We start from the raw sequence: 288,358 nt of genomic DNA, 5'->3' as shown, positions 1-288,358 counted from the left end.
CAGCTCGGGGTGGCCATAAACCGTGATCCGCGGCACAGTCGGGCCACTGCTCCTCCAGCAGGGACCCAACAAGCGGCAGATCCGGGGAGACTCCCCTTCCTCCCCCGGGAGGAGCGGCGCGGGAGCGCACCGCAGGGATCTGCTGGGTTTGGAGACTCCACACGGGGTCGGGTGCCAGAGATAGAAACGCTCGGTCACAGGGCGGGTGAGCACGGAGTGCGGCCGGAGACCGGGGAGACGGGAGTGACTGACTGCTTTTCTCTGGGGGCGCACTGAGGAGCGGGACCCCGAGTTCTCAGCTCCGCCGGGGCGGAGACTGGGAGGCCGCCATTTTCACTCTCGGCCTCCAAAGCTGTACGGAAAGCTTGCAGGGAACAAAAGCTCCCGAGAGCAAACCCGAGCAGATTACTTAGCCCGGACCGGCAAGGGAGGGGCAATTCCGCCTCCGGCAAAAAAAAAAAAAAAAAACCATTTGGGAACCATGGCAAAAGGCCCCTCCCCCAGAAGATCAGCAAGAACAGCCAGCCAAGGGGCGCCTGGGTGGCTCAGTTGGTTAAGCGACTGCCTTCGGCTCAGGTCATGATCCTGGAGTCCCGGGATCGAGTCCCGCATCGGGCTCCCTGCTCAGCAGGGAGTCTGCTTCTTCCTCTGACCCTCCCCCCTCTCATGCTCTCTCTATCTCATTCTCTCTCTCAAATAAATAAATAAAAATCTTTAAAAAAAAAAAAAAAAGAACAGCCAGCCAAGACCAAGTTTACCGATCAATGAGACCGGCAGAACTCCAGCCCTAGGGGAATACAGCACACAGAATTCATGGCTTTTTTACCATGATTCTTTAGTCTTTCAAAGTTAATTTTTTTTAACTGTTTTTTTTTGAATTTTTCTTTTTCCCTTTTTCAACCAACATCTTATCAATCCCTTTTTTAAAAAACATTTTTATGTTTCATTTTTAGAGTCATATTCTATCCCTTCATAGTAGTTACCCTTATTTTTGACATATATATATAAGTTGTTCTCTCTTTAAAATTTTGAGATACAGTTTCTTCTAACAGATCAAAATATACCCTAAATCTCTAGTGTATGGCTTTTTTCTACTCTCCTGCCTGATCACATTCTCTCCCTTTTTTTTCTTTTTTTTTAAATCCTCTTCTTTCTTTTTTCAAACAACTTCTTATCAATTCCCTTTTATAAAATTTTTTATAATTTTCATCTTTACAGTCATATTCCATCCCTTCATCATATCAACCCGTATTTTTGTACATATATAAGTTTTTCTTTCTTTAAAATTTTGGGAGGCACTTTCTTCTAACAGACCAAAATACACCCAAAAATCTAGTGTGTGGCACTGATCTATGCACCAGCCTGATCATATTTGATCATATTCTGTTTTTTTGTGTTTTGTTCTGTTTTTGTTTGTTTTTATCTTTTCTTTTTCTTTCTTTTTTCTTTTTCTTTTTTTCTTTCTTTCCCTTTATTTTCCCCCGGCTTCAGGTCTTTTCTGATTTGTTTAGACTATATTTTCTGAGGAGGTTGTTACCCTGTTAGCATTTTGTTCTCTCATTCATCTCTTCTCCTCTGGACAAAATGACAAGGTGGAAAAAAATCACCTCAACAAAAAGAACAAGAGGTAGTACTGACTGCCAGGGACTGACTCAATACGGACATTAGTACGATGTCGGATCTAGAGTTCAGAATCATGACTTTAAAGATACTAGCTGGGCTTGAAAAAAGCATGGAAGTTATTAGAGAAACCCTTTCTGGGGTTTCTCTAATCTAACCAACTCAAAATCAAAAAGGCTATTAATGAGGTGCAATCAAAAATGGGGGCGCTAACTGCTAGGATAAATGAGGCAGAAGAGAGAATTAGTGATATAGAACACCAAATGATGGAAAATTAAGAAGCTGAGAAAAAGAGAGATAAACAACTACTGGATCACGAGGGCAGAATTCGAGAGATAAGCGATACCATAAGACGAAACAACATTAGAATAATTGGGATGCCAGAAGAAGAAGAGAGAGAGGGGCAGAAGGTATATTGGAGCAAATTATAGCAATGAACTTCCCTAATTTGGGGAAGGAAACAGGCATCAAAATCCAGGAGGCACAGAGAACCCCTCTCAAACTCAATAAAAATAGGTCAACACCCCGACATCTAATAGTAAAACTTATGAGTCTCAGAGACAAAGATAAAATCCTGAAAGCAGCTCGGGAGAAGGGATATGTAACCTACAATGGTAGAAACATTAGATTGGCAACAGACCTATCCACAAAGACCTGGCAGGCCAGAAAGGACTGGCATGATCTATTCAGAGCACTAAACGAGAAAAATATGCAGCCAAGAATACTATATCCAGCTAGGCTGTCATTGAAAATAGAAGGAGAGATAAAACCTTCCAGGACAAACAAAAACAAAAGGAATTTGCAAACACGAAACGAGCCCTACAAGAAATATTGAAAGGGGTCCTCTAAGCAAAGAGAGAGCCTAAAAGCAACATAGACCAGAAAGGAACACAGACAATATACAGTAACAGTCACCTTATAGGCAATACAATGGCACTAAATTCATATCTTTCAATAGTTACCCTGAATGTAAATGGGCTAAATGCCCCAATCAAAAGACACAGGCTATCAGATTGGATTAAAAAACAAGACCCATTGATATGCTGTCTGCAAGAGACTCATTTTAGACCCAAAGACACCCCCAGATTGAAAGTGAGGGGGTGGAAAACCATTTACCATGCTAATGGACACCAAAAGAAAGCTGGGGTGGCAATCCTTATATCAGACAAATTAGATTTTAAACCAAAGAGTATAATAAGAGATGAGGAAGGACACTATATCGTACTTAAAGGGTCTATCCAACAAGAAGATCTAACAATTGTAAATATCTATGCCCCTAACATGGGAGCAGCCAGTTATATAAGGCAATTAATAACAAAAGCAAAGAAACACATTGACAACAATACAATAATAGTGGGGGACTTTAACACCCCCCTCACTGAAATGGACAGATCATCTAAGCAAAAGATCAGCAAGGAAATAAAGACTTTAAATGACACACTGGACCAAATGGACTTCACAGACACATTCAGAACATTCCATCCCAAAGCAACAGAATACACATTCTTCTCTAGTGCCCATGGAACATTCTCCAGAATAGATCACATCCTAGGTCACAAATCAGGTCTCAACCAGTACCAAAAGATTGGGATCATTCCCTGCATATTTTCAGACCACAATGCTTTGAAACTAGAAGTCAATCGCAAGAGGAAAGTCAGAAGGAACTCAAATACATGGAGGCTAAAGAGCATCCTACTAAAGAATGAATGGGTCAACCAGGAAATTAAAGAAGAATTAAAAAAATTCATGGAAACCAATGAAAATGAAAACCCCACTGTTCAAAATCTTTGGGATGCAGCAAGGCAGTCCTAAGAGGAAAGTATATAGCAATACAAGCCTTTCTCAAGAAACAAGAAAGGTCTCAAGTACACAACCTAACCCTACACCTAAAGGAGCTGGAGAAAGAATAGCAAATAAAGCCTAAACCCAGCAGGAGAAGAGAAATAATAAAGATCAGAGCAGAAATCAATGAACTAGAAACCAAAAGAACAGTAGAACAGATCAACAAAACTAGGAGCTGGTTCTTTGAAAGAATTAACAAGATTGATAAACCCGTGGCCAGACTTATCAAAAAGAAAAGAGAAATGACCCACATCAACAAAATCATGAATGAAAGAGGAGAGATCACAACCAACACCAAAGAAATACAAACAATTATAAGAACATATTATGAGCAACTATATGCCAGCAAATTAGATAACCTGGAAGAAATGGATGCATTCCTAGAGATGTATCAACTACCAAAACTGAACCAGGAAGAAATAGGAAGCCTGAACAGACCTATAACCACTAAGGAAATTGAAGCAGTTATCAAAAATCTCCCAAAAAACAAAAGCCCAGGGCCAGATGGCTTCCCAGGGGAATTCTACCAAACATTTAAAGAAGAATTAATACCTATTCTTCTGACACTGTTCCAAAAAATAGAAATGGAAGGCAAACTCCCAAACTCGTTTTATGAGGCCAACATTACTGTGATCCCAAAACCAGAGAAAGACCCCATCAAAAAGGAGAATTACAGACCAATATCCTTGATGAACATGGATGCAAAAATTCTTACCAAAATACTAGCCAATAGGATCCAACAGTACATTAAAAGGATTATTCACCACGACCAAATGGGATTTATCCCTGGGCTGCAAGGTTGGTTCAACATCTGCAAATTAATCAATGTGATACAATACATTAACAAAAGAAAGAACAAGAATCATATGATCCTCTCAATAGATGCAGAAAAAGCATTTGACAAAGTACAGCATCCTTTCTTGATCAAAACTCTTCAGAGTACAGGGATAGAGGGTACATACCTCAATATCATAAAAGCCATCTATGAAAAACCCACAGCGAATATCATTCTCAATGGGGAAAAACTGAGAGCTTTCCCCCTAAGGTCAGGAACACGGCAGGGATGTCCACTATCACTGCTGCTATTCAACATAGTATTAGAAGTCCTAGCCACAGCAATCAGACAACAAAAAGAAATAAAAGGCATCTGAATCGGCAAAGAAGAAGTCAAACTCTCAGTCTTTGCAGATGATATGATACTTTATGTGGAAAACCCAAAAGACTCCACCCCAAAACTGCTAGAATTCATACAGGAATTCAGTCAAGTGGCAGGATATAAAATCAATGCACAGAAATCAGTGGCATTCCTATACACCAACAACAAGACAGAAGAAAGAGAAATTAAGGAGTTGATCCCATTTACAATTGCACCCAAAACCATAAGATACCTAGGAAAAAATCTAACCAAAGTAGCAAAGAATCTATACTCAGAAAACTATAAAATACTCATGAAAGAAATTGAGGAAGACACAAAGAAATGGAAAAACGTTCCATGCTCATGGATTGGAAGAACAAATATTGTGAAGATGTCAATGCTACCTAGAGCAATCTACACATTCAATGTAATCCCCATCAAAATACCATCCACTTTTTTCAAAGAAATGGAACAAATAATCCTAAAATTTGTATGGAACCAGAAAAGACCCTGAGTAGCCAGAGGAATGTTGAAAAAGAAAAGCAAAGCTGGCGGCATTACAATTCCGGACTTCCAGCTCTATTACAAAGCTGTAATCATGAAGACAGTATGGTACTGGCACAAAAGCAGACACATAGATCAATGGAACAGAATAGAGAGCCCAGAAATGGACCTTCAACTCTATGGTCAACTAATCTTTGACAAAGCAGGAAAGAATGTCCAACGGAAAAAAGACAGTCTCTTCAACAAATGTAATTGGGAAAATTGGACAGCCACATGCAGAAGAATGAAACTGGACCATTTCCTTACACCACACACAAAAATAGACTCAAAATGGTTGAAAGACCTAAATGTGAGACAGGAGTCCATCAAAATCCTAGAGGAGAACAGAGGCAGCAACCTCTTCGACCTCAGCCGCAGCAACTTCTTCCTAGAAACATCACCAAAGGCAAGGGAAGCAAGGGCAAAAATGAACTATTGGGACTTCATCAAGATAAAAAGCTTTTGCACAACAAAAGAAACAGTCAACAAAACCAAAAGACAACCGACAGAATGGGAGAAGATATTTGCAAATGACATATCAGATAAAGGGCTAGTATCCAAAATCTATAAAGAACTTATCAAATTCAACACCCAAAGAACAAATAATCCAATCAAGAAATGGGCAGAAAACATGAGCAGACATTTTTCCAAAGAAGACATCCAAATGGCCAACAGACACATGAAAAAGTGCTCAATATCGCTCGGCATCAGGGAAATCCAAATCAAAACCTCAATGAGATACCACCTCACACCAGTCAGAATGGCTAAAATTAACAAGTCAGGAAATGACAGATGTTGGCGGGGATGCGGAGAAAGGGGAACCCTCCTACACTGTTGGTGGGAATGCAAGCTGGTGCAGCCACTCTGGAAAACAGTAGGGAGGTTCCTCAAAAAGTTGAAAATAGAGCTACCATATGATACAGCAAATGCACTACTGGGTATTTACCCCAAAGATACAAATGTAGGGATCCGAAGGGGTATGTGCACCCCGATGTTTATAGCAGCAATGTCCACAATAGCCAAACTGTGGAAAGAGCCAAGATGTCCATCGACAGATGAATGGATAAAGAAGAAGTGGTATATATATATACAATGGAATATTATGCAGCCATCAAAAGGAATGAGATCTTGCCATTTGCAATGACGTGGATGGAACTGGAGGGTGTTATGCTGAGCGAAATAAGTCAATCAGAGAAAGACATGTATCTTATGACCTCACTGATATGAGGAATTCTTAATCTTGGGAAACAAACTGAGGGTTGCTGGAGTGGGGCATGGCGTGGGAGTGATGGGGTGGCTGGGTGATAGACATTGGGGAGGGTATGTGCTATGGTGAGCGCTGTGAATTGTGCAAGATTGTTGAATCACAGATCTGTACCTCTGAAACAAATAATGCAATATATGTTAAGAAAAAAGAAAAGATAACAGGAGGGGAAGAATGAAGGGGGGTAATTGGAGGGGGAGATGACCCATGAGAGATGATGGACTCTGAAAAACAAACTGAGGGTTCTAGAGGGGAGGGGGTGGGAGGATGGGTTAGCCTGGTGATGGGTATTAAAGAGGGCACATTCTGCATGGAGCACTGGGTGTTACGCACAAACAATGAATCATGGAACACTACATCAAAAACTAATGATGTAATGTATGGTGATTAACATAACAATAAAATTTTTTTTTAAAAAGTACAGAAAAAAACAAAAAACAAAAAACAAAAAAAATGTTAAAGGAAGTTTTCAGGTCAAAAGAAATTGATAAGATATAAACAGCGGGAGAGGGAAATCATAAGAGTCTCTTAATCATAGGAAACAAACTGAGGGTTGCTGGAAGGGAGGGGGGTGGGATGATGGGGTAACTGGGTGATGGGCATTGAGGAGGGAACTTGATGTAATGAGCACTAAATGTTATATATAACTGATGAATCACTAAATTCTACCTCTGAAACTAATACTGTGTATGTTAACTAAATTGAATTTAAATAAAAAAATTTTCTAAAAATAACAAATGGAAATCTAGGTCTACACAAAGGATTAAAGAGCACCAGAAATGGTAATGACCTGGGTAAATAGATGAAATTTTTCTTACTATTTATATATCATTTTTAAAAGATAACTGTTTAATCAAAAATAATAACAATGTCTTGGTGGTTTATAAAATATGTATAAGTAAAATGTATGACAACAATAAAGACTGGGAGGGGAGTGATGAAAGTATACTATTGTAAGGTTCTTATAATATGTGTGATGTAGTATATCACTTGAATGTAGACCATGATAAGTTAAAGATGCATACTTTAATCTCTAAACCAACCACTATAATAACAAAACAGTTATAGCTATGAAGGCAACAAAGGAGTTAAAATAAAATCATAAGTATAATCTGAAAAAAGGCAGAATAAAAGTAAAATGGGAACAAGGAATGGATTGGACGATTAGAAACCAAGAACAAGATGATAGACTTAAACCTAACTGTATCAATAACTACATGAATGTTAATGATCTAAACACCCCAACTAAAATGCAGAGATTGTGTAACACCCAGTGCTCATCACAACACATGCCTTCCATAATACCCATTACCTGGCTACCCCATCCCCACACCCCCTCACTTCTGTAACCCTCAGTTTGTTTTCTGGAGTCCAGAGTCTCTCATGGTTTGTCTCCCTCTCTTATTTCTTCCCATTTAGTTTTCCCTCCCTTCCCATATGGTCCTCCATGCTATTCCTTATGTTCCACATATGAGTGAAACCATATGATAATTGTCTTTCTCTGCTTGACTTATTTCACTTAAGCATAATCACCTCCAGTTCCATCCATGTCGATGCAAATGGTAGGTATTCATCCTTTCTGATGGCTGAGTAATATTCCATTGTATATATGAACCACATCTTCTTTATACATTCATCTGTTGAAGGACATCTCAGCTCCTTCCACAGTTTGGCTATTATGGATATTGTTGCTATGAACATTGGGGTGCATATGCCCCTTCTTTTCACTACATCTGTATCTTTGGGGTAAATACCTAGTAGTGCAATTACTGGGTCGTAGGGTAATTCTATTTTTAACCTCTTTAGGAACCTCCATACTGTTTTCCTGAGTGGCTGTACCAGCTTGCATTCTCACCAACAGTGTACGAGGGTTCCCCTTTCTTTACATCAAAAAGTAATGATGTACTATGTGTTGGCTAATTGAACATAATAATAAAAAATAAATTTAAAAAGTAAATTAATTTTTAAAAAGATATTGTGCTGAATATCGTTTTTATCACCTACAAATGCATACATTGAATAGTGTTTTACTCATGACATTTTGACTCTTGGACTTAAATAAAGCATTGACTTGATAGTTCTTATATTGAATTTTTTCAGATATCAACTTCAACTATTTTTCAGTACCTAATGTTAGGACATTCCATGTTCCTAATGATTTGCAGAGAGTTGCACGTATGTATAGTATCAAGCATATCTTATCTCCCCCAAGATAAATATGGAAATAGTGTTTCAAAGATCTTAAAATTAAAACCAAAAACATTATAAAATAAAATAAAATGCAGAGATTGTCAGATTGTACAAAAAAGCAAGACCCAGCCACATGCTGCCTACAAGAAATACATTATATACCTTATACACAAAAAAAGCAGGTTAAAAACAAAAGAATGAAAAAATACATACCAAGCTAGCAATCAAAAAAGCATAAATGGCTATTATAATATCAGATGAGGATTTCAGAGCAAAGAATACTACCTGGAATAAAGAAGGTTATTTTGTAATAATAATAAAAAAAAAGATCAGTTAATGAAGAAGACATAAGAATTCTAAACATTTATGTACCTGATAAACAGAATTCAACATACATGAATTTGTACCATTTCTTACTTATACATTTGGTAGAATTCATCATTGAAATCATCTGGTCTTGAAGTTTTCCTTATGGTAAGATTATGAATCTACTAATTAAATGTTTTTTATAGATGCAGGAGTATTCATCTCATGCAAATCTTGAGTGAGATGGCAGTTTGTGTCTTTAAAAATTTGTGCATTTTCTTTAAGTTATTGATTTATAGACAAAATTTTTCATTGTATTCTCTTATATTCCGTCTTGACTCTGCTTGCTTTTTTACTTATCTACTCATTTATACATCTAACCTCCCATTAATCCATTTTATTTTCCAAGTAAATTGTGGGTATCAGTAAACTTTTTTGTAAGTACTTCAGTATGCATGTCATTAACTAGAATTTACTATTTGTTTACAGGTTTTCTAGTAAGGTAAAATTTACAAAAAGTGAAAATTAAAAAATCTGTACTAGATATTTGCTGAAAGTAATTGTATGTATATGTATATACCTGTGTAACACAAACACTTTTCAAGATATAAACATTGACTTCAAAAAAACAAAAACATTGCCTTCAGGGCGCCTGGGTGGTTCAGTCAGTTAAGCAGCTGCCTTCAGCTCAGGTCATGATCCCAGGGTCCTGGGATCGAGCCCCACATCAGGCTCCCTGCTCAGCGAAGAGTCTGCTTCTCCCTCTGCCTGCCGCTCTGCCTACTTGTGCTCTTTCTCTCTCTGTGTCAAATAAACAAATAAAATCTTTTAAAAAAAACATTGCCTTCACTTCATAATGCTCCTTTATGGTTTTTTTCTGTTAAGTGCTCTTTCAACTTGCAGAGGCAATCATTGTTTTTTTTCCCCCCACTGAAGCTTAGTTATGCTTATGAAACTAAATTTTGAAATAAATAAAAATATTACATACAAATAAATATTTATGGAATTATTACTTTATCCCTGAACCTCAGTGAACTACCTTTTATACCTCTTGGTTTACCCATACACTGCTTTGAAACCCACTCCCCTAAAGTACAAATTGTGCTTCATTGTATCACTAATTAAAATCTCTAAATGGTTTCTATTTCAAAAAAAAACTTCTTTGTGAATTTATTATCTTACTGGGGTTATATTTTGGTAGTGGATGTTGCTGATGATATTTCTTTTTGTTAATTATGTTTTAAAAGAAATGCGAGGTAACTAAAGCATTTATTGTTATTTTCCTAGTAGAGAATATACTTTAGGAAGAAGGAGTAAGTGAGGGATACATAAGGTCCTCAGCTGTATATTTCACATTATGCTATGGAAAACCTGGGACTCTACCAATCACATTTTTCCTTTAGCAGCTGCCTCCCTGTTAGGTACCACAGCGAGGTATCACAGAGAAGGGGTTTGCAACTTTCTGTCTGCTTCCTGTTCCTCTCAGTTTCACCTCAACAAAGCCTTCCATTTTACTAGAGCCATGTCGTCTCTGTAAGGACAGGAGGGTGACCAATTTTGCAGTTTTTCTGACTTTCCTAAAAGTCACTGCACACTAATGACTTTTCTCTCTTCAGAGGTCTGAACCCAACCCAGGGGAACCTCTGCTGAGATCCTATGGCTCAGCACCAGCTAGACAACTCATCCTCTACAGAGGTTGATTGCCAGGTATGCATCAGGGTCCCTGCTCAGAGCACATTTAGAAACCACCACTAACTGGGCAGCCCCCTTTCCACAGATGTCTGTGTCCCAGCACTGAAGGGCCCTTCTTCCATATTACTGTTCCCCAGAAACCCCAGATCTTCCCTTGGCTTACCCAGCTCTAAGGGTGGAAGCTCTCTCCTGCTCTTATTTTCTTTTTTCATTTTATTTTCTTTTATTTTCAGCATGATAAATGTACTCTTTAATTCTCATTTCCTATTTCACCAATTCCCCCATCCACCTCCCCTCTGGCAACCATCAGTTTGTTCTCTATAGTTAAGAATCTGTTTCTTGCTTTGTCTCTCTCTCTCTCTTTTTTCCTTTGCTCATTTGTTTCTTAAATTCCACATATGAGTGAGATCATATGGTATTTGTCTTTCTCTGATTTATTCCACTCAGCATTATACTCTGTAGTTCTATCCATGTTGTCGCAAATGGCAAGATTTCATTCTTTTTGATGGCCAAATATTCCATTGTGTATGTATATTATATATATACACCACACCTTCTTTATGCATACATCAGTCAATGGACACATGATCTGCTTCCATAACTTGGCTATTGTAAATAATGCTGCCATAAACATAGGGGTGCATGTATTATTTCAAGTTAATGCTCTTTTATTTTTTGGATAAATAACCAGTAGTATGATTCCTGGGTCATAGAGTAGTTCTATTTTTAATTTTTTGAGGAACCTCCATACTCTTTTCCACAATGGCTGTACCAGTTTGCCTTCTCACCAACAGTACAAGAGGGTTCCTTTTTCTGCACATCCTTGTCAACCCTTATTTTTTCTTGTGTTGTTGATTTCAGCCATTCTGACAGGGGTGCGGTGATATCCCATTGTAGTTTTGATTTGTATTTCCCTGATGATGAGTGATGTTGAGAATATTTTCATGCGTTTGTTGGCCATCTGTGAATTTTCTTTGAAGAAATGTCTGTTCATGTCTTCTGCCCATTTTTTAATTGTATTATCTGTTATTGGGTATTGAGTTGTAACAGTTCTTTTTATGTTTTGGATACTAACCCTTTACTGGATATGTCATTTGTGAATATCTTCTCCCATTCAGTAGGTTGCCTTTTAGTTTTGTTGATTGTTTCCTTTGTTGTGCAGAAACTTTTTATTTTGATGTAGTTCCAATAGTTTATTTTTGCTTTTATTTCCCTTGCCTCAGGAGACATATCTAGAAAAATGTTGTTATGGTCAGTGTCAGAGAGATCATTGCCTATGCTCTCTTCAAGGATTTTAATGAATTCAGGTCTCACATTTAAGTCTTTAATCCATTTTGAGATCATTTTTGTGTATGGTGTAGGAAAATGGTCCAGTTTTGTTCTTTTGCATGTGGCTGCCTAGTTTTCCCAACACCATTTGTTGAAGGCACTTTCTTTTTCGCATTGTATATTCATTCCTCTTTCATCAAAGATTAATTGATATATAACTGTGCATTTACTTCTTGATTTTTTATTCTATTTCCTTTTATTGATCTACATGTCTATTTTTATGCCACTACCATACTGTTTTAATTACTACCCCTTAGCAATATAACTTGAAGTCTGGAATTGTGATACCTCCAGTTTTGATTTTCTTTTCAAGATTGCTTTGCTAAATACCCGGTAGTGTGATTCCTGGATCATAGGATAGTTCTATTTTTAATTTTTTAAGGAACCTTCATACTATTTTCTTCAATAGCTGCTCCAATTTACATTCTGAAGAACAGTGCAAGAGGGTTCCTTTTTCTGCATATCCTTGCCAACACTTGTTTTTTCCATACAAATTTTTGGTCTTATGTGGTTCCATACAAATTTTAGGATTGTTTGTTCTAGTTCTATGAAAAATGCTGTGGTATTTTGATAGGGATTGCATTTAATGTGTAGATTGCTTTGGGTAGTATAGACATTTTAACAATATTTGTTCTTCCAACCCATGAGCATGGAATGTCTTTCCATTTCTTTGCATCATCTTGAATTTCTTTCACCAGTGTTTTTTTTTTAAGATTTTTTATTTATTTATTTGACAGAGAGAGACACAGTGAGAGAGGGAACACAAGCAGGGGGAGTGGGATAGGGAGAAGCAGGCTTCCCGCGAAGCAGGGAGCCTGATGTGGGGCTCAATTCCAGGACCCTAGGATCATGACCTGAGCCGAAGGCAGACGATTAACGACTGAGCCACCCAGGCACCCTTCACCAGTGTTTTATAGTTTTCAGAGTACAGGTCTTTCACCTCTTTGGTTAAGTTTATTCTGAGATATTTTATTGTTTTTGGTGTGATGGTAAACAGGATTATTTTCTTAATTTTATTTTCTGCTGCTTCATTATTCTTGTGTAGGAATGCAATAGATTTCTGTATATTGATTTTGTATCCTGTGACTTTACTGAATTCATTTATCAGTTCTAGTAGTTTCTGGTGGAGTCTTTCTGGTGTTCTCTATTTAGTATCATGTCATCTGCAAATAGTGAGAGTTCTACTTCTTCCTTATCAATTTGGATGACTTTTATTCCTTTTTCTTGTCTCATTCCTGTGGTGAGGACTTCCAGTACTATGTTAAATAAAAGTGGTGAAAGTGGACATCTTTGCCTTGTTCCTGACCTTAGGTAAAAAGCTCTGTTTTTCACCACTGAGTATGGTGTTGGCTATGGGAGGCCTTTATTATGTTGAGATGTGTTCCCTTTAGACGTACTTTGCAGAAGGTTTTTATTATGAATGAATGGTGTACTTTACCAAATGCTTTTTCTGCGTCTGTTGAGGGGATCACATGGTTTTTATCCTTTCTCTTATTGATGTTACATATCACATTGATTGTTTTGTGAATATTAAACCACCTTGCATCCTAGAAATAAATCCCCTTTATTGTGATGTATGATTTTTTAATATATTGTTGGATTTGCCTTGCTAATATTTGTTGAGGATTTTTGCATCTATATTCATGAGAGGTATTGCCCTGTAGTTCTGTTTTTCTGATGTCTTTATCTGGTTTAGGTATCAGGGTGATACTGGCCTCATAGAATGAATTTGGAAGTTTCCCTTCCTCTTGTATTTTTTGGAATAGTTTAAGAATGGGTATTAACTCTTTAAATGTTTGGTAGAATTCCCCTATGAAGCCATCAGGTTCTGGTCTTTTGTTTTGGGGGAGTTTTTTGATTACTGACCCAATTTCTTTTTTCTTTTTCTTTTTTTTTTATTATGTTATGTTAATCACCATACATTACATCAGTTTTTGATGTAGTGTTCCATGATTCATTGTTTGCGTATAACACCCAGTGCTCCATGCAGAACATGCCCTCTTTAATACCCATCACCTGGCTAACCCATCCTCCCATGCCCCTCCCCTCTAGAACCCTCAGTTTGTTTCTCAGAGTCCATAGTCTCTCATGGTTCGTCTCCCCCTCTGATTTTCCCCCCTTCATTCTTCCTTTCCTGCTATCTTCTTTTTTTTTTTTTTTAACATTTAATGTATTATTTGTTTCAGAGGTACAGGTCTGTGATTCAACAGTCTTACATAATTCACAGTGCTCACCATAACATATACCCTCCCCAATGTCTATCACCCAGTCACCCCATCCTACCACCCCCCACCACTCCAGCAACCCTCAGTTTGTTTCCTGAGATTAAGAATTCCTCATATCAGTGAAGTCATATGATACATGTCTTTCTCTGATTGATTTATTTCGCTCAGCATAATACCCTCCAGTTCCATCCACGTCGTTACAAATGGCAAGATTCCACTCCTTTTGATATTGACCCAATTTCTTTGCTGATTATCGGTTCATTCAAATTTTCTATTTCTTCCTGCTTTAGTTTTGGTAGGTTATATGTCCCTAGGAACTTATCCATTTCGTCAAAGTTGTCAAATTTGTTGGCATATGGGTTTTCATAATATTGTGTTACAATTGTTTTTATTTCTGGTATTGTTGTTATTTCTCCTCTTTCATTAATAATTTTGTTTATTTTGGTCCTGTCTCTTTTTTTAATGAGTCTTACTAGAGGTTTACCAGTTTTGTTGATCTTTCAAAGAATCAGCTCCTGGTTTCCTTGATCTGTTCTATTGTTGTTTAGTTTCTATATCATTTATTTCTGCTCTAATCTTTATTATTTCCTTCCTTTTTCTGGGTTTTGGTTTTGTGTGCTATTTTTCTAGGTCCTTTAGGTGTAAGGTTAGGTTGTTTATTTAAGACTTTTCTTGCTTCTTGAGGGAGGCCTGTATTGCCATAAACTTCCCTCTTAGAACCACTTTTGCTGCATCCCAAAGATTTTGAACCATTGTGTTTTCTTTATTTTTGTGTCATCCTTGCACAGGGGTCATGCTAATGTTCTCTGTATCATTCCAATTTTAGTATATGTGCTGCTAAAGGAAGCACTGTTTTCATTTTCATTTATTTGCATGTACTTTTTTATTTCTTGTTTGAAAGGCAGCTATGCTCACCACTATACCACCAACGCTCATCTCCTTATTTTGTCTGACTTTCTGTGTCTGTATATGTGTTCTAAGAAAGTCAGCTACTTCTCTTGCTCTTAATGATAATAGGCTTATGAAGAAGAGGTCCTGTAGTGCCCTGCAGTACAGTATCCCCTGTTCCCCAGGGCCTGGTGCTTCGGTGAGTGTCTCCTATGTATGTTGCGTGTACTCTGCTGTTGAGCCTTGACCTCTTTTTCCTTCAGTCCAGTTGTCTATAGAGGTTCTCTTTACCTACTGTGTGCAATGTTTGGTCCCCAGCAGGGGTGGGGCACATTTTAACAAGGTGTTTGATGGCTTGCTTGCAAAATGAGACCCACTACCACTGCTGCCAGAACTGAGGCCCCACAAAAGCTGTGGGTCAGGAGACATGGTGCTGCTGAGGTTTGTACTGGTCCTCTGGGAGAGGGGACCCACAGTGCAGGGACTCAGGTGAGTGACTGGGAAGGGTGGATCAGTGGAATCACGGGGATGTGGGGCTTGTGGTAAACAAGTTAGGTAAGAAGTGTTGGCTCTGTGCTGGTTCCTGCAGGTGGCCTTTATTTACGCTGGGGAGTGGGGGAGGGAAATGGCATCTGCCAGCTCCTTTGTTCCTGGAGGGGTCTCCCTGTGGTCCTGTGTCTCTGGGCCATGCTCTAAGATGAGCAAATCACTCTTTGTTCTGTCCATCCTCATCGTTTTTCAAACTGCTGGCTCTACAAGGTATCTGCACAGACTGTTTGTTGTGCTATCTCTTTAAGGATCTCCACTTCCTAAAGCCATTGGCCTCTCCCAGAGCCAAACCCTCTGATATTTAAAATTCCAGGCTTTAAGTTCTACTGGTTTTAGGAACTCGTGAAATTTAGCCCCTGTCACTTTTAAAGGCAAATATTATAGAGATTTGTCCTCCCTGTTCCTGGGTTTCCTGATGTGAAAGTCTGTTTTCTGCCCATCTCTGCACCACCTACTTCCTCCGCACCTTAGATGGCCCCAGTTTTGTTCCCGGATCATACCTTCACCCTTCCTATGGTCTTTGATGTGGCCTCTTCCCTGCTTTTAGTTGTGGAGTTTGTTCTTCCAGTCTTTGAGTCATTTCCCAGGTTATTTATACTGATATGGTGTTATCTAGTTTATCCATGGGACAAGGTGAACTTAGGATCCTCCTACTCTGCCATCTCTTTCCTACTATTCTTATATCTGTGTTACCTCATTGTTCCCTTTTAGCCATTTTCAATCTTAGAATAATTATTAAATCAAATAACTATTAAAATGTGTTTAAATAAGTGGTGTTGTTTCTTACTTCCTGACTGGACATGATACACATATTTTTTTTTTTATTCTAATCACTTTTACAGTTTTCTCTTTAGTTTCTGCAGTTTCACTATAATGTGCCTAGTCGTGGCTTCCTTGTATTTATTTAGCTTCAAGTTTGTATCTTTTCCTGAATCTGTGACTTTTTAACTTTCATTACTTACAGAAAATTCTAGGCCTTTTTATCCTCCAATGTTGCTTTTGTCCAATTCTTTCTTCCTTTTTATAACTCCCGTGTCACATCTGTTTGCTGTTTTCACTGTGTCCCACGGGGCTCAATTGTTCTTTGTTGCTTTTTTCAGTTTTTTTCTCTTCTTCATTTAGCTATATATATTCAACTCTGACTTAACTTCCAGTTCAGTCATTTATATTTCGTGTCTATTCTACCATTTTACCCATTTAAAAAGTTATTAGTTTTATTAACCTTTGGTTTTAGTTCTAGAATTCCATTTGGAATTTAAAAATAATCTCTGTAGTTCTATTGGATTCACTTTGTAGATTTAAAACTTAGGTACATAAATGTTTCCTAATGAATACTTTTCTTTTATCATAATGAATTATCCTTCCAAGTTCCTTGCAAGGCTAATCTCTTTGCAAATGTACTATTTTCTGATATTAAATTAGCTAATACTTGATTTATTTTTGTGCTCAATGTCAATATATCTTTATCTGTTATCATTGTTTTTTGAATATTTTAAATGATTTTTTGAGGTAATTATAAATTTACATATAGTTATAAGAAATAACACAGTAAGATCCCTGGACCCTTCACCCAATTTCCCTCAATGGTAACAATTTTCACAACTGTAGAAGAATATCACAACATGGAAATTGACATTGATGCAGTCTATTAATTTATTCAAAATTCAGCAGTTATACATATATTCATTTGTGTGCATTTAGTTCAATACAGTACATCACAGGTGTGGATTGACATATCTACCACCACAGTCAAGATACAGAAAAGTTTCATCACCACAAGGATCCCTCAAGCTGTCCTATTATGGTCACATCTACTACCCTCTCCTTACCTCACCATTACCCTTAGACCCTGACAACCACTAATCAGCTCTCCATTTCTAGAATTCTGTCATTTTAAGAATGTTTTTTTCTTTTTCTTTTTTTTTAAGGATTTATTTGTTTATTTTAGAGAGACAGAGAGCACGAGCAGGAAGGGCAGAGGGAGGGAGAGAGAATCCCAAGCAGACTCTGTGCTGAGCATGGAGCCTGATGCAAGGCTCAATCCCGTGACCGTGAGATCACGACCTGGGCTGATACCAAGAGTTGGATGCTTAAGTGACTGTGCCACCCAAGTGCCCCTCAAGAATGTTTTCTAAATGGAACCCTATATATGTAACTTTTTAGGATTGACATTTTTCACTCAGCATAATTCTCTGGAGATTCATCCAGATTATTGCATATATCTATAACTTGTTACTATTTATTACTGAATAGTATCAGTTTGTTTAACCATTCACCCACAAAGGGACATCTGGGTTGTTTCCAGTTTGAGGCTATTACAAATAAAATAGTGAACATTGATGTACAAGTTTTTGTGTAAACTTAGATTTCCATTTCTGTGAGATAAATGCTTAGGAGTACAATTACTGGATCATATGGCAGTTGCATGTTTAGTTTGATAAGAAACTGCCAAATTGTCTTCCATAGTGGCTGAACCACTTAACATTCCCACTAGCAATGTCTCAGTGATGAAGTTTCTCTGCCTTATCACCAGTATCTCATGATGTCACTATTTTTTTGTTTTAGCTATACTGATAGATGTGTAGGAATAGCGCATCATGGTTTTAATTTGCATTTCCCTAATGGCCAGTGATGTTCAACATCTTTTCAAGTGCTTATTTGCCATCTGGACATCCTTTTTGGTGAAACATCTCTTCATGTCTTTTGCCAATTTTCTAATTGTACTTTTTGTGTATTTGCTGTTTTAAAGGTTTTCTATATAGTCTTGATATTAGTCCTTTGTTGAATATGAGGTTGCAAATAATTTATCCCTGTCTGTAGCTTATATTTCATCTTCTCAACAGGGTCTTTTGCAGAGTGATAGTTTTAAAATTTTATTAGGTCCTCCTAATTAATTTTTCCTTTGCTTTTGGTGCCTAGTCTAAGACCTATTTGCCCAGCCCTATATCCCAAAAACATTCTCCTGTTTTTTAAAGGTTTTGTAGTTCTACATTTTACATTGAGTTAATTTGTGTATAAGGTATGAGTTTTAGTTTGAAGGGTTTTGTTGTTGTTGTTGCATCTGTATGTCCAATTGCTCCAGCATCATTTGTTGAGAAGACATCTTTCCATTGAAATTTTTTTGCACCTTTGTCAGCAATCAGTTGGGCATATTTGTATGAATCTATTTCCGGATTCTTTATTCTGTTCCACAGATCGCTCCACCAACATCACATTGTCTAGATTACTGTACCTATATATTAATCCTTAATATTGTTACTTAAATAGTTCCAGATTTGGCCATTGGGACTTCTTTCAGTTGGCTCTTGTGTTCCTTTGATATAACCCCATAGGTTTGTTTTTGAGCACTTTTTAACTTTTTGGCACCCTGCCCCACCCCCTCAATCAGCCATTTCTCTAAGGACTCTTGGTTTCTTTTATTAAAGAGTGACATTAGAAGTAAAGATAGTGATGTTGGATGTACTCATATTACTGGATTGTCATTCCTTCTAGGCCTTCTCAGCAGTCAGGGCTTAGAAATATATGTGTATATGCTAACCCAAGTATACACATATATCTATAGTTATTTCTATACTCATCCATCTGTATATTTAGCTAAACATGAGTTTGTGCTGATGTTTCCAATTCTGATACATAATCACATGGTTTATTCTAGCCTTCACTTCCTGCTTTGAATCTGTGGATCAAAATGGAAAGAATTGACTTCTTAACAGTATTGAGGCTTCCAATCCATAAATATGAAATATCTTTCCATTTATTTATCTCTTTGATTTCTTTCATCAGTATTTTGTACTTTTCCACATATAAATCATATACATATTTTTCAAAAATATATACATTTTTAATTTTTGAGTGCTATTGCAAATGATTATTTTTTCAAATTTCATGGTGTAATTGTTCATTGCTAGTAGATAAGAAAGCAGTTGACTTTTGTATATTGACTTGTAAGCAGTGATTGTTGCTATACATGAATAGTTCCAGGAGTCTTTTGTAGATTCTTTCGGTTTTCTACATAGACATTCATGTTATCTGCAAATAAGGACAGTTTTCTTCCTTTCCAGTCTGCACAATTTTAATTTTTCTTCTTATCTTATTTTCCTAGGACTTCCAGTATGATTTGAATATGAGTGGTGAGAGAAAACATTCTTGTCTTGTTCCCAGTCTTTGGGGAAAAGACTTCAGTCTCCTTCTGTTAAATATAATGTTAGCTATTGGAGTTTTCTTTTAAGATTGATTTGAGAGAGAGAGAGAGGGGAGCACAGTGGGGAGGAACAGAAGGAGTGGAAGAGAGAGTCTTAAACAGACTCTACACTGAGCATGGAGCCTGACTCGGGGTTCAATCTCATGATGCTGAGATCATGACCTGAGCTGAAACCAAGAATTAGACGCTGAACTGGCTGAGCCACCCAGCTTCCCCTAAAATTTTTATTTTTAAATAAAAGTATATTTTTAAAAACTCCAGTAGTGGGGCACCTGAGTGGCGCAGTTGGTTAAGCATTTGACTCTTGGTTTTGGCTCAGGTTGTGATCTCAGAGTTGTGAGATCGAGCCCCACATTGAGCCCTGCAAGGAGCCCTGCGCTCAGCATGGAGTCTACTTAAGACTCTTTCTCCCTCTCCCCCTGCCCCTCTCCACCTCTCTCTCTCTCTCAAAAGAAAAAAAAAAAATATATATATATATAATATATAATAGAAGGGTGTATATATGTGTGTATAAGGGTGTATACACACACACACACATATACATACACACACCAAGACATATATATATATATATTAACATGAGGAAATTCCCTCTATTCCTGGTTTTGGGAGTGTTGTGTTTTGTTCAAATGCTTTTTCTGCATCTACTAAAATAATCATGTGCTTTTTTTCTCAATCTTAATGCATTACATTGACTGACTTACAAATGTCAAACCTGCTTTGCATTCCTGGAATGAATCCCCCTTAGTTATGGCATATTATCCTTTTAATATATTGTTAGATTTAATTACTAATCTGTTGTTAGTGATTTTTGTGTCTATCTCATGAGATACTGGTCTGCAGTATTTTTCTTTAAATGTCTTTATTTTTGGTATTAAGGTGAAACTCAATTTATAAGATATGTTGAAAAGTATTCCCTCTTCTTCTATTTTCTGGAATTGACTGTGAAAAATCAGTATTATTTCTTTCTTAAAGGTTTGGTAGAATTTACCAGTAAAACCGTCTGAATGGTGATTTCTCTTTTTTAAGGGTTTTTAACAAGTAATTCCGTTTTTATTTTTTTTATTTTTTTTTAAAGATTTATTTATTTATTTATTTGAGAGAGAGAGAGAGCACATGAGAGGGGGGAGGGTCAGAGGGAGAAGCAGACTCCCCGCTGAGCAGGGAGCCCGATGCGGGACTCGATCCCGGGACTCCAGGATCATGACTTGAGCCGAAGGCAGTCGCTTAACCAACTGAGCCACCCAGGCGCCCAGTAATTCCGTTTTTAAATAGATATAGGACTACTAGGTTTATCCATTTCTCCTCAAGTGAATTTTAGTAGTTTGTGTCTTTTAAAAGTGTTGCTGTGATGGTAGGGCATTCTATAATCTCATGATAGAGTCTCATTCTTTTAGTGGGCCTGTGTCTCAGAGTTATGACAAGTGTTTCTGTCTTTCCTCCAGGGATATAGCTTTTTTCTGCCTTTGTTCCTGCTGTCTTCCTTGGCTCAGGGGCCCCAATCTATTTCCTTAAAACCCTGTCTTCTACTGACTATGTTTTTCTTCCCATTAGGTGAAACACAAAGACAGAAAGGCTGAAGAGGGCTAGAATGGAGTAGAATTCCCTTCCCCCAGGTGGGATAAACTTTCAATTCCCTCTGGTGAGTCTTTCTGCTAGAAAATAGGTTTATGTTATGGAGAAGAGCCTGGGATGTTTCACAGTTGTTACTCTTCCCTTCTGGCTGCTAGAGATAAGTCTCTACACATGAGAACATGATAGGGAACCTGGTAGGGTTCATGAAAGAAAAGTTCATGAAAATGTGTGGAACCTTCTATGATTGCAGCCCCAAGGAGTTCCTTACTCTCATGTTAGCCCACATTCAGCCTCCAGCAATTCATTAAATTTACTGGTAAATAAGTGGTTTTACTAATTATGGCATCCAGCGGCTTCTGTTCCAAGTAAGCTTATCTCAGATGTTATATATCTCAGAATATGCCTTTCTCCCAGATTTCAGTATGATGTCTTGCCCTATGACACCAGTTATCTGATAAGTCAAGGAAAATTATTGATTTTCAGTTGTCCAGTTTTTTCTTATTGTGAGAATGGGAGTGATGACTTCCAAGCTCTTTGCTTGTTAGGGTTAAAGTCATCTTATTATCCTTTTTATGACTTTAGACTCTATAATTATATGCACAGTTTCACTCGTGATATTGATGATTTGTGTATTTTTATCATCTTTTAAGAGTTAACATTTAATTGCATATATAAAACAGAAATGACTTCTGAAAATTTACAATATTATATAATAATAATGTCCCAATTCACTACTTGCATCCATTCTAGTCAACTGCCTTTATTTGTAACTCTTTCATTAGATTTGTGCATACCCTTCTATACATGTATTTGTAGTTATATCTTAATAGAAAAAAATTAATATCATTTGCCACATAAAAGAAAGTGTTAAGTTACTTTATTATAAAAATTTTGCAATTTTTAAAAAAATTTATTTTTTCCCAATCTATGGTAATATATTTAGACCTAACTCATTCTTTTTGATGGATGCATACTATTCTATTTTGGCACTAGACCATAGATCTATTCATTTCTTCTTTATGGATTTCTTCTTTCTTTTCAGATTTTTAAATGACTAAAGATAATGTAATGAATAGTGGAAAAGCTCCCTGGAAGCATGAGCAGTACCTTGCTTTGAGCACAATTAAGGGGTCTCTATAAGTGATGAAACAATTACTTGCCTAGTAACATTTACCTGAAGTTTGATAATTATGGAAAATACTCTTACCATTTTAATCCAATACACCATTACTGAAATAATTACAATTACAGGGTCTTTATGGAAGTCTCATCTAATGTGGTTTTATGGGGATTTAAGGGGTAAGGAAACATCGTTCAATAAAAGTTTGCCTGTTGCACTGTAGGCAGGAGTATGTGTTCCACTGAGGAAATGGTCTGTAAAAGGGTGAGGATTCACATTGGAATTTTTAGAATTCCATCCAAATAAAAATAAAATTAGTGTATGAGGCTTTTTTATCAAGTACAAATGTTTTGTACAACTTTTGTTGTTTCTTGCAAAGTGCCCTAAAGGTTTCTTTATGGATGCAAAGGTTTGTAAATTATTTATTTGTTCAAGGAGGAATTCAGAGATGGCCCTCCACATGAGAATAGGTTTTTGTATTTTTGGACATATGATAGAATTGGACCAAGTAAAACAAGCCTAAAATTTACATTTTTCTTTAGAAATCTGTGGAAATTTCATGATTTTCAGGCACTCGTTGCCATTTTTATTGTATACTTATAACACTCCCAAAGGGCAAGACCTCTGATTGAAGATAACTATGAAACTTTGCTGAAGAACATGAGAAAACCTGTATAGTTATAAATTGCAAAATGTATAGTTATAAATTATATTATAAATTTGTATAGTTGTAACTTGTATAGTTACAATTTAATCTGTAAATTAGTGTCATCTGAATAGATTTTGAAATATTTTTAATCGAAGTTTGACAAGGCTGTTCATTCATCTAGAGAAGGAAAGTTGCGAAGTTATTATGTATTTTTAAGAGTTTAGACTTTTTTGGGCGCCTGGGTGGCTCAGTTGGTTAAGCGACTGCCTTCGGCTCAGGTCATGATCCTGGAGTCCCTGGATCGAGTCCCGCATCGGGCTTCCTGCTCGGCAGGGAGCCTGCTTCTCCCTCTGACCCTCCCCCCTCTCATGTGCTCTCTCTCTCTCATTCTCTCTGTCTCAAATAAATAAATAAAATCTTTAAAAAAAAAAAGAGTTTAGACTTTTTTACAATGTAGGTATTTGTTTATTCTTATTTTTATGAAATACTTGCCTCAAGGAAGACTTTCCAAAGCTTATAGCTCACACTAAGATATTCTACTGTTTAGCAAAAGATGATAAATATTGGTATCATTATCTACTTATCTATCTCTAACATCTACCTAAATATCCATGTATTGAGTAAAGAAAATGGTGTTCCTACTGGCATAGAATATAAAATGGAAGATATTTGGAAGACTATAGGCAAATCTGCTTAAAAGGAAGCAGTGATGGAGAGGACATGATAATACAGTCTTTTTATCTTATAGATGTTTCTAATATTTTCTGCACATGTAATACTTTTGTAATCAGAAAAATAACTGAATTTAAAAATTGAAAATATGTTCCTTTAAACTAATTTACAAAGATTATTTAGATCCATAATAAAAAAATAATAATAATAAAATAAATTCCAGTTAGTTAACATACAGTGTAATATTAGTTTCAGGTGTAGAATTTAGTACATACAACACCCAGTGCTCATCACAAGTGTCCTCCTTAATCTCCATCACCTATTTCACCCATCCCCTTTCTCTGATCAATTTTTCCCAAAAAGGGGGAACAAATATTTAGTCAAACATCCTAGGAAATAAAAGTTTTCAAGGTTTGCAAATTAAAATAAATAAATAAATAAATAAATAAATAAATGAAATACAGTTTAGCTCACTAGAAGAACAATTTTTAAACAGTATGTGGACATGTATTTGAATAAAATAAAAATCTGCAAGTATATAAACCTGAACTTTGACACTGACCATCTCTCTGTGATGGAATTTCTGATGATACAGTATATATTTCCTTGATAGTCTTCAATATCTTATTAGATTTTTTAGTGAACAATTTTGCAATCAGAAAAAAAAAGGCTGAAGATAGATAACATGTCTTTTGTTAACACACACATGCATACACAGCCATGTCTTTACATGAGGGTGAAATTTTTCATGGGCTAGAGAGTACTTCCTATTGTGACTACTTTCCTGCTGACTGGGTTGTTTCTAATACCTGGATGTTCAAGTCACAGAGCTCCCTTCAGTTAGGAGGTAATCTTATCCATATATCAATGTTTTTCTCAGGAGAAAGAGAAAGAAAAATAGAAGGGGGGGGTAGAGAGAAATTTTTTGTCAGTTTTCAAAGTGTACAATAAACTGTACTAATTCAAAGTGTAGAGTTCATTGAGTATTGAAAAACATATACCTCCATGTAACCAGCACCAGATTTAAGGTAGAGAACATCTCCATCAACCCCAGAAGTTCCCTTTTGCCTCTATGCAGTCAATACTGCCTCCACCCACCCTAGGCAACCAGTAATACGATTTCAATTATTATAGAGTAGTTTATATTTTTTAAAACTCTAAATAAATTCTGAAAGTGTGGAATTAGTGAGTCATGTGGTAAATTTATGTTTACATTTTCTAATGAAAAGCTCAAACAAGCAAACACACCACTATATTTCATCCCTGGAAAACAACTGCAGCTAGAGAATGAGCCTGTATATCTGATTACTACTGATCTTCTTCTGAATTCAATTTGGCTACAGGTTTAATTCTAGTCTAGCCCAGCCTTTCTCCTATGTATCACATTTGGTACAAGATAACTGCTTCTTCCTGTATGTTTCCTGATTATAGATCCTGTTTCTATATCCTTTGCCTAATGACAGCAGAAGCTCCCATTGACAGATGGGACTATATTTTCTCATCCATTGATTTTGAGTTTGTCCATTTCGTTGTATTGGCCAATGAGATGTAAGTGGTGGTGGCATTATCAGAGACATGAAGAGCACTTTTGCATTTCAGCCTTAATTCTTGTGCTTTGGCATCACCATGAGAATATGCCAAGACTAACCTAACGGAGCATAAAAGATGAGTAAACCAGAGCCAGGCATTCCTAGGTTTCTGAAATGAGGCCTATCCAAATAAGCCATCAGCCAAACAACACACATCCGTGCAAGTGAGCCCAGCCATAATTAGGAAAACTGCCCAGTTGAATCCAGACTAAAATGCTCACCTGCAGACTCATGTTCTAAATGGTTATTGATATATGTCACTGAGGTCTATTGGGTTTTCTTTAATACAGCATTATTATGGCAATAGATAAGGAGTGTAAGGCTAAAATTGATACAACTTAAAAAATGATCCTAGAATTAGGTCTGTTAGGGTAATGTGAAGCTAAGATTACGAAAATGAGTTTTATTTTATTTTTTATTTAAAGATTTTATTTATTTATTTATTTGACAGAGAGAGAGACACAGCAAGAGAGGGAACACAAGCAGGGGGAGTGGGAGAAGGAGAAGCAGGCTTCCCACGGAGCAGGGAGCCGGATGCGGGGCTTGATCCTGGACCCTGGGATCATGACCTGAACTGAAGGCAGAAGCTTAATGACTGAGCCACCCAGGCGCCCCAAGAAAATGAGTTTTAAATAAGGGAGATGAAGACCTCCCAACCACATCACTACATTCCATACTCAGATTAATAAAGTTAGAGAAAAGAGATGCAGTATAAAACAGCTTATCCAGTGTATGAGGAAATTAGTCACATGACTAGGAAGTTGTGAAGCCAAAATGGGAACCCCGATTTTTCTGCATCCATAGCAGGTGAACATACTCTCTCTACCAGTCATTACTGCTTCATAGACTAGGAATCTGGTCTTTCTTGTAGAACACATGTAGGAGGTCTTAACCAGGCTCCGTGCTTTCCAGTGAGAAGCATTTTAAACATTAAACCTCTCTCACAATTTACCTCCAAAAAAACATAGAAAATACAACCATGTGTTCAAGGCAGAACTGCAGCCAGCATTGCTAATTAGCAAGGAATTAGATCCTAGATCATCACTCAGCTACAACCACCATGCCTATATGCAAATCTTCTTGAGTGCACAGGAAGTTCCACCACCCTTGGCTAGAGAGGAGTGTGTATTTAAGTTAATGTATGATGTTACTTTACAGTTGTGATTTTTCCCAAAAGATTCAATGTATACATTTCTGCAATTAAAAAAATTTTACATAACATTACATGATTTTATATCACTTTATAGCATTCAACCTACTTGGTTTTTTATTATTCTTTTAATATTTACTTTATTATCATGTCACTATAGTACAAATAACTATAGAAAAATGAGAAAATAATAATAAAATTTTAATAAAAGTGTTCATAACCTCATTTATCCAGAGATATCCATTGCTAATTCTATAGTATTTATCCATCCAGATGTATCATATATGTGTATATACATATATGGAATCCAACCTAATGGCTTTAGACAGCTGCATTATTGCAGTTAATATTCTTGTGTATGTTTATATATATTATGCCGTGTACGGTTTACTCATCTGATATATGAAAATACATTTAATTTAATATCTTCTCTCTTCTGAGAAAACAAAAAACACATTAGTACACTTGCTTACCAGAGCTAAAGCTGTGGCAGAGACAGACAAATGGCAAAGGAAGCAAACAGAAGAGGAGTAAAATGAAAGGCAGTTAGACAACTAGGCACACCCATATACAGGCAGCACACTCCAGCCTATAGAAAATTCTGCCCTCACCTAAACATGTGTGTGTGTGTGTGTGTGTTTAATAAAATGGGATAGGCTGGGGCGCCTGGGTGGCTCAGTTGGTTAAGCGACTGCCTTCGGCTCAGGTCATGATCCTGGAGTCCCTGGATCGAGTCCCGCATCGGGCTCCCTGCTCGGCGGGGAGCCTGCTTCTCCCTCTGACCCTCCCCCATCTCATGTGCTCTCTCTCTCTCTCTCATTCTCTCTGTCTCAAATAAATAAATAAAAAATCTTAAAAAAAAAAAATAAAAATAAAAAATAAAATGGGATAGGCTATTTTCAGCTCTATTTTAGTTAAAAAAAAAACCTGGTCAATAAATAATTTTAAAAGATGCTAAAAAATTAAGAAAATATACATCATCAGTGGTCACACAATTAAGATAATATTTGGATCTATGAACTTCTAAATTTTAATATTTTATAGGAACACTGTTATTATTTTAAACTTACTAGTCTGTTTTATAGATTCAACATAATTTGAGTATCATTTTGAAGAATATATGTTCATCTTTTAAGCTTATAAGTTGCAGTTGTTTTTCTGATTAAAAGGAAATAAATTTTGAAGATATAAAAGCAAGAAAATGATCAAATGAGGATTTTAAATTATCACGTCTCCTCACTCTTTAAAACCTTCCCAAGACAACATTTTAAAAATATGTTGTACAAATTCTTGTATGCATTGTTTCATATTTTGTGCCAATGGGAAAGTAAAAAATTATTTTTCTCTCATTCAATTTCAAGGTAGATATTGATGGATTAAAAAACCAATAATAGCAAAGTGATAATAACTTTAACATATTTTAGATACAATTAGCATAACATAAAATTAACTTATTTTAAGGGTAAAATTCAATAATTTTGGATTAAAGTTAGAAAGTTATGCAACCACCACCACAATTTATACATTCTATTCAATTTTAGAAAATTTCCAACACCTCAAAAAATCCTCTGTGCCTATTTGCAGCCCATCCCTGCTCCCTACCTCAGACCCAAGCAAACATTAATGCACCTTCCATTTCTATGAATTTGCCTTCTCTGGATATTTTATATCATTTGAAACATACAATATATGGCCTTTTTCACTGGCTTTTTTTACTTGACAAAATGTGTTCAAAGTTCATCTATATTGTAGCATGAATCTGTACTTCATTCTTTATATGCTCAAATTATATTTCACTGTATAGATAGAATACATTTTATTTACCCATTCATTGAGGGACATTTGGGTTGTTAAATTTATTCCTAAATATTTTATTTATAACATGTTATTATATAAAGAACTGAATTCTTCATTTTATTTTTGGATTTTTCATTGCTAATATAAAAAAACACAACAGATTTTTATATATTGATCTCATATTCTGTAATCTTACGGAGCTCAACCTTAATAATTTATTTTGGATTATTTAGGATTTTTTATCATTTAAGACCATGTCTTCTGCAAATAGAAATAGTTTTATTCCTCCCTTTTCAATATGCATGCCTTTTATTTCTTTTTCTTGGCTAATTGCCTTGGCTAGAACTTCCCAGTATATTATTAAATAGAAGTGGCAAGAGCAGGCATCCTTGTCTGCTCTTGATCTTAAGAGGAAAGCTTTCAGTCTTTCACCAATAAGTATGATGCTAGCTATGACTTATTTCCAGTCTCTCATTTATCGCTGTCCTTTCTTGCTTTTTGTCCAGTATGTTGAAAACCATTATTTCATATTATTTCTGATTATTTTGGTTGTTTCACAGGAATGTGTGGTAGGCTGAATTAGGGACCTCCAAATACCTCCACATCCTAACACCCAGAATCTGTGACTATATTACCTTATGTTGGGAAAAAAAAAAAAAAAGGCTTTATGGGTGTGATTAAGTTAAGGACCTTGAGTAGAGAGATTATCCTGCAATATTTGGGTCAGCCCCATGTAATTACAAGTGTCCTTATAAGAGAGAAGACAATGTGAAGATGGAAGTAGAGAAAGATTTGAAGATGCCACCCAGCTGGCTTCGAAGATGGAGGAAGGAGTCATAAGCCAATGAAGTAAATATATACAGCTCTAGAAGCTATAAAAGACAAGGAGACAAATTCTTCCCTAGAGCCTCTGGAGGATCATGGCCTTGCCAAAATCTTGGTTTCATCCCGATGAAACCCATTTCAGACTTCTGAACTCCAGAACTGTAAGATGATAAATGTGTGTTGTTTTAAACCACTACATTTGTGGTAATGTGTTACAGCAGCAATAGGACACTAATACAGAAGGTAAATTTTGTTTCTGTTACTCCATAATCTGTGGAAACAGAAAGCAATAATATTCATTCTGCATAAATTATTCTTGAGGAAAAAGAAGAGACAAAACAATTCCCACCTCATTACATGAAGCCAGCATTACCCTGAAATCAAGAAAGAAAACTCATGACATGAAATAGAAACTATAGCCCAATATGCCTCATTAATTTAAATGTGTTTTTTAGCAGATTAAAGCAGCAATACATGCCCGGCTAGCTCAGTCGGTAGAGCATGAGACTCTTAAAGCAGCAATACATAAAAGAATAATATATTATGCTCAAGTAGAGTTCATCCTAGGAACAGAAGTGTGGTTAACTTGCTTCCCTTCTTCCAGATACATGTCTCCAGGTGGCACTCCTTATGAGCATAGCCTAACAGTGAACCAGGTAGCAAATTAGAAACAGAGTTAGCAGAGACCACACTTGTGTCACAGAGTAGAGTCAGAAATGTAAAGCTGAAAGATTTAAATAGGCATTATACCAACTGCTTATTAAAGCATAGTTAATACAAAGGAAACAACAATAAGTACTTTAAATAATCTGCTTTTCTTAATTAATAAATAGGAAAAAACATAATTAATAGGAAACATAATAAATAGGAAAAAAAACTATTACATCAACAAAATCACAATAAAAATTCAACCACTGAGACCAAAAGCTTTATTAAGGCGCTTGTACTTTATGCATATAGTAATGAAGAGCCATTTACAGATTTTAATTAGTTATATAATAAGTTAAAATTTTTCCTTTATAACTGTAATTTTCCAAAGTGGTGTTCGGGTAACTAGGAGGTGTGCAAATAATCCACTTCAGTCCAAGAAAAAATGCATTAGTATTTCTCTTGTATTCATGGTATCTCACCATTCATTTTCTTCAAAGTTTGTGCATTCATAACTTAACCGTTCCCAAATTTCCTTAATATATGAAGATATATTATAAATGAAGATACATCTTTCAGGGGTACTACAAAAATATTTCATGGAGAGCGGTGCGTAGTCAAAAACAATTTACGAACTTTGGCTTTACAGAATCTGAGATCACAGAGCCCTCACACTACGGGGGTGTCATCCAAGGACATAGAAACAAGGGAGGAAATGGAATAACTAGTGACTCAGCCTCTTTAGTCTGTTCTCAGCAGTGGCTGCCAGCCTCCCCTCAAAACAGGAATAATCAGCCTTTATATTTGCAATCATATATTTAATTACTCTCCCCCCACAAACCCTCCCATATACACAACACTCATGGTGATGGGAGACACCCAAATTATCTTATTTTGATGCAAGTATCACACATTTTCTGTCTGTGAACATCCAAGTTAAATGTTTTTCTCCCAGGGTAAGATAACATAGTTCAGGTGTCATGGAAACCAAAAGTACATTATGTTTCTATGGTTGACATCAGTTTTCTCTGGCAACTGGATAGGGCAAATTCATCCTCAGAGGCAAAATTTTAATCTCTACCTCAGACACTTGAGCCTCCCAATCCAATAAATGAATGAATAAATATTAGAGGAAACACCACAAATTTACTGCAGGGATATGCACTGGAGGGAAAATATTTCTATACAATGCCTTAGGGAATCAGTTTAAATAGAAAATTTGACAAGTTTGGCTTTCCTGTCAGGCACACACCTGTGTTCCAGACCCAACTCAGCATACTTACAAGACTTTTATAATATATGCTGGGTCTAAAGGAGGTCTCAGAAGTCACCCATTGCAAATTCCACTCTCATTGTCACATGGCACCCAATGATGCAAATTCTCAACAAGAGAGAAAATCCGGGCATATCTGAGACATTTTCATATCCCTACAGTAAGTGCCTCAGGTGTGACTCACATGGCAGAAGGGATCAGAACACTTCTGTCTACCTTCAAATAGAACCTTCACTCATAAACACACAGACAAGGGTTACTGGGAACTCCAAATACCAGAAGCTGGTTTACAGATGTTTCTGTCAGCACATGCCTTTGCCAAAGATCTCTACCTCTGTGAAATATGTAGTGCATCTCAGTCATCATAGAAATTAGATTGTCCTATAAGTCATAAGATTAACTTCTCCATCCTCTGGCACCCGAAATTATCTTTAGAGCCAGAGCCTGAAACCATAATCCTGTCATTCAAAATATCCATATGCTTAGGGGCACCTGGGTGGCTCAGTCAGTAAAACAGCCAACTCTTGATTTTGGCTCAGGTCATGATCTTGGGGTCCTGGGATCGAACCCCATGTCGGGCTCTGTGCTCAGTGGAGAGTCTGAGGATTCTCTCTCTCTCTCCCTCTACCCCTACCACTGCTCATGCTCCCTCTTTCTCTAAAATAAATAAATTTTAAAAGTATCCACATGCTTAAAGAAAAGAAATATTTACAGGATTTATCATTAAATTATGTCATGACAAAAAAAAAACTGACAAAATCAAAGCTGCCACAAAAGGAGGAATTACAGGGGCATCTGGGTGGCTCCGTTGGTTAAGCATCCGACATGATTTTGGCTCGGGTCATGAATTCAGGGTCATGGGATCGAGCCCCACTTTGGGCTCCATGCTCAGCAGGGAGTCTGCTTGAGATTCTCTCCCTTTCCCTCTGCCCCTACCCCTGCTTGTGCACACTCTCTCTCTCTCTCAAATAAATAAATCTTTAAAAAGGAGGAATAACAATAAACAGTGGTATATTCAGAAATTAAATTCTGTATATCTATTATGAAGATGAGGGCAGGGGCACCTGGGTGGCTCAGTCAGTCAAGCGTCTGCCTTCAGCTCAGGTCATGATCTCAGGGTCCTGGGATCAAGTTCCACATCAGGCTCTCTGCTCAGTGGGGAGGCTGCTTCTCAATCTCCTTCTATGCTCTCCCTCTCTCTCTCTCAAATAAATAAATAAAATCTTAAAAAAAAAGATGAGGGCAAATTAAATGTACTAACAAGAAAAATAGTAAAATAAAGTCAAGTTACAGCTACTGTTGAAAACAGTATGAAGATTCCTCAAAAAATCAGAAATAGAAAAAAAATATGATCCAGTAATTCCACTACTGGGTAGTTATGCAAAGAAAATGAAAACACTAATTTGAAAAGATATATGAACCCTATGTTGATTGCAGCATTATTTGCAATAGCCAAAATATGGAGGTAAGCTAAGTGTCCATCAATAGACAAATGGATAAGGAAGATTTGGTATATATGAATGGAATAGTGTGGAATGGAGTGGAATATTACATAGCCATAAAAAAAGATGGGATCATGCCAATGGCAACAACATGGATGGACCTAGAAGGTATTAAGTGCAATAAGTCAGATTGAGAAATAAATACGATATGATTTCACTCATATGTGGAATCTAAAAAACACAAGTGAATAAGCAAACAAAAAGCAGAAACAGACCTATAAATAGAGAGAAAAAACTGAAGGTTGCCAGAGGGGAGGGGGGAGCAAAATGGGTGAAAGGGAGTGGGAAGTACAGGCTTCCAGTTATGAAATGAATAAGTCATGGGAATAAAAGATACAGCATAGGGAATATACTCAATAGTATTGTGATAGCATTGTACGGTGACAGATGGTAGCAACATTTGTGGTGAGCACAACATAACATACAGAGAAGTTGAATCACTATGTTGTACACCTGAAACTAATGTAACATTGTGTGTCAACTATACTCAAATAGAAAATTTTTTAAAAATCAAGTTACAGTTGGGGAACCGAGTGGCTCAGTTGGTTAAGCATATGCCTTTGGCTTAGGTCATGATCCCAGGGTCCTAGGATCAAGCCCTTTGTGGGGCTCCCTGCTCAGCGGGGAGTCTGCTTCTCCCTCTCCTCCTCCCCTCCCCCACATGCATGCTCTTTCTCTCAAATAAATAAATAAAATCTTTAAAAATTTTTTTTTAAAATCAAGTTACAGAAATAAGTAAAAAAAAAGTGTGAAGCATTATAAAACACATTGAAAATAATGCTGTATGTTTCTTCTTAAAACATAACTATGCACAGATAAAAGAACTTGAAGGGTATACACTAAACTGTTGAAATTGTTGTATATAAAGGCAGGAGAGTAGCACTATAGGAGGTTTAGTGAAATGAAACTTCAGAGTTCCTGTAATTTTAAGTACTTCACAAGGAAAACCAATTGATGTTTTACAAATGCTACTAAATGTTACAGACATACCTCATTGTATTGCATTTGGCTTTATTGCACTTTACAGATATTGTATTTTATACAAATCAAAGATTTGTGGCAACCTTGCATCAAGCAATTCTATCAGTGCCATTTTTCCAATAGCATTTGCTCACTTCATGTCTGTCATATTTTGGTAATTCTCACAATATTTCAAACTTATTCATTATTATTGTATTTGTTATGGTGATCTGTGATCAGTGATTATGACTCACTGAAAGCTCAGATGATTAGCATTTTTTAGCAATAAAGTATTGTTTAATTAAGGCATGTACATTTTTTAGACATAATGCTAATGCACACAATAGAGTATAGTATAAACATAACTTTTATAAGCACTGAGAAGATAAAAAATTCATTTGACTTGCTTTATTGTAATATTTGCTTTATTGCAGTGGTCTGGAACTGTACCTCCAATATCTCCAAGGTATGCCTGTACTTTCTTTTCTTTTTTATAAACAACGAAAATTTATTTCTCACAGTTCTGGAGTCTGGGAAGCCCAAGATCATGGCACCAGCAGCTTCAGTGTCTGATGTGAGTCTGCTGCCTCACTGAGAGCCATTTTCTCACCGTAAGCACGTGGTAGAAGGGGTATGCCTGTACTTTTAAAAGCACTATACAAAGACAGGAAAAGATAAATCGGTTATATGTGAAAGAAAGAACCAAACAAATGTAGTGATTTTAGTATCAGATAAAATAAAATTCAAGGAGAATAGATTTGAATGGACTTACAGGACAATTTTAAAATATAAAAAGAACTACTCATAACAAACTTTTATGTACCCCAAAACAAAAGTTTTTATTTATACAGAGAATCTGCTAGAACTACAACAGATTAAGATTCCATACATATAGTAGGAAACTAAAACACCATGTTTAAAAATGAATTGACTCATGTGTATATTTTGGAGAACCCGAGTTTAATTGTGTCCCCCAAATAGATATATCGAAGTCTTAACCCATGGTGCCCGCAAGTGTAACCTTACTTAAAAGCAGGGTCTTTGCAGATAGAATCAAATTAAGATGAAGTCATTAGAGTGGGCCTTAATCCAATATGACTGGTGTCCTTATAAGAAGAGGAAGGGTACCTGGGTGGTGTAGTCAGCTGAGCATCCGACTCTTGGTTTTAGCTGGGGTCATGGTCTTGGGGTTGTGAGATCGGGCCCTGCATCAGGCTCTGAGCTCAGTGCAGAGTCTGCTTAAGATTCTTCCTCCCTCTCCCACTCCCCCCCCCATTCGTGCTCTCTCTCTCTCAAATAGATAAATAAATGTTTAAAAAAAATGAAGAAGAGGAGATAGAGAACAGAGATACATTCAGGAAGAATGCCAAGTGACAATGAAGGAAGAGATTGGAATTATGCTGCCACAAACCAAAGAATGTCTGGGGTTATCAGAAGCCAGAAAAGGCAAGAAAGGATTTTTCCCCTGGAGGCTTTAGAAGGAGCATAGCCCTACTAACACCTTGATTTCAGACTTCTAGCTTCTAGAGCTTAGAGACAATAAATTTCTGGTTTTAAGCCACTCAGTTTGTGGTTTCAGTGGTCCTGGGAAACTAATACAATGCTCTTTATCAAATTGAGAAAGTTCCCTTCTATTTGAATTTTTCTGAGAGTTTTATTTCTTATCATGGATAAGTGTTGGTTTTTTGGGGTTTTTTTCTGTATAGATTGATAGGATCATATAATTTTCACTTTTTATGTATGATGGATTAAAATGACAGATTTTAAAATATTGAACCAACCTTGCATCTCTGGAATAAACCCCGTTGTGTATAATTATTTTTCTACATTGCTGAATTACATATGCTAACATTTTATAAAGAATTTAATCAGTATTCATGACAGGTATTGGTATATAGTTTTCTTTTTTGTATGCTGTCTTTGGCTTTTATATAAGTATGATATTAACTTCATAAAATAAACTGGGAAGTGTTCCCTCCATTTCCATTTTTTGGAAGAGATTGTATATAATTTGTATTAATTCTTTAAACATTGATCAGAATTCTCCAATGAAATCATCTTGGCCTGGAGATTTCTTATTTGGGAGGTTTTTAGAATAGACTTTTTGGGCACCTGCGTGGCTCAGTCAGTTAAATGTCTCCCTTTAGCTCAGGTCATGATCCCAGGGTCCTGGGATCGAGTCCCACATTAGGCTCCATGCTCAGCGTGGAGCCTGCTTCTCCCTCTGCCTGCTTCTCCTTCTGCCTGCCATTCCCCCTGCCTGTGCTCTCTCTCTCTCTGACAAGTAAATAAATAAAATCTTAAAAAAAAAGAATAGACTTTATTTGGTTGTGATGAGCACTGGGTGTTGTATGAAAGTGATGGATCATTGAATTCTACACCTGAAACTAATCACTTCCATACAACACCCAGTGCTCACCACAAGTGCCCTCCTTAATCCCCATCACCTATTTAGCCCATCCTCCTGCCCACCTTCCCTCCAGCAACCCTCAGTTTGTTCTCTGTAGTTAAGAGTCTGTTTCTTGGTTTGCCTCTTTTTTTCCCCCTGCATTCATTTGTTTTGTTTCTTAAATTCCACATATGAGTGAAATCTTATGGTATTTGTTTTTCTCTGACAGACTCAGTTCACTTAGCCTAATACTTTCTGGCTCCATCCATGTCATTGCAAATGGTAAGATTTCATTCTTTTTGATGGCTGAGTAATATTCCATTGCCTATAACTGCTTTATCTATTTATCAGTCGATGGACATTTGGGCTCTTTCTATAATTTGGCTATTGTTGATAATGCTACTATAAACATCTGGGTGCATGTTTCCCTTTGAATCAGTATTTTTGTATCTTTGGGTAAATACTTAGTAGTGCAATTGCTGGATCATAAGGTAGTTCTATCTTTAACTTTTTAAGGAACCTCCATACTGCTTTCCAGTGTGGCTGCAGCAATTTGCATCCCACCAATAGTGTAAGATGGTTCCCTGTTCTCCACATCCTCACCAGCACCTTTTGTTTCCGGTGTTGTTAATTTTAGCCATTCTAACTGGCATAAGGTGATAGACCATTGTAGTTTTTATTTGTATTTCCCTGGTGATGAGTAATGTTGAGCATCTTTTCATGTGTCTGTTAGTCATCTGTATGTCTTCTTTGGAAAAATGTCTTTTCATGTCTTCTGCCCATTTTTAACTGGATTATTTGTTTTTTGGGTGTTCAGTTGTATAATTTCTTTATAGATTTTGGATACTAACCTTTTATCAGATGTCATTTGCAAATATCTTCTTCCATTTCATAGGTCGCCTTTTAGTTTTGTTGATTGTTTCCTTCGCTGTGCAAAAGCTTTTTATCTTTTTTTTTTAAATTCAATTAGCCAACTTATAGTACACCTTTGGTATCAGATGTAGTGTTCAATAATTTATCAGTTGCATATAACACCCAGTGCTCATCACATCACATGCCCTCCTTAACTTGATGAAGTCCCAATAGTGTATTTTTGCTTTTGTTTCCCTTGCCTCAGAAGATGTATCTAGAAAGAAATTGCTATAGCCAATGTCAAAGAGGTTACTGCCTGTGCTCTCCTCTAGGATTTTAATGGTTTCAGGTCTCACACTTAGATTTTTAACCCATTTTGAATTTATTTTTGTGTATGGTGTAAGAAAGTGGTCCAGTTTCATTCTTTTGCATGTTGCTGTCCTGTTTTCCAGACACCACTTGTTGAAGAGATTGTCTTTTTTCCATGGATAGTCTTTCCTGCTTTGTCAAAGATTAGTTGACCATATAGTTGTGGGTCCATTTCTGGTTTCTCTATTCTGTTCTATTGATCTATGTGTCTGCTCTTGTGCCAGTACCATACTGTCTGGATGACTACAGCTTTGTAATAGAGCTTGAAGTCCGGAATCATGATGCCTCCAGCTTTGCTTTGCTTTTTCAGGATTGCTTTGGCTATTCAGGGTCTTTTGTGATTCCATACAAATTTTAGGATTGTTTGTTCTAGCTGTGTGAAAAATGCTGGTGGTATTTTGATAAGGATTGCATTAAATCTGTAGATTGCTTTGGGTAGTATAGACATTTTAACAATGTTTGTTCTTCCAATCCATGAGCGTGGAATGTTTTTCCATTTCTTTGTGTCCTCTTCAATTTCTTTCGTAAGTGTTCTATAGTTTTCAGAATACAGATCTTTTACCTCTTTGGTTAGATTTATTCCTAGGTATCTTATGTTTTTTGGTGCAATTGTAAATTGGATCAATTCCTTGATATCTCTTTCTGCTGCTCCATTATTAGTTTATAGAAATGCAACAGATTTCTGTATGTTGATTTTGTATCCTGTGACTTTACTGAATTTGTATATCAGTTCTAGCAATTATTTGGTGGAGTCTTTCAGGTTTTCTATATAGAGTATGATGTCATCTGCAAATAGTGAAAGTTTGACTTCTTCCTTGCCAATTTGGATGCCTTTTATTTCTTTTTGTTGTCTGATTGCTGAGACTAGGACTTCCGGTACTATGATAACTAACAATGGTTAGTTAGTGGACGTCCCTGTCTTGTTCCTGACTGTAGAAGGAAAGCTCTCAGTTTTTCCCCACTGAGGATGATATCAGCTGTGGGTTTTTCATATATGGCCTTTATGATGTCAAAGTATGTTCCCGCTAATTGTACTTTGTTGAGGGTTTTTATCATGAATGGATATTGTACTTTGTCAAATGCTTTTTCTGCATCTATTGAAAAGATCATATGGTTTTTATCCTTTCTTTTACTAATGTGGTGTGTCACATTGATTGATTTGCAAATATTGAACCACCTTGCAGCCCAGGAATAAATCCCACTTGATCATGGTGAATGACTCTTTAACTGTACTGTTGGATTCAATTTGCTAGTATTTTGTTGAGAATTTTTACATCCATGTTCATCAGGGATATTGGCCTATAGATCTTTTTTTTCAGTGGGGTCTTTGTCTGGTTTTGGAATCAGAGTAATGCTGGCCTAATAGAATGAATTTGGAAGTTTTCCTTCCATTTCTTTTTTTTTTTTTTTTTTTTTGAATAGTTTGAGAAAAATAGGTATTAACTCTTCTTTAAATGTTTGGTAGAGGGCGCCTGGGTGGCTCAGTCAGTTAAGCGTCTGCCTTCAACTTCAGGTCATGATCCCAGGGTCCTGGGATCGAGTCCCGCACTGGGCTGGGAGTCTGCTTCTCCCTCTGCCCCTCTCCCCCACTCATGCTCTCTTTCTCTCTCGCACGTGCTCTCTAAAAAATACTTTTTTTTTTTTTAAATAAATGCTTGGTAGAATTCACCTGTGAAGACATCTGTCCTCGGACTTTTGTTTGTTGGGAGTTTTTTAATTATTGATTCAATTTCTTTGCTGGGTTTTGGTCTGTTCAAATTTCCTATTTCTTCCTGTTTCAGTTTTTGTAGTTTATTTCTAGGAATTTATCCATTTCTTCCAGGTTGTCCAATTTGTTGGCATATAATTTTTCACAATATTCTCTTATAATTGTTTATATTTTTGTGGCATTAGTTTTTATTTCTCCTCTTTCATTTGTGATTTTATTTATTTGGGTCCTTTGTTCTTTTTGATAAGTCTGGCTATTTTTTATTATTTTTTCCCCAAAGAACCAGCTCCTGGTTTCATTGATATGTTCTACTGTTTTTAGTTTCTATATCATTTATTTCTGCTCTAATCTTTATTATTTCCCTTCTTCTCCTCCTTTAGGCTTCATTTGTTTTCTTTTTCTAGCTCCCTAGGTGTAAGATTAGGTTGTTTATTTGATTTTTCTTGCTTCTTGAAGTAGGCCTGTATTGCTATATATTTCCCTCTTAGGACTGCTTTTGCTGCATCCCAAAGATTTTGACCATCATGTTTTCAAAAATATAGAATGCTTCACAAATTTGCATGTCATCTTTTCACAGGGACCCTGCTAATCTTCTCTGTATTGTTCCAATTTTAGTATATGTGCTGCCGAAGGAAGCACTTAATAAAATTTTTTTAAAAAGCAAAAAAAGGAAAGGAGACTTTATTTAAGAATGGCTGTACATTTACATTAAAATTGAAAGGATAGTGCAGAGTTCCCATATATCCCCTCACATGGTTTCTCCTATTATCAACAGCTTATGTTATTATGGTACGTTCACTGTAATTAATGAACCAATATTAATACTCTATTTTTAACTAAAGTACATAGCTTATTCAAATTTCCTTGGTTTTTACCTGATGTATTTCTGCTCCAGAACCCCATCCAGGATTCTATATTACGTTTATTGTTGTGTCTCCTTAGGCTTCTCTTGGCAGTGAAAAGTCCTCAGACTTTTCCTATTCATGGTGACCTTGGCAGTTTTAAAGCATATTGGTCAAGTGTTTTGTAGAATATCCTTCTATTGGAATTTTTATAATTTTTAAACCATGATTAAACTAGGATTATGGTTCTTCTTTTTTGAGGAATACAACATAGGTAAGTTGCCATTTTCATCACTTCGTATAAAGATAAATACTCTCAACATGACTTATCACTATTGATACTGACATTGATCACTTAGCTGAGGTAGATTTTGCCAAACTTCTTCACTGGAAAATTGTCCTTTGTCCATAGCCCCCTTAAAATACTGTATTTTGGAAAAGGAATTCACTTCACTCAGCAGGCTATATTTAAGGTGTAGGGATTTATGCTCTCTTTCTTTTAGTGCAAAGTATCTATACAAGTCATTTAGAATTTTTATGCAAGAAAAAATATGCTTTTAGTTCATTGAGCATCCTTATGACATGTTTTGAATTCTTTGTCTGGTAACTCATATATCTCCATTTCTTTAGTGTGAATTTCTGGAGATTTATTTTGTTCCTTCAACTTGGCCATATTTCCCTGTTTCTTTGTATGTCTTGTTATCTTTTGTTGGGACTTGAGCATTTGAAAAAAACAGCCACTTCACCTAGTCTTTACAGTCTAGCTTTGTATAAGGATGACCTTCACCAATAAGCCTACCTTGAGATTCTGGAGGCCTCTCAAGCCTTTTCTGGAGGTGCATCTTTTCTGGGTTTGTATGCATAATCTCATATTTGAAGAGGTTTCCCTGTTTCTACTCAGAAACTTCCCCTGATGTCTGTTTGTAGTCCTAGAGTTTTGCTGGTGTTGTAGCAAGCTGTAGCACATGAGCTCTACCTAGTGTCTGTCCTCAGTACTGTAGATTATTTGGCCTTAGACCATAAATTGATCTCTGTTCTCAGCAGCCCTCAACCTGGTGCCAAGTCCTGTCAGTGTTTTGACCCATGTAAGAGAACCCCAGTCCCTAATGCAACCCCCTGAAAAGTCAGAATGTTTGTTGTGCATTCCACTCTTCTCTTTCCCTCCCTGGAAGGAAGCCAGGTGTTGGAAGTTTTCTCATTACCACACTGTGCTGTACCAGAAGTGGGAGCTTTGGTGAGTAACTACCACCAATTTTCTATCTTCGATGTGGTTCTTCTTAGGCATGTGCTGGCCTGTAGTTCAGGAACTTCTTAACTGGTTTTCATGAAAGCAGTCGGTCTGTGCAATGTTATGTTCATGTTTCTGTGGGAAAAGGAGGATCTGGGGCTTTCTGTTCTGCCATCTTGGTGACAATATTCCACTAACATCCTTTTAATACAGATTTGGAGATATTTATTAGGATTTCGCTGAATTTCTAGATTATTTTGAGGAGAATGTATAACTTCATAAGTTTTTCCTCATGTTATCCATCAGGTATTCATAGTTTATTCATAATGCTTAAATGGTAATAATTACGACCTTGAAAATTGTGAAACTGCCCTCTCATTTCTTAAAGAAACGGAAAAGTTTAGACTTTCCCCTTACATTCTAAATATAAATCTGTGAACAAATACAAATAACTATTCCAGCTAACAAGATTTCACAATAAGAGCTCAATTCTGCTATCCTTTAATTAAAAATAAACCATCGCAGAGAATTTCAGTTCTGCCAAAGTGAAGTTGCCCTACTCCTCCCAGGACCTACCCATGAAAGAAAAAAGTTTCTGGACATAACACAACAAAAAAACATAGGAAGACTCTGAAAGAACTCAAAGGGGCACAGCAGGGAGCTAATCTTCCATTCCCCATCTGAAGCTGGCAGTGCTCTGGTTCCCCAGCAATGGTAGTATTAGCAGGTTCCAGCAACCATTTAATTCTCTACCCCACACAATGTCAGTAAGACTGAACAACGTGATACAAGTTGGAGGCATTTGGCAATCCACTTTATCCCCAGTAGGAAGCTGAGCCTTCCCCCTTAATCCCGCAATCTCATCCAGCATCAGCAAGACTATATAAGGAAAATTAACATGAGGTGGAGATAGTCATTTTTCTGCCCATCCTCTACCAATATCAGTTTGGAAGTGTAACCTCTTTTTAAATTTTTTAGAAGCATTTAAGAAAGATTGGTGTTAATTATCCTTTAACGGTTCGGGAGAATTCACCAATGAAGCTATCTGATCCTGGGTTTTTCTTTGTTTTTAATTCCTGAATCAGTCTCCTTACTCATTGTTGCTCTCTTCACATTTTCTATTTATTCATGATTCAATCTTGATAGGTTGTGTGTTCCTATGCTTGTATCCATTTCTAATAGATTATCCAATTTGTTGGCATTTAATTATTCATAATAACCTCTCATAATCCTTTTTATTTCTGTGGCATCAGTTGTTATGCCCTCTTTTGCATTTCTGATCTTATTTGAGTCTTCTCTCTTGTTTTCTTAGTCAAACTAAGGGTTTGTCACTTTTGTTTATCTTTCCAAAAAACTAATTCAGTTTTGTTAATTTTTTCTATTGCTTTTTTATTTTCTATTTCATTTAGTTCTGCTCTGATCTTTATTATTTATTTTCTCCTGATAACTTTGGGCTTCATTTGTTCTTATTTTTCTAGTTCCTTGAGGTGTGAAATTGGGTTGCTTATTTAGGAGCTTTTCCCTTTTTTTAATGTAGAGGATCACTATAAAATTTCCTCTTAGTATTGCTTTTGTTGCATCTCAGAAATTTTGCTCTGAGTGAAAAGGCAACTTAAAGAATGTGAGATATTTACAAACCATATATCTGATAAAAGCTTAATATCCAAAATATATAGGGAAGTCCTACAACTCAACAGCAAAACAAAACAAAAAAATATATAGTAGTTCCCCCTTACCTGCAGTTTCACCTTCAGTTACCTGTAATCAACTGCTCTCCAGAAGCAGATGATCCTCCTTCTGACCAGAAGTGGGAGAAGGTCAGAAGGTCAGAAGGTCAACAGTAGCCTAATACTACATCACAAGGCCTACATCATTCACCTCACTTTATCTTGTCACATAGGCATTTTATCATCTCACATCATCACAAGAAGATATTTTGAGAAAGAGTACATTCCCATCGCATTTATTACAGTATATTGGTATAATTGTTCTATTTTATTATTAGTTGTTAATCTCTTACCATGCTTAATTTATAAATTAAACTTTATAATAGGTATGTATATATAGGAAAAACATAGTATATATAGGGTTCAGTACTATCTGAATTTCCAAATATCCACTGGGGTCTTGGAATGTATAAGGGGAGATACTGTAACACAATTTAGAAATGGAAAAAGGACTTAAATAGACATCTCTTTAAAGAAGACATTCAAATGATCAACAGGTATGTGAAAAAAGTGCTCACCATCAATAATCATGAGGGAAATGTAAATCAAAACCACAATTAAATATCATCTTACTCTTGTTAGGATGACTATCTTTAAAAAAAGAGATAACAAGTGCTGACAAGGATATAAAGAAATGAAACCCTTGTACACTGTCAGTGGGAATGTAAAATGATGCCAATGTTATGTAAAACAGTATGAAGGTTTCTCAAAAACCTAAAAATAGAACTACCATATGGTCCAGAAATCCCACTTCTGTGTATTTATCTGAAGGAAATGAAATCAGGATTTTGAAGAGATATCTGCACTCACGTGTTCATTGCAGCATTATTCACAATAGTCAAGAAATGGAAACAACATAAATGTCCATTGACAGAAGAATATATCAAGAAAATGTGGTATATACATACATAAAATGAAATTCTATTCATCCTTAAAAGAAAAGGAAGGAAATCCTGCCATTTGGGACAACATAGATGGACCTGGAGGACATTATGCTAGGTGAAATAGCCAGTCACAGAAGGACAAATACTGCATGATTCCACTTATATGAAGTATCTAAAATCATCAATTTACAGAAACAGAGTAAAATGGCTGTTTTCAGGGTCTGGGGGAAGGAGAAATGGAGTGTTGCTGTTCAACAAGTATAAAGTTTTAGTTAGGCAAGATGAATAAATTCTACAGATCTGCTGTACAACATTGTACCGACAGTTAACAATACTGTATTGTGTACTTAAAGAAGTAAATAAGAAGACTGTTGAATCACAGACCTGTACCTCTGAAACAAATAATACATTATATGTTAAAAAAAAGAAGATAGTAGGAAGGGAAAAATGAAGGGGGAGAATCCGAGGGGGAGATGAACCATGAGAGACTATGGACTCTGAGAAACAAACTGAGGGTTCTAGAGGCGGGGGGATGGGTTAGCCTGGTGATGGGTATTAAAGAGGGCACATACTGAATGGAGCACTGGGTGTTATACGCAAACAATGAATCATGGAACACTACATCAAAAACTAATGATGTAATGTATGGTGATTAACATAACATAATAAAATTAAAAAAAGAAGTAAATAAGAGGGTAGATATCATGTTGTGCTCTTACCACAATAAAAAAAAAAAAGGAGAGGAATTATTTGTTGTCAGTAATTAGTTTAAATGTAAACAGATTAAGCCCTTAAATAAAAGGTTGAAATTAGCCGGCGGGTTTTTAAAGAACATAATCCAATTATATTCAGTTTAGAAGAGACACACTATAGATAAGTTTAAAGTAAAAGGGTAGAAAAAAAATATTTCATGCAAATAGTAACCAAAAGAGAGCTGGGGTGGCTATACTAATATCAAACAAAAAGAACTTTAAAAGATATTAAAAACAAGAAAAGACATTATTTATTCATAAAAGTGTCAATCAGAATGATATAGCAATTAGAAACATATACCCACATAAAAACAAAACCCCAAAATATAGGAAGCAAAAATTGACAGAATTGAAGGGAGAAATAGTTAATTCTACAATAACAGAGGTTTCAATTTCCCTCTTTCAAAAATGCAAAGAACAGCTAGATAGAAGATCAAAAAGGAAATAGAGGCCTTGAACAAAACAATAAACCAATTAGATTTAATCGACATATGCAGAACACCACACTCAACAGCAATATCAGAATACACGTTCTTCTTGGTGTACATGAAACATTCTCCAGGGTAGACCATATGTTAGGCCACATAACAATTAATATATTTTCTTTTTTTATTTAAATTCAATTAGCCAAAATATAGTACATCATTAGTTTTGATATAATGTTCAATGATTCATTAGTTGCGTATAACACACAGTGCTCATCACAATTAATATATTTTAAAAGTGAAATTATATTAAGTATTTTCTTTGACCACAATAGGGGAAAACTGGAATCAATAACAAAGAAAACTGGAAAATGTGCCAATACATACAAATTTTAAAATACTAAACAAAAAAATAATGGGTCAAAGGGAAAAGCACAACTGATATTAGAAAAAACATTAAAATGAGTGCATATGGAAACAAAACATACCAAAATTTATGAGGTATAGTGAAAGCAGTGCTCAACAGGAAATTTATAGCTATAAATGCCTATATTTAAAAATAAGAAAAATCCCAAATCAGTAACCTAACTTTACAGCTTAATGAGATTAAAAAATGAAGAGCAAGTAAACCCAAAGCTAGGAGAAAGAAGGAAATAATAAAGATTAGAGCAGAGATAAATGGTAGATAATATAAAAACAATAAAGAGAATCAACAAAACCAATAATTGGTTCTTCAAAAAGATAAACAAAATTAACAAACTTTTGTCTAGACTGACCAGAAAAAAGAGGACTTAAGTCATTAAAACCAGAAAATGAAAGTGGGGACATGTTATGAGCTGAATTGTGTCACACCAAAATTCATATGTTTTAGTTCTGGCCCCTATTACCTCAGAATGTGACTGCATTTTGAGAAACAATCTTTAAAGAGGTAATTAGTTTAAGTGAAATCATTGAAGTGAGCCCTAATCCAATATAATTGGTGTCCTTATAAGAAGGGGAAATTAGAGTGCAGCTGCACATATGAAGACCATATGAAGACAAAAGGAGAAGATGGCCATCTACAAGCCAACAAGAGAGGCCTCAGAATGAAATTAATTTTGCCAACAACCTGATCTTGGATTTCTAGCCTCCAGAACAGTGAGAAAAATATGTTTCTGTTGTTTAACCCACCCAGTCTGTGTTATGGCAGACCTAGCAAACTAATAAATAGCATTACTACAAACCTTACAGAAATAAAAAGTAACAGAAAAGTATGAACAATTATAGGCCAACAAATTAGAAAAGGAATGGACAAATGTCTAGAAACAAAAATTACCAAAACTGCTTCAAGAAGAAATAGAAAATCTGAATAGATCTATAACAAATAAAGAGATTGAATCCATAAGCAAATGTGTCCCAACAAAGAAAAACCCAGGATAAGATGAGCTTCATTGGTAAGTTCTATCAAACATGTAAAGAAGAGTTAATATATTCTTAAACTTCCCAAAATATCAAAGAGGAAGGAATACAACCTAACATTCTATGAGACCAAAATTACCCTATTACAAAAGCCAGATCAAAACATCACATTAAAAGAAAGATAGAAACCAATATTCTTTATAAATATAGATGCAAAAATCCTCAACAATATACTAGCAAACCAAATCCAGGAGCATATTAAGAGTATTATACAAATGATCAAGTGGGATTTATCACAGGAATGAAATAGTAGTTCAACATAAGAAAGTAAATCAATGTAATATATCATGTTAATAAAAGGAAGGCGAAAAACATAGGATCAATTCAATTAATGCAGAAAAAGGATTTGACAAAACCCAATACCATTTCATGATAAAAGCACTCAACAAACTAGGAATAGAAGGTAAGTACCTCAACATGAAAAATTAAATTTATTTTAAAAAAAAAATCCACAACTAACTTTATACTCATTGGTGAAAGAAAGAAAGAATTCCAGTTATGATAGGAACAACACAAGAATGACCACATTCATCACTTCTATTCAGCACTGTGCAGGAAATTCTAGCCAGAGAAACTAGGCAATAAAAAGAAATAAGCAACTAAATTGAAAAGGAAGAATAAAATTATCTCTATAGCATATCTCTATTTTATGTCAAATGATCTTATATATAGAAAATACCAAAGAATCAACAAAAAACTTTTGGAGCAATGAACACATAGAGCAAAGCTGCAGGATATGAGATCAATACACAATTATCAGTTGTATTTCTATACACTAGCAAAGAGCTATCCAAAAAGGAAATTGACAAAACAATTCTCTCCAAAGAAGATATACAAATGGCCAAGAAGCACATGAAAAGATGATCAGTATCATTAATCATTAAGGAAATGAGAATCAAAACTGTAATGAATTACCACTTTATAACCACTAGGATGGCTATAATCAAAAAATGGAAAATAATAAGTGTTGGAGAGAATATGAAGAATTTGGAATACTTGTACATTGCTGTTCAGAATGTAAAATGGTTTAGTCTCTATGGAAAAAAAAGTTTAGTGTTCCTCAAAAAGCTAAATGTAGAATTACCATGTGACAGCAGTTCCACTCCTGAGTACACAACAAAAGAATTGAAAACAGGTATTCAAACAAAACTTGTACATAAATGCTCGTGACAGCACTATTCACAATAGCCAAAATGGCTATTAACAACCCAAGTGTCCATCAGTGGATTAATGACCAAACAAAGCATAGTACAACCATACTGTGGAATGTTATTCAGCCATAAAAAATAATGAAGTACTGATACTTGCTACAACATGGACAAGCCTCAAAAACATTATGCTAAGTGAAAGAATTCAGACACAAAAGGCCACATATTAGATGATTCCATTTATATGAAATATCTGTAATAGGTAAATCTATAGAGACAGAAAGCTGATCAGTGGTTGCCAGGAGTTGGAGGGAGAGGAAAAATGTGGAGTGACTGCTAATATGTCTGTGGTCTCCTTTTGTGATGATGAAAATATATTGAAACTAGGTAGAGGTGATGGTTGCACAAATCGTGGATGTACGAAATGCCACTGAACTGTATACTTTAAAATGGTTAATTCTATGTTATAAGAATTTTACCTCAATTAAAACAAAGAAAAGCAGCCAATCAGATCAGGAACGTTATTAAGACGTTTGTATTAACAAGTTTGAAACTAAATGGGAGCCATTTAAAGATTATAAGTGGTGTGACAAGACAAAATTTATACTTTAAAGTAACAGTTTCCAAACCAGAGTGAGAATGATCCAGGAAATACACAAGAAGATCCACTAAAGTCAAAGAGGAAAATACTAGAATGTTCGATTATATTCATCTTTATTCCTTTATAGTCTTCAAATTTGGTGTGCTTCATATTGTGAGAATATTATTTCTTTACTATGTTTTGGGGGGGAGGTGGGTATGTGTATTTCAGGGCTGCATGATGAGAAATGTGTGGAGACTTTAATTTATAAAACTCAAAGACCACAACACAGTTGTCATCTGAAGACACAGAAAGTGAAAAATAATAAATGATGACTCAGCCACTTCAGTCTCCACTCAGCAGGTTCTAAAAGCCTCTCTCACAAAACAGGACTATGCAGACATCTTTTGTACCAGTTAAATCATTTGTCCCCCAACCACACAGATGCATATACATACAACACATTAAACACATATACACACAAAATTAAAACTATAAGTTATGGTAGATACCAAAAAGGCCTGATATTGATACAGTTGTTCTAACATTATTGCACTGAAATATACTGGCTAAATGTTCCTACTTTCAAGACACACTGGAATATCCCAAATGGTATAGAAACCAGAATGTCATCATAATGTTTTGTTGGAAGTCCGCTGTCTATGGCAATCAGAAAGTATTAATTTCATCCTCAAAGACCAAAGCTTAACTATACTTTAGTCACACAAATCCATCCCAATATAATGAATGAATGAAAATATAAAATCTTGGAGACAATGTCAATCACTCACCAATGAATATGCATTGGAGAGAGAGGGGACATTTTAAACACTGGGATATAGAGATAGTAAAGGATGGTTAATAGGTTGGTATTTTTAATGTAAACAGAGATAGAATCCAGTTCCTATTTAGGAACACCTTAGAGCCTGACATAATACACTGCCGGGCTGTAATGCATCTCAAATTCTACACAGCTGTCCCCATTTAGGTGGCACAGATGACTCTGAAACTCAAAGATGGAGAGAATAAGAGCATGTATGAGACATGTCTAATGTCCTTAACTGAGTGCCTCAAGTTTGAATCTCTGCCTAGAAGGTTCTGGTTCTGGTTCCCTGCATCCACCCTACAACAAATACACACACTCAGTTCTACAAAGATTGGGTCACTTGACATTTCTGATATCAGATCCTGGTATACAGTAGATCCTGTCAGTGCATAACTGCTCAATATATCTACTGCAAGACAAAAAATGCTGCAACCCAAGTTGACACAGTTGTTAGTCACCTGGGCCTTTCAATGGGGCCCTAAATTTATCCTCAGAAGTGTAACCTTACAGAACACCTCAATTGCTCACATATGTTTTACAATGCTAAAACTGAATGAATGAATGAATGAATGAATGAATGAGTTATGACAGAAAATGTCAAAGTGTGCATGCAATAGTTTCTTGTGGCTGGCGTAACAAATTACCACAAACTTGATGGCTTAAAACAATAGCAATTTATTCTTTCAGGGTTCTGTAGACCAGAAGTCAAAAATAAAGGTGTCAATAGGTCTATTTTCTCAAAAGTCTCTAGGGGAGAATCCTTCCTCGTCTCTTCCAGCTTCTGGTGGTACCAGGCATTACTTGGCTTATGGCTGCCTAACTCCAATCTCTGCTTCCATTTTCACAAGGCCTTCTCTTATTTCTCTCATAAGGACATCATTGGATTTAAGACCCACATAGATAGTCCAGGATGATCTCTTCTCAAGACCAGCAACTTAATTATGTCTATAAAGACCTTTTTCCAAATAAGGTAACACACAGGATACAAGTATTAAGATTTGAATACATCTGTTTGGGGGCCACCATCAAACACACTACACTGCATATAGAAATTAATCCAATAAGAAAGCCAAACCTGAGGAATATGTGGGAATCAGATTTAATTTATGTAGAAAGTGGAGATTCAAGAGAGAAGAGAGAAGGAAGGAAGGAAGGAAGGGGGAAAGGGGGAGGGAGGGAGAGGAGATTCTCTGGTCACAACAGTCCCCAAGGTCTGTCATGATGCCAGGTAGGTTTGTACAAGTTGACTACCCAAAGACTCTTGACCACTTTGGAATAATATAAGGAGCAGAGAACATAGTGAGAATGAGTCCCTTGGGTTCAGAGAAAGGCAATCCAGACGCTCAAGCACTGACATAGCCAACTTTTCAAGGCAATCAGAAATTACTAATTCATCCTCAGTGGCAGTTGGAAAATAATCCCCCCTTTAGTATAGATCATATGCAGAAAAGCCTGACCTTTACTGCTTCTAAACAGAATACACTAGACCAGTGTATATGAAAATGGTTGTGAGAGAAAAATAATTCCCTTGAAGAGAAACACCCACAGTGCCCTGTGTAATAGGGGTCCAGGGAGATAATATCTGATGTATCTCATTGGGGAAATTGAATGCCACAGGAAATGCTGAAACTTACACTTTAACAATGGATAATGATGTCAGAGACCATGGTAAAAAATGTAAATAAAATTAAGTAGAGTTGATGAGAACTGTATAAATTTGTCATCAGAGTAAAAGCATTTTCTGTCACATATGGTTTTTCAGACTAGACAGGAAGAATCAAGTCTTCGTGGTAGAACCCAGGAAAGGGCCCTTAACTATGCTATGTGCTAATTCATGAGCTGCATTTCAAAATATTAATTCTCTTCAAAGGTTAGAAATCACAAATCAGTATCCAAGTTATACTTGCAGCTTTTATTTCAAGGTTGTAAGAAAGCAGACCTGAACCACCAGCCACGTATAGACTCTGTGTGTGTATACAAATTTCTTGTGTGAACAGAAAGACTCACTTTCCATAGATAAAGACAAAGGTGTGGGGGAGTGTAACCTATGGAATTACTTTATTTTTTATTTTTAATGCCATTGTTTTTTTTCCCAGACATTAGATCATTCAATTCATGTTATTCTGCAATTTGCTATTTTCATACAACTTGACATCATTCCATGTAACTTCTTCAAGTTCCACCTCATTATTTTAAACAGTTACATTACTATTCCACTATTTATACATATGTATCATGCCACACAACAATTCACTACCCCCTTTAAAAATTTTAATAACTTCTCTCTCCTCTGAGTTTATATATAACTACAGATAGTGCTACCTGCTTACAGGAGCCAGCACTGTGGTCTGAATAGTGAGATGGAAAGAGAAAAACACTCAAGGCAATCAGGCAACCAGTGACACTGAGTGCATATGTAGCAACCTCCAGATCCATGGAAAATTCCATCCTCACCTAAAGACACAGTTATGTGTGCATGGGGTGAGGGGAGATCATGATGTAGGAAAATGAGATATGCCATATTTAGCTCAATTTTTCTGGTTATAAAAGTGGTAACTGAAAAATCTAAAAAGATGATAAAAATTATAAGGAGGACAAACAGCCAGAGACATTTTGTGTTAACACTTGGGTTTATATACTTAAAATTTTTACTTTCTTCATACATACGTATTTGAATGAACTATTTGCGAATTTTCCCTTTTAAACTCAAAAGTGGATTTTTCATATTGACATCCATCCATTTAAATGGCAGAGTAGGAATTGCAGGTGCCTGTTCCTTCTCTGAAATACCTAATAACCTGGCAAAAACTGTCAGAATCAACCTTATCAAAACACTATAAGATAGTTAAAGATTAAACAGCAACCAAAACAGTTAACTAGAAGAAAGGCCACTGAAACACAGCACTCAAAGAAATCTCTGTCAAACCTCTAGCTTAGCTTAGCATTAAAGTAAAATAACAAGAGTCTTCAGAGACAGTACTAGACAAAGTACAGTCTTTACAAAAAATTGCTTAGAAGAAACACTAACAGTGAACAAATAAAACCTACAACAGGCAACAACAAATCACAAGGAGGATGAAGCATCTGAATTTCAGAGTTAACACATCATAATGATTAAAATGTCCAGTTTTCAACAAAAAAAAATCATGAGGCATGCAATGAAATGAGAAGTATGGCCCATTCACAGGAAAAAATAAATTAATTAACAGAAACTTTCTATGCAGAAGTACAGACATTGGACTTAACAGAGCTAGGACTTACTAGAAAACTCAACTGTCTTAAATATGCTTAAAGAACTAAAGGAAACCACTGACAATGAAATAAAGGAAACTAAAAGAATAGAGTCTCACAAAATAGAGATTAATAAAGAGATAGAAATTATATAATGCAACAAAATAAAATTCTGGGGCTCAAAAGTACAATAACTAAAATGAAAAATTCATGACAGAGGTTCAACAGCAGATTTGAGCAGGCAGACTAAATATCAGCAAACTTGAATAGGTCAGTTGAGATTATTAAGTCTGAAGAGCAGTAAGAAACTATAAAGAATAAAAATGAATAGAACCTAAGAGACTTGTATGACACCATCAAGTGAACCAACATATATATAGTAGGGGCCTCAGAAAGAAAGGAGATAGAAATAAGGGGAGAAAGAATATCTAAAGATATAAAGGCTGAAAACTTCCCAACTTTGAAAAAAGGGCACAAATCTACACATCCAAGGAACTTCATATACCTCTAAGTAGGATACATTCAAAGAGATCTACACAAAGACACATTCAATCAACCTGTCAAAAAAATACAGAAACATGAAAGCAGCAAGAGAGAAGGAATGTTCACATACAGGGGATCCTCAATAAGATTAATAGCCAATTTTTCACCAGAAATCATGGAAGGCAAAAGGCAGTTGATGACATATTTTAAGTGCTGAAATTAAAAACAAAAACTGTCAACCAAGGACACTTAGAATCAGCAAAATTAAATACAAATTAGTGCATTCCCAGTTTACAAACAAAAAGGCTAAGGAAGTTCCTTGCTAGTACATCTTCTCTGAAAGAAATGTTAAAGAGTCTTTCAGATAGAAATGAAAGGACAGTAGACAGTAATTCAGTGCCATACAAAGAAATAAAAAACACTAGAAAATGTAACGACATAAGTAAATATAAAAACCAATATTATTATATTTTTGGTTTGTAACACATCTATTTTTCTTATATGATTTAAAAGACAAATGCATTTGAAATTGTAAACTAATATTAACGGGCACACAATATAGAAAGATGTAACTTCTGAGAATAACAACATAAAGGAGGAGTAACAGCAATGTATAGAGAGTTTTTAATGCTTTTAAAGCAAAGTTGATATTTATTCAACTAGGTTGTTATTAGTTTAAAATGTTCATTGTAAGCCCCAAGGTAACCATTAAAAAAAAATTTAAAAATAAAAATAAATGAGAAAAGAATTAAAATGATATACTACAAATAATCACAGATGAAGGTAGTAACAGAAGAATTAAGGAGCAAAATAAGTATGACATATGAAAAACAAATAGAAGGGGCGCCTGGGTGGCTCAGTCATTAAGCGTCTGCCTTCGGCTCAGGTCATGATCCCAGGATTCTGGGATCGAGCATCGGGCTCCCTGCTTGGCGGGAAGCCTGCTTCTCCCTCTCCCACTCCCCCTGCTTGTGTTCCTGCTCTCGCTATCTCTCTCTCTGTCAAATAAATAAATAAAATCTTTAAAAAAAAAGAAAAATAGCAAATTGTCAAAAGTAATCCATTCATTATTAATAATTGCTTTAATGTAAAAGGATTAAATTCTAAGTTAAAAGTCAGAAGTTGGCAGAATGAATAAGTAACGTGTTCCAGCTGTATGCTGTTTTTAAGACTTACTTTGTATCCAAAGATGCAAATAAGTTGAAAGTAAAAGAATGGAAAAAGGTATTCCATGCAAACAAATAGTAGCCAAAAAAAGAGCTGAGATGGCTATATTAATATGTGACAAAAGGGAATTTAAGTCAAAATTGTTACAAGAGACAAAGAAGGACGTTATATATTGATAAAAAGATTAATCCATCAAGAATATATAACAATTATAAACATATAGACGGGCATACCTCATTTTATTGCACTTTGCTTTATTTTGCTTTGCAGATATTGCACTTTTTTTTTTTTTTTTTTTACAAATTGAAGGTTTATGGCAACTGCATTGAGCAAGTCTATTGGCACCATTTTTCTAACAGCATTTGCTCTCTTTGTGTCTCTGTGTCATATTTTGGTAATTCTCATATTTCAAAATTTTCATTATTGTTACATTTGTTATGATGATCTATGATCAGTGACCTTTGAGGTTACTATTGTAATTGTTTTGGGGCACCACAAACTGCACCCATATAAGACAGTGAACTTAATCACCAAATGTTGTGTATGTTCTGACTGCTCCACTGATTGGCCATTCCCTCATCTCTCTTTTTCTCCTTGGGCCTCCCTATTCCTTGAGACAAAAAATATTGAAATTGGGCCACTTAATAACCCTACAATGGCATCTAACTGTTAAAGTGAAAGGAAGAGTCACACGTCTCTCACTTTAAATCAAAAGCCAAAAATGATTAAGCTTAGTGAGGAAGGCATGTCAAAAGCTGAGACAGGCCAAAAGCTAGGGCTCTTGCACCAAAGAGCCAAGTTGTGAATGCAAAGGAAAAGTTCCTGAAGGAAATTAAAAGTGCTATTCCAGTGAACACAAGAATGATAAGAAAGCAAAACAGCCTTATTGCTGATATGGAGAAAGTTTTAGTGGTCTAGATAGATGATCAAACCAGCTACAGGCTAAAGCCAAAGCCTAATCTAGAGCAAAGCCCTAGGTCTCTTCAATTCTGTGAAGGCTGAGAGAGGTAAGAAAGCTGCAGGAAAGAAAGGTAGAATCTAGCAGAGGTTGGTTCATGAGGTTTAAAGAAACCATTTCCATAAGATGTAAAAATGCAAGGTGAATCATTGTGCTGATGTAGAAGCTGTAGCAAGTTATCCAGAATATATAGCTAAGATAGTTAATGAAGGTGGCTACATTAAACAACAGATTTTCAATGTAAATGAAAGGACCTTCTTTAGGAAGAAGATGCCATCTAGGACTTTCATAGAAAGTCAGTGCTGGGCTTCAAAGCTTCAAAGGGCAGGGTCACTCTCTTGTTAAGGTCTAATGCAGCTGGTGACTTCAAGTTGAAGTCAATGCCCATTTACCATTCCAAAACTCCTGGGATCCTTAAGAATCATGCTAAACCTACTCTGCTTGTCTCTATAAATGGAAGAACAAAGTCTATATGACAGTTCATCTGTTTACAACATGGTTTACTGAATATTTAAAGTTCACTGTTGGGACCTAGTGCTCAGAAAAAAAAAAAAAAAAAACTTTTTTTTTTCCAAAATATTACTGTTCAAGAAGAAGTCAAACTCTCACTCTTTGCAGATGACATGATACTTCATATGGAAAACCCAAAGGACTCCACCCCTACACTGCTAAAACTCATACAAGAATTCAGCAACTTGGCAGGATATAAAATCAATGCACAGAAATCAGTTGCATTTCTATACATCAACAACAAGACAGAAGAAAGAGGAATTAAGGAGTCAATCCCATTTACAACTGTACCCTCAATCTTAGGAATAAATCTAACCAAAGAGGCAAAAGATCTGTACTCAGTAGACTATAGAATATTCATGAAAGAAATTGAGGAAGACATAAAGAAATGGAAAAATATTTCATCCTCATGGATTGGAAGAACAAATATTTTTAAAATGTCTATGCTACCCAGGGCAATCTACACATTCAATGCAATCCCTATCAAAATACCATCGACCATTTTTCACAAAGCTGGAACAAATAATCTTAAACATTACATGGAACCAGAAAAGACCCTGAATAGCCAGAGGAATGTTGAAAAAGAAAAGCAAAGCTGGTGGCATCATAATGCCAGACTTCAAGCTCTGTTACAAAGCTGTAATCATCAAGACAGTATGGTAATGGCACAAAAACAGACACATTGATCAATGGAACAGAATAGAGAACCCAGAAATGGACCCTCAACTCTATGATCAACTAATATTTGACAAAGCAAGAAAGAATATCCAATAGAAACATGGTAGTCTCTTCAACAAATGGTGTTGGGAATATTGGACAGCCACATGTAGAAGAGTGAAACTGGACCATTTTCTTACACCACACACAAAGATAAACTCAAAATGGATGAGAGACCTAATTGTGAGACAGGAATCCTTCAAAATCCTAAAGGAGAGCATGGGCAGCAACCTCTTCAACCTTGACACAGGAACTTCTTGCTAGACATATCTCCAAAAGCAAGGGAAACAAAAGCAAAATGAACTCTTGGGACTTCATCAAGAGAAAAAGTTTCTGCACAACAAAGGAAACAGTCAACAAAACTTAAAGGCAACCTACAGAATGGGAGAAGATATTTGCAAATGACATATCAGGTAAAGGGCTAGTATCCTAGGTCTATAAAGAATTTATCAAACTCAACACCCAAAAAACAAATAATCCAATCAAGAAATGGGCAGAAGACATGAACACACATTTGTCCAAAGAAGACATCCAAATGGCCAATGGACATATGAAAAAGTGCTCCACATCCCTTGGCATCAGGGAAATACAAATCAAAACCACAATGAGATACCACCTCACACCAGTCAGAATGGCTAAAATTAACAAGACAGGAAACAACAAATGTTGGCTAGGATGCAGAGAAAGGGGAACCCTCTTAGACTGTTGGTGGGACTGCAAGCTGGTACAACCACTCTAGAGAACAGTATGGAGGTTCCTCAAGAAGTTAAAAATAGAGCTACCCTATGACCCAGCAATTTCACTACTAGGTATTTACCCCAAAGATACAAATGTAGTGATCCAAAGAGGGACCTGGACTCCCAATGTTTATAACAACAATGTCCACAATAGCCAAACTGTGGAAAGAGCCCAGACGTCCATTGACAGATGAATGAATAAAGAAGATGTGATATATATATATATATATAGAGAGAGAGAGAGAGAGAGAGAGAGAATATTACTCAGCCATCAGAAAGGATGAATACTTACCATTTACATTGACATGGATGGAACTGGAGGGTATTATGCTGAGTAAAGTAAGTCAATCAGAGAAAGACAATTATCATATGGTTTCACTCATATGTGGAATATAAGAAAAAGTGCAGAGGATCATAGGGGAAGGGAGGGAAAACTGAATAGGAAGTCATCAGAGAAGGAGAAAAACCATGACAGACTCTTAACTATAGGAAACAAACTGAGGGTTGCTGGAGGGGTGGTTGGTGGGGGTTGGGATAATTGGGTGATGGGCATTAAAGAGGGCACGTGATGTGATGACCACTGGGTGTTGTACCCAACTGATGAATTATTGAACTCTACATCTGAAACTAATGATGTACTATATGTTCGCTAATTGTATTTAAATTAAAAAAAAAACACACAAAATATTACTGCTCATTGACAATGTACCTGATCCTTCAAGAGCTCTGATGGACATGTAAAAGATTAGTGTTTTCATGCCTGCTAACACAACATCCATTCCACAGCCCATGGATCAAGGAATAATTTTGACTTTGAAGTCTTATTATTGAAGAAATATATTTCATAAGGCTATAGCTGCCATAGATAGTGATTCCTCTGATGGATATGGGCAAAGTAAATTGAAAACCTTCTGGAAAGGATTCGCCATTCTAGATTCTGTTAAGAACATTTGTGATTCATGGGAAGAGGTCAAAATATCAACATTAACAGAAGTTTGGAAGAAGTTTATCCCAAACCTCATAGATGACTTTAAGGGGTTCAAGACTTCAGTGGAAGAAGTAACTGCAGGCTCAAGGGAAATAACAAGAGAACTAGAATTAGAAGTGGAGCCTGAAGATGTGACTGAATTGCTGCAGTCTTATGATAAAACTTCCAGGGATGAAGAGTTGCTTCTTATGGGTGAGCAAAAGAAAGGTGGTTTCTTGAAATAGAATCTTCTCCTGGTGAAGATGCTGTGAAGAAAGTTGAAATGACAACAAAGGATTTAGAATATTGCATGAACTTAGTTGATGAAGCAGTGGCATGGTTTGGCAGGATTGACTCCAATTTTGAAACAAGTTCTACTGTGGGTAAAATACTGTCAAATAGGATCACATGTTGGGGCGCCTGGGTGGCTCAGTTGGTTAAGCGACTGCCTTCAGCTCAGGTCAAAATGCCGGAGTCCCACATCGGGCTCCCGGCTCAGCAGGGAGCCTGCTTCTCCCTCTGACCCTCTCCCCTCTCATGCTGTTTCTCTCTGTCAAATAAATAAATAAATAAAATCTTTAAAAAAATAGCAACACATGTTACAGAGAAATCACTTGTGAAACCTGGGGATCATGAGTAGATAGATGTCATATAAAGCATAATCTGGACAAGCTCATATAGGGAGTGACTTTAAGTAGAAAAGAGACGACATCCAAAGGCTGATCCCTAGAGTTCTCCATTGTTTAGAAGTTGGGGAGATGAGGAAGATCCAGCAAAGAGGACAAAGAAAGAGCCAGCAGAAAGGTAGGAGAAAACCTAGGAAAGTATAGTTTCCAAGAATTCAGGTGAAGATAGTATTTCAAGAAGCAGAGTGTGATCAGCTGTTCCACTGCTACTGAAAGATCAAGTAAACAGAGTAATGAGAACGGACTCTGGGATATAGATACATGAATGCTATTTGGTGGCTAACTATAAAGCTGCTTTGGTGAATTTTTACCTTATTTTTTTCATCAGGTATACAGCCTAAGGATTATTATTAGTTAGAACTAGGATAGAAAAATAATGATGTACTGTACGGTGACTAACATAATAAAATAAAATTAATTTTAAAAAAAAGAAGGATAGAAAAAAAGCCATCCAACCAACCCCTCAATCTGACAACTGTTTGTCTAGTCTTTGCTCAAGCACTTAGCAGTGACAGTTAGCTCACAACTTTGTAAAGCAGTCATTTCCATTTCCAGATAAGCCCTAACAGTGCCTTGTGTTGAATACATGTACACTTTAAATTCTTACTTGTGATTCCAATTTCTGCTTTGTGGTCACACAATCTAAAGGAATGCTGCCAGATATTCAGAAGATACTTCTGATATTCTGGGGAAAATGTGCATTAACTTCTACCATATTGGAGCCTTCTCAAGGGTGGCAGCTGCAAAGATGATGACATCCCCACAGGCAGGAGCTACCCAGGTTCAGGAGGACCCTGCTTTGGTCTCATCTCACCACTACATCCCCAATTACACATAGTAAAAAAAGCCCCACTAAGTGCAAACAGCCACTGAGCAATGTTCCCCACTCCCACTTCCAAATATAGTTCCTCTGCTCCAGGCCACAGTTTTATAATTGGCGGTCACTCATCTTTCCTATGCTTCCAAGCAGTTGGAAGTCCCTGTGCTAAATCCATCAGAAGCCTAATGTTTATAATTTCATGACTGGTTTACCAGGTCTGCAAGCCCTTACTTTAAGTGCACAGCTGGAACAACCCAGTCGCTGTGCAGGTGACCCACCAGTGACCCCTAAATCTGGTTCCACCCCAAATACCATTCCATATTCCAACACCAATTCACCATAACATGGAATTAGGACGTGAGATTTTAAAAGTGGCCACCTCACTCTAAAATAAGGTTGCTACAAGCTCACGTTAGTGGGAATGAGAATACAAGTTACTAAGCCTACCTGCCATATACATGGATGAGAGAATGTTCAAGAGAAATAAGGTACAGAGGGTCAAGCAGATAGAAGTCACTGGGTGGCTGACATTCCACAGATCCAGAAAAACTTCTCTAGAAGAGTTATCAAAGTCACCCCTCTACCAATCAACCTAGAGTGGAAACCAACTCATTTTGACCTCACTGAACAGTGGAAAATTTATTTATCTCTGTTGCAGCACAATTAAAATATCATATGCCATTTTTTTGTTTGCATAACTGCTTCCAGAATAGGGAAACAGTCAAGAAAATCAGAAGTGGCTCTATGCAGAGAGAAATAATGTTCACATCCAATCAACCCTTTGTTCTTACTTACCACTCTTCTCCCATTATTTTTAAAAATAAGGCTTTCCAACAACACACTCTCAATTATGTGCCCTTTCCTGCCTTCTTGGACTGGGAAATACTTTTCAGGGGATAGTATTACTTCATCAAACTAGTCCTTACAATTATTAGACTAATGCATTTGGTCAGTTAGCATTCACGTTCTAACCTCTATCCCAAGTCCCATTCCTAGAACTGAGTCACTCATTCTTCTCTAGCCTATATGTTACTAGGCAGTTGGAGTCCACAGCTGTCAACAAATTAGGGGCTCAAAGTTGACTACCTTGTTTTTGTCTTCCCCAGGCAGCAGCTCCTCCAAAAGAGCATAAACCTCAGAGCAGGACCTACACATTCTCTTCACATTCCAGCTTTCCCAAAGCACCCAACATTCCCTTCTTCCCCACATTGCTGCATTCTCATACCCCAACATCAAATGCAGTTATAGAGAATCTAGATCTTTTGATGATAGTCAATTTCTATATCATCAGTTTTTGCTTCAAATATGATTATATTATAGTCCGTAATAGCTATTATTGTTATCGTCATTGTAGTTACTGCAATAGTTAGCTATAGTAGAATTATGGTTATAGTAATGGTTAGGCTACTTATGGTTATCTATAATTAGTTACAGTTAATATAGTTATGGGTCCCAGTTATGGATAATTCTAGTTAATTCTAATCATATGTAGTCACCATAGCTAACTATTCATTGTAAATAGTTATGGCTACTAATCAGCAATGGACACCATTCATGACTGCTAACTAGTCATGGCTATTAGACATGGCTACTAGCTACTTGTGATAGCTAGTTGTGGCTACTAACTAGTTGTGGCCACTGGATTTGGTTGGTGTTGTCATTACAGGTGATGTTTGGTAGTAACTGTAGTTAGTTGTACTTATGGTTAGTTGTAGTCAGGTATGAGTATAGTTTTAATAGGTATGGTGGGTTTCAGGTAGTTATGGTGTTCAAATTATAGTTATTTTATCTAGAATATAATAAACTTACAGACTTATCTTCAGATCTTTCAAAGCTTTCATGATCCATGCCCACTGGGCAATACTATTTTATTCAATCACAATCACTTGACTTTGTTACTTACAGAGAACATAAAGTGTAATGTCTTTCAACACAAAGTCACATATATTAGGTATGGTGGTGGGTTGTTATTATTCCTAAATGTTTATGGTTATTAGTTGTGTCTACTAATTAGTTGTGGTCACTTATGACTCTAACTAGCTGTGGTTAGTAGTTATGGCTACTAACTACTTGTGTTTACTATGTATAGTTAGTTGCAATTATGGTTACTTATGGTTATGATTGGCTAACTAGTTGATGTTGCTAGCCTTAACTACTAACCAGTTGTGTTTATTAGTTGTGACTACTAACTAGTTCTGTTCTTGCCTATGTTTGTTCTGTGTGTTCTGTTCATATGTTTTGTTCCTGCTACTAACTAGTTATCATTGATATTTGTGGGTGCTGACTAGTTTTAGTTGCTATGTATGATTAATTGTAGTTACTTGGTGTAGTTGTGGTTCTTTATTTTGTGGTTGATTATTCTTCATTAGTTATGGCTACTAGTTTTGGCTACTAATTAGTCACAGTTGCTAGTTATAGTGATTACTAAATATGTGCTTTTTATATAGCTACTAACTAGTTATAGTTACTAGGCATGGTTAGTTTGTAATTCTGGTTAGTTTTAGTTATGGTTTTTGTGCTTGCATTTGGTTATGATTCTCGACTAGTTATAGTTACTAATTATATCTATTCACTAGTTGTGGTTGCTTGTTGTGATTACTACCCAGTTGCAATTACTATCATGAATGCTAACTAGTTCTGATTGCCATTTATTGCTATTTCTGGTTGGGTATCTTTATGATTAATTATAGTTGGTTATATTTATACTTAGTTATGGGTATAATTATTTGCAGGTAGTTATAGAGTGTTAGAATGTTGGATTTCCAGTTATCTGACCTGGAATGTAATCTACTCACAGCCTTATCCTCAGGTCTTCCAAAGCTTCCATTTTCCATGCCCACTGGGCAACATACTTTCCTTGCCTTCTGCACCCCATTTGTTCTGCTCAGACTTCAAAGGCACCTGACAGCAAAACACCGACCACTTGTGCAGTTCTTATTTCTAGAAATAACTCCTTCCCCAAATCCCCAGTTCCCAGTTCCAAGGAGAGAAGTAAGCTGGAACATCAGGATTCATCTCTCTTTCCACAAGGCTTTCTTTGTAGTTCTAGCATAGCACTAAATACATTCTAGCTTCTATCAGGGTTAATATCAATGTCTGTGTTTGTTTTCTTCACTGGATTGTGAGCTCCTGGATGATAGACTTACATGCCTTATATATTTCTTCATATAGTGAAGTATGGAAGTGGTTCTAAAGTGCTATACCATGTCATACTTGTGAATCAGTCATAATTAATACTACTAACATTAGAATAATAAAGTTTAAGATGACTTACTTTGTTTTGATACACATATGTGTATATGCATGTACATATACATTCATTCTAGGTTATCCCCAAAACAATGTCATCCTTGGTTTATTCTGATATGCATTTATTTATTTATTTATTTAGAATACTTAAATGAACAAAATCAAGAAAGTTTATCATTGGCAACCATTAACTTTTTCCCTTCATGTGTCTGCAGGGCTCTGATGCATGAATTATAATAAAAAAAATCATCTATTTTGGCATGGGTATCCATGAAATGTCCTAGAAAAAAAGCAAGTTGAATATGGTCCAATATGTATATGAAAAAGAAACTACCATATCCTGGGAGTGATAAACGTGTTTTTCATATTACTAAAAAAGTAATTGTAGTGTTATTAAGACAGACAGAATTAGATATAGTAGTAGTAGTCGTAGTAGTAAAAGTAGTAGTAGTAGTACTAGTAGCAGTAGTAGTAATAAAAAGGAAATTTTGCTGAATGATTGCTTTCTTTCCAGATATTGTACTTTGGACTTTACTGTGAATTTTCGTATTTGAAACTCACAACAAAAATACCAAAGAGACACTTAATAATTCTACAGTTCAGATTTGTCATGAGAATTAATTGAGGAAGCATGTAGAAAATACATTGGAAACTGAAAAGCCACAGAAATGCAAAAGCAATCATAGTATAATAACAATAAATTCCTTTACTACCAAATTTCATTTGATGAGACAGGTTGCATTCCTATTTGAAACGTACTTACCTAACTACCAAGAAGTAAATTCTCTCAGGAATTTTTAATATGAGTTAAAATTCTCTTTTTTCCTATACCCAAGGTTTTCTAGATGTTAGTGCTTCAGGAAGACCCCATGGTAAAACTGGATTAGAAGGTATTATGATTTAAAGCACTTAATAGTGAAATTATGGGGCAAGATATTTATTTAAAATTATTTCAGAATACCTATAAGTATAATCATCCAAATAGAATAGTTTGAAAATAATGAGAAGGATATAGAGATAAGGTGTTATAGCAAAAAGTAAATACACAAAAATCAATAGGTCACCTGTCCACAAACAAAAATCAGTCGGCACACACAGTGAAAATACAAACATAATAAAAACAGGAGCAAAAATATGATTGTTAGGCACAACATCATTGTATCCTTTCCAGACATCTAAGAAGAGGCAGACTTCCCTAAAGAACAATAATCTGGATTGCAAATTTATTAGGTACCTATATCAAGGGATGAGCAAGGTCTTATCAAGCAGCATACATCATAGAGACCTGTGGCTTATTTCATTTAATTCTCATAGTCCCTTATCATGTAAAATTACTATGCATTTTGTAACACAGGGTTGTTTTCTGTTTGAAAGAGGCAATATATTTAAAATACTTTTGTTACCTGAAATGTGAAAAATACACATAAGTGATTATATTGTCACCACATTTATTTCCATACCCACCAACCCAAATTCATTATTGACAGTGATATCCTATTCAGAAATCCCTTACACACAATTATTTTTTGAAAAGTTATTATTAATGAAGTTTAACACCCACTCTGCATCTCCCATGTTTAGTGCTCCTCTCTCTATTGTGTCTGGAGGCCATGTGGCTACCATGGCCCAAATGTATCAACTAAAAGCAAAATTGTTGCCATTGTAATAATCTCTTTTGTACTACCACTAATACTATGAAGAGGAGAAAGAAAAAAAGTAGTTATATTGCATAACTGGTGACTTACCAAGCATACAATGTCTTGGGCGTTTTGGGGTGGATTATCTCTTAACCCTCTCAATAAACCTGTATCACTGTTGGGATGCCTGGGTGGCTCAGTCAGTTAAGTGTCTGCCTCTGGCTCAGGTCATGATCCTGGGATCCTGGGATCAAGTTGCGCATTGGGCTCCTTGCTCAGCGGGGAGCCTGCTTCTCCCTCTGCCTGATATTCCTCCTGCTTGTGCTCACTCTCTCTCTCTCTGACAAATAAATAAAATCTTAAAAAAAAAACAACCTGTATCACTGAATCTTGTACTAATTGAAAGACAGGGGTTTGTCATGAGGATTAATCAGACAACATGACTAGATACTTTTGGAACTGGAAAAGCAACAGAGAAATTAATAAATATTATTATCACAGTAGAAAAATCTGTACCTAAAAAAAAAAAAAGTTCTGACATGTTCATTTCCTATTTACAACCTGCTTAATCACCAGGATGTATGTTTTCTTTTCTGCTTCACCACCACTATTTAGTTGTTTTCCTTTAAACCAAAAAGACTAGTTACTGATGCTCTAGTTGGAGGATTGGAAAACCTTACAGGGGCTGGCAGGAAAGCCCTTTCAATCCATTATGGAAAAGGAAAGCTTCCAGAATTGAAATTGTCTCTTGCAACTCACTGATTATGACGATATAGAATAAGGCTTTATTTATTATAACTCACAAAATATAAAGCTATCATTCTCCACTTAGAAATATGTGAAATATAACGACAATATGTGAAATATGTGAAATATAATGACAACCATGCATAGTTAAAGCTGGGAGAAAAAATAAAGAACATTTAAATATTGAAGAATCATAATACTGATTTTGACTAAGAGAGAACAATTGAATATATACAAAGTTTTTTCTTGCATTTGCCTAGGCTAACTAATTATGTGGGTGAACAATAGTTTTCTTCAAGAATTTGATTAGGGAAATCAATTATTTCCTTAAACTATAAATGAATTCATACTACTCATTGTGGGACCATGAAAAATGTCGATTAATAATCTCTAAAATTCACCACTGATTTCCTTTTCCAAATATATTATCACTTTGACAGCCATGATTTAATGTCTTCATTTGATATTAACCAAGTGATATCCAACTAGATTAACCTTGAAAAAGATACACTAGTTTGAGACACATAAGATGCACTAAGAGACAGTAAGATACACTAGCTCAAGAGCAAGCACCAAATCATAAAATCAATCTATAATGCAATTATGAAAACAATAGGTTGAAGACCAACTTAATGATAAAATGTTCAATAGAAGAGAGCACATGAAATGGAGCAATCTGAAAGTATTCTAAGTTCTAACCAAAAAGCACCATTTAATTGTCTCATATTCTATATATACACAGGTTGAAATATACAATATGTATATACCTCACCATGATCATCCATGGAATATTCTAAGGAGAAAAGATGTTGCATAATCGTGGGGCATAGTATGTTTCCTTTTAAATGAAAAGAAATTCAATGCACAATTGGGATGTAAAATTGAATATTGGTCCATATATGTTTACAAACGTGAAAAATAATACTGAAAGATAATCAGAAGCTTAAAATTACCATGTAGAGTGAAAGATCTATAGGGGAGATTACTAGTATTTCCTTATTGGTCAATAATTATGCTGAAACATTACTGCATTTGATATGGAAGTTAAATAGAACACCATACACATATTTAAACAACTTGTTATAAGGTGTTCAATAAATCATTTAGGGCATGAAAATTTCCCACATGTTAACAGGTGATCAAAGAACTTACTATTATCATGAGTAACATAGGTTGTATTAAAAGCAATAGTAATAGTAGTAACAGGGATGATGATTATAGAAATGATAAAAAGGATTTAAAAAGGATAAAAAGGATAAACATTTGCTAAATGCTTCCTTACCTTGCATGCAGTGTGCTTAGGGACTTCATGTAGATTAATTCATTTCATCATCACAACAAATGCATGGCATGGAAACCAATATTGATCTGTAATGTAAGTTTGTTGTGAGGATCAAATGAGGTGAAAAATTAAAATATTTTAGGAATACAAAATGGGAAATCAGCAAGAACCATTATGTTATAATTACATAGCATTCCGTATCTAACAAAATAAATATAGTTATGTGTACATTTATTGTTTACAAACTACCTGTCTGAAAGGAAGTTCTATAAGTGCTTCTTGTTAAAATTAACACCTACTTTTTCATAACTACACACACAAATGCACAAACACACACATATACTGACATATCTACACGAAATATTTCATCTTCTTCTATTAAGAATTGATATGTTTGTTGGATCATAAGGAAGGTTTTAAAATTAGGGTACATGGCACTTAATTTTGTTAATTCAGACCTCTGCAATGTAGGACTTTCTGCATATTTCATGTAAGACAATGAGTTATATAATGAGAACAATAGCGTTTTCACTAAAAGTTTGATTAGGATATCAAAAAAATAGAAACATAGAAAGAAATTTATTTCACTCACTTTATGTATGATGTTTAAAAAGAATTCTATATTTGTCCAGGTTTTCATTCTTTTAAGATTATTAGAAATATTTAATATTATATTAATATTAAATTATTACAATTGACATTTATTTAATGATTAGTTAGGCTGGAGACTTTGGTAACCAGTTGTGTATGATTTCATTGAATCCTCAAAAATCTCCAATAATGTAAAATTTTTGTTAATTTTAACTCATAATCTTTTGAGGATTGAATGAGGTAAAATATGTAATATATTTCTGATATTATATTTGCTTCTGCACCAATTAAATCAAAATTATTAACAAAATTGTGATTTCCTTTTCAAAAACTCCTAACATATACACTCAATACTCTTTTCTATTACTGGAAAGAAATACTACTATTTCATAGCCCAAGCTTGATAGCCAATGGTTGACTAGAATTCAGGTGGCTGCCAAGGTCCAGTTGTATTAACCGGTGGCAAAGTTGCTCCAGTCACTGCAACTGATGGTTGCTTACTTGGGTGTCTTAGTCAGCCTGGGCTGCCATAACAAATGCCACAGACTGGGTAGCTTAAAAGACAGAAATTTATTTCTCACAGTTCTGCAGCCTGGGAAGTCTAAAATCATGGTAGGTTTCATTCTGAGGACTCTCGTCTTGGCTTGCAGATGACCACCATCTCACTGTGTGCTCACATGACCTCTTCTTGTGTGTGTGGAGAGATGGGATGGAGGGGAGATCAAGCTCTCCTAGAAGAGCATTAATCCCATCAGACCAGAGGCCTGTCCTCATGAGTTCATCTAACTGTACTCCCCAAAGGCCCATCTTCAAATACCATTACATTGGGGGGTTAGTACTTCAACATATGAATTTTCAGAGGACAAAAACATAACACGGGACAATAAGTAGGTAGGCTCCACATGAAGTCTTTACCTAATGACAGCCTCCTAGATTAACCACTAAAAGAAACTTGACAAGGAGCTTTGGCAATAGTAGGCACCAAAGTATACAATGGGCCGAGTGTACATTCTTTTAAAATGATGAAGAGCACAATGGAACAAAATGAACGGGTAAATTTATATCTCACATCTAAAAATCAAAATTCCTATTGGCAACAATTAACCCTTGCCACAAGTCATTTTTTGTGGTTTCCAGAAGTTTATTTTAAAATTAACTGCCTATATCTATATATTTACTCATCTGTCTAGTAATATATTCATCTTGGCATGGATCATGTTCAGGTTTGGTAGAACCCTTAAAGTGTCCCCTGGTGGAAGCATTCCCTCTTGAGAAGCAAAACCTCTAAACTACCAGAACCCGAGCATGTAGAAACAAGAAACACAAATTCTGTAAGTGGGTCATTGTGTTGGTTCCAATACATATATATTCTAGCTAATAGGAATATAGAACCACATGGGGCACCCTGGATGGCTCAGTCAGAAGAGTATGCAACTCTTGATCTCAGGGTCATGAATTCAAGCCCCACATTGGGTGTAAAGATTACTAAAATAAAATAAAAACAAATATAAAAAAAGGAATACAGTACCACATATCAGTTGTTGATATATGAGTATATATTCCTCATTCTGGAGGACAATATTCCAACTCTGCAAGGTGTTGTTCTCTGTCTGGTGTCTTACCTAACACTTTAACAGGCCATTCAATCAATGTTATATTATCAGACCAGTGGTCATGTGTCTGTTGCCACACCTTCTTCACCGTAGAATGGGTCCCTTGAATCAGACATTTTGTAAGCTTCAAATTGTGATACCAGCAGAAATACTGAGGGCAGAGAAGGCAAGCTAAACCCATATCTGGAGAAAGTGTCAATTCTGTTAAGGATAAATCATGCCATCCTCTATGGTAGAATGGTCTGAAATAATTAACTGACCCAGAGATTCTGGCTGTTCTCAGTGAGTACTCCATGCTTTTGAACCCATGTATTGCCTCTTTTCTTACCATCATGGCTACTCTACTCATACACCCATTGCGCAAACACTGGGGTGGACCAAGGACAGAGGCTGGCTGACATGCACAGAACAAGTCAGAGATAATGTTGTGCAAATGTAATTTGGAGATCCAAATATGTCTGCCGCACCTGGACTCAAAGGTGGTCTTTGCTAAATGGAGTTGCCATTCTTTTATCCATGACCTTGCCAGAAGCAGCAGCAGCAGGAAGATGTCCTCCATTTCACTTCTACCTCACAAATAATCTAATGAGTCTGTCTAATTGTTAGAACCTAATTCACTATCAGAGCTCTAACTGTAATTATGAGGGTAGAATGGAGTTTCAGTTAATCAATCCACAATATCTACTACATTTATTAGAAATTTATGTGCTTTGGGGCACCTGGGTGGCTCAGCCGGTTAAGTGTCTGCCTTCAGCTCAGGTCATGAACCCAGAATTCTGGGATCAAGTCCCACATCGGGCCCCCTGCTCAGCAGGAAGTCTGCTTCTCCCTCTGCCTCTACACCTCCCCCATTTGTGCTCTTTCTCACTCACTCTCTTTCTCAAATAAATAAAATCTTAAAAAAAGAAATTTATGTGTTTTTACTCAAAAGTGTAATTAGTCTATTACTCTTAGTTATCTTTACCAGGTTTGTGTTAAGGTTTTGCTAGCTTCATAAAATTAATTTAATATCTATGCATGTTTTTGTGTGCCTGGATTAGTTTATATAGCATAAGAGATACCTATTCTTTGAAGATGTTTGGAAGATATTTAACAATCTTTCTCATTTCTTTTTACACTTAATATTTTTATAATAACAATTGTTTCATATCTGTGAGAGGAATAGGCTAGGCCATGCCATGGTAACAAACAAACCAAACCACTCAACATAATCAAATGGCTGCATAGGGCAGTTCTCCTCCAAGGGGTAACTCTTATGTTGCTTTGAGTTATGGCACTGCTATCTCAACGTAAGACCTCCTCTTTTATCATAAAAAAGGAGGAAAGTGCACAAAAGCAATTAAATGTTCCTGTCATTTGTCCTCACAACCCATTGGCCAGTATTAGTCATATGGCTCTATTTACATCCAAAGGGATCTTCTATATGACCAAGAGGTAGAGGAGAAATTGGTATTGGTGAACACTAATAATCTCCATCATAGTCTACCAAATATTTGCTTCATTCTTCTTTCCACAGGGAAACCATACTTACCTCCTCTCCAAGGAAGACTGTTAAGAAGGCCAAGAAGTCCCTCAATCTGTCATCTACAAGCTGGAAAACAAGGAAAATCAGTGGTGTAATTCAGTCTGAGTCTGAAAGCCTAAGAATTGGGGGCTGATGGTGTAATTGCTGGTCTGAATCTGAGAGCCCGAGAACCAGAGTATTGATATAAAAGGGCAGGAGAAAATGAATGTCTCAGCCTAAGCAGAAAGAATGAATTGCCCTTTCTTCACATTTTTGCTCTATTAAGGCCCTCAATAGATTGATGGATACCCACCCACATTGGTGAGAGTAATCCACTTTACTCAGTCTACTAATTCAAATGCTGATCTCTTCTGGAGACATCCTCACAGACACACCCAGAAACAAGGTTTCACCAGCTATCTGGGCATCCCTTAGCCCAGTCCAGCTGACACATAAAGTGAACCATCACACCAATCAAAACCAGCAGCAATCACCAAACGCTACTATCACTCCTAGGAACAGTACTAACATTTTTTCTAGCCCCTTCCTCTATATTTCCCTACTAACATTGTTATCCAAACTCTTCCCTTATATTTACAAATTCCCTAATCATATGTGCTAAGTCTATTATAAGTTACAATTTCACCAAAGTTTTGCCACTGAAAACTCCTACCATGAAACCACTTAGCCAATGTCACACTTCAGGTTTTTGTTAAGTCAATACCACACTTTCAGTGCCAGTTTCTGTATTAATCAGGTAGGCTATGGTGGCAAACAGTCCTACAATCTCAGTAGCTTAACACAACAAAAGCATGCTTCTGACTTATACAAATTACATTGCGGATTCAAGCAATTCTCCAGAATATCTTCCTTCTATATGGTGACTGAGTAATCAAGCTACTTTAAACTTGAAGCTCTAGCATCTCAACACAAGGCCTCCTCAGTTGCTGCAGCTAGAGAAGAGAGGTGGCAAGACAGTTGCACATTAGCAATTAAATATTTCTTTTTTTAAAGTTTTTAACTTTAATTCCAGTTAGTTAACATACTGTGTTATATCAGTTTCAGGTGTACAATATAGTGATTCAGCAGTTCTGTACATCATCCTGTGCTCATCACAAGTGCCCTTCATAATCCCCATCACCTATTTAACCCATCTTCCCATCCCCCTCCCCTCTGGTGACCATCAATCATTAGATTGCTCTCTATAGTTAAGAGTCTGTTTCTTGATTGCTCACTCTCTTTCCTTTTGCTCATTTGTTTTCTTTCTTGAATTCCACATATGAGTGAAGTCATATGGTATTTGTCTTTCTCTTATTTTGCTTAGTATTACACTCTCTAGCTCCATCTATGTCATTGTAAGTGGCAAGATTTCATTCTTTTTTATGGCTGAATAATATTATAATATATATATATTATATAATGTATATACATAATATATATATAATATATAATAATATAATGTGTGTGTGTGTGTGCATACCATCTCTTCTTTATCCGTTCATCAATCAGTGGACGCTTGGTCAGCTTCCATAATTTGGCTATTGTAGATAACACTGCTATAAACATAGGGGTACATGTATCCTTTGAATTAGTGTTTTTGTATTCTTTGGGTAAATACCCAGTAGTGTGATTGCTGGATCATAGGGTAGTTCTATTTTTAACTTTTTGAGGAAGTTCTATACTGTTTTCCACAGTGGTTGCAACAGTTTGCATTCCCACCAACAGTGCAAGAGGGTTCCTTTTGCCCCACATCCTCACTTGTTTCTTGTTTTGTTGATTTTAGCCATTCTGACAGGTGTGAGGTGATATCTCATTGTAGTTTTAATTTACATTTCCCTGATAGTAAGTGATGATGAACATCTTAGCAATTAAATATTTCAACTGAAAACAAAAAATATAATTTCTGTTCATAGCCTATTGTCCAGAACTAGTTAGATGGCCTTAATTACAAGAAGGCTAGGAAAAATACCCTTCCAATGTGCATAAAATGGAAGAACCAGGCACTGTTGAACTCCAGCAATGTATATCTCAGATACTATTGGAAATATTATAGCTTATAGGTAAAGAGTACAACTGGAGTTCATAAGCCCCAAATTCAAGCCCTAGCTTTGCTATTTGCTACCTGACAAATGGCTTAAACCCTGAGCCTTGGTTTAAAGTACAGATAATAATAGCTATCTAATTGGATAATTATTTATTTTAAGTGCTATTATGCTTGTACATTCTTAGCACAGCTCCTGGCACACAGGAAACATTCAACTTATTGTTCTATATAATGCATGGTGCATAAAGACATTGTGATCCACTAAGCTGTGATCATGACCAGTAAAATCTGCAGCAGATAATCTCAGGGACATCATGGCAGTACCACTTGTAATATACACATTATGACAGTTCTCAGTCATTTACCAATCTTCAGCCGACTGGGAAAATACTGACACTGTTACACTCCCCACAATAAATTAGAGTGAAGACCATGATGATAGCAACGTATTGACAAGAAGAAAATTAATGTGACAGAGGCTATTTCATTTTGCTAAAATATCAAATTTTGTAGAACAATGGTCATTTACTATAATCAGGAGCTACTCCAAAATTACATGGTGAAATAGAAATTCGAAAAGGAAACACATAGCAAAAGCAAGTAAATGACCCCGAAGAGCCTCTCAAAAGAGCTGTTTGTAACATCCTTTTTATCTGGCTTCTGCAAATGCTATTACAACACCTCCTAAGTAATTTTATCCAACCTTTATCTGTCATCAATGAGGATTTTTTAATATATAAAATTTCATAATTTATATTACTGGAATGATGTTTTGGCCCTACTAAGGAAATAAGTGTATATTACAAATAGAGATTTTTCTGTGAAATGACTCATAAGTTAAACATATTTTGTATGTTCATGGCACTAAATACTCAGGGTTTGTGCAATATGTTATTTTTAATGCTTTTAGATACTAAATTTATTATAAGTTTAATGCTTATAATAATATCTTCATATCAGACAAAAGTTTTCAAATTTGTATATTTTTTCAATCTGTGATCAAATATTCTTCAAGAATTATAAAATTAGCATGTGTTCACTGAAAACAATGGAATAAAATAATATAATGATCTTATTGAAAATACATATAATTACCCCTACACACACACACATACACACACCTTTCCTTCCTCACCTCCAAACTCCAGTGTTTTATTCCATACTTTTCTCAGTATTTTGTGTGTGTGTATGTATTTTACTTGGTATATCATGAATATCTCTCCAAGTCATTAATATAGATATAACTTATTCTTTCTCTGGTTGCTGAAGAAAATGCCTATTACGAATATACAATGATTTGTTCAGGCTTCCACCCATTGGTGAATATTAGTTTCCAATATTTTGCTATTATAGATAATGCTTCACTAAGCATTCTTATATGATCCAGCAATTCCACTTTTGGGTATTTATCTGAAGAAAATCAAAACATTAATTTGAAAAGATATATGCACTCCTAAGTTCACTGCAGCATTGTTTACAATAGCCAAGATATAGAAGCAACCTAAGTGTCCATTGGTAGATGAATGGCTAAAGAAGATGTGATATGTATCTACAATGGAGTATGGCTCAGTCATAAAAAAAAATGAAATCTTACCATTTACAGCAACATGGGTGGACCTAGAGGGTATTATGCTAATTTAAATAAGTGAGAGAAAGACAAATACCATATGATTTCACTTACATGTGGAATCTAAAAGACAAAACAAATGAACCAACAAAACAAAAGAGAAAAGACTCATAGATACAGAGAACAATCTGATGGTTGCCAGATAGGAGGTGGTAGGGGTTGGGCAAAATAGAGGAAGGGGATTAAAAGATACAAACTTCTAGTTACAAAACAAGTAAGACACTGGGATGTAATGTACAGCATAGGGAATATAGTTAATAATACTGTGACAAATGTATGGTGACAGATGGTAGCTAGATTTATTGTGGTGATCACTTTGTAATGTATAGAGATGTTGAATCACTATGTAGTACATCTGAAACTAACATAATATTGTATATCAACTACACTTCAATAAAAATATAAGCACTCTTATGCTTATATCCTGTATCAATAAAAAATAAGCATCTCACAGTGACAGAGGGAGAGGAAAAGAGTTATATTTCTCTTGGTACTGAATCTGAAGTGAAAGATATCTGGGATAATATATACCAAAACCATTTATAGATAATATCTTGGAAAGGGGCCTAGGAGTGGGGTCACAGGGCAATTAAATATTATTTTACAGATTTTCCCTGCTATTTGCTTATCTAAAACATATACTACCTTTATACTCAGAAAAGTAAATGAAATTAAAAATTTGAAGATATACAGAAATTATTCCTTCTGCAACCAATTAACAAAGTAATGATATGGGCAGTATCAACAGGGAAGGATGCTAAATATGCTATAGAAGGTATTTTAAAAATTATCTTCAAATAGTTTATTAAAAATATATGAACAGGAGTCCAGAGTCTCTCATGGTTTATCTCCCAGGAAACAAATTGAGGGTTGCAGAAGGGAGGGGGGGTGGGGGAATGGGGTAACTGTGTGATGGGCATTAGGGAGGGCATGTGATTTGATGAGCACTGGATGTTATACACAATTAATGAATCATTGAACACTACATCAAAAACTAATGATGTACCATATGTTGGCTAACTGAACATAAGTAAATAAATATCCTCAACTGGAAAAAAAAATTAATGATGTACTATATGTTGGTTAATTGAACTTAATAAAAAAATGCATAAACAGTATATTAGTTCCTAGGGCTGCCATAACAAAATACCATAAACTAGGTGGCTTTTAAACATGAGAAATTTATTCACAGTTATGAAGCCTGGAAATCCAAAACCAAGATGTCAGCAGGTCCATGCTCTCTCTGAAGGCTATAGGGGAGAAATTCTTCCTTGCCTCTTCTAGCATCTGGTAGTTACTGGCAACTATTGGATTCCTTTGCTTGTAAATGCATCATTCCAGTCTCTGTCTCTATCTTCACATGGCCTTCTCCCCTCAGTGTCTGTGTCTTCCCATGGCATTTCTCTCTTTCTGTTTCTGTATCTCTTTTCTTCTCTCCTTATAAGGACACCAGTCATATTCAATTAGGATCCTAATCCAGTATGATCTCATCTTAACTTGATTATATCTGCTAAGGCCCTATTTCCACATAAAGTCACATTCACAGGTAACAGGGTTTAGGACTTCAACATGTCTTTTGGGGGGATACAATTTAAGCCACAGCAAGAGAATAATAATGTGGGAGTTTATAGACCTAAATATAAATGCCAAATGTTTCTGGAAGATAAGATTACTGATTACATATATTTCATTCTTTATAATTTTCATCATCTTTTAAGATTTTTCTTTTTTTTTTTTTTAAAGATTTTTTATTTATTTATTTGACAGAGAGAAACACAGCGAGAGAGGGAACACAAGCAGGGGGAGTGGAAGAGGGAGAAGCAGGCTTCCTGCAGAGCAGGGAGCCCGATGCGGGGCTCGATCCCAGGACCCTGGGATCATGACCTGAGCCGAAGGCAGACGCTTAACGACTGAGCCACCCAGGCGCCCCCTTTTAAGATTTTTCAATGAACATTTGTAAAAACTAACATTTATAAAGCTGAAATGACCTATTACATTTTGTTACACACACGTACACACACACACACACACACACACACACACACACACACACGCAGCCTTATCCTTAGGTGAGGATGGAATTTTCCATGGGGCTAGTTTGGTTAGTAGAGTGCTGCATATGTACTTGATATCAAGGGTTGTCTGACTGCTTGGAGTGTATTTCTCTTAACATCTCTCTCTTCAGATCACAGTATTATAATCAGAATAAAAGGAACTGAAAATGCTACGTCCCATTTTGTTAGGCACACCACATCTCTTCACACATGAACACATATACTTCCTTGTCTTTAGTTAAGAACGGAATTTTCCATTGCTGAGCAGTGCAGCCTGAACATCTTTCATCTCTAGTTGCCTGACTGCCCTAGGGGTGTCTTCCTTGTCATCTACCTATGTAGATGACTAGCTCTGGTCAGCAGCTGCTACTTATCAATATTTCTATGCTTTCTAAGGAGAGAAGAGAGATCATGGAGGGGAGGGGAGAAAGAGAGAGCATGAGGAAGAGAGAGAGAAGGTATTAAATTTTATTTTTCTTACTGGTTATGATACTGTATGATTTACCTATATACATATAAACATACATACAATGGAATACTAAAGTAGCCTGATAAAATGATTGAAGTTGAACTCCTTGAAGTGATATGGAGTGATATTAAATTATATGAAAGAAGCAAATTCAAAAATAGCATGGTCAAATGATTCCTTTTTTGGAAAAAATGATGCTAAAAACTGACCCCATAAAAACTAACCTCATCATGTTGCACACCCCTCTCCATGTTTTTTCACTTATGGTAGAGAAACTGTCCCTAAATCCAAGAAGACTGCATTATAGACATAGTGCTTTAGTTGAACGGTGGTTCATAGTCTGATTTTTTGCCAACTAGCAAGGCAAGCTGCAGTTATGACTTCAACACATTCATAATTTCTACTTTTCAAACAGATTTGGAGGGAGAGTGAGAATTAGTGGCTTGAAATGTAGCTCATGACACAATTCATAGCATGGTTAGGGTTACCTTCAAAGATTCTACCACAAAGATGGTAGACCAGGAATGAATAATGAGTGATAGGAAGAGCAGGCCCACCTGCTGTGAATACAGATAGACATGGGTTCTGATTTGAGCTTCCCCACTTCCCAGCTGTGTGACCTGGGGCATGAGGCCAACAGTGTTCAGTCCCTTGCCCCATTGCAACATTGGGCTAGGTCTTTCTTTTTCTAATATGCATGTCCAAATAGGTGAAAAATGAAATCTCTTTATTATTTATATTTGGAATTAGTTAACTGTTAATGAGGTTGGGGAGTTTTTTGAGGGGACAGGGGAGGGCTATTTGGTTTTTATATAACTATTGGTCATTTTTATTTTGTTTGTGGAAATGTCACTTCTACTCAAATTTCATTGGCCAAAGTCAGTTTATGGCAATGCCTAAATCCAAGGATGTTGAGAACAATCCAACAACACACCTAGAGTGAGAATCAGAAATATTAGGCAAACAACGATATTGACTACTATAGATAGATTTCCAGAAGTGGAATTGCTTGGTCAATGACAGGCATATTTGAAATTTCCATAAATATAACTTCCAATGTTCAAAGGGGATATAGCAATCAAATTTCAATAAAAATGTACAAAAGTACCTATTTCCACACATCCTTTCCAGCTCTGGATGTTGTCATATTTTTTGTAAATATTTTTAATGAAATACAACATAAATAAAGTCTCAATGTACAGCTTGATATTTTTGCTTACAAAATGAACACACTCATGGAACCAACACCCAGATCAAGATATAAAACATCACCTGCACTCCTCCATGTCTCTCTCAGTCATTAGCTCCACAATGTAAACCACTATTTTGACTTCTATAACCATAAATGAGTTTTGCTTATTTTTGAACTTTATATAAATAGAATCATACATGCATATTCTTTTGTATCTAACTTCCTTTGTTCAATATTATATTTGAAATGTATTCATGTTGTTTGTGATAGTACTTCATTCCTTTCCACTGCTGCTACAATTTTATTGGATGAATATATAACATCATCAGTTTGTTGTTGATAGGCATTTGGGTTATTTACTATTTTGGACTATTACAAATAACGTTGCTATGAACATTCTCGTACTTTTATTTTGGTTCACATATATAGGCATTTCTGTTGTGCTTATATACCTGACTGGAATTACTGGGTAATATGGTAAGCTCTGATATGTATCACCCATCAGTTTTCCAAAGCAATTTTATCAATTTATATTCCTACCAGCAATGTATTAGTTCCCACATCCTGGCTGACATGTCTATTTTTTTTTTTAATTTTAGTGTTCCTCAAGGGATGTAGAGTATTATCTAATTGTGATTTTAATTTGCATTTACTTGATAACTAACAAAATTGAGTGCCTATTTATTGTCTTATTGGCCATTTGGATATTGTATTTTTGACGCAGCTGTTCAAGATTTGTCACTAAAAATAATTAGGTTGCCTCCTTCTTCTGTCACTCCTGGTGCTGCTTGTGTGCTCATTGGGTGTGGACCTGGTACCTCTTTTGTGAAGCAGCAGCTGAGGAGATTCTGGTACTCACCATGGCTGATGAAAAGACCAAGGAAGGAGTCAAGACTGAGAACAATGACCATATTAATTGGAAGGTAGAGGGACAGGATGGTTCTGTGGTACAGTTTAAGAGGCATACACCACTGGGGCACCTGGGTGGCTCAGGCGTTAAGCGTCTGCCTTCGGCTCAGGTCATGATCCCAGGGTCCTGGGATCGAGCCCCACATCGGGCTCCCTGCTCAGCGGGAAGCCTGCTTCTCCCTCTCCCACTCACCCTGCTTGTGTTCCCTATCTCACTGTGTATCTCTCTGTCAAATAAATAAATAAAATCTTAAAAAAAAAAAAAGAGGCATACACCACTTAGTAAACTAATGAAAACCTACTGTGAATGTTAGGGTTTATCAGTGAGGCAGATCAGATTCCTATTTGATAGACATCCAATCAATGAAACAGACATACCTACACAGTTGGAAATGGAGGCTGAAGATACAATTGGTGTGTTCCAGCAGCAGACTGGAGGTGTCGACTAAAAAGGGAACCTGCTACTTTACTCCAAAACTGTTCCTCGAAACCAAGAAGACATTCTCAATTAGAAAACCACAATTTGGTGGGCACCTGGGTGGCTCACTCAGTTAAGCATCTGACCCTTGATTTTGGCTCAGGTCATTATCTCAGGGTGGTGAGATAGATTCCCGTAATCCAGCTCCACGCTGGGTGCGGAGCCTGCTTAAGATTCTCTCTCTCCTCCTCCCTGTGCCACTCCCCCTCCCCATCTCCTTCTCTCTCCCTCTCTAAAAAAAAGAAAACCGCAATTTGGTTCCCCTGCATCCCGCCATAGTACTATGGTATAGTTTATTCTTTCATGTTCCCCTTCCCTATTGCTTTATTGTACATAAAGTAACTGTGTATATGCACAAGCATATTGCATTTTTTTAACTAAATGGCCAGTGGTATGTTTTGATCGACATCAAATGGAGATGGGATGGGGAAAAATACTGGTTCTATGAAAATGCCCTTTCTCCATTAGTAGCATGCTCATTCAGCTCTTATCTTTATATTCCAGTAAGCTGTTTTGCTCTCACTGTTTAACAAAAAAAGAACAACATAAAAATCCATGCATACCTTGTTCAATTGGAGAATTTTAAAGTTTTTCATTTACCATTGTAAAACCAAGGACAATTTTATAACTTTTTTGTATGTAGCTGTTACATACAGGGCAATCTGTCCTTAAGTAGGGATAAAAAAATGAATCCTAGATAGTTTTCCCTTCAAGCATCTTGTTGTTTAAATAAACTTCTTGTTTAAAATGATAAAAAATAATAATTGGGTTACCTTTATCCTTATTGATTTGTAGTTCTGTATAATTCTGAATATAAGTCCTTTCTCAGATATAAGTATTGAAAATAGTTTCTCCCATTCTGTGACCTGCCTTTCACTCTCCTAATAATGTCTTAATTTTAATAAAGTAGAATTTATTTTTTTGTTTTGGGTAAATGTTTCTTGTGTCCTTTTTAAGGAATGCTTGACTATATTAAGGTCACTAAGACATTACCTTATATTATCTTCAATATATTATCTTCAATAACTTTTATTTGTTTCACCTCTCACTTTTAATCTATGGTCCATTTGGAATTAAATTTTGTATATAGTTTGAAATAGATAAAAAGGATCATTTGGATTTATTTGGTAACCCAGTTGGTCCAGAGCCACTTACCAAAAGGACCATTTTCTCCCCTACTGCCTTGTGATGGATTTTTTTTATCATAAATTGAATGACAGTATACATGTAGATCTCTTTTCAGACTCTACTATACCATTGTTCAATTTTTCTATATTTGAAACAATAGTACACTGGTTAAATTATTATAGCTTTGTAAAATAATTTGATTTCTGTAAATCTTCAAACTTTGTTTTTTCTACAAGATTTTTTATACTGTTATTGCCATTTGTAATTCTATGTAAAATTTAAAATTCATTTGTCGATTTTCATTTAAAAAAGTTTACTGGCATTATTTTGAATCAGAGATCAAGTTAGGGAAAATTAGCATCTTTAAAATATAGAGTCTTCCATTTGCATCGACATGGATGTAACTGGAGGGGATTATGCTAAGTGAAAGAAGTCAAGCAGACAAAGATAATTATCATATGGTTTCACTCATATGTGGAACATAAGCGCAGAGGACCATAGGGGAAGGGAGGGAAAACTGAATGGGAAGAAATCAAAGAGGGAGACAAACCATGAATAACTCTGGACTCCAGGAAACAAACTGAGGGTTACAGAAGGGAGGGGGGTGGGGGGATGGGGTAGCCGGGGAATGGGTATTAAGGAGGGCACATGTTGTGATGAGTACTGGGTGTTATACACAACTAATGAATCGTTGAACACTACATCAAAAACTAATGATGTACTATATGTTGGCTAGTTGAACATAATAATAATAGTAAAAAATATGCAATTCTCTTTTTATTTAGGTCTTTGTTAATTTCTCTCAATGTTTTTGTAGTTTTCTTTGTAAAGGTATTGTATATCTTTTGTTAATTTTAATCCTCAATATTTGATAATTTTTGAAACTAATACCACTGGTATTTTTCATTTTATTTTCTGCTTATCACTAACATAGAAATATAAATCATTTTTGTATACTGTGATGGTTAATTTTTTGTGTCAAGTTGACTGGATAACAGGGTGCTTAGATATTTGGCTGAACATTATTTCTCGGTGTGTCTGTGAGGGTGTTTCTGGATGAAATTAGCATTTGACTAGGTGGACCCATGAAGTAGTTTGCCTTCCCTGGTGTGAGTTGGCATCATCCAGTCTGTTGAGGGCCTGGATACAACAAAAGGGCAGAGGAAGAATCTAGCCCTTCCTGCCTGATTGCTTGAGCTGGGATATCAATCTTCTGCTGGCCTGGATCTTCATTGTCAGGCCTTCAGACTGACTGAATTACACCACTGGCTTTCCTGGATCTCCAGCCTGCAGATGGCAGACTGTGGAACTTCACAACCTCCCTAATTGTGTAAAGCAATTCCTTATAATAAATCCCTTCCTATATATATCCTATTAGTTCTGTTTCTCTAGAGAACACTAACCAATACATACAGTGATCTTATATCAGGCGAACTTGCTAAATTTATTTATTAATTCTAATAAGTTTTTTGTAAATACTTTTAGAATTTCCAAATTTACAACCATGTCATCTGTAAATAATGAAACACTTATTTCTTCCTTTCCAATCTTTGTAAGTTCCATTTCTCTTTCTTAATTTATTTTCTAAAATATCCAGTTCAAGTTTGATTAGAAATGGTAATACAGACAACCAGGTCTCATTTCTGATCTTAGAGGGAAAGCTTTCAATAGTTTACTATTAATATGCCTTGTGTTCGGTATGTTTTAATACCCTATATCAGATTAAGAAATTTTCCTTCAATTCCTAGTTTTCCAAGATTTTTTCACATGAATAAGTGTTGAATTTTATCAAAGACCTTTTTCTGCCTCTATTATGATGATCATATATTCTTTTCTGTTAATGTGATGAATTACGTTATTGCTTTTTATTTATTTATTTTTATTATGTTCAATTAGCCACCATGTAGTACATCATTAGTCTTCGATGTAGCGTTCAACAATTCATTAGTTGCGTATAACACCCAGTGCTCATCACCACACTGCCTTTTAAATGTTAAACCATTCTTTCATTCCTGGAATAAATCCAACTTGGTTATGATGTACTATCCTCATAATCCCTGGATTTATATTGCTAATATTTTATGTAGGAGTTTTGCATCTACATTCACAAGAGATTTGGTCGATGATATGCCTTTCTTATAATGTCCTCTATAGGTTTTAGCATCAAGATTATAATGGCCTCATAAAACACATAAGGAAATGTGTCATTCACTCTTTTTTTTAATTTCTGGAGGAGTTCAAGTAACATTCATGTTATTTTTTCCCTGAAATATTAGTGAGAATCCACTGTGAATCCATCCATTCTTTGTAGGAATATATTTAATTGTGGAACCAATTTGTTTAATATGTATAAGACTATTTGGATTTTATATATCTTCTTGAAACCAGTTTTGGTAAGTTGTGGTTTTTACATAATTTGTGCATTTTATGCAAATTATCAAATTTATTATTCATAATATCTTCTCATCTTTCAATATCTATAGATTCTGTACTGATGTCCCTTTTTCATGACTGATACTTGTAATTTATATTTTCTCTGTTTTTCTTGTAATATTGCTACAGACTTATGAATTTAATTGGTCTTTTCAAAGAACCAACTTTTGGCTTTGTTAATCTTCTCTACTGTCTGTTTTCTATTTTTTTGATTTCTGCTCTTACCATCTTCCTCCTCCTTTCTTGGAGTTTAATTTGCTATTTTTTAACCTTATACAGGTGGATGGTTACATCATTAATTTTTAGCCTTTCATCCTTTCTAATATATACATATAAGGCTTTAAAGCTCTCTAAGAACTGCTTTAGATGCATTAGATAAGTTGTAATGTCATAGTTTTATTATAATTCAGTTCAAAATACTTTATAATTTCTATTTTGCTTTATTTTATTTTATTATTTTTTTTTAGAAAAAGAGAGAGAGAGAGAGATCATCTCATGTGTGAGGGAGGGAGGGGCAGAGGGAGGAGAGATAAAATCTTTTTTTTATTATTTTATTATGTTATGTTAATCACCATACATTACATCATTAGTTTTTGATGTAGTGTTCCATGATTCATTGCTTGCGTATAACACCCAGTGCTCCATTCAATACGTGACCTCTTTAATACCCATCACGAGGCTAACCCTTCCCCCCATCCCCCTCCCCTCTAGAACCCTCAGTTTGTTTCTCAGAGTCCATAGTGGGAAAGATAAAATCTTAAGCAGGCTCCACACCCAGCACAGAGCCCAGTGTGGAGGTCGATCTCATGACCTGAGATCATGACCTGAGCTAAGTTCAAGAGTTCGACACTTAAATGACTGAGCCACCCAGGCACCTCTATAATTTCCATTTTGAATCTTTCTTTGATATTGGGTTATTTAGAAACATACTGCTTAATTTCTCAATATTTGGAGGTTTCTAGTCTTTTTGTTATTGATTTCTACCTTAATTCCACTATGGTCAGAGAATATACTCTGATTTCAGCCACTTGAAATTTGTTGAGAATTGCTTTGTGGCTCAGCATATGGTCAGTTTTGATAAATAGTCCAGGAACAATTTGAAAAGAATGTGTATTCTACATTTGTCGCATACAATGTTCTAAATATATTAGGACATATTTGATAATCTTGTTCATGCTTCTATACCCATACCTTTGATTTTGTCTGCTTATTCAAAATCTCCACACGTTTGTAGATTTATCTATTTATGTTTAGAGTTCTGTCAGCTTTCACTTAATACATTTTGGAGCTATTTTATTTTGTGCATACTACTTATGGTTTTCTCTAACTTGTTGAATTGATCCTTTAATTATTGCGATATATCTAGTATCTCTCATAATGCTTTTTGCCTTAAAATCTAATTTGTCTTATAGTAGTTTAACTTTAGCTGCCTTATTTTGGTTCATGTTTGCATGTTATTCTTTTTCAACACTTACTTTCAAACTTTCTATGTCTTATTTAAGGTATGTCTCTTATAAGTCACACATAGTTGTAATTATTTTTAAATCCAGTCTGACAATCTTGTTTTTCAATTGGAGTGCTTACTCCATTTATATTTAATGTGATTACTGGGAAATTTGTGTTTAATCTACCATTTTACTACTTGTTTTCTGTTTGCCCTGTCTTCTTTATTCTGTTATTTTTCCTTTACTGATTTCTTTTAGATTAACCAAGTTGTTTATTATTTCATTTTTAACACTCTTGTTGCTTCTCTGTGATACCTTTTTTTTTTTTTACTAATAGTTAAGTTCTCACAATTACAACATCCTTCTTGGCTTATTAAAATCTACCTTAAAGACTCTTAATCTCAGGAAACTACCTGAGGGTTGCTAGAGTGGTGGGGGGGTGGGAGGGATAGGGTGGCTGGGTGATGGACATAAGGGGGCGGTATGTGCTATAGTGAGCACTGTGAATTGTGTAAGACTGATGAATCACAGACCTGTACCTTTGAAACAAATAATACATTATATGTTAAAAAAAAAAAAAAGAAGATAGTAGGAAAGGAAAAATGAAGGGGGGGAAGTCGGAGGGGGAGATGAACCATGAGAGACTATGGGCTCTGAGAAACAAACTGAGGGTTCTAGAGGGGAGGGGGATGGTGGGATGGGTTAGCCCGGTGATGGGTATTAAGGAGGGCACGTATTGCATGGAGCACTGACTGTTATACACAAACAATGAATCATGGAACAGTACATCAAAAACTAATGATGTACTGTATGGTGACTAACATAACATAATAATAAATTTAAAAAATAAAAATAATGTATAACTAATAAAAAAAAATCTACCTTAAGATAGTGCTTTTACCACTTTCCAGACAAGGTAAGAACCTTATAACACTTCAACTCCATTTATACCTTCTCATCTTTGCTATTATCATGTATTTTAATTGTACATATATTTTAAACTCCAAAATATACCATTGTTGTTCTTTTGAATAGACGATATTTTTGTAGATTTACCTATATTAACTCTTTGGTGTTCTTCATTCCTTCTTAAATTACCTGTTTCCATTTGGGATCATTTTCCTTTTGCCTAAATAACTCCCTTTAGTATTTCTCGTAGTGCATGTCTGATAGTTATAAATTCTCTCAGATTTTGTGTTTCTCTTAAACCTTTTTGATTCACCTTCATTTTGAAAGAATTTTTGCCTGGTCGGAACATATTTTGCTCAGCAGTTTGGAGATGTCAGGTCATTTTCTTCTTTCATTATTTCTTTTGAAAATTTAGTTGTCAAGATTATTGCTCCTGCAAAGATAATGTGTCTTTGTTCTCTAGTTACTTTAAAATTGTTCTCTGTTTCTGGTATCCATCAGTTTTACTTTGATGTACCTATGTCTGGTTTTCTTCCTCACTATATTAGTTTTCTATTGTTGCCATAAAAATTATTATAAGTGTAGTGACTTAAAACAACACAAATTTGTTGTCTTATAGTTCTGTAGGTCAGAAGTCCAGTGTGTGTCTCAATGGCTAATATAAAATTGTCAGCAGGAATGAGTTTCATTCTGGAGGCTCTGAGAAAGAATCTATTTTTTTACTCATTTAAGCTGTTCACAGAATTCAATTCCTTGTGCTTACAGGACTGAGGGCCCAGTATTATTGCAGGCTATAAGCTGAGGGCCATTTCCAAATTCTAGAGACCACCTGCATTCCTTGGCTTATGATGATGCCCTCTTCTATCTTTAAAGCCAACAATGATTGTTCAAGTCCTCATTTCACATCTTCAACTGCTGCCTTCTTCTTCCATTTTTAAGGGCCCACCTAGATCCAGGACACCCTTCTTATCTTAAATTCAGTTGATTAACAACACTGATTTCATCTACAACTTTAATTCCTTTCTACCATGTAACGTAATACATACACAGTTCTGAGGATTAGGATATGGACATTTTGGGGAATGAATTAGTATGCCTGCCACAGTTCTTATGCTGCTTTAGATTCATACAGTATCTAGAACATGTAGCTTGAGAACTTCCTTCAGTTGTAAAAAAAAATCCTTGACAAATATTTCTTCAAATACTGTTTTTGCCCTCTTTTTCTCTTATTCTCAGATTCCAGGTACATATATGTTAGATCTTTCCACCATGCTATCTCCATCTCATTCTTTTTTCTATATTATCCAATGTTTTTCTCTCTGAGCTTTAGTCTGGATACTAGACCTATTAGTGTCCTGTCTAGTAATCCTCACTTCTGTTCAATCTTGGTGAAATTCTTAATTTCAGTTATTTGATTAATTATTGATCTTTCATTTGACTTTATAATTTTTGTATCTCTGGTAAAATTATCTATTATTTACTTTATTTATTGAACATATTATTCATAGTTATTTTAAAGGCCATTCATTCTGTTTACTCCAACTTTTTAATCACCTATGTGTTTGTTTCTGTTGTTTGTTTTCTTGATTTTTTTGTCATTTGGTCCTGTTTCCTAGCATATCTGGTAATTTCTTTATTGAATGCTAGACTTTGTGCATAGAAAATTGTAGTGGTTCTAAATGATATCCTCCTCAGAAGAAGATAAAATGTTTTTTTCTAAACAACAGACATAGTGGGAGTAGATCATCTTAACGCATTTGAGGCTGGTCTATTGCCAGTTTAACCTTACTCACATGGTGCAACCCTTCCTGGGGCTCAACTAAAAACCTAGGTTGTTTACTAGGGTACTTGGGAAATTCCTGAATTCCTATTTTTGCCTTCCTAGCACTCTGTGATATAATGACTCTGTTTAGCTTTGTCAAATCTTAGCAGCTACTTTATGCTTGGTTTCTTTGCCTCTCACCCTGAACAGGCACAGGTTAAAAGTCAGGTAATGTCTCAAGAGGAAATTTCATGTAGAATGTTGATCACACTCCTTTGCAGATATATATATATGTATATATGTATATGTATATACATATATATGTGTGTGTGTGTAATATTATAGTATTATATGTTTCAGCCACAAAAATAAGGAAATCCTGCCATTTGTGATGACATAGATAAACCTTGAGCATTATACTAAGTGAAACAAGTTAGAGAAAGACAAATACTGTGTAATCTCCCTTATATGTGAAATCTACAAAAGCCAAAACCATAGAAGCAGAGTAGATTGGTGGTTTCCAGGGCTGTGGGCTGTGGTGTGGGATATATGAGGAGATGTTGGTCAAAACCTACAAACTTCCAGTTATAAGAGGAATAAGTACTGAAGATCTTATGTGCAGTATGATGATTATAGTTAATAGTACTGTAATGAATACTTGAAAGTTGCTAAGAGAGTAAATCTTAAGTGTTCTCAGCATAACAACATCAACAAAAAATTGTAATTATATGAGATGAAGGTTGTGTTAAACAACCTTATTATAATCAGTTCACAATATATATGTATATCAAGTCACCACATTGTACATCTTAAACTTAAACAATGCTATATGTCAATTATATCTCAATAAAGATGGAAAAATGTAAATGGACTAATGTCTGCAATTCAAAATATCAGCTGCCATTTTTGCAGGATTTGATAAGCTAATCCTAAAATTCCTATGTAAATGTAAGGGACCCAGAATAGCTAAAATAATCTTAGAAAAGAGGAACAAAGTTGGAGCACTCACACTTTCCAATTCCAAAACTTACTACAAAGACACAGCTATCAAGACTGTGGGGCACTGGCATAAGAATAGATCTGTAGGGATGCCTGGGTGGCTCAGTCAGTTAAGCGTCTGCCTTCAGTTTGGGTCATGATCTCAGGGTCCCTTCTTTAGGGAAACGTAGCACTGAGGGCACCTGGGTGGCTCAGTTGGTTAAGCGTCTGCCTTTGGCTCAGGTCATGGCTCAGAGTCCTGGGATCGAGTCCTGAATCGGGCTCCCTGCTCAGCGGGGAGCCTGCTTCTCCCTCTGTCTGCTGTTCCCTCTGCTTGTGCTCTCTCTCTCTGAAAAATAAACGAATAAAATCGATCTATAAATCAGTGGAATAGCATTGAGAGTCCAGAAAGAAACCTTAAAATTGTGGTTGATTGATTTTTTTTGACAAGAGTAGCAAGACAACTCAATGCGGAAAGAAGTCTTTTCAACAAATGGTGATGGAACACCTAGATCCATAGGCCCAACATGAAGTTGGACACCTACCTCACATCACATAAAAAAAAAAAATTAACTCAATATGGAACATAGACCTAAATATAACCACTAAAACCTATGAAACTTTTAGTTAAAAAACGTAAGAGTAAATCTTTGTGACCTTGGATTAGGCAATGGTTTCTTAGATATGACACCAAATGCACAAGCAAGAAAAAAAAATATATATGAATTAAAAATTTTTATTCTTTGAAGGACTCCATCAAGAAAGTGAAAAGACAACCCACACAATCGGAGAAAATTTCTACAAATCACATATCTGGTAAGCGGCTTGTATCCAGAATACATAAAATACATAAAGACCTCTTATGACTCAATAATAAAGATAAATAACTCAATTTAAAAATAAGCAAAGGATCTGAATTGACATTCCTCCAAAGAATATATAAAAATGGTCAATAATAAGAACATTAAAAGATGCTCAAAATTATTAGTCATTACAGAAATGCAAATGAAAACCACAATGAAATACCATTTCACACCCAGTAGGATGGCTACAATAAACCAAGACGGAAAATAACAAATGTAGGCAAGGATGTGGAAGAACTGAAACTCTTGTGTATTGCTGGTGGGAATGTAAAATGGTACAACACTTTGGAATACAGTTTGGCAGTTCCTCAAAAAGTTAAAAATAGAGTTGCCATATGAGCCAACGATTTCAGTCTTAGGTATTTAAACAGGAAATCTGAAAACATATGTCCCCACAAAATCTCACACACTAATATTCATAATAGCCTTACTCACAATAGCAAAAAGTGGAAACAATTCAAATGTCCATCAGCTGAGAAATGAATGAACATAATGTAGTATAGCTATAAAATGAAATAATATTCAGCAAAAACAAATAATAAAATATGCTACAACATGGATGAAACTTGAAACCATTATGCTAAGTGAAAGAAGCCAGACACAATGTTATGTTTCCCTTTATATGAAATGTCTAGAATAGGCAAATTCATAGTGACAGAAAGTAGATTAGTGTTTGCAGTGGCTGGGGCAGGAAGTGGGAATTGGGAATGGCTGCTAATATGTATAGGGTTTCTTTATGGGATGATAAAATGTTCTAAAGTTAGATTACGGTGATGGCTGTATAATTCTTTGAGTATACTAAAAACAATGGAATTTTCCACTTTAAATGGGTGAATTGTATGTTCCGTGAATTATATTTCAATAAAGCTGTTATTTTAAAAATAATTTAACATGGGCATCTTTAGGTAAATAGCCTATTGAGAACCAACCTTCTGGCCCAGGTTCATTTCAGGTAAGGCAACCCAGTATACACACAGGTGTTCATATTTCCAAAATGTCATCAAATTTTAGCCACACATTTCAACAAACAGAAAGTCTTCAGAGGAGAAATATAAACACTGAAGCATCCTAAATACCACAAATAAGGATAAGCAGGAATAAATTAATCTGTAGAATCCTGGCAGTTTACTGGCAGTCTCCCTTTGTCAAGCAGGGAAACAAAAACCTAATACATTAAAACCGACCAAATCCTATTTTAAAATCCAAGTCTCTTACAGATATATAATACTGAGATTCAGAAGAAAAGCTAACACACTAAGATCTATAAAATAAAAAAAATAAATAAAAAACAGTAGGATTGGAATGGACAGAAGAGAAGGGGGAAGAACATCAATTAACTATTTATTGTGCATCTAATATGTACTTAGGATAAACAAAGGCATGGGGACAAATATGAGCCTGTAACTGAGCTCCTGAGGGGCAAAAGGAGCCTAAAACCACTGTTATGGTGAGCTTGTGTTAGAGACCTTTGTTTCTAGATATATAGCCAACAAATAAATCAAAACAGATTCGATATCAGATAGAAAGGTAACATAGGAACATTCCCGATTCCAGTGAGTTAGGGGTACTGTAAACTATGCAGATTCATCCTTGTACACAGAGGATATGTAGTTAATAAAATCATCAAGAGCAGCCTTAAAAATGAAAGATGTTGGAAAAGGGCAGCACTGAGCCGGAGGGTGTAGTGCTCTGGTTGCCAGGCAGCCACCCTCAGGCCCTCTTTTGTTACCGTGGTGATGTTTAGAGAGCTTACCTAAATACTCTTTGAGATAGCATCCGAACTCTCCACATCCCTTTAACACCAACTAGTCATGCCACTTCTTTTTCTTCCTCCCCCACATCTCTACCCACGCTGTCGTAATCTTACAAGTGAGATGAACCTACAAGTGTACCTCCAATGCCCGACGCCTCAGGCGGGGAAATGATGTTGACTTGCCTCCCAGATTCAAACAAACGAAAGGATAGTGAAATGAATGAGAAGATTAAGCACGATTATTCAAATAAAAATAACCGAAATTATAATAAAACAAGGTTTTTCAAATAGAAAATTGATATATTTGGGGGATAATTCAGGATCTGTCCAGCTTTATGTCATGGAAAGGACAGTGGCTGGGTAATCGGTAGTTCTGATTCTCTGTCGCTTATCACTGGGTGGTCTTGGTCATGCGAGTTCCCTTTTCTGGGCCTCAATTTCTTCATGTGTAGTAAAAGGGGGTTAAACTATAGCAGCTGTTTTTAAGCTTTTCTGGCCAGAATCTATAGTAAGAAAAACATTTTACATCACAACGTAGTATACACACACACACACACACACACCAACAAATCTAAAACAAATATTTTATGAAACAATCCTTACCCTGATTTTATGTGATGCACTCTGACATTTTCTATTCTAGTCTTTTTCATATTTTTAATCGCTGGTTATGACCCAATAAATTGACTTCATGCCCTCATTAATGCCTCGCAATGCAGTTTGAAGAACACTGAACTAGTGGCTATCTAATGGCTCCTACAGTTCTAGTATTTTAAGATTTTATGTTATGCCATTATCTTCTTTTTAGAATAATATTAACAATCACTAGCATTCATTGAACTGATAGTACGTGCCAGACACTGTTTTAAGCACTTTATCCATATGAACTTACTTAATTTTTCAACAACTGTGACTACTTTCATTAGTCCAATTTTAAAGATGAGGAAAATTAATGTGGCTGTTATCTGCACACCAAATTTAGTGACTACCAAAATTAATTTCATGATATATTTAAAGTGTTTCAAATATCTTAGAATATCGCCATTTAATAAAATAAAATATTATCTTGTCTGCTCTTACTACTTTACACTTGGGGGGTGACTATAACAGATCATCCAGATCTGAGGGGAGGAAAACAATCAATAACCTAAATGATACCTATTATTGGCCCTAAAAGTCATTTACTTACTCTATTGTGTAAGTACGCTAAAACGGACACTTATAATGCCACATCGGGGAACATTTATTTATTTATTTTTTTTAAAGATTTTTATTTATTTGAGAGAGAGAGAATGAGAGAGAGCGAGCACATGAGAGGGGGGAGGGTCAGAGGGAGAAGCAGACTCCCTGCCGAGCAGGGAGCCCGATGCGGGACTCGATCCAGGGACTCCAGGATCATGACCTGAGCCGAAGGCAGTCGCTTAACCAACTGAGCCACCCAGGCGCCCTCGGGGAACATTTATACATAGGCATGATAACTACCCAAGTAGACACCTTAATTCTTAGGTACAGGCACTATCAGCAGATTGTCAGTAGAACAATACGAGAATCCAAATGTGTGCCCATACGTCACTGTACATCTTTATTGTGTGTAGTATTGTAAAACAAAACAAAACAAAACAAAACATGGGTTCTATTTTTTCCTGATTCCAGTAATTAACTACTGAGCACCACTGCCAGTATTCATCTTTTATGAATTAGCTGGAAGGGCTTAGACTATGATGCTACAATATTACTATGCATAAACTTTACCGAGTATATCATTTAGGGGGTCCTGATGGAGCAGATTTGAAAGATTTCGAACCAGTTCTTTTTGGATAAATAATAGAGATAGTTGCTATTTAATGTCTCTTGCAGTAAATCCAATAAAAATCCAAAACTTCATTTATTCATTTAACAATTACTATTGAGCACCTACTATGTGCTACATACTTAGTTTTGCACTGGAGAATAAGCAGCAAATACAACAAAGTACCAACACTCAGGGAGCTTAATTATTTTGTGTTTTGTAAGTTGGGATTTGTGTTTATTGTATTTGTTTATAGAGAGGCACGCTTATATGTATTCCCTTTGGTGGAGAGGCAGTGGGAATTACATGTTTCATTTATTTAAAATATTTCAGTGCCTTTTCTACATGGCAGTAAAGAAAGAACTATGCAAAACAAAGCAAAAAAAAAAGGAATAAATCGGTTTTTGCTCTTAAAAAGCTTACAGTCTAGTTAAATTAGTGGTTCCTAAGCAGGGGCAATATTGTCCCTCAGGGCACATTTGTCCACGTCTGGAGATATTTTTGGTTGTCATGACTTGGGTGGGGGAGGGATTAGTCCTACAGACATCTGGTTGGTAGAGGTCAGGAATGATGCTAAACATCCTCCAGTGTACAAGACATCCCCACTACAAATAATTTTGTGTCCCAAAATGTCAAGAGTGTCCAGGCTGAGAAACCCTGGGTTAGAGGGACAAACTTCATACATTAGAAGTTTTGTTTTTAATTACAAGATATTCGATGATAAATGCTAAATGAGTGATACATACAAGGTGATACTGATGAGAGAGAGAAAGAGATCATTCTAGAATGAATTGGTTATGGGAGTCTTCATGAAGGAAGTGGGGCTCAATCTCCTGCTCAAAGCAGAGGAAAGCCCGCAGAGCCCTGCTACCTCTCTGACTTTATCTCCTACCACTCTCCCCCTCACCCTTCCACTCCAGCCAATGGCTTTTGCATTTCCTGTAAGCATTCTTTTATCTCATGGAATCTGCTTTTGCTGTTCCCTCAGATTCAAAAGTCCTTTCCCAAGATATCCATATACCCACTCCATCACTTCTTGTAAGTCTCCACTCTGTTCAGTCTTTTAATAGAGAGCCCTTCCCAAATCATCATACTCCTTGATATAAAATATTAACTCCTTCCCCCTCCACTCCCTTTTCCCTTATTATGTTTTTTGGTCTCCACAGCAAGATTGTACCTGGCCCAGAGCAGATACTCAAGAAATATGTGTAGAATGAATGAATTTGTTAAATATTAATAATGTCAGGGTTTTTCAGCCCAAGCAAATGAGAAGAAGCTTGACTAAAGGAGCCTAACTACTGTGATTCCCAATGGCCTAGAACAGTGCGTGCCTCATAGTAGGGAATTCATAAATAGTTAATAAACAACGATGAGATAGAGAGCAAAAGAAGATTAGTATAATCAAAACAAACCGATAACCATCTTTGAAAAGTATTCTTAGAACAATTACTACATTCTCTCATTTTATTGTGCTTCACTTTACTGCACTTCACAAGTATTCCGTTTTTTACAAATTTGAAGGTTCAAGACTTCAGAGGAGAAAGTAACTTCAGATGTGGCGGAAATAGCAAGAGAACTAGAATTAGAAGTAGAGCCTGAAGATGTGATAGGATTGCTGCAATCTCATGATAAATCTTTCAGAGATGGGAAGTTGGTTCTTATGGATGAGCAAAAGTGGTTTCTTGAGATGGACTCTACGCCTGGTGAAGATGCTGTGAAGACTGTTGAAATGAGAACAAAGGATTTAGGATATTATGTAAACTTAGTTGATAAAGCAGAGGCATGGTTTGACAGGATTGACTCCAATTTTGAAAGAAGTTCCCACTGTGGGTAAAATGCTATCAAACAGCATCTCATGCTACCGAGAAATCATTCATGAAAGGAAGAGTTAATCAATGGGACAAACTTCATCCTTGTCTTATTTTAAGAAGTTGCCATAGCCACCCCAACCCTTCAGCATCCATCAACCCGATCAGTCAGCAGCCATCAACACAGAGGCAACCAGCAAAATGATTAGGACTTGCTGAAAGCCCAGATTACAGTTACCATTTTTAGCAATATTCTTAAATTAAGGTACGTTCAATGTTCTTTTTAGCCATGATGCTATTGCACACTTAATAGACCACAGCGTAGTATAAACATAACTTTCTATGCATTGGGACACCCCAAAATTCCTTTGACTCGCTTTATGGCCATATTCACTCTATTGCGGTGGTCTAGAACCAAACCCGAAGGATCTCAGAAGTATGTCTGCATACTAGCACACCTGGGCACATATAACAAATGGCCTATTTTTAATTTGGACTATTCTTATCAGCTTTTTCACTTTATAGTCATTCCGCATACATTCCTTGTAGTTTAGAAAAGCAGTTTCTGACATTCTGTACCTTCGCTGTCTGTTAAGGCAGGTATTGTATAAAACATAAGCACATTTTAAGAATTCTAACCTAAAGGCAGCTCTCTACCAAGCCAGTTCTATAATTTTCTGTTTTCGTTTGCACTTAATCACTAATTCACCAACGCTCCACTCAGGGAGTCACTACAGACAATTATGCTAATGCTCATAGCAAGAGCAACTAACGTTTATGGAGGACTTTTTGTGCTAGGGACTTTCCTGAAGTCTTTGCATACATTACCTGGTTTTGTTCATACTATAGGAGACCTGTGGTATGGCATTCATGTATGTTAATGAACTCTACTTTACTTTCTGTAGCTGGCCCAAGGCTCCAACCCCCGAACACCTGAGCTAGGACTACTCATACCCCGCTTCCAGCCGCTTCCTCTTTTCCATTGCCTCGCAGCACTCTCCTTTCTCGAAGAGCCACCGGTGCTCCTCCTCCTCCCTCTTGCGACGTTTTGGGAACCATGGCGACCAACGCTGTCCCTCCCCCTCCTCCTCCCCAGGCGACCCGGCTGGCACCAGGTGGGAGGATCTGCTACGTAACCGCGCGTGTGACTGCCTAGTAACAGTGCCTGCGAGTTGGAAGCGCGCCGAGAGAGGGGTGGGGCGAGAGAGCTGACGCCGGCACGCGGAACGTCTTTGCAGCCTCGCTTCGGGGGCGGAGCCTTGCCAGTCAGCGGGAGCAGAGTAGCTAGCGATCGTCGCCCAAGCGCGCGGTTTCTTAGTCCTCAGCTTTGGACCGGGCAGCCTAGCTTTGAGGAGTGAAGAGAGTACGCCGTTGCCCCACAATGTCTGGTGAGTTAGGTCAGCCTCAGGCCGGCCCCTCACATGCCGGGCTAGATTTTCCGAATCCTGAGAGAAATCGGGCTGGGGTCCCGGGAGGGGTGATCCGAAGGGCCGGTGCCCATGGGCGCAGGTCCTGGATCCAAAAGGTTCTTGAGCAGATAACGGATTCACCTCTGCAGTGGGTCACCCCGTCGGAGGTGGTGCCTGTCGCTGTGCTGGCCGTCCAGAGGTACCTGTTAGAGGATGAGCCACGCGACACGATACCCAAACCTCCCCTTTACTGCTATGATGTGACGATCTCGGACGGGGTGTACCAGGAGAAGTGCTACCTGGACCCCAGCCTGAACTTTCTCGTATATAAAAATATTCTTAAAGTTGGCATAGAAATGAAAATTTCCAGAGTCTCGTGTCTTTACAACGAGAAAAGATTAGGCCAGGGGATCCTGTGCATAGATAACGTCCACTGTGGGGAGACCCTGGAGGCTATTTCTCTAGAAACTCCATTCAGAAATAGTGCGCACGAGGAGGTACCGGAGAGGCCTTTAAGAGGCGGGAAGAGTCATTACCTGGCCCTGTGGAATAACGAAGATCCATATGGAGATATTTGGTTAACCAACAAGCAACCCGAGGAACACAATTTTAACAGTAAGTAATTGGAGGGAATGATGGAGGGGTTAAAAAAATAGTTTTCGGGAGCTTGCGTTAATGGGAAAGGAAAGGAGGGTGCATTGGTATTGTTCATTTCAAGCCGCGAGTGGGAATAAACAAATGCTCCTGGATGTCGAATTGGCGCTCCCTTAATGAAATTTGCACAGCCCGTGTCTTGCTTTGATTATTCAAGTGGCCATTCAGGAACTGTCTGAATACATCTCAGATTTAATCTGGCATATATACTTGTGTGTGCGTTTGCCTACGGTGGAATTATCTTTCGTTTCATTCCCATTCCACTTGTGGAAATAGTACTTTTCTGTGTTGGTTGGCGAGTGTATAGATTTGAATTTGGCACAAAAGTCGTAAATATTTGTGGTTTTGCATGTTTTAACCTTCATTCCAAAAAGGATGTTCCGTGATTTATTCCTTAATAATTTGCATTAATGAAACGCCATTTTTATGTCTTTGAGTGTAGCAGTTATGTAAATACTGCTTTTTTGAATGTGTGATTTTTGTGGACAGGCTTGGAATTTTCATTTTTATGTTTCTTATTGCGTATCACGGACAATACTGACCTGAGAAGTTTAATTCTTCCGTACCACAAGTAGGAAGTTAGCCTGAAAACGCCTGTTCGTCATCAGCAACTGCTGTAAAACATATTTTATCAGGGATGGAAGGGGAATGATAGTACTATAGGCATGTACGTATATGGAATGGGGACCAAATAAAACGCAAAAAAAATAAAATAAAGGCGAAAGTACTCAAGGAAGAAAGATAATTTTCTACATTTACGGCTTTTCAGTTTTTTTTCTTTTTACATTGCAGTCATCATATTAGCTCATATATAGTCTTGCTATGACGTGTATCAGCAACAGGCTTGAAAGTGAAAAGACAGAGGGATCAAAAATATGCAATTAAAGTAATATCCAGTTATAAGGGAAAAAAGATGTTATAGAAGTGTGTGGACAAGGGTGATTTAAATAACTTAAGCTTTAAAAGCAAGATAGTAATTTCAGGGATGAAATAATGGAATGATTTTTATCTCAAGCATGGAATAAGGCGGCACTGCATTACTACTCTTAAGTGTTGATCATTTTTATTTTTAGGATTGAATACATAAATGAAAAATTGGTGTCTAGAAGAATTAAGAGGGGAATAATAATTTGTAAAAATATATTTCATTTTTCTGACTATGAAAGTGATATCCATTATTGAACACATATTTTTATTACAAAAGGCAATGTCCATGTGCTAAAAAATCCAAACTATATTTAGAAGTATATTGTTGGCTAGCAAGAAAAAGAGCAATACAGACTGAAAAGCAAACACTTATTGAACACCTAATGGGCAAGATAATATTAAAAGTACTTTATTTGTGTAGACATAAAAAAGTATATTGTATTAAAAATGTAAGACCCAGGTATAGTAAAATTTTGATGACAAAATCTAGAAGTGGGTATATAGGTGTTCTTTCAAGTTTGCTGTATGTTTAAAATTTTCAATAATAAAATGTCGGGGTGGAGTGAAAGACCCCTTTACCTCCTCCTCCTATGCCTTCAACTTTCCTCTCAAAACTCCAAAGGTTCAGCAGTTTGGTGTGTATCACTGAAAAAAAAAAAAAAATTCTGTGGCGTGGCATGATTTGTTGTTTACACTTATCTCAAGCATCTTTAATGTACATCTGCACATACACACTTCCACAGTAGGGGTATACCATAATTTATATAATCATGCTCATGTGAATGGGTAATTATCAATTTTAGGCAGTTACTGGTTTTTCAGGTTTAGATCCAGCACTGAACATCATTAGGATATACACATACTTGTTCTTTATGTTCAAGTATTTCTGTTAAATGGATAGATTCCTAGAAGTGAAATTGCTGGGTTAAAGAATATTTAAATTTTTTAATTTGATGGATATTGATAAATCATCTTCTGAAAAGGTTTTACCAATCTATATTCCCCCTAACATATGTATGAATGCCCATTTCCCCATATTGTACTAATTTTAAATTATATCTCTTGACTTTTCTGATTTCTTTGCTAATGGGTGGTATTTGCTATATATTGCAAATTACATTCTCACACTCTGTCCCCTTTCTCTTAACATTGTTTATGGTGCATTTTTGTGCTTTTTAAAAACTTTTCTATTAAGGCATGATATGTACAAAGTGTTAAAGTCTTAAAAATACAAAAAAATACAGCTTGAAAATAAAGCTTGAAACCATTCCCATCCCTGCCCCCAGATCAAGATACAGAACATTTTAAGCATCTCAAAAGCCTCCCTAATGCCCTGTCCTGGTCAATATCCTACTCCAAAGGTAACCAATATGGTGATCTAAAAGACAGCTTTTCAAAATGGAAGTTAGATCATGCCAATCTCCTGTCTAAATCTCTCCAGTGGCTCCCCATTGCACTTAGACAACAATCCAGACCTCCTATCAGGGTGCGCAAGGCCCTGTGGTGTGGGCAAACTTTCTTTAAATGGCCAGATGGTAAATCTTTTTGCCTTTGTCGGTCATATAGTCTCCAGTCACAGCTATTCAACTTGGCCAGAGTATAGCAAAAGCAGCCATAGGCAATATGTAAATTAATGGGTTTGGCTGTTTTATAGTAGAATTTTATTTACAAAACCTGGCAGCAAGCCAGATTTAGCTCAAGGGCTGTAGTTTACAGACCCCTGCCCTGCCCAGTCCCCTTACTCACCTCTCTAACCCTTCTCCTCCACCATTTTTTTTCCAGAATACAGGCCTTTTTTTTTTTTTTTTTTTTTAATCTCAAACCTCCTTGCTCTTTCCTTCCTCTAGTATGTTGCTCCTACTTTTTTCCTCTTTCTGGAAAGTTCCTTCCCATCTTCAGGTTTCAACTCAAATATATAAAACATGTTAGAAAAGGGTTGTTTAAATATGTATTCCCTCCCCATTTATTGTTATTGCATCACCATGGAAATGCCCTTCATAGGATTGATAGCACTCTGAAATTATTTTTTCTGTTGTTTTCTTTTTCCTCCCACTGATTTATAAGATCCATGAGGGCAAGGAGTCTGTTTTTTTCACTGCTGTGAGGCATTTCTCCTATACCCAGAACAGTGTCTGCCATGTGGTAGGCATTCAATAAGTGTTTGTTGAATAAAGGAATGCATAAAATAAATCACATTAATGGATTTTCTAATGTTGAACCACTTTTATATCTCTATTTGGTCATGGTTGTTATATTTACATATATATTTAAAGTGAATTTGTTCCATAGATTTTACTTTTTTAGGGGGTTACTATTTCAGCCCAATATTGATATCAGGTTAATTAATATTAGCTAGTAGAATGAGTTGGGAAACTTGCCTGTTTTTCTGTGCTTACAGAAATCATTTGTTCACTGAAGGTTTGGTAGAATTTACCCCTAAAACTATTTGAACCTGGGGCCGTGGTCCAGGATTGGGGGTTGAGAGAATGACTCCTTTTCAGTTTCTCATAGAAAAAGTAATGAAATCAATAACACTTCTTCTTGAGTCCATTTGTGAGAGTTGATATTTTACGAGGAAATCTCATTTCACCTAGATCTCAAAGTTGTATGCAATAGTCTCTATTTTAAAATTTTAGTTTATATTTTTAAAATATTTTAGTCTTGTTTCATCCTCTTTTACATTCCTAGTATTTATGTGTTTACCCTTTTTTATGGTCAGCCTTGCCAGAGGCTTGTCTATTAGTATTTAAAAAAAACACTTTTAGCTTTACTAATTAAGTCTATATTGGGGAGATGTTTTCTACTTTATTAACACTATCTTTAATTTCTTGTATTTCCTTTGTTCATATTTTTTTGTACTACCTTCTTAAGTTGAATACTTGGTTCACTTATTTCCTTATTTCTTTCTTCCAAAAGCTTTTAAAATTCCAAAATTTCCCATGGATACTGCTTTGGCTGCATACACTAGGTTTTGAAGTGTAGAGATTTTATTTTATTTTTACTCATTACTCATATTTTCTGATTTTAAATTTGAGTTCCTCTTTAACCCTCAAAATTTTAGAAAAAGCTTACTTATTATATATGAAGTCTATTATAACAAGTTTTTAAATTATTTTAAAGATTTTATTTATTTATGTTGAGAGAGAGAACTTAAGTGGGGGGTGGGGGAGGATGGGAAGGGGCAGAGGGAGAGGGAGAAGCAGACTCCCTACAGAGCAGGGAGCCCAGATGCAGAGCTCGATCCCAGGACCCCAGGATCATGACCTGAGCCAAAGGCAGCCACTAAACCAACTGAGCCACCCGGGCGCCCCTATAACAAGTTTTTAAATTTTAATTAAAGTATTGCAGTTCTTATTTTAAATCGATTTTATTTGCCCATTTCTCTGAGAGGAATATTGGCTTCTCTTTATGACAGTGGTTTTGTTCATTTCTCTTTGTATTTCTAAAAGTTTTTGATTTAAATGTATAATGTATAAAGTTTTAGAACAGTAATATCTTGTTGGTGGATTTTTAGCCTTTTATCAGTATGGAATTTTTTTGTCCTTTCATGCCTTGCATTCTATTTTGTCTTGATAGTACTATTTACTATTGCTGCTGTCTTTTAGTTGGCATTTTGGGCAGTGGTTCTCAAACATGAATGGGCATCCATATCACTTCAAAAGTGTTTTAAAATGCAGATTTCTGGGCCCCACCACCAGTTTCTGATTCAGTAGGTCTGTGGTAGGGCCCTAGAATTTGCATTTCTAAGAAGTTCACTGGTGCTAATGATGCTGGTGGTGCAAAGGCCACATCTGGAGAACTGACCTAGTGTATGTATCTTTGTCCATCTCTTTATTTCTATTTTGTTTTACATTTGTCTTTTTAAAGAAATACATAGCTAAGATTTTGGGGTTTTGACCCAAACCAATTCTTTTTCTTTTAAGAGATGGATTTAATCCAATTAAATTTAAAGTCATTAATGATGTTTTTGTACCTGTTCTCGCAGAACTACTTTATGTTTACTATACGGCATGCTTTATTATTTTTTTTTTTTTACTTTTGCAAGATTTAAATTTCTTTTTCTTCTAGTGCTTTAGAAGTTATACATTAATTTGTATTCTCCTAGAGGTTACCCTTAATGTTTCAACGAAATTATTTAAACTTTGATTTTTGTGTCAATCTCCAGAATTATTCACAATTTATAATATCTTCCTCTTGAATAATACAAGGTGTTTAGGACTCCACTTAGTCATGATGCAATTTGGCATTTTGCTATATGGGTTTGAAAGTATTTGATTGAGGATATTTGCCATTATAAATGATTTGGATTTATGGGTTGTTTTTTTTTCCTGTGTACTACTTTTGTCATAATTTTTCAGGATTTATCTATGTTTATAAAATTAATTGTTAGAACCTGGTGCCATTTCTAGAGGTCATTATTTGTGAACTTTTTCACTTTCTTCCATGGATATTGACCTATTCCAGTTTTCTTCTGCTTAAGGCAATATTGATAATTCATATTTTCCTAGAAGATTATTAATTTCACTGATATTTTCAAGTTTAGTGATATATAATCACATATAATCATATTTTTCTCTAGGTTTATAGTTGATCACATTTCAAACATATTTTTGTTTTCTGTCTTCATGGTTGCACTTGTCAGAGGTCTACCTTTTCATTAATTTTTCCAGGAATTGGATTTAACAGTTCTGTGTTTTTCTAATACATTATATTCAGCTCTTTATTCCTTTTTGCATTCCTTAGATTTATTCTTTTGCAGTGGTTTTCATTGTATGGTTCAAGGACCTCTAGAGATGTCCCCAAGACCTTTTCAAGGGATTCACATCAAAACTATTTTCATAATAATAATACTAAGACTTCATTTACCTTTTATCACTTTAATTCTCTGAAAGTATGCAGTGGAGTCTTCCAGAAGCTACAGGACATGTGACATTGAAACAGACTGAATGCCAAAGAAATATGAGTATCCAGCTGTCTTCTATTAAGCTAGACACTAAAAAGATTTACAAAAATATAAACTAGTGCCACTCTTCTCACTAGATTTTTTTGTTTTGGAAAATAGAGACATTTTTCAAAAATATATATATATTTATATTATACATAATAGGTTTATTGTTTTTAAGGGAGTTAATGAATAATTTTTTATTTCTTAGTTTTACTTTATAATATGGCAAGTGTTGATAGATATTACCCACATAAATAAAAGCTTTTTGAGGTCTTCAGTAATTTTTAAGAATGTAAAGACTCCTGAGACCAGAAAGTTTGAGAATCACTGTTCCATAACTTGCTATCTAACATTTTATATTGAATATCTAGTTTATTTATTTTCATTCTTTCTTTTGAAAATGAACACATTTCTGTGAATTTATACAGATTCTTCATTGTCTATGTATAGCGTGTAATTTCTTTTTGGATTTGAGAGATATGTATATTCTATGAAGTTTGTGAGTTAAAAACCCAAACTGGGAAAATATTAACCAGGCAGATGTCTGATCAGAGCTAACTCTGTGGACTCAGTTATAATGGAAGCAGTGGCTTTTAGAACTCTGGTTTTACAAAAGCATATAACTCTTGAATTTATTCTAGTTAGTGAAAGCATATGTGCCTTCATTGACCAAGAGTGTTCCACGTACATTTCAGATAATTCAGAACTGATCCAAAATTCGTCTGACCTAATTAAAAAGGAAATCAGTTATGTCAGAGAAAATGTTAGGACCTATGATTCTGAGCTATAAATTTTTTGGAAGAATATAGAAGGAAAAGTATACAAGATATCTGAAGACTAAAAATAGTATGTTTTTTATGATACAGGTGTAACTACAACATTCCACTTAAATTCTTATTAAAAAGAAATTACAAATATGGTTTTCATACCAAAATGTTGAGTAGGTGATGCATTATGTAAATTAAAATAAGTGGGAGATATCTTGTGAAATAAAATACTGGAATAAATACAAATTCAGGTTTTAAAAGTTGGGATTGGACTATGAGAGAGCAAAATGTAGACGGAATTGCGGGTGGAACCTCTCTTAACCCAAAGAAGAATAAAATAAAAAATACAAGTTAATCTTTTAAAGATGGTGAATAGCTTTTAAGCAGTTTTTGTATTTGCCAGCAGGCATGGAGATTAAAATTTCAAAGTAAATTATATGACATATGAGAAGATAATGAGTACTATGTAGAAAAATAAGATGGGATGAGGCATAAGAAAAGGGATCGCTTTTCAATAGGGAAGTAAGGGATAACATCACTGAGAAAGTGACCTTTGAGCAAAACTTGAAGGAGAGGAGGAGGGAAGTCATTCTGGTATCTAAGAAGACATTCCAGACAGAGGGAACAGCAAGTGCAAAGGCCCTGGTACAGGACTATGTCTGGCATGTTTGGGAAATATAGAACTTACACATATAAAACTACGGTGAGGGCAATACAGAAATATGTCATAAAACAATTCTATAAATTAAACATGTAAGTGCTTGGTAGTGGGAAAATATTCCATGGCATTGAGTTTCTCCCACAAAATTTCTTAAGGGAGATGAGTTTATTGAAGTATAATTAACATACAATGTTATATTGGTTTCAGGTGTACAATATAATGATTTAACTGTACTATACATTTCTCAGTGCTGATCAGAACATGTGTTCTTTTAATCCCCTTTATCTGTTTCACCCATCCCCCCACCCAGGGGGAGATGAGTTTAGATCCAAGCCTTTCAGGAAGTAATTACCCAGTTTGACAAGGCAGAGGGCATTCAAGATGGAATAGTATATTAGTTAATATAGGTATTTACCTTTGTGCCAGGCACATAGTAAGGCATATTTATGTATTAGCTATTTTTTTTAGAGAAAGAGAATGCATGCGTGCGAGAGAGTTGGAAAGGTGGTAGGCAGAGGGAGAGAAAAAGTCTTAAGCAGGTTAAGCAGGCTCTCTACACCCAGCGACCCTGAGATCATGACCTGAGCTGAAATCAAGAGTTGGCCACTTAACTGACTGAGCCACCCAGGCACCCCTATATATTAGCTATTATTATTAAGGATAGCATGTATTATTAAGTTTTGTATGTGAGAAGTATATAGACTGGCTTAGCTGGTGAGTAGGAGTTGCTTTGGGGATGATCTAGCTACCATTTTTAAATTACAATTTTTACATTGCATGACATATTAAGTAGGATTTTTTTTCTATTCTATTTTTTTATTCTAGATACCAAAATAATTTCCCTGTCTCACCTTGAAATGACCTGGGCTAACAGAAGGAATTTTCCTGCATTGCTTGTGAGAATCTTACATAAATCGAAACTGCGATACTATGGAAAACCTGATAAAAAGATGATTGAGCCATACCAGGTATAAGTAATGACAAGATATTACATGTTAATGTAATAGTTATAGATTATAGCTTATAGACCTGACTCCATATTAGGATAATTTATGTTCAAATAATATTTTATAAGTTTAATTTAATAATTTTTAAAACATACATAAATGTATATTTCAAGGTATTTTTCTATAACTTCTTATACAAAAAGAAATTCTTTCTGTATTGGTACCTTGTAGTTCCCTGATTCAACTGGTCTCCTTCACGCTTTTTTCTGTATCTTCAGCCTTTTCTTCTCTACTGTGCTTTCTACACCAGCATAGAGACATACTCTAGTCTTTCATTTTAAAAAAATATAAAAATCTCCTTTGACCTCAGGACTCCTCTATTCCCTCTCTTCTTCTCTTCTGGCAAGCTCCTTGGAGAAGTAGTCTCTGCTAGATGTTTTCACTTTCTTACCTCCCATTTACTTTTCAACACAATTAGTTTGACTTTTTTCTTCAGCTGGTCACTCACTAGAGACCTTCTAATTGTCAAATCTAGCTGATACTTTTCTGTTATCTTGACTCTCTGTGCCACAGAATGTCAGTGAGAACTACCTTCTTGATTTCTGTCCTGTTTGGTTTCTTATTTAACATTTTACCATATTTTCACATGTTATCAAGAATTATTTTAAGTGTTTTATTAAGCTTTCATTATAACAGTTATACATATTTGAGGGAATTTGGGAAATGCAGAAAGCTATATAAATAAAGCTGGTAAGTAATATCACCCCAAATTCTACCAGAGCCACTATTAATATCCAAGTGTTTTATTCCCTTTTTTGTATGTATATATCATGTCTACATACATACATAACATATATATGCACATATCTCACATCTACGTGTATATGTATGCATATCCTATATTGCATGACTATGTCATATATTAAATTATCTTACAAAATGGAAATCATATTGTACATACAATTTTGTATCACTTAACATTTCCTTAAGTATTTTCTATCACTAAAAATCATAACTTTTCATAGTTACAGATTGTATCATAACTTATTCAGTCATTCCCCTATAGTTTTGCTTTCTTGTTCTTAAAATGAGAATGCCCTGAGATAAAAGTAACAAATATGCATGTGCTATTTCACTCTTTTTTTCTAGACCTTTTTAGAAGTTGCTGACAGTTCAGGCACGGTGTCTGTGATTATGTGGAATGCCCTGTGTCCTGAATGGTATAAAAGTTTGCGGGTTGGTTTAGTTCTTCTGCTTCAGGATTATTCTGTTAAAAAGAGTTACCCATTCAGGATGCAGCCTCTACCGGTGGATCCACAGATCAAACTAATTTCTACAATGGGTTAAGTATTCGATAAATTTATTGTTTTATGGCTATTTTGTTTGTATAAATTTGTAAAGTACCATATCAGCCAAAGGCTCCTAAAAATTGCTGAATCTGTTAGAATGTGGGGAACTTTTAAATTCCTTTATCTATACAAATTTTAAGCAATCACTTAATAAATTATTTATTATTGCGTTTATTAAGAAGAAATAGTGTGAGATATTTATTGTTGATTAATGAATGAGCTCCACTTTAGGAGGTACTTTTTTTGTTCTATTTTTGTATTATAATACTAAATTAATGACTTGAATATACTTTTCTGTTACTGTAAGGTGCTATTCAAAAAGGCTTTTGTCAGCGTTTTACTTTGAAATAATTTCAAACTTAGGTAAAAGTTGAAAGAATAGTACAAAGAACTCCATATACCCTTTACACGGATTCAACAGTTGTTAACATTTACCTTTACTTTATCATCTCCACCTCTCTCTCTATATATATTTGTCCTCTGAAACATTTGAGAGTAAGTGGCAGCCATCACACATACCCCTTTACCTCAAAACACTTCAGTAATATTTCAGTGTGTATTTCCTAAGAACAGGAACATTCTATTCTATAATCACAGTACAGTTATCAAAATCAGGAAATTTAAAATTGATAAATTGCTGTTATCTAGCCTGCGGTCAGTATTCAAATGCAACTGAATTGCTGCAATTTTGAAAAGGCTCTTCCTAATTAGTATTGAAATCAAAGTTTTGACACCTTGGCATCATGCTAAATATTTTTGGAGCATTACAATTATTAAGTGGTTGTTTTCAGATGTGGATATGAATTTTTTGCCTTTCCATTTTTCAAAATGGTAGATTATATCACTCAAGTTTAAGTATTGTTTTTGGCTCATACTAGTTTTATACTGGACCTGTAATTCTATGTATTTTAAATTCCCTACTAATACATTAAGCTAAATTACTTGGAGAATGTGCAGATAATATGGCCTTTGTTCACTGTTTCCTTAAATATATGTTTATTTACGAAAATCTCATATGATTCTTTATTAAAATCTTAAGGATTTGGTAGACATCAATCATGTCTTGCTGGATGAATAAGTCATTACCTAGTAGTCTAGTACAATTAGTCCATTATCTCATTGCTCTTTATTATAGAAAGGTAAGAAATTAAACTGATATTGATGTTGGGACTTCAGAATACAGGAAAAAACTGGCAAAAAGCTGATTTGCAACATGTATTATTATGTCTGTCAATTTGTAAATTCTTTCCACAACCAAGCATGGAAAAAAATGCTTTAGTAAAAATTGAGACATTTGTCAATAACAGATAAGGTAAGTAAATTTGTTGATGTCACTTAATCACTGGCACAGTGAAAGGTAAAACCTAGTTTTTCTGACCCCTAACCTAGTGTTCTTTTTATGAGATACACTGTTTTTCTGGTGTAAAGAGAATTCATTTAAATCACAGTTTTTACATGGCTGTGGGCAAATCTACAAATGTGTCTGGTATTAATAGCTGTTTCTAAACCTTAAAAACATATGGAAAGTAGAACAATAGATAGCATGTGGTCAATAGATAAACAGCTACTAAAACTTAACACTGAAATTGAATCAAGCAGTATGCTACCTCTGCTATATAGAATTACAGGGCCAGATTTTCATAATGGAAACTCCCTTTAGACATGAGAGGCTATTTATACTTTCAGGTAAATAATTGCAAATATAGAAATTATTTTTTAAAATGAGAGGCTTAGATGAGAATATATTGAAAATGTTTCTTTTAGTCTTTAAAACAGTTTTACTTTTTATCAGTGTTAGCATCAGTCTACTTTATCCCATACCTTTTTAATAAGGAATAGGACTTTTTCGCTCTTTATCAGGGGTCAGCGAGCTATTTCTATAAAGGTAATATAGGTTCTGTCATAAGTACACAGCTCTGCCTTTATAGAGTGAAAGCAAACAGAGGTAATATGTAAGGAATGGGCATGGCTGTGTTACAGTGAAACTTTATTTGCAAAAACAAGCAACCATCTGCAGGCTATAGTTTGCTGAGCCTACACATATATGCAGAGCTCAACCTTGGCTGGACATTACTATCGCTTGGGGAGCCTGAAAGAACCATAGGCATGCCAGGTTCAGAGATTTTGATTCGGTTACTCTGAAGAGGGAACCAAGACATTGATGTGTCTTTAAAAATCCTCAGGCGATTCTAATGCACAGCTAGAGTTGAGAACTACTGACTTATGATCTTTAAAAAGCTCAAATGGATTAAGGATCTTTGGAAGGGAAATGACAGTTTTGTAAACCATGCTAGACACAAGAGATACAAAGATAAGTAATACAGCGTTCTACCCTTAAAAAATTAGTCTAACGGTAATATATTACACTGTATGTTAACTAACCAGAATTTAAATAAAAACTTGAGAAAAAATAGTCTAATGGTACAGTTCATTAAGATGAACAGATTACAATAAAATGAAGGATTAATGACAGTAAAAAGTAAGAAGATGTGATGAACAAAAGGGGAGAGGAAAGGAACAGAAATGTAGTTGAAGAAAGAATGAATGGTCAGGAGAATGGGAGAATGAGTTGGATAGAAGAAAGTGTGAGTGAGGGTTACAAATAATACCAGGGTAGTTTAAATGTTATGAGTAGGTTAAATGAGAAAGAGTATATATTGGGGGCCAGTGTTGGTCAGTAAGGGAATAAGGGTTTGTGGTACCATCACTGCCTTCTAGGTATTGATGTTGAAAGACAAACTGTTGGGGTAAGTGATCTTGATTTATTTTTTCATATTTACATGTGTAGTTCCAAGTTACAGACACTAAGATATAATTTTTTTTAAAGACCAAATAAATGGAAGCCTATAAAGGTGAAAATTCTCTTGTAAAACATAGGAGATATATATATATATATATATTTTTTTTTTTTTAAAGATTTTATTTATTTGACAGAGAGAGACACAGTGAGAGAGGGAACACAAGCAGGGGGAGTGGGAGAGGGAGAAGCAGGCTCCCCTCTGAGCAGGGAGCCCGATGCAGGGCTTGATCCCAGGACCCTGAGATCATGACCTGAGCCGAAGGCAGACGCTTAACGACTGAGCCACCCAGGCGCCCCAAACATAGGATATATTTGCTAGTAATGTGTGGTTTTGTATATTGTCATTTGGCATATAATTCTGTCCTACCTTTTATCAAATAGTATTCAGCTAGCATCCCAAATAAACATTTTAAAATCTTGAGATTTTTCAGACTGTATTGAATAATACCCACTGAGGTAATAGCATCAAGGATTTGGGGTTTTGGTGGGAAGGGGTTATTTATTTCATTCAAAATCTTAGCATTTTGGAGCTGGAAGGGAACTTAAATATAATCAGGTAACTATGACTATGAAAGTACTTTGTAAAATGCAAACTATTTTGTAGGTGCAAGGTAGTGTCATGTAATACAAACTTTCCTCACTTACATATGAAAAGACTGAAACTCTTAAAGGTAAAGTGAATTTTCTAATCACATGGCTGCTAATAGGCAAGATGAGAAATCAAGTATCTTCATCCTGGTTTTTTGTTTTTTTGGTTTTTTTGAGACAGAGAGAGAGCATGCTCGAATGTGGGGGGGGAGGGGCAGAGGGAGAGAGAGAATTCCAAGCAGGCTCCACACCCAGCACAGAGCCTGATGCAGGGCTTGATCCCAGGACCCTGAGATCATGACCCAAGCCGAAATCAAGAGCTGGATGCCCAACTGACTGAACCACCCAGGTGCCCCCTCTTCATCCTGTTTTAATCTTTGTTTGCTAAACAGCAAATTCTTAGAAAATATTACCTACTGCATAAAAGGGGATAGAAAGCCCTCTAAATAAATAGAGAAATAGCCCATGTTCCTAGGTAGGAAATCAGTCTCAATTTCATAAGTATGTCAAGTACCCCCAAATTGATCTGCAGATTCAGTGCTATTCTGTAAGATTTTTTTTTTTCCGGAACTGACGAACTGACTAAAATTTATATGGAGGCACGTAATTATAGAGACTAGTCAAGACAGTTCTGAAGAAAATAAGGGGCTGTAGAGAGAGTAAAGACTTCTCCTACAAATGTCATGAGTTATTATAAAAAATTTATGACCATGTAATATAGGTATAGGTATAGACAAACTGACCAGTAAATCACAATATGACCGAGAAATAGCCCTAAACACACAAAAATTTGATATGACAGATGTGCTATACAGATCATCAAGGAAGGAAGAACTATTCAATAAATAGTATTGGAAAAAAATAATTACATACTTGAGAAAAAAAATGACATTATATCCCTATCTTATACTGTATAAAAAGTCAATTCCAGATATAGCGAATGTAAAAGGCAAAACTTTTAGAAGAACTTATAAAGAAATATGCATTTGACCTTGGAATAAGGAAGGATTTCTTGGATAGGACACAGGAAATAGCATTTGTAAATGAATGATTAATAAACCCAGCTTACATTGAAATATTTTTTTTGGTTTCAATTTATCTTTTTATTATAACATGAACTAAATTTAAGAAATTAGTCTTTTGACTTTATTTCCCAGAGTTGTTGGATCTAAATGACAATATAACTCATTATGAAAATATACTGAAAAATACAAGAGCTGATGTAAAATGGTTATCAAGGTTCCAGGTATCAAGGGATTAGAGAAAGTGAAGAATGAAACCAGTCAGGCTGCAGCCTGATAGACGCAGGATGCGCTGGTTTAGCAAGGTGCCATCAAGGCATAGGAAGATCATCAAATGTGTGGTGATAAGTCACAGCATGAGAAACATCTCCGTCAGGCAACTTCCTACCCTTTTTTGTTTGGTAAATTGAGTTTTTCTTCATTTAATAACTTAGGATTCTCTTAAACTAACATTTCAAAATTAAAATAATTCATCAATGGGGCGCCTGGGTGGCTCAGTTGTTAAGCGGCTGCCTTCAGCTCAGGTCATGATCCCAGGGTCCTGGGATCGAGCCCCACGTCAGGCTCCCTGCTCAGCGGGAAGCCTGCTTCTCCCTCCCCCACTCCCCCTGCTTGTGTTCCCTCTCTCACTGTGTCTCTCTCTGTCAAATAAATAAATAAAATCTTAAAAAAAAATAATTCATCAAACAGGAGTCATTTTTATAGGTAAGGTAAATCACAGGATAATGTATTAGGAAAATTTTGTTCCTTTTTAAATCAGAAAGCCTTCAAGTGGTCAGGGATTGATGGAGTGGGGATGACAAATGTACATTTCAGATTTTCATCACCAATGAAAAAATAAAGCATTTTTATAGACTTAAAACTGTCAGTGCATTTAGATTTTGGTGAAGGAAAATTTAAAGTACCTCTACAATAATACAATGTTAATAAAAATTGGCCATGTACTGAGGTCATTTTAGTGAGCTACCATCATGTAAATATAAGAAAGGTAATTTCTTGATCCAAATCAGTGAAATTGTAAAAAAAGATTGTCTCTAGAGGACATTTTTTGAGAACAGTGCTTTTTCAGACACATTCTGATATTCAAATTCACTTTATAGCACAATTATAGATTAACCTTTTAATTACATTTTTTTTTTTAATTTTATTTATTTGTTTGTCAGAGAGAGAGCGCACAAGCAGGGGGAGCTGCAGGCAGAGGGAGAAGCAGACTTCCCACTGAACAGGGAGCCCGATGCGGGGCTCGATCCCAGGACCCTGGGATCATGACCTGAGCCAAAGGAACACGCTTAACTGACTGAGCCACCCAGGCGTCCCTAATTACATTTTTCTTAAAAAGCTGTGAGATTTCTGTTTCTTTGGGAGATATTTTCACCACTGCATTGTTCAGTTCCACAGGTTAAGCTTTCTTCATTATTGTTAAGAACTTCATACATGTTAGAGATATTGCTGTTCATTGCTTTCTCGTCTTTTCAAAAAGACACAGGGAGACTTGCTAGACTAAAGCTGACGTCTTTAAAGGCATGCAACAAGAATATTCCCACAATGATTGTAAAGAAGTCAGTCAAAGTACCAATGACATCATCAATAGGCTTATCTTGCCACTCCTTAAAAAGAAGAGCTGAACAAGTTAAAACTGATGTTGTAAAGAATAGGTAATATATTGGAGTCATAATGGAAGTGTTGAATATATCCAGGGCCCTCCCTGTTCAGGCAATTAATCTGTGTGCTCACACAGACTGTAAGGCTCAGCAGCAGGATCCAGGCCAGGGAATGTTGCAGCACAGGCTTTCCAGCAAACAGCTCTTTGATAGCAGTGCCCAGGCCCTTAACACAGGAGACTGAAAACGCTCCGATTACAGAGCAGATTGTTATGTACACAAGAATGTTTGTCTGTCCGTGGCGAGGTCCAACCACGAAGATTAATATCAATGACATAATAACCACAAGTGTTGCAAAGACCACAAAACCTGGATCTCCCTGCTTGTGAGACATTTCAAGTCTCGATCTCCTCTTCTTTTGGAGTGTGAATGACCATAACTGTAGATCCTAGAATACTTACCAAACATCCAATTTTCCCATGAAGATTAAGTCTTTCATTTAGAAAGTATGAAGAAGGAACAGCACTTACTAGGACACTGAGAGGCCCTATCAGAGTCACTAGGGTGGCTGGTGTAAAGGCATATGCAACAAGGTTGGCCACCCCCCCTGTTCCCATTGATAGCAATCCAGCCCACCACAACCATTCTTTAAGATACGCATGGCCACCTTGACCTGCTCTCATGGAGCCTTTCCCGGCAAGTCACAGAAGACTTGTTTTTTTTTTTTTTTTCCAAAATGAAACTCCCGCCAATGAAAATGCTGGAGCTCATAGCCAATCCCAAACCAATGTAAAAGTCTTATTTTCCATGCTCCTGGATCATTTCGTTTGTTACTAAAGTTCTTGTGAGTCACAACAGAGAAACCACTGGTACTGGAGGCAGGATTATGCAGTCTTCAAATATGTAAGTTTAATAGGATCTCTTTTATGAAAAAAAGGCTGGAAGCGGTTAAAGATGACTTATTCATTATCATTTCCTTGTAAATAATACTGTTTATTCTCATTTTAAGTTTTAAACCCTGGCAGAGTAGCTCCAGCTCCACTTGGAGGCCGGCCATGCGGCTTCCCCATGCAGCGTCCCCCCCACTATCTGGCCCTGGCCACCTCTGCTCACAGGCCCACGCAGACCTCATGGGCGGCCGCCCCTTGAGCTGGGGGGGGGCAGGGGAGGGTAGCACCTTCATCTCAGTACAGAAGGAGATGAGAGCATCTGGGGCTGCCAATTCCTCCATGGGGGAGTGTAGAGGGGAACCTGCCCCCCACGACCTGCGACCCCCCCGCTACCCCTACATTGAAATTAACTTTTTTTCATCAAAAGACACCATAAAAAGAACGAAAAGCAATGCACACATGGGTGAATGTATTTGCAATAATATAATCAACAAAGTATTAGTGTCCAATATATATAAAGAATTCCTTCAAATAAATAAGAAAAAAACAAGGGGCGCCTGGGTGGCTCAGTGGTTAAGCAGTTAAACGTCTTGGGGAGCCTAGGGTTGGAACCCAGTGTCTGCCTCCCTGCTCAGCAGGGAGTCTGCTTCTCCCTCTGCCTCTCCCCTGCTTGTGTTCTCTCTCTCTCTCTCTCTCAAATAAATAAATAAAATCTTAAAAAAAATAAGATAAAAATTCAATAGAAAAGTGAGCAAAAGACACAAGCAGGTATTTCACAAAAGGGGGTGCATGAGGGGCTCGTGGGTGGTGCAATTGGTTAAACGTCCAACTCTTGATTTTGGCTCAGGTTGGGATCTCAGGGTCATGAGATCAAGTCCTGCTTCCAGCTCCATGCTCAGTGCGGGGTCGACTTATAAGACTCTCTCTCCCTCTCCCTTTGCCCCTCTTCCCCACTCTCTCTCTCTAAAATAAAAATAAATCTTTAAAAAAATTTAAAGATGATGCATGGATGTATCATAAATATATGAAATGTCATTCAACATAATTAGTAATAAGAGAAGTACAAATGAAGACCACAACAAATTGTCATTTTGTGTCACTAAATTGACAAAAAATAAATTTGATAGTAGCAAAATTTGGAGAGGATGCTGGTCAATGGGAATTCCTACACATTGTTGGTAGAACTATAAATAGGTTAATTACTTGAAAATAGTTTAGAATTAGCCTGTAGAGTGGAACTTTTGTACATTGTACAATCCAGGGTTTCCCTCCTGGGTATAATACCCTAGAAGAATTTTTCCTGGGTGCACAGGGAGATATGTACAAAAAATTCATAGTGACCCTGTTTGTAATAGCAAAAACAGGAAATAATACAGATGTCCATCAACACGATAATGGGTAAACGAAATTGTAATATATCAACACCCTGGAACATTATTCAGCAGTGGGAATAAGAAAAAAAAAAAGCACTACATGCAGCTACATGGGTGAATTTTAGGACCATAATGTTGAGTGAAAAGGGTAGCCCTAGAACACTGAATATGGTATGAGTTCATCCATATAAAGTTAAACAAAACAAATAGTATTTTGTTTGGGCAAAAACATATAAATGACAAAAACTTTTTTTTTTTTAAATTAAGAAAAATGATAAAACACAAAATCTAAGAAATGGCTAACCTTTGGTCAAGAGATAAGTAGATATGATAATGTAGGAATAAGTAGAAGAAAGCTATTGATAATGGTCTAGTTCTTAGGGTTAGTGGTGGGCTCAAAAGAGTTCAGTCTAATATTTTGCTGTGTAATTTGTGCACATGTATATTCTTTTATCTGTATTAAATGTCATATTAAAGTAATGTATTTGTTTTTCAGAAATCTGCCTGAACCTTCGAGATCCTCCAACTAACATAATTATCATTCCAGAAAAGCAGGTGAAACCTGAATGGAGATTGCCAAAATTAAATCACCGCTTTATCACAAGGTAGAATACTCATGTAAAATACCTTAAATATTAATTTTTAACTTTAGCCACTGAAACAGTATATTATTATTGCTCAAAATCTACCCCAAATTATGGAGTATCAACTATATAGATATATATTTTCACAATCATAATTTTAGAATGCTTTTTCACTGTTTAAAGATACAATATTTAACAATTTTGCTTTTTTTAGGTCAGAACTGGATGATATGCCAGAAAATCACATCTGTGATGTTATTGGCATTTTAGTTTTTGTAGGAAGGGTCCAGCGGTCAAAAAAGAAAGGTAAGCTTTTAAAATTGAAAGCCATAAAAAATATTTTGGTGAATAGTTCTGTGCTCATATACGCATAATTGTTTACCTTCATTTATTCTAATATCCTATCCATATAGAAAACCGTGAAGATTTTTGGTCATATCGTTGGATTCACATCGCTGACGGGACTTCAGAACAGCCATTTATAGTGGAGTTGTTTTCTACATCTCAGCCAGAAATATTTGAGAATATTTACCCAAGTACTCAATCCAGTATTTGCATCTTTTTATTTTTGGAAATGGGGGCATTAACTTAAAATGTTAAAGTGTGTACTGATTTACAGGGTGGCACGATACTGAGTTAGCAAATTCAAGCAGTGTGATAGCATGTTTAAATTTTTTCTGTATTAATATTATATTTGGTATTACAGATATTAACCACCTTCTGGTTGTCTAGTCAGAATTAATTTGGGATTGAAACCAGTTTTTCAGAAAACAGGTGCTCTTATCAATTCTCATTATTAGCATTTCAGGCATAAAAGCTTAACATTCAGTGAAACTAAAACATAGGCAATCAGTTCCCTTTGTATCCATTTTGAAATTGACTAAGTAGACCACAAAAAAAGACAATGAAGACTTTACTAATATCGAATTAACTGGTAGAGGCTTGACAGACTGTGTAATTAAATAATGACAGTGGTAAGTATGATTTCATTTGAGTATTAAATTAATATTACATTGGCAATGTTATACCAGCTGGTCAATATTTTAGTTACTTTGGTGTTGACATTTCCCGCTTGCATTTATTCAGATACAGAGGTATTTTTCCCACTAACTTTATTCATTTGAAAACATTTTAGGTATGCCTCAGATCTATTATGATAAGAAAAAAGTATATTTAATACTTTTTAACAACTTCAGTGAATTTTTCCTTATACCAACTTGTACTACTACAAAGCTATTATAGCTACAGTGTGTTATTTCACTATTTTTTCAAATGATTATATGAATAAAATACTGATTGTTAAATGTCTGCCAACACTGGGAAAACTCCCAGTCTTGACCATACGTAATTTTTAAAATCAACAAGGTAAAAATTGTAGAGCATCAGGATACTTAGAGACCATATAAAGAGTTGTTCTGCTACACCTTTATTGGTTATTACAAAATAGCATTCCACACCATTCAGATATTACCTTATTAGTTTCTACCATCTGCTTGTGAGATTTTAAAATATATCTGGATGGAGCTAAACCTCACGCCAGCTATTGAGGGAGAGGGCAGAAAGAATTTTAGCCAAAACCAAGGCATGGGCTTCCAAGGTGAGTGGAGCTATGATTTCTCATGTAACTTCTCTCAGGGCATAAATGATTGATAGTGATGACTTCTCATGACGATTCCATTACCTCGTTTTAGGTGGGTTTTATGGCCAGGGCCCTCTCTCTTTGTAGCCACTTGAAACAACAAGTTGACACAAGTTTTAGATAATGATTTTTTCAGAGAAATGTTGCCAAGTATACATGTTCTATTTCTTCGGATAATGGGAAATACATCTTTCTAAGAAAGCCTTATACAGACCTTGGTGAGATTTACTCTAGTACAGTAGTTGACAACATTTGCAATTTATGTTCATATTTTGACCAAGATGAAAAAAATTATCAAATGAATGGTGAGTATTGAGGGGGCTTCAGGCCCATGAAGGGGAACATGACCAAGTATCTTCTAGAATAATACCAGAATCCTTTGGTAGTAGGGAATCTTTTTTACTTTTGATTAAGGAGAGTGAAAAACTAAGGAGAACTAATATTGAGTGTTTGCTATGTACCAGAAGCTCGTACATGTTATCTCATTTTGTACTCCTAGTTACCTTCTTAAAAGTTGGTGTTTTTACAGATTTACAGGTGAGGAAACAAAGGTCCAGAGGAGTTAAGTAATTTCTTGGATGTCAAACAGCTAGAAGGTGTCAGGTCGGAATGTCTGATTTTTAACAGTCATGAAATGAGAATTAGATGTTTCTGTGATATTCCTATATCAACATCTTTAACCATGAATAGTGGCATATTTGTAGTTTTGTAAATAAAGGAAGAGTGATGTTAGTTGAGAGTTACTCTTAGTCATTTCAACAGATTTATTTTTGTTGCTATAAGATAAAGAATTAGGAAATGTTAGATACAGTGAATGAATTTATCGTTATTATCATACTCTAGGGAAGTATTATCTCAAATGAGAACTTACCATTATTGTGAGATACAAGTATTTACATTTATTTCTTCATTTCCTAGTTCATAAGACTATAACCATTTTGGCATGTGATAAGTTAAAATTTAAAAAAATGTTGTTGGCTTAATGAAACTTTACCTAACTAATTGATAGACAGTTGAAAACAATTCAGCAAGGTGAATAGTAAAGAATGGGTTGTATAAGCCCTGTCATGGAGACTTAAAGTCTAATTAAGATAAACACATGCATAAGGAAATTCAAGTTAACAGTGTATACCCCTATCTGGTGGAAGGAGTCAGAGTAATTCAGGGATCAGTGTTAGATTGGGTTAATCAGTAAAAGCATCCTGGAGAAACTAAGCGTTTTTTCTCTGTAGGAAATAACTGTTCACACTCAGTTGTATGCCTGATTAGAGAGACTTGCCATCTTCAACTGTGCAAGCAGTAACTTCAGTTAGGTGCAGCCACTGTACTTTCTAAAGGAAAAGTAAGTGTTAGATCCTTTATCTAAAGAAAAAGGTAAGTGTTAGATCCTTGTTGCTCCCAGTGTGGTCAAAGGGCTGGCAACACTAGTATCACCGAGAGCTTATTAAGAAGTGGAGAATCTCAGGCCCCACTCTAAAACTACTGAATCTGAATTCGCATTTTAACAATTGTCCCAGGTGATTCCTATGTTCATTAAAGTTTGAGAAGCACTGTGTTAGATACTGATCTTGGTATGTCCTCTTCAAAAGGCAGAAGTTTCTTCATAACTGTTTTCATTTTTACAGTGACCTATTTCGTGTGTACACAGTTGAAAGTTGTCAGGAATGACACCCAAGTACCTAAACTGCTTTACCTAACCACTACAAATGAGAGCCGAGTGTTTATTACTGGTGAGCAATATCTTGGTTTATACTTTATTGGAGATGTAATATATTTTCTATTAATTAAATTAATTTTTATATCACAACATTCAACCACAAGATAGCTTTGTTTTGACCTCCTTTATTGCTGTAAGGATGTTTTGGCAAAGAATATTTAGCCTGTGAAATGTATTGCTTCTAGATTAATTATGACTGAAGCAATGATTTTGTGACTCACTGGAGAATTGCATTTATGTCCTTGGGTTAACTTTAATTCCTGCTTGATGTAAGGTAGATAATCATAAATTGCTTTGATAGATTGAAGACTGTTAGGCCCTATATCATAATATGGATACAGTAAACAATATTTTTAAATACTAACTAAAAATGTTCATCAAATTTTGGTCCCTGAGCTCAGATTTTACTTATATAACAAGAAGAGTCTTATTAGTTGTCTAGAAGCACATCATTTTTCTCCGTTCTTTCTGATAACGGGGTCAAAACAATAAAGTTTAAAGTTTCCAGATGAGTGAAGAAATAGTGTGGAGTGGTGTGCTTACTCAAATACTACCATGTTGATAATTAAAAAATTTGTCAATAGAAGAGTCCTAGGAAGGATGTAATACACATCTTTGTCAATACCTCATTTTATAAATACTAACAATAATCACATGTAAATGATACTGTTAAATATGTTTTAAGAACATGAATTTAAATGCTGAGCTATATCATAGGCAATTCAGTTCAAACATGATGCCATACCTTTAGGTTAATACATGATTTAAAAATCAGTTTTTTAAGAAGATGCCAACCATTTTGATAGTTAGAAAAATCCAGATTATTAGTTTTCTTTTCATTATGACTTTATCCTGTAGGCAGCTATGGTTTAGTCCACTTAAATTCTAATATGTCTGATTTCCTTCTCAACGTAGGATTGGTTTACTGTCTTTGATAATTTTTGTATACATATTAAGTGTAATCTGCTACGCAGTGAATAAATGAACTTCTTTTCTTGGTGACACAAGAGATTATTTTGATATACTGTTTTTATACAAAAAAAGTCCATACAATTCATTACAGTGAGTTTTTTTCTCATTTTTTGGTTTTACCCTTCTTGCAAAAAGGTCATAGAGGCCAGCCATATACCAACGACACCAAGGTAAAAAACTTTATTCATTGGATTAAAACAAGGACCGATTCTGAGGAAGTGAAGAATACTGTTATTGGTGGATATTACCCCTATCCACCAGTGCCAGAGACATTTTCAAAGTATAGTAGTTCTGTCAAAGGTACTAATGTAATTATTCGTCATGTATGATATGTTTCTATGCCATACGTGTGATAGATATCATGAGCTAATATGTAGCAACACTCACTGATAAAAATTTTGTCTCTATGAAGATCTAAAAATACATGTCATGCCTCCTAAAGGTTAATATTTGGATTTTATTAGACTAGAAGAAGGGAGAACATAGATGATGACTAACTGGACATCATATCTTGATTCAATGTTATTGAGATCAAATCTGACTTTAGTAGATCCAACTCCTATGACGTTACATACAGAGACTAAAGATATCAAGGAGACACTGGATAATTTGATAACAAGATACTGACACTGTATTATGCTACTCTTGTGGAATGATATATATTGGATATTACATAGTTGAGCGCTACCTTTAAATAAAAATGACACCAAAATAAATGAGGTGCAGAATAAGTACTGATGAGAGGCCTAACATTAATTTATTTTAGTAGAATTAAGATATGATGGTTGAAGAGTTTAATATAAGTATATTCTTTTTTTAAAAGCTGTGGGATAATTGCATGGTTTGGGGAAAAAAAGAGAAACCTTGAAATACTGACCTACCATCATCTAAATATTGGCATCCTTTTGTACTTCATAATGCCAGCAATATGTAGTATATGGTTGTATATATTAAAATGTATATTTCTGTGCAGTGGCTAGGCAACACTTTATACTTTGAAATATGATGTGTAAATTACAGTTGACCCTTGAACAACACAGGTTTGAACTTTACAGATCCACTTATATGTGATTTGTTTCAATAAATACACATACAGTACTGTAAATATTTTTTTCTTAGGATTTTCTTAATGTTTTCTTTTCCCTAGATTACTTTATTGTAAGAATACAGTATATAATATTTATAGAAAATATGTGTTAATCAACTGTTTATGTTGTCGATAAGGCTTCTGGTCAACAGTAGGCTATTAGTAAAGTTTTGGGGGAGTCAAAATTTATACATGGATTTTTGACTGCAAGGGGTTTGGTGCCCCTAACCCCCCTGTTGTTCAGTGGTCAACTATACATTCAATATGCAAAATTTCTGTTTCAAATTAAGACTCCAGACTAGAGGACTGTATCGCAATTTAACTGATAACTATATTTTGCCTATTTTACAAAAATTGCATAAGGGGATGATGTCAAGCATCAACATAAATTTCACAAATTTAAGTTATGTAGCAAGTTTATGATTTCATGTTGTGAAATGACATTGCAAATCTAATTCTTATTTTTATCATTTCAGTTCTTTAAAACTTACAATTTCCCCGGAATTATTCTTTTGCAGTTGAGTCGCTCTTGACAGCTATAAGTGAAGTGAGGAAGGAGATTGAAGACTTGCAGTATAGGGAACAAAAGCGCATTGCAATTCAGGGGATAATTACTGTTATAAAGTATATCCCCCATGCCAGTGCAACTGAAAGTGCCTCAGCATCAGAAACACTTCGGGTATGGTGCCAGAGAATTAATAGTATATCTCTGAATGCACTGCGATCATAATTACAATTGGTACCTTGTACATTTTATTCAGAACTCACATGTATTGACGCTTAATGATGTAAACCTCAGAGGGAAAAAAAATCATTTATGTGTTTCGTTTGTTTCCTTTTTCTCTCATTTATTTTGGAGCAGGCTGGGCTGAAGTTCACAGCCTCTGATATTTCCCAAGGCCTTCAACACTTGGTATCTTATTTTTGCTTTCTGCATAATTTGAGCCTATTATGATTCTCTTTACTTAAATTCCCAGGTGGTATGTATGATTATATTCTTTCCATTCCTTTTGTCCAGGCCAGAACTATAGGAACACTTTCACAGGAAATTTTTATCTTCATATCTGGCATGGCAGTCTCACCCAGATTTTTTAAGACATAGCAATGACTCTTGTAGGATAAAGGCTCTAGTAGAAAAGGCCATTACTGGAATCTAGGCACAATCAAGACAAATGAGTTAATTTTTTCTGTGAATTTATCTTTTTAAAACTTATTTCTAGGATTTCTGTTCATATGGAAATAAGCATCCAATCTAACTTTTCAGTTATATTAGTATAAGAAGGACTTTTATTTACCTTCCTTTAAAAAATATTTTAATACCAGATGCATTAGGATAAATATAATCCTATCTATAAATCAGCTTTATGAAAGCACTTTTATGATTGCAAAAATGTTGTCATAACTCTTAAGATTATAAAAAATGGATAAACTAAAATTATAGTCTTTTAAGAAAAATAATTTTTGTGCATTAGTTTAAAATGTTTTCTCTAAATTTTTGGTTTTAGAATGCTAACCGACCCTCAACATCCCAAGCAGCTAGGAGAGAAAATCAAAGTCAGGAAAGAGATAATAATAAACGGCATCAAGATGATGATCCTATGAGCTCTCAGTGTTTTCAAACTGCATATACAAGCTTGAGCCCTACCAAGAAAAAAAGAATTCTGCAAGGGCCATATGCCAAACTGTAAGTCATTTGTATTAAGTATACACATAGCATATTAATTTTTTTTTTATTTCTACCATGTAAAATGACCAATTCCACTAGAAGTGGTATTAGTTTTCTAGGGCTGCTAAAATCCAAGATCAAAGCATTGGCAGAGTGAGTTCCTTCTGAGGACTGCAAGGCAGAATCTCTTCCATACCTCTCCCCTAGCTTCTGGTGGTTTATGGCAATCTTTGGCATTCCTTGTCTTCTAGAAGCATCACTTCAATCTCTGTCTTCATTTTCACATGGCATTTTCCCTGTGTGCATACCTGTGTTCAAATTTTCCCTTCTTATAAAGACACCAGCCATATTAGATTAGGGACCTATTCTGGAGTACTGTTCTACTCCAGTAAGACCTCATCTTAATCAATTATATCTTCAGTGACCCTATTTCCAAAAAAGGTCTCATTCTGAGGGTTATTGAAGATGTAATTGGTTATGTATTGGTAGTCATACTTAGTAGGGACATGGTTCAGCCCATAACAGTCTGCCATCTGGCCCCTAAAAATTCATGTCCTTCTCACATGCAAAATATGTTCAACCCATCAGAACATCCCAGAAATCTTAACCCATACTAACATCAACTCTAAGTCCAAACTCTCATCTGAACATCATCTAAATCATGTATTGTTGAAATGCAGGGTGATTTCATCCTGGGGCAAAATTCTTTACATCTGTGAACCTGTGAAACTAGACATGTTATCTGTCCAGAACACAATGATAAGACAGGCAGAGGATAAGCATTCCTATTTCAAAAGGGATAAATTGGAAAGAAAGGGGGTCATGCATCACAAGCAAGTTCAAAACCTAGCAGGACCAATTCCAATTGATTTCAAGCCTCCAGAATTATCCTCTCTGGCAGGATACTGTATCTTCTGGGCCCACCAGGATGGTAGCCCCACTTCCTTGGCCCTGAGTGCTGCCCCTGCCCTCTGGAACTGAGGGATCATTGTCCCTTTTCTTGAAAGATAACACATGATCACTGCTGGTTATCTCTTATCAACTCATTTCCTGACTGTAGAATCCCAGAAATCGGATTTCATCCCACCTATATCCCTTTCAGTCCAAGCTAGCAGCATGCCTACTGAGATGGTTGATGGGATCCACAAATCACAAGCCTCGGGCAAATGGTTGTCCAACAACACTGTTGGTGTTCCTTCCAGAGCAAGCTTTCTCATTTTTGCAGTATAGATAGGCTGAGAATTTTCCAAGTATCAAAATTTTGGTTCCTTTTTCTTAACAATTTCTCAACTTCTCTCTCCCCTCTTGTATTTTACTATAAGCAACAAGGAGAAACCAGGCTTCACCTTCAACACTTTGCTTAAAAATCTCTTCAGCTAAATATGCAAGTTCACTGCATACAAGTTTCACCTGCCATCCAACAGAACACAGTTCAGCAAAGATCTTTGCCACTTTATAACAAGGATCGCTTTTCATCCAGTTTCCAATAACCCATTCCTCATTTCTGTCTGAGACTTAACCGGAAGCGCCTCTTACATTCATATTTCTAGCAACATTCTGTTCATAACAACATATATACTCTCAAAAAAACATACATATTCTCTAAGACAAAAAGCTTTCTCTCAGAACTCTTTCAGCCTCTATGTAATACTCAATTCCAAAGCCACTTCCACCTTTTAAATTATTTGTTACAGTAGCACTCCACTTCCTGGTACCCAAATTTGCATTCATTTTTTAGGGCTGCTATAATGAAGTACTACAAACTGTATGGCTTAAACAATGGAAACTTAAGACCTCACAGTTCTGTAAGCTAGAAGTCCAAGATCAAAGTTTCAGCAGGGTCAGTTTGTTTTGAGCACTGTGTGAAAGAATCTGCCCCTTGTCTCTCCCCTAGCATCTGGTGGTTTTCTGGCAATCTTTGACGTTCTGTGGCTTGTAGAAACCTCACCCCCAATCTGTGTCTATGTCCAAATTCCCCCTTTTTATAAGGACATCAGATACATTGGATTAGGGGCCCACCCACCCCAGTATGAACTTATTTTAACTAATTTATCTCTTCAGTGAAACTATCTCCAAATAAGATTACATTCTGAGGTACTGGGGGTTGGGACTTCAACATGAATTTTGGGGGACATAATATAACCCATAACAGAAGCCCTCTTATCTGCCACGCTTGGCATGGACTACTTGACAATGAGTTTAAAATGAGGAACTACAAAAAAAAATACATTTTATTTAAATTTAAAATACTATAGCTTATATTTGTTGACCAGTTATTTAAGCATGACTCTTTCCTATATAAACTTTATCCATTATGAATTGTATATAATTAACATTTTTGGTTTTTCTGAAGCAGAAAGATAACCAAGACACTAATAAAGCAGTTGACGTATAGAATCATTTTAGATTTTAAGATTTTTTAAAACTCTAGTCTTTAATGTTAGTTGTGCCCAATCAGGGAACTGTTTTTGGTTGTATCCTGAGCTTATATTCAGCAACCTTGATAAAATCACTTATTCTGAGTTTGTAGGGTTTTTTTTTTAAATTTTCTCTGTATAAGTCATGTAATCTGCAAATACTTGTGGTTTATTTCTTCCTTTCCAATCATTTTGCTTTTATTTCTTTTTCTAGCATTATTGTACTGGTTAGGACCTCTACTACAGTGTTGAATACAACTGGTGGTAGAAACCACCTATGTCTCATTTCTTTTTTCTTTTTTTAGTGGTCTAAGGATATTTATTTTTTCACAGCTTTATTGAGATATAATTGACATATATTACTTTGTAAATTTAAGGTGTACAGTGTGATGATTTGATACATGTATGTATTGCAAAATAATTACCACAATAAGATTATTTAACACATCCATGACCTCACATAACTATTATTTTTTTATAGTAAGAACATTTAACATTTACTCTTAGTAACTTTCAAGTATGTATTACAGTACTGTTAACTGTAGTCACCATAATGTATGTAGGATCCCTAGAACTTATTGTGCCTCTCCTGGTAGGTACATCAATGTGTTCACCAACCACGAAGATCCACCAAGTCTTGATGTCCAGATTTTTGGGGGGGTATTTCATTACTTAGGCATGATAGATTAAATTATTGGCCATGTGATTGAACTTGATCTTCAGCTCCCCTCCCCGTAATAGAAGTTAGGCTAATTCGGTGTTTCAACCTTTGAGCGGTATGCTTAATGTATCTGATAACAGTTCTTATCTTCAAACTGTCTAGGGGCTCACCATGAGTTACCTCATTAGCATAACGGAGGTACTCTTGTCACTATGGAAATTCTAAGGGTTTTTGAACCAGGAACCAGAGACAAAGACCAGATATGTTCTTTATTGTGCCATAGTTCTAAAGTTCAGCTGTTTTCTTTCTCAGCTGTAGAAAGTCCATTTGATTCTTTTTTAGATATTTACTTTTGAGGTTGTATATCTGTTTTGTCCATCTAGATCACCTGTTGATCTGCTTCTGTTGGTATAATAATAAGAAATATGACCATTTAAGAGCTTATATTAATGTTTTAATACAAATGGTAGCTAGTGAACCATGGTGCTCTCTGTTAGATAGTAAAATGTAGTCAAAATCCATCTACTCATTCAAAAGTTAGCACTGAGAAATAAAATATAATCAACAGACATTAAAACTTCTTCAGTTCATTCTCTTGGTAATATGTACTCTATAAAGAGAGAAAATTAATCACGCCATGGTTAGATGAATCCTTAAAAATCATTTTCAAAAAAATCATTTTCAATTCTCCTCCTAAGAAAAGCAGAAGACACCATAGGAAAAGTTTTTAAATAATGGTTGTTGCCTGAAAAGCATTTGCTAATTTGAATTAATGATCACAAAGACTTTAGCATTTTTGATCATTGTAAATTATTGCTAATTTGCTTATATTAGCAATTTCTCAAAGAAATTCTATATTCTGGTCCTTTTTGTATAGTATCTTCTGCTTTTCTTAGGTAGAAGGCACTGAAAATATTCCTTCATTTAATTGTGTAGAGAATTTCAATATACAGTGTAAAATTATTTATATTACATCATTTGATCGTCAACATCCCAGTGAGGAAGGCACAGGATAATTATTTCAATTTTATAAAAGAGAAATCTGAGATTCAGAAAAGATAAAATATAGGATTTATACATATGTGTATGTATATTAAGTACTTTTAATTTCTGTGCATGAAAGATACTTTCTAAGACCTCAATAATGTTAATTATAATCCTCATATAAAGATGAGAGAATGACATTCTATAGAATCTGTATGACATTTACCTAAGGTCAATAAGTTGACAAAAGCGCAAGATTAGAGTACAACTTAGAGTCTCTGACATAATTTTTATAATATTCTGCCACTACCCAGCATATGCAATGTTCTCTTCCTTTAGCTCTCTTTTCCCTCTCTTCCTCAGTTATTTTTCTACACTTATCTTTTCACTTTTCGTCTCTCTTTTTTCATTTTCCTCAGTTGATACCTGTAGACATTGTATACCTCCACTTCTGTCATTTATCCCCTCACCTTTAAGACATTTAAGTCCTACAAATGGATGATTACATATTCCAGTAAAAATCTCCTAAGCTACTTTTTAAAAGTTCTGTACAATGTAATGGTGCTGTTAGGGTTTTGAAAACTATTTCTTCTAATTTGTTTCAGATGGAAAAAGTCACTTCCTAATCATATGTATTAAAAAGTAGATACATGCTGTTTAAGGATCTCAAAATACATGTAATTTAACTATTTTTTAGTTAGATTTCTTTCACAGGTGATGTTTTCAGCTTTCTAATTTCTAGAAATACCATGTTTTCAATGATTGAAAGAAGTTCAAATTACAACTATAAAATATGTTTTTATTTGCTGGGGTTTAAAGGTAAATAAATGGTTGCATGCCTCCTTCATAAAAGCTACTTCTTTTTAGTTCATTAATAACTCATTAGCAAAATAACGAATACTACCATTATAAGAAAAAATCCATTGATAAAATAAGTTGAGCAATATTATGTGGCATTCAACAATATGACATTCTGTTTTACTTTATGCTTTTAGTTTTGGAAATACAGTAGAAAAAACTCATCACAGAAATATGCTAATAGCCCACAAGATGGAAATCTTTCCTTATAAAAGTAGGCTTCTCCTCAGTTTCAAAATAAGATACTTCCCTTTTCCTCCATTTATTTCAGTTCAATAAATAGTTATTGAGTAGATAGTATATAGAGATATAAAAATAAAGTCTATACTTTTGTAGACTTTATAACAGAGCTTATAGCAGAATCTGTTGGAAGAGATAGACTCATAAACCTGTAATTTGGACACAGAGTGATGAATGCTATGATAGAAGTTTATTCATGGTGCTATGAGAGCAACAGCATGTACAAGGAGTAGTGAGCTTTGACTAGAGATCAAGGATGGCTTCTTTTAGGAATTAATGCTTGAGTTAAATTTCAAAGGAGGAATATGAGTTTGAAGCAGCATGAGACTTATAGAAAACTTTGAAAAGAGGCTGGAGGCTGGACAGTTAGGCCAGACAGTTTCCCAGATATATATATATATATATATATATATATATATATCTCCATCCATCCATCTTTAGTTGCTATTTAATAAAGTTAAATACTTCCTTTTGTGGAATACGCCTTATTGAAAGAACATTTAAATCTGCAATAGTATTTGGGGTGCCTGGGTGGCTTAATCGGTTAAGCATCGGATTCTTGGTTTTGCCTCAAGTCATGATCTCAGGGTTGTGAGATCAAGCCCTCTTTCGGGCTCTGTGCTGAGCGGGGAGTCTGCTTGGGATTCTTTCCCTCTTTCTCTCCCTCCCCTTTTGCCCCTCCCCCTACTCGCTTGCTCTCTCTCTTCCTCTCAAATAAATAAATAAATACAATCTTTAAAAAATCTATTGCAGTATTTTGAACTAAGTTATATATGCATATTTGTTCCTAACTTGTATATATTTTCCTTAAATTTTTAGTGCATTACTTTAAGAAACTAAACCTATATATTTTGCAAACTGATTGAATTAGAATAAATTCTGAATGGAACCAATTAGGTTTTTTTTTCATTCAAGTGTCTTTTTGTAATTATTTGTTATCTTTTTTCCATCTTTTGTAGGGTTCCCGTACCTCAGCCAGAAACTTCTGCACAGACAAAAGGAAATAAACCAGACATGCCAAGCATTTTCCAACGTATGTTGCTTTGATGATGATTATTATTTATGAAATCTTTATGGAACATTATTATATACAGATTACTATTTGATTTTATTCTGCATTTTTGTGTCATGCCTCTCTCTAGCATAATATAAGTACTTTAAATAGATATATAATGTTACTTTTTTTTGTTTTTTATTTACATTAGTTTAGGTCCTTGTCAAAAGTACTGGTCTCAATTTTAAAACAATTTGGTATCATCACCAAAGTGAAAGTAAATATAAACAAACCTATATTTACGAATTTGTTTATTTGATAATACATCCCTTCAAATATAGGGATTTTTAATTTTTAATTAACAGAAGAATAAAGTAGGAAGTTTAATTTTTATTTGAAAATAAATATAAGTAAAGCTTAAAAGATAGTTTTAGTTCCTTTCTTTGCTAATGGGTTGACTGGTTTGAATATTGGGTTCATTTCTGAAGAAATTTCATAATACTATTTAGTTCCTTAGAGTGGTTTAAATCTGATCTTATAAGGGTCATCTCTCTGGACTAAACTTTTTAACATTTTATGTCTTTCTTGCTTTTTGAGTTATTCTTATCTTGGGGTTGACTTCTTGTCAATCTGGCAGATCAAGAATCCACAAAAGGATCTAAAGTCTGCATCCCCCCTAAAAAAATTAAAACAAAGAAAATAAGGGGGGAAATCATTATAATATAAATATATGACCAAGCTCAGAACAAGAATGAAAAATCCTTAGGTGCCAAAAACAAAAGAATTTAAATTTAGCAGTGAGTAGGACTAAAACTAAAACTGCTCTCAGGCATTTCAGAACTAGATAGAGGCCTAATTGATTGTGGGCTGAGGTGTAATAACCATATGGAAAGGAGGGTCCAGACCACAAACCTCGTACATGTGAAGTAGGACTAATATAGAATTGGAAGGTTATGAAAGACCAGAGAAAGTAGGCCCATCAGCGTGGGGAAGTGTCAAGGAGCTTCCTGTATCCTCTGGGCAATGGTTGGGAAAAAGTCCCACCTGAGAGAAATTGAAATCCCAGACCTGTGCAGCATTGAGGTGTGGTCACCGTTCAATTGACTATAATGGTGAGGACACTGAGCTAAGGAGTTAACAGTAGCATCTGGTCTGAAATCAGTGAAACCCTTAAGGTTTTGACAAAGGTAAGTGTGAAACTGCCTCAAAGGGAGACATCTTACAACCTAGGGTATTTGGGACTCCCATAGAAAATGTCTACAGAAGATGAATTCATGGTTAAAAAATTACAAACATTCCAAGAAAATGAACTTCTTTGAGGCAATGTGATCAGATGTAATGTGGGAAAATTTATAGCCTAGGAACTAGAAATACTAAACCAATCAGAAAGAGGCTTTAAAATAAATACGTGTTTAAAAAGTTAAAGGAATGAACAGAAACTGTAAGTTAAATATATAAATACATATTAAATGTATAATAAATTTAAATTTGATTTAATAATTATATATTAAATTTATATTTAATAAATTATATATTAAACATGACACATTTAACTTAATATAGTTATTAAGTTAAATATATAAATTTAATTTATATATTTAATATATAGCTATTAAAATAATTATATATATTTATAATATTGTATAAATTAATTACATGTATTTATCAAATTAAATATATAAACTTAATGTGTAATTTATTAAATATATTAATTTAATATATTAAATATATGCTTTGAAGAGGAAGCAAATGAAGAGATAATTAGTACATTTGGAAGATAGATACAGAGGAAATCACACCAGAGATAGGTAAAGAGATTGGAAAGGTAAAAAAGAAGTTGGGAAACATGGTGGATAGGGTGAGAAAGTTCAATTTATATCTAAGAAAAGTTCCAGGAGGACAGACTAGAGATAATCAGGAAGAAGCAATATTTGAAGAGGTACATTTTCAAAATTAAGGGTATATATGAATCATTAGATTGAAGGATCACAAAGAATCCTAAGCAGAAAAATTAAATAAATTTATATGCAGACCTATCATAGTGAACCTGCACAGCATCACAGATAGTAAGTAAATGTCTTAAAAACTGCCAGAAAGAAAATGCCTATTTATCTACAAAAGGAATATAATTAGACTGGAAGATTTCTTCTTTTTTTTTAAAGATTTTTTTTTTTTTAATTTTGTTTATTTGACATAGAGACAGAGAGAGAGGGAACACAAGCAGGGGGAGTAGGAGAGGGAGAAGCAGGCTTCCGGCTGAGCAGGGAGCCGGATGCGGGGCTCCATCCCAGGACGCTGGGATCATGACCTGAGCTGAAGGCAGACGCTTAACCACCTGAGCCACCCAGGCGCCCCAGACTGGAAGATTTCTTATCAGTGACAATAGATGCCTTAGATAATGGAATAATGTCTTCAAAATGTTGAAAGAAAATATTTTCCAACCTAGAATTCTATGTTGAAATGAACTTTGAGGGTGAAATAAATATATTTTTAGATGTTCAGAGACTATGAGAGTTATTATACATATTGTCTCAATAAGTGAGTTACTAAAGAATTTTGAAAGAAGTAAAATGAAACCAAAAAGAGGTATCAAACTGCAAGAAGAAATGGTGAGCTTAGAAGTTGGTAAAATATTGGTAAATATAAATAAAAACAGGCAGTAAAAATTAATAACAATGGTAAATAATTTCATGGGATTTGAAATAAAGTAAAACTAAAAGACTATTTAAAATAAGATGGGTGGGAAGATGAGAATTAAAGCATTCTTTTTTTTTTTAAGATTTTATTTATTTATTTGAGAGAGAGAATGAGAGAGAGAGCACATGAGAGGGGGGAGGGTCAGAGGGAGAAGCAGACTCCTCGCCGCACAGGGAGCCCGATGCGGGACTCGATCCAGGGACTCCAGGATCATGACCTGAGCCGAAGGCAGTTGCTTAACCAACTGAGCCACCCAGGCGCCTGAGAATTAAAGCATTCTTAGGTTATTGAATCTTTATGGAGAAAAGTAGTGGTTGATGAACTGTAGGCTTTGTAAATTCAAACATGAAATTTAAAATTTTAAGGGCATGCTAAAAGAATAGGTATAGAGGGTATAACTTTCAAAGCAGCAGCACAGAAAAAAAGGGGGAATTGTGAAAATTTAATCAGGACAGTGGAAGGTGGAAAAGAAGAAAAAAAGAAAGGAAAAGCATGATTAAGAAAAAACACAAAATAACATAACTGAGGGGCACCTGGGTGGCTCAGTTTGTTAAGCATCTGCCTTCAGCTCAGGTCATGATCCCTGAGTCCTGGGATCAGGTACCACATTGGGCTCCCGGCTCAGCAGGGAGCCTGCTTCTCCCTCTGACTCTCTCCCCTCTCATGCTGTTTCTCTCTCTCTCTCAAATAAATAAATAAAATCTTAAAAAAAAAAATAACTGAAATAGTTCCAAATACATCAGTAATTTCAATAAATGTAAACATGTTAAACTTTCAGGTATCAGTTTTAAAAATTTAATCTAGTTATATGTTGTATATAAGAGACACTTAAGCAAATTTATATAGAAAGGTTGAAAATAAAGGAATGGCAAAAAAATATACCTGACTTATCCTAAGGAAAGGTGGTATAGCAATATTAATATGAGATAAAGTATGAAGCAGAAACTGTAAATAAAGATAAAACAATATAGAATGATAAAAGTGACATTCTACCCAGAAGATAATAACAAACAGGAATGTATACATCTAATAATATAACCTCAAACTGTAAATAACCTGGTAGATTTATTTTTTTAATTTAAAGTTTTTTTTATTTAAAGATTTTATTTATTTGTTTGTTTATCAGAGAGAGAAAGTGTGTACACAAGCAGGGGGAGCAGTAGGCAGAGGGAGAGGGAGAAGCAGGCTCCCCACTGAGCAGGGATCCCAATGCAGACTTGATCCCAGGACCAAACCGAAGGCAGACGCTTAACCAACTGAGCCACGCAGGCATCCCAACCCAGTAGATTTAAAAGGAGCAATTGACAAATTTATGGTCATAACACACTCCTCTCTTAAAGTAATAGAACAAGGAGACAAAAAGTTATTTAATAGGAAAGCACACATATATTGATGAAAGCCAGTGATAAAAAACAATCTTAAAAGAAGCCAAAGGGAAAAGAAAAAAGACACATTACATACAGAGGAACAAAGACAAGTATAACAACAGATTTCTCTTCAGAAAGTATATTATCCAAAAGACAATGAAAAGACCTGTAAACCTAGAGTTCTATACACAGTGAATATATCTTTTAAAATAGACAAAATAAAGATCAAAACAGAAACTGAGAGAATTCATCACCACCAGACCTGCACCATGAAAAATAATAAAGGAAGTTCTTCAGGCAGAAAAATAATAATACAGATGGAAATTTAGATCTAAATAAAGGAAAGCACCAGAAATAGTAAATGTACAGGTAAAATAAAATATATTTTCTCAATTTTTATCTCTTTTAAATGAAAAATAATAAAAATGTAAATTTTGTAGTTTATATAGACGTAAAATGTATGACAACAAGTGCACAAAGGCAAGAGAGGATATGGAGATATACCATTAGGAAGTTCTTACACTATATGCACAAAATGGCATAAAATCACTTGGATGTAGACTGTAATAAATTAAAGTTGTATATTACAAATCCTATAGCAACCCCTAAAATAAAAATAGCTAATATAAGTCAATGGTAGAGCTAAATGGAATTATTTTTTTAAATATTCAATCCAAGAGAAGGCAGGACAAGAGAAAAAGGGACATAAAGAACAAATGAGTCAAATAGAAAAAATAGCAAAATAACAAATTGCAGCCCTGTTATACTGTTAATTACGTTAAAGTAAATAGTATGAACACCCCAGTAAAAAAGCAGAGATTATCATATTGGATAAAAAAGTAAGACCCAGCTATATACCACCTCAAAAGACCCACTCTAGGGGCACCTGGGTGGCTCAGTCGGTTAAGCGTCTACCTTTGGCTCAGTTCATTATCCTGGGGTCCTGGGATGGAGCCCCACATTGGGCTCCCTGCTCAATGGGAGGCCTGCTTCTCCCTCTCTCTCTCAAATAATAAAATCTTTAAAAAAATAAAAGAGATCCACTTTAAACTTAAAGATACAATATAAAAAGATGGAAAATATATAGCATGTAAAAGAAAGCTGGAATGGCTATACTTACATCATCAAAGTAGATTTCAGAGCAGGGAATTAAGAAGAATATTACATTATTTAAATTTGTCCAAGAAAACATGCCAATCCTAAATGTGTAGGCACCTCACAATAAAGCTTCAAAGCGCATGAAAACTACTAAATTGAGAGGAGAAACAGACAAATTCATAATTATGTTTGAGGACTTCATAATCAAACATAATTATGAGGACTTCAGCATCCTTTTCTCAGCAATTGATAGGAAAACTAGACAGTAAATCAGTAAGAATATAGAATACATTAACACTATCAACCAACTTGAGCTAATTGATATCTACAAAATACTCTACCTAACAATGGCTTAATACATATTCTTTCCAAGTACACATAGAACATTTACCAAGATAAACCATATTGTCATAAAACAAGTCTCAATAAGTTTAAAAGAATCTAATGGAGAAAAGTAAATTCAAATAGATGGAAGGAAATTCTGTATGTCATCAATTCCAAGATACCCATTTTTGCATATTTTAACATCTCTGAAATTGGGATGCACATTCCAAAATGAATTATACATCATGATTTCATTGGCAAAGTATTTTTTTTTCTTAATGGCACATGAAATAATGGTGTTTTACAATTTGCAGTATTTTATTTATTTTATTTTATTTTATTTTATTTTATTTTTAAAGATTTTTATTTTTAATAAATCTCCACACCCAATTGTGGGGCTTGAACTCACAACCCCAAGATCAAGTCGCATACTCACCTGACTGAGCCAGCCCGGCACCCCTACAGCATTTTAGATTCAATAAAATAAAAGAATAAAATTAAAAACAAATCAGTAAAATATAAAACAAAAAAGAGAATAGCAGAACCTAAAGTTGGTTCTTTTAAAAGATTTACACAATAGAGAAACCTCTAGCAATACTGACCAAGAATAAAAAAGAAAGCTACAAATAAACAGTTGTAGAAAAGAAAGAGTATTAAACTTATAATAACCATTTTTAAAACTACAAGAGAGTATTATAATTTAATTTGTACACATTTCTAAAATTATCCAAAGCCAAACTATTTATTGTTCATAGATACATATATAGGAATTTACTCTGGAATGGAAAAATACATAGCTAATTAATGATATTAGTTGTCTCTAGGGAAGGAAGGAAGAGAATACAGGAAGAGTAAAAAAAGGAGATTTAAACCTGATCTTCAATGTTCTATTTATTTCATTATTTTATTCATATTTTATATGAAACCAAATCAATGCAAATAATTTATGAGGCAATGGGAAAATATGAACAAAATACTTGATAATATTTTTGAACAAAATATTTGATAATATTTTGGTAATATTTGATAATATTTAAAAATTATTATTATTAATAATATAAGTGTTATATCATGTTTATTTTCTTGTTTTAAAAAGTCCTTATCTTTTAAAGATACACATTGAATTATTTATAGGTGAAATGATATCTCAAAGATTGGCTTTAAAATAGAGAAGTAGCGTTGGGAGTAGTATAGTATATACATGAAAGAATGTTGGCCATGTGGTGATAAGTGTTAAAACTTGATGATAGATACATGGGGATTCATTGTACTCTCCTAGCTACTTTTAATGTTTTAAAACCTCTACAATAAAAAAAGTTTAAAACATGAAAATATTTGAAGCAAAGATGGTAAAATATAAGTCTGAGAATGTGTAATTCTAGGTATTGGGTATACTGGTAGTTACTATGGTATTCTATGTATTTTTCCAATTTTTCTGTCTAGAGAAGGTAAAAGGTAAGTTTAAAACACTAATTCCTAAAAGATGAATAGAGTTTTGTCAAATTACCTAAGTGTATATAAGCCTACAACAGTTTTAGCACAGGTACAAAAATAAGACATTTCATGGAAATCTCAAGGAACCACCAACTGTTGAGGTGTTACTAGAGTGAGTATAAAGTGTTAAGGCAGGGAGTAGTCTAATGGCTGAAGAAATGTTAAAGATTGACATTAATGGAGGACCTGGTATGCCATATGAAGAAACTTGGACTTTCTTCTCTAGACATTAAGGGCGAGGTTTTGGAAGACATTAAGCAGTGGTGTGGCATAATTTAATTTACATTTTAATAGCTTACTCTGATGGCTATGTGGGGGACAGGTTTAAGGAAAACAACTCCAGAGTCAAAGACACCAATGAATGATGATAAAGACCAGGAATAGAGCAGTGGTAATAAAGAGAAAAAGAGGAAGAGATGAGAGAAAAATTTGAAAATACAATCAATCATATCTAGGTATTGATTAAAACTGAAAATGAGAAGAGTCAAGGATGCCTCATTTACCTACTCCTTGTCTTTTTTTTTTTTTTTAAGATTTTATTTATTTATTTGACAGAGAGAATGAGATAGAGAGAGCATGAGACGGGGGAGGGTCAGAGGGAGAAGCAGACTCCCCGCTGAGCAGGGAGCCCGATGTGGGACTCGATCCTGGGACTCCAGGATCATGACCTGAGCCGAAGGCAGTCGCTTAACGAACTGAGCCACCCAGGTGCCCTACCTACTCCTTGTCTTAATTTAATGGACTTGGTATTCTAGTTGGGGTGGGCAGTTGTATTAGTTTGCCAGGGCTGCCATAAAAATGCCACAAAATGGCTTAAACAAAAGAAATTTTTTTTTTTTTTCACAGTTCTGAAGGCTACAAGTCCAAGATCAAGGTTTCAGCAGGTTTGGCTTCTCCTGAGGCCTCACACCATGGCTTTTAGATGGCCATTTTTTGTGCTGTGTCCTCACCTGTTTGTCTCTCTGTGTTTACACATCCCTGGTGTCACTGTATATCCAAATTTTCTTCTAAGGATACCAGTCAGATTAGATTAGGGCCCACACTAACAGCTTCATTTTAACTTAATCACTTCTTCAAAGTCCCTATTTTCTTTATACAGTCACATTGTAAAGGATTGGGGGTTAAGGATTCAAAATATAAATTTTGGGGTAATACAATTCAGCTCATAGCAGCAATGTCATTAACTAAGAAATTTTTATTATGAAAAATTTCACATATATACGGAAGTGAACAGAATAGTATAATGAACCCTCATTTTAAAATATAAGTTTTATTTTTCTTTAGGTATGGCAAGTCCATCAGATCAGAAGACAACTGCCATTGAAAAAATAGTCACTATATTCACAGATCCCAAGAGAAGGGGACACACAGTGAATGCCATGGGAAGCACCAGGGTCAGTCAGGAGGCAGAGTGACAGGAAAACAGGGCATGAGCCTTTATTGTGGCTTCTGTGAGAACAAGCACGCAAGGCAGATGAGCAGATTTAGGATTGACTAGTTTCAATAATTTCAGCAGACTCAGGGTTGTAAGGGCTGACCCTAGTTGTCTGGTCCCTGTCCCGGGGTGATTAGGATAGGGGATTAGTGGCTTAGAGTATGAGAGCCCTATAAAGGTGGTTGGGGTGTGGGCTCTGGGTTGGTTGGCTTGCATATGAAAGGTGCAGCTCCAAGGCAAGTTGTTTACTGTCTCTAAGAATTGGCTAGCCCTGGGAGGGGCAGTCTGTCCTGGGTCAGCAAAGCCCCAGATGTCAAAGCATCAGAAACACATGGTTAAGATAAATACTGCATGGTCTCACTTATATACAGAATCTAAAAAAATCAGACTCATACAGGCAGAGGGTAGAATGGTGGTTACCAGGGACAGGGACGTGGGGGAAATGGGGAGATGTCAGCCAAAGAGTACAATGTTGTATCTATGGAGGATGAATAAGTCTAAAGATCTAATGTACAGCATAATAAATGTCATTAATACTATACTGAATACTGGAAATACACTAAGAGTAGATTTCAGGTGCCCATCATGTATGTGAGGCGATGATATATTAATTATATGGTAATCACTCATATTACTGTATATATGTATATCAAATCATTATGTTACAAACCTTAAGTATATATAAATGTTATTTAAATACAAAATAAAACTGAAAAAAAGAAAATTTATAGACTAGCTGAGACTGGAGAGTAAATATTGTCAAGATATATACCTGACAAAAGACTGGTGTGCAAGACATAATTGAACTGCTAATATGCATAATTAAAAATGTAAAGTAACAATTAAACATGGACAAAAGATTTTAACAGATGATTTACAGAACAGATTTAAGAATAGCCAGAAAGGATATGAAAATGTATTCAACATTATTAGTCATCAGGAAAATTCAAATTAGTACCACAATAAGATATACTACATGCCCACCAGAATGGCTAACATTCAAAATCTGATAATAGAAAATATTTGTGGGGATGTGGAGCAACTGGAAGTCTTATACACCAGCAGTGTGAATGTAAAGTGATACAACCACATTGCACAAAGTTCTGGCTGGCAGTTATAAAGCAAAATGTACACCTATCTTTGGACTCAGAAATTTCATTCCAAGAGAGATAAAAACCCTATATTCACAAAATGCTTATAAAGAATGTTAATAGTAGATTTACTTATAATAGCCCAAACTGGAAATAGCCCAGTTGTTCATCAATGGGAGAATACTTTGGTATAGTCATGCAGTGGAATACTATTCATCAATAAAAAGGAACCAACTACTGACACATGTAACAGAGTAGATGAAACTATAAAATATTATGAAGAGTTAAAGAAGCATTACACAAAAGAGTACATACTATGTGAATTCACTTATATTAAGATCCAGAGCAAGAAAAACTAATCTGTGGTAGAAAGATCACAACAGTAGTTGCCTTAGTAGAGAGGTTGAAGTGATGTATGGGGATTGACTGGGAAGGGGCACAAAGAAAATTTTGGGTGATGGCAATGCTCTGTATCTTGAGAGGGATTTTGGTTACCTGAGTATATATATTTGTCAAATGCACATAATTAAGATTTGTGCATTTCATTGTAAATTTTATATGAAAAGATTTTAAACAAATATTAAATTGGTTAATGATATGTATGCTGAACCACTTATCAGAAAGGAAACAGAAGTCTATAATTTATTTGAAAAGAATACAAATAAGGTGGATTAATGGATGGATAGAGATGGACATAGCCTGTGCTTTAAAATGGGAGAAACTAAATAATGGATATATAGTGTTCTTGTAAAATTCTTTTTATTTTGTTGTATATTTGAAATTTTTCACAATAAATTGATGGAGAAAATATAGTATGAAGGAAATTCTTATATGAAAAAAAAGCATGGATAATACACCCATGTTATCCATCACCCAGTTCCCAATAGTTATCAACACTTCATCAGTCTTGTTTCATCTATACTTACACCCACTCATCCCATATTATTTGGACACATTATCACTTCATCTGTACAAATTTCAGTATATATCTCTAAAAGATAAGGACTATTTTAATATGACCACAATATCATTATCATACCTAAAAAAATTGGCAGAATTTCTTAATATCATCAAATATCCACCTACCATTCCAATTTCCAGTTGGCTCATAAATGTCATCAAAAACTTTTTTTCATTATTTGAATTAGGATCCAAATAAGGTCCTCCTATTGCAAGTGTCAGATAAATCTCTTACAGATTCTTTTTTTTATTTTGTTTTTTACATTTTAGTTCACATACAGTGCAATATTGCTTTCAGGAGTAGAATTCAGTGATTCATCACTTACATACAACACCCATTGCTCATCACAGCAAATGCCCTCTTTAATACCCATCACCCATCTAGCCCATCTCCTACCCAACTCCCTCCATCAACCCTCAGTTTGTTCTCTATCATTAAGAGTCTCTTATAGTTTGTTTCCCTCTCTCCTTTTTCTTCCCCCTCCCATATGTTCATCTGTTTTGTTTCTTAAATTCCACATATGATTGAGATCATATGGTATTTGTCTTTCTCTGACTGACTTATTTCACTTAGCATAATACACTCTAGCTCCATCCATGTTGTTGCAAATGGCAATATTTCATTCATTTTGATGGCTGAGTAATATTCCATTGTATATATGTACCACATCTTCTACAATATTTGTTCTTAGTGTCTACTTATTTCACTTAGCATGTTTTCAAGGTTCATGCATGTTGTAGTGTATATCAGAACTTCATTCCTTTTTATGGCTGAATAATATTCACACATACATATATATGCCAATATAAATATAAATGTAAATGTATACATGCCACACTTTATTAATCCATTTATCTGTTGATGGACACTTGAGTTGTTTCCACTTATTAACTATTGTGAATAGTGCTGCTATGAACATTGGTGAACAGGTATTTGTTTGGGTCCCTGTTTCCAGTTCTTTTGAGTATATACCTAGAAGTAGAATTGCTGGGTCATATGATAATTCCTTATTAAATTTTCGGGAGCTGCCAGACTATTTTTCATAGCAGCTGCAGCATTTTACATTCCCATCAGGAATGTATGAGGGTTCTAATTTCTCTAAATCCTTGCCATAACTTCTTTTCTTTTTTCTCTTTTTTAAAAATTATAGCCATTCTGGTTAGTGAGAAGTGATATATCATTGTGATTTTGATTTGTATTTCACTAATGACTAATAATGTTGAGCATCTTTTCAAGGGCTTTTTAGGCATTTGTATGTCTTCATTGAAGAGATGCACATTGGCTTCCTTTGCTAGTTTAATTGAGTTGTTTGCCTTTTGTTGTTGGATTTGGGGTTTTTTTTATTCTGCATATTAAATCCCTATCAGATATGTGATTTGCAAATGTTTTCTTCCAATTTATAGGTTTCATTTTCACTTCCCTGATAATGTCCTGTGATGCACAAATGGGTTTTTTTGTACGTATCAATGTTTACTTATAACAATTAAACAATAAAATAGTGACAGAATAAAAATTCCTAGACTTCAGTAATAAGAAGAGGCATTTAAATCCATTCTCTACACTGGCACCAAAGTAATCTTTTCAAAACACTAAAAGCCAGTTCATATTTCTTGCTTAAAACATTTCACGAGCTTCCTACCATTTGTAAAATAAAGTCCAACTCATCAGCAAGTTAAAATTCATCCTTCTTGGTTTGCTCTTACTTATTTTAATGAAGTATAATTTATCAATTTTTCTCTTTCTTTACATACTTTATTAAATAGTTCTTTCAATCTCATGATTTTAGTGTCATATCTAATATTCCATTGTCAAATCCAAGATCATGAAGATTTACTCCTATTTACTTCTATGTGTTTTATGGTTTTAGCTAGTATATTTAGGTTGTTGGTCCTAAATATAAGAATTTAACCTAAATACATTGTTTTGAGTTAATTTTCTATCTGGTGTGAAACAGGGGTCCAGCTTTATTCTTTTGTCTGTGGAAATTCAGTTGTCACAGTCCCATTTGTTGACAAGACTATTCTTTTCCCATTGAATTGGCTTGGTACCCTTGTTGAAAATCAGATGGCCATAGATGTTATGTGTTTCTTCTTGGAATCTCACTTCTATTCTGTTGGTCTATATGTCTGTCCCTATGCCAGCCAGGATCACATTATTTTGATTACTGTAGCTTTGTATTAAGTTTTGAAATTGGGATGTGTGAGCCCTTCAACTTTGTTATTTTTATTCAAGATTGTTTTAGCATTCAGGACTCCTTGTAATTCCATATGAATTTAAGGATCAGTTTTTACCATTTCTGCAAAATAGGCTTTTGAAATTTTGATAGGGTTTTCACTGAATATGTAGATCACTTCAGATAGTATTGATATCTTAGTAATATTAAAGTTTCCAGTCCGTGGACATGTGATGTCTTTCTTTTCATTTATGTAGTCTTTATTTTATTTCAGCAATGTTTTGTAGTTTTTAGTACATAAGTGTTTTACCTTATTGCTCAAATTTATTCCTAGATATTTTATTCTTTTAGTTGCTATTATACTTGAAATTGCTTTCTTAATTTCCTATTCAGATTATTTATTGTTGGTTCATAGAAACTCACCTGACTTGTATGTGTTGATCTTGTAATCTGCAAATATGATGATTTGGTTTATTAGCTCTAGTTGCTTTTCCTGCAGATTCTTGCAGATTTTGTATACATGGGATTATGTCATATGCATACAGAGGTCATTTTATTTCTTCCTTTTTAATATGGATTCATTTTATTTCTTTTTCTTATCTAATTTATTTGAATAGAAATTCCAGTACAATGATGAATAGCAGTGGTGAAAGTGGACATCTGTGACTTGTTTCTGTACTTAGGAGGAAAGCTTTCAGTACTTTATCATTGAGTATTATGTTAGCTGGGCAGTTTTTATAAAAACCTATTTTATATTGAGGAAATTCCCATCTACTGCTAGTTTTCTGAGTTTTTAAATAATGAACAGGTATTGGATTTTGTCAGATGCCTTTTTTAAAAGTTTTTATTTAAATTCCAGTAAGTTAACATACAGTGTAATATTAGCTTCAGTTGTACAAGACAGTGATTCAGCACTTCCATACAACACCTGGTGCTCATCACAACACAAGCACTCCTTAATCCCTTATTTCACCCATTCCCACTCCCCACCTCCCCTCTAATAGTCATCAGTTTGTTTGCTATAATTAAGAGTCTCATGGCTTGCCTCTCACTCTCTTTTTTTCCCTTTTGCTCATTTGTTTTGTTTCTTAAATTCCACATATGAGTGAAATCATATTGTATTTATATTTCTGTGACGAATTTTGCTTAGGATAATACTCTCTAGCTCCATCCATGTCACTGCAAATGGCAAGATTTCATTCTTTTTTATGGCTGAGTAATACTCCATTGTGTGTGTGTGTGTGTGTGTGTGCCATATCTTCCTTATGCATTCATCAGTCGAAGGACACTTAGGCTGCTGCCATAATTTGGATATTGTAGATAATGCTGCTATAAACATCAGGGTACATATATCCCTTTCAATTAATATTTTTGTATTCTTTGGGTAAATACCTAGTAGTTCAATTGCTGGGTTGTGGGGTAGTTCTATTTTTCACTCTTTGAGGAACCTCCATAGTGTTTTCCACAGTGGCTATACCAGTTTGCATTCCCACCAACAGCATAACAGTGTTCCCCTTTCTCCACATCCTCACCAACCTCTGTTGTTTCTTCTGTAATTGATTTTAGCCATTCCTACAAGTATGAGGTGATATCTCATTGTACTTTTAATATCTAATTCCCTGACAATGAGTGATGCTGAGCATCTTTTCATGTCTGTTGGTCATCTCTATGTCTTCTTTGGAAAAATGTCTATTCATGTCTTTTGCCTGTTTTTTAATTGGATTATTCATTTTCTGGGTGTTGAGTTGTATAAGTTCTTTATATATTTTGGATACTAACCCTTTATCAGACATGTCATTTGCAAATATTTTCTCCCATTCCATGGTTGCCTTTTAGTTTTGTTGGTTGTTTCCTTCACAGTGCGGAAGCTTTTTACTTTGAAATAGTCCCAATAGTTCATTTTTGTTTCTGTTTCCCTTGCCTCCAGCAATGTGTCTAGTAAGAAGTTGCCACAGCTAGGGTCAAAGAGGTTGCTGCCTGTGTTCTCCTCTAGGATTTTTATGGTTTCAGATCTCACATTTAGATCTTTAATCCATTTTGAGTTTATTTTTGTGTATGGTGTAAGAAAGTAGTCCAGTTTCATTCTTTTGCATGTTCCTGTCCAGTTTCCCCAACATCATTTGTTGAAGAGACTCTTTTTCCCATTGGATATTCTTTCCTGCTTTGTCCAAGATTAATTGACCATATAGTTGTGGGTTCATGTCTGGGTTTTCTATTCTGTTCCATTGATCTATGTGTCTATTTTTGTGCTCATACCATACTATTTTGATCACTGCAGCTCTATAATATAACTTAAGGTTTGTAATTGTGATGCCTCCAGCTTTGCTTTTCTTTTTCAAGGTTGCTTTGGCTATTCGAGGTCTTTTGTCGTTCCATACAAATTTTGGGATTGTTTGTTCTAGCTCTTTGAAAAATGCTGTTGGTATTTTGATTGGGAGTGCATTAAATCTCTCAATTGCTTTGGGTAGTATAGACATTTTAACAATATTAGTTCTTCCAATCCATGAGCATGGAATATCTTCCCATTTTTTGTGTCATCTTCAACTTCTTTCATAGCATATAGTTTTTCATAATATTCTCTTATAATTGTTTGTATTTCTGTGGTGTTGGTTTCATTTTTCCTCTCTTCTTTGTGATTTTATTTGGGTCCTTTCTCTTTTCTTTTGGATAAGTCTGGCTAGAGGTTTATTAATTTTATTAATTTTTCCAATAAACCAACTCCTGGTTTCATTGATCTGTTCTATTGGGGTTTTTTATTTTCTATATCATTTATTTCTGCTCTGATCTTTATGATGTCCTTCCTTCTCTGGCTTTAGGCTTAATTTGTTGTTCTTTTTCTAGCTCCTTTAGGTGTAAGTTTCGGTTGCTTATTTGAGATTTTTCTTGCTTCATGAAGTAGGCCTGAATTGCTATATGGTTCCCTCTTAGGACAGCTTTTGCTGCATCCCAAAGGTTTTGGACCATTGTGTTTTTATTTTCATTTGTTTCCCTGTATTTTTTAATTTCTTTTGTGATTTCCTGGTTGACCCATTCATTGTTTAGTAGCATGTTATTTAACCCCCATGTATTTGTGGTCTTTCCAAATTGTTTCTTGTGGTTGACTTCTATTTTCATAACATTGTGGTCAGAAAAGGTTCATGGTATTATTTCAATCTTTTTGTATTTTTTGAGGCCTGATTTGTGACCTAATATGTGATCTATTATGGAGAATGTCCTGTGTGCACTTGAACAGAATTATATTCTGCTGTTTTGGTATGGAATGTTCTGAATATATCTGTTAAGTCCAGTGTGTCATTCAAAGCCACTGTTTCCTTGTTGATTTTCTGTTTTGATGATCTGTCCATTGATGTAAGTAGGGTATTAAAGTCCCCTACTGTTATCATATTATTATCAAGTAGTTCCTTTATTATTGTTTTATATATTTGGGTGCTCCCATGAGAGACTATGGATGTAGTGTTCCATGATCCATTGTTTGCGTATAACACCCAGTGCTCCATTCAGTACGTGCCCTCTTTAATACCCATCACCAGGCTAACCCATCCCCCCACCCCCTCCCCTCTAGAACCCTCAGTTTGTTTCTCAGAGTCCATAGTCTCTCATGGTTTGTCTCCCCCTCCGATTTCCCCCCCTTCATTTTTCCCTTCCTGCTATCTTCTTTTTTTTTTTTTTTTTAACATATAATGTATTATTTGTTTCAGAGGTACAGGACCCTGTATCTTTTGATTAGAGCATTTAGTTCATTTGTATTCAGAGTGATTATTGACAGATATGTATTTAGTGCCATTTTATTACTTGTTTTGTCGTTGTTCCTGGAGATTTTCTGTGTTCCTTTCTTGTCTTTGTCACTTTTGGTCTTTCCCTTCCACTCAGAGTCCCCTTTAATATTCTTGAAGGGCTTGTTTAGTACTCACAAACCCCTTTAGTTTTTGTTTGTCTGCGAAACTCTTTATTTCTCCTCTTCTGAATGGTAGCATTGCTGAATAGGGTAGTCTTGGCTGCAGATTTTTCCCATTCAGTACTTTGAATATATTATACCACTCCCTTCTGGTTTGCCAAGTTTCTATTGAGAAATCTCCAGCTAGCCTTATGGGTTTTCCCTTTTAAGTTAAGGACTTCTTTTGTCTTGCTGCTTTTAAGATTTTTTCTGTATCACTATATTTTGCCAACTTAATTGCAATATGTCTTGGTGTTGGCCTGTTTTTGTTGATTTTGATGGGTGTTTTGTGCCTCCTGGATCTGGATGTCTTTTTTCTTCCCCAGATTAAGGAAGTTTTCAGCTATTACTTCTTGAAATAAATTTTCTTCCCCCCTTTCTCTCTTTTCTTCTTCTGGGACTCCTGTAATACAAATGTTACTACGTTTGATGGAGACACTGAGTTCCCTAAGTCTATTCTCTTGTTGCAGGATTCTTCTTTCTCTCTCTTTTTCAGCTTCATTATTTTCCATTATTTCATCTTCTAGGTCACTAATTCATTCCTCTGCTTCTTCCAGCCTAATGCTAATCGCATCATGCCTGTTTTCAATCTCATGTATTTCATTCTTCATCTCAGATTGATTCTTTTTTAACTGTTTTTTCTCTGTGGTAAGGGTATCACTGATGTCTTCTCTTCTCAAGCCCAGTGGGTACCGTATGATTGTTGCATTACATTTTCCATCAGGCATGTTACTTATATCTGTTTCACTTTGATCTCTGGCCATGGCCTAATCTTGTTCCATCATTTGGAGTAGATTCCTCCATCCTGGCATTTTGTCTAAGTTTCTGCCTTCTGTGCATTAGAAAAGCCAGTCATGTCTCCTGCTCCTTCTTTGGTGTGGCCTCTTCTCTCACTTTTTTGTCAGTCTTCAGGTCTATTTATGGGGTATTTAAGGTACTTAGGATGATATCATGGTTATCTAGTTGTGTTCATGGGACAAGATGTGCCTAGGGTCCTCCCTACTCCACTGCCATCTTCTTTCTCCTTTCTGGAATGTTTGCCCTGCCAGAACTTATCAGAAACCTTCCTGGTTTATTAATTATTAACTTCTAGTTAATAACTTTCTAGTTTCTGATAATTTAAGCCATCCCAGGGCACAGTGTCTGTTCAGCTAGGGAATGTGCTCCTCCCACATGTGCTTTCCAACTCAGGCTCTCAGATGCCTTTTTTGGCATCAAATAAGATGATTATGTGGTATTTCCTTCATTCTATTGATGTGATGTATTCTATTTATTGATCTTTTTTGTTGAACTACCCTTCCATTTCTTGGCTAGATTGTACTTGGTCATGGTGTATAATCTTTTTAAGAAGTTATTGGAATTGGTTTGCTAGGATTTTGTTGAGTATTTATACATCTATTATTATAAAGAGATGTTAGTCTGTCATTTCCTTTTCTAGTGGTTTTTTTATCTGACCTTGGTATCAGGGTAATACTGCCCTCATAAAATGAGTTAGGAAATATTCTCTCATCTTCTATTTTTTGGATGATTTTTGAGATGGATTGGTATTAATTCTTTAAATGTTTAATAGAATTCACCATTGAGGGCACCTGGGTGGCTCAGTTGGTTAAGTGACTGCCTTCGGCTCAGGTCATGATCCTGGAGTTCCTGGATTGAGTCCCGCATCGGGCTCCCTGCTCGGCAGGGAGTCTGCTTCTCCCTCTGACCCTAACCCCTCTCATGTGCTCTCTCTCATTCTCTCTCTCTCAAATAAATAAATAAAATCTTAAAAAAAAAAAAAGAATTCACCATTGAAGCCATCTGATGTTGGCCTTCTCTTGTTTGGGAGATTTTTGAATACTCATTCAATCTCTTGTTATAGATCTGTGGAGATTTTCTATTTCTTCTTGAATGAGTTTAGGCAATTTATTTCTAGGAATTTCTCTATTCATCTAGGTTATCTAATTTGTTGGCATATGACTGTTCATAGTATTCTGTTATAAAACTTGCTATTTCTGTAATGAATCCCATTTTCATTTCTGATGTTAATTATTTGTGTTTTCTCTCTTTTTTAGGGAGTCAGTCTAGGTAAAGATGAACAATTCTGTTGATCTTTCAAATGATGAACCTTTGGTTTCTTTTTTTTTTTTTTTTTTTTTTTAAGATTGTATTTATTTGTGAGAGAGAGAATGAGAGACAGAGAGCATGAGAGGGAGGAGCAGACTCCCTACTGAGCAGGGAGCCCGATGTGGGACTCGATCCCGGGACTCCAGGATCATGACCTGAGCCGAAGGCAGTCGCTTAACCAACTGAGCCACCCAGGCGCCCGAACCTTTGGTTTCATAGATTCTCTTATTTTTCTATTCTCCATTTCATTTATGTCTGCTTTAAGCATCATTATTTCCTTCTCTTAACTTTGAGTTTAGTTTTCTATGTTTCTCATTCCTCAAAGTATAATGTTAGGTAGTTGAATTGAGATCTTTTTTAATTCTACTATTTCAGCTATAAATTTCCCTCTGATAGCTATTTTTACTGCATTCCATAAGCTTTATGTTGTACTTTTGTTTTCACTCATGTCCAGGTATTTTTAATTTCTTTTGTGATTTCTTCTTGACCTATTAGTTGCTTAAGAGTGTATTATTTAAAGAAATCCATGGGGCACCTGGGTGGTTCAGTTGGTTAAACATCTGCCTTCAGCTCAGGTCATGATCCCAGGGTCCTGGGATCCAGCCCTGCATCGGGCTTCCTGCTCCGCAGGAAGCCTGCTTCTCCCTCTCCCACTCCCCCTGCTTGTGTTCCCTCTCTCGCTGTGTCTCTCTCTGTCAAATAAAGAAATACAATCTTTTTTAAAAAATAAAGAAATCCACATTTGATGCAGGTTTTCTCTGCAGCTACTGCCCATTTTCAAGTCAGGGGTTAGGGCCTTAATGGTGTGCAACCCAGACTGTACACACACACACACACACACACACACACACACACACAAGTGTATTGTTTAATTTCTGCATATTTGTGAATTATTCAGTTTTCCTTCAATTATTAACTTCTAGTTTCATTCCATTGTGGTCATAGAAGATACTTTGTGTTGGCAAGGATATGGAGAAAAGGAACTCTTGTGTGCTGTTGGTGGGAATGTAAATTGTACATTGATATGGCCATTTGAAAAACAGTATGCAGGTCCTTTAGTAAACTGAACACAGATCAACCTACCATATGCTCCAGAAATCCTAATTCTGGTATATATCCAAAGGGAATAAAAATAGTATCACAGATATATCTGCACTCCCATGTTCATTGCAGCATTATCACAGCAGCCTATAATGGTAACAACTTTCTTGTCCATCAACTGATGAATGGATAAAAAAATGTGATCTGTCTGTCTATCTATATATAATGGAATAGCATTCAGCCATAAAGTAGAAGGAAATTTTGCCATTCTGACAATGCGAATAAACTTGGAGGACATTGTGCTAAGTGAAATAACCCACACATAGAAATACAAAGATTGTATGATCTTACTTATATGTGGAATCTAAACAAGTAGAACTCAGAAAAACTGAGAGATCAGAGGTTGCCAGGAGCTGAGGGTTGTGTGAAATGGGGAGAAGTTGGTCATTAGATACAAACTTTAAGTTATAAGATGAATAAGTTCTAGGGAATCTAATGTACAGCATAACAGCTATAATTAATAATACTATATTTAATACTTTAAATTCGCTAAGAGTAGACTTTAGGTGTTATGACAAAAAAGGTAACTGTGAGGAAATGAAAATTAGCTTCATTGTGGTAATCGTTTCACAGTGTATACATATATCAAACTATCACATTGAACACTGTAAATATATACAAGTTTTGTCAATTATGCCTCAATAAACCTAAAAATAATGAAAACAAACAAACAAGATATTTTGTATAACTTCAAACCTTATAAATTTATTGAGGCTTGTTTTTTGGCCTGATACATGGTTTATCCTGGAGATGTTTCATGTGGTTTTTGATAAGAATGTGTATTCCATTGTTGTTGGGTAAAGTGTTCCATATATGTTCTAGTTGTTTTATAGTGTTATTTGCACCTGTCTTTCCTTACTCACCTTCTCTGTAGGTATTCATCCATTATTCAAAGCGCTGTATCTAAGTCACCCACTATTATTGTAGAATTGTCTATTTATCCCTTCAGTTCTGTAAAAGTTCTTTTCCACATACTTCAGGGCTGTGTTTTTAGGTGCATATTAATTTATAGTTGTTATATCTTTTTGATAACTTGACTCTTATCAGCATATAATGTTCTCCCTTGTCTCTTGTAACAGTTTTTTTTTTTTTACTTTAATTTTACTTTGATATTAGTATGGCCACCTCAGCTCCCTTTTGGTTACTATTTGCATAAAATCGCTTTTCCTATTCTTTTACTTTCAATTTATTTGTGTCTTTGAAGCTAAATTGAGTCTCTTATAGACAGCATCTATTTGCCTGTTTTTTCCCACTTGCCAGTCTCTGCATTTGTAAAATTTAATCCACTTATATTTAATGTAATTGCTGATACAAAAGGACATGTTTCTGCCATTTATTGTTTTCAGTTTCTCTTATACCTTTTTTGCCCCTCATTTCCTCTATTACTGCCTTCTTTTGTGTTCAGTAGATTTTTTATAGTGACTTGGTTTGATTTCCTTCACATTTCATTTTATATATATTTTTAGATATTTTATTTATGGTTGCCATGGGGGTTAAGTTTTACATCCTAAATTTATAACAATGTAGTTTGAATTGATATCAACTTAAGTTCAATAGCATATAAAAATAGTGTTCCTATATAGCTCTCACATCCCCCCATTTATGTTCCTGTTGTCACAGATTACATCTGTATACATTGTATGCTCTATAACATGATTTATAATCATATTGTATTTTGTTTTATAGATGTTTGTTTTTATGTAAAAAATAAAAAGTAGAGTTACAAACTAAAAATACAATTATACTGGCTTTTATACTTGCCCGTGTAGTTACTTTTAGTAGAGATCTTTATTTCTAAATAAAGCTTTAAGTTACTGCCTAGTGTCCTTTCATGTCAACCTGAAGGACTCCTGTTAGAATTTCTTGTAGGGTAGGTCTAGTGGTAACAAACTCCTCCAGCTTTTGTTAATCTTCTGATGTCTTACTTTCTCCCTCATTTTTGAAGGACAGTTTTGCTGGATATAAAACCCTTGGTTTGGGGGCGCCTGGGTGGCTCAGTTGGTTAAGCGACTGCCTTCGGCTCAGGTCATGATCCTGGAGTCCCAGGATCGAGTCCCGCATCGGGCTCCCTGCTCAGCAGGGAGTCTGCTTCTCCCTCTGACCCTCCCCCCTCTTGTGCTCTCTCTCTTTCATTCTCTCTCTCAAATAAAACCCTTGGTTTACACATATTTGTTTTCTTTTAGCAATTTAGATATATCATCCACTGCCTTTGTTTTCTCTGGATATAGAATCTTTGGTTGATGTGGTCTTTTTCCAGTACTTTAAATGTGACATCCTACTGCCTTTTAGCTTTGTGGTTTCTGATGAGAAATCTACTATTAATCTTAATGAGGCTCCCTTACTCATGAAGAGTAACTTTTCTCTTGCTGCTTTCCTGGTGCCCCTTTTTTTGTTTTTCATCAGTTTGATTAGAACCTTCCTTGTGTGGATCTCTTTTAGTTTATCCTACTTGGAGTTTATGGAGCTTTATGGATGGGTACATTCATAACTTTCATCAGATTTGGGGATTTTTTGGCCATTATGTTTGTTCCTTTCTCTCTCCTCTCCTTCTGAGACTTCTATAATGTGAATATTGGTCTGATTGATGGTGTCTCACCAGTCCCTTAGATTCTGTTTACTTTTCTTCATTCTTTTTTTTTTCTTTCTGCTCCTCAAACTAGATAATGTCAATGAACTACCTTCAAATTTACTGATTCTGTCTTCTGCCTGCTCAAATCTGCTTTTGACTCCTCTAGTGAATTTTTCATTTCAATTATTTAGCTTTTCAGCTCTAGAATTTGTTTGGTTCCTTTCTATAATTTCTTTGTCTTTATTGATATTCTCTCTTTTATCATACATTATTTTCCTGGTTTCTTTTAGATCTTTGTTCATGTTTTCTTCTAGCCCTTTGAACATATTTAAGACAGTTGTTTTAAAGTGTTTGTATCAAATGTCCAAAGTTCAGACTTCTTCAGAGACTGTTTCTATCAATTTATTTTGTTCATTTGAAAGGGCCATACTTTCCTGTTTATTTGTATAATTTTGATTTCTTTGCAAAACCTAGAAATAAAAATATTATGGTAACTGTGGAAATTCTTCTCAGGATTTGTCAGGGTTTATTAATTTTTAAAAGTTGTAGTAGTCCATTTGTCTAGTGACATTTCCCAGAATTTTTTCTGGCTATTTCTTGTTGCATGTGATCATTGAAATTTCTTTTACTTAGCAGGTATTAAGCTATTTTTTTTGACAGGTATTTCTTTGAATAACATGAACTAAAAACTGTGATACTAGCCTTTCAGTCTTTGCAGATTGGCTCTATATTCAGGCTCTCTTTCAGTACTTAGCTAGACTTACACCTAGCCTAGGAATCAGCCCAGGGTGAAAGGTTAAGGTCTCAGGTCCTTTCTGCATATGCATCTTTCCCTGAGTGTGCACTTGGCTTTCTAAATTTCCCAAGATACAGGAATGCTTTTGAATGCACCAATGTCCCAACAAAACATTGTCCCTGGCTTTTCCTCTCTGGCCTTAGGGTGTTTATGTCTCAACTGTAATCTGCCCCAGGTGTCTGTGGGTTGTTTGTCTACCTTCTAATGTTTTCCAGCAATGACCACTGCTATTCCAGCCTATTTGAGTTCCAGATTAGGTGAAACAGAGACAGGAGTCTTGTATTCGTCCTTCAGAAAGCTTCCAGACAGGTTGAACAGACCTACACAATAATTCGTGAATAACATCTGCTCTGCTCCCTCTAGAACCTTGGACCAGGCTCCCATACTAGAAATGCAGGTTGCTTTCTTCAAGAATGCTACCCTGCTGGGGAGAGGGTGGGACAAAGGCAAGTAAAAATTCCACAGAGTTTTCCTAATATTTTTAAGTGACCTTTTTCCTTTTTTTAAGATTTTATTTATGTATTTGAGAGAGCTAAAACAATTTGGTGGAGGGACAGAGGGAGAGGGAAAAGCAGACTTCCTGCTGAGCAGGGAGCCCAATGGGAGGCTCAATCCCAGGACCCTGGGATCATGACCTGAGCTGAAGGCAGACGCTTAACTGACTGAGCCACCCCGGCACCCTGCAAGTGACCTTTTTCTTGATTTGGCATTCACTTTGTTCCTGTAAACATTTGATTGTTTTCTAGATTTCTGACAAAGTCTTTTCTGACAGTTTCTGCATATTTTTTAATGTTTCTGTGTGGGGAATGGAAGCTTTGAGCTGCCCACTCTGCCATTTTGCTCAACTTACAAAGTTTTATTGTTTCTTTTTTTTTTTTTTTTAAAGATTTTATTTATTCATTTGAGAGAGAATGAGATAGAGAGAGCATGAGGGGGGAGGGTCAGAGGGAGAAGCAGACTCCCTGCCGAGCAGGGAGCCCGATGTGGGACTCGATCCCGGGACTCCAGGATCATGACCTGAGCCGAAGGCAGTCACTTAACCAACTGAGCCACCCAGGCGCCCCTTATTGTTTCTTTATATTGTTAGTGGCTGCTGATAATAAATGCTTAGGTCCATTAATTCATAAGAGGCTGCAAAGTGGTCATAAGCTAATTCTATCATTCCTTCATTTAGTAGCTGAAATAGCTTTATAAGGAGAAACTTCTAATTTATTATTTGGTTACTAAAATGTACCATTCATTGAGGAAAGGCAGGATAGATACTTGATTCTTTCTCTTTATCAATTTTCAAAATAATGAGTTGGATGCCTAGAATTTTCCAAAGATCACCAATTAGTTTTTTGTTTGTTTTTGGTATTTTTAATAATGTTATAAACTCATGAATTTAAATATATTTGATGTGTTTCTTTCTGTCGCAATTACCATCCTCATCACTGGTCAAGCTATTTCATTTTTGGCTAGTAGGAAACTCTGAAAATTTGCTTATGAGTCCTTTTGATATGACTTTAATGGTTTGCAATAGCTTTTTGATATCTGGCTTGACAAAGTATATCCATGCTCATTGTGAATATTTTCTGCCTCAGACATGGAATCAGCTATTTCTCCACAGAGCTCTGGTATTTAAGAACTACAGATTAGGCATTATGGGTGTTGATTGATTTTGGTTTAGTTATTATTTCTAGGCCTTTGCAGTGGACAGAACTAGAAAATGTACTCAGCTGACTGGTTGGTTGCTTAGTTAAGACAAAATATGTCTTGATTTCATTTTTATATTTTCAATTCAAATTCACAACTACAGAATTTTTACTTAGGAGATAAAGCTAGAAGAGGCTTTTTTCCACTGCAAGAATCTTGCATCTGAAGACCCTGGAGATGATAGAATCAGAATATTACATAGTAATTTGTTTGCTTCCACTCACCACATATAAAAACAGTTCCAGAATAATCACCTGAACATTTGCATCAACAATTTTCCTATAAACAATTTAAGGTTTGTTTTGTTTATTTTGCAATTATTTTGTCTTTGGAATATGCCAACTAGGGATACATGAATTATTATTCATTAAAGCCACTTGTGATATTTCTCTCTGTATGGTTATACGGTGGATAGATATTTAGGTTCATTTCTTTTATTTTGATGCTTAAGGATTGCTTTATTTAAATAAACACTTAATTTTCTAAATTATTTTCATGGTTCAATAGTCAAATATAGAAAAAGAATATATATTTAAAGAAGTTTAGCTTTTATCCTGTTCCCTGCACCTGATTCCTTCTCACTCACTGTAGGTAACTTTTTAATTCATTCTATGATGTATTTTTCTATTGTTTGTTTTATAATATAAGCAGATATGTAAGTATTTCAAAGAAAAAGAGTCATGCTCCCCTTTCTTATATAAATGTGGTTCTACTACTTTTGAGAGTAATTTGACAATACCAAATATGTTATACCCTCTGACCTATGTGTTGGGTACACAAGGAGACATGCTCTAAGATGTTTATTGGAGATATTGTAAATGATGGTACAACGAAGATAAGGATGTATGTATCTTTTCACATTAGTGTTTTTGTATTCTTTGGATAAATACCCAGAATTGGAACAGCTAAATCTATATGGTAAATCTACTCTTAATTTTATTAAAGACCTCCATTCTGTTTTCCTAGCAGCTGCACCAATTTATATTCCCACCAACAATGTGTGAGGGTTCCCTTCTGTCCACATATTCTCCAATAGTTATTTCTTGTCTTTTTGATAATAGCCATTCTAACAGGTGTGAGGTGATATTTTGTTGTGGTTTTGATCTGCATTTTCCTAGTAATGAGTGGTGTTGAACTTGTTTTCATGTGCCTATTGGCCATCTGTATGTCTTCTTTGAAAAAATGACTATTCAGATCCGCTGCCCTTTTTTTAATCAGGTTTCTTTTTTTAAATTGTTAAGTTGTATGAATTCTTTCTGTATTTTAGATATTAATTCCTTATCAGATATATGCAAATATCTCCTCCCATTGAGTAGGTTGCCTTTTTGTTTTGATGATGGTTTCCTTTGCTGTGCAAAAACTTTTTAGTATGATGTGATCCCATTTGTTTCTTTTTGCTTTTCTTTCCCTTGGCTTTGGAGTCAGATCCAGAAACACATCTCTAAGACTGATGTCTTAGTGCCTTAGGAGCTTACTGCCTATGTTTTATTCTAGGAATTTTATGGTTTCAGGTCTTACATTCTAATCTTTAATGCATTTTGAGTTAAGTTTTGTGTATGGTGTAAGTTAGCAGTCTAGTTTCATCTTTTGCATGTGACTTTCCAGTTTTTTCAGCACCATTTATTGAAACAACCGTCCTTTCTCCAATGTATACTCTTGACTCCTTTGTCATAAATTAATTGTCCGTATATATGTGGGTTTCTTTCTGGGCTTTCAGTTCTGTTCCATTGATCTGTGTGTCTGTTTTTATGCCAGTACCATACTGTTTTGATTACTATATAGCTTTGTAGTATAGTTTGAAATCTGCCAGTATGATACCTCCAGCTTTGTTATTCTTTCTAAAGATTGCCCTGGCTATTTAGGATCTTTAGTGGTTCCATACAAATTTATAGAATTACTTGTTCTAGTTCTGTGGAAAATGCCATTGGAATTTTGATGGGGATTGCATAGAATCTGTGGATTGCTTTGGGTAGTATGGACGTTTTAACAATATTGATTTTTCCAGTCCATGAAGACAGAATATCTTTCCATTTGTTTGTGTCATCTTCAGTTTCTTTCATCAGTGTCTTATAGTACAGGTCTTTCACCACCTTGGTTAAATTTATTTTTAGGTATTTTATTCTTTGGTGCAATTGTAAGTGAGATTGTTTTCTTAATTTCTCTTTCTGATAGTTGTTAGTGTATAGAAATACCACACATTTCTGTATATTGATTTTGTATCCTGCATCTTTACTGAATTTGTTTTTGAGTTCTAACAGGTTTTTTTGTGTGTGTAGCGACTTTAGGAATATGTATATTATGTCATCTACAAATGGTGACAGTTTTACTTCTTCCTTTCCAATTTGGATGCCTTTTTTTCTTCTTGTCTTATTGCTGTGGTTAAGACTCCCAATACTCTATTGAAGAAAAGTGATGAGAGAGGGTATCTTGTCTTGTTCCTGATCTTAGAGAAAATGCTTTAAATTTTTCACTGTTGAGTATGACAATAACAGTATTACTGAGATCATAAAACGTTACAGGTAGCCTCTGACTTACACACTTTTTTAAAAAGTCTGTTTTATACTTGCTACTGAGTGAAAAATACCCTGTTCTTTTCTAGCCTTGTAGATCTTACACCAAGGTGGAGTTAGTGGATGGAAGGGGGGAAGAGGCAAAGAAAATAGCTCCTCACCCTCCCAAATGCTTCCATACACCCCTGCCCATCATTTTTATCTATATAATAAAATGCTCAGAGTAGATTTTGTGAAGAAACAAAATTACCATGCCTACATACATACATTTATACTGTATATTTTTTACCTCACAACCTTAATGTGGTCTTCTACTAAAATTTTTCCCCACTAAAACATAAGTCTGTTCTCACCAGAAATTAGGGTAAAATGAATCATTAAAATAAGTTATTATTATAATTATAACATATAATCATATATATATTTATATACATATATATCTGCAAAAACATAATTTTACTAGGGAATTAACCTGTATCTTTGTTGTGCATTAGGCTTAAAAACATAATGTGTTTCATATGGTAATTTTAGTAGTATTCAAACTAAAAATAAAAGAATTCCAGTTCATAATTTTCCATCATATTTTTAGAAAAACCTGAACTCTAGATGTATTTTTGTCTCCTAATTATTGCCTTTGAAATCTTGTTATTCACAGTGACTGACAGTATCTCTTGTATTGAATTCATATCCATTTGTAATAATTGTGAACATATAATCAGGGTAGGGTACTTACAGTCCCAAGTTACCAAACTAAAAAACAAAGCAAGGATTTTTCAGAGGAATTTTTCAAATAAACATTTGTACCTTGCCAGTCCTTGATATCAACACTCGAACAAAGCATAGCAAATATTCTGACTTATTCTTGACAGGGTCAGTCATAGGATTTTTTTTTCCTGTAAGGTAGATATGATTATTTAATTTTTAAAAATTGGAATAGCTTATAACTTGTTATTTGCATGCTATATTTTAGAACAAATAAGTCAGGAATGTTCACTATAACTTGAGTCATTGTAAAGCTAATTATTGTTGTTCTAATTATGTACTTTTATTAGTTTGGGGAAAGGAGAACTATCTTAGAAAATAAAAAAGATTAAATCATTCTACAGTTCTGTTTAGTGCTATTAACTGAGTTTTTCTCTTGGCTTTGATTAATTCCATTCTTTTTTCATGTGCAATTACATTTTTTATCCTTTTTGTTATCAAGCATTATTATAGGAAGTTAAGTGTGTTCATCAACTGAATTTTGAATTAAACTCTTTTGTAATATTGCAGTGGTTTGAATTCTTGGAGAGTAAGAAATGTGTATTCAACTTCTTTATTTTCTCTTACAACTCAGTCTAGTACTTTACCCCATAAGAAATTTTTAGTAAGTCTCTGGCTAGGTTTAAAAAACTAAGAAAGTCGTGTGGGAATAGGGTATGTTTCAAAAGCAGAAGTGGTATATTAACCACATTGAAACTTTGCTGTTGAAACCCCCTTCAGCCTTAGCAAGGTTTTTTATGCTAGGATAATAATAAGCACCAAGGCATAGCATAGGCCACCTGCAAGGAAGCAATTCAGCAACCTTGGTAAACTCTGAAACAGAGTAGCTGTCAGTTTGTCTCAGCTAGCAGAACTGACAACATGAGAGTCTTGTTCCAAAATCTATTTTTTCTGATTCTGCCATGTGTCTTCAGTTCCCAGGGTGTATTATTCAGTTAAAATATTATTTTACCAAATTCTTTAGCACAGTTACTGGAATATATATAATAAGTGCTCAATAATTATTTGCTGAAAGAAAGAATGAATGAATGAATGTCATAATGTGTAGGGGAGAAATTGTATTCTGCCTTATAGACTAAATATGTTAGATAAACTGTACATAAGTGATAAATTGACTTGATAGAAAACAATCAAGAATTGAAGAGATCTTTCATCTGAGTTTAGTCCCCTCTTTGTTTTCCATGTTATTTTGATCTGAAAGGAGTATCATATATAATAAGTGGCTTTCTTGAAGGAGAGTTATATCCATGAAAAAGACTGTATTTTGTATCTGTTCAGGCTCCTTTTAGCAAAGATTAACACATTTTATTAGAAGCTTAAATTCCACCAATAGTGAATGGTGGTCCCATCTATAAGAGTTATGAATTTGACTTAACTTGAATTTGTCACTGAATATAAAAGGAATATATGTTTATTTAAGAGAGTTTAGAAAATACAGAAAAAGTGTAAGGAAGGTAATTACAAATCTTCATAATTCCAGCAACAGAGAAAAACAATATCAGTTTTTAATATTTTGGAGGAAAAGTTTATTTTGAAAATGAATTTAGTTCTCTCTTCACTTTAATAAGAATTATCTTTTGGACATTCAATTTACATTTTATATGTGGTTGTTTGATTTTTAAAGTTAATTAAACTATTCCTCATTAATCTGTACTTTTTTGTACTGAATGACTTGATTTGGTTAGTTTGCAGGTCCATTGTGTCTATCTCATTGTGTCTTTAACAGGTCGAGAAAGTGCAAGTACTAGTACCGCAGGGAAAGCCAGAAAAACTATAAGCGATAAGTGGGAAAGTCAGCTATGGAGAGAGAAAAAGTTTGGCTTAATAGATCACCTGCATTACAGCCATGTTTATCCTGAAAGTATTCCACGGAAATTTATTTTCGAGCAGAGAAAGTTTCTTACGGAGCAGTTTAATTCTCAGCCTGCAAAGTACATACCACCAGAGGGAAGGCCCCCAAACCTTCATGACTTTAAGAGTGCCCGGAGCCTTGGACATTTTGAAGTAACCATCCTAGGTAAGTGAAGTGTTCTTTTCTTTGAATATCATTAATTTAATATATTTTCAATATAGATGATACTATTTTGCTTGAAAAAATTAAGCTCCCCCCCAAAAAAATAAAGTCCAAGGAGAGCTCCTGTTTAGCTCAAACTAATGGAGGAATGGAGCACTAATTCTGGAATACATTAAGCTCTAATTGTGGGCTTTAAACATTGGCAAGTCCTAGGAAAGTATTTGGGCAGAGAAGAATGGGAACCAAGGGAACTTTCCCCACCCCTGACTACCTGACTACTTCTAAAACTGATTTTGTTTTTCTTTAGCCTCCACTTTCTTGCTCATGTTCTCTGCCTCTTTCTCAGTGTATCTGAACCGTTGAAAGGTAAAATGTAGGTTAAAGAGAAAAGGGGTACTAATCGAGAAAAGCTCCTATGAACAGAGGTCTGTTTAGCCCCTATAAAATATTAAATTCTCAACTAAATCAGGTTGTAACAGAAAGAAGCTAAAAAACTTCCCTGGTCTATAAGGAACCATAAGGAAAAATAAATGGATTTTCTCAGGTTGTTCAAAACTGAGAAGTACCCATAGAACTTACAGAAATTTAAAAGTCAATAAAAAAAAAGATGTGGTGTATATATATATATATACACACACACACATACACACACACAAAAAAAAAGTCAACACAATTTTTTTAAGAGAACAAACTGACAGTTACCAGAGGGAAGATGGGTGAGGGGATAGGTGAACTAGGTGTTGGGGATTAAGGAGTGCACTTGTTGTGATGAGCATAGGGTTATGTATGGAAGTGTTGAATCACTATATTGTACACCTGAAACTAATATTACACTGTATGTTAACTAACTGGAATTTAAATAAAAACTTTTAAAAAGTCAACACATTTTTAAACTTATATTTAATTTTATCTTTCTTTCCGATGAATGAAAAATGTACACAAAAAATTCTAAAATAAAACCATAGCCAAAATAAGCTATTCTCAGAGTCAAGAAAAATGTTTATTTGTATCTCAAAGGAAGGTCTTGTTACCTTAAAATAAAAGAATGAGGAAATGTCATTAGCAAATTAATTTAATGGCTGAAAGAAAGTGCAGTTCATAGATTTTTACATCTACAGTACTGAAATGAATTACCTTGACTTTTATCAGGATTCCTTTTTCATTTTTACTCTCTCACATTCCCTCTTCTCTGCCTCCTCACACACATATGTACATACGTGTGATTGTGTGTATGTGTACAATCTATGAAAAGTATGACTTTCCCCTGACTCTGTTAGACATGTCAGACCTGTTTCAAATGCTTCTTTTTACTAGACTGTATTACTTGGTCTCTTTACATCACTTAAAAGCAAGAATCAAATGAAAAGGGCAAATGTGTCATTCTGTCCAATCAGCTCTAGTCCACATTAGAATTACGCTGTTTTATGTCCTACCTATTTTCAAGGACTTAAGGTGGTTTACAGGGATAAAAACAGTGAAAAAGAAGTCACAGGTGGATAAAACCAAACAGAACGTTTAAAAGGAAACAGAAAAAGTACATATTACTAGGTACCTGCAAATAACTAAATTACCATTTGGCAGTAATTTTTGGTCAACTTTCTGGCAGGAAGAAAGAAAGGGATTTTTTTCCTGATCAATGGTACTGATCCATTGATTCTTTTTTTATATTTCAAGTTTTTATTTAAATTTTAGTTAACATATAGTATAATATTAGTTTCAGGAGTAGAATCCAACAATTCATCACTTACATATAACACCTAGTGCTGATCCATTGATTCTTATAGAACCTTGATGGGAAGAGGTAGCCTATCAGAATCAACTGAGGGAGACCTTCCCACACTCCATAAGATTCTGGTACACTCCAGAGAAGCAGCCTATTCAATGTCCCTTACCTTCCTAAGGGAGACTTACTGCTACACCAGGGCCAGTGACAAGAATGTGTCCTGCTTGTCAGGTATGCAGGAATAGAATTAAGATTGAGAAGTACTACTCTCTTAATAGGACTTGAAGTATAGATATTCTCAGATTTGGGGGGTTTTAAAAGATTTTATTTATTTATTTGAGAGAGAGCACCAGAGAGAGAGAGCAAGCACGAGTGGGGGTCAGAGGGAGAGGAAGAGAAGCAGGCAGGGAGTCCGATGCGGGGCTCCGACCCAGGGCCCTGGGATCAGGACCTGAGCCAAAGGCAGACACTTAACCAACTGAGCCATCTCGGTGCCCCAGATATTCTCAGATTTTGGTTAAACAAGTGGTGAATATCAGATGTGAAAGTAGTGAACTTATTACAGCTTTTGTGAAAGTATGAAACTAAGTTGTATTATGAGACCAGACAAATGGCCAATCCTTTGTAAGCATGGCATGAGCAATGAACTCAAAAGAGATGATTACATCTCTTAATAATGTACTCTCTGTTAAAAGATATAATCCTAAAACCGAAAGATAACCTTGTATGTGTTCAGTACATGGGGGTACACTTGTTCTGTAAAGGGCCAAGTAGTAAATGTTTGAGGCTTTGCAGGCCATGCAGTATCTGTCCCAACTACTTAGTTCTGCTGTTTTAGTGTGAAAGCAGTCATAGACAATATATAAATGAATGTGTATGGCTCTGTTTGGATAAAACTTTATTTATAGACACTGACATTTGAATTGCTTATAAATAATTTTCACATATCACAAAATATTCGTTTGATTTTTTTCAACCATTTAAGATGTAAAAAAAACATTCTTAGCTCATGGGTTGTACAAAACCAGGTGCAAGCTAGATTTGAACCCCCAGGTCATAGTTTGCTGACCCCTGTTCTAAAAGACCTCTATTTTTACATAAAACTAGCTAAACCAGGGGCGCCTGGGTGGCTTAGTCGGTTAAGCGGCTGCCTTCGGCTCAGGTCATGATCCCAGGGCCCTGGAATCGAGCCCCGCATAGGGCTCCCTGATCGGCAGAGAGCCTGCTTCTCCCTCTCCCTCTGTCTGCCGCTCTGCCTACTTGTGCTCTCTCTCTCTGTTAAATAAATAAATAAAAATCTTTAAAAACAAAACAAAACAAAAAAAACTAGCTAAACCAATCCAAGCAGATAAATCTATATGATATTTAAATTTCTTCCAACATGAGGATTGTCCACCTATGTTGATACTATCTTCCAGTGATTGATTATTTCTCTGCAGTATCTTGCTGATCTCTGGAGGACCCAGTAATTTTGAAGTGTCTTATTCTGGGAGCCAGAAAGGTTATTCACACCACAACTCTGTTACAATCATTAGCTCTGATTGGTCTAGGGTGAATCATTACTGAGAACATTGAATGGAATTATGAATCTTCCTTCCTACAATTCTAATGGCTCCCAACAACCTGTTGCAATATCAGAAACCTATTCCAGAAATGCTGGTTCTTGTATTAAAATCCTTGCTATGCCATCTCACTTGTCTCAAATAAATAGATATTTTTAGTAAGCACTAAAACCTCATTCCATTGCTTATTATGAAATAACACACATTTCAAAAAGAAGATACTGGAATGAAGTAACAAACTAAATTTTCAGTGCCTTTAGGCCCAGTTACAAAATCTATTGGTCAATCTCTCCTAATTTTAAGAATTATTCCCCCTTTAAATATAAGAAAACAGTTTTCAAAACCTAGATGGCATTAGTATATTCATGACTCTGCTAACACTGATTTAGTTACCCATGAAATGCTGTGAGTCAATCAAAGCTTAAGAGTCCTCTCTTCAATTTGCATTTGACTCAGGTAATAACGATCATAATTCAGCCAGCCTTTTGTAAACCTCTGAAGGTCATCAGCTTTGTCTCTTACAAGTCAAGAGAAACCCCCCCCCCCAGTTTTCTATATGGTTTGTTCTTTTCCTTTTTTGCAAAATGCATTTAAATGCATTTTTAATAACGTTAACTATAACATCAAAGCAATTTAATATGTTGTAGTTATATTGAAATAATAAGGATTTACTTACCTTGACTTTTTTCTTCTATTAAAGCAACCAAGGAGGCCAACATAACTCCTCCCCTCCTTGGTACTAGCCTGCGGGCTCAGGGCAAATTATTCTTACCCATAAGATATGCCTCCTTCCTTGTTGAAGCCTATTCGAACCATTAACTGAGTAGCACCGAGTTTTCTCACTGTTGGTTCCCTCACTGGCTACATCCTCAGGATATCTTTTCCCACTGAGAGGCTTCCCCACTCTTGTATCTCAGTACGAGCAGTACACTGGATTATATGGGTTCCAGAGCTAGATTACTGTTGCCATACCTTAATTCTGTCCCTTATTTCATTGCATAATTAATTATAATTTAATCATGAAACCTGAAGCACCTACTATCAGATTTTGTCATCATAAGACACCCATTTTCCCCATATTTTAACATCTTTGAAAATCGATATGCATCTTACAATTGAAGTCATGTCTTTGTTCAGTTGGTAGCATTTTTCTTAGTGGCATCTTAGATTAAGTAAAATATGGTATGTTGCAAGCATTGTGCTAAGTGCCAGGATTATAAATTGCCTCCCCTCCAATGCACACATACACACACTTTCACACTTTTTATTGGAAAAAAAATTCAGTGATTACAAAGAATTGAGGAAGAAGATATATAAATTGCATATAACACACATTACAAAAGAATAATATGAGCTTACTTGTTTGATCTTATATTTTCCTATAATTTTGAATATAGTCCAGATATATGATCACATTTACCTAGACAGTAAGGTGTAAGTTACTGAAGTAACACATAAACAGGAAGTCACCATTGAAGTGCATATGTATGTACACTGTGGGAAGGATATTTGTGTTCCTCTCCTTTGGTAATAGGAATACAGATGAATTCATATTTGAACACATAATGCACAAATATCTTAAAGTCTAGTATTTGAAAATTATAGGTAAAAAATGCATAAACATACATTCATTTGCTTGATTTAACAAGTATTTACTGAGCATCTAATGTGTGCCCAGCACTGTTCTAGGTCCTGAGGTTACGAGGTTAAGTGAGTGAACACAACAAATAAAAGAGCTTGCTGATAAAAGAGATGGTGATAAATGCTAGAAAGGGGTCGGAGAGTAAGGTAGTAGGAAAGTATTACATTTCATCTTTTTTGGGGGGGAGGGGCAGAGGGAGAGGAAGAGAGAGAATCTTTTTTTTTTGGATTTTTAAAAAAATTTTATTATGTTATGTTAATCACCATACATTACATCATTAGTTTCTGATGTACTGTTCCATGATTCATTGTTTGCCTATAACACCCAGTGCTCCATTCAACACATGCCCTCTTTAATACCCATCACCAGGCTAACCCATCCCCCCACCCCCCTCCCCTCTAGAACCCTCAATTTGTTTCTCAGAGTCCAGGTATCTCATGGTTCGTCTCCCCCTCCAATTTCCCCCCCTTCATTTTTCCCTTCCTACTATCTTCTTTTTTTTAACATATAATGTATTATTTGTTTCAGAGGTACAGGTTTGTGATTCAACAGTCTTACACAATTCACAGCGCTCACCATAGCACATACCCTCCCCAATGTCTATTACCCAGCCACCCCATCCCTCCCACCCCCACCACTCCAGAAACCCTCAGTTTGTTTCCTGAGATTAAGAATTCCTCATATCAGTGAGATCATATGATACATGTCTTTCTCTGATTGACTTATTTCGCTCAGCATAATACCCTCCAGTTCCATCCACGTCATTGCAAATGGCAAGATTTCATTCCTTTTGATGGCTGCATAATATTCCATTGTATATATACACCACATCTTATTTATCCATTCATCTGTCAATGGACATCTTGGCTCTTTCCATAGTTTGGCTATTGTGGACATTGCTGCTATAAACATCGGGGTGCACGTACCCCTTCAGATCCCTACATTTGTATCTTTGGGATAAATACCCAGTGGTGCAATTGCTGGGTCGTAGGGTAGCTCAATTTTCAACTTTTTGAGGAACCTCCATACTGTTTTCCAGAGTGGCTGCACCAGCTTGCATTCCCACCAACAGTGTAGGAGGGTTCCCCTTTCTCTGCATCCCCGCCAACATCTGTCGTTTCCTGACTTGTTAATTTTAGCCATTCTGACTGGTGTGAGGTGGTATCTCATTGAGGTTTTGATTTGGATTTCCCTGATGCCGAGCGATGCTGAGCACTTTTTCATGTGTCTGTTGGCCATTTGGATGTCTTCTTTGGAAAAATGTCGTTCATGTCTTCTGCCCATTTCTTGATTGGATCATTTGTTCTTTGGGTGTTGAGTTTGATAAGTTCTTTATAGATTTTGGATACTAGCCCTTTATCTGATATGTCATTTGCAAATATCTTCTCCCATTCTGTTGGTTGTCTTTTGGTTTTGTTGACTGTTTCCTTTGCTATGCAAAAGCTTTTTTATCTTGATGAAGTCCCAATAGTTCATTTTTGCCCTTGCTTCCCTTGCCTTTGGCGATGTTTCTAGGAAGAAGTTGCTGCGGCTGAGGTCGAAGAGGTTGCTCCCTGTGTTCTCCTCAAGGATTTTGATGGACTCCTGTCTCACATTTAGGTCTTTCAACCATTTGGAGTCTATTTTTGTGTGTGGTGTAAGGAAATGGTCCAGTTTCATTCTTCTGCATGTGGCTGTCCAATTTTCCCAACACCATTTGTTGAAGAGACTCTCTTTTTTCCATTGGACATTCTTTCCTGCTTTGTCGAAGATTAGTTGACCACAGAGTTGAGGGTCCATTTCTGGGCTCTCTATTTCTGTTCCACTGATCTATGTGTCTGTTTTTGTGCCAGTACCATACTGTCTTGATGATGACAGCTTTGTAAGAGAGCTTGAAGTCCAGAATTGTGATGCCACAAGCTTTGGTTTTCTTTTTCAGCATTCCTCTGGCTATTTGGGGTCTTCTGGTTCCATACAAATTTTAGGATTATTTGTTCCATTTCTTTGAAAAAAGTGGATGGTATTTTGATAGGGATTGCATTGAATGTGTAGATTGCTCTAGGTAGCATTGACATCTTCACAATATTTGTTCTTCCAATCCATGAGCATGGAACGTTTTTCCATTTCTTTGTGTCTTCCTCAATTTCTTTCATGAGAGTTTTATAGTTTTCTGAGTACAGATTCTTTGCCTCTTTGGTTAGATTTATTCCTAGGTATCTTATGGTTTTGGGTGCAATTGTAAATGGGATCGATTCCTTAATTTCTCTTTCTTCTGTCTTGTTGTTGGTGTATAGGAATGCCATTGATTTCTGTGCATTGATTTTATATCCTGCACTTTACTGAATTCCTGTATGAGTTCTAGCAGTTTTGGGGTGGAGTCTTTTGGGTTTTCCACATAAAGTATTATCTGCAAAGAGTGAGAGTTTGACTTCTTCTTTGCCGATTCGTATGCCTTTTATTTCTTTTTGTTGTCTGGTTGCTGTGGCTAGGACTTCTAGTACTATGTTGAATAGCAGTGGTGAGTGGACATCCCTGCCGTGTTCCTGACCTTAGGGGGAAAGCTGGAAGAGAGAGGATCTTAAGCAGGCTCCATGCCCAGGGTGGAGCCTGATGCGGGGCTCGATCTCCCAACCCTGAGATCATGACCTGAGCCAAAATCAAGAATCTGATGCTTAAACGACTGAGTCACCCAGGCACCCTGGAAAGGATGACATTTTCATAGAGTGGTCAGGATTAGGGTTAGGTCTCCCTGAAAAAATAACATTTCACCAGAATCCTGATGGGGGTGAAGGAACAATCTGGTTATCTGAGGAAAGAACATTCTAGGCACAGAAACAGCAAGTATGGAGGCTCTGAGGCCTGTTTACTTATACATTTGTACCCACAACTCTAGTTTTAACCAAGGAACTCACAACAAATTTCATGAGTAATGATGAAGCTAAACTCACCATATTTTATAATTTAGAAAATAATTCAAAAGAGTATCAATGACACACTGATAATCAAACTACCTTCCTGAGAATATCAGGATTTCCAACTTCGGATATTTTCTCAATTCTAAGGCATACTTTCTTTTTTTATATTTGCAAGTTGGAATGCATCTTACGGTCAATGGGTACATTTAATGCAGAATTTCCTTTTTATTAAAACTGTTACTAAGTTGATGGTATATCTTAGAGTTAAATTTGGTCTTAGAATCAAGGCAATAAGATACCAATATGTGCACTTACACATGAGTTTTGCAACATTGCTTAGAGTTACAGGGTAGTTATACTTCCTATACTGAATTGAAATCCTCAGTAAATTCTAGATAGTGTGACCATTATAGTTTATGAATACCAAATTTTAGTTATCCTTAAAACCTTTAAGTAGCCATTAGTTGTATGTTAAATTAAAGCTGTGGAATTTTAGTGTCATTTGCCCATAAAAAGCAAAAATAATAGGGTGCCTGGGTGGCTCACATGGTTAAGTGTCTGCCTTTGGCTCAGGTCATGATCCCAGGGTCCTGAGATTGAGCCCCGCATCGGGCTCCTTGCTCTGTGGGGAGCCTGCTTCTCCCTCTCCCTCTGCCGGCCGCTCCTCCTGCTTGTGCTCTCTCTCTGTCAAATAAATAAATAAAATCTTTTAGAAAAATGCACTTGTTTTTCTGTATCAGTTTACAGCTTAACAGGAAGGAATTTGTTTACCTATCATTGACACAAGCACAGTAGTTAAGAATTGCTATAGCTATGAGTAGAGGAGATATTAAGATCATAGAATCTATAAAACTTGCTGGCTGAATATCAGGGAAGAACAAAAGGAAGGAGTTAAGGATAACCTCCAGGATTCTGTTTTGGGTGACTGGGTAGAATTCATGGGGTTTTCAAGCTGTGCTCTGCGTGTTTACCCTTTGTCCAGTCAAGATGGTCTCCTTACTCTGATCTATAATTTTGACTACTCCCTGCCCTGCCTGAAATACCTTCTCTCTGTTTATTTAAATGCTATTCATCCTTTTGTACCCAGCTCAAAGCTTCGCCTCTAAAAAGTCTTCTTTTAAAAAAAAAAAAAAAAAAAGATTTATTTATTTTAGTGAGAGAGTATGCAAAAGCAGGGGGAAGGGCAGAGGGAAAGAATCCTCAAGCCAACTCCCAACTGAACACACAGCCCAATGCAGGGCTCGATCCCAGGACCCAGAGATCATGACCTGAGCTGAAATCAAGAGTCAGACACCTGAATGACTGAGCCTCCCAGGCACCCCTACAAAGTCTTTTAGATCCACCCTGGTAGACAGTGACCCATACAAAGAGATGACAGTCACAGGCCAGGATTTACTTTGGTTGTTCCCCCATAGCCCCTTTTCTGCTGCAACCTTTTATAGCCCTACGGGTGAGTAAATGAAGTTTGTATTGCATAATTAAGGACAGATGGGACCTTGTTTCTACCTTCCCTGGCTTTGCTTGAATCATACATCCTTAAGTCCAAATGGCAATAAGGGAACCAATAGTCATCTCTGAATTATTCTATTCTGTAACAGCCCCTGACATAATATTAGACCAAGAAAAATATGCTACATCTCTTCATTTATGTGACCAAGCCATCCTCTGGATATTAAAATTTAAACCTTATATCCGTAGGTAAAACATTTTGGGGTTTTTTGTTTTTTGGTTTTTGGCAAAACATTTTGGATTGTTATTTCCAGCAGTGGTGATAGACTGCACTAAAGTGTCTCCTCTTTCAACCAGTTGCATGTATTCATAAAGTTTTGCACAGCAAAGGGTTTAATCCCTAGCTTTGAAACCATACATTTACATGTGTGAAGCTATTTGGCACATGTCAGGATCAAACCAGCAAACCTGGCCTCATTAGCCTCCTGTACTAACCCACTTTTAACAAAGTGTGGTTTTTCTATACAGGTCTGAACCATGAGATTGCAATTGATGTTGCATTCCTGCCCATGTATTGTCCAGAAGATCTCCGAACATCTCAAATCGACACATTACTAACCTGCATGAATTACAGCTGTGTGTATCCGCAGGATGGACCTGGAAATGACACAGTGGCAGGTCCAAGAGCACTTGCAGGTAAGACAATTTCAGTATTCCTTTCACTCAGAAGATAAAATTAATATTGTAAACACTTCTAATCTTAAGATGTGATTATATAAACAGTTCTAGCCTTAACATTCAATATAATTTAAAAGGTTGTTTGGTAAATGTACCCCAAGACTTATAAATGAGAATATATTTTAAATAAAATTGGACAAATTAATGGTTTTTATTCCAGGCAGACATTAAGAATGTTCTCTAAATGCATTTCTAAAAGTAAGTATTCATTAGATTTAAGTGGTATGCACATGGAGCAGTGCCAATTCGACTCTTCTCTCCTTTTAACTCAGGCGAAATGATCTGTCCTTTCACCTTACAATTGCCTGAAATTTTAAGACCTCCATAGTGTAGTACAGTATGGTTGTTTTCTCTTATAAATGTTTAGTTATTCAAGTGCTATGCAATAAATCCCTTGAGGACTGCTAGGAGTTCACGTAATCCCAATAGTGAAACCCTTCCACCAACTAATTGTTTAGGCTGCTACATAATTTACTGAACTCTATATTATTTCTATATTCCTGTAAAATTATGTATCCAGTTATAATTATCCATTTCCTGTTGTCATCTCTATTTCCGGAGCAGGTAGTAAAGTTTCTAGCAGTTCTCACTGAGCTTAGAAGGATATTACATTTAAAAGAGCTTTTAAGACAGCCTTTATTATCTTGGGATTTTGTGGTGGGTCTTTCTAAGCTGATGAAACTCTTGAGTGTATATTGTTTTTAAACAAGTCTTATGAGGTGTGCCTGCTGATGAAGTAACTTTTGGCAGTAATGGTTACTGCAAACTGAGCTTGAATATCTGATTTTATAAGAGTCTTTTATTTTTTCCACAGTTCATTTTGGAGATGATATATTAGTTGACTTTGCAGTATTACTTCCTACATTGCAGCTCTTTAGACTTCCAGAAAGTCCAGATTTCTTAATTAGTGCCCTAATATATAGTTTAAATATTTGTGTATTCATTTTCTTACTGCATATATCATCTACTTCCATCACATTTCTTCTGCGATGTGTATATGTTATTATTGATATGAAATATCAAGGCAAAATTCTCAGTTGCTAATGCCAGTTGTTCTCCAGAAGTCACTAACATGGTCACCTGAAAAAACCTAGTATCATTCTGCCAAAGCAGTTAATATTTGAGACATGAAGGGCAAGAACCACTCGAAAAGTGATGTGGTAATCAAAAGCAAGGTGATTTGTTTCAAATAGAATATGTCCCAAACCATTTGTTGAAGAGACTTTTTCCCATTGGATATTCATTCCTGCTTTGTTGAAGATCGGTTGACCATATAGTTGTAGGTTAATTTCTGGGTTTTCTATTCTGTTCCATTGATCTATGTGTCTATTTTGTGCCAGTGCCATACTGTTTTGATAACTACAGCTTTATAATATAACTTGAAGTCCAGGATGTGATGCCTCCAGCTCTGCTTTTTCAAGATTGCTTCAGCTATTCTGGATCTTTTGAAGTTCCGTATAAATTTTAGGATTGTTTCATCTAGTTCTGTGAAAAATGCTGTTGGTATTTTGATAGGGATTGCATAAAATCTGTAGATTGCTTTGAGTAGTACAGACATTTTAGCAATACTTGTTCTTCCAATCCATGAGTATGGAATGTCTTTCCATTTCTTTATGTCATCTTCAATTTCTTTCATCAATGTTTTATGGTTTTCAGAGTACAGGTCTTTCACCTCTTTGGTGAGGTTTATTCCTAGGTATCTTATTATTTGGGTTGCAGTTGTGTTGGGGTTGTTTTCTTAATTTCTCTTTCTACTGTTTTCATTATTACTGTATAGAAATGCAACAGATTTCTGTATGTTGTTTTTGTATCCTGCAACTTTAGTGAATTTTTTTATCAGTTCTAGCTGTTTTTTGGTGGAGTCTTTAGGATTTTCTATATATAGTATCATGTCATCTGCAAATACTGAATGTTTTACTTCTTCCTTACCGATTTGGAGGTCTTCTGTTTCTTTTTGTTGTCTGACTGCTGTGGCTAGGACTTCCAGTACTCTGTTGAATAAACGTGGTAAGAGTAGTCATCCTTATCATGTTCCTGACCTTAGGGGAAAAGCTCTCAGTTTCTTCCCATTTAGGATGGTGTTAGCTGTGGGTTTTTCATATATGGCATTTGTTATGTTGAGGTATGTTCCCTCTAGAACTACGTTGCAGAGGGTTTTCATCATTCATGGATGTTGTACTTTATCAAATGCTTTATCTGTGTCTATTGAAATGATCATATGGTTTTCAGCCTTTCTTTTATCGATGTGATTTATCAAGTTGATTCATTTGCAAATATTAAACCACCCTTGCAACTGGGAATAAATCTCACTTGATCGCCCACACACACAGTCTTAAAGAAATACACATAAATGGAATTATAGTAAACATATAGTTCCATAACCACCTTTTTCCTCTTGACAATGTATCTTGAATAGTTTTCATGTTAGTATATAGAGAGCTACTTCATTCATTTTAATACCTATAAATATTTCACTGTGTGGATGTACCAAAATTTACTTAATCAGGCTCCTAGTGATGGGTGTTGAGATTCTTTTCAAATATTTTGGCTCTCGGCAAAGAGTACTGCAATAAATATCTATCTGTCTATCTCTGTGTGTGTATACATAATCTTTGTGCACTTATACACATATCTGTAAGATGAATTCTTGGAAGAGAAGTCACTGACTCAAAGATGTAGGCATTTAAAATTTTGGTAGTACTGTCACATTGTCATCCAAAAGATTTATACTGATTTACACTTTTACCAAAAGCAAGAATGCCACTTTACTCACACCCTTAGAAATGCTAGATATTGTTGTTCTTGTTAAATGTTGGCAGACTGGTGGCAAAAAAAGTTATTATATCACTATTTTCATTTGCATTTCTTATTTATTTCTAAGCTTGAACATCTTCATATTTGTTGGCCATTTATATTTCTTCTTTCTATGAATTTTATATGCTAGTTTTATTTTTCCCATTTTTCTATAAGAATGTTCTTTTTCTTATTAATTTATAAATTTTATTTACATATTAAAGGAGTTAATCCCTTATTGTGTGTTGCAAATACTTTTATCCTGTTTGACTAAATTTGTTCAATGGGAGGCTTCTTTTGGTATTTTAAGTAATTTTATTTATATGTACTCAAATATATCAATCTTTTATTTTTGTGGCTGCTGGTTTTATGTCATACTCAGAAAGGCATCACTTAGTCCAAGATTATTTCTTTAAATTCAGTATGGGTTTTTGGTACTTTTATAGTTTCATTTTTTTACTGGTATCATTTTTATTATGACAAAATTTACATAAAATTTACCACTTTAACCATTTTTAACTGCACAATTCAGTGAAATTAAGTACACTCACAGTGTTGTGCAACCATCACTGCTATCCATTTTTAGAACTTTTTTATCATCCCAAACAGAAATTCTGATACCTTTAAATAGTAACTCCCCATTGCCCCGCTCTCCCCTGCCCTTGGTAACCTCTGTTTTACTTTCTGTCTCTATGAATTTGCCTGTTCCAGATAACTCATATAAGTGGAATCATACAGTCTTTGCCCTTTGTGCCTGGCTTATGTCACTTGGTCATCCATGTTGTAATACACATCAGAATTTCATTCCTTTTTACAGCTGAAGAATATTTCATTGTATGTATATACCACATTTTGTGTATCCATTCATGTGTTGATGGACATTTGGGTTGTTTTTACCTCTTCACTATTGTGAATAATTCTGCTATGAATATTGGTGTATGAGTATCCAAGTCTTTGCTTTCAGTTCTTTTGGGAATATACCTAGGAGTGGAATTGCTGAGTCATATAGTAATTCTGAATTTAACTTTTTGAACAACCACCAAACCATTGTCCACAGCAGCTGCACCATTTTACATTCCCACCAGCAATGCATGAGGATCCCAATTTCTCCACATTCTCACCAATACTTGTTATTTTCTGTTAGTTTTTGTGTTTTTTTTTTTTTTTAACAAACCAGCCATCCTGAAATGGTATTTCATTTTGGTTCTGATTTGCATGTCCCTAATTATGAATGATGTTGGGCATCTTTTCATGTGCTCATTGGCCATTTGTATGTCTTCTTTGGAGAAATGTATATTCAAGTTCTTTGCCAATTTTGAACTGGATTATTTAGGGTTTTGTTGTTAATATGGCTTAATTTTCACCGTTGAAAATTTTAATCCATTTGGAATTTATTTTGGTATGGAAAGTGAGAAATGGACCCAGCTTTATTTTTTTCCAAGGGGTTAGCGGTATTTCCCAAATCATTTATTGACTAACGCTTACTGATATGATGTCCTAATTGGTATCATCTTTATGAACTATAGATAGACACACACACACACACACACACCCTCCTCCTCTTTGAACACATTGAGTTAACGTCTCCATTGATAAACACTTCAGAAGCATAACATGATACGGAAGAGTTTTAGCACATGTAAGAAAACAGTTTTATTATGCTCTAGGTAATCAGGGTTTTCCGTATTATTTTTGCAGGCAGGAATACCGCACTGTGTTACAAGATAGGTTAGATGGTGCCACAGTTACAAAGCCACTTCAAAGTCTCAGTGACTTTTAACACAATAGATGTTTATTTCTTGCTCAAGTTAAACCTGATGCACTAGTTATTAGCTTTCTTCTCAGCGGTGATTCAGGAAGGCAGTCTGCTTCCATCTTGTTGCAGCTTCAGCAGGAACAAGTGGCTTCTAGGGCTGTGTAGGCAAAGGAAGGAAGAAATGAAGGAGATGTTCACTTTTAATTATGTTAGACTGGAAGTGACACATCATTTCTATTCACATTCTCATTTGCCAAAACTTACTTACACGATCCCAACCTAGCTATAAGGGATGCCAGGACACTTGGGCTTCCCACGTGACCATGAGGAAATGGAGTGGAGAACTTCTACATAGCAATGCCTTTGTCACCCTCACCGCATGCATCTGTGACATTTCTAAAAAAGTAGTTTTTGCACAGTTCTAACAATTTAAAGTGAAATGTAGAGAAGCTCATTTTATAGGGAAAAATCCATAGTCCTTTTAAGAGAATCCCTATGTGATATAAACAACAACATGCTAATTTCATACTAAGTTTTCTTAAGTAGAAAATGATTGTTGCTGGGGTGCCTGGGGGGCTCAGTCATTAAGCGTTTGCCTTCAGCTCAGGTCATGATCCCATCGTCCTGGGATCGAGCCCCGCATCGGGCTCCCTGCTCAGTGGGAAGCCTGCTTCTCCCTCTCCCACTCCCCCTGCTTGTGTTCCCTCTCTCGCTGTCTCTTTCTCTCTGTCAAATAAATAAATAAAATCTTAAAAAAAGAAAAAGAAAATGATTGTTGCTGATACCTGAGTTCTTGCTATGTGTCAGCCACCATTCTAAGTGCTCTACATCCTGAGTATTTAATCCTCACAACATTCTCTGATGTAGTACCAGATGAGCAGTTTGAGAGGTCTTCATTTGCTCAAAGCATTAACACAAGTAGGCAGAGTCACCCACCCAAACAGTAGATTTACTTACACTTTATGTTGCAGGGACTCTGTAAGTGATTATTTGTAAAAGTCAATTTATGATAACAATTAGAATTATTAAGGTCTGGGTTGTTGCTGTCAGCGTCAAAGCTAAAGATCTCGAAATCCTTCCAAAGCATCTAGGTTAAAGTCCATCCCATTCAAAGAAGGAGAAAGTTATGTAGTTATTTTCTAGATTTGTCGTTATTATATTCACTGTGCATTAGTGAGTTTGCACAGTTATAAACCGTTCAACAGATTTTGTGACATGTCTAGCGGAGGTGGCTTTAATTGTGAAGCTAACAAAGACTAAGCTTGAGAAGCCCTCACTTGCTTCGGTACTGTATAGATAAAGGGGGCTTCTAAATAGTATGCCCTTCAGGCCCCACAAAACCTAGATCCACCACTGGCTTTTAGATAGTTTTACAGAGATGTAGCCCTAGCATACAAAGGTGGAGAGCACATGCCTCAAGGCCAAACTGTGCAGATTAGAATCACCATGAGACTTTGCATAAGTTCCTTAACCTCTAAATGTTTTCATGTTTTCATGCATAAAATGAAGTCTTTGTCATGTGTAGCCACTGGTGTCTGCGATCCGTTAGCTTAGTAGTGGTCAGTTGGTGCTTTGGAAGAGTTTCTTTAAACACCTGGAGGACAGAAAAGGAAAACAAGGACAAAAATGATCTCCAGTTTTTGCCATTGGATCTGTGTTTAGGGCTTACCCAGGCTGTTTACAACCCTGTCTTAGCTTTCACTTCCTGCTCTTCAGAGCCTGCAGATGGTCAGCCAGAGGTGAACAATCGGAGTTTTTCTCAGGCCTTTCCTGAGCATGCATCCAGCACTGGGCATACATGTAGCCTTCTTGATGCCCCAGTGTACACAGGACCTTTTAAAAAGCCCTTATCGCCCCGCATGTGTCTTTTCCCAACCCCTTCCTCCTCAGGCTTTTTGATCTGTCTATTGCTCGTCCCAGCTTTATACTTTGCCCCAGCTGCTCTGGCTAGTGTTTTTGCCTTCATATGCTTTCAACAAAAGCCACTGGGGAAGCTACCCCAGTTGTGGGAATGCCCCAAATCAGGTGAAACGAAAGCAAGCTCTTGCATCTGCCCTTGAGGGAACTGCCTAACAGGTCCAAACTCACATCTTTGAGAATAAGTTCTGCATCGCACCGTCTGGTACTAGCCACCTACAGCAGGAGTGCGAGCTGCCGGCTTTATGGCTGCTGCTGATAACAGGGAGTAGATGGGCAATTTAAAATACCACAACATGGGGCGCCGGGGGGGCTCAGTCGTTAAGCGTCTGCCTTCGGCTCAGGTCATGATGCGGAGGTCCTGGGATCGAGCCCCGCATCGGGCTCCCTGCTCCGCGGGAAGCCTGCTTCTCCCTCTCCCACTCCCCCTGCTTGTGTTTCCTCTCTCGCTGTGCATCCCTCTCTCTCTGTCAAATAAATAAATAAAATCTTTTAAAAATAAATAAAATACCACAGCGCATTCTTACCACAGTGCAGCAGCTCTTTCTCTATTAATCTTTCCCTTGATTGTTTTAAGTTTTTGTATAGATTCCAGAGTTCTGCCGAAGTTGATCTGAGAGTTTTTTCAGCCTGTAAGTTGCTTTAGTGGAGGGACACAGCCCTGAAACCGCCTACTCCGCCATATACAGTAGTGTCCCTCCCCCGATCCATTTTTGATAAAGCTTCTTGAGAGTATCCAAAGCTAAGTGTTAGTTAATAAAGCTGTTTCAAAGGAAATATACTTTGAAAATAACTTCAATTACATATATGTATTTTGCTTTACGTCTTGTAAGTTTTGTAAAGAATTGATAAATAAATTTCAAAATAGAAAAAAAAATGATTGTTGTACTCCCTTGAAGTGTAAACAATAAGTTGTTTACTTGGTACCATATAAAGAACCTGGAAAATATATAGACTTACTCTACTCCACCAAAAAGATTAAAGAAGTAAAAATAACTAAATATGGCTTTGGGATACCAGCCCGTATCTGTGTTATACAGTCATTGTTATGTGCGGAAGTTACCATAATGTAACTTCGATTAACGTGTGATAAATTGGAGGGAAGAGGGAGAAGATGAGGGACATTGTTAATGCTATAAGAAAAAAAAACCACATCAGCTTATGTGATACTAAATCCAAGTAAATATTTAACTATTTTACAATACTTACCATCTGCTTTTTACTTTTAGGTGATATTATAAAGGCTGTGAGTAAACTGGATAGAGTGCATATCGTCGGTATCTTGGATATCTGTAATTTGGGTAACAATAAAGTAGAAGTCTACCTGCACAGAATTTATAGTCCAACTAATACTTCTTAAAAATTGGCAAGTGAAATGATCACAGGTTATAAAGAGGGCACTGCTTTAAAGATACTCTGTCATTTTGTTGGTAATTTCAGCAACTGGTTTTCGGCAAGAATATTACATAAGCTCTAAAGTTATTAAGTGGTTTTATGTTCACCTTGTGTTTGAAGCTAACGCACTTCATTTTAAACTCATTACTGAAAAGTTCATCGAAACAGTTTTTGTGTATCAAGAAAATCTACCTTACTTCTATATATTATCTTGACTTGTAATAATTTGTGTTCACTATTCTATTTGTGAAGTGCTTTTATTCTCAAGCCTCAGCCAAAGGCATCCTGACTTACAAGAGTAACTTCTCGTGAATATTTAACATCCTTCCACTTTTATTCACCTATAGTGGGAAATTCTGAATTGCTAATTTGAAGATTAAATTCTCCTAAAGTGGTCAACCTGCATTTTTCATGACTGTGGTGGTTACTGTCATTTTCAAAAAGCACACATGGATTGTTACCGTCCAGTTGCCTTGGTCCTTAGTTTGGTCAGCTGTACAATGAGTGTGTTAAATTGTCTTAAGACTTTCCACTCTTTATTGTGACTTCTTATCCTTTGACTTTCCAAATGTTTTGACCAGTGCGTGAACTTAAAAGCCAGAGAGGCTACAGTAGGTCTCTGTTTTTCCTGTATTCATTTGTAGTTTTGGTACATGTAATGTGAGTTTAAATAGTGAAATTTTATCTCATATTAACATTTTAAGTGTGCATATTGAAAATATAAAACAGCGACTAAGGGGATTTTATTCTGGTTATCTATTATACTTCATTTTAACTGTAAATCGCCATTCCACATTTGCGAAGCCTTGTGGTTGACAATTATGTGGTTAGATGACCAAAATGACCATCACATGAGTTAAAAAGTATTCAGTGTCAAGATCAATCTGAATCTAGTTGAGCAATTACCTTGTGGGTTTTCTTCTAGCCCTATGGTTCTGTGACTTCATACGCTATATATTTTAAATGTTTTGGGCAGCTCATGAGTCTAAAGACAGATGCTGTACTTTGTTCATAAATGCATTCAGCCTTTTGTTCCTTATAATTGTGTTTAAATGTTAATTAAAATAGTGAATCCTTCTTGTGTTAAAATTTTGAGTGTATTATTAAAGTTAAAAAACACACTAACTTTTTTGGTCTCTTGTCTCATTTTTAACGTATTTGATGGCCCTCCTCCATATTTTTTGGCCAATAATAGACCTACATATGCTTGCTAAATGAGCCAATATGATTCTTCCCTATGGGTTGAAGACTTGTTTATCAAATGGAATCTGGGTTTCTGTATTAAGCCATTATAAACTTTAAAAGGCAGTTCCATTTTACTGACATGTAAATGTTGGGGAAGGGAAAAATTAATACTTACATGGCTATTGACTAAAAACCTCAGGTGAGATTTCAAAGCTACACACTTTAACAGGTATAATTTCTGTTCTCATATTGAATGAGAAATATGAACAATTTTTGAAAATTTAGGATCTTTAAAAACAACTTTCCTGGCAATTTATTTTATATTCTAGAAGTGTTTCTATCTAAATTTGGAGTTACATTTCTGTGTCCACATTTCTGGTTGTTGTAAAATGGGAGAGCTATTGTAGCATTTCCTAAGAAAAATACCAAACTACCATCAGAAGAACTTACCTACAAGTGACAATATGTGTTCATTAATTCCAAAGCCACACAAATATATTACTGTGATGTCAACTTCAAATTAAGGAATCAGTTAGTAAATTATGAAATATTGTATAATCTACTGGAGAACCACAGTCTCTCTCTTTAGATGGCACATGAGATATGCACATTGAAATCCTGTAGTAAGCTATTAAAGAAAGAATCTGAGTATCTGTTCTTCTGCTATTTTTATTTCTTTATGGAATTACCCTGCATTCATTTTATTCATATTAAGAAAAGGACTTTTAAGAAATGACTGTCACTCTTATTTGATGACGGTAATAACGTTTGATATTTTTAACTATACACCCTCTGCCAATACGGACATAGGTTATAACCGATTCTGTTATTCCAAAGGCATTTCTATGGTTTATACTGCTTGCTGTTTCACTGGTTTGCTTTTCAGGTACATTTCCTTCTTTTTTTCTTTCTTAAACATTGCTACCCAAGAATTTGCAGGTACACTGATGGGAAGTGAAATATGTATTATTCAGTCCTGATTGTTTTATTTTTTTTAAGATTTTATTTGTTTATTTGAGAGAGAGAGAGAGAGAGAGGAGAACACAAATGGTGGGGAAGGGCAGAGGGAGAGGGAGAAGCAGATTCCCCCGCCCAGGGGGTTGCCCAATGAGGACTCGATCCCAGGACACCGGGATCATGACCTGAGTGGAAGGCAGATGCTCAACTGACTGAGCCACCCAGGCTCCCCCAGTCCTGAATATTTTAGTAATCAACTGCTTTTAGTAAAGAAATTTTAGGAAAAAAGGTTAAAAATTGAAAAGCAAAACCAGATTTGGGTATTATCTGAAGATTCCAGTTCTTCAAGATTATCTTTGAGTCAAGTCATATTATATTTGTGTCTATTGCCCAAAATAGAAACATTATATATAAACTCATCTCTTGGTCCAGGTCATCCCACTCATTATCTTCATTCTTACATTATTATGTTGATGCCACTTCTAGCCCTAAGTTTTTGTTTTCCTTTACACTGAAGAAATAAAATGTAGATTTTGAAGAAAACACGTTTAAAGCTAGCCATGGCTCTGTCCCTAAATGCCTGAGAAATTTTATGGAAAGCCACTTAAACTGCTAGGCCTTAGTTTCCTTATTTGTAAAATTTGCAAAATAATGGTCCCATCTGGCTCTATGATTCTTTGGGTCTATTAATACAGGTCTATTAATACAGGTATTAGAACACTGAAAATGTGTTTGTGTTATTTTTATGTGTCTCATGAAGATGTGGTTTTCTATGAAGAACATTTTAATATAATTAGACCATTTATCAATTATAGCAGCTCATTATAACAAAAAAACAGTTGAAATTTTTTCATCCCAGGGTTTTTTGGGGTTTTTTGGGTTTTTTTTTTTTTTTACTGCTAGTGTTCTTCCTAACTTGTTGCCTTTTCAGCAATAATATATTATTTTTTCTCCAAAGAGAAATCTGAAATATTTTAGCTTTTTTTTTAATGATATGCACATCTTCATTGAAAGTCAAGCAACACTTTTTAAAGAATGTGAGTACTTCTGATGCTATTCTGAGATGATTGCATCTGACTCATACATAGTAGCTTAGGATCTAGAAGTTGCCCCCAAGAAGGTTTTAATATCTATTTTGTGGATGGGGAACAAAACAATAAAAGACTAAATGGTTTAATGTAAAATTGTCAAAGCAATTAAATTAGAAGGTTAGGCTTATAACTCCAAAGTCTGTTTCTTTAAGCTCTAATTTGCACCAAAGTAAGATGTTTGAATAAGGGTAACATTTCACATAATATATCAGATCACTGTGAGATAAACTTCTCCAAACGCTGGGGCTCATAAAATAAGCCAAACTATTGCAACATATATCCAAGTGTTTGAATGCTCACTCTGTGGCAAGCACTAGGTTAGCACTAGGAACACAACACAATACAAGCAAAAACACATGGCCCGGGGCGCCTGGGTGACTCAGTCGTTAAGCGTCTGCCTTCAGCTCAGGTCATGATCCCAGGCTCCTGGGATCGAGCCCGCGCATCGGGCTCCCCGCTCCGCGGGAAGCCTGCTTCTCCCTCTAACACTCCCTTTGCTTGTGTTCCCTCTCTCGCTGCCTCTCTCTCTGTCAAATAAATAAATAAAATCTTTAAAAAAAAAAAAAAAACACATGGCCCCTACTCTCATAGAGCTTACAGTGTTGTGGAGGAGAGAGACATTCAAAAAATTGTACACATAAGTGAGCTAAGTACTGCAAAGGAAAGATACGTGTTTTATATTAGAGCTTTTTGACAAAGGAAGCCAGGTTGGGGCGGGGGGCACTGGGAAGGTTTTTCCTGAGAAAGTGAATGTGTGTTTGAAGACTTGAATGAGAACTGATATGGCTAGAGTGCAGAAAGTGGGGTGCAAGAGGAGACAAGCAAATAGACCAAGGCTCTTGCAGGCTATGCAGAGCCTTGTAGGCCATAGTAAAGATTTTAATTTGTATCTTCAGAGCACTGGGAAGCCATTATACGGTTTGTGGCCAATATGCACCATGATTCAATTTATGTTTTAGAATGGTCATTGTCTCCTGGAAGGAGAATGGATATAAAGAGGTTGCTAGAGACTGTTAGTGGACCCTAATAACTATTCTCTTCTATAGTAGTAGATCTATCGATTTTTAGCTGGGCACATAGCTACCTACAATAAAGAATATTTTCCCCTGGTTCCTTTGTTGCTAGATATGGCCTTGTGACTAAGTTCTAAGTTCAGAAGTGAGCATAAGTGATCTGTACAATTACTGAACCAATTCCTCAGAGGTTGCAAGAGAATGCTCTTTCCCTTTACCCCCCTTCCCATTGGCTAAAATGTGAGCCTGGTGGTGAGACATCTTGTACCCTGCAGATGAAGAGCAAAATTCTAGGGATGTGAACCCAACCAGCTAGTAGGAGCCTAGATCCCTGATATTGTGGAACTGCCATACCAGCTTTGTACTTTTTACCCGTTTGGGCTGTTACATGAGAGAAAAATAAACTATCTTGTTTATGTCACCACTATTTTGGGTCTCTGGCAGTCCAACCTGTATACTACTAATGCAGGGGGCAGAAGTGAAAGCAAGGGGACCAGCTCAATGACAAATGAGATTGGGAGCAGATATAGTCCATATAAATTTCAGAGATAACATTAAAATATAGATTCAGGCATCTTGCCCAATTCTAATGATCCAGTTCTTAACAAATTCTCACTGAAAGAAAAAAAATTTAACACTCACAAAATTCTTCCCCTCCCCCCTCAAAATCACAAAGGCAATTTCTTAGTTACCAAGTAAAATGTAGATGACTTTCATGTATCTTTGCTGTCATATGGTCCTAGGCATATTTGACTTTGGACATCGAGTGATTCTGTAATATCAGATCTCAGTTATTTCTTTTATTCAGCTTAGGCTAATATTAAAATTAATTTTTATTCCTTTTGAACATACACCAAGTTAGAGTCACCCAGCCCAGAACTGGAAGTTTGCTATGAATAATCAAGGGTTACCTGTATTCTATTAGAAACGCGGCTGTGCTTTCTTATCTTTCAATGGTGGGTTTGCCATAAATGTTGTTCAATCATATGGAGAAATTTGAAATGTTCCTTGCCTAAGAGATGAACAATTCCCTTCTCTATGCCTTTATTAATATTATGTACCTTTGCTAAGATATTTAATATTTATTAAGGTACAAGTAATCGAAAAAGTCCAGGAATATTAGATGTTTGAACAATACTGTATAGCAGTGGTTCTCAAACTTGGCTTCATATTGGTATTACCTGGCAAGTTTTAAAAATTACTATGCCTAGGTGTCATCCCCAAGTTTCTGGTTGGTGTAGCCTGGGCATCGAGGTAATTAACAGCTCCCCAGGTGATTCTAATCAGCAGACAAGTTTGAAAACCCCTGCTATATAGTACTGTTTAAAGCACTTACCAGTTTTATCAAAGCTCAAGCTTTACCCAATACTTTGAACTTACCTCTCCTTTAGGTGCTACAGTTTCAGCTACTCTCAAAGCAGTTTCATCATGAATTGTGCTGAAAGGAAGGAAAAATTAAAAACTGATAGTTTCTAAGGGCGCCTGGGTGGCTCAGTCGGTTAAACATCTGACTCTTGGTTTCGGCTCGGGTCATGATCTCAGGGTCTTGAGATCGAGCCCCGTGTTGGGCTCCACGCTCAGATCGAGTCTGTTTGAGATTCTCTTCTCTCTCTGCCCCTCCCACTTGTATGCTCTCTCGCTCTCTCTCTCTCTCAAATAAATAAAATCTTTAAAAAAATTGATAGTTTCTGAACAACTTTTATTTTCAGAGTTCTAGCATATCAGGTCTGGAAAAGACCTTATGGGTAAATAAATTCTAATCCAACCTCTTTTATTGTGTAAATGAAGAAAAAGTCCCAGAGAGGTTTTTATTTTTGAGGATGTAATAGTAGCTGTTGTAGAATCAGCACTTGTGCCAACTTCGGGTTTGCAATATACTTCAAAAATGTTCAGACTTCTACCTAAAGTACAGACAAACCTACAAATACAGATTGTACCATATGTAGGCATATGCTATATAGATAATACAAATATAGATTGGAAGCTGAAGCACAACGAGGTTGAAATAAAATGACGGCGGCAAGTCTGTCAAAACTACAACTAGATCCTGTACCATTTTCATCATGTAAAACTTTACGATCTCAAGTTCTTAAAGTGCATAAGAATTACCTGGAGAGCTTATTTAAAATGTGAATTCCTAGATATTTCCCTCAGATTCTGATTCAGGATGATTGGGAGTGGGACCCAGAAATCTTCATTTTTAATAAAATTCCAAGTGAATATAATGTAGGTGTTCCACAAACGAAACTTTAGGGGCACCTGGGTGGCTCAGTCAGCTAGGCATCTGCCTTCGGCTCAGGTCATGATCTCAGGGTCCTGGGATCGAGCCCCTATGTCGGGCTCCCTGCTCCTCAGGGAGTCTGCTTCTCCCTCTCCCTCTGCCACTCCCTTCCACTTGTGCTCTCTCTCTCTCTCTCTCTCTCAAATAAATAAAATCTTGAAAAAAAAACTTTAGAAACACTGAATAAGTACTAGACCACTCACACCCCAGCAAATTACCTTAAGAAAAATTACATTGGTGGGTGTTTATTGTTTTGGGACTAATTTTACTTAATCGCAAATTTTTAAAAATCTAAGATTATCTTTGTAAGTTACAACTCTCTCTCTCTGAAAGTCATATAAATGCACCTATGTACAAGATATATAATGCTGGTTACCATATGAAGTCATGCACTTCAACCTTCAGAGCAATTTTAAATAGTTTAGTAAAATTATCTTTAATGCCCCAGCACTGCCACAAAATGTTACAGGAAAGTTGTCATTTTTAAGGCCTGGAATGATTTAACTTCTACAAAAAATATAATGTGAAGATTTGAAACTATTAAGTTACCATGAACAAAACTTAACTTCTAATGGATTTAGCTAGTTTCTCACTAATCTGTTTTTAAACTATTTCATGAAAAGTTTCTCCTTGAGAAGCAATTTAATACCTGGTAGGAAAAGTGAAATAAAATTTCTAGGACTTGACTAATTATTTGCATGTTGCGTGCTAATGTTGCATTTATCAGAGATGTCTATCGGCAGTCAGCAAACTAATGGTTTTAGCAATAGTAACACTTCCCTTTTCAATTTGACAGTTTTCTTTGTCCATTGAGGACAGGTTTTATTATGAGTTTGAACATTGAAATCATAGTCTCAATAGCAAAATAATAAACTATTTGTGTTTACTTTTAAGTAGACCACAAGCTAATACACCTAGACCTTTAAACTTTCCGGTTCAATTCCATGAATAATTATTAACTGATTACTATGTGTAAGGTGTTTATAATAATAGGTATTGCGGAGAGGGGATACACAGGTGAGTAACCGACAGCTATAATAGGATAGAAAGGTTAAATCTGTAGCGTGCATCTGTTGGGATTTATTCATCAGTTTCTATTGCACATTTCCTGAACTCCTCCCTTCTGCTGAATAGTGTTACTGTTCATTCCTACCGCAGGGTCCACTCCAACGCTGTTATCTCAGATGCCTAAGGATAGACAAGAAGTAGGGGAAGAAATATCTTCATTGATTATCTCGTTCAACAATGTCTCCTATTTTCCTGTTTTCTGTTGTCCTGTTCCCTTGGCTCTAGTAGTCTTTCTGGTTCCAGACTACTTCCCTCGGACTTCAGACCACCATTGTGCCTGCCTTCCTTTTGACCTTGTGTCCTTGGCTTCTCTGACAGCCTGATGCCTGTTTGTCTCCTTTGCTGACTCTTAGCCCAGATTCCTGATATCTCTATCTTGTTGTCCATTTATCTACCTCTTCACCAGCCCTTGGCACATATAGCAATCTCCCTAGTCCGGCCACTTGCCCAGACCGGTTGACCCCTCAGCAATACATATCAGTTGCGCTCCTGATTAAAAGCAGAGCTTACAATAAAGGAAGTGACAAAATAAATAAGTCTGCCTAGACATCTGAAAGCACTAGAATTAAAAATACTAAATATTCACAATTAAACCTTGACCAATCTTCTGTTACAGCATAACACATGGGACATAAAAATTAATGGAATGCAGCTACTCAGGTATCGGGCAATCAACAAATATTTGAGTGCCTACCATGGGCAAGGCACTGTACTTGAAAGGATCCCTAGCCACTGAAATATGTTTACTTTTCAACGGATAAACAAGGTGGCAGAAGATATTCCTTGGGGAGCCTGTTAAGAAAAATTCCACAAAGAAATAAAAGGCGGAAAGGCTATGAAACCGATTCTACTCCTACCATAGCAGTTAAACTTCTGGATCTTAACTCCTGGCTGAACTGGTTGATAGCATATTTCAGCAGGGCTTGGAAAACCAGTTTGTTTTAGATATTCTGAGAGAGGTGACTTTCAGCCTCGTCACGTGGGCTTCCCAAGAGTCCAGTTCCTCATTCCGATCCACTCCATGTTTATGACATTGCATTAGCTGGCACATTAAGAAAAAAATCTCAGTGCAGGAAGTCATCCAATCCTGATAAGTTGACATGTAGCATAAAGTTTATGGTGTTATTTATTGCTAAGGTAGTCCTGGGTAAAGGTTACGTGTGTACAGCTGGAGGAGGGGCAGGCAAGGGAGAATGTAGATAACTAAAGTGAAATAGAGCTGGTGTATTCAGAGCTTACGTTGCTAGAGGTGAGATCACTTACCTACTCGCAACTGAAATTTCAAACTTCTGCTTAGCAGGGACCTGAGTGGACAAATGGTGACTGATAGTTGGAAATACCGGCAGACATCTTAAGTTTTATGTTCAGATGAACGAGCAATGAACCAGGAGAATAAGTCCAGTTGTTTTCGGCTGCTTGTAATTTTTACCTTCTTATTTAAAACCACAGCGCCTTTTTCAGTGAATGCCTATGTGACTGTGACTTATTATAATGAAACCAGCAACTACACTACAATAGAGCGGTGTGAATGTGGTGTTTATGGATTAGCTTCACCAGTGGCTAATGCTATGGGGGTGGTGAGCATCCCTAAGAACAATAACTACCAAGCTTGTGACTACAACACTGAGTTTACTAATACTAACAGTCCCTGGATTGCGCTGATAGAAAGAGGTAATTGTACATTTCTGGAAAAAATTCAAGCAGCGGGCAGAAGAAACGCAGATGCTGTTGTGATTTACAATGTTCCAGACACTGGCAACCACACGATACAGATGGCCAATTTCGGTAAGTAACGTCCGAGGCCCAAAGAGGGTTTATGTCTTTGTTTATCTTAAAATGGTATTTCCATCTAGAATTACTCTAAGATCTGGCAATGACACTGTAAAACAATTTACTTAATTTTTTTTTTTTTTTTTTTTTTTTTGCCCAGCACGACTTGGAATCTCTTTACTATTATTACTTAATATTTGTAATTAATTTGCTCCAAGGACAAAAACAATTCATGAAGTGATCCCTGTTTTCTTTCACGAGTTTCTTAGTTGTATTAGTTTGCTCACTGTTTATTACATAATTGCTTTTGAAGAAAATGTACCTTACCTCTGAACATTAAAGAAAACAAATATTTTATATCCATTTTCAATTTGTGTTTTTCAGTTCGATTCATTTTCTTAGGCAGAAAGGATTGTACATAATCAAGTATGCAGTAACTATAAAACTGATTAATTATTATGAGTAAACAATAGCATATTGTAAGTGTACAAAATGTTTACAGAAATGAGAATTCGACTATCTGCTGTGTATGAGATTTGAATCTGTTTGTGGGACTAATACATATAAAACTACTCCCTAAGAAAAATTATATATTGGAAAAGGCATGGTAGAAATAGGATCACACTGAAATTTACATCAAAAGTAAAAGTTTCCCTTAGAAGTATTTACTTAGGACTTCATAAGTAAATATAATCATCTAATTTATTAACTTCGTATTGGAATTTACTTCCGAGAATTACTGTTTTTATTTTATTTGTTTTGTGAAACAATGCCACTTTCCAAGTAAATGGTGTTTAAACTAGTAAAGAGCTAGATTTCTTACCCAAGTTTTCTATACTATGGGCAAGAATGGGTATTTCTAGCCCCAGATGGCTAAAGAAAAAAAAAAAAGGTAAGAATTTCAAACAGGGTAAGAGCTGCAAAAACACAATATCAGGATAACTGGTTATCACCACCAAACTTGGCCCCTGAGGAAATTAATGTAAATTCAACACATTTCAGAATTGTAAAAGAGAGAAAATCAAATTTGTGTTAAGAATAGTAGCGATTGGAACATGCAGGTTATACACATGCAATATGGCAGCTTAGTACTAATGTGGGAAAACCAAGCTGCTTGTTTCTCTGGGTATCAAAACGCCAGGTAAAGACGGTCTTTTCAGCAGTACTAAATCATCATAAATGTACAAAACGCCACCCACTAACTTTTGTAATATATCCTGGATGCTCCCAGAACTCAGGCATTCACACTTTTTTCTTTTGGAGTTCAGAGAACTCCAGAAGCCTTCCCTGTGTATTCCTACATTTTTACAGGTGACTTTTATTTTTGTAGAAATAGAGACAGCCTTCTCATGAAAATCAGAAACTAAACCTGTTCTAAGGAACCTACTTCCCTAATGTTTCAACTTGGATTCTGAGTGCTCTAGGTTTCCTTTTGTACAGACCATCGCCTTGTTTTCACTCCCCTGCTATTTTTGAAGTATAAACAGTACCAAACTAAATAGCAGTCCGGTTTTCAAAACTTGCTTTGCAACGTGCAGTAGGGGCCAATGTCTAGTGGAATGTGGGGACCCAGCCACTGATTTGAAAAGATTTGCCAAAGGTCACTTACAGTAAATCTTGCCAAAAGGCATGCACACAGTCATCTGAACGTCTGACTCCAAGCAGAGTATTAAAAACAAGGCAGTTACATTTAGCATTCGATATGTACTTCCAGCGTACTCAAGGATACGTGATCAAAAACATTTTTTAAAACTACTGCATTGTCCCTCTTTTCAAATAAATGCATTGAAAAAGAGAGCATAATGATAGTCATTGTAATAGTTTATATTTGTTGCCCTTTACTATATGTCAGGCACTGTTGTTGGGCCTTTATTTTTTCACTTTCCCTATTACCACTTTATTTTTTTATTTAAATTCAATTAGCCAACATATAGTACATCATTAGTTTCAGAGGTAGAGTTCAGTAATTCATCAATCTTATATAACACCCCGTGCTCATCACATCACGTGCCCTCCTTAATCCCCCCACCCCCTCCCCTCCAGCAACCCTCAGTTTATTCCCTAGAGTTAAGAGTCTCTCATGGTTTGTCTCCCTCTCTGATTATTGATCTTTAACATTCAATATTCTCAGCCCTGAAGAATTAAAATTGTAAGTTTAGTGTTTTGCAGTTATAAGACCTGTCAAGTAGCGTGTTATTGGAGTTCTCCCTTCCCAGAAATTTCCCTTATATAGAAATTATTAGATGATGCAGTCGACAAACAGTGAAGCAAGTGTGGATACAAAAACTCTATGATCAACTTCTAGACCATTAAAGACCGAGTCATTATTTTGTAACAGAAGCCAAAATGGTGTGAATTTTTGCTGTCTTTTCATTAGTGTTCTGGGTTTTTTTTTTTTTTACTTTTGTATTATTCTTTTTTATTTTTTTAATTATTATGTTCAATTAGCCAACACATAGTACATCATTAATTTTTGATGTAGTGTTCAATGATTGTTTAAGCACAGAGGGTGGGGCAACAAATCCTCCTCCTCCTCCTCCTCCTCCTCCAGAACCTCCCGGCTTCATCTCCATCACCTCATCTTTTATCACCCCTAAAAACCACCTTTTCAGAAAATCACACTCTGGCCCCCTTAGGGCTGTAGCACCCTTTCCTTCCTGCCCTGCTCCACTTACCTCTGCATTCCTTCGGTCCCATTTATCCATGCTGGGCCTTGGGAGCCTTTCCACAATGTTGTGCCTCCTTGCTTACTGATGTCGATGCCCTCTGACCAAAGACCACTAGGGGCAGACCTGTCATCGGAAAAGTTAGGTTTATTATTTACTGCAGCAAAGGGAGAATGCGCACCATGGGACACCATGGGTCACATCAATAAGAGGGTGGTAGAAGGGACTTAAAGGATTTGGGCCTGCTTTCGATGATCTGGATGAGGGTTTAGGGAAGCAAGCCATTTACCAAACATCCCAGCTCGCCTGAGACTGAAGGATTTCCTGGAATGTGGGATTTTCAGTGCTTAAACCAGGAAATTCCTGGGGAAACCAGGCTGAGTCAACTACTCTAGCTGGTTTTGTTCTTGGTTTAGAGGCTATCAGAAAGTGGGGGCAATTCTGCGATTGGATTTCTAAATCAATCTTCTGTCTAAATGGGGAAGACTGACCTGAAGCTAGAGCAGTAACCGGTAAAGAAACAACAGTCACTCGTGTTAGCCAGGATAGGAGATGTTTGGTAATTTTTGTGGGTTGGACACTTTTCATATTTTGACTATGTTCAGACATGATGGTGGAGTGGTCTTATTTTTGTCTTGATCTGTCATGGTCGCAGAGCAACCTTCCCTAATGTTGATGTTCTGTGAGACTATGTTCAACAAGAAAACACCAAGGCCCAATTAATAGTGGCAGGCTGGGTCCCAGATGTCAGAGGCTCCTTGTCTCTTTCTCACTGACAGCACACTATGCCCGTGCCTTACTGTGGTACAAATATATTCTCCTCCCGCCGCCCACCACCGCCATTTTATATTTCTGGGCCTCCTCTTCCCCTCTAGGCTGCCTTCAAAGTCCCGAACAAACATAAAGGATGCCTCTGCACTCCTTGCCTCTCATGGTTTCATGACGTGGGTACAGAATGTCCTTACTCCTGGGCCCAGTCTATTTATAGCCTCCCTAGTAGCAGGCTTCTTTTTTCTGAAGCGGACAACTTCGGTCTGAGAAGAGCGTCCACTGAGGAGGAATAATGGATAGCCTAATGCTTGGAGGTGAATCTTTAATTCAACGTTGTCCAATTTGCAGTCTGTTTTGACTTTGCCCTTTGACGGTGTTGGAAACAGGAGGATATGCTTATGGTATCCTTAAGTAATGATGTAACGTCTTAACAACCCTTTCCAAATGTTCCAGACATCCATCCCGTTCTGTCCCGGACATGCAAGAAAAATCAAGAGGCCCATTATGAAAGTCTAAAATTTGGAACCTGTTAAGTACTTACTGCATAAGCAAACAGGTCCTGAAAGTGAACTATGCTGTTAATAGGTAAATTGCCTTAAGAAATGCTTAGGTTTGAATGCAGTTTATTTCAGCCAGGTCAATAATCTGGAGGGGATAAAATGGTTCTTACATTTTTATCATTTCAACTGTGTCGAATGAAGGGGATCTCAGGGTAAGGTTTGAAGCATTTCAGAATCCTCCAATCTCATCAATTCCTGAGCAAGTAAGTGTAGGGATAGGAAGGATTTAATCAGAGCAGCAAATGCAAATGCTAAATGTTTTGGGGAAATGTCTTCTAGAAATGAAAGAGGAAATAAACACATAGTATATAAATGGAGAAAATAATTTAAAAAAACTTCTCTAAGGTTAGACTCAGATATACACATAAAGAACTTAATTCAAGAAAAGTAATCAGTTCCCATTCAAAGGAATCTCACATCTGTCTAGTTGTACCATCTCCAAGACTTTATCCTCAGACCGTTCCAACAACTTCCTAACTGATCTTGATTCTCTTGTCCCCTTCCAAGCCGATCCCCACACTGAAGCCAAAGTGGCTTTTGAGAAAAGATAAACCACACCCTGTCTAAAATCTTTTAGTAGCGTCCCATGGCACTTAGAGTAAATTCAAACTCTTTCCCATGTCCTTACCTAGCCGTGAATCACCTGGCTCCTGCCTACCACTCTGACCTCATCTCCTCTAACCTCCCCGCCTCCCCACCTCCACCTCCACCGCCCCCACCCACCCCCGCCACTCCCTCAGCTCCAGCCACACTGGCTTCCTTTCAGTCCCTCCATTCCTCTGAACTCTTCCCTGCCCTTGAGCCTGAAAGTACTTGACACCTCCCTCTTCTTCACCCTTATATCTCATTAAACATAAAGTCCTGTTGATTTGACCTCCAAGCATTACTTTTTTTAAGTTTTTATTTAAATTCCAGTTAGTTAACATACAGTGTAATATTAGTTTCAAGCATACAATAGAGTAATTCAACACTTCCGTACATCACCCAGTGCTCATCACAAGTGCCCTCCTTAATCCCCATCTCCTATGTCGCCCATCCCCCAACACCCTCCCCTCCGGTAACCATCAGTTTGTTCTCTAGAGTTAAGAGTCTTGTTTCTTGGTTTCTCTCTCACACTCTCTCTCTCTCTTTTTCTTGGCTTGTTTGTTTTGTTTCTTAAATTCCACATATGAGTGAAATCTTGTGGTATTTATCTTTGTCTGACTTACTTTGCTTAGCATTATACTCTCTAGCTCCATTCATGTCACGGCAAATGGCAAGATTTCATTCTTTTTATGGCCGAATAATATTCCATTGTATATATGTGTGTGTGTGTGTATATATATATATATGTATGTATATATCACAACTTCTTTGTCCATTCTCGTATCGATCCACACTTAGGATGCTTCCATAATTTGGCTATTGTAAATAATGCTGCTATAAACATCGGGGTGCATGTATTCCTTTGAATTAGTGTTCTTGTATTCTTTGGGGGAAATACCCAGTAGTTCAATTGCTGGATCATAGGGTAGTTCTGTTTTTAACTTTTTGAGAAATCTCCATACTGTTTTCCACGGTGGCTGCACCAGTTTGCCTTCCCACCAACAGGGCTTGAGGGTTCCTTTTTCTCCACATCCTCGTCAACACTTGTTTCTTGTGTCGTTGATTTTAGCCATTCTGACACATGTGAGGTGATATCTCATTTAGTTTTGATTTGCATTTCCCTGATGATAAGTAATGATGAGCATCTTTTCATGTGTCTGTTGGCCATCTGGATGTCTTCTTGGAGAAATATCTGTTCATGTCTTCTGCCCATTTTTAATTGCATTATTTGTCTTTTAGGTGTTGAGTTGTATAAGTGATTTATATATTTTGGATAATAACCCTTTATCACATATGTCATTTGCAAATATTTTCTCCCATTCAGTAGGTTGCCTTTTAGTTTAGTTGATTGTTTCCTTCGCTGTGCAGAAGTTTTTTATTTTGATGCAGTCTCAATAGCTTATTTTTGCTTTTGTTTCCCTTGCCTCAGGAGACATATCTAGTAAGAAATTGCTATAGCAGTTGTCAGAGAAGTTACTGCTTACATTCTCTTCTAGGATTTTTATGATTGCAGGTCTCACATTTAGGTCTTTAATACATTATGAATTTATTTTTCTATATGGTGTAAGAAAGAGGTCCAGTGGGACGCCTGGGTGGCTCAGTCATTAAACATCTGCCTTCGACTCGGGTCATGATCTCAGGGTCCTGGGATTGAGCCCCGCATCGGGCTCCCTGCTCAGCGGGAAGCCTGCTTCTCCCTCTCCCACTCCCCCTGCTTGTATTCCCTCTCTCGCTGTGTCTCTCTCTGTCAAATAAATAAGTAAAATCTTTTTTAAAAAAAGAAAGCGGTCCAGTTTCATTGTTTTGCATGTTGCTGTCCAGTTTTCCCAAACCATTCGTTGAAGAGACTGTTTCCTCATTGGATGTTCTTTCCTGCTTTGTTGAATATCAATTGACCATATACTTGTGGGTTCGTTCTGGGTTTTCTATTCTGTTCCATTGATCTATACGTCTATTTTTATGCCAGTACCATACTGTTTTGATTACTACAGCTTTGTAATATAACCCGAGGTCCGGAATTGTGATGCCTCCAGCTTTGCTTTTCTTTTTTCACGTTTGCTTTGGCTATTCAGGTTTTTTTGTGGTTCCAAATAAATTTTAGGATTGTTTGTCCTAGCTCTGTGAAAAATGCTGTTGGTATTTTTATAGGGATTACATAAAATCTGTAGATTGCTTTGGGTAGTACAGACATTTTAACAATAGTTGTTCTTCCAATCCATGAGTGTGGAATGTCTTTCCATTTCTTTGTGTCATCTTCAATTTCTTTCATCAGTGTTTTAAAGTTTTCAGAGTACAGATCTTTCCCCTCTTTGGTTAGGTTTATTCCTAAGTATCTTATTATTTTAGGTGTAATTGTAAATGAGATTGATTCCTTGATTTCTCTTTCTGCTGCTTCATTATTGGGGTATAGAAATGCAACAGATTTATATATGTTGATTTTGTATCCTGCAACTTTACTGAATTCGTTTATCAGTTCTATCAATTTTTTGGTGGAGTCTTTTGGGTTTTCTGTATATAGTATCATGTCATCTGCAAATAGTGAAAGTTTGACTCTTCCTTACCAACTTGGATGCCTTTTATTTCTTTTTGTTGTCTGATTGCTATGGCTAAGACTTCCAGTACTATGTTGAATAAAAGTGGTGAGAGTGGACATCCTTGTCTTGTTCCTGACCTTAAGGGAAATGTTCTCAGTTTTTTCCCCATTAAGGATGATGTTAGCTCTGGGTTTTTTATATGGCCTTTATTATGTTGAGGTATGTTCCCTCTAAACCTGCTTTGTTGAGGCGCCTGGATGAATCCGTTGGTTGAGTGTCTGACTCTTGGTTTTGGCTGAGGTTGTGAGCTCATGGTCATGGGATCGAGCCCCAAATTGGGCTCCCTGCTCAGCAGGGAGTCTGCTTGAGGATTCTCTCCCTCTGCGCGTCCCCCAACTCATGTTCACGTGCACATGCGTGTTCTCTCTCCCTAAAATAAATAAATAAACCTTTAATAGAAAATAATAAAAAAATAAACCTACTTTGTTGAGGGTTTTTATCATGCATAGAAATGATCAGGTAGCTGTAAAATGATCTTATCCTTTCTCTTATTGATGTGATGCATCACATCAATTGATTTGCTAACACTGAACCACCCTTGCATTGCAGGAATAAATCCCACTTGATCATGGTGAATGATATTTTTAATGTATTGTTGAATTCAGTTTGCTATCATTTGGTTGAGAATTTTTGCATCTATGTTCATTGGCCTGTACTCTTTTTCAATCATGTCTTTATCTAGTTTTATGATTAGGGCAATGCTGGCCTCATAGAATGAATTTGGAAGTTTTCCTTCTTTTTCTATTTTTTGGAATAGTTTAAGAATAAGTATTAGTTTTTCTTTAAATGTTTGGTAGAATTTGCCTGTGAAGCCATCTGGTCCTGTACTTTTGTTTGTTGGGAGTGTTTTGATTACTGACTCAATTTCTTTTTTGTTTTAAAGATTTTATTTATTTATTTGAGAGAGAAAGAGCAGTGGCAGAGAGAGAAGGAGAAGCAGACTCCCCTGCTGAGCAGGAAGCCCGACACGGGGCTCAATCCCAGGACCCTGGGATCATGACCTGAGCCATAGGCAGATGCTTAACCGACTAAGCCACCCAGGCATCCCCCAAAACTAAAATGATTCTGATGCAACCAGTTTGGCACCAGTCTGGGATGGGCATTCAGGAACCATGGAGTAAGACAATAAAGACAAATATGAAGGATTATTTCCAGATGGCCTTGGTTAAACTACATGTATATAATTTGGGAGGGTTTGTTTTGTTTTGTTTTGTTTTTACTATTTAGCCTTTTTAAATTATTATTATCTTGTTCAATTAGCCAGCATGTAGTACATCATTAGTTTTTGATGTAATGTTCAACGATTCCTTAGTTGCGTATAACACCCAGTACTCATCACCACACGTGCCCTCCTTAATACCGATCTCCCGGCTAGCCCATCCCCCCACCTCCCTCCCTTCTGTAACCCTCAGTTTGTTTCCCCAAGTCCAGAGTCTCTCATGGTTTGTCTCCTTCTCTGATTTCTTCCCATTCAGTTTTCCCTCCCTTCCCCTCTGGTCCTCCGTGCTATTCCTTATGTTCCACATATGAGTGAAACCATACGATAATCGACTGACTCAATTTCTTTGCCAGTTATCAATCTGTTCAAATTTTCTATTTCTTCCTGTTTCAGTTTTGGTAGTATATGTTCCTAGGAATTGTCCAATTTGTTGGCATATACTTTTTCATAATATTCTCTTATTATTGTTTGTATTTCTGTGGCGTTGGTTGTTATTTCTCCTCTCTCGTTTGTAATTTTATTTATTTGAATCCTTTCTCCTTATTCTTGATAAGTCTGGCCAGAGGTTTATCAGTTTTATTGATTTTTTTTCCAAGAACCAGCTCCTGGTTTCACTGATCTGTTCTTCTTCTTATTATTTTTTTGTTTCTATAACATTTATTTCTGCTCTCATCTTTATTATTTCTATTCTTCTGCTGGTTTTAAGCTTTTTTTATTGTTCCTTTTCTAGCTCCTTTAGGTGCAAGGTCAGGTTGTTTATTTGACATTTTTCTTGCTTCTTAAGGTAGGCCTGTATTGCTATAAACTTCCCTCTTCGAATGACTTTTGCTGCATCCCAGAGGTTTTGGACTGTTCTGTTTTCATTCTCATTTGTCTCCGTGTATTTTTTTTTTTTACTTCTTCTTTGAGTTCCTGGTTGACCCATTCACTATTTAGTAGCATGTTATTTAACCTCCATGTATTTGTGATCTTTCCAGACTTTTTCTTGTGGTTGACTTCTAGTTTCATAGCATTGCGGCCATAAAAGGTGCAGGATATGAATTCGATCTTCTTGAATTTGTTGAGGCTTGTTTTGTGGCCTAATATGTGATCGAAATGTCTCTTATTTTGGGCAGTCTGCCTCAACCACAGTATTTCCCATCAAACCCTGCTGCTCATTTCTGTTTAAATGTCTTATGATGTGTAATTATTTTGTTATTTGTTTGTTATCTGCTTCTCCCACTTGATTGTAAGTTCCAGGAGGGCAGAAACCATGTCTGTCCTGCTTGCCATTGTATCCATTGTACTGAGCATAACTTGTGGTCTTCACTAGTTGTTGAATGAATCAAAGTTTAATAAACTAGAAAGCAATTTCCTTCTACATATTAAAATATGGGCAAATTTCAGTGAAATTAATTAGGTGAATTCAGCAAACTATTGCATTTTAAAATTGTTTTTATTTTTACCTACACAAGTAGTACTTTCTCCTTTAAAAAAAAACACTAGAGATTAAAGTCCCCTTTGATTCACCCCCAATCTCAGTCCTCTCCCAAGAAAAAAACCATTGTTATTCATCCAGTAGGTAACCTTTCAGACTTTTTTTTATTGATTTTCACATATATATATAACCTATAGAAAATACAGTCAACTTGTGTTTTATTTTTAACATTGATGAAATTATTCTGCAGCTTGCTTTTATTACTCAACTGTAGGACTTGGGGTTATTTCCATGCTAATACATTTACATTTAGATCTAATTAATTCAACTACTGCATAATATTTCATAGTGTGTACACACACATAATTTTTTTTTTTTTAAAGATTTTATTTATTTATTTGACAGAGAGAGACACAGCGAGAGAGGGAACACCAGCAGGGGGAGTGGGAGAGGGAGAAGCAGGCTTCCCGCTGAGCAGGAAGCCCGATGCGGGGCTCGATCCCAGGACCCTGGGACCATGACCTGAGCCGAAGGCAGACGCTTAACCGACTGAGCCACCCAGGCGCCCCACACACACATAATTTTCTTAACCACTCCCCTATTAATGAACATTTGGGTTGTTTTCAACTCTGCTCTTTTACTTCAGTGAACATAATTATTGCTGATACCTAAGGGAGTTATTGACATTGAATTTGCATCGTTATTGATATGGATCTTGCCTCTGACAACCTTGTCGAACTCCTATTAATTTAAATAGTTTGACCATTGATTCTCTTGAATTTTCAAGATAAATGAAAATTTTCTCCACAAAGTTTTGCCTTGTCTTTTATATTAATTATATCTCTTAATTCTTTCCAGTGGTCTTATTCCATTATCTAGGGCTCTAGTAATGATAATAGTGAACATCCTTGACTTGATCGTGATTTTACTAAAAAATGTTCCCACTGTTCCACTATTAAGTGTGTTGTTTGATAGAAGTTTCTGGGAGATGCCTTTATCAAATTTCAGGACTTCAGTAAGGCTTCTGGATCTTGTTATTCTTACTGGCAAGCTAGGATATAAATACATATGTATATTGATACATATATGTGTAGATCAATGTAGATATAGATCAGATATATTTACTATTGTAGAATATGACCCAAAGGGAAATCCAATAGTTTACAGTCAGCTTAGGGGAAATAATAAAGTGAAACACTGAAATAATAGGTAAAAGGAACAGTTTTGTTTTTCCTTTTTTTAGATACAATTTTATTGGTACCTTGAATAAAAGTATTGAAAACATTTTTGTTGCTTATACATATGACTCCAAGTTGAGTGTCAAGTTATAAAACACAAACAAAATGTAAAAGCCTCTTGACAAATTAGAAAAATTGTTTATTAAAACAAGATAAAGTAAATAGTAGTGAATAATAAACGTAGAAACAGATGTAAAATAGAAAAACATGGGCAAAAAAAGACAGGTTTATTAACAAAATATTTAACAATCACATTGTACCACAAGTTAAATAAAGAATGACACAGTTAGGGGCTCCTGGCTGGTGCAGTCCGTTAAGCATTTGACTCTTGGTTTCGGCCCAGGTCATGATCTCAGGGTTGTGAGATTGAGAACCATGTCAGGCTCTCACCCACAGGGGAGTCTGCTTGGGATTCTCTCTCCCCTCTCCATCTGCCTCTTTCTCTCTTCCTCTCTCTCTCTCTCTCTCAAGTAAATAAATAAATCTTTTAAAAATGCTCTTTAGGGGTGCCTGGGTGGCTCAGTCGTTAAGCGTCTGCCTTCAGCTCAGGTCATGATCCCAGGGTCCTGGGATCGAGCCCCGCATCGGGCTCCCTGCTCCGCGGGAAGCCTGCTTCTTCTCCCACTCCCCCTGCTTGTGTTCCCTCTCTCGCTGTCTCTTTCTCTGTCAAATAAATAAATAAATAATCTTAAAAAAATGTTATTTTAAAAATAATGACAGTTATTTTAAAAACTGATATGATCATGAGATGTACTAACAAATACATAACATGTTAGGTCTGGAAAATATCTCAGCTATGCTTAAAATTCACGAAACTGCAAACATCGCAAGCCTTAATATAACCTAGCTTACAATAACAGGATTTTTGTACCTCTTTCTCATATATTCCCAAGAGCCTCTATCGCTCTTTCTCTCTCTCTCTTCCCTCCTCTGCCTCCAGAGAAGCACATACATATGTAATCACATAAGCGTTTATCTTTTTATGGGGAAGTCAAAGGTACAGTAACTCTGGATGCTGGTTTCGGGGAAAAAAACAAAATGAGTCAATTCACTATGAGCTCTTTAAAGTACTTTTTATCTCCCTTTTCTCCATTTTAAAAATCAAAAAGTATTTTGCAAGGGTCTAAACACATGCTTTTTGTTCATTAACATATTCTTTGCTTAACTCTTGGCCTCTTCCTCTGAAGCTTTTAATGTTTATTTATTATACTATGATTTGCTGCCGGGACATTGATTTTCCCCCACATTACTGATAATTATTAGGAAAGAATGTACACATGCACGTGTGTGTGTGTGTGTGTGTGTGTGTGTGAATACACACAGAGAAATGCCTGAGTAGGACTGTACAAATAGGCTAGTTCCTCTTAAGTACTCTCTCCCTCTCTTTTCAGCAATCCATGATTCCTAAGTCCTCTTACCCTAGCTACCCTTCTTCCGTTACTCAAGCCTACCTTCCCTAGGCAGCAAGGACTTCATGTAAATCAGTCTTACCCATTTCCACCTAAACTCGCAAGTCCTATGTCCTACTCATTTACGGAATGTTTAGATATGCAGGAACTACTTTGATCAAGTATCCAGGACGGAACTTCACTTGTTACCCCTGGAAACAACATAACTTATGTGAACAAACCCGATTTCCAACTGGTGATAATAACAGGACCTTTGACAGAACCATGCAACAGGAAATTTGAGGGAATTGGATGTGAGAGCACCCCTCATCACATCATATCAGAACAACCTATTCCACCTACACTCAGAACCTGCCACCATCAAATAAGTGTTTAACATTATAATAATGTTAGTTACAACTTTTTGGATTTTTCGATGTATATCATATTTTTATCCAAATTTTTAATAACATACATTCTCAGCGGGACCTTCTAATGACTTCATCATACAATGATAGTGACACCATGTGGTCAAATAAACTGGTCTCTGGCAAAAATCAATAAATAACATTGGCATCCCCTCTGTGGGAAATACAAATAGAGAGAGATGAAAATTTACTTAATAATTCACTTGCTTTCCATTTCTATTTTAAACAACTGTCTCTCAGTATCATTATTCCTAATAAGTGGAGCTCTTTTTTCTTTCAATATTGCACCTAATTCCTATTACAATTTGTTTTCCCTTGCCCTTTATGGAGGCAACTGTTAATAGTATTTTATTAGCTACGTGCCAAGCATTCTGCTAAGTATAATCATCTCGGTAACTCCTTGAGGCACATAGTGTTAATATCTCCATTTTACATATAAGGAAACTGAGGCATAGAGAGGTGAGTTAACTTCCCCATGGTCATACAGCCCGTAGGTCGCAAAACGGGGGTCTGGACCCTAATATCCTGACTCTAGAGTCTGTGCTTTCATTTAGTACACGATACTTCCTCTCTAGTGATCATATACTGTGCAAGGCCCTGTACAAAAATGGCACAAAATCCTTTTTTTATGGTTCCTTCCAGCCAGGCTGGAGGTAAAATGCATATTTTATTTTATTTTATTTTATTAACATATAATGTGTTATTTGTTTCAGGGGTACAGGTCTGTGATTCATCAGCTTACACAATTCACAGTGCTCAACATAGCACATACCCTGCCCAATGTCTATCACCCAGTCACCCCATCCCTCCCACCCCCCTCCACTCCAGCAACCCTCAGTTTGTTTCCTTTAAGAGTCTCTTATGGTTTGTTTCATTTTTCCCTCTCTTCCCCTGTGATCCTCTATCTTGTTTCTCAAATTCCTCATATCAGTGAGATCATATAATACTGGTCTTTCTCTGATTGACTTATTTCGCTTACCATAATACCCTCTAGTTCCATCCTTGTCGTTGCAAATGGCAAGATTTCTTTTTGATGGCTGCATAATATTCCATTGTGTGTGTGTGTGTGTGTGTGTGTGTGTGTGTGTGTGTACCACCTCTTCTTTATCCATTCATCTGTTGATGAACATCTAGGCTCTTCCCATAATTTGGCTATTGTGGACATTGCTGCTATAAACATTGGGGTGCACGTGCCCCTTCGAATCACTACATTTGTATCTTTGGGGTAAATACCCAGTAGGGCATTTGCTGGGTCGTAGGGTAGCTCTATTTTCAACTTTTTGAGATACCTCCATACTGTTTTCCAGAGTGGCAGCACCAGTTTGCATTCCCACCAACAGTGTAGGAGGGTTCCCCTTTCTCCCATCCTCACCAACATCTGTCGTTTCCTGACTTGTTAATTTTAGCCATTCAGACTGGTGTGAGGTGGTATCTCATTGAGGTTTTGATTTGGATTTCCCTGATGCTGAGTGATGTTGAGCATTTTTTTCAGGTGTCTGTTGGCCATTTGGATGTCTTCTCTGCAGAAATGTCTGTTCATGTCTTCTGCCCATTTCTTGATTGGATTATTTGTTCTCTGGGTGTTGAGTTTGATAAGTTCTTTATAGATTTTGGATACTAACCCTTTATCTGATATGTCATTTACAAATATCTTCTCCCATTCTGTCAGTTGTCTTTTGGTTTTGTTGACTATTTCCTTTGCTGAGCAAAAGCTTTTTATCTTGATGAAGCCCCAATGGTTCATTTTTGCTCTTGCTTCCCTTGCCTTCGGCAATGTTTCTAGGAACAAGTGGCTAAGGTCGAAGAGGTTGTTGCCCGTGTTCTCCTCAAGGATTTTGATGGATTCCTGTCTCACATTTAAGTGTTTCATCCATTTTGAGTCTATTTTTGTGTGTGGTGTAAGGAAATGGTCCAGTTTCATTCTGTATGGGTCTGTCCAATTTTCCCAACACCATTTGTTGAAGAGACTGTCTTTATTCCACTGGATATTCTTTCCTGCTTTGTCGAAGGTCAGTTGACCATAGAGTTGAGGGTCCATTTCTGGGCTCTCTATTCTGTTCCATTGATCTATGTGTCTGTTTTTGTGCCAGTACCATACTGTCTTGATGATTACAGCTTTGTAATAGAGCTTGAAGTCCAGAATTGTGATGCCACCAGCTTTGCTTTTCTTTTTCAACATTCCTCTGGCTATTCGGGGTCTTTTCTGGTTCCATACAAATTTTAGGATTATTTGTTCCATTCCTTTGAAAAAAGTTGATGGTATTTTGATAGGTATTGCATTAAATGAAAAATGGCACAAAAACCTGATCATTGCCCTCAAGGAGGAAAATGTGGTAGGGCGAACTGACATGTATACAATCCGTAGAAGGCAGCATATGACACTATAATCAAAGTGTTAAGGGGCACCTGGGTGGCTCAGTCAGGTAAGTGGCTGCCTTCAGCTCAGGTCATGATCCCAGAGTCCTGGGATTGAGTCCTGCATCGGGCTCCTTGCTCAGCGAGGAGCCTGCTTCTCCCTCTGCCTGCCGCTCCCCCTGTTCATGCTTTCTCTCTCTTTGACACATAAATAAATAAAAATCTTTTTAAAAAAGAAGTGTTACGGTTTTGGAGCTGAAGTGATTAAGAAATTATGAGGTCAGGGTATTGGAAGGGTCATCAGCATGGATGTTAAAGTTAGAGAAGATGTTGGCACAGAAGTCAAAGATCAGTAGTGGGCATATTAAAAGGGAGAGTTCTCTCTCTCTGTGTCTCAAATAAATAAATAAATAGTAAATAAATAGATTTCTCTCTCTGTCTCAAATAAATAAATAAATAAATAGTAAATAAATAAATAAAATCTTGTTTTAATAAAAAGGGAGAGCAACATGGTAGGCCATCAGAAAGTAGGGTATTTCTGTTAGGGTTTCAGAAGTTGAGCTGATCAGGATGATGATAATAACCAGAGTATGGCCATGGCAGTGGGGTGACAGAAGTGGAATGGAGGCCAAGTTCCCAGAAGTTGGATCACAATGAGTCCAGAGTATTGGATGAAGGAAGGACTTAGAGTGGAGAGGATGACTGTGATTTGAATGACAGTCTTCATATATGTGGGCGAATGCCTGGGATGTTGGTCCATGAATAAACAGGCCGAGAAGACATTGAGGGTGGTCAAACCAAGTGCCATGAGTCCCTTGACTACCCACGAGTCTTCAAGAAACCAGGGATTTATTCATGAGGGTGAGGGGAGAGTGGTCTGGAAACCACGTGCAAATGAGAAAACCCCTTATAGCCCTGAAATATGTGGGGTACAGAAGAATGAGCTGCCTCTACTGAAAGTTACTGAAGGAGAAGTGGTATCTTCAGGGGTAGTAAGATAGGTCGGGGACCACAGAGAAACGTCATAAGACTTCGTAAAACCCTCACTGAAGAGAAATGAGAAAATTGTACCTGTGAAGCATGTGTCATGGAGCCAGAGATCTTGAAGACACAGTGGAAACTTCTGGGAGGGGAGCAGTAGAAGAAGAACGAGCAGTATAGAGAGGGGAGAACAGAACTGAATATGAACCAAATTAGCTTCCAACTGGGCTAATAATAACTAAGGATGGCAGGAATGTGAGACCCGGGGACATACAGTGTAAAGGTTTCAATCTAAATTCTGGAATCAAGGTTATCTCAAACAAGTCCAGGACTTGAGAGAGCAGTGTAGAAGGCTGGCATTGCACACAGAAGGTTAAGAGAATTATTCACAAGAGAGCAGGCACTCTTGGAGGAGCTGAGAAGAGCAGAGCTGAATATGGTAGAGATAAAAATATGAAAGAATTTAGACCAAAAGGGTCCTAGAGCTGTGGCTGCAGATTACAAGGGCGAGGCGGGGTGGGGGCGGGGGATGTTCATGCTTGGGCAAGGAGGGAGAATACAGTGGAAGGTAACAGGCACTGAAAGGCCTGAACGTCAAACAACAACCTGGAAGGTTCCAAATGGAACTGTTTTAACGTCTGCAATCAGGTGCAAGTTGGGGCTTGAGTTGAGTGTGACCTGAGTATCTGGAGGATGTTGCATAAAAATGTGAAATCATTATAAAGAAGGAGCACACGACAGAATTCTTTCAGGCCATTTTAATCAATCAAATGTCCTGGGAAATGATCTGTTTGTTATGACGAATGCTAATTACCTATTTCTGCATTGAGGAGATTAGGATTTTAGTAAAAACTGGTAGAAACGTAGTCAAGGCCTTAGGATGTCAAAATTGCAATCATTAAATGCCTGGATGCCCTGCATCCCAGAATTGAATTAAATCCAATCTACGTTTGCTTGTGTATATTTTTAGCTTTTAAATGGAAATGGAAATGGAGTTATTTTCCTCAAAGCAGTCGATTCAGCGGAGGAGGATGAGGAGGAGGAGGAGTGTATAATCAGTCAAATAGGATGTTTGACATTATTTTAGCTCTAAAGATGTCTACATGGACCAAATAACCATTTTTCAAAATAATTTTTCCACTGATTATTTTTTATTAGCCTCATGCAGGATAACACTGGCATCTAAATGTGCAGTAACTTACACACGGTAAGATTAGCTGCAGTTGGGGGTCACAGCGGTTGATTCGGAGAAATTTAGTACCATCCCAAACATAGAGGCAAATGCTCTTAAAAAAATTAGTCTTGTCAAAAAGCCAGAAGATACAAAGAGGCCATATTTACCAAAGGGCTCTGTGGAGAATTTTTGGAACAGAACTCAGATGGAGAGAAGGGTAAGTTGCATTTTGGCTAAAGGAAGATGTATAATTTCTCTGACCATTTCACAGACACATCCTTTCTACCCTGAAAACTGCAGCCCTTTGGCTCCACAAGAGGAATTCAAGAATTCCAAAGAGAAATACGAGGGCTCTAAACTGATGCATATTACTCCATGATACCTGAGGTTAAACCCTAGCGTATAAGGCCCTGGGGAGCTATTTGTTCTTGTTTACATAGTCATAGCCTGGGCCCAGGGAAGCTCTGCAGCAGTAAGCCCTTAGGAGAGCAAACTCTGGCTCACAATTAGGTTTTCTAACATGGGAATGAAATAAGACATAAAAATGTGGGTTTTTTTTTTTTTTTCATCTAAAAAGCAATGGCTTACTATCCACTCAACAAATATTTACTGAGGGCCAACTATGTGTCTTGCCTTGCCACGTTTTACATTTCAGATTTCTCTCTCTGAGCCCTCAAGCAAACAGCATGGGTTTAATGAGAAGCAGTGGAATATGGTAGTGAATCAGGGCACAGGCTCTGTAGGGAGATGGACCTGGGTTTGAATATCAGACCTACTATTTGTTTTCTAGCTGTGTGATCTTGGACAAGTTATTTAACCTCTCTGGATTCCACTCTTCTCAGCTCAGGCATCTCTTCCATAAAATGCAGATACTACAGTACTACTTTACAGGGTGGTTGTAAAGACTAAATGAAATAGCACACGTAGGGGCGCCTGGGTGGCTCAGTGGGTTAAGCATCTGCCTTCGGCTCAGGTCATGATCCCAGGGTCCTGGGATCGAGTCCTGAATCGGGCTCCCTGCTCAGCGGGGAGCCTGCTTCTCCCTCTCCCTGCTCTGCCTGCCACTCTCCCTGCTTGTACTCTCTCTCTCTGACAAATAAAATATTTTTAAAAATTTAAAAAAAAAAAACTTGGACAAAAGGTATGTGCTATTTGAAACTTTTCTCGACTCACAGTTTACCCTGATCTCTCCATTCTTTGGCACCTTGCTGATGCTTATAAACATGGGTCATGTTCATTTGCTTTTTGCCTATTCGTCTGTATTCTTATGTATTATTTGTGTCCCTCCTGGATTCCTAATTCTCGTAGAGTAATAGATTCACAGAGCAAACATAAAAGAATATGTCTTGCATGTGCACCACGAATCCGTTCAACTACCGTTGCGTCCGGGTGCCATCCATTTACTACTTGAGCACTTCCAACGACAGAGATCTCACCATCTCACCAGGCAGGCAGTTCAGTTCATTGCTGGACGGCTTAAGTTTTCAGGAGGTTATTTTCCAAACTACACCAAAATGTACCTCCCTCTATCTTTTCACACATTGTTCCTAGTTGTGCCCTCTTGAACAACATAGGACTAAATATAGGTTTATTTTAGAATCAATACAGGATTAAACTGTTTGCTACATGAAGTTACCTTCTATTTGCTTTATATCATCCATTCAATTCTCAGTCAGTGGTACTGACTTTTTGGCTTTTTTACTAATGGCAAAGTTGAATGTCAATGTTTCTTACCACTTACCACTATCATCTTTTTTTTTTTTTTTTTTCTGTTGATGGGGAAGGGGCATTGCCTTTGCGTCTTGAGAATGACTTCACTCTTTGAGTCTTGGAGAGGATTCGGGAACCAGTCACCTGTGTGATGCAATTTGTTGGGTCCCAGGATTTCCCCTGTGATCCTCCTCCTTGTGATATCTGAAATTCCATCCATCATGAAAGCAGCATTCCTTTGGGTTTTAAAAAGCTCTAGGGTTTTTGAGGCCCTGTTTAAAAGGAACTGGGAAAGGTAACATCTTCACCTTCACAACTGATACCCACATCAGGGACTAAATCGTTGATAGTGACTTGAAAGCAAAATATCGGATAGGATAAGGCATGACCTGGACGCTGTGGCAGTTCGCTGGAGGTCCAGCGACTTCGTCTCGTTCATCTCAGGATACACAGCACTGAGCAGAGTGACTAACGCTGGGCCCTCGGTGATGAAGGAATGAATGAACGAGGCTGAAAAGGGGAGTATATGCCCATCCCAATCAATATTACCGACCTTGCTAATTCTCTCCCTAGCCAATGGAGTGGGGTCACACCAGAAATATTGGGATTCCTCGGCTTGCTAACAGCCTTGCTGGCTTTTACGGGTGTTCCTTTTCCATCAGCTCTCCCTGAGGCTATCTGGTGTCTCACCTTCAGCTAGCAGCCAGAGACATGACTTCTTTGTTAGGCTGCTTCTATATAAAGTTCTGGCAATGGGAACTGCCTAGATTACCACCGGTGATTCACACACCTACACAGAGAGCTTACACCCCCACGGGGTCATGGAGTGAAGCACCCGGATTCCCATTCAGGCCTTGTGTCACTGCAGAGTATTGTGGAATTAACATCACTCTTTCACTTATTTGTATAAGCTGTTGCAGATGTAGGGATCTGTGTTGTGCTCTGTGAATTTGGGAAGAGTGTAGTAAAACCCTCATTAATTCTTGCCAGTGTTTAATCTAAGTTAAAAATCTGGGGTTGGAGTTTTTAGTTCCACTTAAAGGAGTGGGGAGATGATGAAGTGCCTTCAGAGAATAGAAACATTTGTTAAAGCAGTACATAAAAGCAACTCTTTTCCTGCAAACAGTCTTTGCCTTCATTAAAGGACATCCAGCAGTGCTTCTCTCTGGCATGATTTTAGTAGCAATTCATTTGTGTTATTGTATTACTTGAAAATAATAAAGCTGCATTTTGTATTTTGTTAAAAACTTTCAGAGGAAGCCCTATCTGACAGGAAATCAATGAACTCTGGAAGGGTATTTTTTTAAAATAGCTTTTTAGACATCTACAATAACATAATCAAGGCTAATGAAATATAGGACTCTACTTCAAAGAACAATGTAAATGGTTTTAATTAATAGTCCAATTGCTTTTATGTAAATGAATATTTCCTAAGGCACTAGAAAAATTGGTTTTCTCATTCAAGGTAACTGTTCCCAGTGCAGAATTTAGAGACACCATGAATTCCCTTTCATCATAGAATGACTACTAGCCTTTCTCCAAAATAACGAAAGCTTTCTATGTTCTGTAATTCCAATTATAGAACTTGCCAACTTCAAGCCAGTCTGATTTAGTAAAGTTCTACTCTATTTGCAAAATAATTTCATAATGAAAGTAGAGTTCTATTTTCTTTACTCTGTATTCCTGGACTGTACTTCCAGCAATGAAAACAGTTAAATCTAAAAGAATATCCACATTGTTTCCAAAAACTGTTTAAACTATTGGATATGCTATTAATACGTCTCTGAAGAAATATTTGTCCACAGCCCGTTAATCCTCGCTCTATGAGCACTTAAAATGTTAGTGAAGTGGTAAATACTGACAAAATGTGTCTCCTTCAAGCAGTAATACATTACAAATCTGGGACTTTAGGCTTCCGTTTAATGGCCTGTGCCCTTAGCCTGAATTACATTTTAAAAACATGAAGTTGTAGTATTTTGTGGGTTTTTTTTTTTTTTTGATATTCATCTGGGACATTTTCTGGTATAACTTCTTATGGGGATACTTCCATTTCTTTACAGTAAAATCAAAGATCTCAGAGAGAGCATGTTCTCTAAGAATGTCTTCCGAAGTCACAATACCCATTTGCACTTTAGACAAAGAAAACATTACTCAGAGTAGAAGGGTGATTCAAGATTTCTTTGCCTTCTGCCAAACAAAATGGCAAAAACAGACAAATAAAAATTCTTACCCTTAATTACTGCATAGATGGTATTCTTATTTCTGAGAAGCTAAACCATAAAGTACCATGTTCTACTGAAATAGGAAAAAATGTATAATCCCAATTCCTTTAAATATACTTGTTTTCCTGTCCTTGAGTCAGTTTCTCCCGTCTTTGACATGGCACTAACATCCATACCAAAAGGAAAGCAGTGAGAACTAACACAGCAAAAGGCAAATTTCTAGTGCTCCAAGCATTAATTTTGCACCTGTTATCATTTAATAATGGTGTAAGCAACTGAGGACAATGTGTTAGAAAACTCAGAGAACAATGATTTAATTGAAGGCATTGACTGAAATAGTCCAGAAGAATTTTCAGTGTGATAAAATGAAAACCTTTTAGATTCCCAGGGGTGTGAGAAGCTGATCTTTGTGCCTTGGGGAGAAATTCATAAAGAAACTAGCCAGCTATATTCTGGCCAGTTCTATTTTTTGAGTGCCAGTTGGCGCTGGGGAGAGTAGAAACAATAGTCTCTCTAGATTCCGTGTAGTTTCAGGATTTGCTTCTTTTGAAGCTATAAGCAGGAAAATGTGGCCAACTAAAATGTGGCTATGTGTACAATCTACACAACTGAGTTGCGTACAACTCCACTAACTGTAAAGGTGGTTGTCTGGAAGATAGTTGCTGGATATTTGTTACTTTACCACAGAGGCTGTTAAAAAATATTTTGATCCAAGAAAAAGATATAAATAACTTTTGCCAAAGAAAACACTGAGTCTAATTCCCCCAATCTTCTTCATAAGCAAACCACCCACTTAATTTATAGGACTACATACTGATTTATAAGATTGGGCCTCAGAGAAAACCACGGGGACGGGGGGCAGTGGATGGAAATGCATCTTTGCAAACCCTGCAAAAAATCTTGAATTCAAATTCAACTCCTCACAGCTGTCCTCTTGTGGCAGAATGACTGAGTTGGTTTACATAATAATGCAATAATTACACAATAACGTAATGATGGTAGAATTATTTAGTTGGTTTACATATTTATGGAGAGATTACCGGACAATAGAATCATTTCATTTCATAAAACACAGGGGATTTCCTAAGCACATAACAAAGTTTCGGTTTCTTTGCATCTAGACGGCATTTTAAATCTTCCTTGTGAAACTACGTGAGCCAGACATCCATTCCAGAAAGACTTGTGAATTGATATTTATGGTTTGCTCATCACATGTAGTACTTACAGTGGAATTCCTTTCCTCAACCCACTGTATGACCAGATGACACAGCACTTTATTGTTCCAACATTAGAAAGGCCCAGCAGAGGGCACGTTGAGCATTTTCATGGCTAATACAAACACCTTGGTATTTAAGCATATTTAAATAGTAACATGCTACCTCGGCATCTGAATCACAATTTCCAATGTCTTTTGACACCATATGGCAACTCTTTCAATTAAGAAAACACTAAGAGGGGCACCTGGGTGGCTCAGTCATTAAGCGTCTGCCTTCGGCTCAGGTCATGATCCCAGGGTCCTGGGATCGAGCCCCACATCGGGCTCCCTGCTCTGCGGGAAGCCTGCTTCTCCCTCTCCCACTCCCCCTGCTTGTGTTCCCTCCCTCACTGTCTCTCTCTCTGTCAAATAAATAAATAAAATCTTAAAGAAAACACTAAGATACTCAGTCAAGGTCAGCCAAATAGATTTGAATAAAACAAAACTCAATCTAATTGATTACTTTAAAACCAAGCACCTTGACGATGTAAATAAATTCCCGGAATGAATAAGACCCATGAGTCCATAGATTCTCTTTAGTGGTTACATGCTCACGGGAGTAAGGTGATATACAGGATATGCATATGCTAAGTTATGCCAATAATTTAATTATCTGAATTCAGCTAGTCCACTGTCAATGCTGAAATCTAAGGCTAACTGTCTTTGATCACTCATGCTACTTCAGAATCACCTCTTATGGGTCTGAAGGGAATGCCTGAGTAAAACATAAAATGAAAACGTGCTGAAAAATGCACTTCAAAGCCAACCCCAAGTGTCTTTTGATTGTCTGCTGTTTTGTATTATCTACATCACTGCTTCCCATCTACTAGTATCTATAATTGCGATCTAACTCAATTCTTTTGTAGGAGACTAAGAAACAATGACCCTGAGAAAACTATACATTCAATATAAGAATTCTGGTGTGTACCTAGCTTTAGGTGGAAAATGAATTTCAATTCAAAAAAGAAAAAAAGTGATTTCAATATTTGAAGGAGAAAACCAGGAAGGTAAGGATATTGTTTATGTTTTAAGAATATAACTCTTCTAGGGGCACCTGGCTGGCTCAGTCGGTTAAGCATCTGACTCTGGATTTCGGCTCAGGTCATGATCTCAGAGTCGTGAGTTCAAGCCCCACATTGGGCTCCATGCTGGGGTTGGAGCCTGCTTAAGATTCTCTCTCTCCCTCTGCCCTTCTCCCCCCAGAAAGAATATAATTCTTCTAATAAGGAAAAGATCATCAGAGCTTTTGTAAATGACTGCCACTTAAAGCATGAATGCCTTCTATTCCTAAAGACTTGACAAATTCAATGAACCAGAAAGCTACTTATTGCAAGACACAAGTACCCTTACATTTTCTCTACCTTTTTTCTGCCTACACATCTAAAAATGTGAGACAGGAATCCATCAAAATCCCAGAGGAGAACACAGGCAGCAACCTCTCTGACCTCAGCCACAGCAACTCTTACTAGACACGTCCCCAGAGGCAAGGGAAACAAAAGCAAAAGTGAACAATTAGGACTTCATCAAGATAAAAAGCTTCTGCACAGCGAAGGAAACTGTCAACAAAACTAAAAGGCAGCCTATGGAATGGGAGAAGATATTTGCAAATGACCTATCAGATAAAGGGCTAGTATCCAAAATCTACAAAGAACTTATCAAACTCAACATCCAAAAACCAAAAAATCCAGTCAAGAAATGGGCAGAAGACATGAACAAACATTTCTCCAAAGAAGACATACAAATGGCTAATAGACACATGAAAAAATGCTCAACATCACTCATCATCAGGGAAATACAAATCAAAATCACAATGAGATACCACCTCACACGGGTCAGAATGGCTAAAATTAACAAGTCAGGAAACAGCAGATGTTGGTGAGGATGCGGAGAAAGGGGAACCCTCTTACACTGTTGGTGGGAATGCAAGCTGGTGCAGCCACTCTGAAAAACAGTATGGAGGTTCCTCACAAACTTAAAAATAGAACTATCCTACCCAACAATTGCACTAGGAGGTATTTATGTAAAGGACACAAAAATAGTAATTCAAAGGGGCACATGCACCCCAATGTTTATAGCAGCAATGTCCACAATAGCCAAACTATGGAAAGAGCCTAGATGTCCATCACCTGATGAATGGATAAAGAAGATGTGGTATATATACAATGGAATATTACTCAGCCATCAAAAAGAATGAAATCTTGCCATTTGCAATGACATGCACGAACTAGAGGATATTATGCTAAGCGAAATAAATCAGTAAGAGAAACACAAATACCATGTCATTTCATTCATATGTGGAATTTAAGAAACAAAACTGATGAACATAGGGGAAGGGGAGGAAAAATAAAGTAAGATAAAAACAAGAGGGAGGCAAACCATAAGAAACTCTTAACTACAGGAAACAAACTGAGGGTTGCTGGAGGGGAGGTGGGTGGGGGGGATGGGGTAACTGGGTGATGGGCAGTACGGAGGGCACTTGGGATGTGATGAGCACTGGGTGTTCCATGCAACTGATGAATCACTAAATTCTACCCTTGAAACTAATAATACACTGTATACACTATATGTTAACTAACTCGAATTTAAATCTAAAAAAAAGTAAAAATAAAATGTTACTCAACTCAGTTATTTGTTTTCCCATCACAGCATTTAAAACATATGTCATATGTTTACATGACACTAAAATAAATAAAAATCCTAGTTGAACAAAGCAACTGAATGTTCCACTTTTAACGAATTGTTTTGTTATTATGTAGATGAGCCTGACTCTTGACTATCTCCTAATACCTATTCATCTGTACCTATCTTCTCCTCCAAAAGTACTTCATGCACTTGAAACAATGCTTTGTACTTGCAAATGCAAGCCCTGTCTTCTTCTGCCATTGTATATAATAATTGAAATGATCATAATTTCGGTCTATAGTCTACTTAATTCAAAGGGGATTTAAATTAGTCCCTCGATTAAACCCAATAGAAAAGAAAACATTTATGGATAAAATAGAATCCACCTAAAGAGGAGGTTCTTAGGCTGGGAGTGTCGGGGGAGGGGGGTCCTTGGAGGTGCACAGGTGGGTCACACAGGGTCTTTATGCAGCTAAAGTATTCTTGAAGTTATAAGTACATGGAGTTGCTTTTTAAAATATAAAGTAAATCTTATCCTAAATGTTCTACAGCAATTCAGTTCACTAGAACATTCAGTTCTGTCTCTGTACTAATACATAACTACAAGCTACCTACCTGTGGCCATTGAGCACTTGAAATGTGGCTAATGTGCCTGAAGAACTGAATTTTTTATTTTATTTCATTTTAAATAGTCACATGGGGCTATTGGCTACCACATAGAACAGTATAGCTGTAGACCAACATTAACATGGGGTCATTGGATAAACTTCATGAGGCCCATAAAACCCCTTGAAATTGGGCACAAAACTGTGTGTGCTCATTTATTCTGTACATAAGTTTCATCAAATTTTCAGAAGTAGCTCTCTTTTTAAAAAAAAAATTTTTAAGACTTTATTTATTTATTTGTCAGAGAGAGAGATGAGAGAGAGAGCAAGCACAAGCAAGGGAAGCTGCAGGCAGAGGGAGAGGGAGAAGCAGGCTCCCTGCTGAGCAGGGAGCCAGACGTGGGGCTCGATCCCAGGACCCTGGGATCATGACCTGAGCCGAAGGCAGACGCTTAACCAACTGAGCCACCCAGGCGTCCCAGAAATAGCTCTGACTCTTAAAAAAGTTTAGAACCACTCTAGCAGAAGCAGAAGTAGTTGCCCTCCTTGGGCTCCTTGTTTCTTGACAACATAGCTGAAACTAGAAACATGGTGAATTTTACTGTTGGTTTTTTTTTTTTTTTAATGCCATAAGAAAACATACAGATTCCTTGGCAAAAAAAACAAAAATAATTTCCTAAAGTTAATTCAAGTAATGCCGTATACATTTCTACAACCAACACATATTCCTCTCTTTAAAAAACTTTTTATTCTGAGAAAATTGTAGATTCACGTGCAGTTGTAAGAAATAGAGATAACATAATAATAAAAAAAAGAAAAGGAAAGGAAAAAGAAATAGAGATATCCTATACCCTTCATCCAGGTTCTCCCAGTGATATTACCTTAAGTCACTAGAGCACAATATCACAACCAGGAAATTGACATCGATCTGATCCACCCACCTTCTTTGGATTTTACTAGTTTTAAGGCACTCATCGGCATGCGCTATGCAATTTTATCACGTGTGTAGGTTTGTGTGACCATCACCACAGTCAAGATTCAGAGCAACTGCATCACTACAGGCTCTTTCGTGTTGCCCTTTATAGCCACCCCACCTCCACCCCACACTCTCTCTTTAACTCTGGGCAACCACTAATCTGTTCTCCATTACTATAATATTCTTGTCTCAAAAACAGTATATAAATGGAATCATACTGCAGGTAGCCTTTTGGGATTGGCTTTTTTTTTTTTTTTTTTAACTCAGCATAATTCTCTGGCGATTCATCCAGATTGGTCCATATATTCATAGTTCATTCATTTTTATTACTGAGCAGTATTCCAGGGTATGGATGTACCACAGTTTAAACATCCATCTATTGAAGAACATCTGGGTTGTTTCCAGTTTGGGGCAATTATGAATGAAGCTGCTATGAACATTCACATTCAGGTTTTAGTGACCATAATTTTTCATTTATCTGAGATAAAGGCTCATGAAACTAATGAAATTGCTGAGTCATGTGGTAGTTGAATGTTTAGTTTTATAAGAAATTGCCAGACTTGTTCAAGAGGGGCGCCTGGGTGGCTCAGTCAGTGAAGCGTCTGCCTTCGGCTCAGGTCCTGGTCCCGGCATCCTGGGATCGAGCCCCACATCGGGCTCCCTGCTCAGCGGGGAGTCTGCTTCTCCCTCTCCCTCTCTCCCTCTCCCCCACTCATGCTCTCTCTCGCTTTTGCTCTCTCTCAATAAATAAATAAAATCTTAAAAAAAGAGAAAGAAACGGCTAGACTGCTTTCCAGATTGGCTGTGCCATTTTACATTCCCATCAACAATGTATTTGTATATGTGATCCTGTTTCTCCACATGCTCATCATCATTTGGTGTTACTACTTTTTTTTAAGCCATTCTGGGAGGCACTCCGTGATATCACATTGTGGTTTTGATTTGCATTTCCCTAATGGCTAAGGATGTTGAACACCTTCTCATGTGCTTATTTGCCATCTGCATATCCTCTTCGGTCAAAAGTCTATTCTTGTCTAAGAGGAAAAGCATCCAAAATAGGAAGGGGTTCTTTTTGCATAGAAATCTGGATAATACTGGTGGGTAATATGGTTTTACAAAAGAAACTAATGCTGTTAAGCTGGGACTTGTTTATTGGCTCTCTGCTAAAGATAGAAGCCCTAACATAAATTCTTGCCCCTGTGAAGGTGTTTCTGTGGAGAACTAGGAAAAGAGGATCCAGGAACAATACTTGGCTTTTTGATACCTTGACTATAGAGAGAATTGAGAGAATACAAATGAATGGAGAGATAAGGGAGCTTTTTGTAGGTGTTGGATTCAGTCATATCATGAACACACATTCTAGCAAGTACTGTTAGTGCGGATATTTTATATCTTTGGCATGCTTTTGATATATTTCGATGTCATTTGTTGCCCTGTTGTACACTCACCCCGACAGAGGACAACAACTTACTTCAGCTCTGGCAGGACAGCATAATTACCTGCAGGCAGAAGTATTACTCTCCTCAAAGAAGAGTCTGAATCGAAAACCTGCAATGGCTGACCACTGCCTCATAAAATCAAGACCAAATTCTTAAATAGGTATTCAAGGTCAGCAAAGCCCTAACCTGTCTCCCGCTACTCCTCCTCTTGTACCCTAGCCGAAGCTTAACAGTGTTTTCTAAATCCACTCTGCTCTCCCCTGACTCTGAGCTTTTGTTCCCGCTGTATCCTTTCCTGATATATCGTCCCTTGCCATTCATACCTATAAAAACCCCACCTGTCCCTTAAGGCCCTGCTCAGATGTTACTTTCTCCATGGAATTTCCTCTAATTCCTTGAGTCAGAAGCAAACATTCTCGCCTCTATACTCACACAGGACTTCGTACCCCCTCACAGCACCCATCTCTTTGACAACTCTTTTGTTTAAATGTCATGCCAACGCAATAACATGGATGAATCTCAAATGCATTTTGCTAAGTGAAAGAAGTTAGACACAAAAAGCTACATACTGAATGCCCCCATTTATCTGACATTCTGGAAAAAGCGAAACCATAGGGACAGAAAACAGACTAGGGGTTGCCAGGGTAAGGGTGCGGGGCAGGGTTTTGACTAGAAAGGCATAACACAAGGGAAGTTGGGGAGTGACGAGAGTGTTCTGTGTCTTGATTGTGGTCGTGGCTACACAACGATACGTTTGTCAAAGCTTGCAGAACTATACACTTAAAAAGGGTGAGTTTTACAGTATGTAAATTATACCTAAACAAAAACAATGGGAAAAATTCATACCAGATAGACAGCCTGCCCTTCAGCTCTGGCCAGCCATTTCTTCGTTCTTCAAACGTACTCTAAGGTGCCAGGGTAAGAGCTGGGGCTGCCAAGAAGAAAAATATGCGGTCCCTCCTCTCAAGGAACTGTCTCTGATGGAGGTGATAGATATGTAGGGAAATAAAAGTAGCAGAGTCTGGAAGATGTTATCTATATAACACAGGTCCAGTCAGATACATAAAGGAAGCAGTGCTCAGATGGACCTCTATTGTGGAGGACTAGCCTTTCAAGTTTAGGAGTTTATATTTTATTCAATATGCAATGAGAAGTGACAGAATCATAGCTATGTTTCAGAAAGCATAATATGGCAGTAAGATGAAGGATGGTGTGGAGTGGGGGAGAGACAAAAAGCAGAGAGATCAATTAGAAAGCTATTTACAATAGTCTAAGAGAAAATTAATATCACTGTTCCATTAGTAGACATTTGAGATTGGACAAAGCTTTCAATTAAAGCTTGTATTGCTGATAATCTAGATGCATGCAGGCGAAAACAAAGAGAAGACCCACAAAATTTTTCTTGATACAATTTACCCCCAGTAGCCTGAGATATTTAATGGAGGGACCATGTTGCATTGATCTTTTTATCTTCCGCAGCAACTGTCATAAGACTTTATAGATATTAAAAGCTCTAAAAAAGTTTATTATACTTTTTAAAAAAAAATATCTATTTATTTATTTGAGAGAGTGAGTGAGCAAGAGAGAGAGCACAAGCAGGGGGAGGGGCAGAGGGAGAGAGAGAAGCAGGCTCCCCGCTGATCAGGGAGCCTAGCGCACTTGGGGCTTGATCCCAGGACCCCAGGGATCGTGACCTGAGCCGAAAGCAGATGCTTAACCGACTGAGCCACCCAGGCGCCCCCCCAAAATTTATTATTCTAATGAATAAGTTAGAGAATGGGTGAATTTTCTTTTAAATCACTGAAACTCCAAAAGAGAAAATTATAATTCCTGCATGCCCAATGATACTTGCTGCTTACAATTTTGTATGTCAGACAGTCCACAGGGTCAAGGTTAGTAAAAATGTTTTATTCCTAAATTTATATATTGACTGCAGTGATTGGGTGGAAAGAGTCTGGCAATTCCCCCCCCCCACCCCCGCAGAAAGTCTGCTGCTTCTTTGCTTGTTCCCTGCTACCTAACACAACTTGCAGTGACAGGGGTAAGATTCTGTGAAAAAAAGAAAGCAGGCATTATAAATACACTTTTTTTTTTTTTTTTTTTACTATTACCTCTGTCTTAGAACCTCTGCTGAAAATGCCTATGAGGGGCATAACTGAAAGCACTGAGAGAAGATAGCTGCCTTCTTGAAATGTGTGTGAAGTTTTCATCCCGTCTTGAATCCAACCAAATAGCAGGTCCTGGAATCAGCAGGGTGCGCTACCGTAAACACGGTGCGTAGGGCCCCAGCATGTGCTCTCATCAGGTCTCTAAACACCTCGGCCATCCCCACTTCAGAAAAACGAAGACACTTAATGAACTGGGGCGATTATTGCAGGTAAATTCGACGAGCCTCTTCTTCAAACAAACAAGAGCTTCAGGCTTTCAATTTCTGCTTTTTTTTTTTTTTTTTCCTCACGAAGAGCAAACATTACTGAGCCACTTCATTGCCTCTGGTGAAAGGCTTTCTGTGGCTCCAGAGTTGACAACATCCAGAATATTAAGCAGTCACTGACTTCCAAGGCTGAACTAGTTTGCTATGAAGAACATGAAGTATACTGATGCTATCTGCCCCCAAAGTTACACAGAGACAACTTAGGAAAAAAAAAAAAAAAAAAAAGTGAACCTGCTCCCTGCTAATTGGAAGATTGTCAGCTAAGGGAGAGGGATTTTGTAGATTCCAGAGCGTGCTGTGGTTCAGTGGATCTGGACATTTTTTTCCTTTGGTTGTTCCCGGTAGCATTTTCCCCCCGTTAATGTTCCTACGCTTTACACTGCATGATTTGTGATGAAGTCAAACCAAAGTAAGTTTTGTAGCCACAAAATATCCTTTTGTTGAAGGCCTCCTTGTCCTTTGCCTGGTTCCTGCGACCAATATAACCATAACACTTATCTAATTCTGGTGTGACAGAACTTAGTTATTGTGTGAATTATGAGTGGTAAGCCAGCCGATTTCAGTTGTCTCAACTATGTGATAGCACCGAGTCACTTATTGCCAAATACTTGTTTACTACGTGTTATTGATCAGTTTTCAGCCCTGGCCAACTGTGGCTAATCCTAATGCATATAATTGGCAGCTGAGAATTTGTGACTTTGCCCCTTGGAATACAAAGGCTGCCTTTGCCCACACTCAGGCAGACTTGAGCTTCTAAAAAAGCAAGCCTTGGCCTCAGTAGGTGATCGCGATACAATATAAGCATGTTTATTCTTAAATTGCTTTTCAGAAATCCCAGGTCTACTGGGAATTATCAAATTATGTTCCTATTAAAAAATGAATCCCAGGGCGCCTGGGTGGCTCAGTTGGTTAAGCGACTGCCTTCGGCTCAGGTCATGATCCTGGAGTCCCTGGATCGAGTCCCGCATCGGGCTCCCTGCTCGGCAGGGAGTCTGCTTCTCCCTCTCCCGCTCCCCCCTCTCATGCTCTCTCTCTCATTCTCTCTCTCTCAAATAAATAAATAAAATCTTTAAAAAAAAAAAAAAATGAATCCCAGGGGCGCCTGGGTGGCTCAGTCGGTTAAGCGTCTGCCTTTGGCTCAGGTCATGATCCCAGGGTCCCGGGATCGAGCCCTGCATCGGGCTCCCTGCTCAGCGGGAAGCCTGCTTCTCCTTCTTCCACTCCCCCTGCTTGTGTTCCCTCTCTCTGTCAAATAAATAAAATAGTTAAAAAAATAATAAAAAAATGAATCCCATTCTGTCTGTAGGTTAAACAAAAGCCTCACTGCCCATGTACATTTTTAAGACCTCCCCTCCTCACTAATTTAGCAAACAGATCCTATCCTCGCCTGCCAGGCCCACTCCCTTCTGTCATTTGTCCTAGGCAGTGGCAAGATCAGAGACACTTCTTTAGATATACTATCCGATTTGTTAGGCTTTAATCTGAGGGAACATTACATGGTTCAAAATATAGCTATGTAATTTTGCATTATTATTATCCCTGTTTTATAGTTGAACAAGAAGAAAGAGAAACTTCCTCAGTGTCACATAACCAGTCAACAGCAAAGTTAAAAATAACAACAAAGGGAATGGGGGAGTTGTGTGAATCTAGTCTAGTAAGTAGCAGGAATGGGTTGGAAGTAAAGCTCAAATATGTGTTCATATGTGTAGGGCAAATTCATTAAAAACATTTTTCTCTGGACGCCTGGGTGGTTCAGTCAGTTAAGCGTCTGCCTTCAGCTCAGGTCATGATCCCAGAGTCCTGGGATCGAGCCCCGCATCAGGCTCCTTGCTCAGCGGGGAGCCTGCCGCTCCCCCTGTTTGTGTGCTCTCTCTCTCTCTCCCCCTGACAAATAAGTAAATAAAATCTTAAAAAAAAAAAAAAACACATTTTTCTCTCCCATTTTCTCCCAAGTAATTGTTTTCCTTTCTTTCCATAGCATATATGTAAATCTCTTGTGGTCACAGATTTATTTCTTTTGAAACCTTCTTCTGAAAAGGCAAGAGAGGAGACTGCCTGTGACCAGATGAGTCTCCCGACTAGGTTGTCCCGATACTGGCAGTGGAGGGTAAAAACCACTCCCACTCGAGTCCATAGTCCTTTCCGGCCCCGCCCCCCAGCACTGGCCCTGCCCAACATTTCCCTGAAGCCCTTCCTGCTCCCCATACCTTGGGCTCTTCCCCACCCTTGTTCCTCTTTAGCAATCCAGGATCCCCTCAATCATCTCTCCAAACTCAAGATAGTTAATCTGACCCCCCAGTAGCAACCAAGTCGACACAGTTGAGCACAAATTTTCTGCATTGTCCTCCATCAATACAATTCCTTTCTGTACCAGTTTTCATCAATGGACACAAAACGCCCTTTCTGCACGTGACACACGTTCAGGCACTCCTCTCCACACACTCATGAGTGCGAGTGTGCTCAACAGAAAACGTAGGCATTTATAAATGACGATGATGTGCTTGACTAAACGTACTTTCATAACCTCTGTTTAGGAATTTGGGGGCTGCACGGTAGGAAATCAGGGCACTCTGGTGAGGGGGTTCTTAGTATACTAAAGTATGTCACTGGATGTGGCTGTAAAAATACCCATCCCTTATTGAGGGGGGCACGTGTGGTGATGAGCACTGGGTGTTATACGTAACTAATGAATCGTTGAACACTACATCAAAAACCCATACAGTGGCTAACTGAACATAGTAACAACAACAAAAAAATACCCATTCTTTCCACCCTCTAATAATATCCTTACTATGTATGTGGAGAGACAGTACGGCAGAGCGAAAATGGCATAGAATTTGGAGTCATACTCCCAGTGTGAGTTCCAACTCTGCCACATACTGGCTGTGTGACCTTTGGCAAGATACTGTACCTTTCTGAGCCTCATCTTCCTCATCTGAAAAAAAAAGGGAATTATAATAATTATAATTACAATGGGATTTCATTACCTGTTCTAAGAATCAACTGATAGAATTAAGGCATGTAAAGTGTCTGGCACATAGTAGGTTCTCAATAAATACGTTGCCTTCCTACCTCTACTTTCGAAGGCACTGTTGGATAGAGTGGCAAGCGGTGTAATGGGAAGAGCGTAGCTTTGTACTAAGACATGGCGTCAAATTCCAATTCTGCCATTTGGTTACCATGGGTCACCTCAGCAAGTTACTTAACCTGAGCCTCAGTTTCTTCTTCTGTAACAAGTAGCATATAATACTTATCTCATAGGTGGAAAGTACCTGGCCTATGGTAGGTTCTCGATGGTAGCTATTAGTGTTACGGATATGAGAAGACTGCTTCAGATACAGCAGCCCCACTATTGTAAAACCCCTCTCTGAAATTCTGTCTTCTCTTTGAGTGCATGAAAGCTTGGTTTAAAAAAAAAAAAAAGATGCCCTGTTTTCTAATGGCTGTATACCCACTTGAGCTGAGATGTACCTGCACTCAGAAATGATGTTATTTTGAAGTATGCTGCACCATCCCATTTTGGGCTTTTTGTTTTGTTTGGCTGCTCGCTCTCTCCACACCCCCCATCCATTTCTTCTTGCTCTCCGCAGAACAGCTGCCTGGAGCAGAAATTTGTGGCCATCCCTTCTCTAGGCATTCTCTACACCTAGGTGGTGGAGCTGCGTAGCCACGACATTGCTTAGATGCCAGGACACTATTTGTCCCAGATGGTGCCTTGCCATTTATCTAATGGTAAGAAGCCAGATGTGATGTCTCATTTCTTGCAGACATATTAAAGGCGGAACGCTATCGTCCATCTTTGCGCCTCTGCAGCGACTCAGTGTGACGGGAAACTTAATCGGCCCGCAGTGGTGCCTTGCTGCTGCTTTTGCAGGATGCTGCTCGGCTTATTAGTTCATTATTAGATAGTGCACCGCTCGGGGCAGCTTTCAATTCAGTACTGCTGGTACAAATATTTGGCAGGGTTAGCCTTTGTGGTAGGATTTGAGGAATTCAAAAAGGCTCCTGGCCCAAGTGTGTCTCCCTCACGGGTTACAGTGCCTGAAATGCATACAAGAAACATTTCACTTGAACTGCCTTTGGTATAAGGCGATGTTAAAATGCGAATGGCACCCTCCAGAGGGAAGATACAGCTGTTAATACTTACGAGTCAGAACTGCACTGGAATCCTGATTCTGTGACTAGTCAAATGACCTTAGGCAGGTTGCTAGTTCTCTCTGAGCCAGTTTCCTCTTCTGCAAATGGGAATAATAATGGATGACTGTGAGAGTTAAATGAGATAATGCATGTAAAGTACAGAGTATAAACGTTCAACGAACAGCAGCTGTTATTAATTAGCCTTAGGGACGGCAGGACCCCGAGGGAATACATCTAGGGCTAGGACATTTGGTTTGAGGGTATAAGGAATATATATGAATAAAGTGAGGTCCCAGGACCGAGGCAAAATCAAACTGAGCTTACACAAACCTTCCAGCAAGGAAAGTATAGCACTACTCAGGATGCAATGCTCTGACGCTGGGAGTGTTCAAGCAGAGGCTGGGTGCTGGCTACCCATCAGGAATAGTCTACCCCAGGGCCTCTCAAACTTATGTGCATGTACAAGTCACCTGGGGATCTTGTTAAAACGTGGGTTCTGACTCAGCAGGTCTGGGGTGGGACCCAACATTCTTCATGTCTCACAAGCTCCCTGCTAATGCTGATGCTCCTGATCCACAGACCTCATTGTTAGCAGCAAGGCTCTGTTGCAGTTTGAAAAGAAATCACAGCGAGACAGAGGGATACGATCGGAGAAAGCCATGGAGTTACCCAGACAAGTCCCCACAGAGGGGAATGACTTTGATGTAGTCGTGATGCGCAGTCTGGCTCCTAGCTTTGTAGGCTTTGAAATTTGATTGGTGGTATAACCAGAGACCGGGCTCCTGGGGACTGACTCACACTTCACCAAATTCACAAGAGACCAATACATACGCCAGAATGCCAACTGATTAATTTATAATGAGAAGTATAACTTCCAAGTGGACCAGATACTAGTGTTTGCTGATCAGTGCATTATCTCCCTGTAGGCATATTTACATGAGGCACTAAAGGATAATGAGGTTGCTTGGTGAGAATGGACTCATAGCAAGGGGAGTTCATAGGATGATTTTAACGGTTCATCGTCTGATACCTCCATCTCCACAACTGGGCTAGACCTCCATAATAGTGCTGTGGAGGTGAGCTTCCTCACTAGTCCCTCAGCCTCCGGTCTTGTCCTCGTACAACCCAGATGCTCTATTTAAGCTTAGGTCCGACAACAATCATTTATTTGCTCCACTGACTTTCATATAAATTCACAATTTAAAACTCATCATTGCAAAATGCTTAAAATACAGAGACAAGTTGAAAAAAATAGTACAATGAGCACCTACAGACCCACCATCTAGACTCAACAGTTACCATTTTGCCATATTCACTTTGAGTGTGCGTGTGTATGCAAGTACATATGCAATGAGTTGACACTCTCTAGCACAATTTTCTAAACTCTTCATGTTCTGGCATAACCTACTTGACCAGCTTCACTTCCCCTGGCTTTCCCTTTGCTACTTGCCTCCCAGCCATACTTGACTAAATAACGTTAGTTCCCTGAAAGCTCCTGGTGTTTTCAAGTAATAGACTATTGCCTCTGCCTCAATATCCTTATTCTCTTTGCTTGATTAACTCTATTTGTTCCTAAAGACTCAGCCACACCCATGTTGCCATAGTACTCCATGTTTTTCTCAGTCATAACATTTATTAAACTGTGCTGTTATTATCTGTTTACCTCTCTGACTTGCCTACTAAACTGTGAACTCATTGAGGGCAAGGGCAGGGACTTTTTTTTTTTTTTTTTTTTGGTCTCTGTGTACCTACACCTCGCCAATGGCTTGTGCTTGGTAGGTGTTCAGTAATCAGAAAATCCAACTGCCCACCAGACAGTGCTACCTAGTTACATCATAGGCACCTCAAGATCAACAGGTCTACACTGAGCTCATCTCTCCTCCTACCCTTTCTACACATTTAAAACCCTCCTCCCGATTGAATGCCATCCAGTCTTCCAAGCCAAAAACCTCAGAGCAATCCCTAATTCATCCCTCTCTCTCATCCTCCAAAATACATTTCCAATCTGTCCACTTATCTTCATCTCCTGGGTCTGGGCTGGGCCACCTTCATCTCTCACCTGGAGCACTGCCAAAAATCTTCTCTCTGGGCTCCCTGCTTCTAGTCTTGCCCCCTCCAATCTATTATCCACAGAGAAGCCATAATGATCTCTCAAATTCAGATCTGATTATATTACTCCATGCGTAAACCCTGATTGTATTACTCCTTGCTTTTGGATAAAGTCCAAACTCCCTAGCTTTACCAAAAGGCCTCTCAAGAACTGACCTCTGTGTACCTGCTGAACTTTATGTCTGGTACTCTGGGTTCCAACCCTTTTGTGTTTACAGAGCCCGTAGTACTTGCTGTCTCCCAACATTGTCAGTTTCATGCCTCAGTGCATTCATTCCCTTGTGTTATTCTCCGCCTTGGAAGGCAAACCGTCTCAATCTCAGCACAGGTGTAACCTCCTCTGGGCAGCTTTTCCTTACTTCCCAGTCTGGGTGAGGTTCCTCTTTTCTGTTACCCATTACTGCCCTGTGCACACCTCTGTCATAGCATTTGCACTATGTACATATAGCACTCTATACTGCAACTATCAGTTTGCTTGTTTGTCTCATAAAAGCTAATTCGTGAATTCTTTTGACAGCAGAGTTAATGTCTTATTTGATTTTTTTTTACCCCAATGCTTAGCCCGTGGCTGGCATACAGTTGAGGTGGCGTAAATATTTAAGATTGGATACTAACAAATATCTGTGTAACGGTCATTTTTGTAGATGCGTTATAACAGATCTCTTTAATTTTAAACACAGTGTTTCTTTAAAGTACAATATAGTTGATTGCCATGCAGGCAATATTTATTGAATTTTGACTGTTTTTCACCAACAAATTCAGACAATTTCTGGAACTGTACCATTTCCTAGAGATGATCAATCCTACCCTTTCTTTTTTCCCTAGGTAATTTTTATCCCGGAGATTAACATCATCAGTAGTTAGGGGTGCCATGCTATTGGCCTCCCATACCAGCCTTGACCTCTAATATAATGTTCTTTTCAGTATATAGGGTTTATGTTTCATAGAACTGCCCATTTATTTGGATTCTACAGGCTGTTTAGTTATGGTGTTAATTTTCCTCTAGGTTTCTCTCAAGCCATAAGAGTATCAAGTGAAGAATTGTCCCATGCTTAATCTTTGGGAATAATATTGATTAAGTAAATGTTGGGCCAAGGACTGAGGGGACTGATTGATTGGGAATTTAACAAATGCTGGGCTGGGTAAAGTGAATTATATCCCTTTGAACTGAAAAAGTGGCTGAAACATCCTGAACATCATTTTCTCTGATTTTTATCTCAAAGTGACAACTTTAAGATTATTTAAAAGGTATGGTGGGGTCCCTGACCCTGTTTAGTAATAATAGTATTTAACAGATATATTTTTTACACTCTGCTAAGCACTGTTCTCAGTGCTTTACACGTATGAACTCATTTAATCGTCTGAACAACTTTATGAGGTAGGTAATATTATTATCCCCATTTTACAGATGATGAGGAAACTGAGGCACAGAGAAGTAATTTCCCCAAGGTCAAAAGTTATCCATTGCTGTCATAAAACAGGTGTATTAATTCAGTTCAATCCAATGCATATTTCTGGAGCACCTATTAAATGCAGTAATTGACTGGGTAGATAAAACTTGTACACTTAAAGGAAGGAGGAATCATAATGCAACAGTGCCATGAATGAATCGCCGAGTCAGGGTCCTTTCAGTTGGTGGGAAATGGGGAAGGGTTGTGTAGTTAAGGTCAGGAATGGTGCAGATATATAGATTTGAGTAAACCTGGTTTGTGGAAGATGAAGAAAAGAGGCTTAGTTTTGAGGTGTATGGAAACGTTATTAATTCTTTTCTGAGGACTAAGATTACTTTCAGAAGGGGCTTCTGATGCAGTCTATTTAGCATGAGGTAAGCGTTAAGAAAATACCCAGGTATGACGCCTGTCTGGAGCAGGAAAGGAGAAAGGTTTTAAAAAAAAAAAAAAAAAAGTAACAACGCGCTTTTCCTGCCCCTCCCCCCCCCCCCAGACTCAATATGAACAGCTGCCCCCAGCACCACCCACCTACCCAAAAATCCCTTGACTCCAACTCAGACCCTTCGGATCTGTGCTTTTCAGAAGTACTTTCACATTCTGGCACCTTAAGGCTAAAACGGCCTTTAGGCAAATGTTCGGAGGGAAAAACCCATTCTCGCAATGCAAAACGGACTCGGATCCTACCGGAGAGCTTTTCTGGTCGCAGATTCTGTAGTTCCCGGCCTGACCATCTTTTTAGAACACGCCGCGACACACCTGGCCGCACAGCCTGAGCGCCTACCCTAACGCCTGCCCATCCCGTTACCCTTTTAAGAGGCGGATCCCGCAGTGTCCTTTCCTCCCTCCCTGCCACCTCTACCCCCAGTCGCCTGGGCGGAGCTTCTTGCTAAAGCCCCAGAGCCCGACGCGGCCGCGGCAGTAGCGGAGAGCAGAGGACGGGAGCTGCGAGGAGCTGCATCTGCCGCAACCGCTCGGCCCGACGCTACGTGCCTCGCGGCTCCCACCTCGCTCCCCGCGCGCGCCGGCCCCTCCGCACCTGGCGCGCACCTGGGCCCGGCCGGGGTCCTGCCGAGAGCCGGGAGGGCGCGGGCCAGGGGCCCTCGGGAACCGCAGAGCGCGCGCGCCATGGGGCCGCCGCCCGGGGCCGGGGTCTTGTGCCGCGGCGGCTGCGGCTTTTCCCGATTGCTGGCGTGGTGCTTCCTGCTGGCGCTGAGCCCCCATGCCCCCGGCTCCCGGGGAGCCGAGGCAGTGTGGACCGCGTACCTCAACGTGTCCTGGCGGGTTCCGCACACCGGAGTGAACCGCACAGTGTGGGAGCTGAGCGAGGAGGGCGTGTACGGCCAGGATTCGCCGCTCGAGCCTGTGGCTGGGGTCCTGGTGCCGCCCGACGGGCCGGGGGCGCTCAACGCCTGTAACCCGCACACGAATTTCACGGTGCCCACGGTCCCGGGGGACTGGGGAAGCACCGTGCAGGTCTCTTGGTTGGCCCTCATCCAGCGCGGCGGGGGCTGCACCTTCGCCGACAAGATCCATCTGGCTTACGAGAGAGGGGCGTCTGGAGCCGTCATCTTTAACTTCCCGGGGACCCGCAATGAGGTCATCCCCATGTCTCACCCGGGTGAGTGCAGCTACTACATTGCGCCCCATCAACCCCCTGCCGAGGCCAGTTTTTGTTCTTTTTTGTGGCTTTTTTTTCTTTCTTATTTTCCTCCGTGCTGTCTTCCCCCTATCCCCTTGCTCCGAAGGAAAGCGAGTGTCCTTTCTGTCCCCACCGAGTGGGGCAGGGTCCTCTCCTTCCCGAGATTTCACCCTGCGTGGGGGGTTGGGCGAGAAAATCCTCCAGATTTTGCCTGGCTGGGGGGAAAAGGGTAAGACTTACACCGAGTGCGGAGGCTGGCAACTCGAGAAGGACTGTTTGGGCTCTTTGCGTCGCCTTTTCCTGGTGTTCCACAAGGGTGTCTTGCCCTGGCTGCTTTGGTGGTGGGCACTGGCTTTGAAATAATGACTGGAGAGAAGGCGGCCTGAAAATCCCTTCCTCACTCTTTCCATGTTTAACAGACTCAGGCCCAAGGCAGGGTTTTCCCTCTTCTCTCCCTGTTTTTCTCTCCATGTTTCCTAGTATCAAGTTCGAGATTGTGTTACTGTGCCCTGTTAACCTCATTGCAGTTTGGGCAGAAACTTTGCCTAGTTCTTGGGCTCTTCTCTGCCCCCGGGGGTCTCGGGTCCCAAGTGATTGTCGGTATCAGTGCTTTTGTTGGCCTTTGAAAAATCCGATTTAGGTTATTGAGTGGCGAAACAGGTGATTAATGTTACTGATAAAAGAGCTTTGTGCATGAGGGTAGCAAAGGCCTAGACTTTGGGGAAAAAGTAATCTGGGTGCGTCTTCAGTTTGTGGAGATCTTGTGGGTTACTGTTTTTCCCTGTTCGGTGATTCTTCCAGAAACCTTATTTGTGATTAGGTAGTCTTAGCATATGTATGATCCTAAGCCCCAAAGGACAGAGAAAAAAAAAATTGGGTAGAAGGGAAGGGACACATAATAGTAGTATATCATAGTTGTTGAGAGCTGGGGCCCAAGTCAGACCTTGGTTAAATTCCGGCTCCATTGCTAACTAGTCCTGTGACCTTCGGCAACTTATTTGAAGTTTTGGAGTCTGTGTTCCCTCATCTATCAAAAGGGAAGGAACTAAGAAAGAACTACTCCCACAGGTTTGCCTTGAGGATGAGATGAAATAATGCCTGTAAAGAGTTTAACACATCATCCTTCTCAGTAAAGGCTAGCTGATAGGATTAGCCTTTTAGGGAGTCACTGGGGAGATGAATCTGCTTATTTAAGTGCTAGAGGTTTTGCGTTTTTCTTAAAAGCAGTGGGTTTGGTCCTGCCTAGAGAGAGCATTCACATTGAGTGACTGGGTGGTATAATGGAAAGAGCACTGAACTGGAACTCAGGAGATCGGAGTTCTTTTAGTCCCTTCTGTGCCTCTAGCAGCTTTGTGACCTTGTACAAATTACTCACTAGCCAAATAATAATAGAGAGGTAGAAGGTGGAGGCCAAATTGGCAGAGTGTGCAGAGGCAAAAGCGAACTAGATGAACTCTTAAGATCCCTTCCAGCTCTAAACTGCTGTGATTCTTAGATTTGAATGTCTGTTAAAGGAGCAGCTGTATCTCTCTTGGTTGATAATTCATTGGTTAGAATGAAATTACTTTTTAAAGCCTAATAAAAATGACAATGAAGGATTTGGTAAAATTTAAAGTCCTTACATTTCCATTGGCTACGTAAATGCAAAGGTTTGACTTTGTCTCCTCCAAATGAGATTCATTTGCATGGATGATTGGGAAATGAAGAATACCCTTTAATTAAAGTTCCCGTTTAGAGTGCTTTCATCCTAATTCTGTTAAGAATATAGGCTTATATTTGTCCGATAGTTTTGAGGGACAATAAAATTAACTTTTGTTGAGCTCCCACTGAGTGCCAGGCACTCTACATACATCTTTCTTGTATGTTATTCAGAGACCATATGGTGTACTAGGAAAAGCACAGGCCCTGTAGTCAAGAACGGGTATCAGATTCTGGTTTTACTACGCAATAGCTTTGTGTCGTTGGTCAGGTTCTTTAACTTCACTGAGACTCCGCTTCTGCCTCCGTAAGATGGAGATACTTACATTGCCATGATTCTTAAGGATAATAAATCTAAACCACCTAGCAGATAATAATTACACTCAATTAAAGTCAGTTATTACGATAGGTTAATGCTAACAAGAGGCAGAAAAAACATACAGATAAATGTTCATGCAGCTGTCAGTTTGAATCTAATCATGGCTGTTTTGTTTTAGGATACTATATAGAAATAAAGCCCTCAGTATTGACCACTTAGCTAAATTACACTCAGAAAGGTATTTGAGGACTTTAAAATTTCTTCCGGACATGATAACTGTAGCAAACTTTACCATTAGGGTAACTAGCCATCAAAAAACTAGCTAGTTACTTTAAGTATAGAATCACATTTCTTCCGTAAACTCCTAGAGAAACTGCTTTTCAACACAGGGGGAGAAAATCACTTTGCATTTCATGCACGTGTGTTGTTGAACATTTGTTCCCAAAGTTCTGTGTTTTGCTTTGTTCATTCCTGAGTAAGCCTAGGGTTCATTGTAATCTCTGATCAGAAACAACTTATCCGGGATCTTCGTGGCAAAAAGGTGGGATTGAGGTTTAAGTGTTGATTAACTCAATGTGTATTGGCTTGAATTATACAAGGCCACCAAATGTTGAAAAGCCGTTGCTGTCCTAGGTGTTTATGAAACCTCTCTTGACCCACTCTCAGCGGAGCCTGTGCTTGAATTGTTTGTTCTTTAAGTTTATGCTGAACATCCATACTCTCACCTATCACAGGCCTGGGAACATGAAGGAAGACCCGTTTCTTTGAAGCAACAGAACTAACTGGTTTAGAGCAGTTGCTTTAAAACTTTTGTTTATTGGAGAGAAACTCCACTTTAAAGAGCATTCAGTTGGGAAAATGAGGCTTTTTTTTTTTTTTTTAAGATTTATTTATTCGAGAGAGAAAGAGAGAGAGAGAGGGAGCACCAGCTAGGGTGGGGGGGGGGAAGGGCAGAGGGAGAGGGAAAGCAGGCTTCCCGCTGAGCGGAGAGCCAGATGTGGGGCTGGATCCTAGGACCCTGGGATTACAACCTGAGCCAAAGGCAGACGCTTCACCCACTGAGCCACCCAGACACCCCGAGGCTGTTTTTATATATACCAAAATGTCACAGGAGGTGGTTTTAGCCTTGCATCAACCAATGCGGTTTGTTCCCATACCTCATTTTGGTTGCAAAGTGTCCAGAAAATCCTGATTCACACAGATAAATAATTGCAAATGATAGATGTTTATTAACAGTTTGTCTTGCAGTCTCTGGGTATTTTTCAGTCAAATTGATCCAGAATCCTGGAAGAAAATTAGGAGAAATTTTTGGTTTCCAAGGTTAATCACTATTCATATAGCTTATCTTAAGTATGAGAATGAAATAAGCAACCAAAACTGAGAGTAAGCATGAAAGCCATGTAAAATGTAGGATTGTCACGGAGAGACACGCTACACGTGCTATTGTGCAACTAACTGTTCTGCTTTTCCGAGGCAGATGGGCCTGAACCTTGCATGCTGTCTAATTGAGCACAGCCCACGGGTTGAAGTGGTATAGGTACTTGCTTGTACAATTTTCCTTGAGTCAATATGCGCAGACATGAATTAATTGAAAGAGAGCTACAACCTTTCTAATCCATGACACATTTACAGGAACTTGAAACATATTCAAAGGCAGGACAGGAGAAGCATTATTCCTGAGGGCTGTTAAAACAAAAAAAAAAGTGAATAAACCAAGCAGTTTAAGTCAATGATTTGGTGGTCTCCGATGGGATGTATAAAACGGTTGCTTTGTATACATTGTTGAAACATATTAAGAGGTTGGGTTCTGCCACTTAAACTACAGAACTTCCTCGACTTCCGATGGGGTTACGTCCCTGATAAACCCATCGTAAGTTGAAAATATTAAGTCGAAAATGTGTTTAATACACCTTAACCTACCGAATATAGTTTAGCCTGACCTACCTTAAACGTGCTCAGAACACCTACATTAGCCTACAGTTGGGCACGATCATCTAACACAAAGCCTATTTGATACCGAAGTATTGACTGTCTCATGTGATTTATTGAATGCTGTAATGAAAGGGAAAAACGGAATGGTTGTATGGTACAGAAGGGATATAAGTGTACAGATTGTTCACCACCATGACCGCTTGTCTGACTGGGCGTCCCCGGTGGCTGCCACTGCCCAGCATCCTGAGAGCGGATCTCCTGCAAATTGCTACCTCCCGAAAAGATCAGCGTTCCAGATGTGAAGTACGGTTTCTACTGAATGCATTTTGCTTTGAAGCAGTCAGTAAGTTGAATCATCGGAAGTCAGGGACTTTCTGTATCTTTAAAATCTTAGGCCAGTCATTTTACTTCTTTAAGTCTCTGTTTTCTCCTGTGTAGGATGGGCATAATGATAATCTTGCCACATAAGATCGCTGGGAGGGACACCTGGGTGGCTCAGTCGGTTAAGTGTCTGCCTTCGGCTCAGGTCATGATCCCGGGGTCCTGGGATCGAGTCCTGCATCGGGCTCCCTGCTCAATTGGGAGCCTGCTTCTCCCTCTCCCTCTGCCTGCCGCTCCCCCTGCTTGTGCACGCGCGTTTTCTCTCTCTCCCTCTCTCTGACAAATAAATAAAATCTTTAAAAAAAAAAGATCTCTGGGATTAAAAGAGATAATGCAAATACAGTGTTTAACACAGTGCCTGGCATATTGGAAGCTACTAAAAAAGTGTTTTTATGACAATGAAGATAGTTAAATGTATTTTAGAAAACAAAAATGGAATCTGATGTTGGTAGTACATAATTTGAAGATGAATAGCCTGGAGTACTTCAAAGTCCACATTACCTAAAATGCTACCTTCAACACTTTAGGAATCGGGTGAGCCGACGGAATTCTTTACAAGAAAATGATCTTTGGGCCCACCTGTGTTTGTCATTCTTTTTTCATATAACTACTTCTCCCTCAAGCTACCAATCTTCTCCTTCACAAAGGACTTTGAGATAATATTTTACACTGATTTATCACCACCCAGTCCCTTGTCAGCCACATGACATTTAATTGTTAGTCTGCTTTTTTTTCTAGGATGTTGACTTTGAAAAGAACCTTTTTTAATAGAGAGGTTCCAAAGAAGATGAGAAGAGACTGGGTGGTGATGATTTACCAATGTAAAGTACTGGTTCAAAATCAATTTCTAGATACATCCTTTTTGATATCTCTGCAGTACTGTATTTAACACTGTTGACCACTCCTTTGAAATTCTCCCAAGCAGTCTTTTGTTTCTCTTGCTTCTCTTTTGTTTTATTTCTGTTATTTTATTAATTCATTCATCCAACACCTCTTCTTCCTTACATTCACGCCCAGGCCACCAGCAGCCCCACCTCTGATGAATAACTGCCACGTCCAGATGATTCTATCACTTTAAATCTTCTCACATAATGTCCCATTCTCCCTTTCAACTGTTATTACCCTGCTTTTCGTTCCTGTGTCTTCTCATAGGAACAAATGCTTAGGCTTCTAATTGGTCTCCACCTCCAGTCATTTCTTCCCACCGTTCTTCCACATATACCACTGGAACACAGCTCTGATCACGTCTATGCCATTACTTACGAATTTTAGACTGTATTTCCCAGCATGGCACATAAGCCTCTTAATCTTGTCCCGACACCCTTTCAAAGCTTTATATACCTCCTCTCTCATGTTGACCCCTAAATGCCCTCTGTCCTTTCCCATTATCATTCCTTTGTTTGTACTGCTTTTCCTCCATACCCTTTTCTTCCCAGCTCTGCTAGCCAAAAATTTACCCATCCTTCATAAAAACCCAACACAGATGCCTCCTCATCTTTGAAACCTTTCTCAATTCCTTCTTTTCCTCTTCCCACCACAGCCCACACCAAAACCAAAATAATCCTTTTGTTTTGCTCTCATGGCACTCCATGTCTTATAGTACTTTTTGCATTTTGCTGGTAGTTATATGTTTACTTATCTTGCCTTCCTACTGGACTGTAACATTTGATTAATTTTCATCTTCCTCATGGGAACCTTTGTACTGTATGTGCTCTAAAAATGCTTGTTGGGTTGCTCTAAGTACCCAAGAATGAAAAAAAAATACCCAAGAATGCCAGAGGGTCATAAGATTCACTAGAAAAGTATCTAATGGGGAAGGGGATTAAAGTTCAATTCATTGAGGGGTGCTTACGTGGCTCAGTCAGCTAGGCGTCTGCCCTTTGGCCCAGGTCATGACCTCAGGGTCCTGGGATCAGGGCTCCCTGCTTAGCGGGGAGTCTGTTTTTCTCTCTCTGCTCATGTTCTCTCTCTCTCTCGGTCTCTCTCTCTCTCAAATAAGTAAAATCTTTAAAAAAATAAGTTCAATTCATTGAGCTTTTATCAAGGATCTATTGTATGCATACTGTGCTTCTTGCCTGAATATACAAAATAATTAAGGTAAAGTAGGAGGAATAAGAGTGTACAAATGCTTCCAGATTGCAAGCTCCCTAATTTTTATGGTGATCACCATCATAGGCCAGTTTATAGGGTTTTAATGATGAAATGACCTAGGTAACAGATAGTGAGAATGAGTATTTACATTGAACTTTCCCTGTTCTGTTTTTTGTTTTGTTTTGTTTTGTTTTGTTTTAAAAACTTGGTTGACACCAGCATTCAATTTATGTCTCCAATTAAAATGCTTCCATTGAACATGTTGGTGATAATGTGGAATTCCATTACATACAAACCTTAAAAAAAAAAAAAAAAAGAAATACAGCTCGATCAGCAAATTGTTTTTCTAAGCACATAAAGAACTCCACGCCCCCCTCAGTCCCTGGAAGATGTGTTATCTCCTTCAGAATGCCATATTTAATCTCTGTTCCCAGGCTTAAATGGAGTAAACAGGGGAGTATCAAAGACATTTTCCATGTTATTTCTGATGATAAAATTAATCCTCCTTCTTGCGGAAAACTTGGAAAATACAGAAAAGTATAAAACTAAAAAGCTATGCATAATTCCACAATTCCATTAATATTCCTTCTTGTCTCCTTTTTCATGTATAGATAGGGTTTTATATCCTGCTTTGATCATAATGGTTTTTTTAATGAATATTAATGTAGCATTAAAATACAATTTAAAGAAAAACATAAAAATCTATAGATATAAGCATTTTAGCATTTTGGGGTGTTTTTGTTGTCATTTTCTTCTTTTGCTCTGCATATATATTTAAAGAATTATAAATATATACTGTATGTACGATTTTGTATCCAACTTGTTATTGTAAGCATTTCCCCATGTAATTAAAAATAGAGGATTTCCTTATAAGTTGAAGGAGGTAGTTTTTGACTGGGGGGTTAGGGATCCAGCTTCTCTTTCATTAACCAGCAGAAAGAAAGTGCAGAAATGGTGACAGGGAGGGGTATGAATTGGAAAATTTAAAACAAAAATATGCTCTATAGAGCTTTACCTAAATGTATACTTCTGGCCATAAACGTGATCAGGTCTAACCCATATGCATTGCCTGTTGTGGCCTTGATCTTTTGAGAGGTTTGATCACCATGTGTGTGCTTTTAGCTCCTCTTCTCCGATGATATTCCTAGAGGTGATGTCTTTGTCACAAATGAGGTTTGCACCTAGTTTCCCTGTTGCTTGGTTAAGTAGCACCTTATTGGCTAAAATGGCTTTTCGTTTTCACGATGGCCACTGAACTGTACACTGTTGTTGGAGTTTTGCCCAGAGTTTACTTGATAGGGTATCACGAATATTATCTGGGGATGAAGAATTTTTGGTATATGCAAATTTTGTTGAAGTGTAACGTACGTACCAAAGGGGTACAGAAATCATTGGTCTGTAGCTCAGTGGATTTTCACAAAGTGAACATGCCTGTGCAGCGAGTGCCTAGATCAAGAAACAGAACCGTACCAGAAGGCTGGAAGACTACCTCACGCCCCCAGATGAAGAATTTTTGAAGTTTGTGTCCTGAGGGAGTGACCTCTTGTTAGCGTGTGGTAGGAACCGAGTCACCCACAGAAACCGTCACCTTGCCGCTCTGGAGCTAGTTACCGGTGGTGGTCCTCAGCTCCGTACTGTAGGGGAGTGCTTTCCAAGCTCAGAGGACGTGCACTTCTGTGCACTTTCTGATGCAGTTACCAAGCCAGTTCGGAGTTGCCACATTTTGCTGTTAACACCCACTTTGGAGCCCAATGAGCAAAGCAGAGCACAAGGGCTCTTTGTTGTTGTTCTATTTCCTGTTCTTTTTTCTCTTTAAGCTGTATGTATGTCTTTCTATATATCAGGGCACATGCTTGCTGCTTGAATTTACCCATAGGCTTGTTACAATATTGATTTCTTTGGAAAAGAAAGTTTGGTGATTCATGCCTGACTTCATGGAGGCCGTTAGGTTCAGAACCTAGTCGTGATTTACTTGGTTTTAATGCTTGAAAGCTTAAGTTAGCTACAAATCAGTGATTTTAAATTAACCCTATTTATTTTGAGCTTTTTTGAAAGAAGATGGTCTAGAACTCACTTGATGATGATGATGTGTTTGTGTGTGTGTGTTTCTCTCAAGATATTAGTCATTATCGTTTCAGATAAAATGTTGAAGTAGCTTAGTGAAATGCTTCCTGCAACTAAAAAGTCTTAGCTTAAATGTTAACCTTGACTATTTCCGGTTGGTAGAATTATGGACGATTATTATTCTTTTCATCATGTTTTTCTGTATTTTCTGAATTTCCTATGCTGAATATATTTTATACTTGTAATCAGAAAAAATCAGTTATTTTTTAAAAACCCAAAAAATATTCCTATAGCATTGATAATCCTAAAGAAAGCATTAATAATGTGACTATAGCAACAATAGGAACAAATCATATCTGATAATAGAAATGATTTACAGACTATTATGAAAATTTAAAGAATTCCTTTGGCCTTTTGAATATATCTAACCCGAATGATTATTAATGTGGTCCTTTCTTGTTAACACTAATTGGTTTCTTCATATGTAAAATAACCTTGAACACCAAAGAATTTTAAAGACTGACTTTTCCTATTTTAATATGAACTATTTCTCTTTATCCTTTGTATCACTATTTACGTATTCCCCCTCCCCCGCACCCCCCACCCCCGCTTACACATACACATACCTCTCACCTTTCTCTGTATTTTTGTTTCTTTCCCATAAGAAGCCTGCTTCCCCTCACTTGCCCCCTTCAATATCTGTTCTTTTCAGTACTTATAAGAATAGTGCTAAGTTTAACAGCTTTGTATGAAGAATTCGATATATTGGCAATTCTTACCTATGACACACTGGGTTCATCTGATGACGGTAGTTTTTGTCATTCAAGAAAAGAGGAAAATTTGTTAGAGTAAGGGCAGAGGAGAATCATGGTGTTCTTATTTTACACTTTATTGGTGATATGCTGAACATACAAGCTCAATCAAGATGATACTTAAGACATCATTAAAATTGAATTACTTGTTTTTAAAATTAGCATTTCCCTTGAAGTGATAGTCCGCTAGACAAAACTCCACCAATTAGCAGTTCACATAAGAAATTCAAATTCAAGGGTACCTTCTGTGCCACTTCTTTTCCTCTGAGGACAGATTTTGTATCCGACTTTTCCACCCTCTTCCCCTGCCTTTCATAGCTTGATTAATTCTACCTTAGATGATCTTGCACATACACACACACACCCTCACACGCTCTTGGAGCCCCCTCTTCATTTTTAAAAAATCTGAGCTTCCAGGGCGCCTGGGTGGCTGTTGATTAAGCATCTGGTTCTTGATTTCAGCTTGGTGATGATCTCAGGGTCCTGAGATCAGCCCCCAGTCGGGCTCCCTGCTCAGTGGGGAGTCTGCTTGAGATTCTTTCTCTCCCTCTGCCCCTCCCCCAGCTCACACTCTCTCTTTTTCTCTCTCTCTCAAATAAATAAATAAATCTTTTAAAAAGTCTGAGCTTCCTTCTATGTTGTTCCACTTCTTTTGAAGTGAAATTAAACATCATAACAAATCACGGCTCTCATATCTTAACAACCTTGAATGTGTCCATAACTTACTCCTGTAATCTCCACAAAAACCTCCCAAGAGCCATGTAATCCTCCTGATTAAATATGTATTTTCTTATGTCCTAATATTTAAGATAAATTTGAAATGCGTTTGTTGGTTTTGCTTTAGGTATTCCAGTGATACTCTTTCCTGCAAAGTTTTATTACAAATAGGGGTTAAATAATCATATTTGCTTTGCAGATTTTAGTCCTCAAAGCCTTTCACATGCAATCATTTGTGGGCTCATTTGGGAACCCAAACACTGTTTAGCAACATTACTATGGGAAAATGTGTTGCCTCTACTTCCCAACAACTGACTTACAAATGAATTTTTGAAACACAACCCATTAGGGTTTCCTGTGTGGCTTTTGTTCATAATGATAGTCTGGTGAGATATAGTTCATTATATTTGTCCCGATCATGCTGGTTTAGAATTTTCCCTGCTTATTTATTTTCTTTGTAATGTTCACTCTAGCTCTGCCTTACCTTTTCCATGTGTTTCACCTTAAGGATTCTACATACTTGTTTTCCTAACCTGTGGTCTAACCTATGGTGATCTCAGAAGTTGGCTTATTTTAATAGCATTTGTAATGTTCCTGAAAGTTTTAAGAACATAACTATGATTTGTAACTTAGTTAGCCATTAATATATTTTCAAGTGGTACATCTTTTCTATTTTAGAGGCTCTCAACAATCATTTAGATGAAGGCTAGAAAACCATGATTATATCGAGTGAGGTCTCCATTCATAGACCTATGAGCAACATATATTTAACGTTGTCCCAAAATACTTTGAGTCTAGTGGTATTTCAAAGTCTTGTTTTCCGCCACCTTCATTTCATTTTTGGCAAGAGGACAAGGATGTTTGAGAGACTGAAACTGGCTAATGCCAGCCCACCAGTCACCTCCCTTGCCCTAGCCCCCGTCCTCCAACCCTTTTTGCCATTCCTATTTGACTGATGCCTTTTGGTTGAATTGATGAAGAAGAGGTTGTTGACTTACCTTGAGTAATGTAATTAAAGACTAACAGATTATTCTTTGATGATAAGGAAAGCTACATGATTGCTCTGTTTTTATTTCAATCTAGTGTACCAAGGATGAATGTGTTCTATTTGAAATTGAAAGATAGCATATTACAATGGAAGAATGGGTGTCCTTGAGTCACACTGCTTAGCTTGAATTCCAGTTCTACCAATTAATAAATATGTGATCTTGGGCAAGTTGTGAACCTGGGCTTCATTGATCTTGTTCATAAAAAGTGGAATAGAAATGCCCATTTTCTATGATTTTGTAAATAAAGTGTTTGACATGGAGGGACATTTAGCAAATGTTAGTTCTCTCGAACCTTTTGCTAACAGTTTTATTACTAAACGTAGTATTTCTCCTTTCGTTATTGTAGCTGTTCACTACCACATTTTGAAATATGTAATTGTTTTATATGTAAAAGCAGGAGGAAAAAACCCATGACATCCAAATTGCTGTTTTTCTGGATAGTTTTTGAGAAACGCAGGGAGAAATCACATAATCAAGAAGCTGAAACAACTATCTTGTTCTTCTCCCTGTGCATTTCCATTTTAAGCAGCAACAACTCCTTAAAATCAAGATGTTACACTATAACAATAGAAATGGCTATGGACCTTTTGATGGCGTGGTGACAAAGAGAGGGGACTTAGGAATCAGATGGATTTTGATTTGAATCCCAACTCTGTCATGTAATAGCTTTATATATAACCTTAGCCAGATTAACCTCTTTAAGACTCAGCTTTTTTGGGGCGCCTGGGTGGCTCAGTCGTTAAGTATCTGCCTTCAGCTCTGGTCGTGATCCCAGGGTCCTGGGATCAAGCCCCACATCGGGATCCCTGCTCTCGGGAAGCCTGCTTCTCCCTCTCCCACTCCCCCTGCTTGTGTTCCCTCTCTTGCTGTGTCTCTCTCTGTCAGATAAATAAATAAAATCTTTACCAAAAAAAGACTCAGTTTTTTCATCTATAGAATGGGAGGTGATAATCGTACCTACCTTGTAGGGTTATTGTGAGGGATAAATCAAATAACATATAAAGCACGAAGTACTACACAGCCAGGTTCTTTAAAGGAATTAACAACCTCCTTACCCTCATCTGTAGCACTTTTTTTTGGAGATTGGCAATGCAGATCACTGCACGGCTTCTCAGAGCCCCTGATATGCTAAAGAAGCACTGTTCAACTTGGTTCCATGGATCATTTTCTAAACTTACTGATCTATAGAACCCTTTTTTTCTTAAAACACTTAACCACCTGAAATAGAATTTGGAAAACACTGATATTGCCATGCATTTGAAAACTCCTCCCTCCTTCTTTCCTCCTCCCTTATTTTATTAGCCTGGCCTCAGATTTCAACTGTATCAAAGTATTGTCAGTGTCGAGGAGTGACTAAGCTAGTTATCTCACTCTGATAAGAACAGCATGTTTTAGACGTGATGACAAACCTTTTAGTTATATTTCTTTGTACTAATGTGGTTGGTACCTTTTGTATCAAGTTAATGTGACTTCAAAGTATAGTTCTCTACAGGCTAGGCTTATTTTCCTTACTGACTTTCAGAAACAATTTATTGTGAAAGTATAAAAACACAAGCGAGACCAGTTTATGTTTGTTTTTATATTTAGTGTGTGGACCTTAGTACAAAAGTTAGCTTTTGTGGGCGCCTGGGTGGCTCAGTCGGTTAAGCGTCTGCCTTCAGCTCAGGTCATGATCCCAGGGTCCTGGGATGGAGCCCCGCATCGGGCTCCCTGCTCTGTGGGGAGCCTGCTTCTCCCTCTCCTCCCTACTTGTGCTCTCTCTCTCACTATCTCTGTCTCTCTCTCTCAAATAAATAAAATCAAAAAAAAAAATTAAAAAAAGTTAGCTTTTGTAATACTTCATACAGGAGGAAATTTAATATTCTCAGTTAGTGGAGTGTCCTTGTTTATGAGTTTTTTAATACTAAATGATACCAGAATTTCTGCAGAGGCATACCAAATTCTCTTTTTATCTAATCCAGAGACCTAATAGAATACTAATGGGACATCTGTGACTTTTGTACCCTTGGGTTCTTATGGTCAGGTCAAGATGAATACCAGATCTCTAAACACAATGCTCTTCCTAATTTTAATGATTAATGAAATTTCCAGTGTAATTCCCCTCTCACAAACTGTACCTAAAGAGAATGCGTGCAAAAAGAAGTTCCAATTTAAACACAATTTTGAATACCCTTTATGACCAGCACTGTGCTGGGTATTGTGGTAGGAGAAGAGTGAGCAGGGAGTAGCTAAAGATAAACAATGACGTGGTCCTTTTCTTCCAGGGAGCCCCGCTTTTCAGCCCTTATTGCATTTTTTTTTTTTTTTTTTTTTTGGCCAATGATATTTTAGTCTGACACTAAAACATCAATTTAGATGGGGCTTTTTAGATCTACACAAAAATGGCACTCCCTAGAGTTCGGAAATATTTAGGGTACAAAGTGCATGTCCCTTCCATACATTCTTTTTTTTTTTTTTTTTAAAGATTTTATTTATTTATTTGACAGAGAGAGACACAGTGAGAGAGGGAACACAGGCAGGGGGAGTGGGAGAGGGAGAAGCAGGCTTCCCGCCGAGCAGGGAGCCCGATGCGGGGCTCGATCCCAGGACCCTGGGATCATGACCTGAGCCGAAGGCAGACGCTTAACGACTGAGCCACCCAGGCGCCCCCCTTCCATACATTCTTGTACTAGTGTCACTTGGTCTGAAAGGTTGAGGGTAAAGTGGCAAGTAGTGAAGACCATGTCCCAGTGTTATTGGAAGTCTAGGCTGTGGCTTGGTTTTGTGCTAATATTTTCCCTGTGGTTACAGCAGCAATTTATTCACTGGAATTCTCCTTCCCAAGGTCTCATGTTACAGGGAAACAGAACTGATTAATACAAGGACAAATGATCACCATAATTTCTTACACTCCTTTGTCTAAGTTTCCTTTGCCCCAAACCCCTAAATCTCTTGTTTATCCTTTTTTACTGCCCGACAAATATCTTTCTAATTGTTTTTAACCTGTGGTGTCCACGTTGCTAGTCAGTGGTTGCTTCACCTTGCACCATCAAATATTCTTATCTTATCAGATTCTGAACAGCTCTGGATATTGCACAATTTATTATCCCGAAGCATTGAATAAATACATTGATGCGGTAGAGTTTACCGGCTAACCTTCCTCCAGAAAACATTAATAAACAGCAACAACAAATGTTGCATTTGCTTTCTAGAAACCTTACTACCCCAAAACAAAAACTATGACAATAGAACTTTCGCATAAAAATTTTACTACAATTACAGAATACCCTATTAATGAAATAACATACATACTACAGTTTCTGCATAGTCTTGCAATAGCACATCTTATTGTTTTCCTCTCCTTAGTATCAGCACAAATTGAAGGTTGTATAGACATTAAACCTCTTCCAGCTGTTTCCAGACTTCTCTTTTATGTCCTCTGAACCTCCTCATAAGTGGCTGAATTACCAGTCTCCCAGTGAGCCGGGATGACTGGGTTCTAACTTGAGCTTGGGGCTGAAATGGCCATCTGTCCTAGCTCCTGAATGTAAATGGGAAACTGAGGTATGGTCAGGGCCCAGGTTGGAGAGGGATTAGTGCGGCCATTAGTGCTTCCCTGTGGCAGTAGGCGTCACATTAAACCCAAAGTCTTTAGAGTAGAATTAGTGTTTAACTTGTTATCTGTGTATGTATAATGTGTCCTTGCCGTAGGCAGACATGCCCTCTCAGGATATGCCGTCTTTGACTGTAGGAGGAGGCACACCTTAGACTCTATTCACCGCAATTATCTTTAAGGATAAATTTGTTTTCAGATTGAATCACGATTCACATTATCACTACGTACAGCATACTTAACATGACATTTATCAAACATTTATATGACATATATTATGTGCCAGGCACTCTGCTAGATGTTGTAGGTACAGTGATGAAAGACAGTCCCTAACCTGAAGGGGTTCATAGTTAGCAAAACTCAAAAAACCCAGATAACTTCAAGGGAAGTCTGTGCTAGACAGTGTAAAAGCTCAATTCCTAACCCAGATGGGTGGGGATCTTGTAAGAGGAGATTGAACTTTATTCTGTAGGTGAAATAGAGCTCCTTTAAGGGCCTTTAGCAAAGGAATAATACGAACATTTTTCCCCTTTAGAAAAATTTATCTGGTAGCTGTGGAAGAATGAATTGGAGGCTAATACTGGTGGCTCGAAGACCAGTTAGGAGGTTGTTATAGAGATTTAGGTAAGAAACAAGGGAGAGGCAACGGAGATGTATGCTAACAGGAAAGGAATGGGCCTGTTTCTGATGTGGCTAATTTTTGAACTTCTCTGTATGAAGTACTTACTGATAAAAACAAAATAATTCTATTGGCGGAGTTCTTCTATGCAGAGTGAAGGATTAGTGTTGATCTGGCCAGAGAGAACCACTATCTTGAAATTCCTTGACCATAACATCAAGCTATAATTCAAACTCCAGCCCAGTATCTCTGAAAGTATGAGCCACAGACCACATGCAGCAAAAGAACCCAGAGAACTTGTTAAACTACAGATTTCTGAGTCTGGCCTCAGACAGACTGAATCAGGGAATGGGGCCCAGGAAGTTCAGTGTTTTAACAAGTTTCTCAAGTAATCATCATGCATATTAAAGTTTGAGGACCATTAATCTAGCCCAACAATTTTAAAAATATAATCTGGGACCACTGGTCCCTCAGACTCTTTCAGGGGTCCATGAATTGAAAACTGTTTTCATAATAATACATAGACATAATTTGCCAGAGTCACTGTGTTGATGTTTACACAGCTGGTGTAAAAGCAAGGGTGGGAAAATACTGCTGGCACCTTTAGCAGAAATTAAGACAGAGGCACCAAGATGTATCGTATACTATATCTCTATGCATTTATAATTAAAAAAATTCCAGTTTCACTTAGGAATGCCCTTGATGAATCAGTATGCATAATTAATTTTATTAAATCTCTGCCCTGTCATGCACAGCTGTTTTGGAATATTCTGTGCGATGAAATGGGAGATAGGCATAAAGCACTTCTGCACCATACCAAAGTATGAGGGTTGTCAGAAGGAAAAGCACTTGTATGACTGAGTTGTGAGCTGAAGTAGCCTTTCTTTTTTTTAAAGATTTTATTTATTTATTTATCTGAGAGAGAGAGAGAGAGAGCACAAGCAGGGGGAGGGGCAGAGAGAGAAGGAGAAGCAGACTCCCTGCTGAGCAGGGAGCCCGACTCGGGGCTCATTCCCAGGACCCCGGGATCATGACCTGAGCCGAAGGCAGATGCCTAACCAATTGAGCCACCCAGGCGTCCCGTAATAGACTCTTTTAATTAAAAATATTTCCCCCCAAAAAGTAATGAGTGGCATTGTCATTTGTGAAACCTCTTTAATGTCAAACTTAATAGAGGACAGCTGGATCTTCATATCTGCATTAGATCTATTGTGATCTGTTCTTCTGGTTTAGGTAAATGAAGGAAATCTGTACTCATGCAGATTGGTAATTAGAAAATTGTATTTATAGCACTTAATAGCATTTTGAAATAATTGTATACATCTTTGGTACTGCACCAAAACTCAACAAGTGGCAGTTTCTTAAAGGTTAGGTGCAAGGTAGAATTTGAAACTGTATTAGTGAACTCTTTGTACTAAATAAAAATGCACGGATCTGTCTTACATATCAAATAGATCCTTTATCCATGCATGGTTTTGTAATTCATGCATTGGTCATTTGGAAAGTACTGGTTCCCTGAGTTACGCAGATCTTACGGTGATTCAAGATTATACAATATCAAAAAATCATGGTTATTTAATATCATCACTGATCTCATCAGAAAAATCTAAGTATTAGGAAGTTGTCAAGTTCATGTGGTAGATAAAAGTTTTCTAAAATTCTAATTTTTGCTTGAACACTTACATTTTACCATTAGCAACAAATGCTGTTATTTTTTTCCCTTGAAATGACAGGCTCACTTGATTCAATTTTTATTTTATTTTTTTTAATATTTTATTTATTTGACAGAGAGAGACACAGCGAGAGAGGAAACACAAGCAGGGGGAGTGGGAGAGGGAGAAGCAGGCTTCCCGTGGAGCAGGGAGCCCGATGTGGGGCTCAATCCCAGGACCCTGAGATCATGACCTGAGCTGAAGGCAGACGCTTAGCGACTGAGCCACCCAGGCGCCCCTCACTTGATTCAATTTTTAGAAAAGGTCGTCCAGATACCCAAGTCTTAATCATCTGTCAGTAGTACTTCTAAGTTAAAAAGGAGCTGTTTAAAGAAGGGTTACTTCAGGGGCGCCTCTCTCTCAAATAAAATCTTTTTTAAAAAGTCTGTTACATTAACATCTATTTACAATTGTGATTTTAAATGAATGAATAAATATTTTAAAAATTTTCCAGTGTTAAAAAATTTTTTCCAAGTGTTAATTTCTAATATGGTAACTATAACTAGAAATAATGCACTAAACAGCAGTTCTTTGGATTCCTCAATAACTTTAAAAAGTATAAAGGAGTCCTGAGACTAAAAACTTGGGAGAAATGATGATCTAGCCCTTTGGTTCTTAACAATATGCTAAACATACCCTAATGAAAATCAGAATAGTCTGGACAGGGCTAGGTATTTTTAAATAATAATTCTAAGAATTGTTTACCTGTGAATATGACCTGTCATCCACAAATTATGAAAATGTGACCTTTGAACAGTGCTGCTTCTAATTCCCTGGTGTCTTTAATATGCTGTTTTCTGAGGTCTCCCCAGTGCCAGAGATTTTTTGGTGCTATATCAAATCTGAGACCTATTCCATAATGTAGTATTGTTTTCAAAACCTATAGCAGAAGTATCTGTGGGTTCAGGGCAGAAAGAAAGGCAACTTGCCGTACTACGCATGGTTGTCCACCTCAGCACCTTTTTTTTTTTTTGGCTTAAAACAATGATTACAGTCCTGCACTGGGCTCCTTGCTCGGCAGAGAGCCTGCTGCTCCCTCTGCTTGTGCCCCACCCCTCGACAAATAAATGAATAAAATTTAAAAATTTAAAAAGAATGATAATAAAAGGTGATTTTAGTCTTTTTTGCTGTCACCATCCCTCCCCCCAAAAAGGTAACTTGTTAACAATACAGAATGTTAAGAACCATTGCTTTACCCAACAGCTAACCTGTACTAATGCCTATTTCATATCCTGCAACAGACTACAATTTAACTAAAAGGCTAGTTAACTAGGAGCATAATGACATATTTAAAGAGGTGTGCAGTACTGATTTGTCTGATTCCCAGTGAACCACAGGCCTATATTTCCAATACCTTTGAGAAATCATTTGTATGTCTCTCGGGGTGCAATGGTAGAACTTTTTTTTTTTTTTAATCGAGAGAGTTGATGTGAAGAAGTCAATTTAAGAAACCTAAATTTGGTTCATCTGTGGCTGGCAGCAATCAAAAGGGGGTAAAAAAAAGTCACAAGGCAGGAATTTGAAGAAAGATAAGCTAGTCAGACTTAAAAGTTTACATAATTTTTTTTTTTACTAGTTTAAAAAATGCCACTTAGAACTCCTTGGTCTTAGGATCTTTAGTGTTCCTCTTTGAAATACATTGACCTTCCCTAGTTGCCCAAAGTTGAAATATGTTGACCTACCCTAATTGCTATGGGGGGGCGGGGAGAGACTGAGCCTTTGAAAGCTAAAGTGAACGAAATGAATATTCAGAAGTCCACTTGAATTGGTTCTAGATTTTCTAATGGAGGAAATGTTTGTTGGAGAATCATATTGGAATTCTTCACACCTAGATCTTATTCATCCTACATATGAGTGAATTCAGAAGCGCTGACCTCACTGTATTATCAAGATGTTGGGCAGTATTGAATGTGAGCTTAGTTTTGGAAGAGCTACTTTGGCCTTCAGTAGCCCTTACCAATCTTGTAAGTCATTCATTGCAAATATCCTCTTTCCTAATATTAAAAGTGGAATACTGGTTGAAAGAGATACTAGAACAGCATTCCACACCCCCTTGTATTTTGTGTTTGAATGCCACAGTGCTGTAAGTATGCCATCATTATACTTAGACTATTTCATATATTGTAAAATGCTTTAGAATGTATTTTACATTTTGACACATTAATATTTAAATGTGGGGGGGGAAGGTCCAGAAGCACAGAACTTACTACATAGTTTGTACTTGATATTTGTTCAGTGAATTTGTCTGTGTTCACGAATAAGTAAGATTAGGCCAAAACCATAATATCATTAGCTTTTTGAAGGAAATGAAAGGGCTTGGCCACCAGCAGAATCCGAGATCAAATTTCTATATATTATGAATAATAACTGGAAAGTGTCTTTCACCAGTAGTGCCAAGGATCAACGCACTTTATTTATATGAACATTTTAATTAAATGATATTCTGTAAGAGTATAAGAGTTACTACAGTCTATTTTATTACCTTCGTTCCCAAGATAGGCACAGGCACAAACCATTATTCACTGTTGAACATTTGAAACTGGAGTATTTCTTCTGCATGATTGTTACCTATCCCTAATCTGTCCCTTCTCCCAAAATATTTTAGGTAGCAGAGTGAAAATGTAAAAAACAAAACTTGAGCTCCTTGGTGTTGTTAATGATTTTTAAGTAGCAAGTTCAAGGATTCCTTCTTGAATTGAGTGAATGCTATCAAGATAATTGTACCCAGGGGCGCCTGGGTGGCTCAGTCAGTTTAGCATCTGACTTGGTTTTCAGCTCAGGTCATGATATCAGGGTCCTGAGATCTGAGACCCTCTCAGGCTCTGTGCTCAGCAGGGAGTCTGCTTCCTCTCTCCCTCTCCCTCTGCCCCACCCCACTCAGGCATGCTCTCTCTCTCTCTCAAAATAAATGAATCTTTAAAGAAAAAAAAAAAAGGTAATTGTACCCATATTTTCCCAACTGTGCACTCATATGGCCAAGGGAGGATTATTTATGCCATGGAAATTGACACGCACTACACATCAAGGCTTCCTCCATGTTAAATATTTGCCACAACCCCCCTCATCCTGAATGTATCTATTTAATTTTCATTTTTACAGTAAAATAATAGCTTTAGGTTTCACTGTGATGTAGAATGGTGGTGAAGAGACACTGGAGCCAAACTTCCTGGGTTCAGATACCAGTTCTGTACTTACTAGCTTGTGTTATCCTAGGCAAGTCAGTCGATCTTATCTTTAATGAGATAATAGCAATGTCTACCTTATAGGGTGGATATGAGGATTAAATATGTTAATGCATGTAAAGCACTTAGAACAGGGTCTAGTTTATAGATAAATCTTACATCTGGCAACCTCAATTACCCAGAGCATAGCCAGGATTCAGGAAGCAAACAAAAATGTCACTGAGCAACCAATATAAATATCAGAGGGTACTTGCAACTGAAGCCCTCCAGCTCTCTTTGGAAGTCTGTTTTACTTCTTCTTTAGACCAAAGCTTCATTGACTTTTCAGAGTTGAAAGCAGATTGGAAGTATAAAATTAGAAAGAGGGAGAGACACTGCTAGAGGCAGCAAGTGAGGACCTCGCCCCCGACCAAAAAAAATTACCCAAAGTGAGAACTCAAAAATGAGTCAGACTGGATGACCTCTAAGGTCCATTCTAGCTCCAAAAATCTATGGCTTTGGTGGAAAATCTTAACAGTTTGGGGACAAATAACCTTACCAGTACCATATCAAATAATGGCTCACAAAGATGATCCACTGTCAATAATAAATCATAATCAGTATATCTTAGTTAGGAAAATAGGACAGTATAGATTACTTTCTTAAATGTTGTTAAAATTATTTGTATAAAACTTTTTGTTACTTGGAAGTTTTACTTTTACAGGATACCTAATTCCCTGACAATACCAGTTAAAGGAAAGCATTACTGTAGTTCATTAAAAGACAGTCTCTGTCCTTAAAATGCTCTTAATTTAGAGAGGGACTACAACATGCCAATTGAAATGCAGAGGAAAATGAAGTATTAGACAAAGGTTAAAAACCAAGGGACAAGGGAACAAAGAGGGAACATTTACGTTCTCTCTGGGAACTTGGGAAAAGAATATAGGAGGCAGCATTTGAGCTGGGATTTGGGTAATGCACAGGCAGAGAAGGAGGGGGGAGTGTCAGCAGATAAAGGAAATTTTAGTCTGAGGGAACAGAATGAACAAAAAGGAGAATTATAAAAAGTGAATGACAATAGCCTATGCCATGTGCCTGGATCTGAGTGTTCATGAGATGGGGTTGTAGTGGAGATATATCAAACTGGAAAGGTCAGTTGGGACCAGATCATAAAAGTGTTTAAATGCTAGGCCAACGAGTCAGGAAAGACTTTAGAGCCAGAAGGAGGCATGATGCAACCAAGTGATGGCAAAAGTCAACCAGGAAGGTAAACTCTGATGAAACTTTAAAGGACAGGGAAATATTGGATATAGAGTGACAAGTTAGGAGATGACTGAAGGAGTTCAGGCAAGGAAATTAGGAGGACCTATATTAAATAGGTAGCAGGAATGGAAGGAAGGATCTGATAATGGGAGACACCAAGGAATTAGCATCTACGTGACTGACTAGGTTAGCAGTGAGTATTCAGACAGGATTCTGAGTATTCACACTGGATGACCAGAGGGTTGTGATACCATAACTGTGATTGGGAAGGGAAGGAGGGAGCAATTTTTAAATAGTTGCAAAGGTGTGGGGAGGAGGAGATGTATAAGAATATTTAGAAATAGGTCTTGTATATGATTAGAAAACTAATTCAATAGATATTTGGACTATATATAGCATGTATGAATATGAATTTGGGGCAACTGAAGCACAGCATTGTTCCCTATGTGTAGACAAAGTACATTTCTTGACTTTCTTTGTTTTTTAATTGCCATCTGGCCACAATGGTCCATATGTTCCTGAGCATCCACCCCTGCCACCCACCTCATATCTTCTAAAAGAATTAAAACTTATTTCTATTAGTCAAAAAGTTTAGGACACATCTGTGATTTAAAAAGAAATCTTTAAAATTAAATTCTAAAGCTTGATTTTTAGAATTATCTCTACTTTTCAAAGATTATACAGGTTACAATATCAGAAATAAATGCTGGGTTATATAATAAATCTTTATAACCCAAAATTTTCCTGACAGATGGCTTGTAGAGGAAAGACAAATAATGACAAAAGAGAATTGAAATAATATCTGTGCTTTTAGTGCCAAAGCTAGAAATGTAAAACTCCCAAGTAAATAGAAAAATTAGCTGCCGTCTTGCAAAATAGCCAATTCTCTAGATCTGTAAGGGATATTTGGGTCATATACTAATAGAGGAAAAAGATATATCAAAAGGCTTTTCAGACCCCTCCATTTCCCATTGCTTTCGAGATTTTCTTCATGTAAATGAGAAGAGACTTAAGTTGTCAGTATCTACCAAACTAAGTATTGGCAAATTAGCAAAGTTGTAAAAGGTTTTAACTGAATGGCTCTCATATATTTTTTTTTTTAAAAGTGTCTTTAGAACTTTAAGGATCTGTAATAATACCCTATGACTCTGTTTTTTGAATTAGTAACTTCAAGTAAGATCATCTTGATCTATTGAAGACTTTGGCCACTAGGGACCATAAACTTAAGGGATTACTCGGGTAGTAATTCTGCTATGTACATTGTCATTTAAGGTTTGTACTCATAATTTGACCATTGAAAGTATGAATACTATTTCAGTAATGTACTTTTGTGTTTAAATTCTAAAGTCTATTACCTTATAAATTGAGAAAATTACATAGTTAAGTCTAGTTAAAGAGATTAAGCCTTTTAGAGCCCTGTGTGTGTGTGTGCGTGCGCGCTTGCTCACGGGCGACTGTGTGGGTGGGTGTGGGGTTGTGTTTATTCCAGATTGGAGTTTGATCATTAACCAAGATTAGTACCTTAACCTAATATCGGCGGGAGGTTTCTCCGGTTGGTAATCTCTTAACATTCAAAGAACTCTATTCTTTTGCTTAAGATTATTGGTCTCAGGTCATATAAATTAGAAGGAATATAAACCTTGATAAGCATTGGAATGGCATGAGTAATCTGACGTTCTCACAACACCGGGAAAGATAATGTTTGTCCTTTATTTTTTTCACAAGATTTATATAGTTGGGGGTAGAGAGGGAGGTGTTAAAGAGATTAAGCCTCTAGACTAAGATTTAGACTATTAGACTGTTAGTCTAATTTCAGGCTTGACCTTAGTTGGTGTTGAATAGAACCATACGTTACTATTAATTTTACATGCTCTATTCATTGTTAACCTGATTAGGTCCGTGCAAAACTTTAGAGTACCTTGGACAAATTTTATATTGCTTTAGAGGATATGGGAAAATGGCACATGGAGATAGATAGATGATAGATAGATAGATAGATAGATAGATAGATAGATAGATAGATAGATAGAATGTTTGGGCTGGTAAACATCTCAGATTACTACTCCTGATATGTAAATTCTTATACGTTTTAGTAGTGAGCTCATGAGACAGTCTATCACCTTATAAATTGGGAAAGTATGTAGTTAATTATTTCTGTCTTCCCCAAATCTCAGATTCCCTAGGATGTAAGCCCTCTTCTTTAACATCTGGGGGACTATTTATCTTTAAGAAAGCCTTCATGTGGGGCGCCTGGGTGGCTCAGTCGTTGGGCGTCTGCCTTTGGCTCAGGTCATGATCTCAGGATCCTGGGATCGAGCCCCGCATCAGGCTCCCTACTCGGCGGGAAGCCTGCTTCTCCCTCTCCCTCTCCCCCTGCTTGTGTTCCCTCTCTCGCTGTCTCTCTCTCTGTCAAATAAATAAATAAAATCTTTTAAAAAAAAAAAAAAAGCCTTCATGTAAGAGGCAAATTTGGCCCTTACCTCAATACTGTTGAATTATAGGTGGTTAACCTGAAGAGAGGAGAAGAGGTATTTGTTATATGTCATAGCTTCCTTACTATACTATGAGTTCCTTAAGATCAGTAACCAAGTCTCAGCATGTTTATATCCCCTATAACATATATGCATAGTAGGTGCCCAATGTACGTTAATTGAATGAATGAGTATCCTCCCATTGTCTCACTGGGAATACTGTAAAATCACTTTAGCAATTGGATTTTTATACTCAGAATGCTTTACCAAAGCTAAAACTGAATTTCTTTTCTTTTACAGGTGCAGGAGACATTGTTGCAATCATGATTGGCAATCTGAAAGGCACAAAAATTCTACAATCTATTCAAAGAGGCATACAAGTAACAATGGTCATCGAAGTAGGGAAAAAACATGGCCCTTGGGTGAATCACTATTCAATTTTCTTCGTTTCTGTGTCCTTTTTTATTATTACGGCAGCAACTGTGGGCTATTTTATCTTTTATTCTGCTCGAAGATTACGGAATGCAAGAGCTCAAAGCAGGAAACAGGTTTGCAGTGGTTCTTTCTTCCAATCTAAAAACACTTTTTTAAAAAAGATTTTATTTTTAAGTAATCTCTACACCCAGCGTCGGGCTCAAACTCACAACCCCAAGATCAAGAGTCACATGCTCCACTGACTGAAACAGCCAGGAGCCCCAAAAATACTCTTTTAATTGTGGTTTCAGAGTCATGCATTTTAATATATTTCACTTGCTAGACAGTGATCCATGCATGTTTTATGAAAACTGATAGTTTTTAAAGCATACCAGCTTCCATCCTCTCAAAAGTTTTATTTTCTGTAATTTGTCTATGGCCTTAATCCTGCTTGATTAAGTCTTCTGACACCTCATTAGGGAGCACAGCCAGCATTTAATTATATATGGGTGTAAATGCATATGTTCTTTTAATTTTTTTTCTAAATTATCAAAGCATTTTGTGCTCAATGTAGAAAATTTAGAAATCAGAAAGTACAAAGAAAAAACCTTCACCCAAACTCCATGTAACAAAAAAACTGCAGTCACCACCAAAAGGTAACCACTGTTATTTTACATGTGTGTGTGCGTCTGTGCATGTGTGTATTTGCATGTGGGATCAGGGCTGGGAAGAGAGACTAGGCTGAATATCATGAGAAGGCAGGTTTAAAGATCTGATGGTACATGATATAGTGCTAGGCTCCGGTCACATATTCATAATTTCTATCATATCATATTTTAACAACTGATGTATAAATAGGTACAAAGTATAGAATCAGTAGAGCAAAAACACAAAAGCATCACTGAGCCAGGGAATTACCTGTGGTTGTGTGCCATTGATCCTAGCACTTTTAAACTGTCCCTCATCCCCTTGATACCCTCACTTCTCTCCTTCCCCACCTTCACTTCCATGGTCACTTCCACGTATACATCTTCAGTTCCTTTGGCCCTTCTCTCTCTTTGTTACACTTGCTGTCAAAATCCAACCCTGGTTAAATCCTACTTCCTCCCTACTCTGTGCCTGCACTTCGAAGTAGCAGAAAAAACACTGACCTCAGTACAAACTAATCTCACTTTAAATTTATGACCACAAACTTGGAGTGAGCCCTTAATGCTGCCAACAATCGTACTACGTTTTCTTAGCCACCCCCCTGCTTTCGCAAGTAACTAATCATACATGTTCCTTTCTCCTTAAACCTCCAGCACCTCCTCTAACTTTACTCTCTGCTTGTAGTTTGGATCTTATTCCACTGAGGAAATTGAAATGATCCAAAGAGTACTTCTCCTTGCTTCCGCCACAGCTATTCATCTGTGTGTATCTGTGTCTGTATCCTATGTCCTCTGCCCTGTCTTCTGTCACTGTGGACACACAAACATGCTATTATTGCTTCCCTTTTCAAAAGAACTTCTCTTGACCCCAGGCCAGAAATCTTGGAGTTATCCTTTATTTCTCTTTTACCTCTCACTTCCCATATAACTTCCATCAGCAAATCCTGTTGGTTCTACCTTCATTAAATATCCAGAATCCACTTACTGCTTACCACTTCCATTGCTTCCACCCTGGTCCCAGCCATCATCATTTCTTAGCTCCTCCCCCTCTCAAGTAGTCTCAGTACAGTAGAGTGCGGTGCTATTTCTCCAGAATGCTCAGTAGGGATTTAATGCATTCAGCTGATCATATAGTAAGGGCAGGAATACATTTTTATATGTACTGAGAAGTTCCTCCCAAGGCAATGAAATTCTGGCCACTTATGTACCCTCTTTCCAAGAAGGAAAGGTGAACCCAATTTATTTGGGAGTGGGGGAGCAGTGAAGACTTCTATATTGAAGTTAATTGAATTTAGGAACAGATTAGAAATTGAAATCTTATTATAAAACCTTCATAAAGATTAGACACCAGTATATGATAATGAATGATGATTATCTCAATGTTTAAAGTTAATTGACTTCTGTTCCTCTCCTGAGAGAAGCAGCTTATCACATTGGTGGCAAGTTCAGCCTGTTACTAGCTGTGGTCAAAAGGATGTTTAAAATTCTTATGCCAAGCCATTCAGTAGTTTCACAGTGTGTTAATATTTGACATTTATATATTGTGCTGTTTTTATCTCTGAGGTTGGAGAGAAATTGGTATCCAGTATGACTATTAAAGGTTATGGATACAATGACAAGAGTGTTTGGTTTGTATATGTTCATGGTGGGGTATGTATTTCTGAATTCTAAGTGCTATAATCTGTTAACATGGCATTAAACCCTATCAGAAAGTAATACAGTTTATAAAGAACTGACTGGTGTCACATAACTTCCATTGAATATTTAACTCTGGTCTCATCATTCATTTAAGTAATTTTCATAGTTTATAATATATTTTATGAAAATTAAGTTGTGTAAAGAATAGCATTACAGGGTGCCTGGGTGGCTCAGTCAGTTAAGTGTATGACTCTTGATTTTGGCTCAGGTCATGATTTCAGGGTCATGGGATCAAGCTACCAGCGCCAGCCTCCGTGCTCAGCACAGAGTCAGCTTGAGATTCTCTCCCTCTCCCCCTACCTCTCCCCCTCCCCCCCGCTCATGTGCGCGCACGCTCACGCACCCTCTTTCCCTTTCAAATAAATAAATAAAATCTTTAAAAAAAAGAATAGCATTAAAACTTCTCACCTTTTAGAGAAGGCTTTGGAAAGGGCTTCTTTCACTACTTAGTGGGCTATTTCTGTGTATCCTTTGGTGACTAAAGGATTACATATGTGACTGGTAATCCCTTTTGCTTATTAATATTTGAAGGTGTCACAATGTCATTTACATGTTGTTCAGTTTTCCTGACTTCCTATTTATTTATTTATTTATTTATTTATTTTTATTTTTATTTGACAGAGAGAGACACAGTGAGAGAGGGAACACAAGCAGGGGGAGTGGGAGAGGGAGAAGCAGGCTTCCCGTGGAGCAGGGAGCCCAATGCGGGGCTCGATCCCAGGACCCTGGGATCGTGACCTGAGCTGAAGGCAGTTGCTTAACCAACTGAGCCACCCAGGCACCCCTCCTATTTATTTTTAAAAGGTAGAGCTTGATATACATGATGGTTATAACTATACTGAATACTTAACCGCATTATTCCCATTTTACAGGTAGAAATGGTAATGAAACTGAGTTATGGAAACTTGCCTTCATTAGAATATGAGGAATTCATTAGAATATTCAGGAATGTCTTCCCTCTGAACTATTATAATGCATAGTATATAATGTCAGGCAAACTGATAAATGCGTAATCATAAATTTTGATGACCAAGAGCCCAAATATAATGGGCAGCACATAGTGGCCACATGCCTGAGATGTCATAGTACGATGTGTGAGAATACATATCATCCCTGTTCCTGTGCATAGAAAGCTTTTAAACAACTGAAAAGTATCAATGGGCTGTGAATGAAAATAACATATCAGGCATTACATGGTGGATTTGTGTCCACACTGGGAACAACCCTAACCTGAGACCAGGAAGATTATGGAAAACCTTTTGGTGTGCTCAAACTAATGAATTTGGGAGTGACCACTATAACTTGACTCTGGCATGAGACACCCAGAATTTTGGTGTGTGGTGCATGTATCCTAACTGTACTTAAGCAGTTAATACTCAGTGGCAACAAGGCATGTGTTGGATTAAACATTGGCTAGTGAAATAAAAGAGGGCTCTAGGTGAAATAGAAGCTGGCCTAGGTATAATGGAAGAAGCTGAATTAACTTTTGAAGAGTGACTTGCAGAAGAAAAGAATTTATTCTTTGAAATTAGGCATTGGAAGGAATCATCTGCCAGGAGGGAAAAAATGGGAATCCTCTTGGAAAGAGGGTAAAGCCTTGATAATATGGTCATACAGACCCAGTACATAATGCTAGAGAGTGCTAGCACTCAACACTGGGAAAGAGCATGTTTCTGACACAACAGGGTCTGTTAACTATTTTACTGCAAATGGAGGCCCAAGGACCCATGTAGTAACGGCCTCCCATTTTTAGCTATGGAAGCTCAGGGAGAACATCTTTGAGACACATGCAGATCCCCAACCTTGTGGAATTTTTTTGAGTGAAATTGTAACTTACATTGCTGATCTCTAACTTACCTTGACCAAAGGGATGGACCAAAATAAGACGAGCTAGTAGGAATAATATTGAATGATACCCGTGTATTCTTCATGAGAGGGAGATGGCCTTCCTGCACAATAGTCAGTGAGAACCTATAACTATATAATAGTGTGATTTGAGCCAAGTGATTTGTTTTGTCTTCAGTTAACATGGAACCTAGAAATGACAGAATCATCCTCACTGGTGATAACACTTGTCCATAATAATATCTAGTATGTGGGCAAAGAACAATTCTTCTAGGAAGGTTTAATAAACACTTCTGTGGTACTTCCTGATTTATTTTGTAACCAAACCAAACTGTATCCTAGCCATATTGTGATATGGTGTAATACTAGTATTGTTGGCAAAATTCAACTATCTTATATAAATAAATCATGTGATAGTCAAATGTATTGGGAAACCGAACTAAAACCTCCAAAGAATATGATACCAATGGAGAGTGATTGGCCTGAGGAAGAATTAGATTTAGTTCCATTACCATATTAAATGGCTCTATACAGTTTTATCACAAAGTTCAAGTAGTCATAGAACAAGGAAGTAAACAGATAATTAAACTGGTACATCAATATAAAGATGTTTGAAATGGTCTTACAGATTAAAAGAAGCCTATTTATGCCCTTCATTGGCTTCTGCAAGTATTAGGTATGCTTATGTTGTTCTTATTGCACCTTATGTATAAATGCTATACTGACTGCAGAAGTCCAAATAACTATGACTATTTTGTTGTTAAAAAGACCTTGATCAAGAGATGGGGGTGGGGAGCACCAGAGTGGCTCAGTTGGTTAAGGGTCGGACTCTTAATCTCAGCTCAGGTCTTGATCTCAGGGGTCATGAGTTCAAGCCCCATGTTGGGCTCCATGCTGGGCGTGGAACCTACTTAGAAAAAAAGACTACTTTAAAAGAAAAAGAGAGATAGGGGATGGATTGTGATGAAAGGTAGCACAGTAGATCTAGTTGCTTACTCCTTACCAGTCTCCAAGGGAACGATGACTGGCCTTTGGGAATGTGGCCCTCAAAGTGTTTTTTATGTTAGTTATTGATGATTTTGTTATACACACCTGGAGCAATGGACCATGTTGTACCAGCTTGTCATGCTTGCTTGGCACTATAGTCGAGATTGATGATATGCACCTATTTTCATTGTTGGGGTCCTGAGTTTCAGGCAGTATGGCGAGTTGCTAGCAGGATTATCTAGTGACCAGCCACCCATCTGAGCCTCAGACCCTGAGACTCAAATTGGTTCCCTGGGCAGAGATATGCCACACATGTCTTTGTAGTTTGCTGCCAAAAAGATAGCACTCTTTGTGGTCTCACATGAGGAAAAACTAAGCTACGTTAATATCTTAAAATTTGTCCTTGAACTGAAAGCATGACTAATAATATCTGAAATAGTTCTGGTTACATTAGGTTTTCTTCACTAGTACATGAAATTAACTGGAAGACTTATCAGGTGTCTGCATATCTACCAATGTCAATATACACATTTGTGGTGGGTGTATGCATACATATGTATCTGTTCCTGCTCAAATTTGAGACTTATTGGAGCCTTTTACAAAACCATTATTTTGGCTCTTAGATAAGAAGAGTAGATTAAATAAATTATTCTCTTAGTAGGACCTAGTTTTATAGTCTTTCGCTGACTCTCACTGAACAAAAGGAAGCTCTTACAATGGGTCTCAAGATTTTTGTATATTCACTTACTCTAATCTTACATTTACATCACTAATTCTAAAGGTTTTGATTGTCTTTTTTGAAAAATGCAATAATCTGAGTCATAACTTACCTACTGGGTCAAATTCCCCTTTCCCTCATTGCTCTTCCTGATAGTGCATTTCCTCACACTGTTCACAGTGTGATCACCTTCAGGCAAGTAGTCTGTACTCCTATTTATCCCCATCTCCATAGTTCCATAGACTTATGGGAAACTGTTTTATAGCCTGTACCTCTTCTTTCCTTTAGGAATCCTTCATTAAAATATGCATAGGTTTTTATTGGAAAAAAAAAGATTTCTTTCATTTCTCATATATCTGAACAGCCACATGACTCAGACATTGATTTTGTTCACAGGAATAGATCTGAGGGAAAGAATCCTGTTACCATAAGTCTTGATTCTGTTCTATAAATTCTGAGTCAAACTTTTATGAAAATTTTCATTTTAAAAGAAGTGATGACTTAAAGCAAGAAAATCTGGTTTGCTTATATCCACCCTCCTTTCTTGCTTTTGCATACCCTGCCCCCCATCAAGTAATTAGGTTTGACTACATGCCTAGTGTTATTCATGTGGGTTTCAGTTATGCTAAAAGCTGAATGCCTTGGGACCAAAAACCAGGCTGACAAATCACCAGCCTGGAACATTTATTTTACTTAATTAGATGTAAATACACAAATAAACTAAGTAGAATATCTTTGAGTTTATAATTTAAAAATTGAACATTGTAATATAGGATAAGAATTGGCTTGACTTTTCATTTTCAGCCCAAATAAAGTCTCACTCAGAACTAAGAAAACTATATAGCCGAGATTTCTTCAGTGACTAGAATGATCACAGCTTTTGAACAGAGTAATGACATTAAGCTTCTGTTAAGAAAATTGGCCGCCCACCAAGCTTTTTTGAATTAGTCTTCAAGTCTGTTGCCAGATATTCTTACACCAGGTATCTCTTTGGATTGGAGAGGAGGCAGGGAGAGTCTGTTGGTATAAAATACTTGCTTAAAAGAGTTCCCCCAAATCACAGTAAGTAGCGAATTTAGGAAGGATTTGAAGATTGGATAATAGCTGACTTTGAGGTTTTTGTTTTTTTTCTTATTTCTTTCATTTATCTTCTTCACAAGGAATGTGAAGCCTTTTAAAGGCTTCTTTGCTATTACACAATGGAGGCAGTGTACTATAGTGGAGAGATCATGGGCTTTAAAGCCAGATAGAACCTGGACTTGAATTGAATCACAGCTCTGCAACTAACCAGCAGCCTGGACTTTAGTCAAGCTTCTGAACCTTTTCTTGTCTATAAACCTTGGATATTAAAATACCTATTCCATAAGGTTGTTAATGATTAAACAAGATGACACATGTAAAAAAGCTTAGGGTTGAACCTGACCATGGTGGGGGCCAATACCTGTTCCCTAAGCCTTTCTTTCCCCAGTTTTTGTGGAATAGAGGCTTTTAATGAGTACAGCTGTGACTTGGATGAGAAAATCATGAAAATCTGTTTTGATTTCTAAATTCAGAAGCTATTCTTTGAGCAATTACTAGGCTCTATGGGAAATTAAAAAAAAAAATGTTTAAGGCCCAGTCCTCCAGCTACTTGCAATCTAGTAGGAGAGAGAGACACATGAATAGTGCAATTACAGAATATGATAAGAGGTAGAGGGGTGACTGGGTAGCTCAGTCAGTTAAGCGTCTGCCTTTGGCTTGGGTCATGATCCCAGGGTCCCTCAGCAGGGAGTCTGCTTATCCATCTCTCTCTCTCTCTCTCCCTCTGCCCCTCCCCCCGCTTGTGCACGCTCTCTCTCTCAAATAAATACTTTTACAAAAAGAGGTAGAAACAATATGCTATTGGAACTTATAAGGTAGGAGGGAATTCTGAAATGGTGGAAAGGCACCGGGAAAGTGTCCAGTATAATTTGTGTAACAAACTAGATATATGCTTGAAGTTATGTTTTTAAGGAATAAAATACAAATTACAGTTTGATTTGGGACACATTTTCTTTAAATGTGGAGGCATATTTGGGCACCCAGAAGTTTGATTTAAGTAATATATCCAAACATATGTATTTAATATAAACTGCTTAATCTTAATGTTCTCGTATTTCAGTTTTTAGAGGAATGAATGCATCTGGGAAACTCTTGCTATCCGTGTGACAGTGAACTGTTTTGAGTACTAATGGCAGTTTTGTGAGTGATCTTCATTTAAGCTCTAAAAACACAGTTTGTGCTTCTTACCAAAATCATGTGTCTCACATCCATATTTAAAGAAAATGGTTTTCCTTTTTCTTTATAAAATTCAGTAGGAGTTATTGGAATTACCTGAATTTCCTTTTAAAGGGCTTGTTTTTTTTTAATTCCAAAGCTGCTTTGTTAAACATTGGTTTATACTATGATGCAAGTCTCTTAGAGATCCTTCAAAATCAAGTCCCTTGCCTAGGATCTTCTGGCATCTTGGATTTTGCTGTGTTTTTATATCCTCCTTGCTTTTTTTTTTTTTTTTTTTTTTTTTAGCATTGGTCTTAATGTGAGTTCCATTCTCATAAGCGTAGACTTGGACATTACATTTTGAGCTTGCCTTTGAGCCCATCCCTCAAATTTGCATTAGTCTTGCATATAATTAAACAAAGTTATATGTTTCACAGTCATTCCTAATAAATTAATAAGCACTAGCACTGGAGACTCAGGCATTTATATTGTGTTGAATATTTTAGAATGAGAAATCAGACTACATAGACTCAAGTAAATACACTAGAGATGTATCACCTCCTTGTGAGTACAATTCCCCAATTATGTCACACAGCTTGTTTAAATCAGACGTGCTCTAAAGACAAAGTGCAAAATGACTGTCAAAGACTTACCATCAACCACATTTTTTTCTTTTCCTGTTTTTCTTCTTGGCTCCTTTTTTTTTTTTTTTTTTAACCATTTGCAGTTTTCACAATAGGTTTCTAAATAGCTCATGATCTATGTGAAAAGAAAATACTGATGTGTGGAAGTCTAGGCCAGGGCCAGGACCCTTAGGCATACTGGTTATTCACTATAAGGACTGGCCACAATTTCACAGATCATAGAATCCAGGAGTTGGAAAAACTTCAAAAGGTAGCCGAATTACAGATGTATTGTAATGGAATATTGAAATATGAAGAGCAGAGTCCCAGTAACAGCTCTGTCATTTTGAGGGTGTGCGCCCTTTTGGATGAGTTATTTAACTTATCCAAACCTCCATTTGCTCATCTCTAAAATGGGAATATTATCTCCTTCAGGGGGTTGTTAGGATTAAATGAGGTAACAGACATCAAAAATAATTTTAAATTATAAAATAACTACATAAATATAAAGAAATAGTACTAGCTTCCTGCTGCAAGCCACAGTAAAAAAAAGAAAAAGAAAAAGAAAAGATGCTACCTTGATATTAGGGGAAGGAACACTTAACTCTAGGCTTTAGTGGGACTGACACCAACTCTGTGATTTTGATTTTACGTCTTCCACTGTAGGCATCAGTTTTCTTATCCATCAGATTAGATATCAGGCTAGGTGAATTCTAAGAGTTCTTCCAGCTCTAAAGATCCTAAGTGTGCTTCCTTTTATTGTCCCTCTATTATTTACTTATGATGCAAGTAACAGAACAGAAAACATGTGTGCATAAAATAAAGTACCATCATTGAATTGCCCTTTTCTTAAGATTTTATTTTTTTGAGAGAGGAAGAGAGAGCACAGAAGGAGAGTGGGAGGGAGAAGCAGATTCCCTGCTGAGCAGAGAGCCCGACGTGATGCTGGGCTTGATCCCAGGACCCTGAGATCATGACCTGAGCTGAAGGCAGACGCTTAACCGACTGAGCCACCCAGGCGCCCCTGAACTGCCCTTTTGAGTTAACTCACAAGTCCTAAAGTGGGAGTGAAAGGGTCTCAATTAACATCCTTCCTTCAAAGGACTAGCTAGGCCTTCCTATTAACTTTCTGTTAAGCTATTTCTGCTCGTCAGGTAACAATCTAAGAAGTTTCTGGGGTTCCTGAGACAGCAAAGAAATAGTTTGGCTAGTAATCTCCTTGGCATTAAGCCAAATACTTTTCACAAAATGACATCTTATATAGGAGGCAGGTTTGGGCATTAAAGAATTTCCTCATATACCTATACTCATGGATTATTCCCTTCCAAAGTATATTTGCTACAGATGTGTATAAACATGTTACAAGAACCTGTTATGCTTATTGATGAATAGTAGTTTATATTTTCATTTAATAAACATTTTGAGTGTCTGCTATATGCCAGACATGATGCTAGATACTTTATATTATCTCTAATTTTCACATATTCTTCATGTCAGTTGGGGGTTTTCCTGCTGGGGATGGAGGTACATAGTCACAGTGACCTCTGGTTCTGAGTGCCTGCTGTTTGCTGAATTTCTACTAAGTTCATTTTACACTACAAAATAGGAGATTTGCTAATCATCTTGCCATGCCGCACATGCTTCTCTATGCCAAGCAGCGTCTGCCCAAGTGTGAAAGCTGGCCTTTTCTTCAATTTACACATATATTATATTCACTTGAGGCATTTGTGTGTGTGATAGATATTAACTAAAAGGGAAGGAAGGTTTTATTTGCAGCATTACAAATAATTTTAAATCAACACTAAATATCTCACACCACCTGGGATTTTTTTCCATTTGGCCACTTCACCCCACAAAGAGGGACAGTCTTTTCGTTGATTCTTTCTCACCTTGCCCTTACCTCTTAGATTTCCTCCTAAACCCCAGCTTCACTTCTTGTACTATTATTGAGGTAAAAATGATATATAACATTAAATTTTAGGTGCACAACATAATATGAGATCTGTATGCACTACAAAATGATCACTACCAAAAGTCTAGTTATCATCCATCACCATTCATTTGACCCCCTGTACCCATTTTGTCGAACCCCTTCCTCTCTGGTAACCATCAATTTGTTCTTTGTATCTATGAGTTTGTTTTTATATTATTTTGTTTGTTTTTTCCTGGATTCTACCTATAAGTGAGATCATAGGGTATTTGTCTTTCTCTGCCTGACTTATTTCACTTAGCATAATATTCTCAAGGTCCATCCATCTTATCATAAGTGACAAGATTTCATTCTTTATGGCTGAATAGTATTCCTCTGTGTGTGTGTGTGTGTCTGTGTGTCTGTGTGTCTGTGTCTGTGTGTACCACATACTCTTTATCCATTCATCTGATGGATATTTAGATTGTTTCCATATCTTGGCTATTGTAAATAATGTGGCAATGAAGATAGGGTGCATGTATCTTTTTGAATTAGTGATTTTGTGTTCTTTTGATAAATACCCAGAAGTAGAACAGCTAGATCATATGATAGATCTATTCTTAATTTTTTTAAAGATTTAATTTATTTTACTGTAGAGAGAGAGTGGGGGGAGGGGGGAGAGGGAGAGAGAGAATCTCAAACCTACTCCACGCTGAGTGTGGAGCCTGACATAGGGCTCAATCTCATGACCCTGAGATCCTGACCTGAGCCAAAACCAAGAGTTGGGCACTCAACTGACTGAGCCACCCAGGTGTCCCTATTCTTAATTTTTTGAGGAACCTTCATACTGTTTTCCTAGTGGCTATGCCAGCTTACATTCCAACATCCTATCTAACATTAGTTATTTCTTATCTTTTTGATAATAGCCATTCTAACAGGTGTGAGGTGGTATTTCAGTGTAGTTCTGATTTGCGTTTTCCTAATACTTAGTGATGTTGAATATCTTTCATGTGCCTGTTGGCCATCTGTATGTCTTCTTTGGAAAAACGTCTATTCAGACCTTTTGTCCCCTTATTAAATTGGGTTGTTTGGTTTTTTATTGTTGAATTGTAAGAGTTTTTTCTGTATTTTGGCTATTAACCCCTTATCGGATATATGATTTGCAAGTATCTTCTCCCATTGAGTAGGTTGCCTTTTCATTTTGATGGTGATTTCCTTTGCTGTGCAGAAGCTTTTTAGTTTGATGTAGTCCTGTTGGTTTATTTTTGCTTTTGTTTTCCTTGCCTTTGGAGTCAGATCCACAAATATGTCACTAAGACCCCTGTCAAGGAGCTTACTGCCTATGTTTTCTTCTGGAATTTTATGGTTTCAGGTCTTACACTCAAGTCTTTAATCTATTTTAATTTGTGTATGGTATAAGATAGTGGCCTAGTTTCTATTCTTTACATATAGCTGTCGAGTTTTCTCCGAGCACCATTTATTGAAGAGAATGTCCTTTCTCCATTGTATATTCTTGGCTCCTTTGTCATAAATTAATTGTCTGTATATGTGTGGATTTATTCCTGGGCTCTAAATTCTGTTCTATTGATCTGTGTCTGTCTTTATGCCAATGCCATACTGTTTTGATTACTGTATAGCTTTGTAGTATAGTTTGAAATCTGGGAGCATGATACTCCAGGTTTGTTCTTCTTTCTCAAGATTGCCCTGGTTATTTGGGATCTTTTGTGGTTCCATACAAATTTTAGAATTATTCTCTTTCTGTGAAAAATGCCATTGGAATTTTGATAGGGATTGCATTGTAGATTGCTTTAGGTTGTATGGACATTTTAGCAATATTAATTCTTCCAATCCATGAGCATGGGATATCTTTCCTTTTATTTGTGTCATCTTCAGCTTCTTTCATCTTAGGTTTTCAGTGTACAGGTTTTTCACCTACTTGGTTAAATTTATTCCTAGCTATTTTATTGTTATTGATGCAATTGTAAATGAGATTGCTTTCTTAATTTCTCTTTATGATAGTTAATTATTAGTGTATAGAAATATAACAGATTTCTGTATATTGATTTTATATTCTACAACTTTACTGAATTCATTTATTCTAACTTTTTTTAGTGGAAACTTCAGGGTTTTATATATATAGTATCATGTCATCTGCAGTTTTACTTCTTCCTTTCCTATTTGGATGTGTTTTATTCCATTTTCTTACCTTATTGCTGTGGTTAGGACATCCAATACTATGTTGAATAAAAGTGATGAGTGGGCATCCTTGTCTTGTTTCTGATCTTAGAGGAAAAACTTTCAGTTTTTTCACCATTGAATATGATGTTAGCTGTGTGTTTGTCATATATAGCCTTTATTATGTTGAGGTATATTCCTTCTATACCCACTTTGTTGAGAGTTTTTATCATAAACGGATGTTGAATTTTGTCAGTGCTTTTTCTGCATCTACTAAGATGATATGATTTTTTTTCCTTCGTTTTATTAATGTGGTGTATCAGGTTGATTGATTTGCAGATGTCGAACCATCCTTGTATCCCTGAAATAAGTCCTACTTGATTGTGCTTAATTATCCTTTTAATGTTTTGTTGAATTCAGTTTGTTGAATTTTGTTGAGGATTTTTGTTGAGAATTTTTGCAGCTGTGTTCCTCAAAGATATTGGCCTGTAATTTTCTATGTGGTGTCCTTGTCTGGTTTTGGCATCAGGGTAATGCTGGCCTTGTAAAATGAGTTTGGAAATGTTCCTTCCTCTTCAATTTTTGGAAGAGTTTGAGAAGCAAAGGTATTAAATATTCTTTGGATGTTTGGTCGAGTTCACCAGTGAAACCATCTGGCCCTAGGCTTTTGTTTGTTGGGAAGTTTTTCATTACTGATTTAATCTCCTTACTAGAAATCAGTCTATTCAGATTTTCTATTTCTTCATAATTAGACTTGGAAGGTTGTGTGTTACTTGGAATTTATCCATTTCTTCTAGGTTGTCCAACTTGTTGGCATATAATTGTAGTAATTTCTTACGACCCTTGTATTTCTGTGGTATCAGTTATAAATTCTCTTTCATTTCTGATTTTATTTACTTGAACCTCTCTCTTTTTTCCTTGGTTAGTGTAGCGAAAGGTTTATCAATTTTGTTTCTCTTTTCAGAGAACCAGCTCTTAGTTTTATTGATCTTTTCTACTGTCTTTATAGTCTTTGTTTCACTTATTTCCACTGTGATCTTTATTATCTCCTCTAAGGTGTAAAGTTATTTGTTTGAGATTTTTCTTGTTTCTTGAGGTAGGCCTATATTACTATGAATTTCCCTCATAGAGGTGCTTTTATTGCATCACATAGGTTTTTGGTATGTTGTATTTCTGTTTTCATTTGTCTCTAGATATTTTTTTTATTTCCTCTTTGATTTTTTTCAGTGACTCATTGGTTGTTTAGTAGCATGTTTCATTTCTACATTTTTGTGTCTTTTTTCCATTTTTCTTTAATTGATTTCTAGTCTTCTACCAGCATGTTTGGAAAAGATACTTGATGTGATTTCAGTCTTCTTGAACTTGAGACTTGTTTTGTGCCATAACATGTGATCTATCCTGGAGACTGTTTCAGATGCACTTGAGAAGAATGTATATTCCGCTGTGTTTGAATGGAATGTTCTATATATACCTATCAAGCCCATCTGATCTGATGTGCTGTTTAAGGCTGATGTGTCTTTATTGATTTTCTGTCTGGATGATCTATCCAATGATGTAAATGGGTTGTTAAAGTCCCCTACCATTATTGTATTGCTGTCAATTTCTCCCTGTAGGTCTGTTAATATTTGCTTTATATATGCTGGTCCTTCTGTGATGGGTGTATGTATATTTGTAAATGTTATATCCTCTAGCTAGATTGACAACTTTATCATTATGTAATGCCCTTCTTTGTCCTTTATTACAATCTTTGTTTTAAAGTCTGTTTTATCTGGTATGAGTATAGCTACACCATCTTTCTTTTTGTTTCTGTTTGCATGGAATATCTTTCTCTATCCTTTCACTTTCAGACTCTGTATCTTTACTTCTGAAGTGAGTCTCTTGTAGGCAGCATAAAGTTGGGTCTTTTTTTTTTTTTAATCCGTTTACCTACTCTGTGCCTTTTGATTGGAGAATCTAGTCCATTTACATTTAAAGTAATTATTGATAGGCATGTACTTACTGCCATTTTGTTACTTGTTTTCTGGATTTTTTGGTAGTTTCTTCTCTTCCTTCCTTCCTCTCTTTCTCTTCCCTTGTGGTTTAATGGCTTTCTTTAGTGTTAAACATTTCGATTTCTTTCTTATTTTGTGTATTTACTAAGGTTTTTGCCTTGTGGTTACCATGATGTTCACATATAACATAATGGGTATATAATGATTGGTTTTAAGTTGATAGGAACTTAAATTTGAACACATTCCAAAACTTTTTAGTCCCCCCCACATTTTATATCTTTGATGTCACATTTTATATCTTTTGTTTTATGCAAACCTTAAATAATTACTGTAGTCTTAGTTAAATTTACTACTAATGGCTGTTGATCTTATACTTGCATTATAAGTGATTAATCCACTATCTTTACTATATATTTACCTTTTCCAGTGAAATTTTTACAGTTTTGTAACAAGTAAAAATTTTCTTGTTATTTGATTAGTGCTGTATCTTTTTAGCTTAAAGAAGTGCCTTTAACATTTCTTGTAAGGCTGAATTAATGGTCATGAACTTGTTCAGTTCTTACTTATCTGCAAACCTCTTAACCTCCCCTTCAATTCTGAAATATAACATTGCTGGTAGAAAATTCTTGTTTGGACTTTTTTTTTTTTTTACCTCCAGCACTTAAATATGTCGTACCATTCCCTTCTCGCCTGAAAGTTTCTGGTGAAAAATCTGCTGGTAGACTTATGGGCTTTCCTCTATACGTAGCAAGTTATATTTCTCTTGGTGCTTTTAAAATTCTCTCTTTATCTTTAACTTTTACCATTTTTAATTATGGTGTTTCTTGGTGTGGATCTCTTTGGGTTCCTCTTAGTTGAAATTCTTTGGGGTTTCTGGACCTTGTTCTTTCATTTGGAACATATTCCTCTCATTTTGCCTGATGTTCTATGCTTATTTCTATGTATTAGGCAAATCAGCTACCTCTCCCAGCCTTGAAGGAGCGGCCTTGTGTAAGAGATGTCCCATAGAGCTCCGAAGTGCTATGCTCCTGGCCACCTGCACCAGGCCCTCAAGGGATGACCTCTGTGTGAGCTGTGCATTCCTGCCTGCTTTGGTGGGGCCACAGCTCTGGCATGGGGATGGGTGGGGCCCTCAGTGGGGTGTACTCTCTAGCACCAACAGGCTAGAGGAAGAGTTCCAAATTGTCACTGCCAGGACCAGCATCAGCAAATTAGAATGAGTTATCAAAAATGGCACTTACCAGTGTCTCCATTCCCCAGTAGAGTCCCAACAAGTTTCTGGCTCTCTGGTGGACCCTTCAAACTGGTGTTTTTATACTGGGTCTGGTGGTGATTGAATCTGTGCATGAACCTTTTGAGAGGGGATTCTCTGTTCCCTATACATCTGGAACTAATCCCAGTTGGCTTTCAAAGCCAGGCATTTGGGGGGTTTGTCTCGCCTATGCAAGATGTAGGGGCTGGGGTTCCTGATGTGAAGCACAAACCCCTTGCTTCTTAGGGAAAAGTTCCATATTTGTGAGATCCCTCTCAATTGTGGATCACTGTATCTGGGGTGGTTTGTTTTGTTTGTTTGGTTTTGGTGAGACTATGTCTCTGCCTCTCTCACCCATTTTGATGCTGTTCTTTTATCCTTTGTTATGGAGGTTCTGTTTATCCAGTTTTTAGCTCTTTTCCAGAGGAAATTATTACATATGTTAATTTGTTGTGTCTGTGGGAGGATCAGGATCAGGATCTTCCTATGCCACCATCTTGAATTGCCCAACTTCACTTCTGATCAGTTATGCATATTTTAGTCCTTATTCCCAAAATGAGCCTTGGGCTTGCTTTTTCATATCTGGACTGATATACATATATGTCCAGTGAAACAAGAAAGGCTTACTACTTTCAGAATCCACCCTCCTTATAATAAGGCAGTAGTGGTTATAAACAGCAGTTTTCCCCCTAATGCGAAATAACACTCTATGGATTGATATTATCCTCATTTTAATAGGTGAGTAAACAAGCTCAGCAATTTAATTACCTGTCCAGGATTATTCATTTAGTAAGTGACAAACAGAGATTTTGAATCTAAGTCCATTTAAATCCAAATCCTGTGCACTATCTACCAAACAAGACACGATTCAAAAGAGAAATTGGGAAAAGATGCATTTTAAGATACTCAAAGGCTGAAAATAGGAAAATTGCTTTGAAAATTCATAGCATCTGAATCCATTTGGAATAGTAGATTTGTCATTGTAGCCCAAAGGTGCTATTTAAGAACATTGGGAAACATAAGTGAAAAGTTTAGTAATTTGAAAATTCTGCCTGATAGCAGATAAATAAGTCATTTATTATGGTTAATTAAATTATATCTTTAAAAATTCACTTATACATTGACTTGTACCTGATAAATATTTATTAATCCTCTCTACCTTTTTAATCCTATTCCTTTTAAAATAGTTTTTCTAATACCTGCTATTTCTATTACAGAGACAATTAAAGGCAGATGCTAAAAAAGCTATTGGAAGGCTTCAACTACGTACACTGAAACAAGGAGACAAGGTGCATATTTGACTTTTAAATGCTGTTTGTTTTAAAGCAATGCTACCAAGTTAACGTTAAAACTAAATGTCATTCCAGAGTATGCTTTTCAGTGGAATTTATCAATCTTACCGACTTTTTTAATCTATATGATGCTGGAGGTAGCCTGAATAATGGCCATTGGGTCCATAGATATCTAGGTTTTAATCCCTGGAACCTGTAAATATTACCTTATATGGCAGAAAGGACTTTGCAGATGAAAGTTAAGGATCTTGAGATGGGGAGATTATCCTGGATTATCCAGGTGGGTCCTAAATGTAATCACATTTGATGTTATAAGAAGGAGGAAAAGGGAGATTTGACTGCAGTGCAATAGAATATTTAGCAATGGAAGTAAGAGGTTATAGTGATGCAAGAAAGGGGCCATGAGCCAAGGAATACAGACAGCCTCTTAGAAGCTAGAAAAGGCAAGGAAATGGATTCTCCCCTGAAGCTTCCAGAAGGAACATAGCACTGCCAACACATTGACTTTTAGACTTCTGATTTCTAGAACAATAAGAGAATAAGTCTGTGTTATTTTAAGCCACTAAGTTATGGTCATTTTTAAAGCAAAACCAGGAAACTAATACAATGCCTTAGTGCAACTTTACCTGAACATCCTTTTTTAGATTTAGGACAGTTAAGAACTACCTTTGGTGTGTAAAACATGTATCAAAAAATAGCTATAGAACATATTGAATTAAAAATTACCATTTATAATAGCACCAGAACCATTCAGTACTTAGGTATAAATCTTGCAAAATATGTACACGATCTGTATGCTGAAAACTGGAAAACACCAATGAAAGAAATCAAAGATGACCTAAATAAATGGAGAGATATGCCATGTTCATGGGTCAGAAGACTCACTGTTGTCAAGATGTCAGAACCCCCCCAACTAATCTATAGATTCGATGCAGTTCCAAGTAAATCCTAGTGGGATCCTTTGTATTTATTGACAGGTTGATGCTAAGTTTATATGGAAAAGCAAAAGACCTAGAATAACCAAAACAATTTTTATAATGAAGAACAAATTTGGATGACTCATATTGCCTAATTTGCAGAATTATTTTAAAGATACAGTAGTCAATATAGTGTGGTATTGAAGAAAGGATAGACATTTAGATCAGTGGAACAGAAGAGAGTTCAGAAATAGACTCACACATATATGGTCAATTGATTTTTGACAAAGGTACACAGGCAATTAAATGGAAAAAGGGCAGTCAATTATTGGCCCTCCATAGGCAATGATTGGGTATCCTTATGCAAAAAACATGAACCTCGATCCATACTTCATACTGTCTATAAAGTATAAGTCAAAATATGTCACAGACCTAAATATAAAACCTAGAGCTATGAAATTCTTAGAAGAAAACTTTGGAGAAAAATATCTTCAAGACTTGGGTTAGGCAGAGAGTACTTAGATATGACAGCAAAACCAAGCCCATTAAAGAAAACAACAGAAATTTGACTTTGTCAAAATTAAGAACTATTGTTCTTTAACATGGTTAAGAAGATGAAAAGACAAGAAAAGCCACAGACTGGGAGAAAATATTTGCAAATCACATATCTGAGAAGGGACTGTATCTAGACTATCTCAAGAACTCTCAAAGCTCAGTAGTAAGAAAACAAACAGCATAGGGAAAAAGGGGCAAAACAGGCATCTACCAAAGAAAATATATGGATGGCAAAAAAGCACATAAAAAAGATGTTCAACATCATTAGTCATTAGGGAAGTGCAAATTAAAACCACAATGAGATACCACAGCACATTCATTAAAATAGCTAAAACCAGTACAACTGACAATACCGGAGAGCTGGCCAGATATGGAACAGCTGGAACTGTTATACATTTTGCTGGTGAGAATGTAATGTGTAGCCAGTTTCGAAAACAATTTGGCAGTTCTTTGTGAAGTCAAAAATAACACTTTCCAAAGAACCCAGCAATCTCAACTACTAGATAGTTAACCTAGAATAAAAAAGCATGTTTACATAAAAACTTGTACATAATTGTTCATGGCAGCTTTACTCATAATCACCAAAAATGGAAAGAACCCAGATGTCCTTCAAATGGTGAATGGATGAACAAACTGTGGCACAACCACATCACAGAATACCATTTAGCAATACAAAAGGGTTTGTGTTGGCGGCAGAGACCCTGTTGATGCACATAATATCGTGGATGAGTATTAAATGTATTAGGTTAAGTGAAAGAAGCCAAACGCAAAGGCACAATTCCATTTATATGACATTCAGGAAAAGCAAAAAGTATGGGAACTGAAAACAGATTAGTGGTTGCCAGAGGATGGGAGTGAGAGTAGAGGTTAACTACAAAGGGGTATAGAGGAATTTGTTGGGGCCGTAGAACTATCCTATATCTTGATTGCAGTGAGGATTGAGTGACTGCATATTTGTTCACACTTGTAAAACTGTATACTAAAAACAGTGAATTTTACTGCATGTGAATTTTACCTTAATTTTTTCTTAAATGGGAAAACATAGCTATAGAACTTGTACAAATGGCATCTTAAATAAATGCTACCTGTTCTTCTTTGTACTGTTCCTCTTTTGGTTGACTTTATTCTTTTACTTTTTTTAAGTCTAAATGATCTTCAGATTTCAATTGTATAAGAGTGTTATCAACTGTGGCCACAATGTTTTACATTAGATCCTCAGACCTTATTCGTATTATAACTGAACGTTTGTACACTTTGACCATCTACTCCTTATTTCCCCCATCCTCCAGCCTCTGGCAACCACTTTTCTACTCTGTTTCTAGAAGTTTGACCTTTTTTTAGATTCCAGTCAGGTCTAAATCTTACATCGCTTATTGAAAGAATCTATGCAATTTAAGTACATACATTTTCTGATCTTGCTCTGTAGTTTAACGTATCTTTTCTCATCCATCAGAGTAACAATAACTATTTGCTCATAGGAAATTGGCCCTGATGGAGATAGTTGTGCTGTGTGTATTGAACTATATAAACCAAATGATTTGGTGCGCATCTTAACCTGCAAGTAAGTTTGATTTTCTTTTATATCATCAATAAGAATAATTGGCTTATTGAAATGATAGTAACGGAGGAAACTATTTTGAATGTTTCCAAATTGATGTAAAGAAAATATTTATTTTCATTTAAATATAGGTGAATGCTTTATATATTAATATCATTGAAATTGTTATAAGGCTAATTATATAAAGTTCCCATTATCTGGTACAATTTGGAAACTAGTTCCATATAAAACTAAGAACCTAGCCAGCACCGCCATAATTTACACATACACGCATAGATAGATAGATAGATAGATAGATAGATAGATAACTGGATTATTTAAAATCATTTTAACAATCCTATTGAGGGAAAAAATATAAATCAACTCAGTGGGCACCTATTTGGAAGTATTCATTCTTTAGTTTTCTGTTACCCTTCTCCTGGAAGTTGTTCTTAACACTCTTTCTTTTAGCTATTAAATAGTGGTGTTCTTAGAACTTATCACATGACCTAAAGTATCAGCGTTATCTTGTACTCTGTACTATATTATTGAGAATGACTGTGCTATTTTTATAGTTAGGGAATGACAAGATAATAAAGATCTGAAATACTGAACAAAGTCTTAGGTCAGATAACATCTTAGCCATTTTTGAAGTAATAAGTAATGAAAATAGTTTTTTTTTTGAAGCTAAGGTAATGAGGCTTTTATATTTAAAAGTACTGTATTATGAGCCAGATGGCAGAGGAATAGACCCAAATTTCGCCTGGTCCCAGGAATTCAGCTAGATAGTTATCAAACCATTCTGAACACCTACAAACTCAACAGGAGATCGAAGAAAAGAATAGCAGCAACTCTCTGAACAGAAAAGCGACCACTTTCTGGAAGGTAGGACGTGCGGAGAAGTGAATCCGAGGTGATATTCGGGAAGATAGACTGTTGGGGGGGGGGGGACTCCATCATCCAGCTACCAGCAAGTGATAGAGCCGTGGAGCACAAAATTGGAACTTTTAGAAGTTGGCTCTGCTGAGGGACGTCACTCCAGTGGCTAAGCGGGGGATGGAACTCTCGCTGGGACAGTGTGGTCTCAGGACCCTCGGGGTCACAGAAAGACCGGGGGTGCCTGAGTGCGGCAGAGCTCCCAGGTATCGGAGGAGGGAAGCTGGCTGCAGAGACGGAGCCGAGGAGCGGGCTCTCAGCTCGGGGTGGCCATAAACCGTGATCTGTGGCACAGTCGGGCCACTGCTCCTCCAGCAGGGACCCAACAAGCGGCAGATCCGGGGAGACTCACCTTCCTCCCCCGGGAGGAGCGGCGCGGGAGCGCACCGCAGGGATCTGCTGGGTTTGGAGACTCCACACGGGGTCGGGTGCCAGAGATAGAAACGCTGGGTCACAGGCTGGGTGAGCACGGAGTGCGGCCGGAGACCGGGGAGACGGGAGTGACTGACTGCTTTTCTCTGGGGGCTCACTGAGGAGTGGGGCCCCGAGTTCTCGGCTCCTCCCGGGCGGAGATTGGGAGGCCACCATTTTCACTCTCATCCTCCAAAGCTGTACGGAAAGCTTGCAGGGAACAAAAGCTCCCGAGAGCAAACCGGAGCAGATAACTTAGCCCCAGACCGGCAAGGGCGGGGCAATTCCGCCTCCGGCAAAGACATTTGAGAATCTCTGCAACAGGCCCCTCCCCCAGAAGATCAGCAAGAACAGCCAGCCAAGACCAAGTTTACCGATCAATGAGAACGGCAAAATCCCAGAGCTGGGGGAATACAGCACATAGAATTCATGGCTTTTTTCCCATGATTTTTTACTCTTTCAAAGTTAAATTTTAAAATTTTCTTAATTTTTTTTTTCTATTTCTTTTTTTAAAAATTTTCTTCTTTTTCAACCAACATCTTATCTTATCCATTCCTTTTTAAAAATCTTTTTGAATTTTCATCTGTACAGTCATATTCTATCGCTTCATCGTATTTACCCTCATTTTTGTATATGTATAAGTTTTTCTTTTTTTAAAATTTTGGGAAGCAGTTTCTTCTAAAAGACCAAAATAAAGCCAAAATCTAGTGTGTGGCTCTGTTCTATTCACCAGCCTGATCATATTCTTTTTTTTTTCTTTCCCTCCCGGTTTTCAGTCTCTTCTGATTTGTTTAGTGTATATTTTTCTGGGGTCATTGTTACCCTTTTAGCATTTTGTTCTCTCATTCATCTGTTCTTCTCTGGACAAAATGACAAGACAGAAAAACTTACCTCAAAATAACAAGAGGCAATACCAACTGCCAGGGACCTAATCAATACAGATATTAGTAAGATGTCGGAACTAGAGTTCAGAATGACGATTATAAATATACTACTAGCTGAGCTTGAGAAAAGCATAGAAGATACTCGAGAATCCCTTCCTGGAGAAATAAAAGAACTAAAATCTAACTAAGTCAAAATCAAAAAGGCTATTAATGAGGTGCAATCATTGAGGAGGGCACGTTCTGCATGGAGCACTGGGTGTTATGCACAATGAATCATGGAACACTATATCTAAAACTAATGATGTAATGTATGGGGATTAACATAACAATAAAAAAATTAAAAAAAAAAAAATAATGAGGTGCAATCAAAAATGGAGGCTCTAACTGCTAGGATAAATGAGGCAGAAGAGAGAATTAGTGATACAGAAGAACAAATGATGGAGAATAAAGAAGCTGAGAAAAAGAGAGATGAACAACTACTGGATCACGAGGGGAGAATTTGAAAGATAAGTGATACCATAAGATGAAACAATGTTAGAATAATTGGGATCCCAGAAGAAGAAGAGAGAGGGGGGCAGAACGTATATTAGAGCAAATTATAGCAGAGAACTTCCCTAATTTGGGGAAGGAAACAAGCATCAAAATCCAGGAGGCACAGAGAACACCCCTCAAAATCAATAAAAATAGGTCAACACCCCGACATCTAATAGTAAAACTTACAGGTCTCAGAGACAAAGAGGAAATCCTGAAAGCAGCTCGGGACAAGAGGTCTGTAACCTACAATGGTAGAAACATTAGATTGGCAGCAGACCTATCCACAGAGACCTGGCAGGCCAGAAAGGAGTGACATGATATATTCAGAGCACTAAATGAGAAAAATATGCAGCTAGGCTGTCATTGAAAATAGGAGGAGAGATAAAAAGCTTCCAGGACAAACAAAAACTAAAAGAATTTGCAAACATGAAACCAGCCCTACAAGAAATATTGAAAGGGGTCCTCTAAGCAAAGAGAGAGCCTAAAAGTAACATAGAGCAGAAAGGAACACACACAATATACAGTAACAATCACCTTACAGGCAATACAGTGGCACTAAATTCATATCTTTCAGTAGTTACCCTGAATGTAAATGGGCTAAATGCCCCAATCAAAGGCACGGGGTATCAGATTGGATAAAAAGACAAGACCCATCGTTATGCTGTTTGCAAGACACTCATTTTAGACCCAAAGACACCCCCAGATTGAAAGTGAGGGGTGGAAAACAATTTACCATGCTAATGGACATCAAAAGAAAGCTGGGGTGGCAATCCTTATATCAGACAAATTAGATTTTAAACCAAAGACTATAATAAGAGATGAGGAAGGACATTACATCCTACTTAAAGGGTCTATCCAACAAGAAGATCTAACAATTGTAAATATCTATACCTCTAACATGGGAGCAGCCAATTATATAAGCCAATTAATAACAAAAGCAAAGAAACACATCGACAATAATACAATAATAGTAGGGGACTTTAACACCCCCATCATCTAAGCAAAAGATCAACAAGGAAATAAAGGCTTTAAATGGTACACTGGACCAGGTGGACTTCACAGATATATTCAGAACATTCCATCCCAAAGCAACAGAATACACATTCTTCGCTAGTGACATGGAACAATCTCCAGAATAGATCACATCCTGGGTCACAAATCAGGTCTCAACTGGTACCAAATGATTGGGATCAATCCCTGCATATGTTCGGACCACAATGCTTTGAAACTAGAACTCAATCACAAGAGGAAAGTTGGAAAGAACTCAAATACATGGAGGCTAAAGAGCATCCTACTAAAGAATGAATGGGTCAACCAAGAAATTAAAGAAGAATTAAATTCATGGAAACCAATGAAAATGAAAACACAAGTGTTCAAAATCTTTGGGATGCAGCAAAGGCAGTCCTAAGAGGAAAGTATATAGCAATACAAGCCTTTCTCAAGAAACAAGAAAGGTCTCAAATATACAACCTAACCCTACACCTAAAAGAGCTGGAGAAAGAACAGTAAATAATGCCTAAACCCAGCACAAGAGAAATAATAAAGATCAGAGCAGAAATCAATGAAATAGAAACCAAAAGAACAGTTGAACAGATCAATGAAACTAGGAGCTGGTTCTTTGAGAGAATTAATAAGATTGATAAACCCCTGGCCAGGCTTATCAAAAAGAAAAGAGAAAGGACCCAAATAAATAAAATCATAAATGAAAGAGGAGATACCACAACCAAAACCAAAGAAATACAATCATAAGAACATATTATGAGCAACTATATGCCAGCAAATTAGATAATCTGGAAGAAATGGATGCATTCCTACAGACGTATAAACTACCAAAATGAACCAGGAAGAAATAGAAAACCTGAACAGACCCATAACCAGTAAGGAAATTGAAGCAGTAATCAAAAATCTCCCAAAAAACAAGAGCCCATGGCCAGATGGCTTCCCAGGGGAATTCTACCAAACATTTAAAGAAGAATTAATACCTATTCTTCTGAAACTGTTCCAAAAAAATAGAAATGGAAGGAAAGCTTCCAAACTCATTTTATGAGGCCAGCATTACCTTGATCCCAAAACCAGACAAAGACCCCATCAAAAAGGAGAATTACAGACCAATATCCCTGATGAACATGGATGCAAAAATTCTCACCAAAATACTAGCCAATAGGATTCAACAGTACATTAAAAGGATTATTCATCACGACCAAGTGGGATTTATCCCTCGGCTGCAAGTTTGGTTCAACATCTGCAAATCAATCAATGTGACACAATACATTAATAAAAGAGAGAACAAGAACCATATGATCCTCTCAGTAGATGCAGAAAAAGTATTTGACAAAGTACAGCATCCTTTCTTGATTAAAACTCTTCAGAGTGTAGGGATAGAGGGTACATACCTCAATATCATAAAAGCCAACTATGAAGAACCCACAGCGAATATCATTCTCAATGGGGAAAAACTGAGAGCTTTCCCCCTAAGGTCAGGAACACGGCAGGGATGTCCACTCACCACTGCTATTCAACATACTACTAGAAGTCCTAGCCTCAGCAATCAGACAACAAAAAGAAATAAAAAGCATACGAATTGGCAAAGAAGAAGTCAAACTCTCACTCTTTGCAGATGATATGATACTTTATGTGGAAAACCCGAAAGACTCCACCCCAAAACTGCTAGAGCTTATACAGGAATTCAGTAAAGTGGCAGGATATAAAATCAATGCACAGAAATCCGTTGCATTTCTATACACCAGCAACAAGGCAGAAGAAAGAGAAATTAAGGAGTCGATCCAATTTACAAGTACACTCAAAACCCTAAGATACCTAGGAATAAATCTAACCAAAGAAGCAAAGGATCTGTATTCAGAAAACTACAGAATACTCATGAAGGAAACTGAGGAAGACACAAAGAAATGGAAAAACGTTCCATGCTCATGGATTGGAAGAACAAATATTGTGAAAATGTCCATGCCACCTAGAGCAGTCTACACATTTAATGCAATCCCTATTAAAACAGCATCAACTTTTTTTCAAAGAAATGGAACAAATAATCCTAAAATACGTATGGAACCAGAAAAGACCTCGAATACCCAGAGGAATTTTGAAAAAGAAAAGCAAAACTGGTGGCATCACAATTCCAGACTTCAAGCTCTATTACAAAGCTGTAATCATCAAGACAGTATGGTACTGACCCAAAAACAGACATATAGATCAATGGAATAGAATAGAGAGACCAGAAATGGACCCTCAACTCTATGGTCAACTAATCTTCGACAAAGCAGGAAAGAATGTCCAATGGAAAAAAAGAGAGTCTCTTCAACAAATGGTGTTGGGAAAATTGGACAGCCCCATGAAGAAGAATGAAACTGGACCATTTCCTTACACCACATACAAAAATAGACTCAAAATGGATGAAAGACCTCAATGTGAGACAGGATTCCATCAAAATTCTAGAGGAGAACACAGGCATCAACCTCTTCGACCTCAGCCGCAGCATCTTCTTCCTAGAAACACCGCCAAAGGCAAGGAAAGCAAGGGCAAAAATGAACCATTGGGACTTCATCAAGATAAAAAGCTTTTGCACAGCAAAGGAAACAGTCAACAAAACCAACGGCAACCAACAGAATGGAAGAAGATATTTGCAAATGACATATCAGATAAAGTATCCAAAATCCATAAAGAACTTACCAAACTCAACACCCAGAGAACAAATAATCCAGTTAAGAAATGGGCGGAAGACATGAACAGACATTTCTGCAAAGAAGACATCCAAATGGCCAACAGACACATGAAAAGGTGCTCAACATCACTTGGCATCAGGGAAATACAAATCAAAACCACATTGAGATACCACCTTATACCAGTCAGAATGGCTAAAATTAACAAGTCAGGAAACGACAGATGTTGGTGAGGATGGGAGAAAGGGGAACCCTCCTACACTGTTGGTCGGAATGCAAGCTGGTGTAGCCACTCTGGAAAACAGTATGGAGGTTCCTCAAAAAGTTGAAAATAGAGCTACACTACGACCCAGCAATTGCCCTACTGGGTATTTACCCCAAAGATACAAATGTAGTGATCAGAAGGGGTACGTGCACCCCAATGTTTATAGCAGCAATGTCCACAATAGCCAAACTATGGGAAGAGCCTAGACGTCCATCAACAGATGAATGGATAAGGAAGAGGTGGTATATATATACAATGAAATATTATGCAGCCATCAAAAAATGAAATCTTGCCATTTGCAACGACATGGATGGAACTAGCAGGTATTATGCTAAGCAAAATAAGTCAATCAGAGAAGGACAATTATCATATGATCTCACTGATATGAGGAATTTGAGAAATAAGACAGAGGATCATAGGGGAAGGGAGGGAAGAATGAAAGAAGACAAAACCAGAGAGGGATATAAATCATAAGAGATTCTTAATCTCAGGAAACAAACTGAGGGTTGCTGGAGGGGAGGGGGGTGGGAGGGATGGGGTAACTGGGTGATGGACATTGGGGAGGGTATGTGCTATGGTGAGCGCTGTGAATTGTGTAAGACTGATGAATCACAGACCTGTACCCCTGAAACAAATAATACATTATCTATTAATAAAAAAAAATGTAAATAATTTCATGACAGGGATTATCTCCTGGCATAGAGTAAGAGTCAATAAAAATGTGTTAACATAAAAAAATTTAAAAAAGTAAAAGTACTGTATTATGAAACTTCCTAATTTTGTTTCTGTGGCTCCTTCGTAGTGTTTATGCTGTAATGGTATGCTTAAAAGAAAAACCAACATCTGTTAAAAAACTAAATAAAAATATAGGGTAACCTGTTAGTATATTAGGCTGTGTTGTTGCTGTTTCACTAGTGATAACCAAATTATGTGTGTTTTTTTTTCTTTCATTAGCCATATTTTCCATAAGACATGTGTTGACCCATGGCTGTTAGAACACAGGACTTGCCCCATGTGCAAATGTGACATACTCAAAGCTTTGGGAATTGAGGTAAACATTGCTAAACTATTTATATGAAGGAACTTAAGTTATTTATGTACCTGGGCCTTCAAGAAAGTAACATCCTTAGTTTTTAGGTGTGTAATATGCTAGACTTGTGATTTATATCAAAAATTGGACCTATTTACATAATGACAGTAAGGTGCCATGTTGGACCACTTCCATTTTCCTTCTTCTTTTCTCTTATTATTTGGTCAGAATTTTAAGTGATGACCACAGACACTACCAACTGGCTTCTGGTACGTCTTGCATTTTTGCTCTTACTATTGCACAGCGACTGAACTTGTAGTTAGATGAGTGTTTTTATTTTGAAAAAGCGTAATAAATATTAAAGTATAATTGTATTTGGTAAATGAAATAAAACTTACCTATTTTACAATACACCAGCAACAGAAAGTCAAGCTCAACAAAATCTTCCTGACTTTAGGAGATACATAGATGGTACTGATTCTCAAATCCCTTAGGGGACAGCATGAGATGTTGTTGTTAAATAAATTTTTTATTTATGAATAATTTTAGATTTACAGAAAAGTTGAAAGGACAATACAGAGAGTTCCCACATAACCCTCACCCAGTTTTGACTATTGTTAACGTTTTGCATTACTGTGGTATGTTTGTCAAAAGTAAGAAACTGACATTGGGTCATTGCTATTAACTAAACTTCAGACTTCATTAGATTTTTGCCAGCAGCTGTCTTTTGAAAACTCCGGGAGGTGAACTTGATTCAGGGTGGAGGTTTTTTTGTGGTTTTTTGTTTGTTTGTTTGTGTGGAGTGCCTACCTTGTAGCAGGCATTGTATTATGAAGCACTGGGATCACCCAGATGAACATCAGATGTGAAGGCAATCTGCTTATAACATCTTCCACCCCATTTTGGACCCAGTTACTCCAACTGCTCTGGCTGGGACCAGCAAGAGATTTTTGTGATCATCAAAAGGGATTATAGGTTTAAAAGGTTAAGAAGCATTGCTCTAATAAGTTACCTATGCAGAAATTTTGTAATGACATGTCAGGAAAAAACAGGTACTCTGAGAGTCTTTTAATTTGTTCCAATGCTTTCCAAAGGTGGATGCTGAAGACGGATCAGTGTCTTTACAAGTCCCTGTTTCCAATGAAACATCAAATAGTGCCTCTCCTCATGAAGAGGATAATCGCAGTGAGACTGCATCGTCTGGCTATGCTTCTGTTCAGGGAGCAGATGAACCACCTTTAGAAGAACATGTGCAGTCAGCAAGTAAGCACCATGCTGAGGGGCAGTGAGTGCCCCCACAATGATCCATTGTGGAGCATATATGCCTGGCAGAGGGCTCCTGCTTTTTATTGTTTGTTCCTTTCATCCCATTAAACACGTTCCAGGTTTTTTCTAGTAACAATGGTGGAGTACAGGACACACCCCTACCTTAGTTTAATATGCACATATTTAAGTGTATCTGAAACAGATGAAATACATCAGTAGTGGGCATTCTTCACAGACTAAAAAGATTTTTTATAGGATAGCTTCTCTCTGATGCATTTAAGTATTGGTTATTAATTTACAGAGGCTGAGGAGAAACTTTAAGCTTTGGAAGCCATTGTTTATTGTAGAGCAATCAGAAACTAAGATAACTGAGTCCTGAAATGATAAGAGAGAATTCAGTTTACAAAAGCTTGATTTATACACAACTTCTTAGGAACCCATCTTTTGCACAGATCGGAAACTGTGTAAGAATACGTGCTGCCACCTGTTGATTATTTACCATGAAATGAACAAACCGTGGAAACTAAAATTGAATATATTATTTTCAAACTTCATGTGAATTGAATCAGTGTTGTAACTTAGTAATGTCGTGCCAGTGGAGAAAGTTCAGGGAGTTTTGTTACCTTCTTCCTTAGGAAGGGAAAACCCTCATGCAGAAATTAGTTTCCTTCTCTTTAACTTCCACCTTTTTCATGGTTTTTGTTGGTTTGATGGTTTTCTCAATCCTCATGTTGAAATAACCTAATGCTGGCATAGAAGTAGAAGAAAACTAAATATTAAGATGACTTGTGAGAGTTTCAGCTTCCTATTGACATAAACCTTTACCCTCAGTATAGACTTATCAGTGCCATACACATCATTCCTGAAGATGTCACGAGGAGTACTATCATGCAAGTGTACACTTCATATTTCTTGTAATCTAATCTTCAGACATTTCCCAGAGTACAAAGTCGTCATAAGAATCTTAATAATCTGTGGATTATTCTACCTACAATAGAGAATCATTGTCTATTTGCCCCAGGTGATTTTTTTGATTCCATAACTGTGTGGTAATAGAATTCAGTGATGATAAAGGAGAGTACTGGATAATTCAGTTTATTGCTAGGCTTGTTTTTTTTTTTAAAGTTCCAATCTACTTTTTTTGTGTGTTCTCTTCTTCTTGTGAGGCAGGGTGGTAAATAGAACAGTTTTTGCAGAGAATATGACAAGCAAATGAAATGATGATCCAAATTCCTCCCCCTATATTCTTTATCTGGATGAATGGTAGTAACACCCATTTAGGTGCCTCAAACCAGAAACTAGGGAGCTCCTAGATTCTTCCCTCTCTTTCTTATTGATTCAGTATCCCTTTTCTTTAATCCATCTCCTAATTCCCAACCTTAATTCCACAGTCATAGTTTGAGCCACTGTTTTCTCTCTGCTCATTCCTTCCACTCTCATTCCTTCTCCCAAGAAATTGGGGAAGCCTGGTCTAATTCCTGTTCATCCTTTAAAACTTACCCTCTTTTGAAAAGCCTCCCTTGACTCACATGTGCGACCCTACTGTCTGCTTCCATAGAACTTTTATTATTTCATTTATTGTACTGAATTGTATTAAAACTTTTAAACGTTCCTTTGGATAGGAACAGTGTCTTATTTGTCACTATTGTATACCCAGCACTGAGAACAGCCTGCCATGTAGTAGGTACTCAAATAGATGTTGAATGAATGACCATAAAGAGTAGATTTTAATTTTATCTATGATTATATATTACTAGTTTGGGTATCTTGCCCATTACCTATTGATTATTGCGGTGATAGTTGATTTAAATAACTTTGCAAACATATAGTTGATTTGTTCGTGTCTGTTTGTCCCATCATTGCAGTAAGTCCTGTTAGAACACTGGGTTTTAAAACTTACGCATGCATCAAGTCACCTGGAGGGCTTGTTAAAACAGATGGGCTGCCACCTGTTTGTGACTCCGTAGGTTTGGAGGAGGGCCTGAGAATTTTTGTTTCTAAAAAGTTCCTAGGTGATACTGATGCTGCAGGTCCAGGGACCATTCTTTGAGAACCACTAAATAAGGGTCCTAGTTCTTAACCCTAGCTACACATTAAAATCACTCAGAGAATCTTTAAACATTACTGATGCCTGGGCTCTTCCCCAGAATGGTTAAATCAGAATCCATGAGGGGTATGGCCCAAGCACAGGTATTTTTTTTTAAATTTTTAATTTTAATTTTGATGTAATTTCAGGCTGACTAAAAATTTCAAAAATAGTACAAATAATGCCCATATACCCTTCACTCAACTTCTCCAAATGTTAACATCTTATATAATCATATACAATTATTAACACCAGGAATTTAACTGATAAAATGTTATTAACCAAATGAGAGATCTTAACTCAGATTTCACCGATTGACCCACTAATGTCCTTTTTTCTGTCCCAGGATCCCACATTGCATTTCCCTTTCACTCTTTTTTTTCCAGATTTATTGAGATATATTTGACATAAAATTGTGTAAGTTTAAGGTGTACAACATGATTTGATATACCTATATTTGCAAAATGATTACCACAGTAAGGTTAATTAACAAATTCACCACATAATTATAAATTTTGTGTGTATGTGGTGAGAATATTTAAGATCTACTTTCTTAGCAACTTTCAAGTATATCCAAAATTCCACTGAGTATTTACCCAAAGAAAACAAAAACAATAATTCAGAAAGATATATGCACCCTTATGTTTATTGCAGCATTATTTGCAATAGCCAAGATATGGAAGCAACCTAAGTGTCCATCAATAGACAAAAGGATAAGGAAGATGTGGTATATATAATACAATGGGATATTACACAGCTATAAAAAAGGATGAGCTCATGCCATTTGCAACATGAATGGACCTATAGGTTATCATGCTAAGTGAAATCAGTCAGACTGAAAAAGACAAATACCATATTATTTCACTCATGTGGAATCTAAAAAAAACAGATGAATAAACAAACAAAAAGCATAAACAGGCCTATAAATACAGAAAACAAAGTGATGGTTGCCAGAGGGGAGGGAGATGGGTAAAATACGGGAAGGGGATTGGGAGATCCAGGCTTCCAGTTATGGAATGAATAAGTCATGGGAATAAAAAGCACAGCATAAGGACATAGTCAATGATACTGTAATAACACACTAAAAAAGGTAAGTATAGCAAAATGTATAAACTTTAAGAAGTCTGTAATACAGTATTGTTAACTGTAGCCACCATGCTGTACATTAGATCCCCAGAACTTAGTCATCTTATAACTGAGAGTTTGTGCCCTTTGATCAACATTTCCCCGTCCCCTCTGCCCCTAGCTCCTAGCCCCTGATAACCACCATTCTACTCTCTGAGTTTGGCTTTTTTTTTTTTTTTTTAAGACTCCACAGATAAGTGAGATCATGCGGTATTTGTCTTTTTTCTATCTTATTTCATTTAGCACAAATGCCCTCAAGGTCTACCCATGTTGTTGCAAATGGCAAGATTTCCTTCTTTCTCATAGCTGAATAATATTCCTGTGTGTGTGTGTGTGTGTCACATTTTCTTTATCCATTCATCTGTCAACAGATATTTAGGATGTTTCCATATCTTGGCTATTGTGAATAATCTTGCACTGAACATGGGAGTGCAGATATCTCTTCAAGATACTGATTTCATTTCCTTTGCATATATACCCCAAATTGGAATTGCTGGATCATATGGTACTTGTACTTTCAATTTTCTTGAGGAACCTCCATACTATCTTTCATAGTGGCTGTGCCCATTTACATTCCCAGGAACAGTGCACTGGGGATCCCTTTTCACCACATCCTCGCCAACACTTACCTCTTGTCTTTTTGATAGTAGCTATTCTGACAAGTGTGAGGTGATTAGCCCATTGTTTTTGATTTGCATTTCCCTGATGATTAGTGATGTTGATCATCTTTTCATGTACCTGTTGGCCATTTGTATGTATTCTTTGAAAATATATCTGTTCAGTTCCTCTGCCTATTTTTAATTGGATTACTTGATTTTTGCTGCTGAGTTGTAGGGGTTTCTTTTATATTTTTTTGTATATTAATCCTTTATCTGATAAGCAAATATTGTCTCCCATTCTGTAGGTTGCCTCTTCATTCTGTTGATTATTTCTTTTGCTGTGCAAAGCTTTTCAGTTTGAGGTAGTCCCACTTGTTGATTTGTGCTTTTCACCTCCTATACAAAAAAATTGTTGCCTAGACCAATGTCAAAGAGCCTTCCCCCTATGTTTTCTTCTAGGAATTCTATGGTTTCAGGTCTTACATTTAAGTCCTTAATCCATTTAGAGTTCATTTTTGTGGCTGGTGTAAGATAGGGGTCCATTTTCATTCTACCATATGTGAATATCCAGTTTACCCAACACCACTTACTGAAAAGACTATCTTTTCCCCATTGAGTGTTTTTGGCTCCCTTGTCAAATATTAGGTGACTGCATGTACATGGGCTTATTTCTGGGCCCTCAATTCTGATCCATTGGTCTATGTGTCTATTTCTATGCCAGTATACTAGTTTTGGTTACGGTAGCTTTGTAATATAATTTGAAATCAGGAAGTATGATGTCTCCAACTTTGTTCTTCTTTCTCAGAATTGCTTTGGCTATCCAGGGTCTTTGTGGTTCCATATAAATTTTAGGATTGTTATTTCTGTGAAAAATGCCATTGGAATTTTAATAGGGAATGCATTGAATCTATAGATGGCTTTGGGGTATATGAACACTTTTTTTTTTAACGGTATTCTTCTAATTCATGAACATAGGATATCTTTCCATTTATTTGTATTTTATTCAATATCATTGATGTCTTATAGTTTTCAGTACAGATCTTTTACCTCCTTGGTTAAATTTATTCATAAGTATTTTATTGTTTTGATGTCATTATAAATGGAATCATTTTCTTTATTTCTCTTTCAAATATTTCATTGTTAGTGTATAGAAATGTGACTGGTTTTTGTATGTTGATTTTGTGTCCTACAGCTTTACTGAATTCATGCATTCTAATAGTCTTATTGGTGGAGTCTTAATCATTTTCTTGATATAAGGTCATGTCATGTAGAAATAATTTTACTTCTTCCTTTCCATTTTGATGCCTTTTATTTCTTTTTCTTGATTAATTGCTCTGGCTATGATTTCTAGTACTATGTTGAATAGAACTGGTAAGAATGAGTACCCTTGTCTTGTTTCTGATTTTAGAGGAAAAGCTTTCAGCTTTTCACTGTTGAGCATGATGTTAGCTGTGGGTTTGTCACAAATGGCCTTTATTATGTTTAGATATATTTCTTCTCCACCCAATTTGTTGAGAGGTCCACATTGCATTTAATGGTCATGTCTTTTTCATGTCCAATCTGTGATTGTTCCTTAGTCTTTCATGACATTGACACTTTGAAAATTGCTAGTCAGTTACTTTGTAGAATGTCCCTCACTTTGAACTTGTCTACTGTTTCCCAGTGATTAAATTCATTGTCTATTGTGTATTTCTGACAAGAATACCACAGAAGTGATATTGTGCCCTTCTCTGCCTCCTCTCGTATAATGAGGCACATGATGTTCATGTCTTAATTACTGATGGTTTTGCTTACTTGGTTAAGATGGTGTCTGCCAAGCTTCTTTTAAAGTTACTGTTTTTCCCTTTGTAATTATTATCTTATAGAGAGACACTTGGAGGCTATGCAAATGTTCTGTTTCTCATGCTTTTACCCACTAATTTTAGCAATCTATGTTTTTTTCCTTGAAATAATTATTACTGAATTGTGTGCCAAATGGTAATTTTCTATTTCCATCCTTCTTTCTACATTAATTAAGCTTCTATTTTAAGGAAAAGCTATCCTTTCTCTGTTTATTTATTCAATTATTTATATATAATAGTATGGACTTATAGATATTTCTTTTATTCTGTAATTTTATCCTGATTTATTCATTGCTTAGATTTTCCTAGATTTGGTCATTGGGAACTCCCTCAAGGTGGTTTCTGTGTTCTTTCAACATGCTTCATTATTTTTTTGAGCACTTTCTGGTACCACAAGATGTTCTAGGCCAGGGATTGGCAAACATTTTCTGTCAAGGGTCTGATAGTAAATATTTTAGGCTTTGAAGGCCGTAAGTCTCTGCTGCATTGGGAGGGGGGGATGTTTGACTTACAACCTTTTAAAAATGTGAAAACCACTCTTAGCTATTGATTTGACTTGCAGGCTGTAGTTCGCTGACCCCTAGGTTACAAGGGGTTAATCTTTTTTTTTTTTTTTTTTTTTTTTAAGATTTTTTTTTTATTTGAGAGAGAGAGTGAGAGAGAGAGAGAGCACAAGAGGGGGGAGTGGGAGAGGGAGAAGCAGACTCCCTGCCGAGCAGGGAGCCCGATGCGGGACTCGATCCTGGGACTCCAGGATCATGACCTGAGCCGAAGGCAGTCGCTTAACCAACTGAGCCACCCAGGCGCCCACAAGGGGTTAATCTTGTACTCTCCTTGCCCTAGCCCTAGAATCATCCATTTCGGGGGAGGGTGGCTTTTTTGGAGAACAGTACTTCAAAACCAGGATCTGGGCACTAGATATGATCATTGCTATGGGAATATCATTGCTATTAGCCCTTTCAGTTAACAAAGCTAGGAAATACATGTATGTACTCAGAAAAATACATACACACACATCTATATACATCTGTCTCTCTATCTGAAAAACAGTGAGCTCAATACTGATACATCTGATTCTAGTTAAACACCACAGAGTTTATTCTAGCCTTCCCCTTTCCTTATTTGTAACTCACAATTTCACTAACAAATGTCCTTTTTGTTTTTAGCCTTATCGGATATAGTCAAAATACTGTTTTCCTAAGTCACTTAGGTTAAGTTCTTTTCTTCCCCACTGTTTTCAGGATGGTTCTATATTTCCTCTGTTATATAACTATGTTCATCTGTTACTGTTTGCACTCCATTTGGGGAACTCCTTCTACCTTCCTGTTTGTTTGTTTTTTTTTTAAGTCTGTGTATCTATCTGTGCATATGAAAAAGCATAGGTATTTTTTAAAGCACCTAGGTGATTGAAATGTGAAGCCAGGTTTAAGGATGAAAAAGCAGCAGAAGACATAATTTTTGCTTTTAAGGCGGCTATAATCTAGGTAGAAGTAAGCACACGTGAATAAAAGAAAGAGTAATTGTAAATCAGTTTAATAAGGTCATATATGCCTTGTGTAAGACATAGCCTAAGTCATATAATTACTAAAGGAATAGGGAATGAGTATAATGATTGGAGTATGATAGACAAGAAAGGCTTCTTAGATGTGAGTGTTGAATTTTGTCTTAAGAGGGGTTAAATCATCCTAAAATTGCCATTTCTTTTTAAAGATGAAAATCTCCAGCTGGTAAACCATGAGGCAAGTTCCGTGGCAGTGGATGTTGTTCCTCATGTTGACAACCCAACCTTTGAAGAAGATGAAACTCCTGATCAAGAGACTGCTGTTCGAGAAATTAAATCATAAAATCTGTGTCAATAGAAAACTTGAAACTTTAGTAATAACAGAACTGCCAATCAGGGCTAGTTTACTATTAATGAACTGGATAAACTTAATTAAATAAGAATGATACTGAAAGTGCTGAGATGACTACTATAATGCTATAGTTAAATTACTTAAAATATTTAATCTATTAACTTTTTTCCACAAACTCATAATGTTTTTCATAGGCAAGTGTCCTCTCGATAGTGATAGCAACATTTTTAAACATTTAAAACTCTCTTCAAGTAGTCATGTTTTTCATTTATAACAATTTTCTTATAAAAACATGTTGCTTTTAAAATGTGGAGTAGCTGTAATCACTTTATTTTATGATAGTATCTTAATTAAAAATACTACTATTTTAGCTTGGGCTATCTGTGTCAGGGTTTTTCTCCAGGTGCTTATATTGATCTGGAATTGTAATGTAAAAAGCAATGCAAACTTAGGCTAGTACTTCATGAAATGTCTCTTTAGGCTACATTAAGTTGATAGAACAAGATTAAAGCAAAGTATTCATTTTAACAATTTCTTGTTTTTAAAAATTAGGCTAAATGTACTTCATGTGAGTGTTGAGCATAGTTTATCAGAGAATATGGACTGGACTGGATTGATTGGTATATTAATGACACCAATTTGACATAAGATTATAGACAAAAAGATTCTTTATAAAAATGCTGTATAACTATTCCTCAAAATTATGGGATTTTCAAAAGCAGAGTATATAAATTATCATACTATTTGAAAATGATAATGAGTAAGTCACACAAAAATTGGTAATTGATCTTTGTGTATGAATTTGTCTGCAGAAATCAGTCTGTAGAAAATGTTTTCCAAACAATGTCAACTTTGAAAATTGAGTTTACATTTTACCTAAATGGGCTAAAATTACATTAGGTAAACAAAAATTCTGTCCATATAGCTATAAATTTTGTGAACACATTTTCTTGGTGTTTGAAAAAGAATTGGGGGGGGGAGAATTCCAGGTGCCTTAATATAAAGTTTGAAGCTTTCATCCACCAAAGTAAAATAGAGCTACTTAAAAATGCACTTTATTTGTATTCTGTGTGGCTTATCTTGGTTTTAAAGTTGTGTTTCCAGTGCAAATTCCAGCAGAATTTAGGCAAAAGCTGAACAGACATGTATTTTTGTTTGCTAAATGTAGAATGGACAAAACCATTGCATTCTTGTACACTGATTTGAAATGCTGTAAATATTTCCCGATTTGTATTGATTCTCTTTAAATATAAAATGTAAATAAAATATTCCAATAAAAGTTTTTGTCTGGTGTTTAGTTCAGTTAGCCTATACTAACTTTTCATATATGCTTGGATTTTGGAGGGAAAAAATGGTCGATATAAATGGTCATTGATATATTTGATGAATAAAAACTAAAACTTTAGGATATTTACTTATACATTTCATTTCATAAAGAGGAATTGCTGTCATTGTAATATAACTGAACTACCATGAATTATTTTTCAATGTCAGTAAGGTAAATAATGAGCTTGACCACTGATAATATAAGTTTAGAAAAACACATTGATGCCAGTCCATCTTTATACTACCCAAGACATAAAACCATTTTATTACTTTAAAATTTCTTTTCCTTCAGCCTTCTCTTTGGCAATATGGTTGCTGGGATGCTGTTAATGAGTTAAATGCATCTCTTTTGTCAAACATGGGAAGAATAAACATGCTTGGGACACCTCAGAGCCATGATTTTCAAACCAGGGTACACATATGTCTTATGAGGCAATATGCCAGGTGTACGTGTGTGATGCCACACAATAAACTTGACCTATATTCTTATTTCTTGTTTTGTGCGGGAAAAGCCTCAGCTTTTCCATGGCATAGGGTTTGGAATTGCTATTTAGGGTTTTCTAGTACTTTCAGTACCTAATTCTTTAACAAGGCTTTTTGGGGTGGAATTTTATAATTTTTAAAATTGTCAACATCTGTATTGAAGTATAATTAACATAGCAAAAAATTGCCCATTATAAATGTACAGTTCCACAATGTTTAGCAAATGTATAGAGTGCAACTGTCACTGCAATCCAGTTTTAGAACATTCTAACTCCAAAAAGTTCCCTCGTACTCATTTGCAGTCAATTTCTGCTCCATTCCCAGACTCAGGCAACCACGAATCTGCTTTCTATCTCTATAGATTTGCTTATTCTGGACATTTCGTATAAATGGAACCATACAGTATGTGTGTGGTCTTCTGTGACTGGTTTCTTCCACTTAGCATAATATTTTCAAGGCTCATTCATGTTTGAAGCATGCATCAGCACCTACCTCATTCCTTTTCATTGATGAATGATATTCCATTGTATGAATATTCCACATTTGGTTATCCATCAGTTAATGAACGCTTGGATTTTTCCCACTTTTTTCCATTATGGATAATGCTGCTATGAATATGTGCAAGTCTTTGCGTGGATGTATGTTTTCAATTCTCTTCAGCATATACAAAGAGGAATTCCATATCACTTGTGAATTTTCTTCCTTTTTTGAGAACAGATCATTTGAGCAACAGACTTTATATGACTCTCACATAATAATCAAAATATAAACTGATTCCTTTAACAGTGGCAGGAGAAATATATGTACAAGCAGTCTCCAACTTAAGGAGGGGTTTTCAGAGAGTTCATTTATAGGTTTAGCAGAAGTTAATTTGTATTATCTTACAAATAATAATAATGGTTCCCAGGCATTTAAAGACACAGTTGGAATGCTAGGAACATTCCTTTCCCCCACCCCCATCTAGTTTTTGTTCATTTACTAAGTATTTTAATTAAGCTCTGTGACATCT

At 36.8% G+C, this 288,358-nt stretch overlaps 2 protein-coding genes, 2 long non-coding RNA genes, 1 other non-coding gene and 3 pseudogenes across 10 annotated transcripts in view; 4 read left to right on the top strand and 4 right to left on the bottom strand.

Annotated features, from left to right (window-relative positions):
* LOC144380351 (uncharacterized) overlaps positions 1–34,011 on the top strand; it is a 109,783-nt gene extending 75,772 nt beyond the window's left edge. The window contains exons 2-3 of the long non-coding RNA XR_013444487.1: positions 21,339–21,426; positions 33,979–34,011. This is a non-coding gene — a long non-coding RNA (uncharacterized LOC144380351). The remainder of the gene's footprint in view (positions 1–21,338; positions 21,427–33,978) is intronic.
* LOC118549251 (U6 spliceosomal RNA) lies at positions 14,884–14,996 on the bottom strand (annotated as a pseudogene).
* A 5,383-nt stretch (positions 34,012–39,394) lies between the features above and the next one.
* LOC118549250 (U6 spliceosomal RNA) lies at positions 39,395–39,501 on the bottom strand. Its single transcript, XR_004924007.1, has one exon. It is a non-coding gene; the product is annotated as a U6 spliceosomal RNA (small nuclear RNA).
* A 38,252-nt stretch (positions 39,502–77,753) lies between these two features.
* Positions 77,754–78,375, top strand: LOC118549247 (small ubiquitin-related modifier 2 pseudogene; annotated as a pseudogene).
* Positions 78,376–94,509: 16,134 nt separating this feature from the next.
* RADX (RPA1 related single stranded DNA binding protein, X-linked) lies at positions 94,510–176,134 on the top strand. 3 transcript variants are annotated; one of them, XM_078063897.1, is made up of 14 exons: positions 94,510–95,296; positions 103,461–103,603; positions 104,732–104,924; positions 113,702–113,810; positions 114,004–114,095; positions 114,203–114,325; positions 117,054–117,158; positions 118,253–118,417; positions 119,723–119,883; positions 120,710–120,888; positions 126,990–127,063; positions 156,864–157,154; positions 166,950–167,117; positions 174,855–176,134. In XM_078063897.1, exons 1-14 carry the CDS (start codon positions 94,654–94,656, stop codon positions 174,983–174,985), a joined length of 2,577 nt encoding a protein of 858 aa, XP_077920023.1. In that variant the 5' UTR covers positions 94,510–94,653; the 3' UTR covers positions 174,986–176,134. The 3 variants fall into 3 exon arrangements, with proteins under 3 accessions (XP_077920023.1, XP_077920022.1, XP_077920024.1); XM_078063896.1 differs by having other exon boundaries at positions 114,203–114,337; XM_078063898.1 differs by having other exon boundaries at positions 94,515–94,660; positions 114,203–114,337.
* Positions 110,673–111,764, bottom strand: LOC118549248 (magnesium transporter NIPA2 pseudogene; annotated as a pseudogene).
* Positions 176,135–183,757: 7,623 nt separating the features above from the next.
* Positions 183,758–286,819, top strand: RNF128 (ring finger protein 128). 3 transcript variants are annotated; one of them, XM_078065484.1, is made up of 7 exons: positions 183,758–184,400; positions 248,542–248,789; positions 265,956–266,027; positions 268,981–269,063; positions 276,695–276,791; positions 277,865–278,033; positions 285,398–286,819. In XM_078065484.1, the coding sequence occupies exons 1-7, from the start codon at positions 183,995–183,997 to the stop codon at positions 285,529–285,531; spliced, it is 1,209 nt and encodes a 402-aa protein (XP_077921610.1). In that variant the 5' UTR covers positions 183,758–183,994; the 3' UTR covers positions 285,532–286,819. The 3 variants fall into 3 exon arrangements, with proteins under 3 accessions (XP_077921610.1, XP_077921611.1, XP_077921609.1); XM_078065485.1 differs by lacking the exon at positions 183,758–184,400 and adding an exon at positions 223,607–224,339 and having other exon boundaries at positions 248,542–248,663; XM_078065483.1 differs by lacking the exon at positions 183,758–184,400 and adding an exon at positions 223,608–224,339.
* On the bottom strand, positions 187,067–223,576 carry LOC118533600 (uncharacterized). 2 transcript variants are annotated; one of them, XR_013444855.1, is made up of 4 exons: positions 223,406–223,576; positions 219,172–219,259; positions 217,936–217,959; positions 187,067–187,177 (listed from the first exon to the last, which is right to left on the bottom strand). It is a non-coding gene; the product is annotated as an uncharacterized LOC118533600 (long non-coding RNA). The 2 variants fall into 2 exon arrangements; XR_013444856.1 differs by lacking the exon at positions 187,067–187,177 and adding an exon at positions 196,927–197,035.
* Positions 286,820–288,358: the final 1,539 nt, after the last annotated feature.

This window comes from Halichoerus grypus, chromosome X (assembly GCF_964656455.1).
Source record: "Halichoerus grypus chromosome X, mHalGry1.hap1.1, whole genome shotgun sequence".
Taxonomy (NCBI): Eukaryota; Metazoa; Chordata; class Mammalia; order Carnivora; family Phocidae; genus Halichoerus; species Halichoerus grypus.
The sequence above is the reverse complement of the archived record's forward strand: the minus strand, read 5'-3'. Positions and strand labels throughout refer to the sequence as shown.

What these genes read in the sequence shown, in the direction of transcription:
- RADX (XM_078063896.1), top strand. Translation starts at nt 94,654, where the DNA reads ATGTCTGGTGAGTTAGGTCAGCCTCAGGCCGGCCCCTCACATGCCGGG. An exon ending in CGAGGAACACAATTTTAACA is followed by an intron (nt 95,297 to 103,460) that starts GTAAGTAATTGG and finishes TTTTTATTCTAG; the next exon opens with ATACCAAAATAATTTCCCTG. An exon ending in GAGCCGAGTGTTTATTACTG is followed by an intron (nt 117,159 to 118,252) that starts GTGAGCAATATC and finishes TCTTGCAAAAAG; the next exon opens with GTCATAGAGGCCAGCCATAT.
- RNF128 (XM_078065483.1), top strand. Translation starts at nt 223,847, where the DNA reads ATGGGGCCGCCGCCCGGGGCCGGGGTCTTGTGCCGCGGCGGCTGCGGC. An exon ending in CACTGAAACAAGGAGACAAG is followed by an intron (nt 266,028 to 268,980) that starts GTGCATATTTGA and finishes ATTTGCTCATAG; the next exon opens with GAAATTGGCCCTGATGGAGA. An exon ending in GTGCGCATCTTAACCTGCAA is followed by an intron (nt 269,064 to 276,694) that starts GTAAGTTTGATT and finishes TTCTTTCATTAG; the next exon opens with CCATATTTTCCATAAGACAT.